Below are 216,876 nucleotides of genomic sequence, written 5' to 3'. Positions count from 1 at the left end.
CACATCACTGCTGCCCTCCTGTCACACACACCGTGTAACACACATCACTGCTGCCCTCCTGTCACACACACCGTGTATCACACACATCACTGCCACCCTCCACTGTCACACACCGTGTATCACACACATCACTGCTGCCCTCCTGTCACACACACCGTGTAACACACATCACTGCTGCCCTCCTGTCACACACACCGTGTATCACACACATCACTGCCGCCCTCCGCCGTCACACACCGTGTATCACACACATCACTGCCGCCCTCCGCCGTCACACACACCGTGTATCACACACATCACTGCCGCCCTCCTGTCACACACACCGTGTAACACACATCACTGCTGCCCTCCTGTCACACACACCGTGTAACACACATCACTGCTGCCCTCCTGTCACACACACCGTGTATCACACACATCACTGCCGCCCTCCGCCGTCACACACCGTGTATCACACACATCACTGCCGCCCTCCGCCGTCACACACACCGTGTATCACACACATCACTGCCGCCCTCCTGTCACACACACCGTGTAACACATCACTGCTGCCCTCCTGTCACACACACCGTGTAACACACATCACTGCTGCCCTCCTGTCACACACACCGTGTATCACACACATCACTGCTGCCCTCCTGTCACACACACCGTGTATCACACACATCACTGCCGCCCTCCGCTGTCACACCGTGTATCACACACATCACTGCCGCCCTCCGCCGTCACACACACCGTGTATCACACACATCACTGCCGCCCTCCGCCGTCACACACACCGTGTATCACACACATCACTGCCGCCCTCCGCCGTCACACACACCGTGTATCACACACATCACTGCCGCCCTCCGCCGTCACACACACCGTGTATCACACACATCACTGCCGCCCTCCGCCGTCACATACACCGTGTATCACACACATCACTGCCGCCCTCCGCCGTCACATACACCGTGTATCACACACATCACTGCCACCCTCCGCTGTCACACACACCCTCCGTGATCGCATACACCGTGTCACACATCACTGCCGCCCTCCGTTGTCACACCGTGTATCACACACATCACTGCCGCCCTCACACACACCGTGTATCACACACATCACTGCCGCCCTCCGCCTTCACACACACCGTGTATCACACACATCACTGCCGCCCTCCGCCGTCACACACACCGTGTATCACACACATCACTGCCGCCCTCCGCCGTCACACACACCGTGTATCACACACATCACTGCCGCCCTCCGCCATCACACACACCGTGTATCACACACAGCACTGCCGCCCTCCGCCGTCACATACACCGTGTCACACACATCACTGCCGCCCTCCGCCGTCACACACACCGTGTATCACACACAGCACTGCCGCCCTCCGCCGTGTCACACACCGTGTATCACACACAGCACTGCCGCCCTCCGCCGTCACATACACCGTGTATCACACACATCACTGCCGCCCTCCGCCGTCACATACACCGTGTATCACACACATCACTGCCGCCCTCCGCCGTCACATACACCGTGTATCACACACATCACTGCCGCCCTCCGCCGTCACATACACCGTGTATCACACACATCACTGCCGCCCTCCGCCGTCACATACACCGTGTATCACACACATCACTGCCGCCCTGCGCCGTCACATACACCGTGTATCACACACAGCACTGCCGCCCTCCGCCGTCACATACACCGTGTATCACACACAGCACTGCCGCCCTCCGCCGTCACATACACCGTGTATCACACACAGCACTGCCGCCCTGCGCCGTCACATACACCGTGTATCACACACAGCACTGCAGCCCTCCGCCGTCACATACACCGTGTATCACACACAGCACTGCCGCCCTCCGCCGTCACATACACCGTGTATCACACACAGCACTGCCGCCCTCCGCCGTCACATACACCGTGTATCACACACAGCACTGCCGCCCTCCGCCGTCACATACACCGTGTATCACACACAGCACTGCCGCCCTCCGCCGTCACATACACCGTGTATCACACACAGCACTGCCGCCCTGCGCCGTCACATACACCGTGTATCACACAGCACTGCCGCCCTCCGCCGTCACATACACCGTGTATCACACACAGCACTGCCGCCCTCCGCCGTCACATACACCGTGTATCACACACATCACTGCCGCCCTCCGCCGTCACATACACCGTGTATCACACACAGCACTGCCGCCCTCCGCCGTCACATACACCGTGTATCACACACAGCACTGCCGCCCTCCGCCGTCACATACACCGTGTATCACACACAGCACTGCCGCCCTCCGCCGTCACATACACCGTGTATCACACACAGCACTGCCGCCTTCCGCCGTCACATACACCGTGTATCACACACAGCACTGCCGCCCTGCGCCGTCACATACACCGTGTATCACACACAGCACTGCCGCCCTCCGCCGTCACATACACCGTGTATCACACACAGCACTGCCGCCCTCCGCCGTCACATACACCGTGTATCACACACATCACTGCCGCCCTCCGCCGTCACATACACCGTGTATCACACACAGCACTGCCGCCCTGCGCCGTCACATACACCGTGTATCACACACAGCACTGCCGCCCTGCGCCGTCACATACACCGTGTATCACACACAGCACTGCCGCCCTGCGCCGTCACATACACCGTGTATCACACACATCACTGCCGCCCTCCGCCGTCACACACACCGTGTATCACACACATCACTGCCGCCCTCCGCCGTCACACACACCGTGTATCACATCACTGCCGCCCTCCGCTGTCACACACACCGTGTATCACACACATCACTGCCGCCCTCCGCTGTCACATACACCGTGTATCACACACATCACTGCCGCCGTCACATACACTGTGTATCACACACAGCACTGCCGCCCTCCGCCGTCACATACACCGTGTATCACACACATCACTGCCGCCCTCCGCCGTCACATACACCGTGTATCACACACATCACTGCCGCCCTCCGCCGTCACATACACCGTGTATCACACACAGCACTGCCGCCCTCCGCCGTCACATACACCGTGTATCACACACAGCACTGCCGCCCTCCGCCGTCACATACACCGTGTATCACACAGCACTGCCGCCCTCCGCCGTCACATACACCGTGTATCACACACATCACTGCCGCCCTTCGCCGTCACATACACCGTGTATCACACACAGCACTGCCGCCCTCCGCTGTCACATACACCGTGTATCACACACATCACTGCCACCCTTTGCCGTCACATACACCGTGTATCACACACAGCACTGCCGCCCTCCGCCGTCACATACACCGTGTATCACACACATCACTGCCGCCCTTCGCCGTCACATACACCGTGTATCACACACAGCACTGCCGCCCTCCGCTGTCACATACACCGTGTATCACACACATCACTGCCGCCCTCCGCCGTCACATACACCGTGTATCACACACATCACTGCCGCCCTCCGCCGTCACATACACCGTGTATCACACACATCACTGCCGCCCTCCGCCGTCACACACACCGTGTATCACACAGCACTGCCGCCCTCCGCCGTCACACACACCGTGTATCACACACAGCACTGCCGCCCTCCGCCGTCACACACACCGTGTATCACACACATCACTGCCGCCCTCCGCCGTCACACACACCGTGTATCACACACATCACTGCCGCCCTCCGCCGTCACACACACCGTGTATCACACACAGCACTGCCGCCCTCCGCCGTCACACACACCGTGTATCACACACAGCACTGCCGCCCTCCGCCGTCACACACACCGTGTATCACACACATCACTGCCGCCCTCCGCCGTCACATACACCGTGTATCACACACATCACTGCCGCCCTTCGCCGTCACATACACCGTGTATCACACACAGCACTGCCGCCTTCCGCCGTCACATACACCGTGTATCACACACAGCACTGCCGCCCTCCGCCGTCACATACACCGTGTATCACACACAGCACTGCCGCCTTCCGCCGTCACATACACCGTGTATCACACACAGCACTGCCGCCCTCCGCCGTCACATACACCGTGTATCACACACATCACTGCCGCCCTTCGCCGTCACATACACCGTGTATCACACACAGCACTGCCGCCTTCCGCCGTCACATACACCGTGTATCACACACAGCACTGCCGCCCTCCGCCGTCACATACACCGTGTATCACACACAGCACTGCCGCCCTCCGCCGTCACATACACCGTGTATCACACACATCACTGCCGCCCTCCGCCGTCACATACACCGTGTATCACACACATCACTGCCGCCCTCCGCCGTCACATACACCGTGTATCACACACATCACTGCCGCCCTCCGCCGTCACATACACCGTGTATCACACACAGCACTGCCGCCCTCCGCCGTCACATACACCGTGTATCACACACAGCACTGCCGCCTTCCGCCGTCACATACACCGTGTATCACACACATCACTGCCGCCCTCCGCCGTCACATACACCGTGTATCACACACATCACTGCCGCCCTCCGCCGTCACATACACCGTGTATCACACACATCACTGCCGCCCTCTGCCGTCACATACACCGTGTATCACACACATCACTGCCGCCCTCTGCCGTCACATACACCGTGTATCACACACAGCACTGCCGCCCTCCGCCGTCACATACACCGTGTATCACACACATCACTGCCGCCCTCCGCCGTCACATACACCGTGTATCACACACATCACTGCCGCCCTCCGCCGTCACATACACCGTGTATCACACACATCACTGCCGCCCTCTGCCGTCACATACACCGTGTATCACACACATCACTGCCGCCCTCCGCCGTCACATACACCGTGTATCACACACATCACTGCCGCCCTCCGCCGTCACATACACCGTGTATCACACACATCACTGCCGCCCTCCGCCGTCACATACACCGTGTATCACACACAGCACTGCCGCCCTCCGCCGTCACACACACCGTGTATCACACACAGCACTGCCGCCCTCCGCCGTCACACACACCGTGTATCACACACAGCACTGCCGCCCTCCGCCGTCACACACACCGTGTATCACACACAGCACTGCCGCCCTCCGCCGTCACACACACCGTGTATTACACACAGCACTGCCGCCCTCCGCCGTCACACACACCGTGTATCACACACAGCACTGCCGCCCTCCGCCGTCACACACACCGTGTATCACACACAGCACTGCCGCCCTCCGCTGTCACACACACCGTGTATCACTGATCACAAAGAAAGTGATAGCCTTAGTCATTGCTTAAAATGATGAGGTAAAGTGAAAGTAGAGATCTGATTGGTTGCTATGGATAATGAAAGCTGAGCATGGATTGGTTAAAATGAAACCTGTCCTCTGGTTGTGCTAGAAGTAAAGCTGAGTTCTGATTGGTTGCTACTGGTAAAATAGTTGTAGATGGTTGTGGTTGGTGCGTCCTGTGCCTGCCCTCGTGACCCCGCTCCAGAGCGACACTCGGGGTCTGTTTCCACGTGACGTAATTCATCCGGATTTGCTGCGGATTCGACGCTCTGTTGAAGCCGCAGCGTCCAGATGTTACAGGATAGTGGAGGGGATTTTATGACCTCCCGTCTCCACTGCGTGCAGGGCCGCGGGCGACACAGCTGACATGGACAGGCCGCACGTCTTTCTAGACCGCAGCATGTCTATATATCTTGCGGATACGCTCCCCCTTCTGCAAGATAACCCAGTCTATGGATACGATGCCGCATGTGGTCAATGAGCACATCCAGAGTCACCGCGCGTAGAAACGGGGTTTCCACAGTGTCCAAAGCTCTGGCAATACGCTACGTGGAAACGCACCCGCAACGTTCTGCTGTGTGTGGCGAAAACTGCTTTAACCTCTGCACCCTTCGTGATCTCTGTGTGGAGTCCAGGCTTCACACCGCACAGAGGATGTCATAGGCTGGACAGAAGTGAGATGTCTGGTTAGGGACCTAGCTCATGTATTACTGCTGGTATACGTGTGAGAGGTTGTCAGTCCCGCCCCGCCCCGCCGGTGAAGACACAAGACCTCCAGCCTCAGCTCCTCATCTACTACTGCTGACTACCTGTATACATGTGAGAGGTTGTCAGTCCCCCCCCCAGTGAAGACACGAGACCTCCAGCATCAGCTCCTCATCTACTACTGCTGACAACCTACCTGTATACATGTGAGAGGTTGTCAGTCCCGCCCCGCCGGTGAAGACACAAGACCTCCAGCCTCAGCTCCTCATCTACTACTGCTGACTATCTACCTGTATACATGTGAGAGGTTGTCAGTCCCCCCCCCAGTGAAGACACGAGACCTCCAGCATCAGCTCCTCATCTACTACTGCTGACAACCTACCTGTATACATGTGAGAGGTTGTCAGTCCCGCCCCGCCGGTGAAGACACAAGACCTCCAGCCTCAGCTCCTCATCTACTACTGCTGACTATCTACCTGTATACATGTGAGAGGTTGTCAGTCCCCCCCCCAGTGAAGACACGAGACCTCCAGCATCAGCTCCTCATCTACTACTGCTGACAACCTACCTGTATACATGTGAGAGGTTGTCAGTCCCGCCCTGCCGGTGAAGACACAAGACCTCCAGCCTCAGCTCCTCATCTACTACTGCTGACTATCTACCTGTATACATGTGAGAGGTTGTTAGTCCCCCCCCCAGTGAAGACACGAGACCTCCAGCATCAGCTCCTCATCTACTACTGCTGACAACCTACCTGTATACATGTGAGAGGTTGTCAGTCCCGCCCTGCCGGTGAAGACACAAGACCTCCAGCCTCAGCTCCTCATCTACTACTGCTGACAACCTACCTGTATACATGTGAGAGGTTGTTAGTCCCCCCCCCAGTGAAGACACAAGACCTCCAGCATCAGCTCCTCATCTACTACTGCTGACTACCTACCTGTATACATGTGAGAGGTTGTTAGTCCCCCCCCCAGTGAAGACAAGACCTCCAGCATCAGCTCCTCATCTACTACTGCTGACTACCTACCTGTATACATGTGAGAGGTTGTTAGTCCCCCCCCCAGTGAAGACAAGACCTCCAGCATCAGCTCCTCATCTACTACTGCTGACAACCTACCTGTATACATGTGAGAGGTTGTCAGTCCCGCCCTGCCGATGAAGACACGAGGCCTCCAGCATCAGCTCCTCATCTACTACTGCTGACAACCTACCTGTATACATGTGAGAGGTTGTTAGTCCCCCCCCCAGTGAAGACACAAGACCTCCAGCATCAGCTCCTCATCTACTACTGCTGACAACCTACCTGTATACATGTGAGAGGTTGTTAGTCCCCCCCCAGTGAAGACACAAGACCTCCAGCCTCAGCTCCTCATCTACTACTGCTGACTACCTACCTGTATACATGTGAGAGGTTGTTAGTCCCCCCCCCAGTGAAGACACAAGACCTCCAGCCTCAGCTCCTCATCTACTACTGCTGACAACCTACCTGTATACATGTGAGAGGTTGTCAGTCCCGCCCTGCCGGTGAAGACACAAGACCTCCAGCATCAGCTCCTCATCTACTACTGCTGACTACCTACCTGTATACATGTGAGAGGTTGTTAGTCCCCCCCCCCAGTGAAGACACGAGACCTCCAGCATCAGCTCCTCATCTACTACTGCTGACTACCTACCTGTATACATGTGAGAGGTTGTTAGTCCCCCCCCCAGTGAAGACACGAGACCTCCAGCATCAGCTCCTCATCTACTACTGCTGACTACCTACCTGTATACATGTGAGAGGTTGTTAGTCCCCCCCCAGTGAAGACACGAGACCTCCAGCATCAGCTCCTCATCTACTACTGCTGACTACCTACCTGTATACATGTGAGAGGTTGTTAGTCCCCCCCCCCAGTGAAGACACAAGACCTCCAGCATCAGCTCCTCATCTACTGCTGACAACCTACCTGTATACATGTGAGAGGTTGTTAGTCCCCCCCCCAGTGAAGACACGAGACCTCCAGCATCAGCTCCTCATCTACTACTGCTGACTACCTACCTGTATACATGTGAGAGGTTGTTAGTCCCCCCCCCAGTGAAGACACGAGACCTCCAGCATCAGCTCCTCATCTACTACTGCTGACAACCTACCTGTATACATGTGAGAGGTTGTCGGTCCTACCCCTTGTGTATCACACATGCACAGGGCGCTCCATTAATAACAGAAAATGTAAGTAATAGCGGGAGGACATGGCCATAATTTGTCACTAATAAAGTAAGGGTCGTGTCGTCACCACCAGGAGGCGCTGTTATGTTCATCTGTTTACTGAGGTGACCCCTTGAGGTCGGTCGAGCTTCTAGGTCACATTCTATGGTGAGCGGCCCAAGAAGTTAGAATTCACACACAATAATTGACGTAACTAATCTGTGGGGTCTCTATAATCTCAGGCCCTTTCTTGGGTTTGGAGTTCTGTAGATCATTGATTGGAGAGCTTGAGACTCTTGGTCATTAAGGAGGAAGATGGGAGGGAAAAAGGCGTCCTCAATGTCCGGAGAGGTTGGGTTACATCTGAATCATCAAGTGGACAGTCCATCTGAAAAGATAAATGATGCTCCAGTTACATCCAAAGCTGTGACCACCTTACTGTTGGCACTTGCTTGCATGTAGGCATGCTTAGGATGCAGCTGGTGTCCATAGCGTCCAGCAGCACTGTCTTGGAGACAACAACCTCATCCCATCCCCAACAGGAGCATGGATTATACAGATACACTATATTGAGAAAAGTATGTGCCCCCCACATCCACCTCCATGATCTTTTCTGACCTCCCATTCTATATCCATGGACATTAATATGGAGAAAAGTATGTACGCACCTCAGTCATATAGTGAAAGTTGTTAGTGGTTTTAACCATGGATACCTAAGTTACTACAGTGCCCTGCACAGGGCGTGAGCGGTATAGCAAACCAGAAGAACTATACTACATTTCTAATTGGAGGTATTTACTAATATTATTATTATTACACCTACTACATAATGGGATGGAATCTTAAAGATGGGAATACCCCTTTAATGTTCCTAATATAAAACAGTAATTGTTAACTTGTCAGACAGCACAAAAATTTATCAATATACAGTGGGGAAAAAAAGTATTTAGTCAGTCAGCAATAGTGCAAGTTCCACCACTTAAAAAGATGAGAGGCGTCTGTAATTTACATCATAGGTAGACCTCAACTATGGGAGACAAACTGAGAAAAAAAAATCCAGAAAATCACATTGTCTGTTTTTTTTTTCATTTTATTTGCATATTATGGTGGAAAATAAGTATTTGGTCAGAAACAAGCAATCAAGATTTCTGGCTCTCACAGACCTGTAACTTCTTCTTTAAGAGTCTCCTCTTTCCTCCACTCATTACCTGTAGTAATGGCACCTGTTTAAACTTGTTATCAGTATAAAAAGACACCTGTGCACACCCTCAAACAGTCTGACTCCAAACTCCACTATGGTGAAGACCAAAGAGCTGTCAAAGGACACCAGAAACAAAATTGTAGCCCTGCACCAGGCTGGGAAGACTGAATCTGCAATAGCCAACCAGCTTGGAGTGAAGAAATCAACTGTGGGAGCAATAATTAGAAAATGGAAGACATACAAGACCACTGATAATCTCCCTCGATCTGGTGCTCCACGCAAAATCCCACCCCGTGGGGTCAGAATGATCACAAGAACGGTGAGCAAAAATCCCAGAACCACGCGGGGGGACCTAGTGAATGAACTGCAGAGAGCTGGGACCAATGTAACAAGGCCTACCATAAGTAACACACTACGCCACCATGGACTCAGATCCTGCAGTGCCAGACGTGTCCCACTGCTTAAGCCTGTACATGTCCGGGCCCGTCTGAAGTTTACTAGAGAGCATCTGGATGATCCAGAGGAGTTTTGGGAGAATGTCCTATGGTCTGATGAAACCAAACTGGAACTGTTTGGTAGAAACACAACTTGTCGTGTTTGGAGGAAAAAGAATACTGAGTTGCATCCATCAAACACCATACCTACTGTAAAGCATGGTGGTGGAAACATTATACTTTGGGGCTGTTTCTCTGCAAAGGGGCCAGGACGACTGATCCGGGTACATGAAAGAATGAATGGGGCCATGTATCGTGAGATTTTGAGTGCAAACCTCCTTCCATCAGCAAGGGCATTGAAGATGAAACGTGGCTGGGTCTTTCAACATGACAATGATCCAAAGCACACCGCCAGGGCAACGAAGGAGTGGCTTCGTAAGAAGCATTTCAAGGTCCTGGAGTGGCCTAGCCAGTCTCCAGATCTCAACCCTATAGAAAACCTTTGGAGGGAGTTGAAAGTCCGTGTTGCCAAGCGAAAAGCCAAAAATATCACTGCTCTAGAGGAGATCTGCATGGAGGAATGGGCCAACATACCAACAACAGTGTGTGGCAACCTTGTGAAGACTTACAGAAAACGTTTGACCTCTGTCATTGCCAACAAAGGATATATCACAAAGTATTGAGATGAAATTTTGTTTCTGACCAAATACTTATTTTCCACCATAATATGCAAATAAAATGAAACAAAAACAGACAATGTGATTTTCTGGATTTTTTTTTCTCAGTTTGTCTCCCATAGTTGAGGTCTACCTATGATGAAAATTACAGACGCCTCTCATCTTTTTAAGTGGTGGAACTTGCACTATTGCTGACTGACTAAATACTTTTTTTCCCCACTGTAGGCATGTAGCATGTCAGCTGACAAGTTATGGATTGCTAAATGTGTACTGGATGAAAGCCAATAACAGTCCATGAATACAGAACCAAAGCCAACATCAGTACATAAACAATGCAAGAATCATCAAGAGCTGAGAGCAGCAATAGAGCCACCATCAATACAAAAATACAGCACTAGAACCATGATCAATATATGAACACATCACCAGAAGCCCCATCAGTTACAGGAATACAGCAGGATAACCATCATATATACATGAATACATCACCTGAACCATCAACACATGAATACAGCACCAGAACCATCCTCAGCACATAAATGCAGCACCTGAATTCATCACCAGAACTCACCATCAGTCCAGGAATACATAATCAGAACTATATTCAGTACATGAAATCACCATCAATACATAAGGCCCGAGAACCACAATTAGAACCTGAATATAGCACTATAACCATTATCATTATATAAGTACAACACGAGAACTATAATCAGTACATGAACACAGCACCAGAACCATCATTATATAAATACATCACCAGAACCAATATCAGTACATGTTATGCATCATCAAGATTAGTTCAAAAATCAACTGCAATGTCTAGTCTGCTGCCGCCATGTGGAAATGGGCCATCTGGTCCTCAGGGTCTCTTCTTTCCACAGTCATCTCTGGTGTCTTCATTTTAGAATGGGACATCCAGCTGCAAACGGGCCTTGGAGGTTATTATGTTTCGTAAGGTCGCGATGCAAGTTGGGATATTCGAAGCCTAATCATGGTTGGAAGTCTCACTCTAGTGTGAAGATACTGAAGATGCAGCAAGAGGAAGAGGCCCTGGTAACCCGAATGCAGGGCTGCAAGCAGTGGGGTGGCTAGAGAGGTAAGAGGTTTTTTTTATTTAATGTTATAACCACACTGTCCACGCCTATGAACCGTAACCACCACTGTCTGCTCTTATAAACTATAACTGCCACATCTTCCACTCTTATGAGATAACCGCTACACTGTTATGAACTAGAACTACAACCACAACACCTGCTCCTGGTACACTGGTACACTGTCTTCCCTTATGAACTATAACCACCAGTCTGTCCTCCCTTATGAACAATTACAGCCATCTCTTACTATAACCACCAAGCTGTGCACCCTTATTAATTATAGCCACTACATTGTCTGCTCATATGAACTATAACTATCACGCTGTCCTTCTTTATGAACTATAACCACCACACCGTTCTTTCTTATGAAGTATAACAACATTGTCTATCCTTATGAACCACAACTACCACACTATCATCTCTTACTAACTCCGTCCTCCACACCATTCCCACTTTATGCTGTCCCCTCTGGTTTCTCATCATGATGTCCTTATATCCACACTGTGCTTTCACACTGTATTCCCTGTGGTAGATCGGCTGCGCACGAAGGTAGATACAAGAACACTGTCTCTTTAAATCTTCGCAATCTCTGCTTCAGAAGACCATTTGGCCTTCGACGTTTTCGTGCCCCTAAGGAGGTCAGTCAGGGGTACAGCTATCAAGGCGAAATTTGGGATAAATCGTCAACAGTATCCTACAATTTCCAGAAATGTCCTCACTTTTTGGAGACTGGTTACAGCCAATTCTGGATTGCCCCTACCTTATTCACTTTCGGGTTTATTTTGCCCTTTCTGATGATGTAGCCCAAGAATTTTGCCTCTTCTCTCCCCATGGCGAATTTTTGTTTTATGGTAAACCCTGACCTTCCTCATCGCATCCAGTACCGCCTGAATCTTCTACGGGTGAATTCCCCAACACGGGCTTAAGATAGCAATGTCGTCCAGGTAAGCTGCAACAACATACTTTTTGTGAGGCTAGGATCTGTTCCATGGCCCTCTGGATGGTGGCTGTGGATGCCTGAAGACCGAATGGCATCATGATATAATGAACGCACCCGTCAGGAGTCCAGAAGGCCGTCTTCTTCTTGGCACCTTGAGACAGGAAGATTTGCCATTTGGATTTGTACTCTTTCATTAGGTCCAGGGTGGTGATGTATCTGGCTGACCCTAGCCTCTCAATGAGATCATCAACACGGGGCATCTGATATGCGTCAAATTTGGATACCTCATTTAGCTTCCTGTAATTATTACAAAAGCGCTATTCTCCATCAAGTTTTGGCACCAGGACAATGGGACTGGACCACCCTCTCTTTGATTACTCGATGACGCCCAGGCTCAACATTTTCCTCACCTCCTTCAAGATCACCTTGCTGCGGGCTTCAGGAATCTGATACGGCTTTTGGTTCACCCACACATGCAGTTCCGTCAGGATTTCATTCTTCACAACCTGTGTACATCCTGGCAACTCCAAAAACATGTCCCAGTTCAACTGAAGCAGGTCTCAGCACTGTTGCTTCTGGACAGGTGACAGTGTATCTTCCACAGCTTGACCCAGGCCTCAAGATTGTTCTTCAGGCACGTAGCTTCCATCGGCTCCCTGTCTTGCTACAGTTTGAGCAGGATGCTGTGGTACACTTTGTACAGCTTTGTTCTCCCTGGCTGGTAGACCTTGTAGTTTACGTCACTCAATTTTTCGACTACCTCATATGGTCCTTGCCACTTTGTCAGAAATTTACTTTCGACCGTGGGTACCAACACCAATACCCGGTCTTCAAGGCTAAACCTTGCTGCCTGAATGTAGAACCTGGCCTCTTGTGCCTGAAGGTTTTCCTTCACAATCATCACCTTCGCGATACAGTCCTGCATCTCGGTCACATGCTCTATGATGCTCCGTAGGGGTTTAACCTCTGCTTCTCAGATCTCCTTCCCAGTATCCAGAAGTCCCCAAGGCTGCTAGCCCTATAGCAGCTCAAACGGTGAGAACCCTGTAGAGGCCCGTGGGACTTCCCTACTAGACAACAGCAGGTACAGCAGTATGCAATCCCCAGTTTCATCCATCCTTCTCTTTAAACTTCTTAAGCATAGATTTCAAGGTCTTATTGAACCTCTCCACCAGGCCGTCCATCTGTGAATGGTACAAAGACATCCAAAGTTGTGTAATCTGGAGAGCCTTACACAACTCATGTATCACTTTTCACATAAAATAAGTTCCTTGGTCTCTTAAGATGGTTTATCCAGCTCATGTCTCAGTCACCCGGTACCCTGTCTTCTGCCATAAGTCCCAGAATAACCTAAAGTCGTGCTCTGCTATCACCGAGTCCAAGAGTCCCGACACCAGTACCCCATTTATTGTTATGTGACATGCCTGCGATCCCTCACTGGGCTGATAGTCCACACTGCAGGCAGGAAAGGAATAGAATGACCAGTTCCTCCCTATGCTGCAGTCTCTCTGTTCAGAGGACATAGGATAATGGTAGGCTATGAGTCCAGGGCTGTGAGATTTCCAGCAGAGCAAGTTGTATTGGGGTCTTCTGTGCTGTAATACCTCTTACATTACCACCCCGTTTCTCAGGAAGTTCACTCTGCTTTTCCTCACTTCTGAATGAAGGACGCTGGTTCGAAAGGCTTTGTAACATGGGAACATATAAAAGATCACTGCTACTCCATGTATTTCCAGTGTGACAATATTTTACTCATCGGTCTCAGAATATATATACATACAGAGGGCAGGACAATCAATGTGTGTCGTGCCAGTAGATAACAGGCTCCAATTAAGACGCCAGATGTACATTACAATAGCCGTGGGATTTACAAAGGTGGGGGGAGGTCAAAAGTGGGATATCTTGTTTACCTCTACCCAGGAGGTCGCAGCCGGTTGGTTGCTGCACTAAGGGCATACATCTCCTATTTGGTGTGCTGGGGGGTTCTGTAACACAGCTCCCCCTTTTCAGCGATGCGATCGGCATACAGTCAGATCCTTAACGGATCGGCTTGGGGATGACCGAAGTCTATGGGGTTGGTACAAGTTCCGTTTGTCGACTTAGTCCATCGGCATTACCATTTTGTTTGCCAGGTCTGTAGTGGATGGTGAAGTCTAGAGGTTGTAGGGCTAAACTCCACCTCAATAATCTGGCGTTGTCTCCAGAGACCCGATTAAGCCAGACTAGGGGATTATGTCCGTTAGGAGGGAAAACTGTCATCCATACAAATATGGTTGTAATTTCTTGAGTGCCCATACTACTGCCAGGCACTCCTTCTCAATGGCCGCAGAGCTTACTTCGCGGAGCAATAGTTTCCGTCTCAGGTAAGCTACCGGGCAGTCTTGACCGTCCGGCCCGACTTGGCTCAGCACTGCCCCCAATCCAAACAGAAGCGTCTGTGTGAACAAGGAAACATTTAGTTGGATCGGGTGCGGCCAATACCGGGGTATTTGTGAGGGCGTCCTCTAGCTGGCACAAGGCTTCCTCACACTCGAAGGTCCAGGTTACCTGGCGGGGGAGGTTCTTACGGGTCAGATCAGTGAGGGGCTTGGCTACGCGGCTGTAATTGGGGACAAATTTCCTATAATACCCCGCTGTCCCTAGAAACACCATGACCTGGGTTTTAGTGCGTGGGGTGGGTCATTTGGCTATGGCCTCAATCTTGGCTGGTTCTGGTCGCTGTTTCCCACTTCCCACCCAATGTCCTAAATACTGAACCTCTGCTTTGCCCCCGTGACACTTGTTGGGGTTCAAGGTGATTCCGGCCTTGTGGATCCTGTTTAATACTGTCTCTAGGTGATTTAGATGCTCATCCCATGTCGCGCTGTAGATGGCGATGTCATCCAGGTAGGCACAAGCAGCCTCTGAAAGGTTGCAGGGGCATTCTTCATCCCGAATGGCACAATTTGAAACTGGAATAAGCAGAATGGGGTGACAAATGCAGACTTGGGAATAGTGTCAGGACTTAGGGGGATCTGCCAATAGCCTTTGCATAGATCGATGGTGGTCAAATACTTTGCCCCTGCCAGCCGGTCTAACAACTCATCCATACGCGGCATGGGATACGCATCCGTCACCGTTTTCTCATTTAGCTTGCGATAGTCTACAGAAAACCAGGTAGTCCCATCCTTCTTGGGCACTAACACTACGGGGGATGCCCAGGAACTGACTCTTCAATGACCCCTAAACGCAACATCTCTTGTATCTCTTGACGCATCCCTTCTCGTACAGACTCAGGGACGCGGAAGGGGGGTTGTCTCAGGGGGGTCTGATCCTGGGTCTCAACCTTGTGTTGTGCCAGGTGGGTGTACCCTGGTCTCTCTGAAAACATCCTGTCGCTGCCTCAACAACGGCTCCACCTGCTGTCTCTCCCGGGGCCCTAGGTTTTCTCCCAAGTGTACCCGGTCCCATGTTTTAGACATCAGGCAAGGGGAGTCCTGCTAAATCCTCTGCTTTGGGTACACAGATGGCCACTACCTCTTCAGGGCGCTCCCGGTAGGGCTTCAGCATATTCACGTGGAACATGCGGCTAACCCTGGGGTCATCACAATCGGCGACATTGTAGGTGGTGTCGGCTATTTTCCCAACTACCTGGTAGGGCCCCTGCCATGCAGCTTTGAACTTGTTCTGCCTAGTTGGTTCTAACACCAGGACCTTGTGTCCTATCTCAAAGGTGCGTTCTCTGGCCCAACGATCGTACCATATGCGCTGGCGCCATTGGGCCGCCTGCATGTTCCCACGTACAGCCTGAGTCTGCTCCTGTAGGCGGTGCCGGAATTCCAGCACATAGGGCACAATAGGTATCCCTTCTATGGTTCCCTCCCCTTCCCAGTGTTCTCGCACTAAGTCTAGGGGTCCCCTTACCCGCCTCCCGTATAACAGTTCGAACGGGGAGAACCCCGTGGATTCTTGGGGTACCTCCCGATAGGCAAACAGGAGGTGTGGCAAGAATTTCTCCCAGTCCCTGTAGGTCCTGGTAAAAGTCCCAATGAGTTGTTTTAATGTTCCGTTAAAACGTTCACACAACCCATTGGTTTGCGGGTGGTACGGGCGCTTCTAATGGACTTCACGCCGCACAGCTTCCACAGTTGGTTGGTCACCTCTGCTGTAAACTGGGTACCCTGGTCCGAGATAACCTCCCGGGGAAATTCAACCCGTCAGAAAACCTGGAGCAGGGCAGCCGCCACTGTCTCTGCCAGTATGCTAGGTAATGCAACCGCCTCTGGATACCGTGTGGCATAATCTACCACTGTCAATATATACTTATATATACAATACATACTTTTTCCCTGACGGACTGGGTTTGGCTAACGGCCCTATCAGATCGACCGCTACTCGGCTAAATGGCTCATCCACAATGGGGAGGGGGTGTAGTTTGGCCTTGCAGTGATCTCCCCTCTTGCCAATGCGCTTGCAACTGTCACAGGTCTGGCAGTACTGACGAACATCATAGGTTACCCCCAGCTAAAAGAAGTTTTGTGTCAGACGATGCCTGGTGCGACTGACGCCGAGGTGCCCAGCCAAGGGTATGTCATGAGAGATTCGCAGTAGCTCCTGCCTATACTTCTTGGGAACTACCAGCTGTCGTTTTATAGTGGGGCTCGTCCCTGTGTGGCGCTGCTCTGTAACCCGGTAGAGGAGTCCCTGATGCCATAAAAACTGTTCCCCTTCCAGTACTCCTCTCCCCTCCTGTGTCTTCCCACTATACCCCTGTAATGAGGGATCCTTAAGTACCTCCCTTTTAAACTCAGCTGGGGTGGCCCAAGAAATGTGTCTGGCGATGGGGATACGCTGGGGTGTCTTACCTGGGCCTCCTTTGAGTGTGATTCCGCCTCCGCAGCTCAAGCTTGTCTCCGGGTGGTCACAGGATAGGTCTCAGCCAGAGGGGCGATCGAGAATGCAGACAACATGGGCCCCAAGTCATTTTCCAGCAAGACGTCCGCAGGCAAATCCTCCATCAGGCCGACCTCAACAAGGCCATCCCCAACTCCCCAGTTCATGTGAATCCTGGCAGTGGGCAGTTGATGTATGGCTCCCCCTTCTACACGGACGGCCACTGTCCGGTCCGTCTTCTCTTGGTCCCGGATGAGATGAGGCTTCACAAGCGTCAAAGTTGCTCCAGAGTCTCTTAGTCCCTGCATACATTTCCCATTAACCCACACCGCCTGTTGATGCTGTTGTCGATTATCTGACCGGGCTGCCTGCACGGGGTCTACTTCATGCAGCATTTCCTCCATCTCTTTCATCCCCGGATTAGTCATAGCCCCCAATGCCAGGTACAGCGGCCCAGTTGACGGTAGCCGATTCCGCCTTTGGCCACTGGGTACGCTGAGTCCGGTTGGAATATTGTCTTTGCAGGTGGCCCAGCTGATGGCAGGTGTGGCATCGCACCCCAGGGGGACTCTGGTAAGCCGGGGTTTTAGCTGGTGCCCTGACAATCTGTGGTTTAGGGGCCTCCAGACCCATGGGAGGGCCCCTAGTGACAGTCTTTGATCCTGACAACTGAGACCTCCTGGCATCATGATGTTCATCGGCCAGACGAGCGGCCTCCTCAAGAGTCATTGGCCGTCTGTCTCGAAGCCATTCTTGTGTCTCGGGGTTTAGTCCAGTAAAGAATCTCTCTAACAAGAGCTGGAGGATGTCCTCCTTAGTGGCTGCTTGGCTCCCTTGTACCCACTGTAGCAGTGACCGCCGTAGTTTACAGGCCCATTCAGCGTGGGTATCTGTTACCTGTTTTATAAGTCCGCGGAACTTTTAGCGGTATGCCTCTGGTGTCAGCGCATACCGGGCCAAGATCACTTCTTTGACCTGCTCATAGTCCATACAGTTCTCATCAGGTACCGTGCGATAGGCGCCCGCTGCCCAGCCTGTCAGCTTGCTGGCCAGAACCTGAACCCAATCCTCCGGCTTCACTTGATGAAGGGCACACTGCCGCTCAAAGTCCTGCAGAAAGCCATCAATGTCTTCCTCTGCCTCCCCCAACTGTCGGAAGGCATTATACTGGATTTTTTTGTGGCTTACTGCTGACGGTACCTGGACGGAGGCCAGAGCTCCCCCTGCTTGCTGACTCTCCTCTCTCCGCTCTGCCATCTCCATCTTGGTTAGCTCTATCCTGGTCCGCTCTGCCATCTTTTCCTTCAGATCAGTACGCACATCAGCCATCACCTCTCGTACGATCTCTACTGCAGGGTTTGGGCCATAGTACGCCAGTCTGCTCTTTACCTCCTTCTGGAATTCAGTCTCTTCCCCGTTCACATTGGGGGGCGCTGTACTGTCGTGTTCCATGATGGCTGCTATCAAATCCGCTTTTGTTTTGTTGCTGGTGATTAATCCTCGAGCTTCCACCAGGTCTTTTAACGTATTCCTATTTAACTTCTGGTAGTTGTTTTCCATTCAGTCCTTTACTCCTATAGACGGGGTATCATATCCCACCGCTGCCACCAGTGTAACGGGGTCTTCTGTGCTGTAATACCTCTTACATTACCACCCCGTTTCTCAGGAGGTTCACTCTGCTTTCCCTCACTTCTGAATGAAGGACGCTGGTTCGAAAGGCTTTGTAACATGGGAACATGTAAAAGATCACTGCCACTCCATGTATTTCCAGTTTCACAACATTTTACTCATCGGTCTCAGATTATATATACATACAGAGGGCAGGACAATCAATGTGTGTTGTGCCAGTAGATAACAGGCTCCAATTAAGACACCAGATGTACATTACAATAGCCGTGGGATTTACAAAGGTGGGGGGAGGTCAAAAGTGGGATATCTTGTTTACCTCTGCCCAGGGGGTTGCAGCCAGTTGGTTGCTGCATTAAGGGCATACATCTCCTATTCTGTGTGCTGGGGGGTTCTGTAACACAAGTCTTTACCAGCAGCCTTTTGGAACCTCAGACCCCCGCCCCCCCCAGGCTCTACTACTCCTCTTTTGAGATTCAGGCTCGTTCTGAGTATTTCAGTATGGGAATGCAACACCGCCTGGCTTCCTTAGGGACCTCTCGACCACCTGGTGCCTTTCCACTAGCCCAACCAAGTTGTCCACATTTCGGAGGTCCCCCTGGGCAACCCAGGTCTGCACTGGCTGTGGAAGCGAGTGGATAAATCTGTCCCATTAAGACCCGCTTTACCATCTGGGCTGGGATGCAGGACTCCAGCTGCAACCACTTCTGTACCAGATTGAACATTTGGGACCAAGGGAGTTTATTACAGCAGCCTTTTGCAACCCCTTGGAACCTCAAACTCCCTCCAGTCATGGCTCTACTACTCTTTTGAGATTCAGGCTCCTTCTGGGTATTTCAGTATGGGAATGCAACACCGCCTGGCTTGCTTAGAGACCTCTCAACCAAGTTGTCCACATTTCGGAGGTCCCCCTTGACAACCCAGGTCTGCATTGGCTGTGGAAGCGAGTGGATAAATCTGTCCATTAAGACCCGTATTACTGCTGCCTCTGGCCCCGCTGCTGGTCCGGTACTCACCGCCTCTGGCCTGGGTTCTGCCTTTGAGGGCTCCCCGCTAGCGGCTCTGGGTCCACCGCACTCCCCGCTCCCGTGCACGCCTCCTGCTGTCCTGCGTCTGCCGCGCGCATTGTGCCTCTGCATACGCCGTAGGGTCGGGCCACGCGTTCCTGCACTCCTCATGCCCTCTGACGCGACTTGACCCGGCAGCACCCGTGGGCCTATCTGAAGCATCCATCAGGTATTTAAGGCCGCCCTCCCTTAGTGGAGGCGCCTGACTATTGAGTTAGCACTCTTTGTGTCTAGGCCCTGCTTGCCTTTGCTAGCTCCGCTTGCCACCTCTAGTCGCACCCTGCTGCCTCTCGCCACCTCTGCTCCCCGTGTTGCCCTGTCATCTTCCCCTGCTATTCCGGTGTGTCTCCTCTGCTTTTTCAGTGCCTGCTCCAGCCCTGTCTGCCTCTGGTCTCCAGCTCTGTTCCACCATCCTGCCTCCTGCTAGCTCCTCCCTCCGGACTCTGGTTACTCCGGACCCCTCTCCGGATCCCCTTCCTCTCTGCATTTCCTGGTCATTCTGAGCCGACCCCTGGTCCTGGCTTCTGTGGCGCTTGAAGTCCCTGAGCCTGCTCTCTAACAGTCCCTGTATAGGGGTTGGTTCCACCTGGTGCGCTCGCTTGGGGAGTGTTCGGCGGCACGGCCCAGTAGGTCCAGTCTCGCACCAGTCATCTGTGGCGTAACAACCCGCTTTACCATCTGGGCTGGGGTGCAGTACTCCAACTGCAACCACTTCAGTACCAGATCGAACATTTGGGACCAAGGGAGTTTATTACTGCAATATGCCCAGTAGTAGACCCTTTGAGCTTGGACAGACATAGTCACTCCTGAGTGTGCCAGCATCTCAGTTTTTAGTTTGGAATATTCCTGGTCATCCTGTAAAGTAGAGTCATAATAAGCTTTCCTCCACCCACTGCTCTGGCGGCAGCTTCTACCGCTCTGCTGCCCTTTCAAACACAGTAAAAAAAGCTTCCACATCATCGCCAGGGGTCATTTTTTGCTTCGCTCTTCTTATCACCTTCCGGACGTATGTGTTGTCACCTGGACTTGGAGCAAGGGCTGCCGGCCTCCCACCAATGGCCTCTGTGAGCAGATACATCTGTAATGTAAACACCTCCTGTTGCTGCTGCACCAACAGTTCATTTATTTTCTGTTGTGACAGCTGCTGCTGTTGGATTTGGACCAGGTGTTTGATCAGCTACTCCATGCTGGCTGACGTCACTTCCTGGCTTATGGCCGTCTTCACCCAGGACATGCGGTTTGTCCACAACCATCACAGTTGCTTCCTGGGGAAACTGCCCGCATTCTCCACCACCTGCGGTAGATTGATTCACTCGGTTGCAACACGGAGTTAGATAAAGGAACACGGTCTCTTTAAATCTTCCGCTGGTTTCAAATCACTAAAGTTAATAGCCTCAGTCAAACATATCTCCCCTCCAGTACTTTGCCAGTGACTTTGTCACATCAACGTGATGCCTTATCTTCGTACTATCTCTCAACTTTTCTTTATCCATACTGTGCCCTCACACTGCTCTAACTCTATATTGTTCCCACTCTCACACAGACCCGATACTGTACTCATACTCTGACATGTAGGGGGTGTTAGTGTGAGGGACTACAATAAAAGTTCCTGGTATCTTTTTACCTTACCTTGTCGTCTTCCCTTCCTCTATGGCACAAGTGACTTCAACAGAGTAATGGTAATAGTATTATGCCACATCTGCAACTGTATTTGTGCCTGAAAGATTGCAATGGAGTTCAGATAGCAGGGAACCAACATCCTACCGCTCCTCTGAACTGATTGTCAGTTTAACACCGGGTTTGATAAACAGATCAGTATTCACTCCCGGATAACGCTTATCTCGCCTCATGGTAGAAGCAGCACCGACTGAGGGAACACTGATGGTACTTATGGGATGATCATTAGAATTGTCACTTTTAATTGGATCACCGTGACTATCACTGTCATTGACACTTTGGATGTCATGGTTATAGGGGATACAGTTGCTGTTCCTATTATGAGGCTCCATGATTGTCATTGTTATTGAAGTCTGTTAGATAAATTCTGCAACTTTATAGAAATACAGTGGATTTCAGTGTTCTAGAGCAGGGTTCCCCAACTCCAGTCCAGATTTCCTTAGTATTGCACAGGTGAAGCAATTATCACCTGAGCAATACTAAGGAAATCCTGAAAACATGATCTGTTGGTGGGCCTTGAGGACTGGAGTTGGGGAACCCTGTTGTAGAGGCTTTGTGGTGCTCACTGTTATGGTGGTACTTATACAAGTACTGAGGCTTTCGTTGCTGAGGCACAGGAGCTGACAATGTTATAGGAGCACCTTTCATGGCACATTTCGCCAGGTTTGTGTTAGGCACCCACATTTCTGGTGTTATCTTGACCACTCTGCATGAAATAGACAAGATACCTTACCTTAAGATACACTTACCTTAGTGAAAATTGGAGCAGTGTTCTTGGTTGAGAGGCCAATGTTGGAGGTGTAGTTGTTAGACAGGAGTCCTTGTGACACCTCCACCTGATTTCCGGAACTGAAATATCCCACCAGACTCCACGTCCTTTCCTGCACGTGTCGATCATCCTTCCAATTCCATGGAATAAAGCATTAAGACCTCGCCAAACTCATTGCGCTCTTGTATCCGTGATGCAGTTCACATGAAATGAGCCCCACCATGGTGGCATCTGTAACGTACGCCTAACTACTGACACTTTGGTGGTATGCAGAAAAACTATCACTACATAAAGAGGTTGTAGCAGGATCTCCACGTATTCTCTATCTTGTAAGAGATAAGGGGTCTGACCACTGGGACCCTCAAAGTTCACAAAAATGAAGGTCTAAGCCCCATGTTTCAATAGGGCACTGAGTTAAGCATGCGTACTGGTGATCCAGTTATTGTCCAGAGAGGCTGACGGTGCTGTACTCCGCTATTTCCAACAGTACTACAGACTTTGCTCAGTTGCCACTTCATTTAAAGGTGGAACTATGGGACACTATTGTTAAGATCAGTGGAGATCCCTGAATTTGGTCTTTTAGCAATCACATATTTATCACATATCCACTTATGAGTTGAACACTGACGTTGAGCCCTTTTATAGCCCACCGTAGGGTAAAAAAAAAAGTATCTGGACCCAGTATTACATTTTTAGCTTCCACCACATATCGCTTACAATATTGATGTCTTATGTGGCGAGGACCCTCAAGCACCAGGGCCTGAATGAGACTGCTGCATCTGCCTCCGATACAACTACTTCCCTAATTACAATGTCATAAAAAAGCAAAAACCACAGCATTCCATTATTCTGCCATATTCTTACATGTTGAGCAGGTTTTGTTGATATGCCAAGACACGATCCTCTAAATTAGAACATTACGATTTTCCAAATTTTATAGGGTCATGTAAGACCACTTTGTCAGCTTATTCAAAGGCGTTCACATGCCACCTTGAAGTCAAATGTACGTCAAGATGTCCACCAGTGGGAATCCGAACTTGTTGGCCATTAATGAGGCTTCCAGTCTCAGATATCATTAAGGATCGGCATGGCTTTCTGAGTGGGAATTTGTATCGATATTTGTACGAAAAATTTAGGATCAGACTTGAAATAAATATGGCTCGAAGGATGAATTTCTATTTCTTGTGTCTAATCTATCTCATAAATGTAGTGCTGAGGTTGTGGGGTAGGCTATCTGTAGTCAAGTCTCATTCTGTCTCCTATCAGGTGTTGTCCCTTCGATTGCTCCTCATCGCCGCAATCATTGGCTTTTTACTCCTTTCATCCTACTTTGGTGAAATTATGAAATCTTATCTCCAATCAATGTTCTGATTCAAGATTCCACCCACCCCAGAAAAGACCCCTAGTCTTGATGTTCAGCTAGAAGTTCTGCAGCCTGCTTCCTAGATGGGTCCGTTGGTGAGTCTTTAGATGATGTGACTGGACGAAACTCTTAGAGCATTGGGTGCACTTGTAGGGTCGTTCTCCCGTGTGAATTCGCTGATGAACCTTCAGGATAGAGTTCTTGATGAACTTTTTGCCGCACACAGTGCACTGATACGGCTTCTCTCCTGTGTGAACTCTCTGGTGAACCATGAGTTCGTAGGGTTGTCTAAACGTCTTCACACAATGTCGACAATGGTATGGTCTTCCCCCCGTGTGACCGATCTGGTGTCTTAAGAAACGGGATAGGTCTGAGAAAGATTTAGGACATTCGCTGCACTGGTAAGGTCGGTCTCTTCTATGCTGGGGTAGAGGAGATAGGATGCCAATGTGATTGTGCCAACTGCTGCACTTATAGAACGAGTCGTTGAAGAAGCAGTGTGTGTTGGCTGGACCATCCTCCGCTGCCATGTCTCGCTTGTTCTCTGTAAATGAAAGACGCCACAGTGTTATGGAGAAAGCACTCAGCCCATTCAGGACCCGAAGGCATCGAAGGAGCAAATCAGTTGTATGATTTGGCATGTATGAGCAAACCTGGACATAATTTAATAATCTGGAATGGTTTGGGTGTAATTAGAAATACTGGTTCATTTTTTTCAACACAAACTGTATTAGCTGACTTGCACATGCTTTAGGCAGACATTGGCCACCAGGCCAAACCTTGGCTTGGTTTCGTCACACCTGAGTATGAATATTGTTGAACTGACTGTGGACCTGGACATGTTTTGGGTACCTATGATCTGAATTAAGCACCATCTTACCACAAAAGATTGGGACACGTATGGGCTTTGTAGGGCATGGTTTGGGCAAACCTAGGAATCGTGGCATCATAATTTTTTTGTTGGCAGGTTTGGAAGGTATTGGGTCTGTCCATTCACCTTGGTTGGAACGTTCAGCAGTTTCCATGTCTCCAGAAGTCTGATTTATCCAAATTTCTGTCATCTCTTGTATCCTGGAGGATGAATTGTTGTCTAAGGAGCAAGAGAGAAGAGCAGAAGGTGAATTACCTGCAGGATAAGTCAACTGGGGCAAAATATGTATTGGGAAGCGTCAGAAACTGAATAAAGTTTGATTATTGTCAAGCAGTCCTAGTTTTACCAAAATATGCTTCAAAGAATCTCTCTAGTCGTTACAGATCATTTCAGTTCACTTTTAGGGAACTGATAACTGTTCCCACGTAAGGTTCTGAACTTTGAGCTTATGACTCTTTAAATGGCTGCCGTCTCCTTCCACTACTTTCTTAGTTCACAATGATCGTATGGATGACAATTATTTCAGTGCAATGAAGAACCCATGAGGGCCAAGTCCCCACAGTATGGGGGTTAACAGGCATAACGAGGCTGCAGTTTTCTTTTCGTTACCAATTTCCACACTCAGATGATCTTATTAAAGTAAGTGAAGGGAACCTCGGCCCACAATCTTTTTATTGGTCACATCGGGTGAAGACCTGGGCTGAGTGAATGTCCAACATCAGCACATCGGAATCACATTCCTGGGTGTGAAGACCATTATACTACTACAGTGTCAGCTGGACAACAGTTTAATAGGGATAATCTCTGCAACAGACTAATCTGGGGTGATTTCCGATCTGTATATTCCATGCAAACCATTGGTTTAACCCACCTGCCTTAACCACAAGGATATGACTCACAATAATGGCCACATATGACCCCATACAATGAAGAGCCAAACTCCCCCATAAAAATAATCTCCACTCATGCAGAAACAAAATTCCACCTCCATCCTATGAAGAACCAAACTCCACCCAAAGAAGAAACAAACTCCAACCCTATGATTAACCAAATTCTACCTCTAATGACTAAATTTCACATCATGCCCAACCAAACCAAAGCCAAGAATAAAAAAAAAACATGAAGAACCTAGCTCAACCCTAAATGTAACCTCATGAAAAAACAGTCTCCACCCCATTAAAGAACCAAACTCCAACCCATGAAGATTCACACTCAAGCCTATGAAGCATTACACCTCATTAGGGATATTTTAGCGCTCCTTTTACAACACATTTCTGTGTAATCAGTAAAAAGTCGTAGTGAATACAAATGTGAGTTGCTGGTTGTGACTTCAGGATCATGGAACACAGTGGACCAGGCAGGAGAACCCGAGTACAGCGCCACTTGGGCATGTAGGCTAAAGAAGACATATAAACTGGGTGTTTAACCTGCCAGCTCGATCATCAAACGTGTGTGGGATGGTGTGGAGGGCGAGGGCTGACATTGAGAAAGAATATATTTCCCAGGTTGGCCAGCTATCCAACATTTAGAAACCTTTGGCCTGACCTGAAATCAGTTCTGTGGTCTCTGCTATAGGGTCCAGAGCTCGTTGTACCATCTACATATTCATATTAATGCATTGAAGAAGACAAGTCAAGCACAAAGGATCACAAACGAGCAGTGCCCTGGGTGAGGTTAGTGAACCCTTGACACTTGGTTTTCATAGGGTTGAAGAAGCTGGGGTCCCTAGAAATGAGGCCTGCGTGGTCACAATCCCAACTGACCAAATGTTAGACTTGGAGATAGGCTGCCCATTAGACGATCTCCGTCTGGCACATTTTGGCAGGTGCCATCAGTTGCACAAAATTGTCACCAATCAGCTGTCACGACATGGACAGCTATACCTGTAACTCAAGCAGGGTACATTTGCTTGTCTATCCCCACCCTACACATTTGGCACGAGTACCCCAATATATTGTGAACCATGTCATGGCATTCGAGGGGACATTCAGGAGACTCTTCAGCTCGCACATCACTTTCTCTCCATCATTCGTTACACACAAGAAATAAAACTTCTCATTTGTCTTTTTTTTAGTTTATTTATAACAATAATAATGAATTTTTTTCTAAATTCAGAGACATTTCTAAAAAATAATCACCAGAACCCAAAAAAAAACATGAAAGCGACACTGATGAGTCTGGGTTAAGAAAGGAGTAGACTAGGTAATTTTTCGTTTTGGGGGGACAGGCTGATCAGCATGACTTATGGTCATCACCTGCCGCCGCAGACCTGTGTGGGCGCTGGGGTGCTCTGTGTTCCGATCACTGGGCGGCGTACATGAGGCAGGATGCATGACCTCAATGCCCCGTTGTATAATATTGCCCAGGGTGGCCAGTCCGTCCGTCTGTTGAATCTGTAGAAGGTTCAGAGAGTACGCAATCTGAGACAAGATGGCATTCTGCTCCTGCATGAGGAGGTTGGACTCCCGCTGGTGAGAGGTCAGGTTGTGCAGTGTGCTGCTTATAGCGGACAACTGGTGGTGGTCACGCGGCTCAGGATTTAACTCCGCAACGGTCTCTCGTTCTCCAATCACATCGTTGGGCTGATGCTGACTGTCTGGGGAGATGACGGATGGTTCTTCTGAGGAGTCTTTACTGGAGTCCTCAGCTGCATCCCGGCACTGAGGAGAGAAGCTGCAGGCCGCCTCTGAATGGACGCAATCTATGGGCTCTAAAACACAGAAAAGTTATCACATTATCAAAGGTAATAATTCCATGTAAATCAACTCTTCACAACGTCACTGGACCATCCCGTAATCCCAAAACATTTCTACAAAGTTCTACAAATCCTATATGGCTGAGAAGCTGTCATCTTCTGCATTGGTCCTTGAAATATTTCCTAATTCCAGTTCATTCCATTCATTCCACTCGTTCTTACACGCAGTCCTATAATCTCACTAGATCCGGTGTGATGTAGGATTAGGAATTCTGGCTGAAATATAATGAAAACATATTTCTCAATTCCCATGTTTCTGTAATCCTAGACATAGCCGCCTTCATCTTTTACATCTCCGACCCTACAACTCCAAGTCCTGAATTCAACTAATTTTATCTTTCCAAATTTTTTCTAAAAGGGATGTTCCCATCTTGGACCTTTATGATGTAGTGATAAGATATGCTACAAACGTCAGATATATTTGCAGAGAATGCGAGAATTCTCTGAGCTCCGACAGAACGGAATGAGTTCCACAACAGCGGCTACAACTTCATGCCTGACAGCGGGCGATGGGGCTTCTTTGTAATCATTGATGCCTGTCATATTTTCTCGATAAATGCCCTAAATCCCCCAGACTGAAAAACCCCTTAATCCAACCAATTCCCAATGACCTGGACAAGTCTCCTTTACTCTGCAGGAGCCACTGTCCATAACATCAAGATTCTCTCATTCCAGGAATTGCACAAATGCACAAATATTTCATACATCGCACTTCCGCACATTATAATCCTTCTAGGACACCATTGCCGGTAACAGCTCTTGAGATTACCCCCAGCTTTGCTACTCATAAGGCTGATCACACAGTAGAGATTTTCTGAACAACTTATCAATGGCTGCCTGTGAAGATTGTCATCGTGGACAACAATATGCAGTGCCATGTTAAACCGGCAAATCACTGATCGTTCCCTGCCATGATATGTGTCCTGGTTGGAGTCACCATTGATGCTGTTTTGTGTATGCAAACTGTTGAACGACTGCAGTCGGTAGGAAATTATTACTGACAGCTCGTTCCGTCAGGACACAAAAAGGTGCCGATTGGCATAAAATTGATAGCCAAAAACCTCTAGTGTGGCCAGCTAAGGTCCAGACGGAAGAAGGATTTACTGAATACATACTGAATCTTATCCTACAAAACCAAATGACTATCTGCTCAGCTCCTAATTAATCTATAACCTGCAGCCCCCAACTCCAGGGGAAATAATTATTATCCTTGTATCAGGCAGGTTTATATTTTTTTTTACATACCCACTACACAGAAAAAATACGAAAAGTAACTCCCTCGATACCAAAAAACGGTAATTAGACCTACCGGTAATTGTGTTTCCAGGAATCCATCCTGACAGCACGCCGGAGGACGTCCTTCTTATCCACAGGGGGACAGGAAACCACGAGAGTTTAAAAAGACCCTCCCCTTACCACCCTTCAGAGGTTTTCCAAAGTAACAGATCTGGATGGATGCAAAAGAGAATTTTATTTAAACAAGAATTCATCACATTAGTATGGAGCGATTGCCATAGGGAGGGAACTAACAGTGCTGTCAGGATGGATTCCTGGAAACACAATTACCGGCAGGTCTAATTACCGTTTTCCAGGTCACCACCTGACAGCACGCTGGAGTAGTACCAAAGGAAATTGGACTACTGCATGAAGTACCTTTCTGCCAAACGCTAACTGTGTTGACACCACATCTAGCTTGTAATGCCTAGAGAAGGTACTGAGGCTGGACCACGATGCGGCCCTGCAGATCTGCTCCGCTGAAGCTCCCCCCTTTTCTGCCCATAAAGCGGCCATGGCCCTAGCTGAGTGGGCTCTAAAGCTCCCTGGGGGACTCTTTCCCTGCATCCTGTAGGCTAAGCTAATTGTGGATTTGATCCACCTTGCGATTGTGGACTTTGATGCTTTTTTCCCCTTTTTCGGACCACTGTACTGAACAAAAAGATTATTATACTGTCTCCAGAGCCTGGTTGTGTCCAGGTACCTGAGTACTGTTTCCCTGACATCCAAGTTATGGTAGGCACTTTCCTTTGGGTTCTTAAGAAGCTGACAAAATGAAAGGAGCACCACCTCCTGATTCATATTTGAATCCGAGATGACCTTGGGGAGAAAAGCCGGGTAAAGCCTCAAGACTAGTCGATCGTCAAACACCTGCAGATAAGGATTTTGAATAGACAGGGTCTGAAGCTCTCCTAGCCTCTTTGCTGATGTGATGGCCACTAGGAACGCTGTCTTGAGAGAGAGATTACCAATCTCCATATCTGCCTCTAGCTCATATGGGTGTCTACATAATGCTTTCAAGACTAAGATAAGGTCCCAAAGAGGGACAGTTTTCCTTATTAAAGGTCTCAACCTCTGAACAGCCCTGGAGAATCGAGCTATCCAAGGGTGTGACGATAGGGAAGAGTCATAGAATACGCTTAGGGCTGCGACCTGTACGAGTGAGAGTACTGGGCTTGAGACCTTTCCTGAACCTTGCCTGTAAAAAATCAAGGATCCTGGGGATGTCAGGGTGGTCAGTATCAACTGTCGCCTCTTCTCAGTAGCTGCAGAATTTCTTCCAGATTTTGTTATAAATTGCGGAAGTCACCGGTTTTCTACTCGCTTGGAGGGTAGAGATAACTTCATCTGACAGACCTCTAGATCTTAGGACTTGACGCTCAGGATCCATCCAGGCTGATAACTGGAGGGCTTCTGGGTTTTGGTGCAAAACCGGACCTTGATGGAGAAGGTCTCCTCTTTTTGGTAGGAGAATGGGTTCCTCTTCTGACATTTTCTTTAGCAAAGGGAACCAACTTCTTTTCGGCCAGAAGGGCACCACTATTATGACCATGGCCGTCCTCGCATATCTTCCTGAGAGTCCTTGGAATCAGTGCAGAGGCGGGAATGCGTATAACAGACCTCTGCTCCATGACTGTGACAGGGCGTCGATCCCAGCTGGGCCTCCCAGAGGGTTCAGAGAGTAGAAGGTCTTGACCTTTGCATTTTGTTTGACCACGAATATGTCTACATCCGGTCTTCCCCAGCGTTGGCATAGTCCTTTGAACACCTCGTTGTTCAATTTCCAGTCTGTTGCGGTCACTCTCTTCCTGCTTAGGAAGTCTGCAACTTCGTTTCTGGTACCCTCCAGGTGTACCGCTGAGATCAGCCCACCTGAAGATCCATCCTGCTAGACGTTGCAGTGCTGGTGTCTTGGACCGCCCTGATGACGGAGGAAGGCTACCGTCGTTGTATTGTCTGACAACACCTTCATGTGTTTGTTCCTTACTAAGGACTGGGTGGAAGATAGAACTTGCCAAACCGAGTGAAGTTCTCTGAAGTTGGAGGATTCCGTGCTGTCCCCCGGACTCCACCGTCCCTGGTAGTATCTTCCTTGGATGTGTCCACCCCATCCCTGATGACTTGCGTCTGTGGTGACTACGACTTCTGGAAACTGAACCCATGAGACACAGGCCTGGAGATTCCTCGGAATGGTCCACCAATACAGGGATTTTTTGACCCGAGGGGATAGCCGTATCTTTCTGTCTAGCGAGCTCTGCTTCCTGTCCCAGGATGCTAGGACCACCTGTTGTAGTTCTCGAAAATAATACTTGCTTTAGTTGACACAGGGAATGCAGGAAGCCATTAGCCCCAAGATCTCCATCGCTTCTCTGATTGAGACCCAGCTCCTTGCGAATTGACAAATCCTTTCTTTCATGCTGGTCTGCTTCTCCTCCGGTAGGTACGACATTCTTGCCCTTGAGTCTAACATGACTCCCAAAAATTTTATTTTTGGCTTGGGTACTAGGTCTGACTTTGCCCAGTTTATGATCCAACCTAGCCTCTGCAGTGTGGAGATCAAAGACTGACAGTCGATTCTGACCTGACCTACCGAGTTTGCCACAACTAAGAAATCATTTAGGTAAGGTTCCACCGTGATGTTCCAATTTCTTAGATAGGCAACCATTTCTACTATTATCTTTGTGAAGACTCTGGGGGCTGATGCCAGGCCAAAGGGGAGGCAGCGATATTGATAGTGGTAGACACTGCCATCCTTTTCCACTGCAAATCTGAGGTATTTTTGGTGGTCTGAATAGATTGGCACGTGGTAATATGCACTCTTTAGGTCTAGAGTGCACATTACCACTCCCTTCCCTAAGAGGGGAATCGTGGATCTTATCGATTCCATCTTGAACCTCTGGTATTTTAACCATCTGTTCAGGGGTCGCAGATTTATTATAGTTCTGGATTCCCCAGATGGTTTTATTTATCGAGAAGAGACTCGAGTAATGTCCTCTCCCTTCTTCTCAAGCGGGTACTGGAACAACTGCTGCTATTTGCAAGAGGTCCTGAATATCTGACCACATAGGGGAGGTTGAAACCAGATGAGGGCTGGTTACGAGAAATCTCTCTGGAGGTAGGAGTCGAACTCTATTCTGTACCCCTGAGAGATGACCTGTAGGACCCAAGGACTTCTGGAAATCTCTTGCCAGCTTTCCAGGAACCCGACTAGTCGCCCCCCTACCCCGGTGGCGTCATCTCCTTCAGAATCTCGATCCTGAGAAAATGGTATCTCTATTTCTACCCCTGCTCTCTCCCCCTTTGGGATAGCTCCATCTTCACGATTTCCCTTTCCCCTTGTAGTCCGTCTTTTGATTAAAACGGGGCCTACGAAAGGGCTGATATTTTTTGCGTTTTTCCTCAGGAAACCCTTTCTTTTTTTCTGAGGCTTCCTCTAAAATATCATCGAGGACGGACCTGAAGACCTTCACCCCCCCCCGAGAAAAGAATTGAGCAAAGCTTGTTCTTTGATTGCATGTCTCCTGACCAGCTTTTTAGCCAGATGGCTCTTCTTGCTGCATTGGACAGGGACTGACTTCTGGCAGCAAATCTGACTGACTCTGCAGAGGCATCTGCCAGAAAACCGGTTGCCAATTTTAGTAAGGGAAGGGATCTCAAGATAGATTCTCTCAGAGTCTTGACTGTAAGATGCTCCTCTAGATCATCTACCCATAAATGCATGGAGTGTGCTACTGACGTTGCCGCTATGTTGGCACGTATGACTGCTGCTGAACTCTCCCTTCGCTACCGGGATGTCTATTTTGGGGATCTCTTCCCAGACCTTGACCTTCTCTGGGTCAAATGGTAGGCAAAGTCTAAAGTCTCTGGGAATAGTCAGTCTTTTCTCTGCCTCTTCCCATTCCTCTAAGATCATCACTCGTATATGGGAGTTCACTGGGAAGACCATTGAGGTGTGCGAACGCAGCCCCCCAAACATTTCATCCTGTACTGAGGATCTTACTGCTCCCAAGAGCTCGTTCGTGTCCCCGGACGAAAATAGATATCTTTTCCCTTTCTCTGGAGGATCTCTATTTGTTTCTTCCTCCTCCAGTTCTGATTCGGACAGGATCTCCTTCGACGAGGTGTCAGATTTCCTTGGTCTCTTCCTGGATCCCTGGGGATTCGACTGCGTGGCTTGGGGGAACACAAGGCCTGACACCGAAGCTTGCACCTCCTAATAGATCTCATGTTAGACATAAGTGTAGCCTGCTCCTCCCCCACGATCCGCTTGGTGCATGTGTCACAGAGGGGTTTCTGCTAAGTGTCCTTTAGCCTCTTTCTTTGTGCAAATAGGGCACTTCTTATACTTCCCCGCCCTCTTGGAATCCTTTTTTTCTGCTGAGGTGGAGGTTCCCCCCTGGAATACATAACCATATGTGTCCTGTGGGATTGACCTCTTTGGGACTCTGAAGTGACAATTCCTAGGAACTTACATGACCCTGGCTCTCTGGCCCCATCAACTGCTTCCTCCATACTGCTGCGTAGGGAGGACTGCTCCGGGGCTGCTCTACCACCTGCTGAACGCGTTACCTGTGGTCACCACAGCTGGAAACGCCGCGCCATCTGACATGTCCCGGAAATACTCCTGCTCTGGTTGCTATGGAGGAGACACCGCCCCGCCTCCTGCTGCTGGGTGCGACCCGGAAGTGACGCGCCGCGGCCGGAAGCTGCAGCGCCCGGCGTGCAGGGATGTCCTGTGGCGGTGACATCTCCCCGGGACCTGCCTGCTGGAGCGGAGGTATCCACAGAGGCGGCCCAGGCTCAGGAACATCTGGGGCGTCGCCTGGGGTCGAGAGCCCCCGACAGGAGGAAGCGACCCCACTCCCCAAGAGCAGCGCTGCACTGGGGTATGCTGAGGGACCTTCTGGGCGGGTGTCAGCTGCAGAAGTCTTGAGGTGGGAAGGGAAAGGTTGGGCCCCCCGATCCTCACCTCCAGCCCGGAATGGTCGGATCCTGTACTCTCGCCGTTACTATCCGCAGTGGGACAGGAAAAACACTGAAGGGCGGTAAGGGGATGGTCCTTTTAAACTCTCGTGGTTTCCTGTCCCACTGTGGATAAGAAGGACGTCCTCCGGTGGTGACCTGGAAATATAATTATTTTAGGAAAAAATGTGTAGCGTAAGTAATGCTCAAAACATTAGGGATATTGTTAATAACTCTTTAGACTCCAGGGATATTGTATTCCCATTAGCGAAGAGCGAACGTGCTGGGATAAGGCGATATCCGAGCATGCTCGTGTGCTAACCGAGAGTCTTCTGCGTGCTCAAAAAATATTAGAATCACAAGCACCAGGCACATTACAGTACCAAGCCATAATAAACCATAAAATAATGGGCAAAAATATGCCAAAAAGGAGCCACTCCTAGATGAAATGACAGAAGGAGAAAAAAAAATGGAGTTTAAGGCTAAAAAGTCCTTTATTGATACAAAATATATATACAAAAAGTCACAATCACATATATCAAAATAGGACAGACAGGTAACGGGGGAAAGAGATGGTAAGCCAGGGAAAGGATTCATATCCTCTATGAGTGGATAGGGAGGAAGACCACCAAATATTATTTTAATATGGTAAAAAAACATGTTTTACCATAAAGTTTTTAACTCCCTCACATCAAGAAACATCAAAAAATATTTAACTACGGCATAAAAAGAATTGTCAAACCTTACCCATTCCACTGGACAATCCACCCCAAAAACAGGCAAAAATCCCCAACGCGCGTTTCGCTTCTTTACTCCATGGCTTTCTAAAGGGGAAGCGAAAATGGGGTTTTTCGTCTGTTTTTGGGGAATTGTCCAGTGGAATGGGTAAGGTTTGGCGATTCTTTTTATGCCTTAAATATTTTTTGATATTTCTGGATGTGAAGGAGTTACAAACTTTATGGTAACACATTTTTTTTTACCATATTAAAATAATATTTGGTGGACTTCCTCTCTATCCACCCATGGCATTTGAATCCTTTCACTGGCTTGCCATCTTTCACCCTCTATCCCCCGTTACCTGTCTGTTCCCCCTTGTTACCTTTCTGTTAGGGTATGTCTCCACGGTCAGTAAATGCTGCAGGTTGGACGCTACGTACGTCCGCAGTGGCCAGATGTTACAGCATAGTGGAGGGCATTTCATGAAATCCCATTTCAACTATGCTTGTAGGGATGCCTCCGGTTTCCCTGCGTAACGGGACATGAGGTGTGTCTTTCCAGACCGCAGCATGTCTATTTATAAAGTCATCCATACAATGTGTTGGAAGCGGTGATTCCGCACGGTTCAATGAACACATGCGGAATCAACGGTGTTCAAAAGCCGGCGGCGCTTTGGACGGGGCGGACATGTGCTGCGTACAAAGCGCTGCCGATTCCTCCCCTTGGAAACATCCCCTTAGTCTTATTTTGTTTTATGTGATTGTTTCTATATATTTTGTATCAATAAAGGGATTTTTTTAACCTTAACGCCCTAATGACCGCCAATACGTCTTTTTACTGACCTGAGATGTAAGAGCCTAGCCTCCACATACAGGTGATAATCCAGCAGCTGCCGGCTGTCCACTATAGCTGACAACTTGCTGCATCGGCCACATCAGCGTTGGCACCGTCCATATCTGTTTAACCCCGTAGATGCTGCTATCAATAGTGACTACATCATATAAATGGTTAACAGAGTGTGGGGGGCTTCCTATTCATCCCCATTGGCACCCTGAGATCATGATTGTGTGGTCCTGATGGTTGTTAGAGCAATTCAGGGCCAACTAGCGGCCTTAGAGTCTGCCGGCTATAGTAACATGTTCAGAAGTTAGCGACTTAGGTGGTAAAAATACAATTTTTCATTCCTGTCATGTCACTTTGCATTAATTCCTGAAAATCACCTGAAGGGTTAACACACTTGCTCACAGCAGTTTTTAATATGTCAGGGGGTGCTGTTTTTACAATGGTATCACTTTTGGGGGTTTCCCAATATATAGGACCCCTAAAAGCCACTTCAAAACTTGATAGCGCCCTAAATAAAAATAATTTTGTAAATTTCCTTGAAAAAAAATGAAAAATTGCTGCTCCAGCTTTAAACCTCCTAAAACCCTAACAAAATAAAATAACATTTTACAAATGGCGCGGATGTAAAGCCGACATGTGGGAAATGTTATTTATTAAAGGGAACCTGTCGCCTGTTTTGGCCGCTATAAGATGCGGCCGCTGCCTTTCAGGGCTGATATGCAGCTTTCTATGATGCTGTAGATAAGCCCCGATCTGACCTGCAAGCTAAGAAAAATAAGATTTATTATACTCACCCGGGGGCGGTCCGGTCCGAGGGGTGTCGCAGGCCCGGGTCCGGCGCCTCCCATCTTCTTGCGTTGCCGCCCTCCTGCTTGCTTCCTCACTCCGGACATTGCGCTCCTGCGCAGGCGCACTTATCTGTCATGTTGAGGGCAGAGCAGAGTACTGCAGTGCGCAGGCGCCGGACCTCTCCGAACTTTACCGGCAGTACTTTGCTCTTATTTTTCTCAAATTTCTGATAATTTTTTTTGTAAATAAACACAAAAACATATCGACCTAAATTTACCATTATTATAAATTATAATGTGCCGCGAAAAAACAATCTCAGAATCACTGGGATTTTGTTGAAGCGCTCTAGAGTTATTAACACATAAAGGGACACTGGTCAGATTTTAAAAATTTGACCCGGTCAATAAGGGGTTATAAAACGCCATCTGCATGTCTTGCAGCTGTCATGTGGGGACTGCCTGACAAACAAGCAATCCCTACACGTGCTGCGACAGTCTAACAGCCGTGAGACATGCAGCTGCGGGGACTCAAATATAGTTCTCGAGCATGCTGAAGACACTCGGACAGCACCCGAGCATGCGTTCACTCATCACTAGTCATCATTCCAGAAACCATGGGTAGTATTACTTACCTTCCAGAAACAGATATTGTATTATCATATTACAGAAAGGGGCGGTAATACTGTCAGGATATAAGGGATATCAATATTAACCCTGTAGACAACAAGGGGTACTATTATTATCCTGCCCAAAATATGCTACTACCCCTAGAAACCATGAGTAGTCTGTATAACCGGCAGTAAAATGGAAAGGGAACAAGAATGCAATGGTTTGGAAATCTCTTATCTCCAGATTTTAGAACAGATCAGGAGATGAACGTCGGACATTTTTCCATTCCAATTTTAAGTTTCTGAAATTATTCCACAACGTTTAGATGCGGCTGTTCCCAGATCGGTGACCTCTGACCATCTTTGCTTCTGAGAGACTCTGCCTTTCTCACATGCTCTATTCAAGCAGTTATGTGACTTGGATGAACACTGACCCTCCAGCTGTTTATCGCTTACTTTTCCAGCCTCTTGATAACTCTGTCTGATCTTTGTGACATGTGTCGCTGCCATCAATGTCAAAATTGTAGTGAAACCTCCACCAGGAGGAGCTGGTGAGGGAAGAGAGGTTACACACTAAGAGTAGCAACACTGATCTACCGCACAGGTGTCACAGGTAACAAGAGAATGGTCACTGTCCTATTAAGGGAATAGAAGAATCCAGGATATCTATAAACAGAAAGATAGTGAGGAAACACTTAGCTAACCTAAATGAATTCAAGTCTCCAGGTCCAGATGAATTACACCCCAGAGTACTGAAGGAGATAGCAGAAGAAATTTTTGAACCCCTCTCCATAATCTTTGAAAATTCTTGGAGAACAGGAGAAGTGCCAGAAGACTGGAGAAGAGCAAATGTTGTTCCTATCTTCAAAAAGGGGAAGAATGTGGATCCAGGCAACTATAGGCCGGTGAGTCTGACTTCTATACCAGGAAAGATCTTTGAACAAATTATTAAACAACATGTATGTCAATACCTGGATAAGAATGAAGTGATTAAACAGAGTCAGCATGGGTTTGTAACTAATAAGTCATGTCAGACTAACTTAATTTCCTTCTATGATGGTATCACTGATTGGGTGGATCAAGGAAATGCTGTAGATATAGTATATCTTGACTTCAGCAAAGCATTTGACAAAGTCTCTCATACAATCCTTATTGAAAAAATGACTAAGTATGGAATGGACAAGGCAACTGTTAGGTGGATTCAAAACTGGCTTAGTGATCGGACCCAAAGAGTGGTCGTAAATGGCTGCACATCCAGTTGGAAGAATGTCTCAAGTGGGGTACCACAGGGCTCTGTCCTGGGCCCTGTATTGTTCAACATCTTTATCAACGATTTAGATGAAGGAATTGAGGGTAAACTGATTAAATTTGCTGATGACACAAAGCTAGGAGGGATAGCTAATACTAGAGAAGAGAGAGAGGATTCAAAAAGATTTAAATAAACTGGAGAAGTGGGCAGCAACTAACAGAATGGTTTTTAACAGGGATAAATGCAAAGTACTACATCTGGGCAATAAAAATGAAAAAAGCATATACAGAATGGGAGGAATAGGGCTAAGCAACAGCACATGTGAAAAAGACTTGGGTATACTAATAGATCACAGACTGAATATGAGTCAACAGTGTGCTGCAGCAGCAAAAAAGGCAAATGCAATTCTAGGATGTATTAACAGAAGCATACAGTCTAGATCACGTGAAGTCATTATTTCCCTCTACTCCTCTTTGGTCAGACCTCATCTGGAATATTGTGTCCAGTTTTGGGCACCACATTTTAAAAAAGACATCAACAAACTGGAGCAAGTTCAGAAAAGAGCGACCAGAATGGTGACCGGTCTGCAAACCCTGTCTTATGAGGAAAGGTTGCAGGATTTGGGAATGTTTAGTTTGCAAAAGAGAAGACTGAGAGGAGACTTAACAGCTGTCTACAAATATCTAAAGGGCTGTCACATTGTAGAAGGATCATCTTTATTCTCATTTGCACAAGGAAAGACTAGAAGCAATGGGATGAAACTGAATGGGAGGAGACACAGATTAGATATTAGAAAAAACTTTTTGACAGTTAGAGTGATCAATGAGTGGAACAGGCTGCCACGAGAAGTGGTGAGTTCTCCTTCAATGGAAGTCTTCAAACAGAGGCTGGACAGACATCTGACTGGGATGATTTAGCGAATCCTGCTTTGAGCAGGGGGTTGGACCAGATGGCCCAGGAGGTCCCTTCCAACGCTACGATTCTGATTCTATGAACCGAGTTAGAAACTATCAGGATCAGACGTACCAGAAGTAGCAGCAATATACGTAGTCAAAATTCTAAGCCAAGGGTCAAAAAGCCAAACAAGAGAGCGGGGTCCAAAAACGTGAGGCGGAAGCCGTGGTCGGGGTACAAGCCGGGGAATCAAAAGCCAGACAGAGAACGTAGCAGCAGAGAAGAATACCAAGAGACAGGGTCAGAGATCAGTCCAGGTCATACACGTGGATACAAGTCAAAGGCAGAAGGATCAAAAAGGTACAGGGGTCAGAGGCTCTGAACTGGAAGCTTGAGCTATCACTAACACTGGTCCGGACTGAAATAGCCCAGCTAGCTCCAGAACGAGGCCGAGGAGATTAACCCCCGCATGACCAGTCCAGAGTGAAGACAGCAAAAAATAAACTCCAGACTGGACCATGACAAAAATGACTTCATAGAAAAATGTCCAACGTTCAACTTCTGATCTGCGATCTCTTTTGTGTTTGATAAAATATGGAGATAAGAGATTTCCAGATCGTCGCATTCTTGATTTCTTTACATTTTATACAGCGGACCAATTTTTTTTTAGAATTGGGGTTGTATCATGGTGGAAGACCTGGCTAGTATTAAGGAAAGATGTATATCTTTGTACCGTGTTAGCCAGTAGATAGAAGAATATTTAGAATTGAGAGTCCTCAGTGGTTGATACCTTTTAATGGCTAACTGAAAAGATGGTGACACATTGCAAGCTTTCGAGACTGGCTAGTATTATTAACTCTCTAGACACCATTGATATTAATATTTAAGGAGACTACATGGGTAGTAATGTTAACCCTCAACATGCTATGGATATGGTTTTGATTCAAGGAGACTACATGCGTAGTATTGTTAACCCTCCGCACACCAGTGATATTTGATTACTAGAAAATATAGTTAGTATATTGACCCTTTAGACACCATGGATAACACGAATAACCCAGAGCAGGGATATTTTTATTACCTCCTGAACACCAGGAGTGTTAAATTATTGTTAATAGCTCTGATATGTGGGCCCTGGGTAACCTGAAGCTTTCCATAACCCTACATCTCACATTTGCTCATTGGTCCCTTGCGTTTCACATGGTGTCTACTATAACAATTTAACAGAATTCTCAGAAACAAAACAACAACCTCTTCATAATACACAAAATAAGATTATTTACCGGCTTCCACCTCCTCGGGGAGGTCTTCCTTGTCTCGGTTCCAGTCAACCTCTTTGCTGTATTCTGGCTTGAAGAAATCTCTCAGCCTCTGCTCATACTGTGTCAACCTCAGGTGTGGTGGAGGTCGGCGCCCCGTCTCGGCAACATGAGCCAAGGCTTCGCTCAGCTTCTCGTTCATTTTCCGCTGAGCATCCTTCCATCTCTTCTTGACTTTATCGCTTGTGCGTGAAGCCACCCCTACCGCGCTCACTTCGTTGGTTATGGCCTGCCACATGGCATTCTTAGCCATACTGGAGGTAATATCAGCTTCATTGCCAAAAAGCTTGGAGTAATTTTCTATCACCAGGTCCACAAGGACGTCAAGTTCCTTCTCAGTGAACTTTACAATTCGCAGACGCGGAACTCCGGAAGAGGGGGATGAAGCAGACTGAGATCTGACGGAGTTTGCGATATGACTCACAGGGAATTGTGCGGGCGACGCAGTATCAGAGATATGCAAGATCGGCTCATCTGTATCTGTCATTTTAGCACAGAACAAAGTAAAGTTTAGAGATGGTGGGCACAGAGGACAATCACATTCGAGAGTACTACTGGTGAATCTGTACTGGTGGGTGGGTGTAAGGGGCCACAAAATATAATAACATCTCAAAACGCAGAAACTCTCCAACCTCAATCTCTTCATTCAAAAACCTCACAATGACAACCAGCAAGTCGACACATCCCTTGAAGGAACACAGCAAACACAATCCACCATCTTATTTCTAATGTCCTTACATGGTCAACTTCTAAAGCCAATGTATGGTGTAAAGATAGGAGCTCAGACCAGATAAAAGTTAAGATGCCACGAGAACTAGCTGAGGTGCTGTCGTCTGAGACCAATTAGATCTGTTTCAATTCTCCAGGTTGAAATGTAAGCTATGATCTCAACAGTACAATGGCCAACACCAATGTTGGACTACAGGGAGGAGAAAGCTCAAGGAAGGAGAGGACAACCATGCAAGAAGGTGAGCAAGGAACTCTTGCACCTGGGGCCTACAGTGTAGGAAATCATTATTTGATCCCTTGCTGATTTTGTAAGTTTGCCCCCAGTCAAAGACATGAACAGTCTATAATTTTAAGGGTAGGTTAATTTTAACATTGGAGATAAAATATCAAAAATAAAATCCACAAAATCACATTGTGTAAACTATACAAATTTAATTGCATTTTGCAGTGAGAAATAAGTATTTGATCCCCTACCAACCATTAAGAGTTCTGTCTCCTACAGATCAGTTAGACGCTCCTAATCATCTCATTACCTGCATTAAAGACAGATGTCTTACATAGTCACCTTTATAAAAAAGACTCCTGTCCACAGACTCAATTAATCGGTCAAGACTCTAAGCTCTACAACATGGGTAAGACCAAAGAGCTTTCTAAGGATGTCAGGGACAAGATTATAGACCTGCACAAAGCTGGAATGGGCTACAAAACCATAAGTAAGACACTGGGCAAGAAGGAGACAACTGTTGGTGCAATAGTAAAAAAAAAAAAAAAAAAAAGGAAGAAATACAAAATGACTGTCAATCGGCATTGATCTGGGGCACCATGCAAAATCTCACCTCGTGGGGTATCCCTGATCATGAGGAAGGTGAGCAATCATCCTAAAACTACATGGAGAGAACGTGTTAATGATCTCAAGATCTCAAGGCAGCTGGGACCACAGTCACCAAGAAAACCATTGGTAACACATTATGCCATAAAGGTTTACAATCCTGCAGTGCCCCAAGGTCCCCCTGCTCAAGAAGGCCCATGTGCAGGCCCGTCTGAAGGTTGCCAATGAACACCTGGATGATTCTGTGAGTGATTGGGAGAAGATGCTGTGGTCAGATGAGTCAAAAATTTTGCTCTTTGGCATTAACTCAACTCGCCGTGTTTGGAGGAAGAGAAATTCTGCCTATGACCCAAAGAACACCATCCTCACTGTCAAGCATGGAGGTGGAAACATTATGTTTTGGGGGTGTTTCCCTGCTAAGGGAAAAAGGACTACTTCACCGCATGAATGGGAGAATGAATGGAACCATGTACCGTAAAATCTTGAGTGACAACCTCCTTCTGTCCGCCAGGACATTAAAAATGGGTCGTGGCTGGGTCTTCCAGCAAAACAATGACCAAAAACATACAGCCAAGGCAACAAAGGAGTGGCTCAAAAAGAAGCATGTTAAGGTCATGGAGTGGTCTGGCCAGTCTCCAGACCTTAATCCCATAGAAAACTTATGGAGGGAGCTGAAGCTTCGATTTGCCAAGTGACAGCCTCAAAATCTTCATGATTTAGAGATGATCTGCAAAGATGAGTGGAGCAAAATTCCTCCTGACATGTGCGCAAACCTCATCATCAACTACAACACACGTCTGACTGCTGGGCTTGCCAACAAGGGTTTTACCACCAAGTATTAAGTCTTGTTTGCCAGAGGGATCAAATACTTATTTCTCACTGCAAAACGCAAATACATTTATATAATTTATACAATGTGATTTTCTGGATTTTATTTTTGATATTCTATCTCTCAATGTTAAAATTAACCTTCCCTTAAAATTATAGACTGTTCATGTCTCTGTCAGTGGGCAAACTTACAAAATCAGCAAGGGATCAAACACTTATTTCCCCCACTGTATATTAAGTAAACTCACCAAGAAATAATGACCCTTGTGTGGTGTTCATTTGAGCGGATTGATCCCTCCAGAGTTGCGTCTGTCCCCATGGTTAAGGGCAACATTAGCTTTAATGCATGTAAGTGTAGCGACTGTAGGAGCGCTCACATACTGGTCACCTCCATGATCGCCCCAGCACAGCACAGGCTGGTTGCTGCCGATCTAGATTCTCAGAAACCAGATCTCATTTCCACGCTGTGGATATTTTATGTGTAGAAACTTCTGCGGTGTGTATTTTTATATCTGCAGAATAACAATTATCTCTGAGGATTTTCACTGCGTATTTCACCCAGTTCAGAAGTGAAATCTGCAGCAAATTTTCCCCCATGTGCACGCAGCCTCAAAGGGTATGGACTCTTTTGTACTTAAAGGGTTTGTCCAAAATTAACAAGTAATCAACTATCCACAGAACCGGTGACAACGTGCCAATTTCTGTAACTCCCCCGGGCCATCCCGGAACCAAGCAGTGTGGAGAGTGTTGGTTTGCTATTTCGTAACCTTTAGCTGGCCCTGTATGACTCAGCTGTACTTGGGTTATCTCCAACAGTCCCATAACCAATCAACAGAGCAGTGGCACGCATGCACAACTATCATTATTCCAACAGGGCACTTCACTGCACTGCTCGCTCTCTCCTTTACAGTCATCATATCATCTTACCACTGCATCTTCATGTTAGCCCAGGACTTCCGCTCACAACCAGGCCCTAGACGCGCTGCACTTCCCTGGCTTTGTTACAGCCGAAAGTCCAAGCCTAGAGTGAACACTGTAAGGTTGGAGAGCACTTTCTGATGTCATCACGACCTTACAACACACATGTGCAGATATGTCCCAGCCTACAGTGCGCATCGTAAGGTTGGAGAGCAATTCGTGACGTTATCACGACCTTACAACACACATGTGCAGGCACGTCCCGGCCTACAGTGCGTATCGTAAGGTTGGAGAGCAATTTGTGACATCATCGCGACCTTACAACAACACACATGTGCAGACACGTCCCGGCCTACAGTGCGTATCGTAAGGTTGGAGAGCAATTTGTGATGTCATCGCGACCTTACAGCACACATGTGCAGACACATCCCGGCCTACAGTGCGTATCGTAAGGTAGGTGAGCAATTCATGACGTGATCGCGACCTTACAGCACACATGTGCAGACACGTCCCGGCCTACAGTGCGTATCGTAAGGTAGGTGAGCAATTTGTGACATCATCGCGACCTTACAGCACACATGTGCAGACACGTCCCGGCCTACAGTGGGTATTGTAAGGTTGGAGAGCAATTTGTGACATCATCATGACCGTACAGCACACATGTGCAGACACGTCCCGGCCTACAGTGCGTATTGTAAGGTAGGTGAGCAATTCATGACGTGATCGCGACCTTACAGCACACATGTGCAGACACGTCCCGGCCTACAGTGCGTATCGTAAGGTAGGTGAGCAATTTGTGACATCATCGCGACCTTACAGCACACATGTGCAGACACGTCCCGGCCTACAGTGGGTATTGTAAGGTTGGAGAGCAATTTGTGACATCATCATGACCGTACAGCACACATGTGCAGACACGTCCCGGCCTACAGTGCGTATTGTAAGGTAGGTGAGCAATTCATGACGTGATCGCGACCTTACAGCACACATGTGCAGACACGTCCCGGCCTACAGTGCGTATCGTAAGGTAGGTGAGCAATTTGTGACATCATCGCGACCTTACAGCACACATGTGCAGACACGTCCCGGCCTACAGTGGGTATTGTAAGGTTGGAGAGCAATTTGTGACATCATCATGACCGTACAGCACACATGTGCAGACACGTCCCGGCCTACAGTGCGTATTGTAAGGTTGGAGAGCAATTTGTGACGTGATCGTGACCTTACAGCACACATGTGCAGACACGTCCCGGCCTACAGTGCGTATTGTAAGGTTGGAGAGCAATTTGTGACGTGATCGTGACCTTACAACACACATGTGCAGACACGTCCCGGCCTACAGTGCGTATCGTAAGGTTGGAGAGCAATTTGTGACGTCATCGCGACCTTACAGCACACATGTGCAGACACGTCCCGGCCTACAGTGCGTATTGTAAGGTTGGAGAGCAATTTGTGACATCATCATGACCGTACAGCACACATGTGCAGACACGTCCCGGCCTACAGTGCGTATTGTAAGGTTGGAGAGCAATTTGTGACATCATCATGACCGTACAGCACACATGTGCAGACACATCCCGGCCTACAGTGCGTATCGTAAGGTAGGTGAGCAATTCATGACGTGATCGCGACCTTACAGCACACATGTGCAGACACGTCCCGGCCTACAGTGCGTATCGTAAGGTAGGTGAGCAATTTGTGACATCATCGCGACCTTACAGCACACATGTGCAGACACGTCCCGGCCTATAGTGCGTATCGTAAGGTTGGAGAGCAATTCGTGACGTGATCATGACCTTACAACACACATGTGCAGACACGTCTCGGCCTACAGTGCGTATCGTAAGGTTGGAGAGCAATTCGTGACGTGATCGCGACCTAACAGCACACATGTGCAGACACGTCCCGGCCTACAGTGCGCATCGTAAGGTAGGTGAGCAATTCATGACGTGATCGCGACCTTACAGCACACATGTGCAGACACGTCCATGCCTACAGTGCGTATTGTAAGGTTGGAGAGCAATTTGTGACATCATCACGACCTTACAGCACACATGTGCAGACACGTCCCGGCCTACAGTGCGTATTGTAAGGTTGGAGAGCAATTTGTGACATCATCGTGACCTTACAACACACATGTGCAGACACGTCTCGGCCTACAGTGCGCATTGTAAGGTTAGAGAGCAATTTGTGACATCATCACGACCTTACAACACACATGTGCAGACACGTCCCGGCCTACAGTGCGCATTGTAAGGTTGGAGGGCAATTTGTGACATCATCGTGACCTTACAGCACACATGTGCAGACACGTCCCGGCCTACAGTGCGCATTGTAAGGTTGGAGAGCAATTTGTGACATCATCGTGACCTTACAGCACACATGTGCAGACACGTCCCGGCCTACAGTGCGCATTGTAAGGTTAGAGAGTAATTTGTGACATCATCACGACCTTACAACACACATGTGCAGACACGTCCCGGCCTACAGTGCGCATTGTAAGGTTGGAGAGCAATTTGTGACATCATCACGACCTTACAACACACATGTGCAGACACGTCCCGGCCTACAGTGCGCATTGTAAGGTTGGAGAGCAATTTGTGACGTCATCGCGACCTTACAGCACACATGTGCAGACACGTCCCGGCCTATAGTGCGTATCGTAAGGTTGGAGAGCAATTCGTGACGTGATCATGACCTTACAACACACATGTGCAGACACGTCTCGGCCTACAGTGCGTATCGTAAGGTTGGAGAGCAATTCGTGACGTGATCGCGACCTAACAGCACACATGTGCAGACACGTCCCGGCCTACAGTGCGCATCGTAAGGTAGGTGAGCAATTCATGACGTGATCGCGACCTTACAGCACACATGTGCAGACACGTCCATGCCTACAGTGCGTATTGTAAGGTTGGAGAGCAATTTGTGACATCATCACGACCTTACAGCACACATGTGCAGACACGTCCCGGCCTACAGTGCGTATTGTAAGGTTGGAGAGCAATTTGTGACATCATCGTGACCTTACAACACACATGTGCAGACACGTCTCGGCCTACAGTGCGCATTGTAAGGTTGGAGAGCAATTTGTGACATCATCGTGACCTTACAACACACATGTGCAGACACGTCCCGGCCTACAGTGCACATTGTAAGGTTGGAGAGCAATTTGTGACATCATCGTGACCTTACAACACACATGTGCAGACACGTCTCGGCCTACAGTGCACATTGTAAGGTTGGAGAGCAATTTGTGACATCATCACGACCTTACAGCACACATGTGCAGACACGTCCCGGCCTACAGTGCGTATTGTAAGGTTGGAGAGCAATTTGTGACATCATCACGACCTTACAACACACATGTGCAGACACGTCCCGGCCTACAGTGCGCATTGTAAGGTTGGAGAGCAATTTGTGACATCATCGTGACCTTACAACACACATGTGCAGACACGTCCCGGCCTACAGTGCGCATTGTAAGGTTGGAGAGCAATTTGTGACATCATCGTGACCTTACAACACACATGTGCAGACACGTCCCGGCCTACAGTGCGCATTGTAAGGTTAGAGAGCAATTTGTGACATCATCACGACCTTACAACACACATGTGCAGACACGTCCCGGCCTACAGTGCGCATTGTAAGGTTAGAGAGCAATTTGTGACATCATCACGACCTTACAACACACATGTGCAGACACGTCCCGGCCTACAGTGCGCATTGTAAGGTTGGAGAGCAATTTGTGACATCATCACGACCTTACAACACACATGTGCAGACACGTCCCGGCCTACAGTGCGCATTGTAAGGTTGGAGAGCAATTTGTGACATCATCGTGACCTTACAACACACATGTGCAGACACGTCTCGGCCTACAGTGCGCATTGTAAGGTTAGAGAGCAATTTGTGACATCATCACGACCTTACAACACACATGTGCAGACACGTCCCGGCCTACAGTGCGCATTGTAAGGTTAGAGAGCAATTTGTGACATCATCGTGACCTTACAACACACATGTGCAGACACGTCCCGGCCTACAGTGCGCATTGTAAGGTTGGAGAGCAATTTGTGACATCATCACGACCTTACAACACACATGTGCAGACACGTCCCGGCCTACAGTGCGTATTGTAAGGTTGGAGAGCAATTTGTGACATCATCGTGACCTTACAACACACATGTGCAGACACGTCCCGGCCTACAGTGCGCATTGTAAGGTTGGAGAGCAATTTGTGACATCATCACGACCTTACAGCACACATGTGCAGACACGTCCCGGCCTACAGTGCGCATTGTAAGGTTGGAGAGCAATTTGTGACATCATCGTGACCGTACAGCACACATGTGCAGACACGTCCCGGCCTACAGTGCGCATTGTAAGGTTGGAGAGCAATTTGTGACATCATCGTGACCTTACAACACATGTGCAGACACGTCCCGGCCTACAGTGCGCATTGTAAGGTTGGAGAGCAATTTGTGACATCATCGTGACCTTACAACACACATGTGCAGACACGTCTCGGCCTACAGTGCGCATTGTAAGGTTGGAGAGCAATTTGTGACATCATCGCGACCTTACAACACACATGTGCAGACACGTCCCGGCCTACAGTGCGCATTGTAAGGTTGGAGAGCAATTTGTGACATCATCGTGACCTTACAACACACATGTGCAGACACGTCTCGGCCTACAGTGCGCATTGTAAGGTTGGAGAGCAATTTGTGACATCATCGTGACCTTACAACACACATGTGCAGACACGTCCCGGCCTACAGTGCGCATTGTAAGGTTGGAGAGCAATTTGTGACATCATCGTGACCTTACAACACACATGTGCAGACACGTCCCGGCCTACAGTGCGCATTGTAAGGTTGGAGAGCAATTTGTGACATCATCGTGACCTTACAACATACATGTGCAGACACGTCCCGGCCTACAGTGCGCATTGTAAGGTTGGAGAGCAATTTGTGACATCATCGTGACCTTACAACACACATGTGCAGACACGTCCCGGCCTACAGTGCGCATTGTAAGGTTAGAGAGCAATCTGTGACGTCATTGCGACCTTACAACACACACGTGACATTGTGGTCATAAATCAGCTGCGAGGAGCTCAGATAGAGACATAAAACATGCCTAACAAACTTTCCGTCAGAATAGGCTCATTGATGGAATCTCAGTAACTCATTCACTGACCAGCAATGTGCAACACAGAAGCTATAGACAGCAAACATTAGAAAATATTTATTGAGCCCGATTGCAAAAAAATATTTTAAGCCCAAAACACAAAAAATAATTGTCACAAAGCTGTCATATCCTTTATGTTGGGACAACAAACCCATTAACTAAAACGGTGTCCATACCCTTTATTAGGACTGAAAGAGCTCCCCACTCTCAGCTGTGAAGAGCTGTGGGGGGCTCTGGCTTGTAGAGAAGACCATTACAATGGTGACGAGAGGTGAACATGACCTGAAGTCACAACAACCAACATTGCCGCAATGGAAATATCATCTGTTCTGTCTGGTCCATGACACGACCAGTAGTCGGGAGGAGGCGCCAATTCAGCTACGTTCTCAATGGTTTCTTACCTCTTGATGGTACTGTGGTATTCAGTGGCACTTGTCCTCCTACTGACACCTTGATGTATTCAGGTTCCTCTTGTTTGATAGTCTTTGTGGTCACCGGGCCTGGATATATAACCAAACAATACATCACCAGGGACCACAAACGTAAATGTGCCTATATCAGGTGCGAGTAATGGAGGTGGGGGGCCGGTACTTCGTTATTGCTGCTCCACAAGGAAGGACGGGAGCATAGTTACTATAAATGACTTCAACGCCACCAATAAAACCTTGGCATTACTTCTTTACTTTTATCAAATGATGTCACCACAAACCAGTGACACCTCCCATGTGTATGGGTGAGGAGTAGGCACTATAGGCAATCCAAATACTACACCAAAGCAAGGGCTCAGACCGGTGACATCCCCACATGTATGGGTGAGGAGTGGGCACTATAGCCAATGCCAGCCTCTGGCAGAAAGGAAGTGTGTCTACGTAGCTATATGAATATATGCTTGTGAGTATGTATGTATGCAATGTGTAACTGTGTATAGGTATATACATACAGTGTTCAGTATAAAAGATCACACTTCAAAAGTGTCAAGTCAGACATTTAGCTTCCTTTCAGTATCAACATTTTTTTATGGGATACCGTACTACAAAATACTCCCATAAATGTTATTTTCTACACATATAAACAGTCATTTTGCTTCCAAAGTCAGTGAACCATAAAGAGCTGTTACTTAAAGAAAACCCCTTCCCATTTCCAGGTGTCAGCTATGGCACCTGGCACCACATGGAAGAGAAATGCCACAAGACCTGAAAAAAAAGGAAATCATTTCTACGCACAAGAAAGGTGAAGGGCACAGGAAGATCAGCAAGGCTTTGCTTAACAGGCAGTTACTGGAGAAAAAGTGAAACACCAATGTAACAAAGATGGAGAAACAACCATCTCACAGATGTACAGACCGACGACAGAAGTTAACATCTAAACAGGAGGAGCATCTTCTGATTAGAAGGGATGAAAAAAAAAACAACCTTCAAATTCACTGCAGCTATATAGACGAAGAAAGCCAAACCGTGGTGACACAATCCGGCGCAAATGCCAGATGCTTGGCTTGCATGGGGTTCGTCCATGAAGGAAACCTCTTTGAAAGCTCATACACAAAAAAAGCTGAGAGATCAAGAGAATATGTTGGTGGCAGCATCCTCATCTGGGAGTTCAGGAGCTGCAGGTGTTGGGGGGGCACATGAGCGGCTAGTGTCGAGGGGGCTAAATGTCATTAATGTGATCATGAAGTCAAAGATGTCCTGCTCTATAGTGACAGAGAAGATGCCATGACTCTGGGCCCTCGGTAGACTGCACTTCTCCAACATGACATCGATCCAAAACTTACATCTAAGGCTGCTGCATTTCTGAAGAACATGTGAAAGTGATTCAGTGGCCAAGTGTCTCCTGAATGACAACTGGACACCTATGGGGGGGGGATTCTGGAAAGTCAAGTTGTCATCGCTCTCCATCCAGCCTCTAAGAGCTCGTTGCGAAGAATGGAGAAAGATAGGTGTAATATGTCACTGACCTGTTTATTCCAGGCTTAGAAGACTCGGTGCTGTCCTTACTCATCGTGGAGATCATACAAAACACTAGGTAGTAGTTTTTGATGTAGGATGTATTCAATTTTGCATCAACTAATTTGAGTAAAACTGAAGATTTTCTAATTAATAAAATCTTACTTTTCACGACGGGTGTACTCATTTATACAGAACTCGTAGGTGTACGTATGCATTGTCGAAACATGTATGTGTATTTATACGTGTGTGTATGCTGTGTAATGTGTAAAGAAAACCAGATGGGCCCGGACCGTGTCCCCCTTTGTGCAGCGTCCCAACTTTTTACAACAGTCTGTAAACGTCCGAGAAGTGAGGACACAATTGCTGACGTTTTGGGAGATTATCGTTGTCTGCATCTTGTCTGATGTCGGACACTCGCTGCTCTTCAGTTCGGGGTCTTTGCCGGATTTTTGGTTTCCTAATGGTGAAAGATCTGGACTGCAGGCAGGCGGTTCATCACTAGAACTCTTCTGCCAAGCTGCTGTGATGGAGACCAGATGCTTTGCTGAAATATACAATGTCTTCCCTGAAATAGACGTTGTCTGGATGAAGCAGATGTTGTTCTAACCCTCTCTATAGAACACTCAGCATTGAGGATGCCTTTCATGTCTGCGCTGCCCCTGCCATAGGCACCAATGCCCCGATGCTGAGATGCATGAATTGTGTGTTGATTATAAGCTGGTTGGTCCCTCTCCTCGATAACAAGCTGGTTGGTCCCTCTCCTCGATAACAAGCTGGATGGTCCCTCTGCTAGATAACAAGCTGGATGGTCCCTCTGCTAGATAACAATCAGGACGGTCTCTCTCCTCGATAACAAGCTGGTTGGTCCCTCTCCTCGATAACAAGCTGGATGGTCCCTCTGCTAGATAACAATCTGGACGGTCTCGCTCCTGGAATGACCCTCTCCTCAAGAGTCCTCAGCACATGGCGTCTGAAGTTTCATAAATAATTTCACATACTGATTCATCCTGCCAGATCAGTTTTCCATTTTGCCTCCATCCATTAGAAGTACGCTTTGGTCAAGAGCTTATGGGAACGTGGGAAGATATAGGGAGATTAGTTCGGAGATGTATGGAGGAGACAGATTATGGACAGTTTTAGGCTGTGTGCCCACGTAGCGTTTTTTAAGCGTTTCCGCAGCAATTTTAAACGCGCGATTCTGCCGTGGAAACACTTAAAAAAAGCATTCCATGCATTCCTAATTGAAAACGCACATGTTGTGCCAATGGTGCGTTTTTTACCGCTGCGGAATCACTTAGCGGTAAAAAACGCAGCATGTTTATTAATTTTGCGGAATCGCGTGCGATTGCGCATACCATCAATTGTATGGGCAAAAACACATAGGAAAACGCATGCTAAAACGCTTGACAACAAACGCTTAAAAAAGCGCGTCAAAAACCGCATGCGTTTTCCCGGGAGCAGGGTGTGCGATTCTGCTCAGGAATATTCTGCTTAAGAATCGCTACGTGGGCACATAGCCTTGTGAATAGTTTAAACTGGAATCACTGGTGAACTGGAAACCAGTGACGGGAATAGCAGAATAGAGGTGGAAGGAAAGTGAGGAGGATTAGTCAGGCAGCAGCGTTAAGGACGGACTGGAGAGGTGAGATTGTTAGCAGGGAGGCCACAGAAAAGAATATTGCAGTAGTCAAGGAGGGAGGTGATGAGGGCATTCACAGTTTAGTAGACTTGGAGTTAATGACAGGTTGGATTCTGGAAATATTTTTGAGTTGGAGGTAGCAGAAGATAGTCAGGGCTTGAATGTGTGATTAGAAGGACAGGGCAGAGTCGAGGGCTATCCCGAGTCAGTGGATTGCAATACAGGGGAAAGTGTGAGGTCATTTACTGTGATAGGGAGATCTGGTGGGGGAGGTAGGGGATTTAGAGGAAAGATGATGAGCTCAGTTTTGATAACACTGAGTTTTAAAGAGTTGATTGAGAAGGATATGGCTGATAGATCTTCTAAGATTCTGGACAGCAAAAAGGTAATGTCTAGGCCAAATCATTCCTGTTTATAATGTTGTACCAGCTGAGGATGCAATATTGACGGTTGGCCTTGTCTCTTGTGCACATGAATTTCTCCAGAATCTCGGAACCTTTTGATGACCATATGGGCTGTAGCTGGTGGATATTCAAGAACTTTGTAATTTTACATTGAAGCACAGATGGGTCACCTCCGACCAGCTTTGCCTTTGGGAGACTCTGCCTGTCTAACATGCTTTTTTGTACAATCGTGTGACTTTGTAGACAATTTGCCCTCCAGGTTTTTTTCATTAGCACTACTTACTGCCGCTGTCTAGTTTCACATTAGCGTTTACGGCCGCCGCTAAGCCCCGCCCCCTGCTGCGCCTCCGCCGGTAGCTCCGCCTGTGGATGCGTGACGCTGCATGCGTCCCCTATCTTTAGCACTGGGGACGCAGGCCGTGTGCAGTATGTGTTTGGCGGTGCATGCGTCCTTTTGACGCTGCGTCGACCAGCGCCAAACGCAACAGGTTGCAATTTGGTGCGCTCGGCGCAGCGTCAAAAGGACGCATGCACCGCCAAATGCATACTGCGCACGGCCTGCGTCCCCAGTGCTAAAGATAGGGGACGCAGGACGCATGCAGCGTCATGCGTCCGTAGGCGGAGCTACCGGCGGAGGCGCGGCAGGGAGCGGGGCTTAGCGGCGGCCGTAAACGCTAATGTGAAACTAGCTTTAGACCTGTTAACTGTCCCATGTGCTGCTGTGGTCATTTTCTAAACGGTCTTTTTATTAAAGTTAAATGGGAAAATGTCCAACGATTAACTTCTTGTCTTTGTGAATAAAATATGGTGATAACGGTTTCCCAGATCATTGCATTCTTATTTTCTTTTACATTTTACACAGAAACCCATTTTTTGGATTTGGGGTTGTATGTGGGTATATTTTAATTGCTTATATAACACCATAAATTTCCACAGCACTTTAAGGCTATGTGCACACGTGTGGAATTACCGTGGGAATTCCATGCCGCGGGAAATATGCGAGAATTCCGCATTTTAAATTCCTGCCTATTTCCCATGGAAAAACTAGCGTTTTGCAAGAGTAATTAGCTTGCAGAATGCTAGCGTTTTCCAAGCGATCTGTAGCATCACTTGGAAAACTGATTGACAGGTTGGTCACACTCGTCATACATAGCGTTTGATGAGCGTGAGCAACTTTTTACTATTGAGGCTGCCTATGCGGAATCAGTAGTAAAAAGATCTAATGTTAAAAATATTTTAAAAAATTATAAAATCGTGTTTTTCTAACCTTCCGGCGTCCGGCGCAGCGTTCCCGCTCCTCGCGATGCTCCCGGCATGTCCCGTTCCCAGGGATGCCTTGCGACAATAACCTTTGATTACGTCGCGGTCTCGCGAGACTGCTACGTCATCGAAGGTCATTGTTGCAAGGCATCCCTGGGAACGGGAGTTGGCGGGAGCATCGCTGAAGCCTGGTGACACTGCGAGGGACATCAGAAGGTGAGAATAACACCATTTTTTATTTTAATTCTATTTTTAACAGGGATATTTTACCCAGAGCCCGGAGGACAGTCTCCTCTCCCCCAGACCTTGGGTACTATCCGCAAATGTTCCGCTTACTTTTTGTATGGTGGGCACAGCCACATGCGGAAAGTAAGCGGAACAATGCATTCCTGTGTGTGGATTTTCCCGCGATTCCGCATAAAGAATGAACATGCTGCGTATTTTTCTGAAATACAATTCCGCTGCGGAAAAATACGCATTAGCACAGCATGTGCGGAATGCCATAGGATTGCATGGGATGCTTATTTTGCGTTTTCGCGGCAAAATCGCGAGTTTAAAAACGCAAAAAAAAAAGCTACGTGTGAACACAGCTTTACAGTTATCATCACTGTCCCTATTGATGTCAGAGTACCCAGATGAAACCCACACAAACACGGGAAGAACATACAAACTCTTGCAGATGTTGCCCTTGGTGGGAATTGAATCCAGCACCTAAACGCTGCAAAGCAACAGTGCTACTCACTGAACCACCGTACTATCCATGTATGACTGCTCCTCTCTATGTTCCTCCTCTCTCTGTTCCTCCACTCTCTGCTCCTCTCTGTGTTCCTCCTCTCTCTGTTCCTCCACTCTCTGCTCCTCTCTATGTTCCTCCACTCTCCGCTCCTCTCTATGTTCCTCCACTCCACTTTATGTTCCTCCACGCTCCGCTCCTCTCTATGTTCCTCCACTCTCCGCTCCTATGTTCCTCCACTCTCTGCTCCTCTCTATGTTCCTCCACTCTCCGCTCCTATGTTCCTCCACTCCTCTTTATGTTCCTTCACTCTCTGCTCCTGTTTCTCCACTCTCCGCTCCTCTCTATGTTTCTCCACTCTCCGCTCCTCTCTATGTCCCTCCACTCTCTGCTCCTCTCTATGTCCCTCCACTCTCTGCTCCTCTCTATGTTCCTCCACTCTCCACTCCTCTCTATGTTTCTCCACTCCTCTTTATATTCCTCCACTCTCTGCTCCTCTCTATGTACCTCCACTCTCTGCTCCTGTTTCTCCACTCTCCGCTCCTCTCTATGTTCCTCCACTCTCCGCTCCTCTCTATGTTCCTCCACTCTCTGCTCCTCTCTATGTACCTCCACTCTCTGCTCCTCTCTATGTTCCTCCACTCCTCTTTATATTCCTCCACTCTCTGCTCCTCTCTATGTACCTCCACTCTCTGCTCCTATGTTTCTCCACTCTCCGCTCCTCTCTATGTTCCTCCACTCTCTGCTCCTCTCTGTTCCTCCACTCTCTGCTCCTCTCTATGTTCCTCCACTCTCTGCTCCTCTCTATGTTCCTCCACTCTCTGCTCCTCTCTATGTACCTCCACTCTCTGCTCCTCTCTATGTTCCTCCACTCTCTGCTCCTCTCTATGTTCCTCCACTCCTCTTTATATTCCTCCACTCTCTGCTCCTCTCTATGTACCTCCACTCTCTGCTCCTCTCTATGTACCTCCACTCTCTGCTCCTATGTTTCTCCACTCTCTGCTCCTCTCTATGTACCTCCACTCTCTGCTCCTATGTTTCTCCACTCTCCGCTCCTCTCTATGTACCTCCACTCTCTGCTCCTCTCTATGTTCCTCCACTCTCCGCTCCTCTCTATGTACCTCCACTCTCTGCTCCTCTCTATGTTCCTCCGCTCTCTGCTCCTCTCTATGTTCCACCACAGTGCAGAAGGAGGGCCACATCGTCTGGATGGTCTTATCAAGTCTTGACAAGTAACACATGGACTTAGTGGGCGGTCAGAATTCAGCTGGTGCCTGATCTTGCAGTCCTGAAACAGGAGCTTCACCTCCAGACTTGTACATTTTTCTTCTTTTACCAAATCACAGCACTGTTCATCAATAACACTAAGAACTATAGGGTTCGTAAGCCCATGTGTTGTGTCCATATCCTGTTGATCTGAGAGTGGCCTATGCAGCTCTATGCTACGTGACATGTAACTTGGCCTGTTGAGATTTTTCGGATTGAAGAAGCTTTTGAGTTTTAGTAATTGTGAAGTCATAATGCTGTAAATTCAATAAATGACCATTTTCCAGTTCTATTTTCAACCTATAAAATGTTTGGAAACTCTGTTGTGCATAATGAGGTTTTTTTTGTAAGAAAAATTATTTTTCAGTACCACTGTGGTCTTTTCTAATAATGTGGCAAACAAATAACTGGCATCTGTCGTCTCGCTGCCATTTCTAGACCCCAAAAATATTTTTTCTGGACTAGTGTGCATTTTTTAGTAGTCTGCTAAATAAATTGGCATCAACCGTCTAGATGACATTTGTAGGCCAAATTAATAATTGTACTGTACCGCTGTGTCTATGCGAGCAGTGTATGTAAAAAATTTGTATATTCTGTTGCTGTTTTTGGGAGTAGTGTGTCCAAAACTTTTTGTGCTATACAGCCGTCTCGTTCTCATTTGCGCGCCGAAAAAATATTTTATTCTTCAACTGTGCCTATAGGAGTAGTATGTCTAAAAAGCTATTCTACTCTGTAGTCATCTTTTTGTGAGTAGTGTCTAAAATTAAAAATTCTACTGTGCTTAAAAAAAAATTCACTGTGCTATCAAGTCTCTATGTGTACTATGCAACCCTGCCTCTTGGAGTACTCTGCATCTGTGTCTGTGGGAGTACTGTGCGTGAAAACCGTGAGTATACTCTGCACCTGTGTCTGTGGGAGTACTGCGTGAGTATACTCTACACGTTGTCTCTGTGGGAGTACTCTGCACCTGTGTCTGTGGGAGCACTGTGCGTGAAAACCGTGTGAGTATACTCTACACGCGTCTCTGTGGGAGTATTCTGCACCTGTGTTTGTGGGAGTACTGTGCGTGAAAACCGTGCAAGTATACTCTACACGCGCCTCTGTGGGAGTACTGTACGTGAAAACCGTGTGAGTATCCTCTACACGTGTCTCTGTGGGAGAACTCTGCACCTGTGTCTGTGGGAGTACTGTGCGTGAAAACCGTGTGAGTATAACTCTGCATGCGTCTCTGTGGGAGTACTCTGCACCTGTGTCTGTGGGAGTACTGTGCGTGAAAACCGTGTGAGTATAGTCTACACGTGTCTCTGTGGGAGTACTCTGCACCTGTGTCTGTGGGAGTACTGTGCGTGAAAACCATGAGTATACTCTACACGCGTCTCTGTGGGAGTACTCTGCACCTGTGTCTGTGGGAGTGATGTGCGTGAAAACCGTGTGAGTATACTGTACACACGTCTCTGTGGGAGTACTCTGCACCTATGTCTGTGGGAGTACTGTGGGTGAAAACCGTGAGTATACTCTACACGCGTCTCTGTGGGAGTACTCTGCACCTGTGTCTGTGGGAGTGATGTGCGTGAAAACCGTGTGAGTATACTCTACACGTGTCTCTGTGGGAGAACTCTGCACCTGTGTCTGTGGGAGTACTGTGCGTGAAAACCGTGTGAGTATACTCTACACGTGTCTCTGTGGGAGTAATCTGCACCTGTGTCTGTGGGAGTACTGTGCGTGAAAACCGTGTGAGTATGCTCTACAAGCGTCTCTGTGGGAGTACTCTGCACCTATGTCTGTGGGAGTACTGTGCGTGAAAACCGTGAGTATACTCTACACGTGTGTCTGTGGGAGTACTCTGCACCTATGTCTGTGGGAGTACTGTGCGTGAAAACCATGTGAGTATACTCTACACGTGTCTCTGTGGGAGTACTCTGCACCTATGTCTGTGGGAGTACTGTGCGTGAAAACCATGTGAGTATACTCTACACGTGTCTCTGTGGGAGTACTCTGCACCTATGTCTGTGGGAGTACTGTGCGTGAAAACCGTGTGAGTATACTCTACACGTGTCTCTGTGGGAGTACTCTGCACCTATGTCTGTGGGAGTACTGTGCGTGAAAACCGTGTGAGTATACTCTACACGCGTCTCTGTGGGAGTACTCTGAAAAAAGCCTGTGTGGTTGTATTCTTCAAAACACACTTTTATTTTAATTCGGGTAGGCACCAGAACATTATGAATGGAAAATAGAACAAAAAAAAAGTGGCGGAGTCTAACAATGGCTAAGCGCAGCTGGTATACTTCTTTATTAAGCCAAAAGGTAAGAACAATTCCTGTGGGATCCACGACTGGTTCATTTTAATGAATATCAGTTTGCCCACTATGGCTGTGGACAGGCCGATGTGCCTGTCCGTGATCACATCTCCTGCCGTGCTAAACACATGCAGCGACAGTACACTTTCTGCAGGGCAGGCCAGCACCTCCAGGGTATACAGGGCAAGCGCAGGCCATGTGAATAATTTGAAGAGCCCCTAAGTTAAATGGGGCAGACCCATAAATCAGTACGTGAAGATAAGTGGACACACTCTTCCACCATGTTGTTGAAACCGTCTTGCCCATGGATGTGACCGTCTTGAGCTTGTGGTCGGCTTCTCTTCTCACACCACACGAGACAACTTTTCTCTGGGTGTCTGGGTTCTGTTTTCTGGTTGCAGTCTGTCTACCTTAACACTGGTGTTTTCTTTTGCCCATCTATCACCTTTTGGGTGCAGCACTATATTCTATCCCCCGTTTCCTGCTGGTGATAGATTCATTTAGATGTTCTGACGTTGTATTGATGTTTGGAGCCAGTCTGTGAGCTTTAAGCTAAGGATTTGCAGCTTGTTTTTTTTTTTTTGCTATACTTCCCATCTCTCTTCTCATTAACTTTAGAATAATTGATTTATTCTTTGCTTGGTATTTTGTTATTTACTTTACTCACTGTAACATCTTTTCTTTGTCCAGCACACTTCTCCTCCTGAAGTTAATTCACACTTTGCTCTTCTGTTCTTTAGGAAGAACGTGAAGCAACTCAGCAGTTGTTTAATGAATTTAGGCCCGAGTTGCCATCTAATAGTTCTTTGGTTTAGGGATATCTCTGTACCCACTAGAACTGCTAGGGACTGAGGTGTTGGGATTTCTAGTCTGTACAGGAACCAGCAGGCTCACCTGCATTTTTCTAATGTCTAACCCAGTGTTCCCCAACTCCAGTCATCAAGAGCCATGAACAGGTTATGTTTTCAGTATTTCACAGGTGATGGAATTCCTGCCTGTGTAGGTGATGCAATTATCACCTGGGCAATACTAAGGAAATCCTGAAGACTTGACCTGTTGGTGGCTCGAGGACCGGCGTTGGGGAACACTGGTAACCTATTTATCCCTACTGAGTTTCTACAGAAGCATAACCAAAACACTGCCTCCTGCTTTTATGGACCGTATCAGATGGTGGTGCTGGATGTTGCAACGTGCCGAGTAAGGTTTTCCACATTTCTGCCATGCAAAACTTCCCTTCCGTGGTGGTGCCAGTTGCCCAGCAGCATTGGCGACTTCGTTCTCTGCATTACTTCCACTGAGACCTCCGCTGTCAGGTGAGGATGCAGTCAGCAAGGCGCATTTTGTTATAACGCTCTAGTTACGGAAGGATGGCTAGTGGAGAACCAGCAGGGTAGCCACAAGTAATCAGCACGTGAAACAATCCAGGCATCTCGGTGGATATTGCGCAGGCACAGCAACAGGATTGCCTCATGTGCACCAAGGTGTTCAGAGGCAATGACAAGCTGTTCTCAGTGGGAGATGTATCATCTGAGTCCGTTTTATCACCCCCCCACCCACGCGCCATTGATGCCCCTGAGCAGCTTTGAGTGCCACCATGCTGTGAACACTGTTGTTCCTCATCCTCCAAAACTGTCCCCTGGCTGGACCTTTGTGTATCTGGTCTTCTTTGGCAAAGGAACCCAACCTCCAAAACTTGTGCACGCCTGGCCTGATGATGGTGTGAATGATCCCCATTCCTCCTCCTCCTTAGCCACCACCTCATCCATCATAGCGTGCAGCTTTATTTTTCTAGGAAGCATAGAAGTGGGACGCTAACGATGATGGCGTCATCAGCGCTGCGCATGATAGTGGAGTACTCAAAGCAGCACAACATGGCACACATGTCCCTTATGGAGGTCCACTCGTTGGTCGTGAAGTGGTGTGGATCCGCAGAGCGACTCGCCTGTGTTTGCTGCAGCTGACCCTCCAGTATCACCTGCTGCTGCTCGCCCAAGGTGAAGTTCTACCTTGTGGGTACATCACGAGATGGTGATTGGGAAGGCAGAAGTGAAGCTGCAGTGCAGACAGGCGACACAAAATTCAGCACACGCCCCAGGCAAGGGATATGCGTCAAACTGGCTAGGCCTAGAGCTGCTATGAGATTTTGCCCGTTATCGCACACCACCAGGTCAAGCTTGAAGTTTAGAGACACCAACCGCTCATCTGTCTGCTCTTTGATCACCAGCCACAGCTCCTGCATGTGGTGGGATTTTTACCACAAACAGATGAGTTTCAGGACCTCTGGCTGTGCTGAAGATGGTGGTTCAGGTGTTACGCTGACCGGATGAGAAGGTGTTGGAGGAAGTGGAGGAGTAGTAGGAGGAGGAGGAGGAATGAACATGGACAGAGAAACATCCCAAAAACATCCAGCAATCCTCTGCGGTGGTAGGACATGCACCAAAACGCTTTCTGCCTCAAGCCCAGCCAACGCTACATTTGTGAAGTACAGTATTCAGATGTACAGGACATCTTGTTCTCCGGGATCCAGTTTTGTGCTTGCGACGCCATTTTGCTGTTTACGAGTTAAATTTTGTAACTTAACTAGATGAAAGTTCACGGCTGTTATGAAACCAGACTGTTCCAGCTTGTACAAGATATGAGATGAGACCCTAAAAGAATGTGCTATTGTTCTATATTCTACGTCATGCAGCTAGGGACATATTCTGATTTTCTTGCAATACTATTGGCTTAAATGTATTACGATTCTATTGGTAGCTGTATACGTTGCATAATTAAGCAGAATGCTATGTAATGTGAGATTCAGTAAAGGGGCTCAGTGATCTGCCTCGATCCTCCCGTACAGAGACCCCCCATCTCCGTGTGGTCATTCCCAGTTGCTAGCAACGCCCTGTGAACTAATTTGGAAATCACTGGCTCAACCGTGAAGGGTTAATTTAGCCCTACCTCAACAGCTTGGCGCCCAACGTGCGGCCCCCGAACAGGGACGCCTCTGCCCTGGAGGACAACAAGACAAAGGACCCTCGGAGCGGACACAGGTGCTGGAAAATTGGGACTGATCACCCCCCACGACAACCACGGTAAGTTGGCAGTTATACTGTTCAGACTGACCGTGGGTGTGGTTTTCTGTGCTTGTTGCTGCAAAGAGGATCTGAGGTTTGTCCCCGTGGTGGGGTGATTCATGGGTGGAATCATATAGAGGTGCAGTCCCGTTGGGGGCCCAGTGCTCGAACCGTACCTCATAAGGGACGGACACCCCGGATTGACCAGTGATTGTGGCTCTCTTTATAGTCAAAATATCCTGAATTCCTGATCATTATTAGTATTGGGCGTGGTCATGTGATCGAAGATGGGTAGGATACGTAACTCAGGTATATATAGATATTTAGATATAACCAGAGGTGTCCGGAGGGATAGTCTGAGACGCCCTCCTCCTTTCACTGAGTACCGCAAATTTTGGGCAATCCCAGAGGGGGGATTATTGACCTGGTGGAACAAACAGACGGCCGCTCCAGTATTGTGCACAACTAAAGGATATTTAGCTCTAAATGAGAGAATCCGTGGAAGGAAAAGAAGAATTTTGTGGCTTGGCACATGAATTGTGTGACGAAGGTGTTAGGAAGAACAGAGGAAGTGAATTCTGATTGTTTCTGTTACTGCTATGTTGAAGAAGGAAAAATTGTCTATTATTATGGCAAAGACGGGATGTATTGTGGTTCAAGCAAGTGACTGTGGTGTGAAGAAGTGATTAAAAGAAGGAACTGAGATTAATGATACTAATGTGTTAGGCAGACGAATAGTTAAAAGTGATGATTTGAAAGAGGTCTCCCTGCTAAATGACAATTGTACAAGAAGACCGAGAGGCAGCCCCCACCTTTTCTTTGTTAGACGCTCACAGTATCTATTAGCCACCGCTGCCAGCCTCAGTCCCCGCTAAAAAAAAAGTTTTCAGAAGAATTTAACCCATCTCGTCTGTTCAGCGTACAGAAAAGAAAAAAACAAGAGCAAACAGCAGCCTCTAGCCCCCACCGCAGCTGCGAGCACACAGTGTGCCCTTCAGCCCACACAGCAAACTCTCGCCCCCCCCCAGACTTCAGCTACTGGTAGCACTGCTCCTCAGTCCCTCCCTGCCAATGCTGCCAATGCTGGCACTGACTCGGACGCTTTCAGAGAAATTGTTATACTCCCGCTGTTTTAATCGGAGTAGATGGTAGACCCAATTAATATACTTTTATAAACCCTATTTCTGTAGGACCTTTTCCCAAGGTTACTGTTCAGTTTGTAATCTCCCCCACATGTCCAGTAAATTTACTAGGGGCAGATTTATTATCACAGTTCCGCTCCGGAATACAATTCCAAGATGATGGTCAGATGGCTCTTACGTTATGAAGACAGTGAGGAAATCTGTATTTTGCATGCCCTTCCTACAGTTATGATGACCCTGATAGGCTCAGATCCACCCCCAATATTGCCTGAGGATCAATGACTCACCCCATACCTCTCAGAGATACTATCTAAACTCTGGTCAAAAGGGCCAAATGATATAGGGAAAATGCCTGTAGAACCAGTAAAAGTGTTTCTCAAACCTGGTGCCTAATCCTCATACTCTTTTGTCCCAAATACCCCAGGATGCTGCTTGGTTTACAGTTATTGATCTTGCCAATGCCTTCTTTAGCATTCCGTTACACCCAGACTGCCAGTTTCTATTTGCATTCACTTATCAGGGACGACAGTTAATATGGACAGTTATGTCACAAGGGGCCCAAAACAGTCCCAACCAGTTTGCAAAAAAATATGAGCAGGTGTCTTTTGCCATTTCTGCCATTGTTAGCCTCCTTAAGTATCTGGCAGCACTGAATTGTCGGGTTTCGGCCTCGAGACTTCAGTTCTGCCTTGGTCAAGTGATATTCTTGGGTCACTGTCTCCTTCAGGGTGTTAGACACCTCACAGAAGAAAGAAAAATAGCTGTCAGCTCCCTTCCTTTCCCAAAAGATGAAACTGAACTCCAGCGTTTTCCTGGACTATGCACTTATTTTTGTCAGTGGATACCGGATGCATCCCGCATAATGCAACCCCTTTACAACGCCTTGAAAGACGGTATAATGAACTATAAGGGAAGATGGCAGTGATGAGGATTACCTCCAACATGATTGTTCCCAACTTCTGACTGAAGAAACAGCTACTCCACCAAATGTCAGTGAGAATCCACTCCCAAATCCTGATCTGGTGTTATACACGGACGGTTCAAGATATGCTGACGAGTTTGGTAGACTCCACACGGGATACGCTGTTACCACAGAGGACACTGTAGTGCACGCAGCTGCGCTCCCACCATCACTGTCAGCACAAGAAGCAGAACTCCAGGCTCTGTCTACTGCATGTACTTTGGCCAAGAACAGACGGGCTAATATATACACGGACTCACGGTATGCATTTGGTATTGCTCACGATTTTGGGGCTCTATGGGCCAATCGAGGGTTTATTACTACTGCCGGAACCCCAGTGAAAAATGCTGAAGCTGTTAAAACCCTCATGGACTCGATCAAATTACCTACTCAGGTGGCCATTATCAAAGTTAAGGCACACGGTCCTAGGAACAGTCCACAGACTGTTGGCAACACATTTGCGGAAATGCAAGCAAAAGCCGCCGCTCTTTTACCCGTTGAACCAACCATACCAACTATGGTGACCACATGCTCTCAGTATAAACAGTTACAAGAAGCACTGACCCTACAAGAACCTGATGATCTACAACAGACTGAAGTTTTCTGTCGGACCCCACGAGATCGCTTAATGACGATGCAGAGAATGTCTCCAAAGAAAGAGGTGGAGCAATGGAAGACTGATGGGGCACGTATGGATAATGGTCTCTGGAAAAAGGACCAACTTGTGTCTCCCTAAGCGGATGTACCCTGCTATTGCCACAAGGGCACATGGGCCTATACATCGAGGAAAGAATCAGGCCCTCGCACTGGTGCAAAAATTCTACTGGGCCCCGGTTCTCCAGTTGGCCGGAAGCATTCCCTGTTACCAACATGACTGCAAAGACCACAGCGAAGAAACTGGTGATGGAAGTTATATGCAGATATGGGGTTCCAGAAGTTGTTGAAAGTGACCAAGGTCCGGCCTTTTCTTCTCATGTGTACCAAGAAGTTTTGACAATGCTTGGATCCACTGTAGCCCTCCATACTCCGTACCACCCACAATCCAGTGGGAAAGTTGAGAGGCTGAATGGCACACTGAAGGGACAATTGACCAAAATGATGCAGGAGACTACGGCTCCATGGTCAGAGCTCCTACCCATTGTACTATACCACATCCGTACTACCCTATTGCAAAATATGGCCTGTCCCCATATAAGATATTGTTTGGTACTAGGCCCCCAGTTGCAAATTTCCAGCCCCAGCAGTTATCAGAAGAAACTGACCGCGCTGTTCAATGTGTTATTCAGCTTAGCAAGATTTTTTACTAACACCCATGTTCTAGTTTCCTCTTCTTTTCCAGATTCAGCAGAAACCGACACCTGTTATAACCTGAAGCCTGGTGATTTGGTAATTGTGAAGAGACATGTCAGGAAGCAAGGACTAGAACCCTTGTATGACGGTCCCTTTGAAGTCCTCCTCATCACCCAACAAGCCAATAGCAAATAAAGGAGCATAATGTTTTGGTCTTTCGCATTTTCCATATTATTATTGGTAACTGCATGGGACAGCCTAAATTCCACAACGTCCTTGAATAATAAGTTTATACAACATCATGAAAAATTACTGAGAGATTTGTTGGACAATTCCCAGTCTCTGGCAGACTGTTGGATCTGCACGTATTCACCAGTGTCAGCCACAAGCATCCCCTTTTTGGCTATTCCTGGTCCACCCGAGGAGTTATTTGCTTGGACTGACTGTTCTGACACACTCGCTAATAAGGCCACAGATAATGCTAAGTTATGGAATTTAACTGTTGGTATACCTATTGTGGGATGGGTGGGATACCCCTGGTGGCAAGGTAACCTTTCAGGAAGTAATACACAACTTCAATATTTGGCCTACAAAGGAGGGGCATGGGTCCCTAAAAATAAGACTAGTCTAACCAATCTGGGGCAAGTTCCAATGTATGGTCTACAAGTCAGTTTCAATGTAACTTCACACTCTACTGATGCCTTCAAACCAATGTTGCTAGAAAGAAGGTTACATAATATGTCATGGGAATTTTCTAATTTGTTTCCCCAGGGTTCTAACGAAACCTGTGCCAGTATTCCTGGCAATATATCTTGTAATGAGTCCTCTGGATGTGTACCAGGAACCCCCACTTGTGGAAATCCCGATGTAGGTGATTGTAGTCCTTTAGGACAATCCCCAGCTTGGTGCATGCTTCAGAATGCATCTGCAGTCATAGACTTAGCTCATAGATTGGTACTGCAACATTCAGCCCTATGGGATTTACCTGATGACATGTTCTGGGTATGTGGAGACAATGCTTATAAATGGTTGCCAGTAGGGGTAAGAGGTACTTGTACTCTGGGTCGCTTGACCCCGGCCACCTTTGTTATTCCGAACAAACAGTTGGATACACAGGCTATACCCAAACATACATTATACAAAAGAGCTGCGGACAATTCACCCCGCCCTTCAGGGAGACCACATATAGTGCAGATGAGTGTGGCCAATAAAATTGTCAGTTCTATTTTCATTTACCCAATGATTACACAAATGTGGGATAAATTGGTTAGAGCCACAGACTATCTAGATGATCAAATTTGGGATATATTGGATATACTTAACACTACTGTTGCTGTCCAAAACCAACTTATTATAGTCACTAATCAACATCCTATAGTGCTGGACTACTTAACAGCAGCACAAGGTGGTATGTGTCAGGTCATTGGACCCGCTTGCTGTCATCATATAGATCCTAACAGTACTATGAAGTTAAAGTTAGAAGATATTCAAAGACTCAGAGATCAATACGATAAAGACAATGATCGTAATAAGGACAGTTGGTGGTCAGACACCTTCTCCTTTCTCAATCCAGCCAATTGGTTTAAGGGAATTGGGGGCTGGATAGCTGGGATCTTACAAAGCTTGTTACACATTGCTGCCTGTATCCTTGTTGTATATGTGATACTAAAACTTGTTCTTTGGTGTATTTCTGTATGTATTAGGAAAGTCTGCACTAAGCCAGCTAATGATGATACCAAAGGTGTCGTTGCCCCTGCTCTTCTCTGCACTGATCTCAAAAGGCTACTTGATGAAGATGTTGAAGCCAAGCAGATGGCTACCTACAAAAGATCCCCACCACCGTCATCAAAAATTGTTATTCGTGAATTGCAGTATACAGGGGGGACGGGTGCGCCGCGACAGCCATGACTGATAACACGGCATCAGTCATGTGAAGACCAGTACCCCTCAAGCTGTTAGCTTGGGATAGCACCTCTGATGCTGCATATGTGTTATCAAAATTTATCTAGGGGGGATTGTGAAGTACAGTATTCAGATGTACGGGATATCTTGTTCTCCGGGATCCATTTTTGTGCTTGCGACGCCATTTTGCTGTTTACGAGTTAAATTTTGTAACTTAACTAGATGAAAATTCACAGCTGTTATGAAACCAGACTGTTCCAGCTTGTACAAGATATGAGATATGAGATGAGACCCTAAAAGAATGTGCTATTGTTCTATATTCTACGTCACGCAGCTAGGGACATATTCTGATTGTCTTGCAATACTATTGGCTTAAATGTATTACGATTCTATTGGTAGCTGTATACTTTGCATAATTAAGCAGAATGCTATGTAATGTGAGATTCAGTAAAGGGGCTCAGTGATCTGCCTCGATCCTCCCGTACAGAGACCCTCCGTCTCTGTGTGGTTATTCTCAGTTGCTAGCAACGCTCTGTAAATTAATTTGGAAATAACTGGATCAACTGTGAAGGGTTAATTTAGCCCTACCTCAACACATTTACCCAGTGGGCAGTTCGGAAGATATAACATCCCTGCCCGTGCTAACTGGTCAATGTATCGATGGTTATGTGGACCTTTACATTGATGGCGTTGGGCAGCGCACACCTGATTTTGTAAGCAACATGTTCGTGCAGAGCAGGGATGGTCCACTGGAAAAGTAGTGGCCTGTTAGGCAATCCCTGCATGTGTTGCAGTTGGCGAACAGTCGCGAGACACGCAGCCACGGGGACTCGAACATATTACTAGAGCACACTAAAAATACTTGATTGGCACTCGAGCTTGCTCGGATAATACCTTAGAACAACATATAGCCAAACTGTAGTAAACAATTAGGCTTAAAGAGAGCCATAAATAAAACAAATGTTTATTGAATATTACATAGAACTTATTAAACGACATAGATCCACAATACACAAAATACCCAGTAGGGGGGAACTCCGACATGTACCCAATAAAGTAAAAAGCAGAAGTGAGATTCTGTTTATTGTTGAAGATAACGGACCAACAACATGACCGAGAAATGGTCATATCGAATAAACAACCCTGGGGTAGATAATCATCTGGAGTGAGAATAAACATAAATTAGACACTACTCCACGCACTTTCGGGAGCGCTCACTTCTGGGCTCGCATGCGTTCCAGCGAGCGCGATCACGGAAGTGCTCTTTCACCATGGAGGGAGAGGAAAGTGTCATGCGCCGCTGCATCTGGAAGGCTTATTGGTTCTCCACGGGGGGGGGTATGTCTCTCTTCTGGATATCTATTGCTCCCTGTCTAGTTTAAAGGGACTGCCCCTCCTCACCCTTACACGCACCCGGAAGAAGCTCAGGGCAAAACGCGCATCGGGGTGAGGGGGAACGTCCAATCTACCCACCATTACTTTCATTATACTGTGCGTCCAGGTATTCTAATCTTTCATTGTTTCTATTGCGCTTTTGCATTATACCTATGATATCAGCGGGTTGTGCAAATATACAGGGCACAGTTTATTTAGAGATGCTATTAGCACTTAATCACTTTATCTAGTCTTTGTACTCTACCCCTGGGTCGTCTTTCTGTGCTGTATGTGACATCTTATTATAGTATAGTTTGCACAGTTACTTTCTAGCATTTATGATGCCACTGGAATCGGATTAATCTGCCTGCTGCACTGTGCTAAGACTCCTACCTTATCAGACGCCTTCTCTGTGAAGCTCACTTCTGCTCTTCACTTTATTGGTTGGGTACGAGTTGGAGTTCCCCCCTACTGGGTATTTTGTGTACTGTGGATCTATGCCTTTTAATAAGTTTTTAATTCTATGTAATATTTCAATAAACATTTAAGTTTTATTTATGGATCTCTTCGCATATGTTGTTCTGTAGCTTTTGAAGTGCCATATACTGGGGATTTGGACATGTATTGAGTTGTCTCAGATAATTCCCCATCCAGCACGCACACTCATCACTATTTTCAACCCCAAAAATTTGCAGAATATTACACGGCCTGTAGTCAGAGAGCGAGTGCTCAGCAGATGGTTACACTGCCTGCTTTCAGCGTTCCCCCCCCCCCGCAACCAAAAAAACAACAAGACCAGTGTTGGCTACTTCTTCCTCCTACGCCTCGTATTGTAATTTTTTCTTTTCTGTTATTTTAAGTAATTTTCCTACCCACATTTGTTTGCTGGGAGTTGTCCTGCTCTCACCCCCATTTCGGTTCCTTTTGCTGAAGCAATGGCCTAATCACAGACATAAACCTACTCTGCTTCCATGTGGATTACCCGTCTGTTCCTAGGACTTGCCCGGCTCCATCAGCTCCTGGGGTTCCAGTTCTGCCATAACAGCCTCGGTCGTTCCATATCTGCTGTTCCGCTGCACCGATGTCACCTGTCCGTGCTGCATGGTAGCTGCTCATCTGGACCGTGGGCTGCAGTCACTCCCCCCACCGGGTGTGTTGGTATATGGATGTATTTAGGTGTGTATTCACGCACAGGATGTATGGATGTCAGTGTTTATATGTAGAGGTGTATGTGCATGAATACGGGGAGTATGAGAAGTGTAGGCCACATACTGGAAACCAATGCAACGAACCCTGGCAGAGCATTCAGCGGCTGCCCACCTCCACGGCCCAGGATGCCCCCTAGGCACATGGATAGAAGACTAGGGCAGGTCCAGGGCCAGTCTCACCTCTAGATGTGGCCCCAGTATGGTCTGACCTGGGGCCGCCCGCCGACACCTTCATATAATCCAGCTCTTCACTATTCACCAGCTGCAATGACGGACGACCTGTAACAAGAGGAAAAAGGGAGTCCCACACTGAACCCCCTTGACTGCAGCGCCCCCCGACTGCAGCTCTCCTCACCCTCAGCTCTGCACTCACAATTCTGCGTGTGCCCCATTAGTTCTCACAGCCTCCTAGTCTACAACACATAAGAGCAGGGATGATGGGAGTGATACATTGAGATAGTGGGGGATAGATCGCTAGCTCCTGTCGTCAGGGATGATGCAAGATGAGAGCGTCAGCTCCCGGGACGAGGATGGGGAGACTGTGACACGGGGGTCCCCTTGCTACAGGGTTAGAGTTTTATCTTACAGACCTGTAATCTGACAAGATGGATCCAGGCACTGGGCCTGCACGCCGGACGTCCCCTGCTCTCACCTGTGGAGGGCGCTGTACAACCATCCGACCCTCGATCGCCTACTGACACTTTGATGTAATCAACCTTCTCTTGTTTGATAGTTGGAGCTGACAACCGTCCTACAGAGGAGGAGATAGAAGAACGAATCAAGAGCCGCCGAGGTACCGGGACTCCAACTCCAGTCACACCCAAAGCTGCAAGTGATGCTGAATTACTGTAGTGCATGATAAAGAAATGTTATATATTGGGATATGGGCACTAAAGGGAGAATATGTGACCTGCAGTCCTATGTAACACCACAGATAACACAGTGATAACTCTCTGAGTACAGATAATGTAGAAGAGGTCACCTGCAGTCCTATGTAACATCACAGATAACAGTGATAACCCTTTATGTGCATATAATGTAGCAGAGGTCACCTGCAGTCCTATGTAACATCACAGATAACACAGTGATATCTCTCTGAGTACAGATAATGTAGCAGAGGTCACCTGCAAACCTATGTAACATCACAGATAACAGTGATAACCCTCTATGTGCAGATAATGTAGCAGATGTCACCTGCAGTCCTATGTAACATCACAGATAAGGCCGGTTTCACATTAGCGCTTTTTAAGCGCATGCACGGCCGGGGGTAGCTCCGCCCCCGAGCCGGCTCTCTGCCCGGCGTGCCCGCCCCTTGCTTGTAGCGCCGCCTCCTAGCGCACAGCGGCGCCTGCGATCGGCGCACCCTATCTTTAGCATAGGGTGCGCAGATCGTGCGCAGGCCGTGCGCTAGTTGCGCTTTGACCTGCGCTGCGCACTTTTGACGGTGCGCCATGCGCGCCAAAATCAAACTTTTCGGATTTTGGCGCGCATGGCGCACCGTCAAAAGTGCGCAGAGCAGGTCAAAGCGCAACTAGCGCACGGCCTGCGCACGATCTGCGCACCCTATGCTAAAGATAGGGTGCGCCGATCGCAGGCGCCGCTGTGCGCTAGGAGGCGGCGCTACAAGCAAGGGGCGGGCACGCCGGGCAGAGAGCCGGCTCGGGGGCGGAGCTACCCCCGGCCGTGCGTGCGCTTAAAAAGCGCTAATGTGAAACCGGCCTAACACAGTGATATCTCTCTGAGTACAGATAATGTAGCAGATGTCACCCGCAGTCCTATGTAACATCACAGATAACACAGTGGTATCTGAGTACAGATAATGTAGCAGATGTCACCCGCAGTCCTATGTAACATTACAGATAACACAGTGGTATCTCTCTGAGTACAGATAATGTAGCAGAGGTCACCTGCAGTCCTATGTAACATCACAGATAACACAGTGGTATCTCTCAGAGTACAGATAATGTAGCAGAGGTCACCTGCAGTCCTATGTAACACCATATAGCAAAGTGTGACCCTTGCATTATTACAGGTCAGGGATGTGCTCAGTCTATGGTGATAGTCCGCACCGGCTATGTACAGGTTAATGGTGGAGCCGCCGTCCCTGGACGGATATGTCGGGGCCCCGAGGCGGCGTCCTGTGTTGATGTCTTGTTCTATAAGGGGCCGGGCCGCCCTCGGCAGACACAGCACGGCGTCCCGGATGCCGTGCTCCTCTCCTGGGCGCACTGGGGCTCAGCTGCTGGATGTAGCGGTAAACATGGCGGTCAGCAGGGACGTCCGCCCACCGTCTATAAAGAGCTGCGATAAGGGACAAATACACCGGGGGAGCGGCAAAAATAACTGCACATCCGGCAAGAGGCGCAGAGGCCATGAGTGTAAGAAGCCGGAAATTAGGACAATGCCTCATAATGGACGAGCCGCAGTGCTCAGCATAAATCAGTACACCCCAGCAGATTTGGCGATATGGGACACCGTACTGCAAAATACTCCACAAATGTCGGCCACTGATTGCAAACGGGATTTGTCATTCTGCGCCCCCCAAAAATTAAATTTTCCTAATAAATTCATGTTGCAAAATGAGTACACCGGGAGCAAAGCTCAAGCTTAGACTACAGAAGTGTAATTAGCAAAGATTCACCCCCAGGTCAGTGTAAGTCTTTGTTACGGCTGTCAAGCAGACAGAGCAGTGAAGGGCGAGTGGTCTTATCCGAGCATGCTCGGGTGCTAACAGAGTCTCTTCGGTGCGCTCGAAAAATATGTCTCACGACTGTTCGACAGACGCAACGCATGCAGGGTGTGCCTGACAAACAGGAAATCGCTGAATGTGTTGTGGCTGTCGAACAGCCGCGAGACATGCAGGTGTGGGGACTCAAACATTTTCGAGCATGCCGAAGACCCTCGGTTAGCACCCGAGCACGTTCACTCATCACTAATGGGGAGCTATAAAAGGGCGATACCTAAAGAAAACTCCTTGCTATTTCATGTGGTCAGCAATGGCACCACATGGAAGAGAAATGTCACAAGAACGGAGAAAGAAAAATCATTTCTACATACAAGAAAGGTGAAGGCTACAAGGAGATAAGCAAAGCTTTTCTTATCAGTCAGTTACTGGAGAAAAAGTGATAGAAAATATAACAAGGATGGAACTGCAGGATCTCACAGAGACGTCCAGGAGACCACGGAGGCGACCACCTAAACAGGAACGTCTTCTGATGAGAAGGGGAAGAAAAGTGACATGAAAGAACTCTGCAGATATCTAAAGTAGAAAGTCAAACTGGAGACCACTGAGACTCTGCACTCTGGAGGGATGAAGCCAGGATGTAAGTTTTTGAGCTGCTGGTGTTGGGGGGGGGGGCATACGAGTGTTATTCTGGGTTTTCCAGGTCAATTTGGGTCAGTGGGCGAGCGTTTCTACTACTATTTCCTATGCAGATTCAGACAGCTGTTGTAAAACTTAGGTCGGCCATGTCTGCAAGTTTAGAAATAGACTTGCTCTGTTCAGCTGTCTGATTGTCCACATCGTTAACGGGCGCAGGAACCGTCTGCTACCTCCTTATATTAGTTTAGCTTTGCAGATCGGACCAGACTGCGACATTCTGCCATTTTCTAAACAGCACAAAGGCTTAGACGTGATAGCACATGGGCCGAAAAAAAGTTTTAGCTTAAGGCTGAATTAAGGCACCAGAATATCACTGCTGTAATGTAGCGCTTGTCATTAAGGTAGGGGATACTCGCTAGGCAGCCAACAAATCACGTCCGGCACAGGTTTCTCAACATAACTCAGTCCATTCGGTTTATTATGCAGCATAAACCAAAGCAACAGCAAGTTCACATTAGTTCAGCATAGCGTCCATGACAGAGCTCCGCTCTGTTAACCCTGTGGTCACACAGGTTGTGCAATGTCCAGCAATCAGCCTCTCAAGCCTCACAGGTATATCCCCCAGTCCGAGTATCCATATAGCTGCATCTCAGTGCAGACGTGCATTCACTCCAGGGAAATATCAGACACACGTCTCAACGTGCACTCAGGAAGGCAGACACATCTTCCTCAGTCGGCCTCACATCAGCCCAGACGAGACCTTCCATACGGACCAACCAGGTCCAAGCATTCACTCACGTGACCTACCCTGGCCACCTTATATGGTCCGTAGCCATGCCCACCAGATCTCACGGCTATGACCTCATCACAGGTCCTACAAGCACTCACACACATATACTTTACTATGGCGTTCTAGACACCCGCCCCTAGGTGGGTTTGTAGGTGATTGATCCCACCCGTCTCACCAATCACCTGAAGGCTTCTCCCTAACACATTGGAACAAAAGATCAGCTCTGCTGATCAGCACATAATCAAGCCTTCATCCCAAGGCCACCCACCTTGGGATACATAACGGTCATTTAGGACCCTGGTCCTATTACCACTCTGGACATGGCTATCCGCCCGTCCTGGGACACCCACACAGCGCCCCCTAGCGGACACAGTGGTCACTACACCACACTGTCCTACCATGAGTTTTCGGACTGACTGCTGGACTCCCGCCCGGATTAAAAAGCCTCGTAGGCGAATCTGAGACAGGTCAGGAGACCTGCAGTCAGTCCTGATGGTATCAAACTGTGATATTTGGATGTCCGAGGCCTTTTGCTGAATTCAGCCATCTGAGTTTTATAGTCCGGGCACGGATCATGATGCAATGTAACCGTGGGTCTCCCGAATTCGACAGTCTCATGGGGATATACATACCTCCCAACTATGAAAAATAAGGCTGGTTTCACATTAGCGTTTTTTTGCGCAGCGCATCGTGCGCGTCCATGCGCATGCGTCATGCGTACCTATGTTTAACATGGCATGCGCATGGTCTTGCGTTTGCACGTGTTCGTATGCGTTTTCGTGTGCATGCGTTTTTTGCAAGGTGTGCGCCTAGGCGCGCCAGACGCAACCTGTTGCATTTTTGGGTCCGCTGAAAGGCGTAAAAAAAAAAAACCGCTTGCGCACGGAATGTGACAAAATAACGCATTACAGTCTATGGGAACGCAGGCGTGCACATGAACATGCGTTCGTCTGCGTTTTCGTGCGCATGCGTTTGTCGTAAAAATGTGTAGACACTGGTTTTAACCGCTAGAGAACGAATGCGCATAAAAACGCAAACGCATGCAAAAACGCATGATACGTTTTTTGCATGCGTTTCTATTGCGCACGATGCGCTGCGCAAAAAAACGCTAATGTGAAATTAGCCTAAGAGGGACACGTACTGCCCCGTGGCAGATTTTATGCTATGCCAAGTCAGTTACCCAACCTCACCCTCAACATCCTTTATAGGCATCCACACAGAAATATTGCTCCTAGTGAAACCTGTTAGTGTTCCCACACAGTATGGTACCATTTTCATGGCCCCCACAAGGTATGATGCCCTTCCAAACACAGTATGATGTCCCCACAGTGTTCACACACACTCACACACCTTGATTTGTCCGGCCGGATCTCTGTTCACTGAATGGTGGAGGAGGATGTGATGGCTCCCTGCACCACCGATCGACTCAGCAGTGTTCTCAGATACCAGCTAACACTGAAGTCGGGAGACAGCCCCTGCTTCCAGCGAGACAGCTCCCCAAATTCAGGACAGTCCATCTGGATCAGGGATGGTTGGGTGGTATGGTTCATAGAGGAGTCTTCAATAGAGGAGTCTTAATTAGAGGAGTCTTAATTAGAGGAGTCTTAATTAGAGGAGTCTTAATTAGAGGAGTCTTAATTAGAGGAGTCTTAATTAGAGGAGTCTTAATTAGAGGAGTCTTAATTAGAGGAGTCTTAATTAGAGGAGTCTTAGATTAATTTTATATCTTGATAGATTGGACTTCTACAAACACAACGATACCAAATGTGTGCATGTTTGGGGTTTTGTTTTATTTTGAATGGGGGGTGATTTGAACTTATATTTTTTTAATATTTTTAAAAACATTTTTTTTTTTTTTTTTTACTTCTCACTTGCCTCAATAATCTCTACGGGAGACTAGAAGCTGCCATCATCCGATCGCTTGTGCTACACACAAGATTGCTTCAGCCCTGCTGTGTGTAGCAGAAATGCTCACTTGCTATTAGCACAGACCACTAGGCGGTACTCATAGCAATCTGGCAATGCCTACCCATCGGTGACCCGCGGTCATGTGACACGGGCGCCGATGGGCGGGATTAGTGACGGGATCACATTAAATGCCGCTGTCAGAGGTTGACAGCTGCATTTAACATGTTAACAGCCGCAGATGGATCTCAATTCCACCCACGTCTGTTAGAGGCACATATCAGCTGTTCAAATCAGATGATATGTTTCGGGAAAGATGTAACCCACATCAAAGAGGGAGACCCAACATGCACCGTACAAGTACAGCGCATGTTGTGAGGGGGTTAAAAACTTTTTTTTATTGCATTATAGTCCCCTCAGGGGACTTGAAGCTGTGATTGTCTAATCACCTCTGCTGTACACAGTAATGCTTCAGCACTGCTGTCAATAGAGAAAGTAATAATCTTTTATGAACGCCGGCCACGGGCTGGATTTCACAGTAGGATCATATAACAAGCAAGGGGGTCATCAGGAGGCTATCATTGCAACTCATTGGTGCCCCGCGATCACATCAGAGGGCAAGGAATGATGCGCTCCCAGCCAGCATGTTAATTGGCGCTGTCAGAGATTCATAGTACCCTTTAAACAGGTTACAAGCCTCAGGTGGAGCTGCAGAACCAGAACTCAACGCACAGCACGGGCCACAGCGCAAGGGACCGAGAGCCACACAGCACGGGACTAGAAGAAACGGCGAGATCAGTCCGGGGGACCACGAACACAGACGCGGGACCACGGGCAGAGAAGACAAGACCAGTCCGCAGGACCAGGGGCAGAGACGGCGAGACCAGTCCGCAGGACCAGGGTCAGAGACGGCGAGACCAGTCCGCAGGACCACGGAAAGAGACGGCAAGACCGGTCAAGGGGACAAAGGGAAGACATGGCATGACTGGTCCAGGGGACCACGGGAAGAGATGTCGAGACCAGTCCGGGGACCACGGGAAGAGATGTCGAGACCAGTCCGGGGGGACCACGGAAAGAGATGGCGAGACCAGGGGATCTGCTACCTTGTATCTAATCCTTATAAACAGGGAGGAAATGGTTGAGGAGGTAAAAGTGGCTGGGACCCTAGGAGGTAGCGACCATGCTATTTTAGAATTTTGGATAACTAGAGGAGGAAGACCTGTGAAGACTCAGACGTCAAGGTTAGATTTCAGAAAGGCAGATTGTAAGGGATTCAGAAAGAGAATAGGAGGGATCCAATGGCTGGATATCCTTAAAGACAAAAATGTCCAGGAAGGATGAGAAATCTTGAAAAATGAAATTCTCAAAGCACAATTGTTAACAATTCCGAAAAGAGGGAAGAATAGGAAGCATTTAAGGAAACCAGGATGGATGAACACAGAACTTAAGCACATGCTAAAAAGGAAGAAAGAAATGTTTATAAAATGGAAAGAGGGAGGCATATCTAAAGAAGAATATAATGCTGTCTGCAGAACCTGCAGGGCACAAATCAGATTAGCTAAAGCTGACAATGAATTGAGGCTTGCAAGAGACATCAAAAGCAATAATAAAGGATTTTGGGGATATGTCAAAAGTAAAAGAAAAGTCAAAGATGCTATAGGATTTTTACAGGATGAAAATGATGAAATGGTAAGACAGGATGTTGAGAAGGCTGAACTTTTAAATTCCTATTTTGCATCTGTTTTCTCTCAGAAATGAACTGTAACATCAACTGTTCTTCACTGTCCTATTAAGGGAATAGAAGAATCCAGGATATCTATAAACAGAAAGATAGCGAGGAAACACTTAGCTAACCTAAATTAATTCAAGTCTCCAGGTCCAGATGAATTACACCCCAGAGGAATGAAGGAGATAGCAGAAGAAATTTTTGAACCCCTCTCCATAATCTTTGAAAATTCTTGGAGAACAGGAGAAGTCCCAGAAGACTGGAGAAGAGCAAATGTTGTTCCAATCTTCCTATCTTCAAAAAGGGGAAGAAGGTGAACCCAGGCACCTATAGGCCGGTGAGTCTGACTTCTATATCAGGAAAGATCTTTGAACAAATTATTAAACAACATGTATGTCAGTACCTGGATAAGAATGAAGTGATTAAACAGCATGGGTTTGTAACTAATAAGTCATGTCAGACTAACTTAATTTTCTTCTATGACGGAATCACTGATTGGGTGGATCAAGGAAATGCTGTAGACATAGTATATCTTGACTTCAGCAAAGCATTTGACAAAGTATCTCACATAATCCTTATTGAAAAAATGACTAAGTATGGAATGGACAAGGCAACTGTTAGGTGGATTCATAACTGGCTTAGTGATTGGACCCAAAGAGTGGTCGTAAATGGCTGCACATCGAGTTGGAAGAATGTCTGAAGTGGGGTACCACAGGGCTCTGTCCTGGGCCCTGTATTGTTCAACATCTTTATCAACGATTTGGATGAAGGAATTGAGGGTAAATTGATTAAATTTGCTGATGACACAAAGCTAGGAGGGATAGCTAATACTAGAGAAGAGAGAGAGGATTCAAAAAGATACAAATAAACTGGAGCAGTGGGCAGCAACTAACAGAATGGTTTTTAACAGGGAAAAATGCAAAGTACTACATCTGGGCAATAAAAATGAAAAACCATATACAGAATGGGAGGAATAGGGCTAAGCAACAGCACATGTGAAAAAGACTTGGGTATACTAATAGATCACAGACTGAATATGAGTCAACAGTGTGATGCAGCAGCAAAAAAGGCAAATGCAATTCTAGGATGTATAAACAGAAGCATACAGTCTAGATCACATGAAGTCATTATTTCCCTCTACTCCTCTTTGGTCAGACCTCATCTGGAATACTGTGTCCAGTTTTGGGCACCACATTTTAAAAAAGACATCAATAAACTGGAGCAAGTTCAGAAAAGAGCGACCAGAATGGTGACCGGTCTGCAAACCCTGTCATGAGGAAAGGTTGCAGAATTTGGGAATGTTTAGTTTGCAAAAGAGAAGACTGAGAGGAGACTTAATAGCTGTCTACAAATATCTCAAGGGCTGTCACATTGTAGAAGGATCATCTTTATTCTCATTTGCACAAGGAAAGACTAGAAGCAATGGGATGAAACTGAATGGGAGGAGACACAGATTAGATATCAGAAAAAACTTTTTGACAGTTAGAGTGATCAATGAGTGGAACAGGCTGCCACGAGAAGTGGTGAGTTCTCCTTCAATGGAAGTATTCAAACAGAGGCTGGACAGACATCTGACTGGGATGATTTAGCGAATCCTGCTTTAAGCAGGGGGTTGGACCAGATGGCCCAGGAGGTCCCTTTCAACTCTACGATTCTATGATTCAGTTCAGGGGGACCACGGGAAGAGATGGCGAGACCAGTCCAGGGGGACCACGGGATGAGACAGCGAGACCAGTCCTGGGGACTATGGGAACACAGGGCAAGACTGGTCCGGCGACCACGGGAAGAGACGGCGAGACCAGTCCGGGGGACCACAAGAAGAGACGGCGAGACCAGTCCGGGGTTGCTTAAGTACACCCACAGTAGAGACCTGTCAATCTTCTGGAGCGGACGAGGAGAAGCCGGCCGAGGCGACATCGGTGGCTTATAGAGAACGGTCCCGGGGTGTGATCTATAATGTTAGAACAGTTATGGGCTGGTGAATTAGTTTGGGAATTTTCTGGTTGTTTGTGTCGTTGAGGGTCACAAATGGGACCGGCACAGCAATCACCAGGACAAAGGGGCAACGGCACACGTGCAGCTGCAACAGAGAGCCACATTTGCAGCCTTCTTTCTACATCAGCTCCTCCTACCTCAGCGTACAGAACGGATGTCACACTTATCCCTCGATAAACCCTGCAGCCCCCCACACTATCACATAACAGAAGACAACATGTCAGGACTCACTGTGTGCGGAGACGACACGGCCCTCTGTACTGTCTGCTGCGTGACGCTCCTCGTTATCCTTCTGCAGTGACAAGACGGAGGTGACGACAGGTTTGGCTGTGTACAGAGGAGACACCATTATATGAAGCTTGTGTAGGATCTACAGGAGGATCATATAGGGTGATGGGTCTCCGTCCACACTGTGAAGAGACGAGGGATGAACGAAGGCCGATTATAAAAGATCCATGGGCAGTGCCGGCCTATAGAATGCCCGTCTGGTCCCTTATATCCCCACTGATGCGCTTCATCGTATCTGTGTACATCAGGAGACCCAGACTGCGCCCAACTAGCGGCCCCCATCATGGAATCACAGATCAGGCCGTCCATGTGACTATCCGATCCTGACCTACCGCCACGTATAATCCATCCTGTCATCACACTGCCTGTCTCTGGATTTCCTGCACCTTCTCCAAAATGACTGGAGAGTCGTCCCCATTCTCCACCCATTGGACAATCAACGGTGGCGCCCCAAAACCAGACAATTGTACAATAAAGGTCACCCCAAAATATTGCAAGGAAAAACATGGATTTTTGTGATAACACCATAAAATCCTTTTCTCCGAGACGCTCATTGGGGGGACACAGATACTGTGGGTGTATGCTTCTGCCGCTAGGAGGCTGACACTAAGTGAAAAGAGGTTAGCTCCTCCTCCATCGTATACACCCTCGTCCCTATTGCAGGTGGAACTCAGTTTGGTGCCAAAGCAGTAGGAGGACAACAAAATCAGCCTTAATACAGGTACATGTCCAGAAAAGGACCACCCATATATCACATAAATAAATGCGTATTAACTAAACCAAAACAGCGCCAACTGGCTAATAGGGTGGGTGCTGTGTCCTCCCAAGGAGCGTCTCGGATAAAAGGATTTTACAGTGAGTTATCACAAAAATCCATGTTTCTCCTTCGTCTCATTGAGGGACACAGATACTGCGGGACGTCCTAAAGCAGTCCCTGGGTGGGAGATTGACTCACCGATCCAAGCTACATGCACCTCTTGTTTAAAAGGTGCGCCACCTCTGCTTGGAGAATCCTTCTACCCAGGCTCGCATCCGCCGAGGCCTGAGCATAGATATTATAATGTTTGGCAAATGTGTGCAGGCTGGACCAGGTTGCTGCTTTGCAAACCTGTTCCGTCGAAGCCTGGTGCCGAAGCGCCCAAAAGGCGCCCACTGCCCGGGTAGAGTGTGCTCTGATCCCTGCTGGAATCGGCGTGCCTCTAATGCGGTAGAGGCAAATAGTCAAACGAATCCATCTTGCTATGGTCTATTTTGAGGCAGCGAATCCCTTCCTGCGCCCTTCGGGGAGCACGAATAGCGTGTCCATCTGACGAAAGGGTGCCGTCCGCGAAACGTACGTCCGGAGGGCTCTTACCAGGTCTAACGTGTGAAGAGCCTTCTTCCACACGGTGCACCAGTGCTGGACAAAATGAAGGCAAAACAACATCTTCATTAACGTGAAAAGAGGACACGACTTTCGGCAGAAAAGGAGGGGCTGGTCTGAGGACCACCTTATCCTTATGGAAAGTGAGGAACGGAGCTCGGCAGGATAGGGCTGCCAGCTCTGAAGCCCGCCTGATGGAAGTGATGGCCACTAGGAACACTACTTTCCAGGAAAGGTACTGTACCTCAAAGAGACATCCTGAAGCGGTTCAAATGGAGCTTCTTGCCTAACACTTAGGACCATGTTAAGGTCCCAGGCGTCCATAGGTGCCTTATAGGGAGGTATCAAGTGGGAGACTCCCTGAATGAAAAGTCTTCACCTGCAAATTGGTAGCAATTCTGCGCTGGAACAGGACGGATACAGCCGATATTTGTCTCCTGAGGGAACTCGGGGTAAAGCCCGAGTCTAATGCTCTACCGACTGAGCTATCCGGGCTCTCTAAACCCGACTGGAGAAAAACCAAGATGTTGGGGATCGAGAATCTCAGCGGAGAAACACCGCGGCCTCGACAACAAGCAAAGAACACCTTCCAGGTGTGGTGGTAAATTCGTGCTGAAGCAGGCTTTCGGGCGCTAATCATTGTAGCGACCACCTCGCTCCCGGACCCTGCCTGGGTTAGAATCCAAGATTCAACGGCTATGCCGTCAAACACAGGGTCCCTGAGTTCGGGTGGCAAATCGGCAATTGAGACAGTAGATCTTGGACCAAGGAACGTCGGCGAGCAGCTGCATTAGATCTGCGTCCCACGCTCGACGGGGCCAGTCTGGGACCAGCAGAATCGCCGGCACCCCTTCCGTCTTGATCTTTTTGATGACTCTCGGAAGTAGTGGCAGTGGAGGAAATAGATATGGGAGGCGAACCTGGTTCCATGGTAGAACCAACGCGTCCAACGTGAGTGTTTGCGGGTCGCTGGCCTGAGCGACATATGTGGGCACCTTGGCAGTCACTCAAAGCCATCAGGTCCACATCCGGAGCTCCCCACAGTTGACAAATCTGCTGAAAAACTTCGGGATGTAGAGACCACTCTCCGGATGCAAGACCATGCCGGCTGAGAAAGTCTGCCGCCCAATTTTCCACGCCCCGGAATGTGGACAGCCGAAATCTTCAGTGGGCCGAAGCAAACCACTCGGTGAACGAGCCCCACCTCACGCATGGTTGCTCTGCTGTGGGTGCCCCATTGATGATTTATGTAAGCCACTGCCGTAGCGTTGTCCGATTAAATCCGGACGGGGCGGCCTGCTAGAAAGTGATGAAACTTCTGCAGAACCACCCAAATTGCTTGTATCTCCAATAAGTTGATCGGGAGGCGTGCCTCCTGTGTCGACCACCGTTCCTGGGTTTGTGGGGTGGCGAAACACCGATCCCCCACCGAGGAGACTGGAGTCGGTTGTCCTTACCAGCCAATGATCTGGGGGGAAAGGTTTCCCCTGGGCCAGAGAGGAACTGGTTATCCACCATCCGAGCGACTGCCTGACTTGAGAGGACAGTTGGCACCGCCAATCGAGTGTGGAAGGATTCTTGTCCCAGGCTGACAAGAGGGCGTGCTACAGGGGGCGAAGGTGGAACTGGGCGACAGGTATCGCTTCCATTGCTGCCACCATTTTCCCTAGAATCCTCATCCCGGATCGGATGGTATAAGGGACTGGTTGGCGAAGTGTCCGGACTCCCTGCCAGAGAGCTAGCTCCTTTTCCTGAGGGAGAATTACCAACCCTCGGCAAGTGTCGGAGATCACTTCTAGGAAGGAGATTCCTCTGAGCAGGCACAAGGGATGACTTCTTTGCATTGCCAACCCCTAAGCGGGCAAGAGTATCTAGCGTGATGTTGACCTTTTCCTCGCGTGCTCGTATTGATGGGCCCTTGACCAAGAGGTCGTCCAGATTAAGGCAAGACAACTATGCCTCGAGAATGCAGTGTGGCCATGACAACTGCAATAACCATTGTGAACACTCTGGGAGCCGTGGCTAGCTCGAATGGTAGCGCTACGAACTGAAAATGTTGATCGCCGATGGTGAAGTGTAGAAACCTCTGATGAGGAGGAAAAATGGGAATATGCAGATATGCGTCCTGGATGTCTATTGAGGCCAAGTATTCTCACTGCTCCATGGCCGATATGACTGAACGGAGAGACTCCATCCGGAAATGTCTGATCCTGATGACTTTGTTCAGAAGCTTCAGGTCCAAAAACAGGCCTGACAGACCCGTCCTTTTTGGGAACCGCAAAAAGGTTGGAATAGAATCCCTGAGCTCTTTCGTGTTCCGGCACTGGAACAATGACTCCTTTGTGCTGGAGCGATTTGATGGCTCCCAATAGAGCCCTTGCCTGGGTATCCCTGGGAAGCCGGGAAAGAAAAAACCGTCTTGGAGGATATCTGACAACTCCTATCTTGTAACCTGAGGCCACCAATTCATTTCCCCATGTGTCGTGAGTGACTGACCCAGATGTGGTGAAACCAGAGCAGGCGGCCGCTCACCTTGCCGATGTCTTCTGGTAAAGGCCTCGAGTCATTTGGCCGACGATCTTTGGGATCTGGATCCCCTCGGTCTGGGCTGCTGGGTATGCATTCTCCACCAATGGGTTGGCTCTATATGAGACCTGCCGCTCCCTATCGTGGTTGGGGCGGCCTGAGGCGGCGGAATTGGCCGCTGTAGTCCACCCGGGGTTGCGAAAGGGCCGAAACATGCCTGAAAATGGGTGAAGAAAAAGCGTTTTGATCTTTTGTTGAGGGAGAAACCCGCTCTTTCCTCCTGTGGAGTTGGAGATAAGTTGATCCAACTTCTCGCCAAATAGGGCCGCACTGATAAGGCAGGGAAGTCAAGGACTTCTTAAAAGCAGAATCGGTTCGCCATGTCCTTCACCATAGGGCTCTTCTGATAGAAATTGCATTAGGGGCAGCAAGTGCCGAGCAATTGTCCGCATCCAAAGACGCATTGATTATCTAGTCTCCGAAATCTCTGCAGGTAGATCCTGCTCTTGCGCGACTTTGTTTAATGTTTCTGACCATGATATTATAGCCTTGGCTACCCAAGTTGCTGTGAATGAGGGAGCGAGCGCTGACCCCGATGCCTCATATACTGAGTGAGTTAAGCTCTCTATAAGGCGAACCGTGGGATCCTTAACTGAGGAAACACTAGGGACGGATAGCAGGGTCTTAGTGGCTAGGCGCGAAACCGGAGGATCCACCATCGGGGATTCCATCCATTTTTTACGGAGGTTCAAAGTAAACGGATACCTTGTTTCGAGTGAAGCTGGAGTATCCAGGTCAAGGGGCTCGTCTGAGTCGCAATCTGAGGTCTGCTCGCTATCAACCACTGGTGACGGGGAGCGAGAAGCAGAACTTATGAATGCCAAGGCACCGGTTGGACTGGGCGACACCGTGTGGATTCGTTTCCCTTGGGTCTGCCTGGAGTGAGAGCGGCCCCTGCAGGCCGGAGGCTCTTGTGAGGTGGAGGTCCCCTCTAAGGCCGGCGAGCCACTGTCCCTGCGCCCCCACCTGAGCCCTGAAGGGACTCAATTGCATGAACTGAGACAGTGATAGGGCCCACTCTGGGGGGCTTGGCACATTGGCCGCGGTCGCAGTGGAGGAAGGACACGGAGGTTCTGCTAGGCGTCGGGTTCTGGGCGTTGCACAGCGGGAATCCCGAGCCTTGTCCTCTGCGGTCTGCCCACACCAGCATTGTGGGTTCGGTCGCAGGGGAGGGCTCCTGGGCGCATTCGGAGTCACAGGTTTCACATAATTTTTACTCTGCGCTCGTGGAAAACTGGCCCCACAGGAAATGCATGCGGCATAAAGGAACATGTGCGATTTCCCTTTTCCGGTCATATTGCCAGGCTCAATAACCCCCTTTGTTTTCTATAAGAGGGTTGAGGGAAGGAAGGAGGAGGAAACAAACCCCCTTTTAGCGCACGTAGTGCGGCTCCAGGGTCGGGGTCGCACTTACCCTGATCCTGTGTCCCCGCGTGCTCCTACCGCTGCCACTGCGCTCTCCTGCGCTCCTTTCTCCCATGAGTAGGCCGAGAAGTCCTCTCCCGGTCGCGGCCTACCCTGTAATGAGACCGGGGGGCTCAATTTGTTCGTGTCCGCCCTAGCCATGGGGGCGGCGCCGGAAATGACAACACGCCGGGGGCCCGTGGCCTAGTCACGGCTGAAGCCGCGGGCTAAATTTCTACCCCTGCCCGCCTGTCTGTGCGCTGGCGGCCCCGCAACCATGGCGATCCCGCCGGCCCTTCTCTGAGCCGCTCCGTGGACCGACATCTGCGCTGGCGGCCCCCGCCTGGGGGGGTAGGAGGGAGGAAAGGAAATGCTGGACCAGGTGAGCACCACCTTCCATCTGGAGCCTTCTCAATGGAGCTCCCGGAACGCTGCCACAGGGCCCTCCCCGTCCTCCATACCTGCGATAACCTCCGCTACAGATCCAGCGCACCAGGTAGAGGGGATGGGGTAATTTTCTGGATGGTGCAGGCACCCTAACGCCGTCCCCCCTGCAGGGGCGAGGAGAGGGACCGTCCGCCGCCATGCAGCACCGCCGTCTAGCGTTGGTGGAGCAGTGGGGGCCGCACAGACTCATCTTGTGCCTCTGTGCAAGCCCATGGTTTCAATACCTAGGGGTGGACAGGGCTAAGTCCGGCATTATGTCCCACGTCGTGGGAGAGGATACGTGGAGGGATACTCGCACGTGCTCGCCCGTTGATGGTTTGGGGAAATCGGATCCTTTCAATAGGATCCGTTGCCCGTCACATCTTCATAGCGAAAATAAAATAAAAAAGAAAAAGTCCGGAGCAAAACCAGACGTGTGCCTCCATGGACACTAAGCAAAAAACTGAGTTCCGCCCGCAATAGGGGCGAGGGTGTATACGACGGAGAGGAGCTAACCTCTTTTTTTCACTTAGTGTCAGCCTCCTAGCAGCAGAAGCATACACCACAGTATGTGTCCCCCAATGAGACGAAGGAAAAAACAGTATGGAGGCAGGAAACAGCGCAATCTAGATGGGGTCTAATCTAGCTGATCACCTGTAGGGGACGCGGCAGAGGGAGCCATGCGTGGTCACCTGTAGGGGACGCGGCAGAGGGAGCCATGGGCGGTCACCTGTAGGGGACGCGGCAGAGGGAGCCATGGGCGGTCACCTGTAGGGGACGCGGCAGAGGGAGCCATGGGCGGTCACCTGTAGGGGACGCGGCAGAGGGAGCCATGGGCGGTCACCTGTAGGGGACGCGGCAGAGGGAGCCATGGGCGGTCACCTGTAGGGGACGCGGCAGAGGGAGCCATGGGCGGTCACCTGTAGGGGACGCGGCAGAGGGAGCCATGGGCGGTCACCTGTAGGGGACGCGGCAGAGGGAGCCATGGGCGGTCACCTGTAGGGGACGCGGCAGAGGGAGCCATGGGCGGTCACCTGTAGGGGACGCGACAGAGGGAGCCATGGGCAGTCACCTGTGGGGACGCGACAGAGGGAGCCATGGGCGGTCACCTGTAGGGGACGCGGCAGAGGGAGCCATGGGCTGTCACCTGTAGGGGACGCGGCGGAGGGAGCCATGGGCTGTCACCTGTAGGGGACGCGGCAGAGGGAGCCATGGGCGGTCACCTGTAGGGGACGCGGCAGAAGGAGCCATGGGCAATCGCCTGTAGGGGACGCGGCAGAGGGAGCCATGGGCGGTCACCTGTAGGGGACGCGGCAGAGGGAGCCATGGGCTGTCACCTATAGGGGGCGCGGCAGAGGGAGCTATGGGCGGTCACCTGTAGGGGACGCGGCAGAAGGAGCCATGGGCAATCACCTGTAGGGGACGCGGCAGAGGGAGCCATGGGCGGTCACCTGTAGGGGGATCCACACAGGATGTCAGTGTGGTCACATGTAGGGGACATTGGGGTCATCATGCTGACAACAGTGGTGGCACACAGCACATACAGGTGAGACTTGGAGCCCGGGTCCTGGACTCACCGCTGCTGTACAGGGGGCTCTGCTGCGCCCGCTTGTCCTGCTTGATCCTCAGCAGTAAATCAGGGCTACGGGCTGTGGAGAGAGAAGACTTATCTGCTCATTCTCGAGACATCTACGACATGGCTGATGAGGGACTACAGGCGCCCAACAGTCCGGCCGGTAATCTAGAACGTATGACCCCACCTTGATGTGCAGAGAAGTTGAGCCCTTTCTTCTGGCAGGAGTCCAGGGGGCCGTCCCGTTCTTGCTTCAGCCCCATCATTCGTCCTGGATCATCTCGGAGAGCAGCGGCACCTGGAGGAGACACCAGAGTACAATAGTGGGAATCATTAGGATTGTCCACCTTCCAGCGCCGGCGCGGAGTTACCATCCTCACCTGCACTGCCGATGGCTCGGCCCGTCTCACAGATGTCCATGTCCAGGTCCTTCACCTTCTTAATGCAGAACAAGACATCCCGGTTCAGTATCTCAAAACCTAGGACAGTGGGAGATGGTGAGCGTGTCACGTCACACGGAGCCTCCCACCCCCACAGTGGGTCATGTCACACAGAGCCTCCCACCGCCAGAGCGCGTCCCGTCACACACAGCCCCCCACCCCCACAGTGGGTCATGTCACAGAGCCCCCCCATCCCACAGTGGGTCACGTCACATGGAGCCTCCCACCACCAGAGCGCATCACGTCACACACAGCCCCCTACCCCCACAGTGGGTCACGTCACACAGAGCCCAACACTCCCACATTGGGTCACGTCAGACAGAGCCCCCCATCCCCACAGATGGTCATGTCACACAGTGACCCCACAGTGGGTCATGTCACACAGTGACCCCACAGTGGGTCATGTCACACAGTGACCCCACAGTGGGTCATGTCACACAGTGACCCCACAGTGGGTCATGTCACACAGTGACCCCACAGTGGGTCATGTCACACAGTGACCCCACAGTGGGTCATGTCACACAGTGACCCCACAGTGGGTCATGTCACACAGTGACCCCACAGTGGGTCATGTCACACAGTGACCCCACAGTGGGTCATGTATCACAGAGCCCCCACCCCCACAGTGGGTCATGTCACACAGATCCCCCACCCTCACAGTGGGTCATGTCACACAGAGCCCCCACCCCCACAGTGGGCCGTCACACAGAGACCCCCCACCTCCACAGTGGGTCATGTCACACAGAGACCCCCCACCTCCACAGTGGGTCATGTCACACAGAGACCACCCACCCCACAGTGGGTCAAGTCACACAGAGCCCCCACCCCCACAGTGGGTCATGTCACACAGAGACCCCCCACCCCCACAGTGGGTCATGTCACACAGAGACCCCCCCACCTCCACAGTGGGTCATGTCACACAGAGACCACCCACCCCACAGTGGGTCAAGTCACACAGAGCCCCCACCCCCACAGTGGGTCATGTCACACAGAGACCCCCCACCTCCACAGTGGGTCATGTTACACAGAGACCCCCCACCTCCACAGTGGGTCATATCACACAGAGACCACCCACCTCCACAGTGGGTCATGTCACACAGAGACCCCCCACCTCCACAGTGGGTCATGTCACACAGAGACCCCCCACCTCCACAGTGGGTCATGTCACACAGAGACCCCCCACCTCCACAGTGGGTCATGTCACACAGAGACCCCCCACCTCCACAGTGGGTCATATCACACAGAGACCACCCACCTCCACAGTGGGTCATGTCACACAGAGACCCCCCACCTCCACAGTGGGTCATGTCACACAGAGACCCCCCACCTCCACAGTGGGTCATGTCACACAGAGACCCCCCACCCCACAGTGGGTCAAGTCACACAGTGCCCCCACCTCCACAGTGGATCATGTCACACAGTGCCCCCCCCCCCCAACAGCAGGCACAAGTTTTCAGCCTCCAGACATGAACTACAATGTTGTCGATCACCGACGGCCACTAAAGTCAAATATAACACCTGATACACAGCGTACAATGGTGGGCTGCAAGGAAGCAGCTGCGGGGTCTCACCCATCGCCTCCAGTGCAGAGTGGATCTCCAGCATCACGTTCTTATACAGCGCCCTCTGCCAGTCCTCCAGCACCCCCCACTCCTCCGCAGAGAAGCAGGCCGCCACATCGTGGAACGTCACCGACACCTGCAGAAAACGATTAGAGACCACTGGAGTCACAGGAAGAGTCCCCTGTATGTATGGTGACGATGCTACTCACGGGGGAGCGACATGAGGCATCACAGGAACCACAAACACAGCCCGTGTCCAGCACTGAGTGAAACACAAAGCAAAAAGTCCACACAATACTACTGGTGAGCCTGCCGGGTCTACACTCAATCCAGGAGATCTGCACACCTCCAGACACCACCAGCAGAAGAGTGAGTGCAGCTCTGGAGTATAATACAGGAGGTAACTCAGGATCAGTAATGTAATGTATGCACACAGTGACTGCACCAGCAGAATAGTGAGTGCAGCTCTGGAGTATAATACAGGAGGTAACTCAGGATCAGTAATGTATGTACACAGTGACTGCACCAGCAGAATAGTGAGTGCACCTCTGGGGTATAATACAGGATGTAACTCAGGATCAGTAATGTAATGTATGTACACAGTGACTGCACCAGCAGAATAGTGAGTGCAGCTCTGGGGTATAATACAGGAGGTAACTCAGGATCAGTAATGTAATGTATGTACACAGTGACTGCACCAGCAGAATAGTGAGTGCAGCTCTGGAGTATAATACAGGAGGTAACTCAGGATCAGTAATGTAATGTATGTACACAGTGACTCCACCAGCAGAATAGGGAGTGCTGCTCTGGGGTATAATACAGGAGGAAACTCAGGATCAGTAATGTAATGTATGCACACAGTGACTGCACCAGCAGAATAGTGAGTGCAGCTCTGGGGTATAATACAGGATGTAACGCAGGATCAGTAATGTAATGTATGTACACAGTGACTGCACCAGCAGAATAGTGAGTGCAGCTCTGGGGTATAATACAGGATGTAACTCAGGATCAGTAGTGTAATGTATGTACACAGTGACTGCACCAGCAGAATAGTGAGTGCAGCTCTGGGGTATAATACAGGAGGTAACTCAGGATCAGTAATGTAATGTATGTACACAGTGACTGCACCAGCAGAATAGTGAGTGCAGCTCTGGAGTATAATACAGGATGTAACTCAGGATCAGTAATGCAATGTATGTACACAGTGACTGCACCAGCAGAATAGTGAGCGCAGCTCTGGGGTATAATACAGGATGTAACTCAGGATCAGTAATGTATGTACACAGTGACTGCACCAGCAGAATAGTGAGTGCACCTCTGGGGTATAATACAGGATGTAACTCAGGATCAGTAATGTAATGTATGTACACAGTGACTGCACCAGCAGAATAGTGAGTGCAGCTCTGGGGTATAATACAGGAGGTAACTCAGGATCAGTAATGTAATGTATGTACACAGTGACTGCACCAGCAGAATAGTGAGTGCAGCTCTGGAGTATAATACAGGAGGTAACTCAGGATCAGTAATGTAATGTATGTACACAGTGACTCCACCAGCAGAATAGGGAGTGCTGCTCTGGGGTATAATACAGGAGGAAACTCAGGATCAGTAATGTAATGTATGCACACAGTGACTGCACCAGCAGAATAGTGAGTGCAGCTCTGGGGTATAATACAGGATGTAACGCAGGATCAGTAATGTAATGTATGTACACAGTGACTGCACCAGCAGAATAGTGAGTGCAGCTCTGGGGTATAATACAGGATGTAACTCAGGATCAGTAGTGTAATGTATGTACACAGTGACTGCACCAGCAGAATAGTGAGTGCAGCTCTGGGGTATAATACAGGAGGTAACTCAGGATCAGTAATGTAATGTATGTACACAGTGACTGCACCAGCAGAATAGTGAGTGCAGCTCTGGAGTATAATACAGGATGTAACTCAGGATCAGTAATGCAATGTATGTACACAGTGACTGCACCAGCAGAATAGTGAGCGCAGCTCTGGGGTATAATACAGGATGTAACTCAGGATCAGTAATGTAATGTATGTACACAGTGACTGCACCAGCAGAATAGTGAGTGCAGCTCTGGAGTATAATACAGGAGGTAACTCAGGATCAGTAATGTAATGTATGTACACAGTGACTGCACCAGCAGAATAGTGAGTGCAGCTCTGGGGTATAATACAGGAGGTAACTCAGGATCAGTAATGTATGTACACAGTGACTGCACCAGCAGAATAGTGAGTGCAGCTCTGGAGTATAATACAGGAGGTAACTCAGGATCAGTAATGTAATGTATGTACACAGTGACTGCACCAACAGAATAGTGAGTGCACCTCTGGAGTATAATACAGGAGGTAACTCAGGATCAGTAATGTAATGTATGCACACAGTGACTGCACCAGCAGAATAGTGAGTGCAGCTCTGGGGTATAATACAGGAGGTAACTCAGGATCAGTAATGTATGTACACAGTGACTGCACCAGCAGAATAGTGAGTGCAGCTCTGGAGTATAATACAGGAGGTAACTCAGGATCAGTAATGTAATGTATGTACACAGTGACTGCACCAGCAGAATAGTGAATGCACCTCTGGAGTATAATACAGGAGGTAACTCAGGATCAGTAATGTAATGTATGTACACAGTGACTGTACCAGCAGAATAGTGAGTGCAGCTCTGGGGTATAATACAGGATGTAACTCAGGATCAGTAATGTAATGTATGCACACAGTGACTGCACCAGCAGAATAGTGAGTGCTGCTCTGGGGTATAATACAGGAGGTAACTCAGGATAAGTAATGTATGTACACAGTGACTGCACCAGCAGAATAGTGAGTGCAGCTCTGGGGTATAATACAGGAGGTAAATCAGGATCAGTAATGTAATGTATGTACACAGTGACTGCACCAGCAGAATAGTGAGTGCAGCTCTGGAGTATAATACAGGATGTAACTCAGGATCAGTAATGCAATGTATGTACACAGTGACTGCACCAGCAGAATAGTGAGCGCAGCTCTGGGGTATAATACAGGATGTAACTCAGGATCAGTAATGTAATGTATGTACACAGTGACTGCACCAGCAGAATAGTGAGTGCAGCTCTGGAGTATAATACAGGAGGTAACTCAGGATCAGTAATGTAATGTATGTACACAGTGACTGCACCAGCAGAATAGTGAGCGCAGCTCTGGGGTATAATACAGGATGTAACTCAGGATAAGTAATGTATGTACACAGTGACTGCACCAGCAGAATAGTGAGTGCAGCTCTGGGGTATAATACAGGAGGTAACTCAGGATAAGTAATGTATGTACACAGTGACTGCACCAGCAGAATAGTGAGTGCAGCTCTGGGGTATAATACAGGAGGTAAATCAGGATCAGTAATGTAATGTATGTACACAGTGACTGCACCAGCAGAATAGTGAGTGCAGCTCTGGAGTATAATACAGGATGTAACTCAGGATCAGTAATGCAATGTATGTACACAGTGACTGCACCAGCAGAATAGTGAGCGCAGCTCTGGGGTATAATACAGGATGTAACTCAGGATCAGTAATGTAATGTATGTACACAGTGACTGCACCAGCAGAATAGTGAGTGCAGCTCTGGAGTATAATACAGGAGGTAACTCAGGATCAGTAATGTAATGTATGTACACAGTGACTGCACCAGCAGAATAGTGAGCGCAGCTCTGGGGTATAATACAGGATGTAACTCAGGATCAGTAATGTAATGTATGTACACAGTGACTGCACCAGTAGAATAGTGAGTGCAGCTCTGGGGTATAATACAGGATGTAACTCAGGATCAGTAATGCAATGTATGTACACAGTGACTGCACCAGCAGAATAGTGAGTGCAGCTCTGGGGTATAATACAGGATGTAACTCAGGATCAGTAATGTATGTACACAGTGACTGCACCAGCAGAACAGTGAGTGCAGCTCTGGGGTATAATACAGGATGTAACTCAGGATCAGTAATGCAATGTATGTACACAGTGACTGCACCAGCAGAATAGTGAGTGCACCTCTGGGGTATAATACAGGATGTAACTCAGGATCAGTAATGTAATGTATGTACACAGTGACTGCACCAGCAGAATAGTGAGTGCAGCTCTGGGGTATAATACAGGAGGTAACTCAGGATCAGTAATGTAATGTATGTACACAGAGACTGCACCAGCAGAATAGTGAGTGCAGCTCTGGGGTATAATACAGGATGTAACTCTGGATCGGTAATGTAATGTATGTACACAGTGACTGCACCAGCAGAATAGTGAGTGCAGCTCTGGAGTATAATACAGGAGGTAACTCAGGATCAGTAATGTAATGTATGTACACAGTGACTGCACCAGCAGAATAGTGAGTGCAGCTCTGGAGTATAATACAGGATGTAACTCAGGATCAGTAATGTAATGTATGTACACAGTGACTGTACCAGCAGAATAGTGAGTGCAGCTCTGGGGTATAATACAGGAGGTAACTCAGGATCAGTAATGTATGTACACAGTGACTGCACCAGCAGAATAGTGAGTGCAGCTCTGGAGTATAATACAGGAGGTAACTCAGGATCAGTAATGTAATGTATGTACACAGTGACTGCACCAGCAGAATAGTGAATGCACCTCTGGAGTATAATACAGGAGGTAACTCAGGATCAGTAATGTAATGTATGTACACAGTGACTGTACCAGCAGAATAGTGAGTGCAGCTCTGGGGTATAATACAGGATGTAACTCAGGATCAGTAATGTAATGTATGCACACAGTGACTGCACCAGCAGAATAGTGAGTGCAGCTCTGGGGTATAATACAGGAGGTAACTCAGGATAAGTAATGTATGTACACAGTGACTGCACCAGCAGAATAGTGAGTGCAGCTCTGGGGTATAATACAGGAGGTAACTCAGGATCAGTAATGTAATGTATGTACACAGTGACTGCACCAGCAGAATAGTGAGTGCAGCTCTGGAGTATAATACAGGATGTAACTCAGGATCAGTAATGCAATGTATGTACACAGTGACTGCACCAGCAGAATAGTGAGCGCAGCTCTGGGGTATAATACAGGATGTAACTCAGGATCAGTAATGTAATGTATGTACACAGTGACTGCACCAGCAGAATAGTGAGTGCAGCTCTGGAGTATAATACAGGAGGTAACTCAGGATCAGTAATGTAATGTATGTACACAGTGACTGCACCAGCAGAATAGTGAGCGCAGCTCTGGGGTATAATACAGGATGTAACTCAGGATCAGTAATGTAATGTATGTACACAGTGACTGCACCAGTAGAATAGTGAGTGCAGCTCTGGGGTATAATACAAGATGTAACTCAGGATCAGTAATGCAATGTATGTACACAGTGACTGCACCAGCAGAATAGTGAGTGCAGCTCTGGGGTATAATACAGGATGTAACTCAGGATCAGTAATGTATGTACACAGTGACTGCACCAGCAGAATAGTGAGTGCAGCTCTGGGGTATAATACAGGATGTAACTCAGGATCAGTAATGCAATGTATGTACACAGTGACTGCACCAGCAGAATAGTGAGTGCACCTCTGGGGTATAATACAGGATGTAACTCAGGATCAGTAATGTAATGTATGTACACAGTGACTGCACCAGCAGAATAGTGAGTGCAGCTCTGGGGTATAATACAGGAGGTAACTCAGGATCAGTAATGTATGTACACAGTGACTGCACCAGCAGAATAGTGAGTGCAGCTCTGGGGTATAATACAGGAGGTAACTCAGGATCAGTAATGTAATGAATGTACACAGAGACTGCACCAGCAGAATAGTGAGTGCAGCTCTGGGGTATAATACAGGATGTAACTCTGGATCGGTAATGTAATGTATGTACACAGTGACTGCACCAGCAGAATAGTGAGTGCAGCTCTGGAGTATAATACAGGAGGTAACTCAGGATCAGTAATGTAATGTATGTACACAGTGACTGCACCAGCAGAATAGTGAGTGCAGCTCTGGAGTATAATACAGGATGTAACTCAGGATCAGTAATGTAATGTATGTACACAGTGACTGTACCAGCAGAATAGTGAGTGCAGCTCTGGGGTATAATACAGGAGGTAACTCAGGATCAGTAATGTAATGTATGTACACAGTGACTGCACCAGCATAATAGTGAGTGCAGCTCTGGAGTATAATACAGGATGTAACTCAGGATCAGTAATGTAATGTATGTACACAGTGACTCCATCAGCAGAATAGTGAGTGCAGCTCTTGGGTATAATACAGGAGGTAACTCAGGATCAGTAATGTAATGTATGTACACAGTGACTGCACCAGCAGAATAGTGAGTGCAGCTCTGGGGTATCATACAGGATGTAACTCAGGATCAGTAATGTATGTACACAGTGACTGCACCAGCAGAATAGTGAGTGCAGCTCTGGAGTATAATACAGGAGGTAACTCAGGATCAGTAATGTAATGTATGTACACAGTGACTGCACCAGCAGAATAGTGAGTGCAGCTCTGGGGTATAATACAGGATGTAACTCAGGATCAGTAATGTAATGTATGTACACAGCGACTGCACCAGCAGAATAGTGAGTGCAGCTCTGGGGTATAATACAGGATGTAACTCAGGATCAGTAATGTAATGTATATACACAGTGACTGCACCAGCAGAATAGTGAGTGCAGCTCTGGGGTATAATACAGGAGGTAACTCAGGATCAGTAATGTAATGTATGTACACAGTGACTGCACCAGCAGAATAGTGAGTGCAGCTCTGGGGTATAATACAGGAGGTAACTCAGGATCAGTAATGTAATGTATGTACACAGTGACTGCACCAGCAGAATAGTGAGTGCAGCTCTGGGGTATAATACAGGAGGTAACTCAGGATCAGTAATGTAATGTATGTACACAGTGACTGCACCAGCAGAATAGTGAGTGCAGCTCTGGGGTATAATACAGGATGTAACTCAGGATCAGTAATGTATGTACACAGTGACTGCACCAGCAGAATAGTGAGTGCAGCTCTGGAGTATAATACAGGAGGTAACTCAGGATCAGTAATGTAATGTATGTACACAGTGACTGCACCAGCAGAATAGTGAGTGCAGCTCTGGGGTATAATACAGGAGGTAACTCAGGATCAGTAATTACACAGGTTTGGGGGCTCAGCGCATCATCTGTGAAATGTTCAGCGAGTCTTCTCTAACTTCCACCACCGCACAAGGAGTGAGCATCCATCACATCACAGGAGAAGTCGGATTAGAGTACTGTGGGAACCGTCTGCTTTACTTTTCTTGTACTGAATTACTTCAGCAGTCGATGAAGAGCTGCAATCACAATTCTGCTCTCTGTCACTTGGAAAACAGTCTGCTCAGAGGGGCTCTAGAAGAGAACGTCTTTGTGGGAAATGCGCCGCGTGGAATCTCCAGAAAGCAGCGAAGAGAGGAGTTTATTGTCCCTGCAGCGCAAGAGCTGACAGAAAGGGACTGCAGCTTTGGATAAGACTGGATAAAAAGACAAATTACAACACAAAGCTACTTACTGGGTAAGCGGACATGATGTCTTCAGGATGGAGGAGCGAGGGGTCTTCAGAGGTGGCGGCTCCTCAGTACCCGCAGGAGCGGAGCAGCACTCAGATGTGTATTCACCGGAGGATCTTACCCCCAGATCGCCCCATACACGGACCTGGTAATGACAGGAGGTGTTACATGAGCAGACCCCACTCGCAATGTATATTCTCCGATGTATGGGGGGAGGGGATGAGCGGATCACATGGAGACCCCGGTGTACTCACTTATATCATATACAGCCCCTGTGCGACTAGTCAGAGCCAAGTGGCCCCCGAACTCCACCGAGAACCCAACACCACTGTGGAGTGTGTGCGCGTACCTGCCGATCTCACCGCTCACAGCTTCCAACTATCCGCTGCATAGGTGGGAAACTTGAGATTTGGGTAGGTCTGTTGTGACCCCCACTGACCGAAAACCTCTGCCGAGAGGAGTCAGGTAAAGCTCGAGGTCACATGTGCAAGCTATGGTGTGGTGCAAGGCCTGCCCGGAGCTCAGCACCATGATCAGGGTGTGGGAGTAGCAGTCTACACCACTCTCCCAGGCCGCCGGCCCATAAGATATAGACCAGAACACTCCGGTAATGCAACTGCTGGAGAGGGTCAAAAGGATGTGGAGGATCCCGTTCAAGTGGCCACGTCAGTGCACCTGCAGGAATCCCCGGCTCCGGATCGGAGGAGGTGGCTCGCAGGGTTCCCGTCAGGCGGCCACTCGACCAAGGTCCTGCAAACATCTTGGACAATCTCTACCGTTATGGCAGTCCGGGCCTTGAAGCTTTCTTTTTTCGCCCCTTTAAATGCCATAGTTCTGCAACTATGAGGCCTGCAGGAGTAGCAGCGCAGTACAGGCACAGCGGATGGATTCATAGAAATCTCCGGCCCGCGGGGCCTCTATTTGGCCCAGTCTTCTCTCACCCGCGGCGCAGGTTTACCAGCCACACCAGGTCAACATATTTCCACTACAGAAGGTCTTGTATGCGGTAAACCAGCAGGGTTCAGAGATCGCAGAGGATTCACCGGCGCGATTAGACGGCAGCGATTTGGATGCAGTGAAAATATGCCGCTATATCCGGATCGGGAGCGCACCCCAGGAAACGGTGAAGAGAAGCTGGAGAACGGCCGGAAAATGTGAAAACGTATACCCACAACTGTACAGCCGTGCCGTCTGCCCCCGGGGGGTCCTTATATGTACAGCCGTGCCGTCTGCCCTCAGGGGGTCCTTATATATGTACAGCCGTGCCGTCTGCCCCCAGGGGGTCCTTATATATGTACAGCCGTGCCGTCTGCCCCCAGGGGGTCCTTATATATGTACAGCCGTGCCGTCTGCCCTCAGGGGGTCCTTATATATGTACAGCCGTGCCGTCTGCCCCCGGGGGGTCCTTATATGTACAGCCGTGCCGTCTGCCCCCAGGGGGTCCTTATATATGTACAGCCGTGCCGTCTGCCCCTAGGGGGTCCTTATATATGTACAGCTGTACCGTCTGCCCCCTGGGGGTCCTTATATATGTACAGCTGTACCGTCTGCCCCCAGGGGGTCCTTATATGTACAGCCGTGCCGTCTGCCCCCAGGGGGTCCTTATATATGTACAGCCGTGCCGTCTGCCCTCAGGGGGGTCCTTATATGTACAGCCGTGCCGTCTGCCCCCAGGGGGTCCTTATATATGTACAGCCGTGCCGTCTGCCCTCAGGGGGGTCCTAATATATGTACAGCCGTGCCGTCTGCCCCCAGGGGGTCCTTATATGTACAGCCGTGCCGTCTGCCCTCAGGGGGTCCTTATATATGTACAGACGTGCCGTCTGCCCTCAGGGGGTCCTTATATACAGTGGGGAAAAAAAGTATTTAGTCAGTCAGCAATAGTGCAAGTTCCACCACTGAAAAAGATGAGAGGCGTCTGTAATTTACATCATAGGTAGACCTCAACTATGGGAGACAAACTGAGAAAAAAAAATCCAGAAAATCACATTGTCTGTTTTTTTTTCATTTGATTTGCATATTATGGTGGAAAATAAGTATTTGGTCAGAAACAAGCAAACAAGATTTCTGGCTCTCACAGACCTGTAACTTCTTCTTTAAGAGTCTCCTCTTTCCTCCACTCATTACCTGTAGTAATGGCACCTGTTTAAACTTGTTATCAGTATAAAAAGACACCTGTGCACACCCTCAAACAGTCTGACTCCAAACTCCACTATGGTGAAGACCAAAGAGCTGTCAAAGGACACCAGAAACAAAATTGTAGCCCTGCACCAGGCTGGGAAGACTGAATCTGCAATAGCCAACCAGCTTGGAGTGAAGAAATCAACTGTGGGAGCAATAATTAGAAAATGGAAGACATACAAGACCACTGATAATCTCCCTCGATCTGGTGCTCCACGCAAAATCCCACCCCGTGGGGTCAGAATGATCACAAGAACGGTGAGCAAAAATCCCAGAACCACGCGGGGGGACCTAGTGAATGAACTGCAGAGAGCTGGGACCAATGTAACAAGGCCTACCATAAGTAACACACTACGCCACCATGGACTCAGATCCTGCAGTGCCAGACGTGTCCCACTGCTTAAGCCTGTACATGTCCGGGCCCGTCTGAAGTTTGCTAGAGAGCATTTGGATGATCCAGAGGAGTTTTGGGAGAATGTCCTATGGTCTGATGAAACCAAACTGGAACTGTTTGGTAGAAACACAACTTGTCGTGTTTGGAGGAAAAAGAATACTGAGTTGCATCCATCAAACACCATACCTACTGTAAAGCATGGTGGTGGAAACATCATGCTTTGGGGCTGTTTCTCTGCAAAGGGGCCAGGACGACTGATCCGGGTACATGAAAGAATGAATGGGGCCATGTATCGTGAGATTTTGAGTGCAAACCTCCTTCCATCAGCAAGGGCATTGCAGATGAAACGTGGCTGGGTCTTTCAACATGACAATGATCCAAAGCACAGCGCCAGGGAAACGAAGGAGTGGCTTCGTAAGAAGCATTTCAAGGTCCTGGAGTGGCCTAGCCAGTCTCCAGATCTCAACCCTATAGAAAACCTTTGGAGGGAGTTGAAAGTCTGTGTTGCCAAGCGAAAAGCCAAAAACATCACTGCTCTAGAGGAGATCTGCATGGAGGAATGGGCCAACATACCAACAACAGTGTGTGGCAACCTTGTGAAGACTTACAGAAAACGTTTGACCTCTGTCATTGCCAACAAAGGATATATCACAAAGTATTGAGATGAAATTTTGTTTCTGACCAAATACTTATTTTCCACCATAATATGCAAATCAAATGAAAAAAAACAGACAATGTGATTTTCTGGATTTTTTTTTCTCAGTTTGTCTCCCATAGTTGAGGTCTACCTATGATGTAAATTACAGACGCCTCTCATCTTATTAAGTGGTGGAACTTGCACTATTGCTGACTGACTAAATACTTTTTTGCCCCACTGTATGTACAGCCGTGCCGTCTGCCCTCAGGGGGCCCTTATATATATACAGCCGTACCGTCTGCCCTCAGGGGCGGCCCTTATATATATGCAGCCGTGCCGTCTGCCCCCAGGGGGTCCTTATATATGTACAGCCGTGCCGTCTGCCCCCAGGGGGTCCTTATATATGTACAGCCGTGCCGTCTGTCCCTAGGGGGTCCTTATATATATACAGCCGTGCCGTCTGCCCTCAGGGGGCCCTTATATATATACAGCCGTACCGTCTGCCCTCAGGGCGGCCCTTATATATATGCAGCCGTGCCGTCTGTCCCCAGGGGGTCCTTATATATGTACAGCTGTACCGTCTGCCCCCAGGGGGTCCTTATATATGTACAGCCGTGCCGTCTGCCCCCGGGGGGACCTTATATATGTACAGCCGTACCGTCTGCCCTCAGGGCGGCCCTTATATATATGCAGCCGTGCCGTCTGTCCCCAGGGGGTCCTTATATATGTACAGCTGTACCGTCTGCCCCCAGGGGGTCCTTATATATGTACAGCCGTGCCGTCTGCCCCCGGGGGGACCTTATATATGTACAGCCGTACCGTCTGCCCTCAGGGGGTCCTTATATATATACAGCCGTGCCGTCTGCCCTCAGGGGGTCCTTATATATGTACAGCCGTACCGTCTGCCCTCAGGGGGTCCTTATATATATACAGCCGTGCCGTCTGCCCTCAGGGCGGCCCTTATATATATACAGCCGTACCGTCTGCCCTCAGGGCGGCCCTTATATATATGCAGCCGTACCGTCTGCCCCCAGGGGGTCCTTATATATATACAGCCGTGCCGTCTGCCCTCAGGGCGGCCCTTATATATATACAGCCGTGCCGTCTGCCCTCAGGGGGCCCTTATATATATACAGCCGTACCGTCTGCCCTCAGGGCGGCCCTTATATATATGCAGCCGTACCGTCTGCCCCCAGGGGGTCCTTATATATATATACAGCCGTGCCGTCTGCCCTCAGGGGGTCCTTATATATATGCAGCCGTACCGTCTGCCCTCAGGGCGGCCCTTATATATATACAGCCGTACCGTCTGCCCTCAGGGCGGCCCTTATATATATGCAGCCGTACCGTCTGCCCCCAGGGGGTCCTTATATATATACAGCCGTACCGTCTGCCCTCAGGGCGGCCCTTATATATATGCAGCCGTTCCGTCTGCCCTCAGGGGGTCCTTATATATATACAGCCGTGCCGTCTGCCCTCAGGGGGTCCTTATATATATACAGCCGTGTCGTCTGCCCTCAGGGCGGCCCTTATATATATGCAGCCGTACCGTCTGCCCTCAGGGCGGCCCTTATATATATGCAGCCGTACCGTCTGCCCCCAGGGGGTCCTTATATATATACAGCCGTGCCGTCTGCCCTCAGGGCGGCCCTTATATATATGCAGCCGTACCGTCTGCCCTCAGGGGGTCCTTATATATATACAGCCGTGCCGTCTGCCCTCAGGGGGTCCTTATATATACAGTGCCTACAAGTAGTATTCAACCCCCTGCAGATTTAGCAGGTTTACACATTCGGAATTAACTTGGCATTGTGACATTTGGACTGTAGATCAGCCTGGAAGTGTGAAATGCACTGCAGCAAAAAAGAATGTTATTTCTTTGTTTAATTTTTTTTTAAATTGTGAAAAGTTTATTCAGAGGATCATTTATTATTCAACCCCTCAAACCACCAGAATTCTGTTTGGTTCCCCTAAAGTATTAAGAAGTATTTCAGGCACAAAGAACAATGAGCTTCACATGTTTGGATTAATTCTCTCTTTTTCCAGCCTTTTCTGACTATTTAAGACCCTCCCCAAACTTGTGAACAGCACTCATACATGGTCAACATGGGAAAGACAAAGGAGCATTCCAAGGCCATCAGAGACCAGATCGTGGAGGGTCACAAGGCTGGCAAGGGGTACAAAACCCTTTCCAAGGAGTTGGGCCTACCTGTCTCCACTGTTGGGAGCATCATCCGGAAGTGGAAGGCTTATGGAACTACTGTTAGCCTTCCACGGCCTGAACAGCCTTTGAAAGTTTCCTCCCGTGCCGAGGCCAGGCTTGTCCGAAGAGTCAAGGCTAACCCAAGGACAACAAGGAAGGAGCTCCGGGAAGATCTCATGGCAGTGGGGACATTGGTTTCAGTCAATACCATAAGTAACATACTCCACTGCAATGGTCTCCGTTCCAGACGAGCCCGTAAGGTACCTTTACTTTCAAAGCGTCATGTCAAGGCTTGTCTACAGTTTGCTCATGATCACTTGGAGGACTCTGAGACAGACTGGTTCAAGGTTCTCTGGTCTGATGAGACCAAGATCGAGATCTTTGGTGCCAACCACACACGTGACGTTTGGAGACTGGATGGCACTGCATACGACCCCAAGAATACCATCCCTACAGTCAAGCATGGTGGTGGCAGCATCATGCTGTGGGGCTGTTTCTCAGCCAAGGGGCCTGGCCATCTGGTCCGCATCCATGGGAAGATGGATAGCACGGCCTACCTGGAGATTTTGGCCAAGAACCTCCGCTCCTCCATCAAGGATCTTAAGATGGGTCGTCATTTCATCTTTCAACAAGACAACGACCCAAAGCACACAGCCAAGAAAACCAAGGCCTGGTTCAAGAGGCAAAAAATCAAGGTGTTGGAGTGGCCTAGTCAGTCTCCTGACCTTAACCCAATTGAAAACTTGTGGAAGGAGCTAAAGATTAAAGTCCACATGAGACACCCAAAGAACCTAGATAACTTGGAGAAGATCTGCATGGAGGAGTGGGCCAAGATAACTCCAGAGACCTGTGCCGGCCTGATCAGGTCTTATAAAAGACGATTATTAGCTGTAATTGCAAACAAGGGTTATTCCACAAAATATTAAACCTAGGGGTTGAATAATAATTGACCCACACTTGTATGTTTAAAATTTATTAAAATTTAACTGAGCAACATAACTTTTTGGTTTGTAAGATTTATGCATCTGTTAATAAATCCTGCTCTTGTGTGAAGTTTGAAGGCTCTAACTTATTTGCATCTTATCAAACCTGCTAAATCTGCAGGGGGTTGAATACTACTTGTAGGCACTGTATACAGCCGTGCCGTCTGCCCTCAGGGCGGCCCTTATATATATGCAGCCGTACCGTCTGCCCTCAGGGCGGCCCTTATATATATGCAGCCGTACCGTCTGCCCCCAGGGGGTCCTTATATATACACAGCCGTGCCGTCTGCCCTCAGGGGGTCCTTATATATATGCAGCCGTACCGTCTGCCCCCAGGGGGTCCTTATATATATACAGCCGTGCCGTCTGCCCTCAGGGGGTCTTTATATATATGCAGCCGTACCGTCTGCCCTCAGGGGGTCCTTATATATATACAGCCGTGCCGTCTGCCCCCAGGGGGTCCTTATATATGTACAGCCGTGCCGTCTGTCCCTAGGGGGTCCTTATATATATACAGCCGTGCCGTCTGCCCTCAGGGGGTCCTTATATATATACAGCCGTGACGTCTACCCTCAGGAGCCCCTAGTTATGCTCAGTCCTGTCTCCCACCTCACTGACAGCACACCTGCCCCATATACAGCACTCTATCCCCCATATACAACACACCTGCCGCATATACAGCACTCTATCCCCCCATATACAACACACCTGCCCCATATACAGCACTCTATCCCCCATATACAGCACTCTATCCCCCCATATACAGCACACCTGCCCCATATACAGTACTCTAACCCCCCATATACAGCACTCTATCCCCCATATACAACACACCTGCCCCACATACAGCACTCTATCCCCATATACAGCACTCTATCCCCCATATACAACACACCTGCCCCACATACAGCACTCTATCCCCCCATATACAGCACACCTGCCCCATATACAGTATTCTATCCCCCATATACAGTCATGGCCAAAAGTTTTGAGAATGACACAAATATTATATTTTCACATGATCTGCTGCCCTCTGGTTTTTATGTGTTTGTCAGATGTTTTTATCACATACAGAAATATAATTGCAATCATATTATGAGTAACAAAAGGTTATATTGACAGTTAGAATGAGTTAATGCAGCAAGTCAATATTTGCAGTGTTGACCCTTCTTCTTCAGGACCGCAGCAATTCTCCCTGGCATGCTCTCAACCAACTTCTGGATCAAATCCTGACTGATAGCAGTCCATTCTTGCATAAGCAATGCTTTTATTTTGCCAGAATTTGTTGGTTTTTGTTTGTCCACCCGTCTCTTGATGATTGACCACAAGTTCTCAATGGGATTAAGATCTGGGGAGTTTCCAGGCCATGGACCCAAAATCTCTATGTTTTGTTCCCAGAGCCATTTAGTTATCACCTTTGCTTTATGGCAAGATGCTCCATCATGTTGAAAAAGGCATTGTTGGGCGCCAAACTGCTCTTGGACGGTTGGGAGAAGTTGCTCTTGAAGGACATTCTGGTACCATTCTTTATTCATGGCTGTGTTTTTAGGCAAGACTTAGGCTGAGTTCACACGTGGCGTTTTTTTCGCGTTTCCGCGGCAGTTTTAACTGCGCGATTTTGCCGCGAAAAATAAGCATCCCATGCATTCCTATGGGATTCCGCAATGCTGTGCTAATGCTGCGGTTTTTACCGCGGCGGAATCGCTTCGCGGTAAAAACCGCAGCATGCTCATTATTTTGCGGAATCGCGGCGATCCCGCACCCATAGGAATGCATTGTTCCGCTTACTTCCCGCATGTGGCTGTGCACACCATGCGGAAAGTAAGCAGAACAATTGTGGATGGTACCCACGGTCCAGAGGAGAGGAGACTGTCCTCCGGGCTTTGGGTACCATATCCCTGTAAAAAATAGAATTTAAAATAAAAAATATTGTTATTCTTACCCTCCGACGTCCCGCGAAGCCTTCCCCCCTCTCTCCACGCTCCCGTTCCCAGTAGTCCTTTGCGAAAATGCCCGCGATGGCGTCCAATCTCGCGGGATCGCGAAGTCTCGCGGTAATTCGCGCGACGTCATCGCGAGACGTCGCGTTCCCGCGAGAACTGACGTCATCGCGGGCATTTTCGCAAAGGACTACTGGGAACGCCTGCGCGGGACGTCGGAAGGTAAGAATAAAAACACTATTTTTTATTTTTTTTTTTACATTCTATCTTTTACTACTGATGCTGCATAGGCGGCCTCAGTAGTAAAAAGTTGGTCACACTCGTCAAACACTATGTTTGACGAGTGTGACCAACCTGTCAATCAGTTCTCCAAGCGATGCTACAGATCGCTTGGAGAACGCTAGCATTTTGCAAGCTAAATACGCTTGCACAATGCTAGTTTTTCCGCGGGAAAATCGCGGGAATTTAAAATGCGATTTTCCCGCGGACTGGAATTCCGGAATTCTCGCGGTAATTTCTGCGAGAGTTCCGGTACGTGTGCACTTAGCCTGAGAGAGAGCCCATTCCCTTGGCTGAGAAGCCACCCCACACATGAATGGTTTCAGGATGCTTGACAGTTGGCATGAGACAAGACTGGTGGTAGCGCTCACCTGGTCTTCTCCGAATAAGCCGTTTTCCAGATGTCCCAAACAATCGAAAAGGGGATTCATCAGAGAAAATGACTTTACCCCAGTCCTCAGCAGTCCACTCCCTGTACCTCTTGCAGAATATCAGTCTGTCCATGATGTTTTTCCTGGAGAGAAGTGGCTTCTTTGCTGCCCTCGAGACCAGGCCTTGCTCCAAGAGTCTCCGCCTCACAGTGCGTGCAGATGCACTCACACCTGCCTGCTGCCATTCCTGAGCAAGCTCTGCACTGCTGGTAGCCCGATCCCGCAGCTGAAACACTTTTAAGAGACGGTCCTGGCGCTTGCTGGTCTTTCTTGGGCGCCCTGGAGCCTTTTTGGCAACAAGGGAACCTCTCTCCTTGAAGTTCTTGATGATGCGATAGATTGTTGACTGAGGTGCAATCTTTCTAGCTGCGATACTCTTCCCTGTTAGGCCATTTTTGTGCAGTGCAATGATGACTGCACGTGTTTCTTTAGAGATAACCATGGTTAACAGAAGAGAAACAATGATGCCAAGCACCAGCCTCCTTTTAAAGTGTCCAGTGGTGTCATTCTTACTTAACCCCTTCCTGACATGAGACGTACTATCCCGTCCACGGTACCCGGGCCCGTATGACCGGGGACGGGATAGTACGTCTACCGCGATCAGCGGCGCCCACGTGGTGAGCGCCGCTGATCGCGGCCGGGTGTCAGCTGATTATCACAGCTGACACCCGGCACAATGTGTCAGGGGCGGTCATGGACCGCCCCCGACACGTTAACCCCTTGCACACCGCGATCAAACGCGATCGCGGTGTACCGGGAGTTAAAGGGAAGCATCGGCAGGGAGGGGGCTCCCTCCGTGCTTCCCTGAGCCCCCCACGGCAGCGCAATTTGCAGCGCTGCTGCGGGGGGCTCCTTTCCTCCAGGCCCCCGAATCCAAGATGGCGACGGGGGCCTTCGGGGGCCTGGGGAAGCTGGCTTCCTCAGTGCCTGCAAAGCGCAGGCATGAGGAAGCCTTGTGCACTGCCTGTGACAGATTGCTGATCTGTCACAGTGATCTGTGATGTGACAGATCAGCAATCTGTCACAGGACAGTGATGTCCCACCTGGGACTATGTAATAAAGTAAAAAAAAATTAAAAAAAAAAGTGTAAAAATAAATTTAAAAAAATCGCCAAATAAATTAGTAAAAAAAAAAAAAAATATTCCCCAATAAATTCATTTTTTTAAAATAATAATAAAAAAAAAAATAAATGTACACATATTAGGTATCACCGCGTCCGTAACGACCTGCCCTATAAAACTTTCCCATTAGTTAACCCCTTTAGCGAACCCCTTAAAAAATAAAAATAAAAAACGAAGCAAAAAATAATGATTTATTATCATACCGCCAAACAAAAAGTGCAATAACGCGCGATCAAAAAGACGCATATAAATATCCATGGTACCGCTGAAAACGTCATCTTGTCCCGCAAAAAACGAGCCACCACACAGCATCATCAGCGAAAAAATAAAAAAGTTATAACTCGCAGAATAAAGCGATGCAAAAATAATTATTTTTTATATAAAATAGTTTTCATTGCATAAAACCGACAAAAACATAAAAAAACGACCTAAATGAGGTATCGCTGTAACCGTACTGACCCGAAGAATAAAACCGCTTTATCAATTTTACCGCACGCGGAACGGTGTAAACGCACCCCCCCAAAAGAAATTCATGAAACGCTGGTTTTTGTTCATTCTGCGTCCCAAAAATCGGAATAAAAAGCGATCAAAAAATTTCACGTGCCCGAAAATGGTACCAATAAAAACGTCAACTCGTCCCGCAAAAAATAAGACCTCACATGACTCGGTGGGTCAAAATACGGAAAAATTATAGCTCTCAATATGTGGTGATGCAAAAACTATTTTTACAATAAAAAGCGTCTTTTAGCGTGCGACAGCCGCCAAACATAAAAATCGCCATAAATAGTAAATCAAACCCCCCGTTATCACCCCTTTAGTTAGGGAAAAATAATAAAATAAAAAAAATGTATTTATTTCCATTTTTCCATTAGGGTTAGGGCTAGGGTTAGGGCTAGGGGTGTGTTGGGGTAGGGTTAGGTTAGGGTTAGGGTTAGGGTTAGGGCTAGGGTTAGGGTTAGGGCTAGGGTTAGGGTTAGGGCTAGGGTTAGGGTTAGGGCTAGGGTTAGGGCTAGGGTTAGGGCTAGGGTTAGGGGCGTGTTGGGGTTCGGGTTGGAGTTAGAATTGGGGGTTTCCACTGTTTGGGCACATCAGGGGCTCTCCAAATGCAACATGGCGTCTGATCTCAATTCCAGCCAATTCTGAGTTGAAAAAGTCAAATGGTGCTCCTTCCCTTCCAAGCTCTGCTATGCGCCCAAACAGTGTTTTACCCCCTCATGTAAGGTATCAGCCTACTCAGGACAAATTGCAAAACAATTTTTGGGGTCCAATTTCTCCTGTTACCCTTAGGAAAATAAAAAATTGGGGGCAAAAATATCATTTTTGTGGAAACAAATGATTTTTTTATTTTCACGTCCGAGTGTTATAAACTTCTGTGAAGCACTTGGGGGTTCAAAGTGCTCACCACACATCTAGATAAGTTCCGTGGGGGGTCTAGTGTCCAAAATGGGGTCACTTGTGGGGAGTTTCAATAGTTTAGGTACATCAGGGGCTCTCCAAACGCACATGACACCTGCAGACCATTCCATCAAAGTCTGCATTCCAAAACGTCACTGCTTCCCTTCCGAGCCCCGACGTGTGTCCATACAGTAGTTTTCTCCCACATATGGGGTGTCAGCGTACTCAGGACAAATTGGACAACAACTTTTGGGGTCCAATTTCTCCTGGTACCCTTGGGAAAATAAAAAAAATGGTGACTAAAAGATCATGTTTGTGGAAAAAATACGAATTTTTTATTTTCACGCCCGGGAGTTGTAAACTTCTGTGAAGCACTGGGGGGGTCAAAGTGCTCACCACACATCTAGATAAGTTCCTTGGGGGGTCTAGTTTACAAAATGGTGTCATTTGTGGGGGGTTTCCACTGTTTAGGTACATTAGGGGCTCTCCAAAGGCAACATGACACCCGCAGACCATTCCATCAAAGTCTGCATTCCAAAACGTCACTACTTCCCTTCCGAGCCCTGACGTGTGCCCATACAGTAGTTTTCTCCCACATATGGGGTAGCAGCGTACTCAGGACAAATTGGAAAACAACTTTTGGGGTCCAATTTATCCTGGTACCCTTGGGAAAATAAAAAAATGGTGACTAAAAGATCATGTTTGTGGAAAAAATACGAATTTTTTATTTTCACGCCCGGGCGTTGTAAACTTCTGTGAAGCACTGGGGGGGTCAAAGTGCTCATCACACATCTAGATAAGTTCCTTGGGGGGTCTAGTTTACAAAATGGTGTCATTTGTGGGGGGTTTCCACTGTTTAGGTACATTAGGGGCTCTCCAAAGGCAATATGACACCCGCAGACCATTCCATCAAAGTCTGCATTCCAAAACGTCACTACTTCCCTTCCAAGCCCCGACGTGTGCCCATACAGTAGTTTTCTCCCACATATGGGGTATCAGCATACTCAGGACAAATTGGACAACAACTTTTGGGGTCCAATTTCTCCTGGTACCCTTGGGAAAATAAAAAAATGGTGACTAAAAGATCATGTTTGTGGAAAAAATACGAATTTTTTATTTTCACGCCCGGGCGTTGTAAACTTCTGTGAAGCACTGGGGGGGTCAAAGTGCTCACCACACATCTAGATAAGTTCCTTAGGGGGTCTAGTTTCCAAAATGGTGTCATTTGTGGGGGGTTCCACTGTTTTGGTACATCAGGAGTTTTCCAAACGCGACATGGTGTCCGATCTCAATTCCAGCCAAAAACGTCAAATGGCGCTGCTTCCCTTCCGAGCTCTGCCATGCCCCCAAATAGTGGTTTACCCCCACATGTGGGGTATCAGCGTACTCAGGACAAATTGCACAATAACTTTTAGGGTCCTGTTACCCTTGGAAAAATAAGAATTGAGGGTGAAAAGATCATTTTTGTGGAAAAAATATGATTTTTTAATTGTATGGCTTTATGTTATAAACTTCTGTGAAGCCCATGGGGGTTCAAAGTTCTCACCACACATCTAGATAAGTTCCTTAGGGTGTCTAGTTTCCAAAATGGTGTCAATTGTGGGGGGTTTCCACTGTTTTGGTACATCAGGGGTTTTCCAAACGCGACATGGTGTCCGATCTCAATTCCAGCCAAAAACGTCAAATGGCGCTGCTTCCCTTCCGAGCTCTGCCATGCGCCCAAATAGTGGTTTACCCCCACATGTGGGGTATCAGCGTACTCAGGACAAATTGCACAATAACTTTTAGGGTCCTGTTACCCTTGGAAAAATAAGAATTGAGGGTGAAAAGATCATTTTTGTTGAAAAAATATGATTTTTTAATTGTATGGCTTTATGTTATAAACTTCTGTGAAGCCCATGGGGGTTCAAAGTTCTCACCACACATCTAGATAAGTTCCTTAGGGGGTCTAGTTTCCAAAATGGTGTCATTTGTGGGGGGTTTCCACTGTTTTGGTACATCAGGGGTTTTCCAAACGCGACATGGTGTCCGATCTCAATTCCAGCCAAAAACGTCAAATGGCGCTGCTTCCCTTCCGAGCTCTGCCATGCGCCCAAATAGTGGTTTACCCCCACATGTGGGGTATCAGCGTACTCAGGACAAATTGCACAATAACTGTTAGGGTCCTGTTACCCTTGGGAAAATAAAAATTGGGGTGAAAAGATCATTTTTGTGGAAAAAATATGATTTTTTAATTGTACCGCTGTACGTTATAAACTTCTGTAAAGCCCTTGTGGGTTCAAAGTTCTCACCACATATCTAGATAAGTTCCTTGGGGGGTCTAGTTTCCAAAATGGGGTCACTTGTAGGGGGTTTCCACTGTTTAGGTACATCAGGGACTCTCCAAACGTGACATGGCGTCCAATCTGAATTCCAGCCAATTTTGCATTGAAAAAGTCAAACGGCGCTCCTTCCATTCTGAGCTCTGCCATGCGCCGAAACAGTCGTTCCCCCCCACATATCAGGTATCTGCGTACTCAGGACAAATTGCACAATAACTTTTGCAGTTCAATTTCTCCTGTTACCCTTGGTAAAATAAAAAAAATTGAACCTGAAGTATTTTTTTTATGAAAAAAAGTTAGATGTTCATTTTTTTTTAAATATTCAAAAAAATTCCTGTGACGCACCTAAAGGGTTAATAAACTTCTTGAATGTGGTTTTGAGCACCTTAAGGGGTGCAGTTTTTAGAATGGTGTCACTTTTGTGTATTTTCTATCATATACACCCCTCAAAGTGGCTTCAAATGTGATGTGGTCCTAAAAATAAAATGGTGTTGTAAAAATGAGAAATCACTGGTCAACTTTTAACCCTTATAACTTCCTAACAAAAAAAAATTTTGGTTCCAAAATTGTGCTGATGTAAAGTAAACATGTGGGAAATGTTAGTTATCAAGTTTTTTGTGTGCCGTATCTCTGTGATTTAAGGGCATAAAAATTCAAATTTGGAAAATTGCGAAATTTTCAAAATTTTCGCCAAATTTCCGTTTTTCTCACAAATAAACGCAAGTTATTTGAATGAAATTTTACCACTAACATGAAGTACAATATGTCACGAGAAAACAATGTCAGAATCACCGGGATCCATGGAAGCGTTCGAGAGTTATGACCTCATAAAGGTACAGTGGTCAGAATTGTAAAAATTGGCCCGGTCATGAACGTGCAAACCACCCTTGGGGGTGAAGGGGTTAATCATCACAGATTGATCTCCAGCCCTGTCCTCATCAACACCCACACCTGTGTTAATGGAGCAATCACTGAAACGATGTTAGCTGGTCCTTTTAAGGCAGGGCTGCAATGATGTTGAAATGTGTTTTGGGGGATAAAGTTCATTTTCTAGGCAAATATTGACTTTGCAAGTAATTGCTGTTAAGCTGATCACTCTTTATAACATTCTGGAGTATATGCAAATTGCCATTAGAAAAAATGAAGCAGTAGACTTTGTAAAAATTAATATTTGTGTCATTCTCAAAACTTTTGGCCATGACTGTACAGCACACCTGCCCCATATACAGCACTCTATCCCCCCATATACAGCACACCTGCCCCATATACAGCACTCTATCCCCCCATACACAGCACACCTGCCCCATATACAGCACTCTATCCCCCCATATACAGCACACCTGCCCCATATACAGCACTCTATCCCCCCATATACAGCACACCTGCCCCATATACAGCACTCTATCCCCCATATACAACACACCTGCCCCATATACAGTACTCTATCCCCCCCATATACAGCACTCTATCCCCCCCATATACAACACACCTGCCCCATATACAGCACTCTAACCCCCATACACAACTGCCCCATATACAGTACTCTATTCCCCATATACAGCACTATATCCCACATACAGTAATCTATCTCCTATATACAGCATTCTATCCCCCCATATACAACACACCTGCCCCATATACAGTACTCTATCCCCCATATACAGCACTCTAACCCCTATATACAGCACTCTAACCCCCATACACAACTGCCCCATATACAGCTATCACACCATATACAGCACTATCACACCATATACAGTACTCTATCCCCCCATATACAGCACTCTATCCCCCATATACAACACACCTGCCCCATATACAGCACTCTATCCCCCATATACAACACACCTGCCCCATATACAGCACTCTATCCCCCCATATACAGCACACCTGCCCCATATACAGCACTCTACCCCCATATACAGTACTCCATCCCCCCATATACAGCACTCCATCCCCCCATATACAGCACTCCATCCCCCCATACACAGCACTCCATCCCCCCATATACAGCACTCTATCCCCCCATATACAGCACTCTATCCCCCCATATACAGCACTCTATCCCCCCCATATACAGCACTCTATCCCCCCCATATACAGCACTCTATCCCCCCCATATACAGCACTCTATCCCCCCCCATATACAGCACTCTATCCCCCCCCATATACAGCACTCTATCCCCCCCATATACAGCACTCTATCCCCCCATATACAGCACTCTATCCCCCCATATACAGCACTCTATCCCCCCATATACAGCACTCTATCCCCCCATATACAGCACTCTATCCCCCCATATACAGCACTATCCCCCCCATATACAGCACTCTATCCCCCATATACAGCACTCTATCCCCCATATACAGCACTCTATCCCCCCCATATACAGCACTCTATCCCCCCCATATACAGCACTCTATCCCCCCCATATACAGCACTCTATCCCCCCATATACAGCACTCTATCCCCCCATACACAGCACTCTATCCCCCCATACACAGCACTCTATCCCCCCATACACAGCACTCTATCCCCCCATACACAGCACTCTATCCCCCCATACACAGCACTCTATCCCCCCATACACAGCACTCTATCCCCCCATACACAGCACTCTATCCCCCCATACACAGCACTCTATCCCCCCATATACAGCACTCTATCCCCCCAATATACAGCACTCTATCCCCCCAATATACAGCACTCTATCCCCCCCAATATACAGCACTCTATCCCCCCCAATATACAGCACTCTATCCCCCCCAATATACAGCACTCTATCCCCCCCAATATACAGCACTCTATCCCCCCATATACAGCACTCTATCCCCCCCATATACAGCACTCTATCCCCCCAAATACAGCACTCTATCCCCCCATATACAGCACTCTATCCCCCCATATACAGCACTCTATCCCCCCCATATACAGCACTCTATCCCCCCCATATACAGCACTCTATCCCCCCATATACAGCACTCTATCCCCCCAATATACAGCACTCTATCCCCCCAATATACAGCACTCTATCCCCCCAATATACAGCACTCTATCCCCCCAATATACAGCACTCTATCCCCCCAATATACAGCACTCTATCCCCCCAATATACAGCACTCTATCCCCCCAATATACAGCACTATCCCCCCATATACAGCACTCTATCCCCCAATATACAGCACTCTATCCCCCCCATATACAGCACTATCCCCCCATATACAGCACACTATCCCCCCATATACAGCACTATCCCCCCATATACAGCACTATCCCCCCATATACAGCACTCTATCCCCCAATATACAGCACTCTATCCCCCCATATACAGCACTATCCCCCCATATACAGCACTCTATCCCCCCATATACAGCACTATCCCCCCATATACAGCACTATCCCCCCATATACAGCACTATCCCCCCATATACAGCACTATCCCCCCATATACAGCATTCTATCCCCCCATATACAACACACCTGCCCCATATACAGTACTCTATCCCCCATATACAGCACTCTAACCCCTATATACAGCACTCTAACCCCCATACACAACTGCCCCATATACAGCTATCACACCATATACAGCACTATCACACCATATACAGTACTCTATCCCCCCATATACAGCACTCTATCCCCCATATACAACACACCTGCCCCATATACAGCACTCTATCCCCCATATACAACACACCTGCCCCATATACAGCACTCTATCCCCCCATATACAGCACACCTGCCCCATATACAGCACTCTACCCCCATATACAGTACTCCATCCCCCCATATACAGCACTCCATCCCCCCATATACAGCACTCCATCCCCCCATATACAGCACTCCATCCCCCCATATACAGCACTCCATCCCCCCATATACAGCACTCCATCCCCTCATATACAGCACTCTATCCCCCCCATATACAGCACTCTATCCCCCCCATATACAGCACTCTATCCCCCCCATATACAGCACTCTATCCCCCCCATATACAGCACTCTATCCCCCCCATATACAGCACTCTATCCCCCCCATATACAGCACTCTATCCCCCCCATATACAGCACTCTATCCCCCCCATATACAGCACTCTATCCCCCCCATATACAGCACTCTATCCCCCCCATATACAGCACTCTATCCCCCCCATATACAGCACTCTATCCCCCCCATATACAGCACTCTATCCCCCCCATATACAGCACTCTATCCCCCCATATACAGCACTCTATCCCCCCATATACAGCACTCTATCCCCCCATATACAGCACTCTATCCCCCCATATACAGCACTCTATCCCCCCCATACACAGCACTCTATCCCCCCCAATATACAGCACTCTATCCCCCCAATATACAGCACTCTCTCCCCCCCATATACAGCACTCTATCCCCCCCCATATACAGCACTCTATCCCCCCATATACAGCACTCTATCCCCCCCATATACAGCACTCTATCCCCCCCATATACAGCACTCTATCCCCCCCATATACAGCACTCTATCCCCCCCATATACAGCACTCTATCCCCCCATATACAGCACTCTATCCCCCCCATATACAGCACTATCCCCCCATATACAGCATTCTATCCCCCCATATACAACACACCTGCCCCATATACAGTACTCTATCCCCCATATACAGCACTCTAACCCCTATATACAGCACTCTAACCCCCATACACAACTGCCCCATATACAGCTATCACACCATATACAGCACTCTATCCCCCCATATACAACACACCTGCCCCATATACAGCACTCTATCCCCCATATACAACACACCTGCCCCATATACAGCACTCTATCCCCCCCATATACAGCACTCTATCCCCCCATATACAGCACTCTATCCCCCCCATATACAGCACTCTATCCCCCCATATACAGCACTCTATCCCCCCCATATACAGCACTCTATCCCCCCCATATACAGCACTCTATCCCCCCCATATACAGCACTATCCCCCCATATACAGCACTATCCCCCCATATACAGCATTCTATCCCCCCATATACAACACACCTGCCCCATATACAGTACTCTATCCCCCATATACAGCACTCTAACCCCTATATACAGCACTCTAACCCCCATACACAACTGCCCCATATACAGCTATCACACCATATACAGCACTATCACACCATATACAGTACTCTATCCCCCCATATACAGCACTCTATCCCCATATACAACACACCTGCCCCATATACAGCACTCTATCCCCCATATACAACACACCTGCCCCATATACAGCACTCTATCCCCCCATATACAGCACACCTGCCCCATATACAGCACTCTACCCCCATATACAGTACTCCATCCCCCATATACAGCACTCTATCCCCCCCATATACAGCACTCTATCCCCCCCATATACAGCACTCTATCCCCCCCCATATACAGCACTCTATCCCCCCCATATACAGCACTCTATCCCCCCCATATACAGCACTCTATCCCCCCCATATACAGCACTCTATCCCCCCCCATATACAGCACTCTATCCCCCCCATATACAGCACTCTATCCCCCATATACAGCACTCTATCCCCCATATACAGCACTCTATCCCCCCATATACAGCACTCTATCCCCCAATATACAGCACTATCCCCCATGTACAGCACTATCCCCCATATACAGCACTATCCCCCATATACAGCACTCTATCCCCCCCATATACAGCACTCTATCCCCCCCATATACAGCACTCTATCCCCCCCATATACAGCACTCTATCCCCCCATATACAGCACTCTATCCCCCCATATACAGCACTCTATCCCCCCATATACAGCACTCTATCCCCCCATATACAGCACTCTATCCCCCCATATACAGCACTCTATCCCCCCCATACACAGCACTCTATCCCCCCCATACACAGCACTCTATCCCCCCCATACACAGCACTCTATCCCCCCAATATACAGCACTCTATCCCCCCAATATACAGCACTCTATCCCCCCCAATATACAGCACTCTATCCCCCCCATATACAGCACTCTATCCCCCCCATATACAGCACTCTATCCCCCCCATATACAGCACTCTACCCCCCCATATACAGCACTCTATCCCCCCCATATACAGCACTCTATCCCCCCCATATACAGCACTCTATCCCCCCCATATACAGCACTCTATCCCCCCCATATACAGCACTCTATCCCCCCCATATACAGCACTATCCCCCCATATACAGCACTATATCCCCCCATATACAACACACCTGCCCCATATACAGTACTCTATCCCCCATATACAGCACTCTAACCCCTATATACAGCACTCTAACCCCCATACACAACTGCCCCATATACAGCTATCACACCATATACAGCACTATCACACCATATACAGTACTCTATCCCCCCATATACAGCACTCTATCCCCCATATACAACACACCTGCCCCATATACAGCACTCTATCCCCCATATACAGCACTCTATCCCCCCATATACAGCACTCTACCCCCATATACAGTACTCCATCCCCCATATACAGCACTCCATCCCCTCATATACAGCACTCCATCCCCTCATATACAGCACTCCATCCCCTCATATACAGCACTCCATCCCCCCCATATACAGCACTCTATCCCCCCCCATATACAGCACTCTATCCCCCCCCATATACAGCACTCTATCCCCCCCCATATACAGCACTCTATCCCCCCCCATATACAGCACTCTATCCCCCCCATATACAGCACTCTATCCCCCCCATATACAGCACTCTATCCCCCCCATATACAGCACTCTATCCCCCCCCATATACAGCACTCTATCCCCCCATATACAGCACTCTATCCCCCCATATACAGCACTCTATCCCCCCCATATACAGCACTCTATCCCCCCCATATACAGCACTCTATCCCCCCCATATACAGCACTCTATCCCCCATATACAGCACTCTATCCCCCCCATATACAGCACTATCCCCCCATATACAGCACTCTATCCCCCCATATACAGCACTCTATCCCCCCCATATACAGCACTATCCCCCCATATACAGCACTCTATCCCCCCATATACAGCACTCTATCCCCCCCATATACAGCACTCTATCCCCCCCATATACAGCACTCTATCCCCCCCATATACAGCACTCTATCCCCCATATACAGCACTCTATCCCCCCCATATACAGCACTATCCCCCCATATACAGCACTCTATCCCCCCATATACAGCACTCTATCCCCCCCATATACAGCACTATCCCCCCATATACAGCACTCTATCCCCCCCATATACAGCACTCTATCCCCCATATACAGCACTCTATCCCCCCCATATACAGCACTATCCCCCCAATATACAGCACTTATGCCAAAAATGATTTTAACTATCAGAGACTGAAGCAGAACGCTCAGTCATCCACATCACACCCGTATATAAGGGGATGTCCACACATGGGCGGGGCTTCCTCTGTATACCGCGCTCTGGTGACGTCATCTTCGTATACAACACATGCCACATACATGATGCGTGTGACAGGTGCACGGGCCGGGGCCATGTAAGACCGGGGAAGCCATACCTGCCTCACAGCTCACACTCCTGCCCTCATAGCGGCCCAGGTGGCGCCAGGAGAAGAGAACGCGCTGCCGGCGGCTGTCAGGTCTCTTCACTCAGCTCTCCGTACAACGGGCGCCGCCATGACAGATCGTCCACGCATGCGCAGAACTAGCGGAGACGTCACGCTGCGCGCTCACAAGGCGCGCTCACTGCTGTCAACCGCGGCTGCGGCAGAGACGGCCTGTGATTGGTCAGCGAATCAGGAGCCGCGGAACGGAGACCGCGAGAGAACGGGAAAGTGAGGGAGCGCGCTCTACTGGAAGAACCGTGTAATAGCAGCTTAGGTCATCACAAGTACATCTCCCGCCGCGCCCCTCACAGTCCGTCTCACTGCGCACCCCTCACAGTCCGTCTCACTGCGCACCCCTCACAGTCCGTCTCACTGCGCACTCCTTACAGTCCGTCTCACTGCGCACCCTCACAGTCCGTCTCACTGCGCACCCCTCACAGTCCGTCTCACTGCGCACCCCTCACAGTCCGTCTCACTGCGCACCCCTCACAGTCCGTCTCACTGCGCACCCCTCACAGTCCGTCTCACTGCGCACTCCTCACAGCCCGTCTCACTGCGCACTCCTCACAGTCCGTCTCACTGCGCACTCCTCACAGTCCGTCTCACTGCGCACTCCTCACAGTCCGTCTCACTGCGCACCCCTCACAGTCCGTCTCACTGCGCACCCCTCACAGTCCGTCTCACTGCGCACCCCTCACAGTCCGTCTCACTGCGCACTCCTCACAGTCCGTCTCACTGCGCACCCCTCACAGTCCGTCTCACTGCGCACCCCTCACAGTCCGTCTCACTGCGCACTCCTCACAGTCCGTCTCACTGCGCACCCCTCACAGTCCGTCTCACTGCGCACTCCTCACAGTCCGTCTCACTGCGCACCCCTCACAGTCCGTCTCACTGCGCACTCCTCACAGTCCGTCTCACTGCGCACTCCTCACAGTCCGTCTCACTGCGCACTCCTCACAGTCCGTCTCACTGCGCACCCCTCACAGTCCGTCTCACTGCGCACCCCTCACAGTCCGTCTCACTGCGCACCCCTCACAGTCCGTCTCACTGCGCACCCCTCACAGTCCGTCTCACTGCGCACCCCTCACAGTCCGTCTCACTGCGCACCCCTCACAGTCCGTCTCACTGCGCACCCCTCCAAGGTCCGTCTCACTGCGCACCCCTCACAGTCCGTCTCACTGCGCACTCCTCACAGTCCGTCTCACTGCGCACCCCTCACAGTCCGTCTCACTGCGCACCCCTCACAGTCCGTCTCACTGCGCACCCCTCACAGTCCGTCTCACTGCGCACCCCTCACAGTCCGTCTCACTGCGCACCCCTCCAAGGTCCGTCTCACTGCGCACCCCTCACAGTCCGTCTCACTGCGCACCCCTCCAAGGTCCGTCTCACTGCGCACCCCTCACAGTCCGTCTCACTGCGCACCCCTCCAAGGTCCGTCTCACTGCGCACCCCTCACAGTCCGTCTCACTGCGCACCCCTCACAGTCCGTCTCACTGCGCACCCCTCACAGTCCGTCTCACTGCGCACTCCTCACAGTCCGTCTCACTGCGCACCCCTCACAGTCCGTCTCACTGCGCACCCCTCACAGTCCGTCTCACTGCGCACCCCTCACAGTCCGTCTCACTGCGCACCCCTCACAGTCCGTCTCACTGCGCACCCCTCACAGTCCGTCTCACTGCGCACCCCTCACAGTCCGTCTCACTGCGCACTCCTCACAGTCCGTCTCACTGCGCACCCCTCACAGTCCGTCTCACTGCGCACCCCTCACAGTCCGTCTCACTGCGCACCCCTCACAGTCCGTCTCACTGCGCACCCCTCACAGTCCGTCTCACTGCGCACCCCTCACAGTCCGTCTCACTGCGCACCCCTCACAGTCCGTCTCACTGCGCACCCCTCACAGTCCGTCTCACTGCGCACCCCTCACAGTCCGTCTCACTGCGCACCCCTCACAGTCCGTCTCACTGCGCACCCCTCACAGTCCGTCTCACTGCGCACCCCTCACAGTCCGTCTCACTGCGCACCCCTCACAGTCCGTCTCACTGCGCACCCCTCACAGTCCGTCTCACTGCGCACCCCTCCCAGGCCCGTCTCACTGCGCACCCCTCACAGTCCGTCTCACTGCGCACCCCTCACAGTCCGTCTCACTGCTCACCCCTCCAAGGTCCGTCTCACTGCGCACCCCTCCCAGGCCCGTCTCACTGCGCACTCCTCACAGTCCGTCTCACTGCGCACCCCTCACAGTCCGTCTCACTGCGCACCCCTCACAGTCCGTCTCACTGCGCACTCCTCACAGTCCGTCTCACTGCGCACCCCTCACAGTCCGTCTCACTGCGCACCCCTCACAGTCCGTCTCACTGCGCACCCCTCACAGTCCGTCTCACTGCGCACTCCTCACAGTCCGTCTCACTGCGCACTCCTCACAGTCCGTCTCACTGCGCACCCCTCACAGTCCGTCTCACTGCGCACCCCTCACAGTCCGTCTCACTGCGCACCCCTCACAGTCCGTCTCACTGCGCACCCCTCACAGTCCGTCTCACTGCGCACCCCTCACAGTCCGTCTCACTGCGCACCCCTCACAGTCCGTCTCACTGCGCACCCCTCACAGTCCGTCTCACTGCGCACCCCTCACAGTCCGTCTCACTGCGCACCCCTCACAGTCCGTCTCACTGCGCACCCCTCACAGTCCGTCTCACTGCGCACTCCTCACAGTCCGTCTCACTGCGCACTCCTCACAGTCCGTCTCACTGCGCACCCCTCCAAGGTCCGTCTCACTGCGCACTCCTCACAGTCCGTCTCACTGCGCACTCCTCACAGTCCGTCTCACTGCGCACCCCTCACAGTCCGTCTCACTGCGCACCCCTCACAGTCCGTCTCACTGCGCACTCCTCACAGTCCGTCTCACTGCGCACTCCTCACAGTCCGTTTCACTGCGCACTCCTCACAGTCCGTCTCACTGCGCACCCCTCACAGTCCGTCTCACTGCGCACTCCTCACAGTCCGTCTCACTGCGCACCCCTCACAGTCCGTCTCACTGCGCACCCCTCCAAGGTCCGTCTCACTGCGCACTCCTCACAGTCCGTCTCACTGCGCACTCCTCACAGTCCGTCTCACTGCGCACCCCTCACAGTCCGTCTCACTGCGCACCCCTCCCAGGCCTGTCTCACTGCGCACCCCTCACAGTCCGTCTCACTGCGCACTCCTCACAGTCCGTCTCACTGCGCACCCCTCACAGTCCGTCTCACTGCGCACCCCTCCAAGGTCCGTCTCACTGCGCACTCCTCACAGTCCGTCTCACTGCGCACTCCTCACAGTCCGTCTCACTGCGCACCCCTCACAGTCCGTCTCACTGCGCACCCCTCCCAGGCCTGTCTCACTGCGCACCCCTCACAGTCCGTCTCACTGCGCACCCCTCCAAGGTCCGTCTCACTGCGCACTCCTCACAGTCCGTCTCACTGCGCACTCCTCACAGTCCGTCTCACTGCGCACCCCTCACAGTCCGTCTCACTGCGCACTCCTCACAGTCCGTCTCACTGCGCACCCCTCACAGTCCGTCTCACTGCGCACTCCTCACAGTCCGTCTCACTGCGCACCCCTCACAGTCCGTCTCACTGCGCACCCCTCCAAGGTCCGTCTCACTGCGCACTCCTCACAGTCCGTCTCACTGCGCGCCCCTCAGTCCGTCTCACTGCGCACCCCTCCAAGGTCCGTCTCACTGCGCACTCCTCACAGTCCGTCTCACTGCGCACTCCTCACAGTCCGTCTCACTGCGCACCCCTCACAGTCCGTCTCACTGCGCACCCCTCCAAGGTCCGTCTCACTGCGCACTCCTCACAGTCCGTCTCACTGCGCACCCCTCACAGTCCGTCTCACTGCGCACCCCTCACAGTCCGTCTCACTGCGCACCCCTCACAGTCCGTCTCACTGCGCACCCCTCGCAGTCCGTCTCACTGCGCACCCCTCGCAGTCCGTCTCACTGCGCACCCCTCGCAGTCCGTCTCACTGCGCACCCCTCGCAGTCCGTCTCACTGCGCACCCCTCGCAGTCCGTCTCACTGCGCACCCCTCGCAGTCCGTCTCACTGCGCACCCCTCACAGTCCGTCTCACTGCGCACCCCTCACAGTCCGTCTCACTGCGCACCCCTCACAGTCCGTCTCACTGCGCACCCCTCACAGTCCGTCTCACTGCGCACCCCTCACAGTCCGTCTCACTGCGCACCCCTCACAGTCCGTCTCACTGCGCACCCCTCACAGTCCGTCTCACTGCGCACCCCTCACAGTCCGTCTCACTGCGCACTCCTCCCAGGCCCGTCTCACTGCGCACCCCTCACAGTCCGTCTCACTGCGCACCCCTCACAGTCCGTCTCACTGCGCTCTCCTCACAGTCCGTCTCACTGCGCACCCCTCACAGTCCGTCTCACTGCGCACCCCTCCAAGGTCCGTCTCACTGCGCACTCCTCACAGTCCGTCTCACTGCGCACCCCTCACAGTCCGTCTCACTGCGCACCCCTCACAGTCCGTCTCACTGCGCACCCCTCACATTCCGTCTCACTGCGCACTCCTCACAGTCCGTCTCACTGCGCACCCCTCACAGTCCGTCTCACTGCGCACTCCTCACAGTCCGTCTCACTGCGCACCCCTCCCAGGCCCGTCTCACTGCGCACCCCTCACAGTCCGTCTCACTGCGCACCCCTCACAGTCCGTCTCACTGCGCACCCCTCACAGTCCGTCTCACTGCGCACCCCTCACAGTCCGTCTCACTGCGCACCCCTCACAGTCCGTCTCACTGCGCACCCCTCACAGTCCGTCTCACTGCGCACCCCTCACAGTCCGTCTCACTGCGCACTCCTCACAGTCCGTCTCACTGCGCACCCCTCACAGTCCGTCTCACTGCGCACTCCTCACAGTCCGTCTCACTGCGCACCCCTCCCAGGCCCGTCTCACTGCGCACCCCTCACAGTCCGTCTCACTGCGCACCCCTCACAGTCCGTCTCACTTCGCGCCCCTCACAGTCCGTCTCACTGCGCACTCCTCACAGTCCGTCTCCCGCCGCGCCCCTCACAGTCCGTCTCACTGCGCACCCCTCCCAGGTCCGTCTCCCGCCGCGCCCCTCCCAGGTCCGTCTCCCGCCGCGCCCCTCCCTGTCCGTCTCCCGCCGCACCCTTCCCAGGCCCGTCTCACTGCGAACCCCTCCCAGGCCCGTCTCACTGCGCACCCCTCCCAGGTCCGTCTCCCGCCGCAGCCCTCCCAGGTCCGTCTCCCGCCGAACCCCTCCCAGGTCCGTCTCCCGCCGCACCCCTCCCAGGTCCGTCTCACTGTGCACCCCTCACAGTCCGTCTCCCTCCGCACCTCTCACAGGTCCGTCTCCCTGCGCACCCCTCATACGTCCGTCTCCCACTGCTCCCCTCTCACAGGTCCGTCTCCCGCCGCACCCCTCACAGGTCCGTCTCCCTGCGCACCCCTCATACGTCCGTCTCCCACCGCTCCCCTCTCACAGGTCCGTCTCCCGCTGCACCCCTCACAGGTCCGTCTCCCTGCGCACCCCTCATACGTCCGTCTCCCACCGCTCCCCTCTCACAGGTCCGTCTCCCGCTGCACCCCTCACAGGTCCATCTCCCTGCGCACCCCTCATACGTCCGTCTCCCACCGCTCCCCTCTCACAGGTCCGTCTCCCGCTGCACCCCTCCCAGGTCCGTCTCACTGTGCACCCCTCCCAGGTCCGTCTCCCGCCGCGCCCCTCCCAGGTCCGTCTCCCGCCGCGCCCCTCACACACGTAAGTCTCCCGCCGCGCCCCTCCCAGGTCCATCTCCCGCCGCGCCCCTCCCAGGTCCATCTCCCCCCGCTCCCCTCACAAATGCCCGTCTCCCGCCGCTCCCCTCACACGTCCGTCTGCCCTCACACGTCCGTCTCCCGCCGCACCCCTCACACGTCCGTCTCCCGCCGCACCCCTCACACGTACATCTCCCACCGCGCCCCTCACACCCCTGACACATATGCCACTCACATGTACAGTTATGGCCAAAAGTATTGACACCCCTGCAATTCTGTCAGATAATACTCAGTTTCTTCCTGAAAATGATTGCAAACACAAATTCTTTGGTATTATTATCTTCATTTAATTTGTCTTAAATGAAAAAACACAAAAAGAGAATGAAGCAAAAAGCAAAACATTGATCATTTCACACAAAACTCCAAAAATGGGCCAGACAAAAGTATTGGCACCCTCAGCCTAATACTTGGTTGCACAACCTTTAGCCAAAATAACTGCGACCAACCGCTTCCGGTAACCATCAATGAGTTTCTTACAATGCTCTGCTGGAATTTTAGACCATTCTTCTTTGGAAAACTACTCCAAGTCCCTGATATTTGAAGGGTGCCTTCTCCAAACTGCCATTTTTACATCTCTCCACAGGTGTTCTATGGGATTCAGGTCTGGACTCATTGCTGGCCACCTTAGAAGTCTCCAGTGCTTTCTCTCAAACCATTTTCTAGTGCTTTTTGAAGTGTGTTTTGGGTTATTGTCCTGCTGGAAGACCCATGACCTCTGAGGGAGACCCAGCTTTCTCACACTGGGCCCTACATTATGCTGCAAAATTTGTTGGTAGTCTTCTGACTTCATAATGCCATGCACACGGTCAAGCAGTCCAGTGCCAGAGGCAGCAAAGCAACCCCAAAACATCAGGGAACCTCCTCCATGTTTGACTGTAGGGACCATGTACTTTTCTTTGAATGCCTCTTTTTTTCTCCTGTAAACTCTATGTTGATGCCTTTGCCCAAAAAGCTCTACTTTTGTCTCATCTGACCAGAGAACATTCTTCCAAAACGTTTTAGACTTTTTCAGGTAAGTTTTGGCAAACTCCAGCCTGGCTTTTTTATGTCTCGGGGTAAGAAGTGGGGTCTTCCTGGGTCTCTTACCATACAGTCCCTTTTCATTCAGACGCCGACGGATAGTACGGGTTGACACTGTTGTACCCTCGGACTGCAGGGCAGCTTGAACTTGTTTGGATGTTAGTGGAGGTTCTTTATCCAACATCCGCACAATCTTGTGTTGAAATCTCTTGTCAATTTCTCTTTTCCGTCCACATCTAGGGAGGTTAGCCACAGTGCCATGGGCTTTACACTTCTTGATGACACTGCGCACGGTAGACACAGGAACATTCAGGTCTTTGGAGATGGACTTGTAGCCTTGAGATTGCTCATGCTTCCTCACAATTTGGTTTCTCAAGTCCTCAGACAGTTCTTTGGTCTTCTTTCTTTTCTCCATGCTCAATGTGGTACACACGAGGACACAGGACAGAGGTTGAGTCAACTTTAATCCATGTCAACTGGCTGCAAGTGTGATTTAGTTATTGCCAACACCTGTTAGGTGCCACAGGTAAGTTACAGGTGCTGGTAATTACACAACTTAGAGAAGCATCACAGGATTTTTCAAACAGTGCCAATACTTTTGTCCACCCTCTTTTTTATGTTTGGTGTGGAATTATATCCAATTTGGCTTTAGGACAATTCTTTTTGTGTTTTTTCATTTAAGACAAATTAAATGAAGATAATAATAGCAAAGAATTTGTGTTTGCAATGATTTTCAGGAAGAAACTGAGTATTATCTGACAGAATTGCAGGGGTGTCAATACTTTTGGCTACAACTGTATGTCTCCCAATACATCCCTCACATGTAAATCTCCTGCTACACAGCTCACACATACATCTCCCATTGCACCGCTCACAAGTACGTCTCACTACACCCCTCACACATACCTCCCAACTTTTGAAGAAGGGAACGAGGCACAAAGGATGCGGCACACATAGCGTGCCACGGCAAATTTTAGGCCCCGCAACAACCACACCCATTTCACAACTAGTTGCACCTATGTCCACGCCCAACCGCACCCATTTAGCACTGCTGATCACACTGACTGTTACTGACGGCACAGTGACTGTCATTATGGGCACAGTGGCTGGTACGATGGGCACACTGACTGGTACTGAGGAAAAGAAAGAAATAAAACAGAGAGAAAGAACAGAGAGAAAAAGAACGAAGAGAGAAAAGAACAGAGAGAAAGAAAGGCGAAAGAACAGAGGGAAAGACAAAGGAAGAACAGAGAGAGAAAGAAAGAGGGGAAAGAAAGAACAGAGAGAAAAAGAAAGAAGAGAGAAAAGAACAGAGAGAAAGAAAGGCGAAAGAACAGAGGGAAAGACCAAGGAAGAACAGAGAGAGAAAGAAAGAGGGGAAAGAAAGAACAGAGAGAAAAAGAAAGAAGAGAGAAAAGAACAGAGAGAAAGAAAGGCGAAAGAACAGAGGGAAAGATCAAGGAAGAACAGAGAGAGAAAGAAAGAGGAGAATGAAAGAACAGAGAGAAAAAGAAAGAAGAGAGAAAAGAACAGAGAGAAAGAAAGGCGAAAGAACAGAGGGAAAGACCAAGGAAGAACAGAGAGAGAAAGAAAGAGAGGAAAGAAAGAACAGAGAGAAAAAGAAAGAAGAGAAAAAAGAACAGAGAGAAAGAAAGGCGAAAGAACAGAGGGAAAGATCAAGGAAGAACAGAGAGAGAAAGAAAGAGGGGAAAGAAAGAACAGAGAGAAAAAGAAAGAAGAGAGAAAAGAACAGAGCGAAAGAAAGGCGAAAGAACAGAGGGAAAGATCAAGGAAGAACAGAGAGAGAAAGAAAGAGGAGAATGAAAGAACCGAGAGAAAAAGAACAGAGGTAAAGAAAGGCGAAAGAACAGAGAGGGAAAGACCAAGGAAGAACAGAGAGAGAAAGAAAGAGGAGAATGAAAGAACAGAGAGAAAAAGAACAGAGGTAAAGAAAGGCGAAAGAACAGAGAGGGAAAGACCAAGGAAGAACAGAGAGAGAAAGGGGAAAGAAAGAACAGAGAGAAAAAGAACAGAGAGAAAGAAAGGGGAAAGAACAGAGAAAGAAAGGGGACAGAAAAAAAGAACAGAGAGAGAAAGAGGGGAAATTACTTTTGGTCTTGTGAGAATCATGTGGGAATAGTGGATGAGGGCAGGTATATCTCGCCCAGATTCCTTTCCTATGTGGCCTAGTCTGGTCAGTATCGCACCTGCTTGCTAATGAATAATGGGAGGTGGATATAAAAGGATGCCAGGTGGTTGTGTGAGTGTCTCAGCCTGGGGACACAGAGAGTCTGTCTGTGTGAGAGACACACGTGAGTGGAAGCAGTGCCCACTGCAACTGTGGTTTGGCTGGACGGGAGAAGCCCGCCAGTTGGTAGCTAGGTTGTACCTTGTTTAGTTAGTGCCGGACAGGCAAGGATTTGTTTTATGTTTTATTTCCTTTTGCATTGCTTTCACCATTAATAAACCTGACCCAGGGTCAGTTACACCCAAATCCCAGCTTTGCGCCTGAGTTTCATGCTGAATGCACGTGACCTTTGACCCCAGCAAAGGCGATCCCGGAGTGTTTTATCACATTGTGGTGGAGAACGCGGGCATCATGTTGCAAGCATGAGCATGGAGGACGTGGTGAAAGCGCTGGTACAGTCCACTGCCGTCCAGCAAGAAGATAATCGGGTGATGATGGCCCAGCTGAAGGAGTTGGTGGACATGACAGTTACCGATCGTTCACTTCTCCAGCAGGTGGCGCAGCGCTTGGCAAGCTTACCTGAGGTTAACCTGGAAGCCGAGTCGAGAGTGATTCACGTGAGTCGGTACTGGCAGAAGATGACGACAGAAGATGACGTCGAGGCATACCTGACTATGTTTGAACGGACGGCGTTGCGAGAAAAATGGCCGAAGGCAAGATGGGCCGGCCTGATTGCCCCGTTTCTTTCCGGTGAGGCCCAAAAGGCTTATTATGACTTAGAGCCTGAAGCTGCGCAGGACTTTGACAAACTGAAAGCCGAGATCTTGGCCCGGCTGGGAGTGACGACCGCTGTCCGTGCACAGAGAGTGCATCAATGGACTTATCAGCCGGATAAACCACCACGGTCACAGATGTTCGACCTGATCCACGTGACGAAGAAGTGGCTACAACCCGAGGTGCTGACAGCGCCAGAGATAATCCAGAGAGTCGTCATGGACAAGTACCTGAGAGCTCTACCGCCAGCCCTGAGGAAGTGGGTAAGCCATAGAAATCCTACGACGGCAGATCAACTGGTGGATCTGGTTGAACGTTACTCCGTGGCAGAAGGACTCCGAGACGACGCTACCCCACCTCGTTCTTCATCATCTCCACGTGGAACCGGTAAGACTGTTCCAGGGAGTAGGGGAGATGGAAAAATCCCTAAGACAGTGGGGGAGTAAAACGGGACTGCCCGCACTGCGAGGCCGAGAGTAACGAACTATGGTCTAAGCTAGGGGCCCATTAGGTGTTTCCGCTGCCAAGAGATGGGACATATTGCTGCGAACTGTCCGGTCACTACTGAACCCATGCAGTGCGACGTCACAGACTCTAAAAACCGCATGTCTATGGTTGCACGGGTAGTGAGTGTGAATGCCGGTCAAAAGGATGTGGAAAAACACTTGTGTGATTTAACTGTTGATGGCAAAAATGTGGTGGCATTGTTAGACTCAGGAAGTGTGGTGACTCTGGTGAAGGCCAGTCTGGTGTCAGCCCCGACTGGACCATCAGACAAATTTTCTGTAACGTGTGTGCATGGAGACACCTGTTCGTACCTCACCACGGTCATATGCATTACTACTTCCTATGGGTCTGTGCAACATAAAGTGGGACTCGTCCCGGCGTTATTGCATGATGTTATCCTGGGCCGGGATTTTCCCCACTTCTGGCAATTGTGGGAGAATCAGTTGATACCCCAGGGTAATAGTGTACATGATTCTTCTCCCAGGGCACGTGTGGGTCCCAAACCCCTGGAAGAGGTCTCCCCGGAAGACCACCGATAGGATATTACACTGTTTTGTCTGGCCAGGCATGCATCACGATATTCGTGTATATTGTGAGTCTTGTCCTGACTGCCAAGCCTCTGCACCTAAGCCCCGGTTCTGTAGCCCTTTGGTACCCCTACCTATTATTGAAGTCCTGTTTGAGAGGATTGGGATGGATTTAGTTGGGCCCCTTCCACGGTCTGCACGTGGACACCAACATATCCTGGTCATCTTGGATTATGCCACCCGTTACCCGGAGGCCATCCCTTTGCGTAACACGGCCACCAAGACGATTGCCAAGGAGCTGGTGCATGTGTTTAGTCGGGTCGGTATACCAAAACAGATACTCACTGACCAGGGGACCCCCTTTATGTCCAGGGTAATGAAGGAGCTCTGCCGATTGTTACAAATCGAACCGTTACGCACATCCGTGTATCACCCTCAAACAGACGGGTTGGTCGAACGGTTCAATAAAACTCTGAAGCAGATGCTGAGAAAGGCGATAGACAAGGATGGGAAGAACTGGGACTATTTACTTCCGTATTTGCTTTTTGCCATCAGGGAAGTACCCCAGTCTTCCACGGGATTCTCACCTTTCGAGTTATTGTACGCCCGACGTCCTCGCGGACTGTTAGACGTTTCAAAAGAAACCTGGGAGGGTCAGGTCACTCCGTTTAAAACAGTGATAGATCACGTCACACAAATGCAGGACCGTATTGCGGCTGTTATGCCTATCGTCAAAGAACACATGATACAGGCTCAAGGAGCCCAAAAAAGAATCTATGATAGGGGCGCCAAGATCCGTACGTTTGCACCCGGAGATAGGGTGTTGATCCTGGTCCCCACGGTGGACAGTAAGTTCCTGGCAAAGTGGCAGGGCCCCTTTGAGATCAAGGAAAGAGTTGGTGAAGTAAACTAAAAAGTATACCAGGCAGGTAAACGGAAACCTGAACAGATTTATCATGTAAATCTGATAAAGCCCTGGAAGGATCGGTCTGCCTTGTCAGCGGAGCTGGCCCGTCCTGTCTGCTCGCATACCGTACCGGAGGTACGGGTTGCAGAGACTCTCTCGGAGCGGCAAAAGACTGAGGTCAGGCAGTTTCTACTTCACAACCAAAAGTTTTTCTCAGAAAAACCCGGGCAGACTACGCGAATAAAACATGACATCGTAACGGAACCTGGTGTCACAGTTCACGTAAAGCCCTACCGAATCCCGGAAGCGCGCCGTGAAGCCGTTTCCCGAGAAGTGAAGGCAATGTTAGAGTTAGGAGTCATTGAGGAATCGCACAGTGCGTGGTCCAGCCCGATTGTGCTAATTCCTAAACCGGACGGCACCATCTGGTTCTGCAATGACTTCAGGAAACTGAATGCGGTCTCAAAATTTGATGCCTACCCTATGCCCCGGGTCGACGAGTTAATAGATCGGTTAGGAAAAGCCCGGTATATTACGACCCTAGACCTAACAAAGGGTATTGGCAGATCCCTCTGGCGGAGGCTGCCAGAGAAAAGACGGCATTTGCTACCCCAGAAGGTCTATTTCAGTATGTGTATATGCCGTTTGGACTGCACGGAGCACCAGCGACCTTCCAGAGACTGATGGATCGAGTCCTGAGGCCACATAGGCGGTACGCTTCGGCCTATTTGGATGACATTGTCATTTACAGCTTGGACTGGGAGACTCATCTCCAGAAAGTACAAGCTGTGATTGACGACCTGTGGGAGGCAGGTCTAACCGCGAACCCCAAGAAATGTCACATCGGGCTAGAAGAAGCCCGGTATTTGGGGTATGTAATTGGGAGGGGTGTTGTTAAACCCCAGGTTGATAAGATTCAGGCGGTTCAGGACTGGCCACAACCTGTCAACAAGAAGCAGGTGCAAGCCTTCCTGGGGATCGCCGGCTATTATCTCCGGTTCATACCCAATTTTGCAGCCATCGCTACCCCCCTGACAGATCTTACAAAAGGGAAAGACTCCTTCATGATTAAATGGACTTTAGCGGCTGAAGAAGCCTTCTATAGCCTAAAACGGGCACTTTGCTCTCAGCCCGTACTGGTGACTCCGGACTTCCGCAGTGAGTTTGTGGTACAAACGGATGCCTCTGATACCGGTATCGGGGCCGTACTCTCCCAAGTGAGGGACGGAGTGGAACACCCAGTCCTCTATCTCAGCAGGAAGCTGAATAAACACGAGCAAAGGTATGCAGTCATGGAAAAAGAGTGCCTCGCCATTAAGTGGGCTCTAGAGGCCCTCAAATATTACCTGGTGGGCTGAAAGTTCAGGCTGATCACTGACCATGCCCCTCTCAAGTGGATGCACTTGCACAAGGAACGGAATAGCCGGGTGACCCGGTGGTTCCTTGCCCTGCAGGCCTACACTTTTACGGTGGAGCACCGCCCAGGGGTACAGATGGGAAACGCAGATGCCCTGTCCCGAGTGCACTGTTTGGCGGGTGTCATTGCTCGACCGGAGTGGTCTGAGCAGAAGGGGGGGATATGTGAGAATCATGTGGGAATAGTGGATGAGGGCAGGTATATCTCGCCCAGATTCCTTTCCTATGTGGCCTAGTCTGGTCAGTATCGCACCTGCTTACTAATGGATAATGGGAGGTGGATATAAAAGGATGCCAGGTAGTTGTGTGAGTGTCTCAGCCTGGGAACACAGAGAGCCTGTCTGTGTGAGAGACACACGTGAGTGGAAGCAGTGCCCACTGCAACTGTGGTTTGGCTGGACGGGAGAAGCCCGCCAGTTGGTAGTTAGGTTGTCCATTGTTTAGTTAGTGCCGGACAGGCAAGGATTTGGTTTATGTTTTATTTCCTTTTGCATTGCTTTCACCGTTAATAAACCTGACCCAGGGTCAGTTACACCCGAATCCCAGCTCTGCGCCTGAGTTTCATGCTGAACGCACGTGACCTTTGACCCCAGCAAAGGCGATCCCGGAGCGTTTTATCACAGTCTATATTTGGGCATTATACTCAGTTTGTTCTCTGTTGGATCGAAGTAACTCATCATGTAGGATGCTCACATATAGCTCAGCATTGAGACCACCATCGATCCTGGTCAAGTATCCAATTCCTTTGTCTGTAAAACAGCCGCATACAGCGTCGGACTGGCCCACCGGAGAACCGGAGGATTCTCCGGTGGGCCCTGGCATCTGGTGGGCCCTGGCACCTGCTGGCATACAGGGCCAGCAGTTGCCTAGGGCCCCCGCTGCTCCAGGGGCCCCCAGCCAGTGGTGTGTCCCACACCATGCAGCTGCTATGGGGGCCCCTGCCAGCGGAGCAGCAGCGGGTGTCAGGAGGCAGGAGCCCCTGTCCCCGCTGCTAAAGAGAAATGAATATTCACTGCGAAGCAGTCTCCACCCCCAGAGGCCCCGCCCCCAGCCCAGTAAGCCGCTCTGCAGACTACAGCTGTAAATCAGGGCCGGCGCCGCCCTCAGTCCTCTCTGCTCCTGGCTCACAGCCAGTGCGCGATGACGTCACTACATCACACACCCGCTGTGTGTCTGGCAGAGGGGGCAGCTCCTGACACTGAAGCCGGGATCAGCGTGGGAGCGAGGAGGAGAGGTGAGTATTGTGGTTTGTTTTGTTTTTATATCTCTCTCGCTCTCTCTATCTGTCTCTCTCTATATATCTCTCTATCTCTATATCTCTATATATCTCTCTCTCTATCTCTCTTTTATCTATCTTTCTATCTATTATCTATATCTATCTATTTCTATATCTATCTCTATCTATCGCTCTATCTTTATATCTATCTTTCTATCTCTACATCTATCTCTATATCTTTCTATATATATCTCTATATCTATCTATTATGTCTATCTATCTATCTCTATATCTATTATCTCTATATTTATTATCTATCTAGCTACCATCTATATATATATCTATCTTTATCTATATATATATATCTCTATCTAATATCTATATCTATCTCTATACCTATCTATCTATTTATCCGTTATCTATCTCTATATCTTTTCTCTGTATCTATCTATCTATCTCTATATCTATATCTCTCGCTATCTATCGCTCTATCTCTATATCTATCTATCTCTATATCTATCTCTATATCTATATCTATTTCTCTCTATATCTATCTCTATAGCTATCTATCTATATATCTCTATCTATCTCTATATCTATCTCTCTGTATATCTATCTATCTCTATATCTATATATCTATCTATCTTTATCTATTTATCTCTATATCTTTTCTCTGTATCTATCTCTCTCTATATCTATATCTATCTATCTCTATATATATCTATTATCTCTATATCTATTTCTCTCTATATCTCTCTCTATATCTATCTATCTATCTATTTATCTCTATCTCTATATCTATCTCTCTGTATATCTATCTATCTTTCTATCTCTATATCTATCTCTATATCTATCTATCTTTATCTATCTATCTATTTATCTCTATCTATTATATATATCTATATCTATCTATCGCTCTATCTCTATTTCTATCTTTCTATCTCTACATCTATCTCTATATCTATCTTTCTATCTATCTCTATATCTATCTATTATGTCTATCTATCTAGCTATCTCTATTATCTATATCTACCTATCTCTATATCTTTCTATCTTACTCTATCTCTATATCTATCTGTTATCTCTATATTTATTATCTATCTTTATCTATCTCTATCTATTATCTATATCTATATCTATCTCTCTATCTATTTATCGATCTCTGTATCTATCTCTCTCTATATCTCTCTCTCTCTATCTCTATCTACCGCTCTCTCTGTCTCTATCTTTATATCTATATCTATCTATCTCTATATCTATCTATTATCTCTATATCTATCTACCTATCTATCTCTATATCTATATCTGTTTCTCTCTATATCTATCTCTATATCTCTCTATAGCTATCTATATATTATCTCTATATCTATCTATATATTATCTCTATATCTATCTATCTATCTATCTCTATATCTTTCTATCTCTATATCTATCTATCTATCTCTATATCTGTTATCTCTATATCCATATCTATCTATCTCTATATCTATCTATCTCTATATCTATCTTTCTATCTAACACTATATCTCTATATCTATCTCTATATCTCATTATCTATCTCTATCTCAATCTCTCTCTTTATCTATCTATTGATCTATCCATCTATCTCTATATCTATCTATTATATCTATCTATTATCTCTATTATCTATATCTATCCATCTATCTATTTAGCCATCTCTATCTATCTTTCTAACTCTATATCTATCTATCTCTATACATATCTCTATATCTATCTCTATATCTATCTTTCTATATCTATTTGTCTCTATATCTATCTCTATATCTATCTATCTCTCTATCTATTATCTCTATATCTATCTCTATATATATCTCTATATCTATTTTTATTTATAGCCATCTATCTATATATATTTATCTCTATATCTATCTATATATGTCTATATTATTATTATTATATCTGTATATCTCTATCTATTATCTATCTCTATCTATATATCTATCTATCTCTATATCTTTCTATCTATATCTATCTATCTATCTATATTTCTTTCTATATCTATCTTTATATCTATCTCTATGAATCTTTCTATCTATATCTATCCATTATCTACTTTCTATCCATTATCTACTATCTATCTCTATATCTATCTATTTCTACATCTATCTTTCTATCTATATCTATCTAACTCTATATCTATATATCTATATAGCATTATACCCTATGAGGGGGGCAGTATTATACCCTATGAGGGGGCAGCATTATACCCTATGAGGGGGGCAGTATTATACCCTATGAGGGGGGCAGTATTATACCCTATGAGGGGGTGCATTATACCCTATGAGGGGGTGCATTATACCCTATGAGGGGTGCATTATTCCCTATGAGGAGGCAGCATTATTCCCTATGAGGGGGGCAGTATTATTCCCTATGAGGGGGGCAGTATTATTCCCTATGAGGGGGGCAGCATTATTCCCTATGAGGGGGGCAGTATTATACCCTATGAGGAGGCAGCATTATACCCTATGAGGAGGCAGCATTATACCCTATGAGGGGGCAGCATTATACCCTATGAGGGGGGCAGTATTATACCCTATGAGGGGGGCAGTATTATACCCTATGAGGGGGCAGTATTATACCCTATGAGGGGGCAGCATTATACCCTATGAGGGGGGCAGTATTATACCCTATGAGGGGGGCAGCATTATTCCCTATGAGGGGGGCAGTATTATACCCTATGAGGGGGGCAGTATTATACCCTATGAGGGGGGAAGTATTATACCCTATGAGGGGGGCAGCATTATTCCCTATGAGGGGGGCAGTATTATACCCTATGAGGGGGCAGCATTATACCCTATGAGGGGGTCCATTATACCCTATGAGGGGGGCAGTATTATACCCTATGAGGGGGCAGCATTATACCCTATGAGGAGGCAGCATTATACCCTATGAGGGGGGCAGTATTATACCCTATGAGGAGGGCAGCATTATACCCTATGAGGGGGCAGCATTATTCCCTATGAGGGGGCAGCATTATTCCCTATGAGGGGGGCAGTATTATACCCTATGAGGGGGGCAGCATTATACCCTATGAGGGGGCAGCATTATACCCTATGAGGGGGGCAGTATTATACCCTATGAGGGGGGCAGTATTATACCCTATGAGGAGGCAGCATTATTCCCTATGAGGGGGTGCATTATACCCTATGAGGAGGCAGCATTATACCCTATGAGGGGGGCAGTATTATACCCTATGAGGGGGGCAGTATTATACCCTATGAGGGGGTGCATTATACCCTATCATTATACCCTATGAGGAGGCAGCATTATACCCTATGAGGGGGGCAGTATTATACCCTATGAGGAGGGCAGTATTATTCCCTATGAGGAGGCAGCATTATACCCTATGAGGAGGCAGCATTATACCCTATGAGGGGGGCAGTATTATACCCTATGAGGGGGGCAGTATTATACCCTATGAGGGGGTGCATTATACCCTATCATTATACCCTATGAGGAGGCAGCATTATACCCTATGAGGGGGGCAGTATTATACCCTATGAGGAGGCAGCATTATACCCTATGAGGAGGCAGCATTATACCCTATGAGGGGGGTGCATTATACCCTATGAGGAGGCAGCATTATACCCGATGAGGAGGCAGCATTATTCCCTATGAGGAGGCAGTATTATACCCTATGAGGGGGTGCATTATACCCTATGAGGGGGCAGCATTATACCCTATGAGGGGGGCAGTATTATACCCTATGAGGAGGCAGCATTATACCCTATGAGGAGGCAGCATTATTCCCTATGAGGAGGCAGCATTATACCCTATGAGGGGGGCAGTATTATACCCTATGAGGGGGGCAGTATTATACCCTATGAGGGGGGCAGCATTATTCCCTATGAGGGGGTGCATTATACCCTATGAGGGGGGCAGTATTATACCCTATGAGGGGGTCAGTATTATACCCTATGAGGGGGTCAGTATTATACCCTATGAGGGGGGCAGTATTATACCCTATGAGGAGGCAGCATTATACCCTATGAGGAGGCAGCATTATACCCGATGAGGTGGCAGCATTATTCCCTATGAGAAGGTGCATTATACCCTATGAGGAGGCAGCATTATACCCTATGAGGGGGCAGCATTATACCCTATGAGGGGGGCAGTATTATACCCTATGAGGAGGCAGCATTATACCCTATGAGGGGGTGCATTATACCCTATGAGGAGGCAGCATTATACCCTATGAGGAGGCAGCATTATTCCCTATGAGGAGGCAGCATTATACCCTATGAGGGGGGCAGTATTATACCCTATGAGGAGGCAGCATTATACCCGATGAGGTGGCAGCATTATTCCCTATGAGGAGGTGCATTATACCCTATGAGGAGGCAGCATTATACCCTATGAGGGGGGCAGTATTATACCCTATGAGGGGGCAGCATTATACCCTATGAGGGGGGCAGTATTATACCCTATGAGGGGGTCAGTATTATACCCTATGAGGGGGTCAGTATTATACCCTATGAGGGGGGCAGTATTATACCCTATGAGGAGGCAGCATTATACCCTATGAGGAGGCAACATTATACCCGATGAGGTGGCAGCATTATTCCCTATGAGGAGGTGCATTATACCCTATGAGGAGGCAGCATTATACCCTATGAGGGGGCAGCATTATACCCTATGAGGGGGGCAGTATTATACCCTATGAGGAGGCAGCATTATACCCTATGAGGAGGCAGCATTATACCCTATGAGGAGGCAGCATTATACCCTATGAGGGGGGCAGTATTATACCCTATGAGGAGGCAGCATTATACCCTATGAGGAGGCAGCATTATTCCCTATGAGGAGGCAGCATTATTCCCTATGAGGAGGCAGCATTATACCCTATGAGGGGGGCAGTATTATACCCTATGAGGAGGCAGCATTATACCCTATGAGGAGGCAGCATTATACCCGATGAGGTGGCAGCATTATACCCTATGAGGAGGCAGCATTATTCCCTATGAGGAGGCAGCATTATTCCCTATGAGGAGGCAGCATTATACCCTATGAGGGGGGCAGTATTATACCCTATGAGGAGGCAGCATTATACCCTATGAGGAGGCAGCATTATACCCGATGAGGTGGCAGCATTATACCCTATGAGGAGGCAGCATTATACCCTATGAGGAGGCAGCATTATTCCCTATGAGGAGGCAGCATTATACCCTATGAGGGGGGCAGTATTATACCCTATGAGGAGGCAGCATTATACCCTATGAGGAGGCAGCATTATACCCGATGAGGTGGCAGCATTATTCCCTATGAGGAGGTGCATTATACCCTATGAGGAGGCAGCATTATACCCTATGAGGGGGGCAGCATTATACCCTATGAGGGGGCAGCATTATACCCTATGAGGGGGGCAGTATTATACCCTATGAGGAGGCAGCATTATACCCGATGAGGAGGCAGCATTATTCCCTATGAGGAGGCAGCATTATACCCTATGAGGAGACAGCATTATACCCTATGAGGAGGCAGCATTATACCCTATGAGGGGGGCAGTATTATACCCTATGAGGGGGGCAGTATTATACCCTATGAGGGGGGCAGCATTATTCCCTATGAGGGGGGCAGTATTATACCCTATGAGGGGGGCAGTATTATACCCTATGAGGGGGGCAGCATTATACCCTATGAGGGGGGCAGTATTATACCCTATGAGGGGGGCAGTATTATACCCTATGAGGAGGCAGCATTATACCCTATGAGGGGGGCAGTATTATACCCTATGAGGGGGGCAGTATTATACCCTATGAGGGGGGCAGCATTATTCCCTATGAGGGGGTGCATTATACCCTATGAGGAGGCAGCATTATACCCTATGAGGGGGGCAGTATTATACCCTATGAGGGGGGCAGTATTATACCCTATGAGGGGGTGCATTATACCCTATCATTATACCCTATGAGGAGGCAGCATTATACCCTATGAGGGGGGCAGTATTATACCCTATGAGGAGGGCAGTATTATTCCCTATGAGGAGGCAGCATTATACCCTATGAGGAGGCAGCATTATACCCTATGAGGGGGGCAGTATTATACCCTATGAGGGGGGCAGTATTATACCCTATGAGGGGGTGCATTATACCCTATCATTATACCCTATGAGGAGGCAGCATTATACCCTATGAGGGGGGCAGTATTATACCCTATGAGGAGGCAGCATTATACCCTATGAGGAGGCAGCATTATACCCTATGAGGGGGGTGCATTATACCCTATGAGGAGGCAGCATTATACCCGATGAGGAGGCAGCATTATTCCCTATGAGGAGGCAGTATTATACCCTATGAGGGGGTGCATTATACCCTATGAGGGGGCAGCATTATACCCTATGAGGGGGGCAGTATTATACCCTATGAGGAGGCAGCATTATACCCTATGAGGAGGCAGCATTATTCCCTATGAGGAGGCAGCATTATACCCTATGAGGGGGGCAGTATTATACCCTATGAGGGGGGCAGTATTATACCCTATGAGGGGGGCAGCATTATTCCCTATGAGGGGGTGCATTATACCCTATGAGGGGGGCAGTATTATACCCTATGAGGGGGTCAGTATTATACCCTATGAGGGGGTCAGTATTATACCCTATGAGGGGGGCAGTATTATACCCTATGAGGAGGCAGCATTATACCCTATGAGGAGGCAGCATTATACCCGATGAGGTGGCAGCATTATTCCCTATGAGAAGGTGCATTATACCCTATGAGGAGGCAGCATTATACCCTATGAGGGGGCAGCATTATACCCTATGAGGGGGGCAGTATTATACCCTATGAGGAGGCAGCATTATACCCTATGAGGGGGTGCATTATACCCTATGAGGAGGCAGCATTATACCCTATGAGGAGGCAGCATTATTCCCTATGAGGAGGCAGCATTATACCCTATGAGGGGGGCAGTATTATACCCTATGAGGAGGCAGCATTATACCCGATGAGGTGGCAGCATTATTCCCTATGAGGAGGTGCATTATACCCTATGAGGAGGCAGCATTATACCCTATGAGGGGGGCAGTATTATACCCTATGAGGGGGCAGCATTATACCCTATGAGGGGGGCAGTATTATACCCTATGAGGGGGTCAGTATTATACCCTATGAGGGGGTCAGTATTATACCCTATGAGGGGGGCAGTATTATACCCTATGAGGAGGCAGCATTATACCCTATGAGGAGGCAACATTATACCCGATGAGGTGGCAGCATTATTCCCTATGAGGAGGTGCATTATACCCTATGAGGAGGCAGCATTATACCCTATGAGGGGGCAGCATTATACCCTATGAGGGGGGCAGTATTATACCCTATGAGGAGGCAGCATTATACCCTATGAGGAGGCAGCATTATACCCTATGAGGAGGCAGCATTATACCCTATGAGGGGGGCAGTATTATACCCTATGAGGAGGCAGCATTATACCCTATGAGGAGGCAGCATTATTCCCTATGAGGAGGCAGCATTATTCCCTATGAGGAGGCAGCATTATACCCTATGAGGGGGGCAGTATTATACCCTATGAGGAGGCAGCATTATACCCTATGAGGAGGCAGCATTATACCCGATGAGGTGGCAGCATTATACCCTATGAGGAGGCAGCATTATTCCCTATGAGGAGGCAGCATTATTCCCTATGAGGAGGCAGCATTATACCCTATGAGGGGGGCAGTATTATACCCTATGAGGAGGCAGCATTATACCCTATGAGGAGGCAGCATTATACCCGATGAGGTGGCAGCATTATACCCTATGAGGAGGCAGCATTATACCCTATGAGGAGGCAGCATTATTCCCTATGAGGAGGCAGCATTATACCCTATGAGGGGGGCAGTATTATACCCTATGAGGAGGCAGCATTATACCCTATGAGGAGGCAGCATTATACCCGATGAGGTGGCAGCATTATTCCCTATGAGGAGGTGCATTATACCCTATGAGGAGGCAGCATTATACCCTATGAGGGGGGCAGCATTATACCCTATGAGGGGGCAGCATTATACCCTATGAGGGGGGCAGTATTATACCCTATGAGGAGGCAGCATTATACCCGATGAGGAGGCAGCATTATTCCCTATGAGGAGGCAGCATTATACCCTATGAGGAGACAGCATTATACCCTATGAGGAGGCAGCATTATACCCTATGAGGGGGGCAGTATTATACCCTATGAGGGGGGCAGTATTATACCCTATGAGGGGGGCAGCATTATTCCCTATGAGGGGGGCAGTATTATACCCTATGAGGGGGGCAGTATTATACCCTATGAGGGGGGCAGCATTATACCCTATGAGGGGGGCAGTATTATACCCTATGAGGGGGGCAGTATTATACCCTATGAGGAGGCAGCATTATACCCTATGAGGGGGGCAGTATTATACCCTATGAGGGGGGCAGTATTATACCCTATGAGGGGGGCAGCATTATTCCCTATGAGGGGGGCAGTATTATACCCTATGAGGGGGGCAGTATTATACCCTATGAGGAGGCAGCATTATACCCTATGAGGGGGGCAGTATTATACCCTATGAGGGGGGCAGTATTATACCCTATGAGGAGGCAGCATTATACCCTATGAGGAGGCAGCATTATTCCCTATGAGGAGGCAGCATTATACCCTATGAGGGGGGCAGTATTATACCCTATGAGGGGGGCAGTATTATACCCTATGAGGGGGGCAGCATTATTCCCTATGAGGGGGTGCATTATACCCTATGAGGGGGGCAGTATTATACCCTATGAGGGGGTCAGTATTATACCCTATGAGGGGGGCAGTATTATACCCTATGAGGGGGGCAGTATTATTCCCTATGAGGGGGCAGCATTATACCCTATGAGGAGGCAGCATTATACCCTATGAGGAGGGCAGTATTATTCCCTATGAGGAGGCAGCATTATACCCTATGAGGAGGCAGCATTATACCCTATGAGGAGGGCAGCATTATACCCTATGAGGGGGCAGCATTATTCCCTATGAGGGGGGCAGTATTATTCCCTATGAGGGGGCCAGCATTATACCCTATGAGGGGGCAGCATTATTCCCTATGAGGAGGGCAGCATTATACCCTATGAGGGGGGCAGCATTATTCCCTATGAGGAGGCAGCATTATACCCGATGAGGAGGCAGCATTATTCCCTATGAGGAGGGCAGCATTATACCCTATGAGGGGGGCAGCATTATTCCCTATGAGGGGGGCAGTATTATTCCCTATGAGGGGGCCAGCATTATACCCTATGAGGGGGCAGCATTATTCCCTATGAGGAGGGCAGCATTATACCCTATGAGGAGGCAGCATTATTCCCTATGAGGGGGGCAGTATTATTCCCTATGAGGGGGCCAGCATTATACCCTATGAGGGGGCAGCATTATACCCTATGAGGGGGGTGCATTATACCCTATGAGGAGGCAGCATTATACCCTATGAGGGGGTCAGTATTATACCCTATGAGGGGGGCAGTATTATACCCTATGAGGGGGGCAGTATTATTCCCTATGAGGGGGCAGCATTATACCCTATGAGGAGGCAGCATTATACCCTATGAGGAGGGCAGTATTATTCCCTATGAGGAGGCAGCATTATACCCTATGAGGAGGCAGCATTATACCCTATGAGGAGGGCAGCATTATACCCTATGAGGGGGCAGCATTATTCCCTATGAGGGGGGCAGTATTATTCCCTATGAGGGGGCCAGCATTATACCCTATGAGGGGGCAGCATTATTCCCTATGAGGAGGGCAGCATTATACCCTATGAGGGGGGCAGCATTATTCCCTATGAGGAGGCAGCATTATACCCGATGAGGAGGCAGCATTATTCCCTATGAGGAGGGCAGCATTATACCCTATGAGGGGGCAGCATTATTCCCTATGAGGGGGGCAGTATTATTCCCTATGAGGGGGCCAGCATTATACCCTATGAGGGGGCAGCATTATTCCCTATGAGGAGGGCAGCATTATACCCTATGAGGAGGCAGCATTATTCCCTATGAGGGGGGCAGAATTATTCCCTATGAGGGGGCCAGCATTATACCCTATGAGGGGGCAGCATTATACCCTATGAGGGGGGCAGTATTATACCCTATGAGGAGGCAGCATTATACCCTATGAGGAGGCAGCATTATACCCTATGAGGGGGGCAGTATTATTCCCTATGAGGAGGCAGCATTATACCCTGTGAGGGGGGCAGTATTATACCCTATGAGGGGGGCAGTATTATACCCTATGAGGGGGGCAGCATTATTCCCTATGAGGGGGTGCATTATACCCTATGAGGGGGGCAGTATTATACCCTATGAGGGGGTCAGTATTATACCCTATGAGGGGGGCAGTATTATACCCTATGAGGGGGGCAGCATTATTCCCTATGAGGGGGGCAGTATTATACCCTATGAGGGGGTGCATTATTCCCTATGAGGGGGTGCATTATTCCCTATGAGGGGGGCAGTATTATTCCCTATGAGGGGGGCAGTATTATACCCTATGAGGGGGGCAGTATTATACCCTATGAGGGGGTGCATTATACCCTATGAGGGGGGCAGCATTATACCCTATGAGGGGGTGCATTATACCCTATGAGGGGGTGCATTATTCCCTATGAGGGGGGCAGTATTATACCCTATGAGGGGGCAGCATTATTCCCTATGAGGGGGGCAGTATTATTCCCTATGAGGGGGGCAGTATTATACCCTATGAGGGGGGCAGTATTATACCCTATGAGGGGGTGCATTATACCCTATGAGGGGGTGCATTATTCCCTATGAGGGGGGCAGTATTATACCCTATGAGGGGGGCAGTATTATACCCTATGAGGGGGGCAGTATTATATTCTATGAGATGGCTGCATTATATTCTATGAGATGGCTGCATTATACTATGTGAGGGGGCTGCTTTATATTCTATGAGGGGGCTACCCCAACTCCTGCTACATAATTAAGACATGTACAACCTTATATTATACCCGGATATTAGCGTGTTTTACCGCATAATTGGTGGTCTGGTATTTAACTCTATGCAGCTACATAGTGGGCCCCAAGAATGATTTTCTCTGGTGGGCCCAAGGTGTTCCAGTCCGACGCTGGCCGCATATCAGGCTTCCTCCACTGAACGTGACATTTCCTTCAATTTCTCAATCCATTAGCCACTTTTTCCCTTGTTTCTTTCATACCTACAGTATTTGCACCTATCAGAGCCTAGTCTAAGTCCACATTTTGTATTTGTTCTAAAACTCGAACCAACACTTCTTATGATAATACTAGCTGAAGAGCCCGGCGTTGCCCGGGCATAGTAACCAACTGTGGTTAGTTATAGCAAATCATAATGATTATATTGCACATAAAAAACGTGCATCTAATCCTATCCTATGTGATACTGACTGCTGAGCTGTGTATCTAATCCTATCCTGTGTGATACTGACTGCTGAGCTGTGTATCTAATCCTATCCTGTGTGTATTACTGACTTCTGAGCTGTGTATCTAATCCTCCTATGTGATACTGACTGCTGAGCCGTGTATCTAATCCTATCCTGTGTGATACTGACTGCTGAGCTGTGTATCTAATCCTATCCTGTGTGTATTAATGACTTCTGAGCTGTGTATCTAATCCTCTCCTATGTGATACTGACTGCTGAGCCGTGTATCTAATCCTATCCTATGTGACACTGACTGCTGAGCCGTGTATCTAATCCTATCCTGTGTGTATTACTGACTTCTGAGCTGTGTATCTAATCCTATCCTGTGTGATACTGTGTGCTGAGCAGTGTATCTAATCCTATCCTATGTGATACTGACTGCTGAGCTGTGTATCTAATCCTATCCTGTGTGATACTGACTGCTGAGCCGTGTATCTAATCCTATCCTGTGTGATACTGTGTGCTGAGCCATGTGTCTAATCCTCTCCTGTGTGATAGTGACTGCTGAGCCATGTATCTAATCCTATCCTGTGTGATACTGACTGCTGAGCTGTGTATCTAATCCTATCCTGTGTGATACTGACTGCTGAGCTGTGTATCTAATCCTATCCTGTGTGATACTGACTGCTGAGCTGTGTATCTAATCCTATCCTGTGTGATACTGACTGCTGAGCCGTGTATCTAATCCTATCCTGTGTGATACTGACTGCTGAGCCATGTGTCTAATCCTATCCTGTGTGATAGTGACTGCTGAGCCGTGTATCTAATCCTATCCTGTGTGATACTGACTGCTGAGCCGTGTATCTAATCCGCTCCTGTGTGATACTGACTGCTGAGCCGTGTATCTAATCCTATCCTGTGTGATACTGACTGCTGAGCTGTGTATCTAATCCTATCCTGTGTGTATTACTGACTTCTGAGCTGTGTATCTAATCCTCTCCTATGTGATACTGACTGCTGAGCCGTGTATCTAATCCTATCCTATGTGATACTGACTGCTGAGCCGTGTATCTAATCCTATCCTGTGTGTATTACTGACTTCTGAGCTGTGTATCTAATCCTATCCTGTGTGATACTGACTGCTGAGCAGTGTATCTAATCCTATCCTATGTGATACTGACTGCTGAGCTGTGTATCTAATCCTATCCTGTGTGATACTGACTGCTGAGCCATGTGTCTAATCCTCTCCTGTGTGATAGTGACTGCTGAGCCATGCATCTAATCCTATCCTGTGTGATACTGACTGCTGAGCTGTGTATCTAATCCTATCCTGTGTGATACTGACTGCTGAGCTGTGTATCTAATCCTATCCTGTGTGATACTGACTGCTGAGCCATGTGTCTAATCCTATCCTGTGTGATAGTGACTGCTGAGCCGTGTATCTAATCCTATCCTGTGTGATACTGACTGCTGAGCCGTGTATCTAATCCGCTCCTGTGTGATACTGACTGCTGAGCCGTGTATCTAATCCTATCCTGTGTGATACTGACTGCTGAGCTGTGTATCTAATCCTATCCTGTGTGTATTACTGACTTCTGAGCTGTGTATCTAATCCTCTCCTATGTGATACTGACTGCTGAGCCGTGTATCTAATCCTATCCTATGTGATACTGACTGCTGAGCCGTGTATCTAATCCTATCCTGTGTGTATTACTGACTTCTGAGCTGTGTATCTAATCCTATCCTGTGTGATACTGACTGCTGAGCAGTGTATCTAATCCTATCCTATGTGATACTGACTGCTGAGCTGTGTATCTAATCCTATCCTGTGTGATACTGTGTGCTGAGCCATGTGTCTAATCCTCTCCTGTGTGATAGTGACTGCTGAGCCATGTATCTAATCCTATCCTGTGTGATACTGACTGCTGAGCTGTGTATCTAATCCTATCCTGTGTGATACTGACTGCTGAGCTGTGTATCTAATCCTATCCTGTGTGATACTGACTGCTGAGCCATGTGTCTAATCCTATCCTGTGTGATAGTGACTGCTGAGCCGTGTATCTAATCCTATCCTGTGTGATACTGACTGCTGAGCCGTGTATCTAATCCGCTCCTGTGTGATACTGACTGCTGAGCCGTGTATCTAATCCTATCCTGTGTGATACTGGCTGCTGAGCCATGTATCTAATCCTATCCTGTGTGATACTGACTGCTAAGCCGTGTATCTAATCCTATCCTGTGTGATACTGACTGCTGAGCCGTGTATCTAATCCGCTCCTGTGTGATAGTGACTGCTGAGCCGTGTATCTAATCCTATCCTGTGTGATACTGACTGCTACGCCATGTATCTAATCCGTTCCTGTGTGATACTGACTGCTGAGCCGTGTATCTAATCCTATCCTGTGTGATACTGACTGCTGAGCCGTGTATCTAATCCTCTCCTGTGTGATAGTGACTGCTGAGCCGTGTATCTAATCCTATCCTGTGTGATATTGACTGCTGAGCCGTGTATCTAATCCACTCCTGTGTGATACTGACAGCTGAGCCATGTATCTAATCCCATTCTGTGTGATACTGACTACTGAGCCGTGTATCTAATACTATTCATAGAATCCTAGAATCGTGGAGTTGGAAGGGACCTCCTGGTCCATCTGGTCCAACCCCCTGCTGAAAGCAGGATTCGCTAAATCATCCCAGTCAGATGTCTGTCCAGCCTCTGTTTGAAGACTTCCATTGAAGGAGGACTCACCACTTCTTGTGGCAGCCTGTTCCACTCATTGATCACTCTGTCAAAAAGTTTTTTCTAATATCTAATCTGTGTCTCCTCCCATTCAGTTTCATCCCATTGCTTCTAGTCTTTCCTTGTGCAAATGAGAATAAAGTTGATCCTTCTACAATGTGACAGCCCTTTAGATATTTGTAGACAGCTATTAAGTCTCCTCTCAGTCTTCTCTTTTGCAAACTAAACATTCCCAAATCCTGCAACCTTTCCTCATAAGACAGGGTTTGCAGACCGGTCACCATTCTGGTTGCTCTTTTCTGAACTTGCTCCAGTTTGTTGATGTCTTTTTTAAAATGTGGTGCCCAAAACTGGACACAATATTCCAGATGAGGTCTGACCAAAGAGGAGTAGAGGGAAATAATGACTTCACGTGATCTAGACTGTATGCTTCTGTTAATACATCCTAGAATTGCATTTGCCTTTTTTGCTGCTGCATCACACTGTTGACTCATATTCAGTCTGTGATCTATTAGTATACCCAAGTCTTTTTCACATGTGCTGTTGCTTAGCCCTATTCCTCCCATTCTGTATATGCTTTTTTCATTTTTATTGCCCAGATGTAGTACTTTGCATTTCTCCCTGTTAAAAACCATTCTGTTAGTTGCTGCCCACTTCTCCAGTTTATTTATATCTTTTTGAATCCTCTCTCTCTTCTCTAGTATTAGCTATCCCTCCTAGCTTTGTGACATCAGCAAATTTAATCAGTTTACCCTCAATTCCTTCATCTAAATCGTTGATAAAGATGTTGAACAATACAGGGCCCAGGACAGAGCCCTGTGGTACCCCACTTGAGACATTCTTCCAACTGGATGTGCAGCCATTTACGACCACTCTTTGGGTCCGATCACTAAGCCAGTTATGAATCCACCTAACAGTTGCCTTGTCCATTCCATACTTAGTCATTTTTTCAATAAGGATTGTATAAGAGACTTTGTCAAATGCTTTTCTGACGTCAAGATATACTATACAGCATTTCCCTGATCCACCCAATCAGTGATTCCATCATAGAAGGAAATTAAGTTAGTCTGACATGACTTATTAGTTACAAACCCATGCTGACTCTGTTTAATCACTTCATTCTTATCCAGGTACTGACATACATGCTGTTTAATAATTCGTTCAAAGGTCTTTCCTGGTATAGAAGTCAGACTCACCGGCCTATAGTTGCCTGGGTCCACCTTCACCCCTTTTTGAAGATAGGAACAACATTTGCTCTTCTCCAGTCTTCTGGCACTTCTCCTGTTCTCCAAGAATTTTCAAAGATTATGGAGAGGGGTTCAAAAATTTCCTCTGCTATCTCCTTCAGTACTCTGGGGTGTAATTCATCTGGACCTGGAGACTTGAATTCATTTAGGTTAGCTAAGTGTTTCCTCACTATCTTTCTGTTTATAGATATCCTGGATTCTTCTATTCCCTTAATAGGACAGTGAAGAACAGTTGATGTTACATTTCCTTTCTGAGAGAAAACAGATGCAAAATAGGAATTTAAAAGTTCAGCCTTCTCAACATCCTGTCTTACCATTTCATCATTTTCATCCTGTAAAAATCCTATAGCATCTTTGACTTTTCTTTTACTTTTGACATATCCCCAAAATCCTTTATTATTGCTTTTGACATCTCTTGCAAGCCTCAATTTATTGTCAGCTTTAGCTAATCTGATTTGTGCCCTGCAGGTTCTGCAGACAGCATTATATTCTTCTTTAGATATGCCTCCCTCTTTCCATTTTATAAACATTTTTTTCTTCCTTTTTAGCATGTGCTTAAGTTCTGTGTTCATCCACCCTGGTTTCCTTAAATGCTTCCTATTCTTCCCTCTTTTCAGAATTGTTAACAATTATGCTTTGAGAATTTCATTTTTCAAGATTTCCCATCCTTCCTGGACATTTTTGTCTTTAAGGATATCCAGCCATTGGATTCCTCCAATTCTCTTTCTGAATCCCTTAAAATCTGCTTTTCTGAAATCTAACCTTGACGTCTGAGTCTTCACAGGTCTTCCGCCTCTAGTTATCCAAAATTCTAAAATAGCATGGTCGCTACCTCCTAGGGTCCCAGCCACTTTTACCTCCTCAACCATTTCCTCCCTGTTTATAAGGATTAGATCCAAGGTAGCAGTTCCCCTTGTTTTCTCCCCTACCTTTTGGAAGATAAAGTTGTCAGCAAGAGAGGATAAGAATTTCCTTGACCTGTTTTGCCTGAGAGAGATTCCCAACAAATGTCTGGATAGTTGAAATCTCCCATGACAACTATGTCATATTTTTTGGAGAACTTGGCCATTTGATGCATAAAGAGTTCATCCATATCTTCAGCTTGCACAGGCGGCCTGTAGTAAATGCCTACAATGGTGTCCTTTCCATTGTTCTGTCCTTGTATTCTTACCCAAACAGTTTCCACAGAACTCCCAGTCTCTGAAGCTTCAATCTCTGTGCAGATATACGCGTTTCTAACATACAATGTGACACCTCCTCCTCGTTTATCAAGTCTGTTTCTTGCAAATAAGTTGTATCCTTCTAGTCTTGTATTCCAATCATGTGTATCATCCCACCAAGTTTCAGTGATTCCAATGACGTCATATTTCTTTTCCTGCGTTAGTAGTTCCAATTCTCATAGAATCATAGAATCGTAGAGTTGGAAGGGACCTCCTGGGCCATCTGGTCCAACCCCCTGCTCAAAGCAGGATTCGCTAAATCATCCCAGTCAGATGTCTGTCCAGCCTCTGTTTGAAGACTTCCATTGAAGGAGAACTCACCACTTCTCATGGCAGCCTGTTCCACTCATTGATCACTCTAACTGTCAAAAAGTTTTTTCTAATATCTAATCTGTGTCTCCTCCCATTCAGTTTCATCCCATTGCTTCTAGTCTTTCCTTGTGCAAATGAGAATAAAGTTGATCCTTCTACAATGTGACAGCCCTTTAGATATTTGTAGACAGCTATTAAGTCTCCTCTCAGTCTTATCTTTTGCAAACTAAACAATCCCAAATCCTGCAACCTTTCCTCATAAAACAGGGTTTGCAGACCGGTCACCATTCTGGTCGCTCTTTTCTGAACTTGCTCCAGTTTGTTGATGTCTTTTTTAAAATGTGGTGCCCAAAACTGGACACAATATTCCAGATGAGGTCTGACCAAAGAGGAGTAGAGGGCAATAATGACTTCACGTGATCTAGACTGTATGCTTCTGTTAATACATCCTAGAATTGCATTTGCCTTTTTTGCTGCTGCATCACACTCTTGACTCATATTCAGTCTGTGATCTATTAGTATACCCAAGTCTTTTTCACATGTGCTGTTGCTTAGGCCTATTCCTCCCATTCTGTATATGCTTTTTTCATTTTTATTGCCCAGATGTAGTACTTTGCATTTTTCCCTGTTAAAAACCATTCTGTTAGTTGCTGCCCACTGCTCCAGTTTATTTATATCTTTTTGAATCCTCTCTCTCTCTTCTCTAGTATTATCTATCCCTCCTAGCTTTGTGTCATCAGCAAATTTAATCAGTTTACCCTCAATTCCTTCATCTAAATCGTTGATAAAGATGTTGAACAATACAGGGCCCAGGACAGAGCCCTGTGGTACCCCACTTGAGACATTCTTCCAACTGGATGTGCAGCCATTTACGACCACTCTTTGGGTCCGATCACTAAGCCAGTTATGAATCCACCTAACAGTTGCCTTGTCCATTCCATACTTAGTCATTTTTTCAATAAGGATTGTATGAGATACTTTGTCAAATGCTTTGCTGAAGTCAAGATATACTATATCTACAGCATTTCCTTGATCCACCCAATCAGTGATTCCGTCATAGAAGGAAATTAAGTTAGTCTGACATGACTTATTAGTTACAAACCCATGCTGACTCTGTTTAATCACTTCATTCTTATCCAGGTACTGACATACATGTTGCTTAATAATTTGTTCAAAGATCTTTCCTGGTATAGAAAGACTCACCGGCCTATAGTTGCCTGGGTCCACCTTCTTCCCCTTTTTGGAGAAAGGAACAACATTTGCTCTTCTCCAGTCTTCTGGGACTTCTCCTGTTCTCCAAGAATTTTCAAAGATTATGGAGAGGGGTTCAAAAATTTCTTCTGCTATCTCCTTCAGTACTCTGGGGTGTAATTCATCTGGACCTGAAGACTTGAATTCATTTAGGTTAGCTAAGTGTTTCCTCACTATCTTTCTGTTTATAGATATCCTGGATTCTTCTATTCCCTTAATAGGACAGTGAAGAACAGTTGATGTTACATTTCCTTTCTGAGAGAAAACAGATGCAAAATAGGAATTTAAAAGTTCGGCCTTCTCAACATCCTGTCTTACCATTTCATCATTTTCATCCTGTAAAAATCCTAAAGCATCTTTGATTTTTCTTTTACTTTTGACATATCCCCAAAATCCTTTATTATTGCTGTTGACATCTCTTGCAAGCCTCAATTCATTGTCAGCTTTAGATAATCTGATTTGTGCCCTGCAGGTTCTGCAGACAGCATTATATTCTTCTTTAGATATGCCTCCCTCTTTCCATTTTATAAAAAAAAATTTCTTCCTTTTTAGCATGTGCTTAAGTTCTGTGTTCATCCATCCAGGTTTCCTTAAATGCTTCCTATTCTTCCCTCTTTTCGGAATTGTTAACAATTCTCCTTGTTTGTTGCCCATACTTTGTGCATTAGTGTAGAAACATTTTAGTTTGTGATTGGTTTCTCTTTCGCCAATATTTTTATTATTTAGATTTTTTTGTCTTTTTTCTTCCCTTCCACTTCTAATAGCAGAGTTCTCAATAGCATTTGTCAGGTGTATGGCTTTTTCTGGCCTTTTGCTTCCCTTCCCGCATTGTTCTAGTTTAAAGCTCTCCTGATGAGTGTAGCAAGGCGACTTCCAAATACATGTTTTCCAGTCTTCATAAGGTGCACCCCATCTCTAGCAAGTAGTCCATCGTATAAGTAATTCACTCCGTGATCCAGAAATCCAAATCCTTGCTGATGGTGTGGGGAAGGTGACTTGATGGACAAACTTGACTGGAAGTAGGAAGGAACGGTTTGTGCACAAGAGACGGAGATTGACAGGATAGAAGAGTGACAGCTAGGAAAGGTAGATAGGAGAGTGCAGTACCGAGAAATGACCACAAGATGGCAGGGGGAGTGACTTAGGACTTTACAGCAGCTTACTGCTTGAGAAACACTTAGTCATGGGGGGCGGGGAGATAGAAACCCAGGAAGGGAATTTCCGGTGAGAGAGGGGATAAATAGAACAGGGTAGGGTTCTAGGCAGGCTAGTCCCGGGAGGAGCTCGGTAGAAGACGGTGAAGAGAAAAGAGCTCGACCAGGGGACGGACAGCAAAGAGACAGGGGGGTGGCCCTGACCCGACGGACCGCAGGACAGACGAGGCCCCGGGGGTACCGATTGGACGACGACCTCGGGCAGGTGAAGCGCTGGCAGTAGATTGGTCTAGGACAGCTCCAGTGCAAGATCCGCGAGGGTCGTTACTTTGACTGGAGCTAAGGTGCAGGTACCCGGGCCTGGAGACAGAGAACTGTAAGGAGGCTGCGGTGCGTGGTTGTGGTCGTCAGGATGACGACGAATAAATCCGGAACTGTTACTATTGAAATCTGTCTCAGCCTCGTCCTTGCATCGCCTGGTGTCTGTGTCATCCGGACAGGTTAAGCAGTGGTCCACCCCCCAAGCTCGGCCCCTACCACATTTTGGCGTAGTCAGCAGGATCACCGCCGCCAATACTACAGCTTCTGCGGCAGGCCTGCGCCAGGAGGATTCCAAAAGAACTGTTCACCTGTGGATTACAAATACCTGTGGATTACAAGACTGCTCACCTGTGGATTATAATTTGGAGACTTTGTTCCGGATCATCGCTTGTCATCTGAGGATCCGGGGCGGTACCAGAAGCCGACCAACATGGCTGTGGTACTCCAACGCCAGGAAGAGGCCCTGGCGTTTGCAGTTATTCTGGACAGACAGGAGGAGCGACTGCGGGCCCTGCGGGAGCAGCCGCCGAAGACATCGCCTGGGAGCCTCCCTGCGGGACCCACGAGCCTGAAGACTAGTCCTGTCGGACGGCGGGGTGAAGATCGGAGGTTGCGGGAGGAGTCGCGGGGTGGCCTGTCGGAGGCCGCAGCGTCGGGGAAGGTGAGAGATCCCCTGGCCCAGCCGGCGGCTCCGCGGCCAGCCACCACCACTTGGCCTCCCCGCGCGGCCTGCTGCATTGCTGTAGACTCGGCTGCGGAGGGCTCTGCGGCCTCCGCCGGGCTGAGCGACGCCTCGGTCCACGTCCCCAAGCCACCCCGCCCGGCGGCGCCACGTCCGGTGTCACCGGTGCGGGACCAGCCCGCGTCCGACGCTGCTGCGTTCCACCTGCCAGCAGTGGCCTATCCCCTGAAGCCAGTCACCACTCCGGCCCCATCCACGTCTCCGGTTGCGGCTTGCCCAGCGGCTGCATCTGCGTCACCCCCGGAGTCGGCCGCGGCCTGCTTGTCGGGCCCTGCGGCCTATCCACCGGGACCCGGGACTGCCGCTGCCCACCGCCTGGCCCCAGCGGTGGCTGGGTTGCCAGAATCTGCGGCCGCCTCTGCCCCGCTCTCAACCCTGGCCGTGTCCTGCCCACCGGACTCCGGGGCCTACACCGGACCCTCCATCTGGGTCACGGAGGTCATACAGAAGGAAAAGGACAGGGAGCGGGAGGTCTGGAACTTGCTCAATGAGTGAGGGGAGGCTGGCATGGCGGCTTCACGATCTATGGGGCGGCTTGAGTACACCAACCTGGAGAAGGGATACAGGTTTATTCGGGACCTCGCAACTGGCCAGAAGGTGTACATCAACGTGACCTCCATTCGTCATGGCCGAGCGTTGCGAGAGGGGGACCTGGTATGGTACTACAAGGAGTACTGTCCCCGCGGCTACTACGCGGTAGCCGTAATCGCTGAACCTGAAGACCACGAGCCCCCATAAAAAGGACTCCTAGTGACACTCCCTGCATCCCGGGAGCTCCACAGCAGTGGGGCCCCTTGCTACCGGCTATCAGGAGATGGCCCGGACTGTCGGGATTTCGCTGCACCGTTGTGCAGGCCACGAGGACACTTTTTCCTGCAGGTTAAAAAGAATGTTTTTATTATTTGACCTTTTTTTCCTGACATAGCGGTGATGTAGGGGAGAAGCTACTAATGCTAAAGGGAGGGGGAGTATTTATATTCTGTTTTAAACAAAGATGTTGTGAGAAAATGTGTTGGGAAAAAAAAAGGAAAACGGAAAAGAGAAACAAAGAAAAAAAGAAAAGGGGGCTACTCCAGTTGAGTGACTCCTGTTGTTATTAAAGTAAAAGTAACAGTATGTTAAAGTTGATTTAATGAGTAGTGTGTTAAAAAAAAAAAAATGTGTGTAACAGGTTCTGGGTACGAGGTAGATGTGACGAAGACGCCGACCATGACTCTTTTTTAAGTGAAGGACGAAGAGACGAAGAACATTGAACCAGATAGTGGTCCATCAGTCAGGTCCCCGACACCACGGACACCCCAAAAGGACGGGCGGGCGCCAGTGATGACCTGGTAGGCAACAGGCCTCGGTCCTGGCGTTCCGGACAGCTGAAGGTAGTAGAAGGGGAGAGCAGTGGGAGGTACACGCCGTAGAGTAGTCCGGGTGGACCTCGCCAAACTGAAAAGCTGACACGTGGCATGCGCGCCGGTGGGTAGCAGAAGGCTGCTCGGAGTGTGGTGCTCCCGGTTTGGTTTGGCCCCCGTGGGCAGCGGGTTTGGCCCAACGACCGGTCCGACAACAGACTGGACAAGCTTCAGGACGACGTAGGTAGGGAGTACGATTGTCGGGATGACAATGGACAAAGGAAGGGGGAGTGTGGGGAAGGTGACTTGACGGACAGACTTGTAAAAGCACCTATGCAAACGCATAACAAGTGTGGTCCCTATTGGGCGCTGTGAGAGGGCCTGTGTTTCTGGTCACATGGGCGCTTTGTAGTGCCTCCGCCTTTTCCTTCATTGGCTGCTTAGCTGCGTTCCATCCTGCACATGCGCTGTGATTTGGCTTGCTCTCCATGTCACGCAGGCGCTGCTCTAATCTCCCTCAGTGCATACACTTTCTATTTCCGGTCACGCTTTACAGCTCTCCGCTTCTGGCGGTGTTTCCACTACACAGCGGTAGACTATCAGGTAACCTATTAAGGTCTATTTATGGTACAGGCTGATCACGGTGTTACTCCTTCCCTGACGAAGTCCTGCTTGCCAGGGCGATACGAATGGGGCCACGGTTCTCTTCTACACGGAGCTCTGATTTGGGGGGGTTTTGGTCCTGCTATATACACCGCATATCTGGTAAACTAAACCTTCTATCTCTCTCAGGCCTTCATGGAGCTATTGTTTCCATTATCCCATTAGCATTCCAGCTATTGTACTGGCGTATGTCTTTTTTGAGGGGGGCTCCTTATCATGAGGGCTGTCCCTCTCATTTATGTGGGTTAAGCTAGGTTTTCACTTTCCTGGTTTCTATATGTATTATATGCCTCATGAGCCATTAAGTTTAGGGTTGACGTTTTTTCAGGTATACGCTATGCATTTTGTATATATTGGGCCTTACAGCTACTTTTATGAGTAGACATGTGTTTTTGGTTTTAATTGTGTTTTAATATTTTTTTTGTGCTAATAAAGCTTGTACCACTATATTGTTTTAACCAAACTATATTTGTGGTGCGCATTATTTACAGTAGTGCCTCCTTGTTCTAGTGCTACTTATTTTTCACTACTGTCACTGCACCCCATTCTCATTATATTGCTGTGCGCCTGGTACCTTCTCATGTTCACATAAGAGATCTGCGGCAGACACCCTCCATTGGGGGGTCCCTCAGCCTACCTCAGTGCAGCACTTCTCCTGAGTTGCGAGCCGCTTCCCTCTACCTGGGGGCTCTCAGATCGGACGTCTGCCTCCTGGGTGCTGCAAAGCCCTGCGGGCGCGCTTCCGGCAAGCTATCTCTGCAGACTGGCAGGGTACTTCTGGTTCGCAGCCGCGTTCCTTCCATGTGCACTCCATGGTGACATCATCTCTGTGTACCGGACAGAGCATTGCCAGTGTGTGCTCCAGCGTGCATTCCACAGGGAGTCTGGATCCGATGAAGACAGCTGGGTATTGTATAAATAGGGTCTGTATCTGTGTGTAGGCTGCCCTACTGTAATCTAGTACTGCACATCAGTAGTCCTACATGGAGGATCCTACTAAGGCAGACAGTGGCTTGGAACAAAGCCAGTTGCATGTGAGTAAGCTTACAAAGCAACAACCACTTTAGTCCTTATCGTACACTTAGAAACACGTGGCACATACTCAGTGTATTCTAGGGGGGATCATCCATCCCGGCAGCCCTAAAGAAGGACACGAAGTCAGGGAAAATTAAAAATTGTGCCATGTGTAACGCCAAACTACCGGAGAGCTGGCAAAAGCACCTGTGTGAGCCTTGCACTTCGAAAATAATCAGAGAGGAACAGACTTCTTTGTTGTCTGATATGAAGTCTATAATAACACAGGAGGTCTAGGCTTCCATCTCTGGGATAGTGCACCCTCATGCCTCATAGTCATAAGCCCAACGGTCATGTAAAAGACCAAGGGAAGCGGAAGTGTCCTCTGATGATGAGATGTCAGATGAATCTGACCAGGAGGAGGGTGACGTGTTCACTGACCCACCAGAAGGAGGGAAGAGGTACCTCTTCTCCTCTGAGGACACGGCGAACTCCTCCGAGCAATGCGAGACACTATGCGAGTGGAGGAAACCACAAAATCCCTCTCCGCACAGGATGAGATGCATGGGGGTTTGCGATCCCAGAGAAGTAGAGTTTTCCTGGTCAACGCGCACATTAGATCGATGATCATGGAGAATGCAGAGAAAAAACTGATCATTCCAAGAGACTTCAAGCTCCACCTACCCTTTGAGCCAGAGGACGTCAAAGCCTGGGAAGACATCCCCAAGTTAGATGTTCCAGTAGCTAAAGTGGCAAAGAGGACTTCCATCCCGTTTGAGGATTCGTCCAGTTTAAAAGAGCCCATGGACCGGAAAGCAGACGGTCTCCTGAAAAGGACCTGGGAAACCTTGGCAGCCATAATTCGAGCCAACATCGCATTAACCTCCGTGGCTGATGCATCGGCAGAGTCTGTATGATTTGCAGCCAGGAATGGGGCATTGTCCAATGGTGCCCGGAGGGCTATCTGGTTAAGGACTTGGTCAGGGGACAGTCAGTCAAAAAAATAAGCTTTGCTCCATTCCCTTCTCTGGTAATAAGGTGTTTGGGCCTGTTGTGGATGACATTCTAGAAAAGGCATCAGACAAAAGGAAGGGGTTCACAAAGAAGAAACCAAAGAAGTACCAGCCGTTTCGTAGACCCCAACCTAGACAGAAATCAGGCTATTAGGGAAAAGAGAAAATGGTCAGAGGTAGCTACCCCAAGGGAGGTAGAGGTAGGAATTCCATCTTTGTTTAAGGCTCAGTTAGAAAGTGACGCCAGAAGAGTAGGGGGACGCCTAGGGCAGTTCCTGGGGGACTGGCAGGAGATCTAAAAAAAATCAATGGATACTAGAGAGAGTCTCCAGTGGCTACAGAATAGAATTCACTCATTCACCCCCCTGGAGGTTCATAATAACGAACTCCCACCTCCAGTCAGCCGCCTCCCCCATGTGGACAAACGTCTAAAATCTACTAAAGATTGGAGCAGTAGGCCTGGTTCCCAAACAAAGAAGGTCCAAGGGCCATTACTCCAGCCTCTTCTCAGTAAGGAAACCCTCAGGAGAGATCAGGACAATAATGAACCTCAAGCCCTTAAACCAATGTATCAAATACAAGAAGTTCAAGATGGAATCCATCAGAACTATGATTCCTCTTATATGCGTAGACAGGAACATGGTGATGTGTACCCTAGATTTGAAAAACACGTACTATCACGTACCGATTAATGCTTCTTACCAGAAGTTTCTAAGATTTGCTCTAAGGACCCAGGGGAGAGTCCATCACTACCAGATCCGATGTCATCCCTTCGGCCTAGCCCCAGCACCTAGGATATTCACCAAGCTTGTGGCAGAGGTGGTTGCTTACTTAAGGAGACGGGTCATCATCACAATCCCTTATCTAGACGTCTTCCTGATAATGGCCAGTTCAGAGGAATATCTCAGGGACCATTGCCACATCTCGATCTCTACGCTTCACAAGCTGGGATGGATTTTAAACTAGAAGTCGGACCTAGTTCCAGAAACCAGGAGGAAATTCCTGGGGGTCATACTAGACTCCCAATCGAGAATATCTTGCCAGAAGAGAAACAGCACGGCATGGTAGAAAGAATCCACCAGTTTGCCGGAAGCCGCTGTTCCATCAGAGAGGCAATGAAAATCTTGGGACATCTTGTATCCCCTGCGTACAGTGGAGTCAGTTCCACTCTTGGGAGCTTCATAGCGCAGTTTTGTCCACATGGGACAGACGTCAGCGGAAGCTGGATAAGGTGATGCCTCTATCTCTCCCGGTGAAGGAATCCTTATGGTGGTGGATTACTCCACAGAACATTCAGGCAGGAGTTCCATGGATTCTCTCCCCATGCCTAATCATCACCACAGATGCACGTCAGCTGGGATCGGGTGAACACGTGGAAGGGAAGTACTTCCAAGGAGAATGGAGTCCAGAGATGAGATTCAGGTCCTCAAATTTCATGGAGTTGTATGCGGACTGGAAGGTCCTACTTCAGGTACAGTCGACGGTCAGGCGTGGGCACATAAAAATCCTGTCTGACAACGTGACGGCACTTATAGTTTAATGGAACTTTTTTATGGCTTTAGTGCGCTGCTTAACATGACACACAATTACTCGTGCAATAGCATTTTTTTCAAATGTCAAGTGTATTTAACTTGCAAGCAACGCTATTTTCTCCTGTATGTCATCCCCTGAGGAAGAAGTGATTTGTACTTCGAAACGCGTTGGAAAAATGAATAAAACATCGATCTGCTAATGCACGAGTAATTGTGTGTCATGATAAGCAGCGCACTAAATTCATAAAAAAGTTCCATTAAACTATATGTTTCGGCGGTCACTGGTTTGACCTGTGGATGTGCGGCAGCTAACTGATAATTTCATGTGGTATACCTCTCCTATATCAGGTGAGTAGAACTTTAATACCTTTCGTACCCTGTTTATCGGATAAGACCCTATTTGCGCTTCTCTCCGTTCCTATAGTGTGAATCAGTGAACATGATGGCACTTGCATTCCTTCACCATCAAGGGGGACCAAAACATCCCGCATTACTGCAACTGGCTCAAAAGATTTTCAAATGGGCAGAAGCAACAGTCTTATCCATCTCTGCAGTACACTTAGAGAGATCCAGAAACTAGATGGCAGACTTCTTGAGCAGGCAAAAGTTATCCCCCACAGAGTGGCAACTTAACGAGGAAGTGTTCGGTATGCTATGTTAGTGATGGGGAGTGCCGCGTGTGGATCTGTATGAAGCCAGAGAGAATGCGAAGATCAGAAGATTTTTTTCCCTAAATCCCTTAGACGATTCAGCAAGAGTCAACGCACTGTCCCAGACATGGGGAGAGGGACTATCCTATGCATTTACACCTCTTTCTCTGACTTCGAAGGTACTCAGAAAGGTACAGGAAAAAAAGGCAAGGATCATCTTAGTGGTGCCCTTCAGGCCGAAGAGGAACTGGTTCCCCTTACTGAGAAAGATGATAGAAGAAGACCCTATGCTCCTTCCAAGCAGGAAGGATCTCCTACACCAGGGTCCGGTGCTCCACCACAACCCTGACAGTCTACATCTTTCAGCTTGGATCCTGCGAGGCAGGTCCTAAAGTCAAAAGGATTGTCCGATAAAGTGATTTCTACCCTTCAAGCAAGCAGAAATCTGGTGACTTCTGCCATATACACCAAGATTTGGAAACGCTTTTGCATGTATTGCGAAGAGTCATCAGTGGATACATCGCGCCCGGACATCCCCAAAATCCTGGACTTCCTGCAGTCGGGTTTCAAGAAGGGCCTTAGGCCAAGCACTCTGAGGGTACAGATCTCAGCCCTTAGTGTATTCTTTGGCTTTCCCCTATCACCCATCCTTGGATAGCTAGGTTTGCTAAGGTTAGTTTCACATTTGCGTATGGAGGATCTGTGGTCGTCTGCGGACTTCCTCCTTGAAGCTCCGCCCACGGCCACACCTCCTCCGGTCAGCGCCGCCTACAACCACATACTTCTGCATGCGGCCTGCGTACTTTATATTTAACATTGGGTACGCAGGTCATATAGCTACCTCATGGGGGCAGAAAAGGGAGGGGCTTCAGTGGATCAGATCTGTAGAGCCGCAATCTGGTCTAGTATAAGTACCTTCTTGAAGCATTATAAACTGCACATATTCTCGGCAACTAGTGTTCAGTAGGAAGGTTCTTCGTGCAGTGGTTCCACCCTAAAATTATCATACTTTAGTATTCTCCATGGTGCTGTCAGGATTGGTGAACTGGAAAATGGAAATTAGACCTACTGGTAATTGTATTTCCAGGAATCCATCCTGACAGCACTGCTAATTCCCTCCCTGCTGAGAAAGTGCTATACTGAAGTAACGTTTGTATAAAGAATGTCTAAATAAAAATGTTTCTGTTGTATCCATCCAGATGTGGTACTTTGAAAAGACACTGAAGGGTGGAGATGGGAGGGTCCTTTTAAATCTCTTGTTGATTCCTGTTCCAATTAGAATAAGAAGGACGTCCTCCATGGTGCTGTCAGGATGCGTTCCTGGAAATACAATTACCAGTAGATCTAATTTCCATTTTCCACTACCAGGAGCAAAACAGTAACAATGCAGTGACATGACAAGAATCTGCATAGCTAATTATATGCTAAATAGCTGCAAGTTGAATTTATGTGAGAGAAAGCCAAGATGATGTCTATAAAATGATGGTAGTATCACTATCAAAGCAGTAGTGGATGGTGAGATATGGAGCCTGAAAGTCAAAAGTTGAAAACATTGTTACTGTATTGCTGTCATTGTACATCACAAAGGAGAACCTGAGACTGCTGTATACATTATATAGGAAATACTGAAACTGCTGTGTTTACATTACATAGAATACACTGAGACCGCTGTATATGCATCACATAGGATACACCGATACTGCTGTACATACATTACACAGGATACACAGGCTTCTGTGAATATTTTAATAGGCGATACTAAGACTGCTGCACATACATCACATAAGATACTCTGAGACTGCTATATAATTCACACAGGAGACACGGTTACTGCTGTAAATACATTGCACAGGGGACATTGGCTGCTGTATATGCAACATATTGGATCCACTGAGACAGGAGTATTAACATCACATGGGATGCACTAAGTGCTCTATTTGCATCACATGAAAAACTGCTCTATATACATCACAGTATACGCTGAGACTGCAGTCTACATCACATAGGAGACAGTGTTACTATTCTGTATACCATACATGGAATACATTGAGAATGCTGTATATGCATAAAAAAATCCACTGAGAATGCTGTATACATTGCATGGGATCCACTGAGACTGCTGTATATACATTACACAGGATACACTGAGACTGCTGTCTTTATAATGTAGAAGACATCTCATAAGAGACACGCCAACTGATGTATATATACATCACATAGGAGGCACTGAGATTTCTGTATACATTACAAGGTAAAAAATGAGACTGCTGTATGCATCACATAGGAGACATAGACTTATATATACAAAGAAGATACAGACTGCTGTATACCTCACATGGGAGACGGATGTATACATCACATGTGAGAAACTAAGATTGATATGTGCATCACATAGGAAACACTGAGATTACAGTATATTTATCACATAGGAGACACTGAGACTGTTGTACACATATAAAATGCACTGGAACTGCTGTATATGCATCACATAGAAGACACTGAGACTACTAAATGTACATCACAATATACACTGAGACTACCTTACACCTCAGGACACACTGCAATATACATCATATAGGAGACACTGAGTGTTAGGCTACTTTCACACTTGCGTCGGTACGGGCCCGTTGCAATGCGTCGGGCCGACGTACCGACGCACGTTGTGAAAGATTTGCACAACGGGGGCAGTGGATGCAGTTTTTCAACGCATCCGCTGCCCCATTGTAATGTCCAGGGAGGAGGGGGCGGAGTTTCGGCCACACATGCGCGATCGAAAATGGCGGACACGATGCACAAAAAAAGTTACATGTAATGTTTTTTTGTGCGTCGCGGCCGCCAAAACACGGCGCATCCGTTGCACGATGTATGCGACATGTGGCCATACATCGCAATGCATCGCTAATGCAAGTCTATGGAGAAAAAACGCATCCTGCGGGCAACTTTGCAGGATGCGTTTTTTCTCCAAAACGGCGCATTGCGATGTATGTCACACGACGCTAGTGTGAAATTAGCCTTAGGCGTCAGGTTTCTGCGTCTGCTCTGCAGGAATCCAGAGCCTCACATTCTGCGGTCTCCTGCTGTCTATCTACCGCAGAGGAGATTACTTTGCAGCAGACCGCTCCAGAGACTAAGTTCCTCTGTGCTCCTACTGGGCATGCTCACGAGACGATCTCCCATTGGAGATCGGGAGTCATGTGCCCAAGTCCTGCTCCAGATTTCATTGGTCCATCTCGGAGATCTGGAAGGTCCCGCATGGCTATAAAAAGCGCGCATGACCGTTCGGCCACGCGCTAGTATAGACTTTTCAAGCTAAATGTGTGAATGGTGATGGATGTATGACTCTGGTGACTGACTCATTTGAAACTCCTTCCCTCTGATATTACGCATGTGGATAGGGAATTAATGCAGCAGTCAGCGCCAGTCAGTGGCAAGCCTTAGGCCACTGTGCACACCGCACCTCTTCTCTAGCGTCCGACATTGCACCTGCTTCCAGCTTTGTCGACTAGCGGCAGTGTCCTATGCCGCGCTGCAGTTGCAGCACTCCTTGGTGTCCGCAGTAGCGTCACCGCACACACTGTAGGTGTAGATGGATGCAGCTCCTCTGCCTTAGTTCCTGCTCCTGTGACCTGATACCGTGTGTGCATTTACCTGAGGCCTGTGACTCTAACAGGCTCAGCGTTTTTGTATGTTTTTGTTGTGGCGCCTCTGTGTGTGAACAGAGCCCGCTCTGCGCACTTCGGGTGAAGTTGAACCCGTGCGCATTATACCGCCATATAGCACGTCTGTCATTACATAGCAGCGGTGTAACACCTACTGCACGGTGGACCCAGAGCGGCGAACGCACTTTATTATTTATTTTTATTTAGTGCGTTCCGCCGTTCTTAACACTGAGACTTCTGTATATACATCACATAGGATACACTGAGACTATTCTCTATATATCACATAGGATACACTGAGACTATTCTCTATATATCACATAGGATACACTGAGACTATTCTCTATATATCACATATGATATACTGAGAATGCTTTATATACATTGATGAGCAAAAGTGTAACAATGTTTTGAACTTCTGACTTTCAGACTCCATTTCTCACCATCCACTTCTGCTTTGAACATGAGACTACCATCATTTTATAGTCAATCATCTTGGCTATCTCATACATAAATTTGACATGCAACTATTTAGCATATGATTAGTTATGCAGATTCTTGTCATGTCACTGCATTGTTACTGTTTTGCTCCTGGTGGTAAAAAAAATTCTTTTTCTTCCTGTATACTACAAGATACAACCTGTTCTCACATTCCCTAATAACTCAGTGTGTTATTAGGTTGATTCCCAAGTTCACTGGCTCGAATCAAGGAGCAGCCATGAAGATTTTTCAAGAAAAGAGAAACATCATGCAGCTCATTAGCGGTCTCTCGGCCAAGAAAACTGCATCATGTGAGTGCCATGACACGGAAAATTCCTCAGCATTTCTGCAACGTGGGCACTTAGCCTTACCCTATTTCATTGCCTCCCTGCGAGGAGTATTGTGAATACTGTTTAGTAAAAAAAACTGTTAACCCTTCTCTGTCTCTGGTTACTGCATCAGACGAACTGCTTTCCCCTCTTATGTTTATACGCCGCTCAGGTCTTCCAGTGGCGCACCTAGTGCCCGGTTCTTAACCCTCCGTCAGGAACAATATTCGCACTAACTCGTAATGGAACAATGTCCCTGTCAAGCGCAGGCTAGAAAACTGCCTAGAATATCTAATTTTCTCAATTTCAGTGATGTAAAAGTGATCAGAGACCTTCATAGGGATGTAATAAAAGAGACTACACATTATCAGGTGCAAAACAAACCCATTTACTCAACATAAAAGTAATAACTTTGATATACACAAATTTCAAAACTCCTGAGAAGTACACTTTCATTTGTAAGAAAATCTGCCTTATTTATATGAAATATCCACAAACCTTTCTCTATCCATTCATAAAACAAGCTAGATAAACAATAGTAATGACTGAAAACATTACATACCAACCTTATAAAGTGTGATGTGTTTGGGACCAATGAGCCTGAGAAGCCAGCACAGCTATATCTTCCTTCCTGAAGCTCTGCAGACCAACTGTGGTATCAGGTTTCACACAGCAGCTAGAGCCAGGAGACTATCTAGAGGGAGGGGGTTTCCTGAAAATCTGGTGAGAAGGGAGAAATGAAAGTAGAAGAGCTGCGCCTGTCAGATCCATTGTTCCTGACGGAGGGTTAAAGAGGGTGTGATGACACAGCATTGTATCTTAATTAACCACCAGACGTCTATTTTCAGCTAGCCAGGGAAAATAGACTGTTATCTATATGTTGACTTTTGAATTTATGCATTTTTTCTTCAGTTGGTCAAGGGTCTGAAGTATTGACTCTTCTTGTAGGATGAATATTTACCTCTTATATCAGCTCCTACAGTTTGTCTCCTATCTTTGCATGACAGTAATGCATGCTCACTGAACAATGATGTTTGATGATATGATTGCTGATATGGACGTTTGTTAACTATAAAAAGAGGAGATACCTCCAGATATACAGAGAAAGAAACAGAGATTCAGCCAAGACATCCAAACATCAAAACATCCAGACATTTTCTACATTACAGTAGACAAGACATCATGGCTCCATCACGAAGGACACAGATTTATCATTTTACAGGATGCCAGCTTAGGGGACCTCGACCCTGGCTGGAAGAATACAGATCTGCTCCATTGACTATCATGATTACATGGATACGTTTAGAGAAAGCCAGGATTGGGACCCACCGGTCGTCTGGCTCCATAGACTTGTTCGGAGATGCCAGGTTGTGACCCCCCAGTCAAGTGACCTTGTACGTCAATGGACTGTCATTTTCCTAAGCTTATCGATACCTATTCTCCATGCGTGCCACAGGTTGGATAGTCGGCCCTGGCAGCTGAACCCAGGTTTTGACCCTCTGGTCAATTGGCCTTGTACTTCAATGGACTGTCATCTTCCTAAGTTTGTTGTTACTTACTCTCTGTGTGCGTGCCACAGGTAGTCAGCCCTGGAAGCTCTGAAGTCACAGCTGCTTTTATCCCAGCGAGTCATCGGAAGGGTGAGACTCTGTAATGTGCACCATCTTAAGTATTTTGTTGGGACTGTTCTATGTGTTATCTGCCTGTTTTGTGGTTCAAAAAATAATTGCCACACTGTTTTACCCTCACCTGTTGTTGTCCTAGTAGCGCTATGCCCATGATTAAAGGAGAGCGGGTGTTCGGTGGGATGATCCCTGGTCAATGCAATTTTGGCTAGTGTACCAGGGAGCCCACTGACTCCCCTGTGTCTCCACAGGGGTAGTGCTCATACTTTCAAAATGCCCATACCAAATAGCTGGGAAGCAAGTCGGGAAGTGACTGAGCAACATTCTCCATCTGAACCTCCCCTTTATCCTGTTTTATGTAGCCCTGAATCCTGAAGCCACTTCAGTGTACCCGTGCCTTGAAGCGGCATCTGAACCCTGACACTGCTCCTGCAGTGCCTAAGCCTGAAGCCGCACCCACGACATATGAACCCTGACACCGCTCCCTTCAGTATCTGAGCCTGACATTGCTCACTGTGTTACCTGAACCCTGAAGCTGCACCGGCGGTAACTGAACACTGAAGCGGCATCGGCAGTACCTGCACACTAAAGCCGCAAAGGCGGTACCTCAACCCTAAAGCCACACTCACGATACCTGAACCTGTAACCATTCTGACGGTACTTGTGTCCTCTGGTTACAGTATGTGGTACAAATCCTTGGTGGTTACAGTATATGGTACAGATGCTTGGTGGTTACAGTATGTGGTACAAATCCTTGGTGGTTATCGTATATGGTACAGATGCTTGGTGATTACGCTATATGGTACAGATGCTTGGTGGTTACAGTATATGGTACAGATGCTTGGTGGTTACAGTAAATGGTACAGATGCTTTGTGGTTACAGTATATGGCACAGATGCTTGTTAGTTACAGTATATGGTACAGATGCTTGGTGGTTAAAGTATATGGTACAGATGCTTTGTGGTTACAGTATATGGTACAGATGCTTTGTGGTTACAGTATATGTACAGATGCTTTGTGGTTACAGTATATGGTACAGATGCTTGTTAGTTACAGTATATGGTACAGATGCTTGGTGGTTAAAGTATATGGTACAGATGCTTGGTGGTTACAGTGTATGGTACAGATGCTTTGTGGTTACAGTATATGGTACAGATGCTTGGTAGTTACAGTATATGGTACAGATGCTTGGTGGTTAATGTATATGGTACAGATGCTTGGTGGTTACAGTAAATGGTACAGATGCTTTGTGGTTACAGTATATGGTACAGATGTTTGGTGGTTACAGTATATGGTACAGATGCTTGGTAGTTACAATATATGGTACAGATGCTTAGTGGTTACAGTATATAGTACAGATGCTTGGTGGTTACAGTATATGGTACAGATGCTTTGTGGTTACAGTATATGGTACAGATGTTTGGTGGTTACAGTATATGGTACAGATGCTTGGTAGTTACAATATATGGTACAGATGCTTAGTGGTTACAGTGTATGGTACAGATGCTTGGTGGTTACAGTATATGGTACAGATGCTTGGTGGTTACAGTATATGGTACAGATGTTTGGTGGTTACAGTATATGGTACAGATGCTTGGTAGTTACAATATATGGTACAGATGCTTGGTGGTTACAGTATATGGTACAGATGCTTGGTGGTTACAGTAAATGGTACAGATGCTTGGTGGTTACAGCATATGGTACAGATGCTTGGTGGTTGCAGTACATGGTACAGATGCTTGGTGGTTACAGTATATGATAGAGAGGCTTGATGGTTACAGTATATGATAGAGAGGCTTGGTGGTTACAGTATATGGTACAGATGCTTTGTGGTTACAGTATATGGTACAGATCCTTGGTAGTTACAATATATGGTACAGATGCTTGGTGGTTGTAGTATATGGTACAGATGCTTGGTGGTTACAGTATATGATAGAGAGGCTTGGTGGTTACAGTAGATGGTACATATGCTTTGTGGTTACAGTATATGTTACAGATGTTTGGTGGTTACAGTATATGGTACAGATGCTTGGTGGTTACAGTATATGGTACAGATGCTTGGTGGTTACAGTAAATGGTACAGATGCTTGGTGGTTACAGTATATGATACAGATGCTTGGTGGTTGCAGTATATGGTACAGATGCTTGGTGGTTACAGTATATGATACAGATGCTTGGTGGTTGCAGTATATGGTACAGATGCTTGGTGGTTACAGTATATGGTACAGATGCTTGGTAGTCACAATATATGGTACAGATGCTTGGTGGTTACTGTATATGGCACAGATGCTTGTTAGTTACAGTATATGGTACAGATGCTTGGTGGTTACATTAAGTGGTACAGATGCTTGGTGGTTACATTAAGTGGTACAGATGCTTAGTGGTTACAGTATATGGTACAGATGCTTGGTGGTTGCAGTATATGGTACAGATGCTTGGTGGTTACAGTGTATGGTACAGATGCTTTGTGGTTACAGTATATGGTACAGATGCTTGGTGGTTACAGTATATGATAGAGAGGCTTGGTGGTTACAGTATATGGTACAGATGCTTGGTGGTTACAATATATGGTACAGATGCTTGGTGGTTGCAGTATATGGTACAGATGCTTGGTTACAGTATATGGTACAGATGCTTGGTTGTTACAGTATATGGTACAGATGCTTGGTGGTTACAGTATATGATAGAGAGGCTTGGTGGTTACAGTATATGGTACAGATGCTTGGTGGTTACAGTATATGATAGAGAGGCTTGGTGATTACAGTATATGGTACAGATGCTTGGTGGTTACAGTATATGGTACAGATGCTTGGTAGTTACAGTATATGGTACAGATGCTTGGTGGTTATAGTATATGATACAGATGCTTGGTGGTTACAGTATATGGTATAGAGGTTTGGTTACAGTATAAGGTACAGATGCTTGGTGGTTACAGTATATGGTACAGATGCTTGGTGGTTACAATATATGGTACAGATGCTTGGTGGTTACAGTATATGGTACAGATGCTTGGTGGTTACAGTATATGGTACAGATGCTTGGTAGTTACAATATATGGTACAGATGCTTGGTGGTTACAGTATATGGTACAGATGCTTGGTGGTTACAGTAAATGGTACAGATGCTTGGTGGTTACAGCATATGGTACAGATGCTTGGTGGTTGCAGTACATGGTACAGATGCTTGGTGGTTACAGTATATGATAGAGAGGCTTGGTGGTTACAGTATATGATAGAGAGGCTTGGTGGTTACAGTATATGGTACAGATGCTTTGTGGTTACAGTATATGGTACAGATCCTTGGTAGTTACAATATATGGTACAGATGCTTGGTGGTTGTAGTATATGGTACAGATGCTTGGTGGTTACAGTATATGATAGAGAGGCTTGGTGGTTACAGTAGATGGTACATATGCTTTGTGGTTACAGTATATGTTACAGATGTTTGGTGGTTACAGTATATGGTACAGATGCTTGGTGGTTACAGTATATGGTACAGATGCTTGGTGGTTACAGTAAATGGTACAGATGCTTGGTGGTTACAGTATATGATACAGATGCTTGGTGGTTGCAGTATATGGTACAGATGCTTGGTGGTTACAGTATATGATACAGATGCTTGGTGGTTGCAGTATATGGTACAGATGCTTGGTGGTTACAGTATATGGTACAGATGCTTGGTAGTCACAATATATGGTACAGATGCTTGGTGGTTACTGTATATGGCACAGATGCTTGTTAGTTACAGTATATGGTACAGATGCTTGGTGGTTACATTAAGTGGTACAGATGCTTGGTGGTTACATTAAGTGGTACAGATGCTTAGTGGTTACAGTATATGGTACAGATGCTTGGTGGTTGCAGTATATGGTACAGATGCTTGGTGGTTACAGTGTATGGTACAGATGCTTTGTGGTTACAGTATATGGTACAGATGCTTGGTGGTTACAGTATATGATAGAGAGGCTTGGTGGTTACAGTATATGGTACAGATGCTTGGTGGTTACAATATATGGTACAGATGCTTGGTGGTTGCAGTATATGGTACAGATGCTTGGTTACAGTATATGGTACAGATGCTTGGTTGTTACAGTATATGGTACAGATGCTTGGTGGTTACAGTATATGATAGAGAGGCTTGGTGGTTACAGTATATGGTACAGATGCTTGGTGGTTACAGTATATGATAGAGAGGCTTGGTGGTTACAGTATATGGTACAGATGCTTGGTGGTTACAGTATATGGTACAGATGCTTGGTAGTTACAGTATATGGTACAGATGCTTGGTGGTTATAGTATATGATACAGATGCTTGGTGGTTACAGTATATGGTATAGAGGTTTGGTTACAGTATATGGTACAGATGCTTGGTGGTTACAGTATATGGTACAGATGCTTGGTGGTTACAATATATGGTACAGATGCTTGGTGGTTACAGTATATGGTACAGATGCTTGGTGGTTGCAGTATATGGTACAGATGCTTGGTGGTTGCAGTATATGGTACAGATGCTTGGTGGTTACAGAATATGGTACAGATGCTTGGTGGTTACAGTACATGGTACAGATGCTTGGTGGTTACAGTACATGGTACAAATGCTGGGTGGTTACAGTATATTGTACAGATGCTTGGTAGTTACAATATATGGTACAGATGCTTGGTGGTTACAGTATATGATACAGATGTTTGGTGGTTACAGTATATGGTACAGAGGCTTGGTTACAGTATATGGTACAGATGCTTGGTGGTTACAGTATATGGTACAGATGCTTGGTGGTTACAATATATGGTACAGATGCTTGGTGGTTACAGTATATGGTACAGATGCTTTGTTACAGTATATGGTACAGATGCTTGGTGGTTGCAGTATATGGTACAGATTCTTGGTGGTTACAGAATATGGTACAGATGCTTGGTGGTTACAGTATATGGTACAGATGCATGGTTACAGTATATGGTTCCGATGCTTGGTTACAGTATATGGTACAGATGCTTATTAGTTACTTTATATGGTACAGACGCTTGGTGGTTACGGTATATGGTACTGATGCTTAGTGGTTACAGTATATGGTACAGATGCTTGGTGGTTACGATATATGGTACAGATGCTTAGTGGTTACAGTATATGGTACAGATGCTTGGTGGTTACAGTATATGGTCCACATTTCTGGCAATTATGCTTTGTGGTACAGATCCTGTGCATTTACAGAATATGGCACAGATGCCTGGTGGGGTTTTTTGTGTGGGTTTTGAGGCTACTACCAACAGTTTGCAGAATGGCACTAGAAGTTCTCTACAACCACTCTATCATGGTATACAAGACTGAACTGGGGACTGTGTTGTCACAGGAAGCTTAGGTAACTCTAGGCTGAACCCCGGGGCCCCTGCGGTGTCCCTCAGACTAGAGGAAACCCTGACTCTCCCTCAACCCAGGGTTTACACTGAAGGTGTGCCTGCCTGGGCCTCCACCCTGTCCTTGTCTCCTGTCCAGCCCTAAGCTGAACCCACAACCCTCCACCCAGTGAAGAGACCAAACACCAGACCCCACAAGTAAGTATGGACAAGGGTAAGGGAAACGCACCACACCGCGTACACACAAGGGAAAATGATAAGGTGCAAGGGCAACCAAATAATACCACGCAGGGAGGAAATAATGGCAACAACGGAATATACTACACCAGATATTGTATGCTCCTAAGATGCCCCCTTCAGACTGGTAATGCTAGCACAAGGCAAGAGCTATAGTCGGCGACGCCCATAGTCACGCAGGACAATTTAAAGGCAGGGGGTGTGGCTAAGCCCTCACCCAGACTAACAACCTGGTTAACCCAATCCAAGCCGGATCAGAAGACCAACCGGCGCCGCTGAGAACAAAGTGGTAGGATGGGGTATTACCGCTGTCTGCCGGACAACCTGGTGCGAACCGTGTCCGACATGACAGTACCCCTCCTTCTATGAGGGACCCCAGGAACCTCACAATGACGAGGGCCTGGCTTGTCCGGATGACGGCGATGAAACATCGTAACCAGTCGGTCTGCATGTATGTCCGAAGCCGGCACCCAAGTTCTCTCCTCCGGACCATAGCCACACCAGTGAACCAGGTACTGTAAAGTGCGACGCACTACCCGAGAGTCAACCACCTTGGACACCTCAAACTCCAACGTGCCCTCCACCAAGACGGGAGGCGGTGGCACGGGAGAAACATCCACAGAACCCACGACCTTTTTAAGTAACGCCTTGTGAAACACATTATGTATACGGCAGGTAACTACAAATGAAATGCCACAGGGTTGACAATTGCGGAGATCCTAAACGGACCAATGAACCTGGGACCCAACTTAAGCGATGGTATTTTGAGTTTGATGTTCCTTGTAGACAACCATACCCAATCACCCACACACAGGTCCGGACCTGGCACACGTTTACGGTCAGCCACACGTCTATACCTAGACCCTACACTCAGCAAGCGCTGCTTTGCTCTCCTCCAAACGGATGACAATTGTTCTCCCAACTGGTCCTCCTCAGGGATGCCAACCGAGCACCCCTGGCGCAAGGTACAAAATTGGGGATGTTGACCATGAATACAAAAAAAGATTCCCCAGACGATTCCTGACAATGATTGTTTATCGCGAATTCAGCCAGAGGAAGAAACGCCGACCACTCTTCCTGATTGTCAGACACAAAACAGCGTAAGTATTGTTCAAGGGTTTTGGTTCATACGCTCAGTCTGCCCATTCGACTTAGAATGGAAAGCCGAAGAATGAGACAATTTGATCCCTAGACGTGAACAAAACGCTCTCCAAAATTTTGCCACAAACTGTGTACCTCTATCAGATACAATGTCAGACGGGACACCATGAAGTCTGACCACCTCGCGAATAAATACCTGAGCAATGGTCTTCGCACTAGGCAAAGATGGCAAAGCCACGAAATGCAACATTTTAGATAACCGATCAACTATTACCAGAATGACCGTGTTCCCAGCTGAGGAGGGCAAAGCCGTAATGAAATCCATGGAAATCTCAGTCCATGGCTTACTGGGCACACAGAGAGGATGCAACATGCCAGTAGGACGGGAACGTGGTGTCTTGGCCCGTGCGCACGTGGTACAGGCAGACACATATGAGGCCACGTCCTGCTGGATTTTGGGCCACCAAAAACAACATGATACAAGTTCCAGAGTGCCCTTAACCCCTGGGTGGCCTGCCAGGACAGTATCGTGATGTTCCCCTATCACTTTAAAGCGTAGGTGTAATGGCACAAACGATTTATTAGGAGGCAGACCCGGCGGTACCTCCTCCTGAGCCTCAGCAATCTCTGCCTCCACTTCTGTCGTGATAGCCGGGACTACAACACCCTTTTGGAGGATAGGCATCGGCTCCTCACATGGCTCTCCCCCCGAAAAACATCTGGACAGGGCGTCCGCCTTAGTATTCTTAGAACCTGGTCGGTAGGTCACAAAAAAATTGAACCGGGTGAAGAATAACGCCCAGCGAGCCTGTCTGGGGGACAGGCGTTTAGCCGACTCTAAATAAAGCAGATTTTTATGGTCTGTAATAACAGTAATCTGATGGACAGCCCCCTCCAAGAAGTGTCGCCATTCCTCAAATGCCAACTTGATGGCCAACAATTCCCTGTTACCAATATCGTAATTGCAAAACTCAAGATAAAAAGCGGACGGCACCGCTGTTACCGTGTGACTTCAAATGATGTGCGGCATACAGAAGCCCAGCAGCTGGGAATCTCGGGTGCCAGACCTGGAAACAGTCAATCCTAGGAATCCATGCAAAGAGAAAAGGTCGCACTCATCAAGATGGAAGTTTCACTGATTTATTGACATATCATGAACATGTCAAGTCGGGGGAGTGACATAAGGAGTGCAAGAAAGGCTGACAATGGCCGTTTCGCGCTGCTCGAGCGCTTCAACGGGTCCCGTTGAAGCGCTCGAGCAGCGCGAAACGGCCGTTGTCAGCCTTTCCTGCACTCCTTATGTCACTCCCCCGACTTGACATGTTCATGATATGTCAATAAATCAGTGAAACTTCCATCTCGATGAGTGCGACCTTTTCTCTTTGCATGGATTCCTAGAATATCGTAATTGCACTCAGCAGGCGACAGCTTCTTGGAGAAGTAGGCACACGGATGCAATTTGCCCAAGGATGGGCCCTGAGACAGGACCGCCCCCACTCCCACCTCAGATGCATCCACCTCCACGGTAAATGGTAGGGAGACATCAGGCTGAACCAGGATGGGAGCTGAAGCAAAACTGTTTTTGAGGAATTCAAACGCGCGCACCGCCGCCTCAGACCAGTCAGAAAAATTAGTACCTCTTTTAGTCATGTCGGTGAGCGGTTTAGCAATTATAGTAAAATTCTTAATAAATTTCCTATAATAGTTGGAAAAGCCTAGAAACCGCTGAAGCACCTTGAGATTATCAGGCCGATCCCACTGCAGCACCGCTTGCACCTTAGCGGTGTCCATTTTAAACCCTGAGGCGGAAATTACATAACCCAAAAAAGGTAATTCTTGGACGACAAATACACATTTCTCAAGCTTGGCATAGAGCTTGTTCTCCCTGAGCAACTGCAATACCTGCCTAACATGCTCTATGTGTGTATCACGGTCGCGTGAGTAAATAAGAATGTCACCAAGGTATATGATAACAAATTTCCCCAAAAGATGAGAAAAGACATCATTTATGAAATGTTGAAATACTGCTGACGCGCTCGTCAACCCAAATGGCATCACCAAATTCTCAAAATGAGCCTCAGGGGTATTAAATGCCGTCTTCCATTCATCCCCTTGATGGACTCTTATGAGATTGTATGCCCCCTGAGGTCAAGTTTGGAAAACCATTTGGCACCAGACACCTGGTTGAACAAATCGGGTATCAGTGGCATTGGGTATGGGTCACGAACCGTAATCTGGTTGAGTTCCCTAAAATCCAGACACGGGCGTCGTAATCCGCCATCTTTCTTCTTGACAAAGAAGAACCCCGCCGCCAATGGAGATGATGAAGGCATAATGTGCCCTTTGCTTAGACTTTCTGCAATGTATTCTTTGAGAGCTTGCCTCTCCAGACCTCAGATATTAAACATCCAGGCTTTCGGTAACTTGGCTCCCGGTTTTAACCTAATAGCACAGTCATAGGGTCGGTGCGGTGGCAGCTCTGAACAACCCTTTTCAGAAAATACATCAGCAAAGTCCAGCAGTGGCTCCGAGATGCTGGGAGTCACCGCAGAAATACAAGTGGCCGGACAACTCTCCTGGCAATCTCTGCTCCACTGAATTATGTCCTGGGTTTTCCAATCAATCACCGGATTGTGCATAGACAACCATGGAAACCCCAGAACTACCTGAGCAGGTAAATTACTGAGCACCTTACATAGAATCATAGAATCGTAGAGTTGGAAGGGACCTCCTGGGCCATCTGGTCCAACCCCCTGCTCAAAGCAGGATTCGCTAAATCATCCCAGTCAGATGTCTGTCCAGCCTCTGTTTGAAGACTTCCATTGAAGGAGAACTCACCACTCATGTTGCCCGCTCAGAGTGTAAGACCCCAATGTGGAGTTGTACATCAGCCACAAACTCTTAATCTCCCCTTGTGAGAGTGGGGAGGCATTGATGGTAACCACCCGGATAGGATTAGGCAGCTTCTCCACCTTCAATCCCGCTGTACGCGCGAATCTCTCATCAATGAGATTTGCAGCTGAACCACTATCAACAAATACAGTAATCGACAGCTCTTGGCCCCCAACTACTACCTTGGCAGGGAGCTTACACTGGGAGACCAGCATGGAGGATATGCAAAGGCTCAGATTAGACTCCTCCAAACCCTCTGAGCCTAGCAGTTTTCCGCCGGCGCGTCCTTCTTAGGTACCAGCCGGCAGGCATTAATAAAATGTCCTTTCTTGCCACAAAAAAACAAACCCCTTGCTTTCTGGGCAAGGGACATTTATGCTTGTTAATTTGTGAATGTGATATACCAGCGATCTGCATAGGCTCAACGGATTCACCCAAAGTAGCCTCACGCCTCACCAAAAACTGCCCCCCCCACAGGAAAAGTCTCCTGCGAACTGACGAAAGCGGCGATCAATGCGTACTACAAGCACCATAGCAGCCTCCAGAGAGGCGGGAGTCTCATACATTAACAGAGCCTGTTTAACCCTTCCAGAAACCCCATGCAAAAATTGACTCCTTAGTGCAGGGTCATTCCACTGAGTGTCCACAGCCCAGCGATGAAATTCAGTACAGTAATCCTCCGCCAGTCACTCACCCTGGAGCAGAGAGCGTATTTTAGATTCTGCTAACGCCAGTCTGTCAGGATCGTCATAGATTAAACCAAGAGCAGAAAAGGTCTACAGACTCAAATGCAGGTGAATCAGAAGGTAGTGAAAACGCCCATGCTTGTGGATCACCACTCAGCAAGGAAATTACCAAGCCCACACGCTGAGCCTCATTTCCTGAGGAGAGAGGACGCATGCGAAAATACAATTTGCAGGATTCGCGAAATACAACGAACTTACAGCGATCACCAGAAAATCGTTCAGGGAGAGATAACTTGGGTTCCGCTGCCCTGACTGCTGCCTCAGTTTGTACAGCAGGAACTGACAGGCCTTGTTGCTGGAGCGCCCCCCTCAGTTCAGTGACCTGTAAGGACAGAGCCTCCAGCTGTTTGGTTAAGGAGACTATAGGATCCATGGTAATTAATTCTTGGGCTGACTATAATGTCACGGGAAGCTTAGGTAACTCTAGGCTGAACCCCGGGGCCCCTGCGGTGTCCCTCAGACTAGAGGAAACCCTGACTCTCCCTCAACCCAGGGTTTACACTGAAGGTGTGCCTGCCTGGGCCTCCACCCTGTCCTTGTCTCCTGTCCAGCCCTAAGCTGAACCCACCACCCTCCACCCAGTGAAGAGACCAAACACCAGACCCCACAAGTAAGTATGGACAAGGGTAAGGGAAATGCACCACACCACGTACACACAAGAGAAAACAATAAGGTGCAAGGGCAACCAAATAATACCACGCAGGGAGGAAATAATGGCAACAACGGAATATACTACACCAGATATTGTATGCTCCTAAGACGCCCCCTTCAGACAGATAACGCTAGCACAAGGCAAGAGCTAGAGTCGGCGACGCCCATAGTCACGCAGGACAAATAAAAAGCAGGGGGCGTGGCTAAGCCCTCACCCAGACTAACAACCTGGTTAACCCAATCCAAGCCGGATCAGAAGACCAACCGGCGCCGCTGAGAACAAAGTGGTAGGATGGGGTATTACCGCTGTCTGCCGGACAACCTGATGCGAACCGTGTCCGACATGACAGGTGTGTCACCAGTTGGATCTAGTACACAAGAGAATGCTGCAACCACTCAGCCAATGTACACTGGAGCTTTTTTCTTGGCAAGGCCCAAGAACTGTCCACAGGTCACTGGTGCTCCTCCACCTTTAGACTGAACAAGACATATAGCGACTGGTGGAGGACCAGTAGCAGTGGTAGCAGAGGGGGATCGGTAAGGCGAGGGTTACTTTTTTACAATTTCACAGTGTTCTGTGTTTTCTTTCAGAGCAATTTTATGGCAGGATGACCACTGTACTGTTGTGAGTTCATTTTCCCCTTCACAGTTGATGTCTGATGAACTCCCTCTGCTGGTGAAGAGAGGTTGTGAAATTGATTGGGCTGGGAAGAACCTGTCATCTGAACAGGTGGAGCCTGATTGGACACCCGGAATCACTGAGTGGATATAAGGCAGTCGACGCCCTACAGGGGTGCTGGTGATCCTTTCTGCTCTGAGCTCTTGCAAACCAGTTCAGTACCTGTCTTCTGAAAGCTAAGTATTTGCTCTCTTATTTTTCCATGAGATATTGTCTGTTTACTTAGCGTTTGTGTTCTGCCTGCCCTTGTTGGTACAGGCTGAGCTCCATTTTTGTCTCTGGTCAAGTTGATCTTTTGCTCAGTCTTCAGAATATACCTGAGTGCTGATATAGTGTTTTTGAAGTCTAGTGACTTCAGGGCCTTTTTTCTATCAGACGTGTTGGACATTATTTTGGCAGAATTTTTGCGGATTGCAGCCAGCATCTTTTCTGTCCTTTCCTATTTAGTTAGTTGGGCCCCATCGTTTGCTCAACCTGTCTTTCTGTCTGTGTCTGTGTTTTCATCTGCTTTTCACCGACAATACATGTTGGGGGCTGTCTATTGCTTTGGGGTCTGCTCTGGGGCAGTTTAGATTTCCCCTTTCTTTCTTTAGCCTTATTTAGTTCTCCGGCTGTGAACGAGGGGTCTAGGGCACCGTAGGAACCCCCCACGGCTACTGTTAGTTGTGTGAATAGGATCAGGGGTCTGCAATCTGATAGCTACCAACCTCTCCGGTTTTCTGGACTTAGCTTGTATTTTTGTTTTTTCCTCCTTCGGTGACTCATTCATAACAGAATCACCAGCCATACCGCAGATTCTAGGGTACTCAATAGCAGGAAAGAATTGTAAAAAAAAAAAAAAAAAAAGTGTCAGAATTTTTTTTTGTTTTTGTGTATATTTTTTCCTCAATGTCTTTGAGGCCGTAGGGGGAATTTTTTTTTTCTTCTCAATGGAGATGAAGCAATTGTCTGATCGTGTGGAGCAGCTCGCTGCTGAAGTGCGGGTAATTTCCGCCTATCTTGCACATTCACATGTTGCTGAACCCTACTCCTGATGTGTTTTTTGGGGATCGGCCTAAATTTTTGAACTTTAAGAATAATTGTAAATTATTTTTTGCCTTGAAGCCTAACTCATCAAGGAGCTCCGCGCAGCAGGTTAAAATTGTCATCTCTTTGCTGCGCGGCGATCCCCAGGATTGGGCGTTTTCTTTGAAACCAGATGATCCTATTCTGACTAATGTGAACGCATTTTTTCAGGCCTTGGGGTTGTTGTATGACGAACCTAATGCCATTGATCAGGCTGAAAAGACCCTGCTGGCATTGAACCAGGGTCGTGATTCTGCAGAATTGTACTGTCAAAAATTCCGAAAGTGGGCAGTACTTACTACCTGGAATTATAATGCCTTGGCTGCTCTCTTTCGGAAGGGGTTGTCAGAAGCTGTAAAAGATACTATGGTGGGATTTCCTGTTCCCTCTGGTCTTGACGATTCTATGTCATTAGCCATTCAGGTTGATCGGCGTTTGCGCGAACGCAAAGCTGCACGAGAGGTGTTGCCACCTGTTGAACAAATGTCTGAACCTATGCAATGTGATAGAGTTTTTTCCAGAGAGCAGCGTCAGGAGTTCAGAAGGCGTAATAAGTTGTGTTTTTTCTGTGGAGATGCCTCGCATATTATTTCTGTCTGTCCTAAACGAGAGAAACGGTTTGCACACACGTTTTCTGTTGGGGGTGTTCAACCCAAGTTTCTTCTGGCTATTACTCTGATCTGCTCCCTGTCCACATTTTCCTCCAAGGCTTTTGTGGATTCGGGAGCAGCCCTAAACCTAATGGACTTGGATTTTGCTAAACGTTGTGGATTTCCGATGACACCTCTGCAGACGCCTATCCCTTTGAGGGGGATTGATGCTACTCCTTTGGCTAAAAATAAACCTCAGTTTTGGACCCAGGTGGTAATGCGGGTCGCCCCATACCATCAAGAAAATTGCAGATTTTTGGTGTTGCATAATCTGCATGATACTATTGTTCTGGGGTTTCCCTGGTTACAAATTCATAATCCAGTTTTGGATTGGAAATCTGTGTCTGTGGTGAGTTGGGGTTGTCGGTGTGCCTTTAGTGAGGCTCCGGTGTTTTCCACCTCTCCTCAGTCGCATGATGTTCCTGATTATTTGGCGGACTTTTATGATGTATTTAGTGAGAATGAGTCTGCGTCTCTGCCTCCTCATAGGAGTTATGACTGTGCAATTGAACTGAGCCCGGGGTGTAAATTTCCCAAGGGTCGGCTCTTCAATTTATCTGTACCCGAGCACGAGGCTATGCGATCCTATATTAAGGAGGCGTTGGAGAAGGGTCATATTAGACCATCCTCTTCACCCTTAGGTGCTGGGTTTTTTTGTGGCCAAGAAAGATGGTTCATTAAGGCCTTGTATTGACTATCGCTCCCTTAACAAAATCACTGTTAAATATCAGTACCCGTTACCCCTGATTTCTGATCTATTCTCTAGAGTTAAAGGTGCTTGCTGGTTTACCAAGCTTGACCTCAGGGGGGTGTATAATCTTATCCGCATTAAGCATGGGGATGAATGGAAGACGGCGTTTAATACTCCAGAGGGACATTTTGAGTACCTGGTGATGCCTTTTGGGCTCACTAATGCCCCTTCTGTCTTCCAGTGCTTCATGAATGATATTTTCCGAGATTTTGTCGATAAATTTTTGATTATCTATCTGGATGATATTTTGATCTTCTCCAAGGATTGGGATTCTCATGTGGAACATGATCGGACTGTGTTCCGGATTTTGAGGGAGAAGTCCCTGTATGTCAATTGATCGAAATGCCTTTTTGGTGTACAGAGGATTTCATTTTTGGGATTTATTTTGTCTCCGTCAACTATTGAAATGGACCCGGCCAAGGTACAGGCCATTTACGATTGGGTTCAGCCCACTTCTTTGAAGGCCCTCCAGAAGTTTTTGGGTTTTGCTAATTTTTATCGGAAATTTATAGCTAATTTTTCTGGTATTGCCAAACCATTGACTTATTTGACTAAGAAGGGTGCTGATGTGCTGAATTGGTCTCCGGAGGCTGTTTCTTCCTTTCAGGAGCTGAAGCGAAGGTTCACTTCTGCTCCGGTTTTGCAGAAACCTGATGTCTCACTCCCGTTTCAGGTAGAGGTGGACGCTTCTGAGAATGGTGCAGGAGCTGTTTTGTCCCAAAAAGATCCGGTAACATCTAAGCTGAATCCCTGTTCTTTCTTTTCCCGAAAGTTCTCCCCATCTGAACGTATCTGATGTGGGGAATAGGGAACTGTTGGCCATGAAATGGGCATTTGAGGAGTGGAGACATTGGTTGGAGGGAGCTAAGCATCAAGTCGTGGTCCTCACTGACCACAAGAATTTGATTTACCTAGAGTCGGCTAAGCGCTTGAACCCTAGACAGGCTAGGTGGGCCTTGTTTTTTACACGTTTTGATTTTGTGGTTTCTTTTCTTCCTGGAACGAAGAAAAGCATCCGAAAAGTTTGATTTTGGCGCGCACAGCGCACCGTCAAAAGTGCGCAGCGCAGGTCAAAGTGCAACTAGCGCACGGCCTGCGCACGATCTGCGCACCCTATGCTAAAGATAGGGTGCGCCGATCGCAGGCGCCGCTGTCCGCTAGGAGGCGGCGCTATAAGCAAGGGGCGGGCACGCCGGGCAGAGAGCCGGCTCGGGGGGCGGAGCTACCCCCGGCCGTGCGTGCGCTTAAAAAGCGCTAATGTGAAACCGGCCTAAGAACGTCAAGGCAGACGCCCTCTCTAGGAGTTTCTTTGCTGATTCTCCTGTTGTGACCAAGCCTGCTACCATCTTAGGTGAGGGGGTAGTTTTTTCTGCCATCTCGCCAGATTTGAGACGTGCTCTGGAAGAGTTTCAGGAGGACAAACCTGAGCGTTGTCCCATTGGAAAATTGTATGTTCCTGACCAGTGGAGGAAGAGAGTGATGTCTGAAGTTCATTGCTCTGCATTGGCTGGTCATCCAGGTATTTTTGGTACTAGAGATTTGGTGAGTCGGTCTTTTTGGTGGCCCGCCTTGTCTCGTGATGTCAGGAGTTTTATGCAGTCCTGTGGGACTTGCTCCCGGTCTAAACCTTGTTCTCGCTCTTGTGGGTTGCTGATGCCTTTGCCGGTGCCCAGGAGGCCATGGACGCATATTTCAATGGATTTTATTTCTGATATGCCTGTCTCTCAGAGAATGACTGTTATTTGGGTGATTTGTGATAGATTCTCTAAGATGGTCCATCTTGTACCACTCCCTAAGTTGCCATCTTCCTCAGAGTTGGTGCCCTTGTTTTTGCAACAGGTGGTTCGCTTGCACGGGATTCCTGAGAACATTGTATCTGACAGAGGAGTTCAGTTTATTTCTAGATTTTGGAGGACTTTCTGTTCCAAGCTGGGAATTCAGTTGTCCTTCTCCTCTGCGTTTCACCCTCAGACCAATGGGCAGACGGAGAGAACAAACCAGACTTTGGAGTCGTATTTGAGATGTTTTATTTCTGCTGATCAGGATGATTGGGTTTCATTTTTGCCCTTGGCCGAATTTGCTTTAAATAATAGAGCTAGTTCTGCCACTTTGATGTCACCTTTTTTTTGTAACTTTGGGCTTCATCCTCGATTCTCTTCAGGGCAGGTGGAGTCTTCTGCCTGCCCAGGTGTTGACACTGTGGTGGAGAGAATGCACCAGATCTGGGACCAAGTGGTGGATAGGTTGTCTCTCTCCCAGGAAAAGGCCCAGCAGTTTTCCAACCGTCATAGGACCATTGGTCGACAGTTTAAGGTGGGTGATATGGTTTGGTTGTCATCAAAGAATATCTCTATGAAGGTGGCTTCTCCAAAGTTTAAACCTAGATTTATTGGACCTTACAAGATTTTGGAGATTCTTAATCCTGTCTCTTTTCGATTGGCTCTTTGTTACATTTAAGATCCATAACGTGTTTCATAAGTCTCTGTTAAAGAGGTTTGTTGAGCCAGTAGTTCCTGTGGTGGCACCTCCTGACCCTGTATTGGTGGAAGGTAATGTGGAATATGAGGTTGAGAAGATACTGGATTCTCGCCTGGCTAGACGGAGACTCCAGTATCTGGATAAATGGAAGGGTTATGGCCAGGAGGATAATTCTTGGGTCCCTGCATGCGATATTCATGCTGAAAGATTGGTTCGTGCTTTTCATCGGGCCCATCCTGATCGTCCTGGTGGCATGGATGAGGGTTCGGTGACCCCTCCTCAAGGGGGAGGTACTGTTGTGAGTTCATTTTCCCCTTCACAGTTGATGTCTGATGAACTCCCTCTGCTGGTGAAGAGAGGTTGTGAAATTGATTTGGTTGGGAAGAACCTGTCATCTGAACAGGTGGAGCCTGATTGGACACCCGGAATCACTGAGTGGATATAAGGCAGCCGACGCCCTACAGGGGTGCTGGTGATCCTTTCTGCTCTGAGCTCTTGCAAACCAGTTCAGTACTTGTCTTCTGAAAGCTAAGTATTTGCTCTCTTATTTTTCCATGAGATATTGTCTGTTTACTTAGTGTTTGTGTTCTGCCTGCCCTTGTTGGTACAGGCTGAGCTCAATTTTTGTCTCTGGTCAAGTTGATCTTTTGCTCAGTCTTCAGAATATACCTGAGTGCTGATATAGTGTTTTTGAAGTCTAGTGACTTCAGGGCCTTTTTTCTATCAGATGTGTTGGACATTATTTTGGCAGAATTTTTGCGGATTGCAGCCAGCATCTTTTCTGTCCTTTCCTATTTAGTTAGTTGGGCCCCATTGTTTGCTCAACCTGTCTTTCTGTCTGTGTTTGTGTTTTCATCTGCTTTTCACTGACATTACATGTTGGGGGCTGTCTACTGCTTTGGGGTCTGCTCTGGGGCAGTTTAGATTTCCCCTTTCTTTCTTTAGGCTTATTTAGTTCTCCGGCTGTGAACGAGGGGTCTAGGGCACCGTAGGAACCCCCCACGGCTACTGTTAGTTGTGTGAATAGGATCAGGGGTCTGCAATCCGATAGCTACCAACCTCTCCGGTTTTCTGGACTTAGCTTGTATTTTCGTTTTTTCCTCCTTCGGTGACTCATTCATAACACTGAACCTTCACTGGTGATCGCGCAGAAGTAAATTCCATTTTTCAGTTGGACCATTCTCACAGGAGCAAAAAGTAAATTATCCTCCCACTTGCCTGTGTGGTAATTGCAGGTACGCAGGTTGCAGTGACAAGTCGCGAGACAATTTGGTGCTTTCTATAATAACGCTTATAAGACTAGAGGGAACTTTCCTCAGTCACGGCTTGATCACCAAAAGGGGTAACATGGGTTGCTGTTGTGAGTTCATTTTCCCCTTCGTCACTGAGGTCTGGTGAACTCCCTATTCTGGTAAAGGAAGGTAATGAGCCTGATTATCAGGCACCTGAGCCTAATGATGATGACTGGCTGAGTGGAGTCACGGACTGGATATAAGGCTGCCGACGCACTTCTGCCCTGCGGGTGATTTCTCTGTGGACTTCTAGGAGACCAGTCTGATTCCTGCTCCTCTAAAGCTAAGTTTTCTGCTTTGCCTTTTAGCATTTGTGTTTTGTTTTTGTTTGCCTTGCTTTTCTGGATTCTACCATTCCCTGCTGGGGTGAGCTGAATCTCCTTTTGCCGGTTGCTCTGTCTTCAGAATATTCCTGAGTACTGACATAGTCTTTTTGAAGCCTAGCGTCTTCAGGGCCTTTTTCACTGTCAGTCTGTTGGCTCTTATTTTCATAGGGTTTTTCACGGATTGCAGACAGCAGCCTTCCTGTTCTTTCCTATCTAGTTAGCTGGGCCCCGTCTTTGCTCAGTCTATCTTTCTGTCTGTGTTATGTTCTTTCTTCTTGCTTCACCGTCATTATATGTGGGGGGCTGCCTTTTGCTTTGGGGTCTGCTCTGGGGCAGTTTAGATTTCCCTTTCTGTCTTTAGGCTATTTAGTCCTCCGGCTGTGATCGAGGGGTCTAGGGCATTGTGGGAACCCCCCACGGCTACTGCTAGTTGTGTTGATAGGTTCAGGGGTCTGCAATCCGATAGCTGCCAACCTCTCTGGTTTTCTGGACTTAGCTAGTTTTCTGTTTTTGCCTCCTACGGTGACTCAATCATAACAGGTTGCCCTCGCAGGGGCTCTAAAACAAGCAAACACAAACGGGTAGAACACGACTACTTCCGGCAATAGCCGGTCACTATAGGGCCGCGGTATGGCCGACTAAGGGTCCGTAAATATATAGTCAACTTAGCTGTCCAGACGTCCCTCGCCATCCGGGCTGGTGGTTTTTTGGCGTAGTAGTGGCTGGGCCCAGTTGCTGAGGCATTGGCGAAGTCTTCGCGCGCTCCGGCACGCTGATGACACTGGAGCCCCACAGGCCCCGGCGGAGTCCTTGGACGGGTGGGCCGCAGTCCCCGGACTGGGGCAAGCGGCAGCAATGTAGGGTGGTGAATCACAGACCAAATGCACAGCTAACGGCTGCGACGGTGAGTCCGCGGCCAGCAGAGGCCCCTGGAGCGAGAGGGCAGCGGACCCGGGTGACCGTGGGTAGGCGGCAGTCGCGGGCTGAGGTGAGGCGGCAGCGGCCGCGAGTCGAACTGAAGCTGCAGTGGCCATGAGCTGGAGCGGGGCAGCAAGTCTCGGATGATCGCCCTGGTGCCATCCATCTGGAGTCCTCAGTCGGCATCTTCCCTGGCACTGGTAAGTCGCTCTATCTTGCTGTCGCTCCCACGGTCACCTGCTGCCTCTGTCCCGGTCTGCTGACTCATCGTCCCAGGGAATACTGGTCCCTCCCCAGCCCATCTGTTTGTCACAACGGTCCGTCCTCGAACTCTGTCCCCGGGGACGGCTCCCTTGGTTCCGGCCCGGACACTCGACGGGGGCCGTTCCTCCCACACTCCCCTGCCCTGTATGATCGCCAGTCCTCGGGCGAGGGTTTTTGTAGACTCGGGTTAGTTTTTTGGGATGACAGTCCTTGTCGCCATACGAACTGGTCCTGTTCGTAACGTTCAGGGGGTTTGCCAGCTGTTGACAGCTCGGTGCGTCGAAGCTCGGGTGTAGTGGAGTCTTCTGGGTTGGTGGAGGGTGGTCGCATAGTTGGTTCTGGTGGAATTCCCGGGTCTATTGTCGTGCCACTACTGTGGCAACCTGCAGCTGCGACCACCCAGCTCCCTAGTAAGGAATAGGTGTAGGATGTGCTAGGGTGACAGGTATCCTGATCGGCGACAGGTGAGGAGCCTGTATAGAGAACGTTAGGAGTGTTAGGGACACTGACTCAGGGGAGTGCAGGAGGTCTCCACGTCCCCCATTCCCTATCGCAGGGCCCTCCGTTGTAACTCTCTTCCCTTTCCCCTGTGTCTTGTTGTATTAGTTACCGGCCTGCAGGCCGTGTCACACTAGACAATTACCCGTGCCGTGTCCTGTTGTATTAGTTACCGGCCTGCTGGCCGTGTCACACAGCACAGGGCACCTGACATTATCACCAACCATACATTTTCTCTGGTGAGTCTTTGGCCATGTTCAGACTTGTGAGCAATTGCTGCTGGGCCTCACTAGGGTGAGTGAGGAGCTGCATGGTGTGTTGAAGCAGTTCCAGCAGCAGTAATCGGGTCTGGTGCCTTTCCTCTGGCTCAACCAGAAAATCAAATTGCAGCACTGGCTAAGAAGCCCCCTAGAGTCCCTGCTGGGGAGTGGGACTAGCTCATACAGGCGGACGTACCCAGGCAGGTGGGTGGAGTTGGTGTCCCCATGGTGCTGTCTGGGGTTCCCCGAGGTGAAGGGGTGCATCCCTGTAGTGAGCAGACTGGTGATATGGTCCGCGGGGCTCACGCCAAATCTTTCATACCACCGAAGAAGCCGCCCCCTCCTGGTCGTGTGGAGGAAGGCAACCAGGGAGTGTATTTTTCCTCCATATCCCAGGCCCCTCCCTCTCTGGTGTGAGCAGCAGGTGCGCTGCGGGGGAGTAGGGGCAAGTCTCTACCCTCGCCATTAGCCAACCCTGGAGGCGCAGACCTCGTGGTGGAAAGGGTTGGGGGGGTGTACCCCTTGGTGGAGTGCGGGGGTGTGAGTGTGGTGACACAGGGGGACGCCTCTGTTGTCAAACCCAGAGAGAGTTCACCGAACATTGACAAACGAATGTGTGGCAATAAATGTTCAGGTCCGGACCTGTTTGTGAATGAGTGTGTATGGGTCCCACCAAAAAACATCTAGTGGAAGTGTGTTGTGGAGTCTTACCAGCTCATATCAAGCATAAACATATATAGCTCGTTCCCCAGGTCGGCGCTTTGGAGATGTGTGGTTCCTCCGAAACATATATTGCCAATACCAGCGGTGCGTTTGTCATAAACCTGAAGTGCAGGTGGTTGCTGGGGTGAACTCTGGATCTGGGCATCCCCTTTTTAGGTAGTTCCTGATGAGGAGCGGTTTTGAGGGTCCAGAGGCCCCTCATTAAAGGGAGGGTACTGTTATGATCCATGCTGGATCATGTCAGATAAAAGCACTGGTAACCTTTTTTTTCTCTCTCTAAGCTTTGTGCTTAGAGATAGCTTTGCCCCCCGGTGGCCAGTATGGTCATTGCACTGGTGTTTTTAGTTTTAGTTTGCCCCCGGTGGTGGTTAGTGTAATTGCACGGGAATCACTAACAGGTGTGTTTGCTCAATATAGGTGTGTCAGTTGTGCTCACTCACGTTGGTGATATTGTTGGTCTTTTCCAACCCTCCTGGGTGAAGGAAGGAGCTGAGTAGAGTTCTGGAGTGGCAGCTATGGTGTCAGCGAGGAGTTCGGGTAAAGCATGGTGGAGTGGCAGCTATGGTGTCAGTGAAGAATTCTTGCAAAGCTTGGTGGAGTGGCAGCTATGGTGTAGAGCTGCACTCAGTTGCTTGACTCTGTTGCTAGAAGCTGCACTCAGGTGCAGGACTCCTTTGCTGGACAGTTGCACCCAGGTGTTTGACACGGTTGGAGGAAGATGCACTCAGGTGTTGGACTCTGTTGCCAAGAGCAAGTGCATCAGAGCAAAGCTAAGTGTTTCCCTGTTTGTCACTTTTCCTCATGTTGGTGTTAGTACAGCGGTGGGGCCAGTGCCTGCATCACCCAGCTCCCTAGCAAGGAATAGGTGTAGGATGTGCTAGGGTGATAGGTATCCTGATCGGCGACAGGTGAGGAGCCTGTATAGGGAACATTAGGAGTGTTAGGGACACTGACTCAGGGGAGTGCAGGAGGTCTCCACGTCCCCCGTTCCCAATCGCAGAGCCCTCCGTTGTAACTGTTTTCCCTTTCCCCTGTGTCTTGTATTAGTTACCGGCCTGCAGGCCGCGTCACACTGGACAATTACACATGCCGTGTCCTGTTGTATTAGTTACCGGCCTGCTGGCCGTGTCACACAGGATGAGGCACGTGACACAAGATGGCCCACACGTCCTTTACCGTTTTGGGGGTAGGCCACCCCGGATGTCAGCGACCTTTTCCAGGGATGGTCGGACGCCCTCTGCAGAGACGGTATGCACCAGGTATTCGATCTGGGTGCGGAACAGGTGGCATTTCTGGGACTTTACCTTTAACTCGTACTTCTGCAGCCGGCCGAGCACCTGCCCCAACCGCCTCAGGTGGTCCTTGAACGTGGCGGAATAGATGATAATATCGTCCAGGTATATCAACGTGGCTTCAAAGTTGAGGTCTCCTAGACACCGCTCCATCAACCGCTGAAAAGTTCCTGGGGCGTTGGCCAGCCCAAACGGCATCCGATTGAACTCGAACAGTCCCATGGGAAGGATGAATGCCGTCTTGGCTCTGTCTTCCTCTGACATCGGCACCTGCCAGTACCCACTGGCCAGGTCTAGGGTTGAGAAGTACGTCGCGTTCCCCGGGTGGACAGAGACTCTTCTATGCGGGGCAATGGATACGAATCCTTGATGGTGCAGGCGTTCAACTTCCAATAATCCACGCAAAAACGCAGAGTGCCATCTTTTTTCCGAACCAGGACAATAGGGGCCGCCCAAGGGCTCTGGCTTTCTCGTATGACCCCCTTCCGGAGCATTTGGTCTAATGGAGTTTTCACTTCCTGGTATAACTGCGGTGGTATTTGCCGATATCGCTCCCGGATGGGGGCTGCTCCTGCCGTGGGGATCCCATGCGTGATGGCTGTGGTACATCCGAAGTCGTCCTCGTGGCTGGCAAAGACACTGTAGAATTGTCCAAGAAGTGTCTCTACCTGGAGAAGCTGGGCTGGCGCTAGGCCGGAAAGTTCAGCCCGCATTCTCTCCAGGATGACTCGACCTTTTTTTTGGGCCGAGGATGCGACAGTCTATCGGGTTCATACCGTTACTGCCCAGGGATCTTCGGGTTGCACTCTCAACTGGACGGCGGGGTCCGGCAGCATCTCCTCCAATGACCTCACTAGTTTGGCCATTTCGGCCCTCGGCTTCAGGGCAATGTCCTGATCTTCCAGGTTGACACAACGTACCAAGACGGTCCCTTCCCACACTGTGGCCAGGGAGCGGACCACCAGGATGCCATGGTGCAGGCGCTCTGAGTAGCATGGTTCCACCTGCACCTCCACACCCTCCAGTGGCATCGGGGCGCGGATCGGCAGAGCCACCACCGTCTACCCCGGAGGAAGCACGAGCGGGGGGACCGCCGGCGCGTTGACCTTGCCCAGCGCCTCACCCTCCTGACACTCCTGGAGCACAAGCGCCTCCCACACCAACCACTGGAAGACCTGCCCCTGGGCCATGCGAGAACCCCACTGACTTAGGGTCTCCTGCGTGGAATCGTTGAGGAGTAGATTGCCGAACTCTCGCAGTATGTTCATGCCCAAGATGATCGGATGACGGTCGTTAGTGTCTCCTTGTGTTAGGACCACTCCCCGGCGGCCGAGGGATTTACCACACAATGTCATCTGAAGCCACACCACCCCGGCGACAGGTACCAGCAGTTGGTTTGCGGCCACTAGTCATATCATGGGCCCCCACTGGGGCCTTGCCGCTTCCGGGAAGTGCTGCTGGAACTACGTTGCTGGCATAGTCGTTACCTGCGACCCTGTATCCACTAGGCACTGCACAGCCCGACCCTCGACTTCGGCCCATACTATTGGGCACTTACCAGTTCTTTGGGACTTCCACTTCCACCACCCCTCGTTGTGGCTTCCAGCTCCGAGCGGCGTCCCCCATGCCTGGAGCCCTCTAGTTTAATGTCTGCCGGGGTGGGTATTTCCCACGCCGCAGACACTCCCGTGCGAAGTGGCCCAGTTCTCCACACTCATAACACCGGGGCAGTGAGGCTCGGCCACCCTGGTTATTGCGAGGCCCCCAGGGCCCAGATTGGTAGCCAGGTCGGCCGGGCGCGGGCTCCATTCTATTCTTCACTTCAACCAGCTCGCCCCTGATACTCTTCAGTTCTTGTCTCATTTCCTCAATCCATTGAGGATCTTCAACAATGCTTACGGAAGACTCCATGCTCCGGGGATTCCCCACAGGAGCCGTCATCCCCTGCTCTTGCTCCCGCACCCGGGCCTGACTCCCCACTTCGGAGAAGGCTAAACGTGGGTTCACTCGGACCTGTTCCCGCAATACCTGCTTGATTAGCGGGTCCCGGAGTCCAGTCACTAGCAGGTCACGCAGGGTAATGTCGATGGGCCCTACCGCTATTCCGTACTTCCTTTCTATGGCGGTGTATAGCTCCTGGAGGGCGTTCATATACTGGGTGATGGTTTCCCCCTCCCCCTGCATCCGACTGAACAACCGGGTTCTCAACTCCCGCACGTCTGTTGGATCCCCGTGGGTCTCTTCCAGGATCTGCAAGACCCTGGCGAAGGTGTTACGATGCCCCGGGGGTCTCAACATTACCGACTTCCGTGATTTCCCTTCAGTGCCATAAGGGCCACCTCAGCCTCTAAATCGGGGGTCATGGGATGCATGCAGAAGAGGCCCCACATGCGTTCTGTCCAGCTCCACAAAAACGTATTGAAGCCAGAAACCTGGGAAAGTTACTTATCATAGACCCCAGGGAGATGCTGGAGCGGGGACCCCCATCATCAGCAGCGCCAGCAACCCCACTCTGATCAGGCGCACCGCCGTCTGCGCTCGGAGAATGCATCCTGCCGACTACGCCAAATGTGGTAATTGCAGGTACGCAGGATGCAGTGACGAGTCGTGAGACAATTTGGTGCTTTCTATAATAACACTTATAAGACTAGAGGGAACTTTCCTCAGTCACGGCTTGATCACCAAAAGGGGTAACACGGGTTGCCCTCGCAGGGGCTCTAAAACAAGCAAACACAAACGGGTAGAACACGACTACTTCCAGCAATAGCCGGTCACTATAGGGCCGCGGTATGGCCGACTACGGGTCCGTAAATATATAGTCAACTTAGCCGTCCAGACGTCCCTCGTCGTTCGGGCTGGTGATCTTTCGGCGTAGTAGTGGTTGGGCCCAGTTGCTGAGGCGTTGGTGAAGTCTTCGCGCGCTCCGGTGCGCTGATGACACTGGAGCCCCACTGGCCCCGGCGGAGTCCTTGGGTGGGTGGGCCGCAGTCCCCGGACTGGGGAAAGCGGCAGCGATGAAGGGTGGCGAATCACAGACTTCCTGCGCAGCTAATGGCTGCGACGGGGAGTCTGCGGCCAGCAGAGGCTCGGCCCCTGCTGCGGACCGGAGCGGGACAGTGGTGGCCGGCGGTGGCACTGTACTTGCCGCGGCCACTGGTGAGAGCAAGGCAGCTGGCGGGGAACAGGCCGCAGCCGCAGGCTGGAGCGATATGGCAGCGGCCGCGGGCAACCGCGGGTAGGCCGCAGTCGCAGGCTGGCGCGAGATGGCAGCGGCCGCGGGTAGGCCGCAGCCGCTGGCTGAGGTGAGGCGGCAGCAGCCGCGGGTCGAACTGGGGCCGCAGTGGCCGCGGGCTGGAGTGGGGCAGCAAGTCTCGGATGATCGCCCTGGTGCCATCCATCTGGAGTCCTCAGTCGGCGTCTTCCCTGGCACTGGTAAGTCGCTCTACCTTGCAGTCGCTCCCACGGTCTCCTGCTGCCTCTGTCCCGGTCTGCTGACTCATCGTCCCGGGGATTCCCCACCTCCTTTATACTGGTCCCTCTCCCAGCCCATCTGTCTGTCACAACGGTCCGTCCTCGAACTCTGTCCCCTGGGGACAGTTAACCCCAGAACCCAGATGACGGCTCCCTTGGTTCCGGCTCAGACACTCGACGGGGGCCGTTCCTCCCACACTCCCCCGCCCTGTATGCTCGCCAGTCCTCAGATGAGGGTTTTCATAGACTCTGGTTAGTTTTTTGGGACGACAGTCCTTGTCGCCATACGAACTGTATGATGGTTCTTCGTGGACTTGTAGACATCTTAGGGCTGTGCTCCTCTCTCTGATATTTGTATTGGTTTCTGTTGTGGTGATGACAGTGTACAGACAGGAGGACATTACATGTAGGGATTTATTAAAGGTTTCTACCCCAAAAAATAGATTTAAACAATGGCACACGGGGATGGGGGAGACCTGACCCTTATTCCTCCTGTGTATCTATGGTTCCATACCACATAATGGCACAAGTGCCTCCATACTGGCTCCAGGCTTCATCTTACAAATCAACCTTGAGTTGTTTGTTCCTCGTGAGCAGCTGCACATGGTGACCGATTTGTTTTTGATCCTCCACAATTAATTTTCTATTTGAAAACATTTTATTATTTGCCACTCGTCAAACATATTTGTCTCTTTCCTGCCCACAAGTGACTGCTGCCACCTGCTGCCCCATCCGAATAGATAAACATCTGCATTTATAAGAACGGCTTGGGAGGGTGATGGTCGGCTTCTGCGGCTGAACGTCATGTGGAGCTGGGATCGCTGTAAGTAAGACTTCACTGTGAGGTGTGATGACGGGGGGACGCCTATAGGGGATGACGGCCTCTCTCTCTGTAAGACTTCACTGTGAGGTGTGATGATGTGGGGACGTCTAGAGGGGACGATGGCCTCTCTTCTCTGTCAGACTTCACTGTGAGGTGTGATGATGTGGGGACGTCTAGAGGGGACGATGGCCTCTCTTCTCTGTCAGACTTCATTGTGAGGTGTGATGATGTGGGGACGTCTAGTGGGGACGATGGCCTCTCTTCTCTGTCAGACTTCATTGTGAGGTGTGATGATGTGGGGACATCTAGAGGGGATGATGGCCTCTCTTCTCTGTCAGACTTCACTGTGAGGTGTGATGATGTGGGGACGTCTAGAGGGGACGATGGCCTCTCTTCTCTGTCAGACTTCATTGTGAGGTGTGATGATGTGGGGACGTCTAGAGCGGATGACCTCTCCTCTTTGTAAGACTTCACTGTGAGGTGTGATGATGGGGGGACGTCTAGAGGGGACGATGGCCTCTCTTCTCTGTCAGACTTCATTGTGAGGTGTGATGATGGGGGGACGTCTAGAGCGGATGACCTCTCCTCTTTGTAAGACTTCACTGTGAGGTGTGATGATGTGGGGACGTCTAGAGGGGACGATGGCCTCTCTTCTCTGTCAGACTTCATTGTGAGGTGTGATGATGGGGGGACGTCTAGAGCGGATGACCTCTCCTCTTTGTAAGACTTCACTGTGAGGTGTGATGATGGGGGGACGTCTAGAGGGGATGACGGCCTCTCTTCTCTGTCAGACTTCATTGTGAGGTGTGATGATGGGGGGACGTCTAGAGCGGATGACCTCTCCTCTTTGTAAGACTTCACTGTGAGGTGTGATGATGAGGGGATGTCTAGAGGGGATGACGGCCTCTCTTCTCTGTCAGACTTCATTGTGAGGTGTGATGATGGGGGGACGTCTAGAGCGGATGACCTCTCCTCTTTGTAAGACTTCACTGTGAGGTGTGATGATGGGGGGACGTCTAGAGGGGATGACGGCCTCTCTTCTCTGTCAGACTTCATTGTGAGGTGTGATGATGGGGGGACGTCTAGAGCGGATGACCTCTCCTCTTTGTAAGACTTCACTGTGAGGTGTGATGATGAGGGGATGTCTAGAGGGGATGACGGCCTCTCTTCTCTGTCAGACTTCATTGTGAGGTGTGATGATGGGGGGACGTCTAGAGGGGACGATGGCCTCTCTTCTCTGTCAGACTTCATTGTGAGGTGTGATGATGGGGGGACGCCTATAGGGGACGATGGCCTCTCCTCTCTGTAAGACTTCACTGTGAGGTGTGATGATGAGGGGACGTCTAGAGGGGACGACGGCCTCTCTTCTCTGTCAGACTTCATTGTGAGGTGTGATGAAGGGGGACGCCTATAGGAGACGATGGCCTCTCCTCTCTGTAAGACTTCACTGACATGGCGACCAGTGGCATAACGTCAAGAACATGGGCCCCGTTGCAAAAGCTCCAATGGGACCCCCAATTATTGCATGTCTTTAATAGTATTGGGCCCTTTAGTCTCCAGGACCCGGATGTGATTATGACCCCTGCACCTATTGTGGTTACGCCCCTGGGGAGGATGTCCCGATCTTGCTGTAGTTTTGCTGTTGGGGGCTTGTAGGGTCAGACACTGGGCTGTAATTCTCCTGGTCTCTGCTTGCCATCAGTGAATGGGAATATTACATTTACAGCTGAGCTTTGGTTTGTATCCGGGGAAGATCATTCTTCTAGACTGATTTTTCTACCCTGACACATCGTGACAGCACAGGAGGAAGCTTTGTGCCGCTGATTATTGCGTTTGATGTTTTGTTACTTTTACATTTTATTTTTGCCAGACTTTTTTTTTTTTCACTTTTCTTTAGCAAAAAAAAAAAAAAAAAAAACAGCAGCAAACAGGGTATCAATTCATTAACACATGACATATGGTAAATTAGTGTTGTGTATCCACCTGGAATATATAACGTAAAACACGACTACATAGAACATTTACATTTTTATTGAGTTACCGCATAAAATTGAGAATAACAGGAAAAAAGAACTCAACAGAACAACGATTGGACAGAAGAATTAAAATGTTATGTGTAGTTGAGTCTCGTATTTAGGTTATATAATGTATCAGCCCCTGACGGAGGATTGCCTGGACTGGATGCTATTGTAACAATCCCTCAGCTGTGGACAGTATCTGCGCAGGGTTTCTGGTGCTGATGAAGCAGGAATTTTTCTTTTGAAATGAATGAAATCTTAATAAAATCTCCTAGGAATTGTCAGCCCTTCTTCTTCTGCAGCGACGCAGCCTTAATGGACCTTGTTCACAGTAGTACAGCAGTGTTCTGTGATGATAATAGAGAGGAATGACAAATGATTCTCACCCAGTACAGAACGGCCGGGACGGCTGCGTTTCAGGGGTCTCTCTCCCTCTCTTCGCACCTGGATGCAGGCGTGGAGCCTGTGAACATCATTAATATCTCTACACATCATCACTTTCTATTTCTCGCTGCTTCTTTCGTTCCCGGGAGGATTCGGCTTTTGGGCTCCTACTCATCTGCGAAAAATACGGACGAGTACAATCCGATAAATAAATCGTATTGCACTCGGACCAATGTCATGCAATGGGTGACATCTCATCTGCGATTTTTTTTCTCAGCTGAAATCGGACTGAGAAAAATATCTCAGCATGTCGCGCATTGCCGCGTATCTCGGACGAGACTCCCCAATACTAGTCAATGGATGCGAGCAAAAAAGAAATCACACAGCACTCGCACCATGCGTATGCCGTCCAAGTTTTACGCACCAGTGTCCTTTGAAAAGCCGACAATTCATGTGTGGTGTACAGTAAAATCACACTGACAGGTTAGAAAAGAATTGATTAGTTTAAGATTAACACACTGGCGCCAGTCCACTTGGACAGAGAAGGAAGGTCCACTATTCCCAGATGCAGCTGGTGAATAACAGGCTCTGTGCTGGTGCCTGTTTAAAAGAGCTAAAGCTGATAAGGAAAGAAATACACCGCGCTATACTGGGAACTGAAAAAATAATATAACTGAGTGCTCACTTGCTGGTGTGTGAAAAAATCACGTGGTGGTGGATGTATAGCAGTATTCTGAGACTACTCACCTTGTCATAGATGTTTATTGCCTTGCATTTGGATGCCAAACTGCTGAGTAGATCATATAGGGTTAAATGGGGGTGAGCCCGTTAGTGTGTTTCAGAGGGAAAAAAATAAAAAATAAAATAAAATATGAACTAATCTTGATTTACTCACTTAAGGAAATCAGAACCATATAAAATACATGCTGTAAATGTAGCCATTGCCAGGTATTAAGATTGGAATGTTGCAGCCTGTTTCTGATGTAAGAAAAATATAATAGTTGAAAAATAAAATGAAACAAAAAAAAAAAAGAGGGGGATAAATAGATGTTTGAGATGATAACTGAATGCTGACCTTACTGCATGCCAATTTCAACAGGCGAGGTCAGAATGATTGATCCTGTGCAAAACAAATGATGGCACAGTTCCTGCAAAGTGAATGAGCGTTAGTGACAGCTTGTGCCCACTAGTGGAACGAGGTGCTTGATTCTGGTGCACTTACTTGCAGGGCCAGTGCTCAGTGAGGCAGGTTTGGGTGCTCAGCGTGGGAGCTGGGGCTGCTGCTGCTAATCCGTATGGACGTGGAGACCGCCGCTGCCTCGCGCGCGCTCCGGCCGAGAGCAACGCTGAGGGACTCGGCGTGTGGTGGGGCAGGGCTAGCGTGACGTCACACTGGGGGTAAGACGGTGGCTCAAAGGCAGCACAATACCGACATGTTTTGAGAGATAGCTACTCTCTTCATCAGGGTTGACAACGCTGAGCACCCAAACCTGCCTCACTGAGCACTGGCCCTGCAAGTAAGTGCATCAGAATCAAGCACCTCGTTCCACTGTGCCATCATTTGTTTTGCACAGGATCAATCATTCTGACCTCGCCTGTTGAAATTGGCATGCAGTAAGGTCAGCATTCAGTTATCATCTCAAACATCTATTTATCCCCCTCTTTTTTTTTTTTTTTTTTTCATTTTATTTTTCAACTATTATATTTTTTTACATCAGAAACAGGCTGCAACATTCCAATCTTAATACCTGGCAATGGCTACATTTACAGCATGTATTTTATATGGTTCTGATTTCCTTAAGTGAGTAAATCAAGATTAGTTCATATTTTATTTTATTTTTTATTTTTTTCCCTCTGAAACACACTAACGGGCTCACCCCCATTTAACCCTATATGATCTACTCAGCAGTTTGGCATCCAAATGCAAGGCAATATACATCTATGACAAGGTGAATAGTCTCAGAATACTGCTATACATCCACCACCACGTGATTTTTTCACACACCAGCAAGTAAGTACTCAGTTATATTATTTTTTCAGTTCACAGTATAGCGCGGTGTATTTCTTTTCTTATTAGAAAAGAATTGATATATACACATAGAAAACACACACATATATATATATATACACTGCTCAAAAAATAAAGGGAACACTTAAACAACAGAACATAACTCCAAGTAAATGAAACTTCTGTGAAATCAAACTGTCCACTTAGGAAGCAACACTGACTGACAATCAATGTCACAGGCTGTTGTGCAAATGGAATAGACAACAGATGGAAATTATTGCCAATTATCAAGACACCCTCAATAAAGGAGTGGTTCTCCAGGTGGGGACCACAGACCACATCTCAGTACCAATGCTTTCTGACTGATGTTTTGGTCACTTTTGAATGTTAGTTGTGCTTTCACACTCGTGGTAGCATGAGACGGACTCTACAACCCACATAAGTGGCTCAGGTAGTGCAGCTCATCCAGGAAGGCACATCAATGCGAGCTGTGGCAAGAAGGAGACAGGAGACAGGCCAGTACACCAGGAGACGTGGAGGGGGCCGTAGGAGGGCAACAACCCAGCAGCAGGACCGCTACCTCAGCCTTTTGCAAGGAGGAACAGGAGGAACACTGCCAGAGCCCTTCAAAATGACCTCCAGCAGGCCACAAATGTGCATGTGTCTGCCCAAACGGTTAGACACTGACTCCATGAGGATGTTCTGAGGGCCCGACGTCCACAGATGGGGTGGGAGCCCACGCCATTTTTTTCCACAAAATAATGTTCTATCAATTAAATACATGTCCAGTAATTTGCACGCACATTGTACTAATTGTATTTGTCACAGAAATCTATATATCTACCTATTCCATATGTCTTTACTGTATGTAATCCATCTTTCCTATCCTGTCAGCTCCTGCTGTGATTCTACAGAACCCGGCCAATGAATTATCAGCTATTCTTCTATATATCTCTCTCTGCAATATAAATACATATATATACAGCTCTGGCAAAAATTAAGAGACCACTTCCAAATGTTCAGTTTGTCTAATTTTACTCTTTATATTTTTGGTAAAATGTAAATTGCTCTTTTATTCTATAAACTCCTGACAACATGTCTCCGAATTTCCAAGCAATAAATTTTGTATTTATTTTCTGAAAAAGAGAAATGGCCAAATAACAAAAAAAAAAACAGTGCTTTCAGACCTCAAGTAATACTAAGAAAACAAGTTCATAATCCTTTAGAAACAACAATACTGATGTTTTACCTCAGGAAGAGTTCAGAGATCAGTATTCTGTGGAATCCCCATGATTGTTAACCCCAGCTTTCCTGCTTTCCTCCAGTCTCTCACACGGCTTCTGGGTGACCTTATGCCGCTCCTGGGACACACATGTCAGCAGTTCTTCATTGTTTGATGGCTTGTGACTCTCCATCTTCCTCCTGATTACATTCCAGAGGTTTTCAGTGGGGTTCAGGTCTGGAGATTGGGCGGCCATGACAGGGATTTGATATGGTGGTCTCTTAATGTTTGCCAGAGCTGTATATATATATACTGTATATATACCATCAATTCTATTCTTTCTATTCTAACCTGTCACTCTGTGATTATACTGTGTGTGGCAGATCATTTTCCGGCTTGTTATCTATCTATCTATCTATCTATCTATCTATCTATCTATCATATATAGTATATGTGTATATATGTGTCTGTCTGTTTTGTAGAATATTTCATTTTAAAATGATATGTCACTGACAGAGAACTGCTGTATGTAAAGCTCATGTTAAAATCGCACAGAAATCACATGACACTCACATGACACTCGCCCTGCACTCGTCCGTTTTTTTCGGTGCAGAAATCGGACCTTTATTTTCTCCCTTATGTGTATTAGCCAATATTAATAGTCAGGACATCAACAAACCAATACAGACGCTATGATTTTAAAACAAGCACAATGAATTAGCACAATTTAATTTCATTAATAAACGTTATACTTTAGTCTATTTGCCATCTGGTAATTTGTAAATTGCAACCCAGTACGATTTCTAACCCTAAGATTATGGGCATCAGGTTGAAGCTAGCATAGCAAGAAGGCGCTCATGTGTCGGCTGCTACCGTGAGGTCCAAGTCCACGGTGTTTTGGTGGTTGGGTAAGACTCAAGGTTGCTTGTTCTGTCCCCTCCCGAAACCATGGACAACATTTATTCCATGGCGATTTACATGTGAAAGGGGAAAATATAGATAAGTACAACAAACATGAGCAAAACAAGGCAGACACAGGTGTTGTGAGTTCATTTTCCCCTTCACCATCGATGTCTGATGAACTCCCTCTTCTGGTGAAGGAAGGTAGTGAGGCTGATTACCAAACACCTGAGCTGGTAGATGATGACTGGGTAACAGGAACTTCTGACTGGATATAAGGCAGCCGACGCCCTTCTGAGTCGCTGGTGATTTCTCTGCTGGATTCTTGGAGACCAGTCTGATTCCTGCTTCCCAAAGATAAGTTTTTGCTCTGCTATTGAACTTATTAGTTTTGTTTTGTTTACTTTGTTTTTTGGAGTTCAGCCATCCCCGGTCGGGGGTGTGCTGAGTTCCATTTTTGTCTCTGATCAGTTTGTCTCTTTGCTTTGTCTTCAGAATTTACCTTAGTGCTGATATAGTCATTTTGAAGTCCTAGCGACTTCAGGGCCTGTTTTTCCTATCACACGGTTGGGACATTTTTTGGTAGGGTTTTTTACGGATTGCAGACAGCAGCTTTTCTATCCTGTCCTTTTTCGTTAGCTTGGGCCCCATCGTTTGCTCAACCTATCTTTCTATCTGTGTTAGTGTTTTCATCTTGCTTCACCGTCATTATATGTTGGGGGCTGCCTATTACTTTGGGGTCTGCTCTGTGGCAGTTTAGATTTCCCTTTCTGTCTTTAGGCCTATTTAGTTCTCCGGCTGTGATCGAGGGGTCTAGGGCATCGTAGGAACCCCCCACGGCTACTGTTAGTTGTTGTGGATAGGATCAAGGGTCTGCAATCCGATAGCTGCCAACCTCTCCGGTTTTCTGGACTTAGCTTGTATTTTTGTTTTTTCCTCCTTCGGTGACTCATTCATAACAGAATCACCAGCCATACCGCAAATCCTAGGGTACTCAATAGCAGGAAAGAATTGTAAAAAAAAAAAGTTTTTATTTTTGTGTATATTTTTTCCTCTATGTCTCTGAGGCCATAGGGGGAATTTTTTTTTTCTTGCTCAATGGAGATGAAGCAATTGTCTGATCAAGTGGAGCAGCTCACTGCTGAAGTGCAGGGAATTTCCGCCTATCTTGCTCATTCACATGCTGCTGAACCAAAGATCCCTACTCCTGATGTGTTTTTTGGGGATCGGTCTAAATTTATGAATTTTAAGAATAATTGTAAATTATTTTTTGCCTTGAAGCCTAACTCGTCGGGGAGCTCCGCGCAGCAGGTTAAAATTGTCATCTCTTTGCTGCGCGGCGATCCCCAGGATTGGGCGTTTTCTTTGAAACCTGATGATCCTATTCTTACTAATGTGAATGCATTTTTTCAAGCCTTGGGGTTGATGTATGATGAACCTAATGCTATTGATCAGGCTGAAAAGGCCCTGTTGGCATTGAGCCAGGGTCGGGATTCTGCAGAGTTGTACTGTCAAAAATTCCGAAAGTGGGCGGTCCTTACTACCTGGAATGATGGTGCCTTGGCAGCTTTCGGAAGGGTTTGTCAGAAACCGTAAAAGATACTATGGTGGGATTTCCTGTTCCCTCTGGTCTTGACGATTCTATGTCATTAGCCATTCAGGTTGATCGGCGTTTGCGTGAACGCAAAACCGCATGAGAGGTGTTGCCACCTGTTGAACAAATGTCTGAACCTATGCAATGTGATAGAGTTTTGTCTGGGGCGCAACGTCGGGAGTTCAGAAGGCGTAATGAGCTGTGTTTCTTCTGTGGTGATGCCTCGCATATTATTTCTGTCTGGACTTGGATTTTGCTAAACGTTGTGGGTTTCCTATGACACCTCTGCGGACGCCTATCCCTTTGAGGGGTATTGAAAATGAGCTCATAACAGTACCTCCCCCTTGAGGAGGGGTCACCGAACCCTCATCCACGCCACCAGGGCGATCAGGATGGGCCCGATGAAAAGCTCAAACCAATCTTTCGGCATGAATATCGGATGCAGAAACCCAAGAATTATCCTACTTAACCAAATACTGAAGTCTCCGTCTAGCCAGACGAGAATCCAGTATCTTCTCAACCTCATCTTCCACATTACCTTCAACCAATACAGGGTCAGGAGGTGCCACCACAGGAACTACTGGCTCAACAAACCTCTTTAACAGAGACTTATGAAGCACGTTATGGATCTTGAATGTAACAGGAAGAGCCAATCGAAAAGAGACCGGATTAAGAATCTCCAAAATCTTGTAAGATCAAATAAATCTAGGTTTAAACTTTGGAGAAGCCACCTTCATAGAGATATTCTTTGATGACAACCAAACTATATCACCCACCTTAAACCGGGGACCAATGGTCCTATGCCGGTTCGAAAATCGCTGGGCCTTTTCCTGGGAAAGAGACAACTTATCCACCACTTGGTCCCAGATCTGGTGCATTCTCTCCACCACAGTGTCAACACCTGGGCAGGCAGAAGGCTCCACCTGCCCTGAAGAGAATCGAGGATGAAACCCAAAGTTACAAAAAAAAGGTGACATCAAAGTGGCAGAACAAGCTCTATTATTTAAAGCAAATTCGGCCAAGGGCAAAAATGAAACCCAATCATCCTGATCAGCAGAAATAAAACATCTCAAATAAGACTCCAAAGTCTGGTTTGTTCTCTCCGTCTGCCCATTGGTCTGAGGGTGAAACGCAGAGGAGAAGGACAACTGAATTCCCAGCTTGGAACAAAAAGTCCTCCAAAATCTAGAAACAAACTGAACTCCTCTGTCAGACACAATGTTATCAGGAATCCCGTGCAAGCGAACCACCTGTTGCAAAAACAAGGGCACCAACTCTGAGGAAGATGGCAACTTAGGGAGTGGTACAAGATGGACCATCTTAGAGAATCTATCACAAATCACCCAAATAACAGTCATTCTCTGAGAGACAGGCATATCAGAGATAAAATCCATTGAAATATGGGTCCATGGCCTCCTGGGCACCGGCAAAGGCATCAAAAACCCACTAGAACGAGAACAAGGTAGGATGGGAAATCTTGAAAAATGAAATTCTCAAAGCACAATTGTTAACAATTCCGAAAAGAGGGAAGAATAGGAAGCATTTAAGGAAACCAGGATGGATGAACACAGAACTTAAGCACATGCTAAAAAGGAAGAAAAAAAAAAATGTTTATAAAATCGAAAGAGGGAGGCATATCTAAAGAAGAATATAATGCTGTCTGCAGAACCTTCAGGGCACAAATCAGATTATCTAAAGCTGAAAATGAATTGAGGCTTGCAAGAGATGTCAAAAGCAATAATAAAGGATTTTGGGGATATGTCAAAAGTAAAAGAAAAGTCAAAGATGCTATAGGATTTTTACAGGATGAAAATGATGAAATGGTAAGACAGGATGTTGAGAAGGCCGAACTTTTAAATTCCTATTTTGCATCTGTTTTCTCTCAGAAAGGAAATGTAACATCAACTGTTCTTCACTGTCCTATTAAGAGAATAGAAGAATCCAGGATATCTATAAACAGAAAGATAGTGAGGAAACACTTAGCTAACCTAAATTAATTCAAGTCTCCAGGTCCAGATGAATTACACCCCAGAGTACTGAAGGAGATAACAGAAGAAATTTTTGAACCCCTCTCCATAATCTTTGAAAATTCTTGGAGAACAGGAGAAGTCCCAGAAGACTGGAGAAGAGCATATGTTGTTCCTATCTTCAAAAAGGGGAAGAAGGTGGACCCAGGCAACTATAGGCCGGTGAGTCTGACTTCTATACCAGGAAAGATCTTTGAACAAATTATTAAACAACATGTATGTCAGTACCTGGATAAGAATGAAGTGATTAAACAGAGTCAGCATGGGTTTGTAACTAATAAGTCATGTCAGACTAACTTAATTTTCTTCTATGACAGAATCACTGATTGGGTGGATCAAGGAAATGCTGTAGATATAGTATATCTTGACTTCAGCAAAGCATTTGACAAAGTATCTCATACAATCCTTATTGAAAAAATGACTAAGTATGGAATGGACAAGGCAACTGTTAGGTGGATTCATAACTGGCTTAGTGATCCGACCCAAAGAGTGGACGTAAATGGCTGCACATCCAGTTGGAAGAATGTCTCAAGTGGGGTACCACAGGGCTCTGTCCTGGGCCCTGTATTGCTCAACATCTTTATCAATGATTTAGATGAAGGAATTGAGGGTAAACTGATTAAATTTGCTGATGACACAAAGCTAGGAGGGATAGCTAATACTAGAGAAGAGAGAGAGAGGATTCAAAAAGATATAAATAAACTGGAGAAGTGGGCAGCAACTAACAGAATGGTTTTTAACAGGGAAAAATGCAAAGTACTACATCTGGGCAATAAAAATGAAAAAAGCATATACAGAATGGGAGGAATAGGGCTAAGCAACAGCACGAGTGAAAGAACCTTGGGTATACTAATAGATCACAGACTGAATATGAGTCAACAGTGTGATGCAGCAGCAAAAAAGGCAAATGCAATTCTAGGATGTATTAACAGAAGCATACAGTCTAGATCACGTGAAGTCATTATTTCCCTCTACTCCTCTTTGGTCAGACCTCATCTGGAATATTGTGTCCAGTTTTGGGCACCACATTTTAAAAAAGACATCAACAAACTGGAGCAAGTTCAGAAAAGAGCGACCAGAATGGTGACCGGTCTGCAAACCCTGTCTTATGAGGAAAGGTTGCAGGAGTTGGGAATGTTTAGTTTGCAAAAGAGAAGACTGAGAGGAGACTTAATAGCTGTCTACAAATATCTAAAGGGCTGTCACATTGTAGAGGGATCAACTTTATTCTCATTTGCACAAGGAAAGACTAGAAGCAATGGGATGAAACTGAATGGGAAGAGACACAGATTAGATATTAGAAAAAACTTTTTTTCAGTTAGAGTGATCAATGAGTGGAACAAGCTGCCATGAGATGTGATGAGTTCTCCTTCAATGGAAGTCTTCAAACAGAGGCTGGACAGACATCTGACTGAGATGATTTAGCGAATCCTGCTTTGAGCAGGGGGTTGGACCAGTTGGCCCAGGAGGTCCCTTCCAACTCTACGATTCTATGATTCTATGATTCTAAGGTTTAGACCGGGAGCAAGTCCCACAGGACTGCACAAAATTACTGACATCACGAGACAAGGCGGGCCACCAAAAAGACCGACTCACCAAATCTATAGTACCAAAAATACCTGGATGACAAGCCAATGCGGAGCAATGAACTTCAGACATTACTCTCTTCCTCCACTGGTCAGGAACATACAATTTTCCAATGGGACAACGCTCAGGTTTGTCCTCCTGAAACTCTTCCAGGGCACGTCTCAAATCGGGCGAGATGGCAGAAAGAACTACCCCCTCACCTAAGATGGTAGCAGGCTTTGTAACAATAGGATAATCAGCAAAGAAACTCCTAGAGAGGGCGTCTGCCTTGACATTCTTAGTGCCCGGAAGAAAAGAGACCACAAAATCAAAACGTGTGAAAAACAAGGCCCACCTAGCCTGTCTAGGATTCAAGCGTTTGGCCGACTCAAGGTAAATCAAATTCTTGTGGTCAGTAAGGACCACGACTTGATGTTTAGCTCCCTCCAACCAATGTCTCCACTCCTCAAATGCCCATTTCATGGCTAACAGTTCCCGATTCCCCACATCATAGTTGCGTTCGGATGGGGAAAACTTTCGGGAAAAGAAAGCACAGGGATTCATTTTAGATGTTACCGGATCTTTTTGGGGCAAAACAGCTCCTGCACCAATCTCAGTAGCGTCCACCTCTACCTGAAACGGGAGTGAGACATCAGGTTGCCGCAAAACCGGAGCAGAAGTGACCCTCCGCTTCAGCTCCTGAAAGGAAGAAACAGCCTCTGGAGACCAATTCAGCACATCAGCACCCTTCTTAGTCAAATCAGTCAATGGTTTGGCAATACCAGAAAAATTAGCTATAAATTCACGATAAAAATTAGCAAAACCCAAAAACTTCAGGAGGGCCTTCAAAGAAGTGGGCTGAACCCAATTATAAATGGCCTGTACCTTGTCCGGGTCCATTTCAATAGTTGACGGAGACAAAATAAATCCCAAAAATGAAATCCTCTGTACACCAAAAAGGCATTTCGATCCCTTAACATACAGGGAATTCTCCCTCAAAATCCGGAACACAGTCCGAACATGTTCCACATGAGAGTCTCAATCCCTGGAAAAGATCAAAATATCATCCAGATAGATGATCAAAAATTTATCCACAAAGTCCCGGAAAATATCATTCATGAAGCACTGGAAGACAGAAGGGGCATTAGTGAGCCCAAAAGGCATCACCAGGTACTCAAAATGTCCCTCCGGAGTATTAAACACCGTCTTCCATTCATCCCCATGCTTAATGCGAATAAGATTATGCGCCCTCCTGAGGTCGAGCTTGGTAAACCAGCAAGCACCTTTAACGCTGGAGAATAGATCAGAAATCAGGGGTAACGGATACTGATATTTAATAGTAATATTGTTGAGGGCACGATAGTCAATACAAGGCCTTAATGAACCATCTTTCTTGGCCACGAAAAAAAACCCAGCACCCAAGGGTGAAGAGGATGGTCTAATATGACCCTTCGCCAACGACTCCTTAATATAAGATCGCATAGCCTCGTGCTCGGGTACAGATAAATTGAAAAGTCGACCCTTGGGAAATTTACACCCAGGGCTCAACTCAATTGCACAGTCATAACTCCTATGAGGAGGCAAAGACGCAGACTCATTCTCACTAAATACATCACAAAAATCAGCCAAATAGTCAGGAACATCATGCGACTGGGGAGAGGTGGAGAAAACAGAAGCGTCACTAAGGGCACACCGACAACCCCTACTCACCACAGACACAGATTTCCAATCCAAAACTGGATTATGGATTTGCAACCAGGGAAATCCCAGAACAATGGTATCATGCAAATTATGCAACACCAAAAATCTGCAATTTTCTGGATGGTCTGGGGCGACCCGCATTACCACCTGGGTCCAAAACTGAGGTTTATTCTTCGCCAAAGGAGTAGCATCAATACCACTCAAAGGGATAGGCGTCCGCAGAGGTGTCATAGGAAACCCACAACGTTTAGCAAAATCCAAGTCCATCAGGTTCAGAGCCGCTCCTGAATCCACAAAAGCCTTAGCGGAAAATGTGGACAGGGAGCAGATCAGAGTAATTGCCAGAAGAAACTTAGATTGAACACCACCCACAGCAAATGTGTGTGCAAAACGTTTCTCTCATTTAGGGCAGACAGAAATCATATGAGAGGCATCTCCACAGAAAAAACACAGCTTATTACGCCTTCTGAAATCCTGACGTTGCGCCCTAGACAAAACTCTATCACATTGCATAGTTTCAGACATTTGTTCAACAGGTGGCAACATTTCTCGTGTACTTTTACGTTCACGTAAACGCCGATCAACCTGAATGGCTAATGACATAGAATCGTCAAGACCAGAGGGAACAGGAAATCCCACCATAGTATCTTTTACGGTTTCTGACAAACCCTTCCGAAAGAGAGCTGCCAAGGCACCATCATTCCAGGTAGTAAGGACCACCCACTTTTGGAATTTTTGACAGTATAACTCTGCAGAATCCTGACCCTGGCTCAATGCCAACAGGGCTTTCTCAGCTTGATCAATGGCATTAGGTTCATCATACAACAACCCCAAGGCTTGACAAAATGCGTCCACATTAGTTAGAATAGGATCATCAGGTGTCAAAAAAACGCCCAATCCTGGGGATCGCTGCACAGCAAAGAGATGACAATTTTAACCTGCTGCGCAGAGCTCCCCAATGAGTTAGGCTTCAAGGCAAGAAATAATTTACAATTATTCTTAAAATTCAAAAATTTAGACCGATCCCCAAAAAACACATCAGGAGTAGGAATCTTTGGTTCAGCAGCATGTGAATGAGCAAGATAGGCGGAAATTCCCCACACTTCAGCAGCCAGCTGCTCCACACAATCAGACAATTGCTTAATCTCCATTAAGAAAATTCCTCCTACGGCCCCAGAGAAAAAGAGGAAAAAATATACATAAAAAAAAAAATTCTGACACTTTTTTTTTTTTTTTTTACAATTCTTTCCTGCTATTGAGCACCCTAGAATCTGCGGTATGGCTGGTGATTCTGTTATGAATGAGTCACCGGAGGAGGAAAAAACAAAAATACAAGCTAAGTCAAGAAAACCGGAGAGGTTGGTAGCTAGCGGATTTCAGACCCCTGATCCTATTCACAACAACTAGCAGTAGCCGTGGGGTGTTCCTACGGTGGTCCTAGACACCTCGTTCACAGCCGGAGAACTAAATAAACCTAAAGAAAGAAAGGGGAAATATAAACTGCCACAGAGCAGACCCCAAAGCAATAGACAGCCCCCAACATGTATTGACGGTGAAAACAGGTGAAAACACAAACACAGACAGAAAGACAGGCTGAGCAAACGTGGGGCCCTCACTATCTAGATAGGACAGGAAAGAAAAGCAACTGTCTTCAATCACGCAAAAACCCTGCCAAAAATAATGTCCAACACGTCTGATAGAAAAGGCCCTGAAGTCACTAGACTTCAAAATCACTATATCAGCACTCAGGTATATTCTGAAAACAGAGCAAAGAGATTAACTGATCAGAGACAAAAATGGAGTTCAGCCAGTCCCAACCAGGGCTGGCTGAACATAAACACTAAGTAAACAGACAAAATCTCATGGAACAATAGCAGAGCAAAAACTTATCTTTAGTAGACAGGACTAAACTGGAGGCCAGAGCTCAGAGCAGAGAGGATCACCAGCAACCCAGCAGGGCGTCGGCGGCCTTATATCCACTCAGAGATTCCGGATGTCCAATCACACTCCACCTGTTCAGATGACAGGTTTTTCCCATCCAAATCAATTTCACTACCTCCTTTCACCAGCAGAGGGAGTTCATCGGACATCAAAGGTGAAGGAGAAAATGAGCTCATAACAGTTCACACTTGATTTTGTTGGCCTATTCAGTTTTTTGTGTGGTCAGCCAGCCCCGGCTGGGGGCTGAGCTGAATTTCCACTCTTGTTTATCAGTATTTTGCCAATTGGCTTTTTGTCCCTTACTAGTTCGGTCTCTTTTTTCTCTGTCTCAGAATACTTCAGAGTGCTGATATAGTGGGAGAAGTCTTGTGACTTCAGGGTTAATTTTGCTATCAGAAGTGTTGGACATTATTTTTGTAGGGTTTTTTGCAGGATGCAGACAGTGTCTTCCCTTTCCTTTCCTGTCTAGTTAGTTTGGGCCCCATCATTTGCTCAGCCTATTTTCCTGTCTGTGTTTGTGCCTTCATCTTGTTTCACTATCAATACATGTGTGGGGGCTATCTATACCTTTGGGGTCTGCTCTGGGGCAGTTAGATTTCCCTTTTCTTGCTTTAGGCTTATGTAGTCCTCCGGCCGTGACGAGGCATCTAGGAACATCGTAGGCATGCTCCACGGCTACTGCTAGTTGTGTGGTTAGGATCAGGGATCTGCAATCTGCATAGTTACCAACCACTCTGGTTGTCTGTGGCTTAGCTTGTTTTGCTTTTTTCTCCTCGGTGACCCATTCATAACAGAATCACCAGCCATACCACAAATTCTAGGGTACTCAAAAGCAGGAAAGAATTGTAAAAAAAAAAAAAAACGTCAGAATTTTTTATATGTATATTTTTTCCTCTTTTTCTCTGGGGCCGTAGGAGGATTTTTTTTTAATGGAGATTAAGCAATTGTCTGATCGTCTGGAGCAGCTCACTGCTGAAGTGCGGGGAATTTCCGCCTATCTTGCTCATTCACATGCTGCTGAACCAAGGATCCCTACTCCTGATGTGTTTTTTGGGGGTCGGTCTAAATTTTTGAATTTTAAGAATAATTGTAAATTATTTCTTGCCTTGAAGCCTAACTCATCGGGGAGCTCTGCGCAGCAGGATAAAATTGTCATCTCCTTGCTGCGCGGCGATCCCCAGGATTGGGCTTTTTCTTTGACACCCGGAGATCCTATTCTGGCTAATGTGGATGCGTTTTTTCAAGCCTTGGGGTTGTTGTATGATGAACTTAATGTTATTGATCAAGCTGAGAAAGCCCTATTGGCATTGAACCAGGGTCAGGATTCTGCAGAGTTGTACTGTCAAAAATTCCGAAAGTGGGCGGTCCTTACTACCTGGAATGATAATGCCTTGGCTGCTCTCTTTTGGAAGGGTTTGTCAGAAACCGTAAAAGACACTATGGTGGGATTTCCTGTTCCCTCTGGTCTTGACGATTCTATGTCATTATCCATTCAAATTGATCTGCGTTTACGTGAACGTAAAACTACACGGGAGGCGCTGCCACCTTTTGGACAAACGTCTGAACCTATGCAATGTGATAGGGTTTTGTCTAGGGTGCAACGTCAGGAGTTTAGAAGGCATAATAAGCTGTGTTTTTTCTGTGGAGACGTCTCTCATATTATTTATGTCTGCCCAAAATGGGAGAAACGTTTTGCACACACATTTGCTGTGGGCAGTGTACAACCTAAGTTTCTTTTGGCAATTACTCTGATCTGCTCCTTATCCACATTTTCCACTAAGGCTTTTGTGGATTCTGGAGCAGCGTTGAATCTGATGGATTTGGACTTTGCTAAACGTTGTGGTTTTTCCATGACGCCTCTGCGGACGCCTATTCCTTTGAGGGGTATTGATGCTACTCCTTTGGCGGAGAATAAACCTCAGTTTTGGACCCAGGTGATAATGCGAGTTGCCCCAGACCACCAAGAAAATTGTAAATTTTTGGTGCTGCATAATTTGCATGATACTATTGTTCTGGGTTTTCCTTGCTTGCAAACTCATAATCCAGTTTTGGATTAGAAATCTGGGTCTGTGGTGAGTTGGGGTTGTCAGTGTGCTCTTAGGGACGCTCCTGTTTTCACCACCTCTCCTCAGTCTCATGATATTCCTGATTATTTGGCTGATTTTTCTGATGTATTTAGTGAGAGTAAGTCTGCGTCTTTGCCTCCTCATAGGAGTTATGACTGTGCAATTGAGTTAATGCCTGGGCGTAAATTTCCCAAGGGTCGGCTTTCCAACTTATTAGTACCCGAACATGATGCTATGCGATCCTATATTAAGGAGTCGTTGGAGAAGGGTCATATTAGACCATCGTCGTCACCTTTAGGTGCTGGGTTTTTTTTTGTGGCCAAGAAAGATGGATCATTAAGACCGTGTATTGATTATCGTTCCCTTAACAAGATGACGGTTAAATATCAGTACCCGTTACCTCTGATGTCTGATTTATTCTCCAGAGTTAAGAGTGCTTGCTGGTTTACTAAGCTTTACCTCAGGGGGGTGTATAATCTTATTCGCATCAAGCATGGGGATGAATGGAAGACGGCGTTTAATACTCCGGAGGGACATTTTGAGTACCTGGTGATGCCTTTTGGGCTCACTAATGCCCCTTCTGTCTTCCAGTCCTTTATAAATGATATTTTCCGAGACTTTGTTGATAAGTTTTTGATCATCTATCTGGATGATATTTTGATCTTTTCTAGTGATTGGGATTCTCATGTGGAACAGGTCCGGACTGTGTTCCGGATTTTGAGGGAGAATTCCCTGTTTGTTAAGGGATTGAAATGCCTCTTTGGTGTACAAAGGATTTCATTTTTGGGATTTATCTTATCTCCATTGACTATTGAAATGGACCCGGCCAAGGTACAGGCCATTTATGATTGGGTTCAGCCTACTTCTTTGAAGGCCCTCCAGAAGTTTTTTGGTTTTGCAAATTTCTATCGTAAATTTATAAGTAATTTTTCTGGTATAGCCAAACCACTGACTGATCTGACCAAGAAGGGCGCTGATGTGCTGAATTGGTCTCCTGAGGCTATCTCAGCAATTCAGAAGCTTAAGCAGTGATTTACTTCAGCTCCAGTTTTACAGCAACCTGATGTCTCACTTCCATTTCAGGTGGAGGTAGATGCTTCTGAGATTGGTGCAGGAGCTGTTTTGTCCCAAAAAGACCCTGTGACTTCTAAGATGAATCCCTATGCCTTCTTTTCTCGAAAGTTGTCCACATCTGAATGCAACTATGACGTGGGGAATCGGGAATTGTTGACCATGAAGTGGGCATTTGAGGAATGGAGACATTGGTTGGAGGGAGCTAGACATCAATTTGTGGTCCTCATCGATCACAAGAATTTGATTTATCTCGAGTCGGCCAAATGCTTGAATCCTAGACAGGCTAGATGGGCCTTGTTTTTCACACGTTTTAATTTTGTGGTCTCTTTTCTTCCGGGCACTAAGAATGTTAAGGCAGACGCCCTTTCTAGGAGTTTCTTTGCCAATTCTCTTAGTTTGACCGAGCCTACTACCATCCTAGGTGAGGGGGTAGTTCTTTCTGCCATTTCGCCCGATTTGAGATGCGCCCTGGAGGAATTTCAGGAGGATAAACCTGAGCGTTGCCCTATGGGAAAATTGTATGTTCCTGACCAGTGGAAAAAGAGAGTGATGTTTGAAATTCATTGCTCCGCATTGGCTGGTCATCCAGGTATTTTTGGTGCCAGAGATTTAGTGAGTCGGTCCTTTTGGTGGCCTGCCTTATCTCGTGACATCAGGAATTTTGTACAGTCCTGTGGGACTTGTTCTTGGTCTAAACCCTGTTCTCATTCTAGTGGGTTGCTGATGCCCTTGACGGTGCCCAAGAGGCCATGGACCCATATCTCAATGGATTTTATTTCTGATCTTCCTGTCTCTCAGAGAATGACTGTTACCTGGGTGATTTGTGATAGATTTTCGAAGATGGTCCATCTTGTACCACTCCCAAAGTTGCCATCTTCTGCTGAGTTGGTGCCCTTGTTTTTACAACAGGTGGTTCGGTTACATGGGATTCCTGAGAACATTGTGTCCGACAGAGGAGTCCAGTTTGTTTCCAGATTCTGGAAAGCCTTTTGTTCCAATCTGGGAATTCAGTTATCCTTCTCTTCCGCGTTTCATCCCAGACCAATGGACACACTGAGAGAACAAACACGACCTTGGAGTCTTATTTCAGATGTTTTATATCTGCTGATCAGGATGATTTGGTCTCATTTTTGCCCTTGGCCGAATTCGCACTGAACAATAGAGCTAGTTCTGCCACTTTGATGTCACCCTTTTTCTGTAATTTTGGGTTTCATCCTCGATTCTCTTCAGGGCAAGTGGAATCTTCGTCCTGCCCAGGTGTGGACACTGTGGTGAAGAGAATGCAGCAGATATGGGACCAAGTGGTGGATAAGTTGTCACTCTCTCGGGAAAAGGCCCAGTGATTTTCCAACCGGCATAGGACCACTGGTCCCTGGTTTAAAGTGGGTGATATGGTTTGGTTGTCGTCTAAGAATATTTCTATGAAGGTTGCATCTCCAAAATTTAAGCCAAGATTTATTGGTCCTTATAAGATTTTGGAAATTCTTAATTCTGTTTCGATTGGCTCTTCCAGTTACGTTCAAGATCCATAACGTATTTCACAAATCTCTGTTGAAGAGGTTTGTTGAGCCAGTGGTTCCTATGGCAGCACCTCCTGACCCCTGTGTTGGTCGAAGGCAATGTGGAATATGAGGTTGAGAAAATATTGGATTCTCGTTTGGTTAGACGGAGACTCCAGTATTTGGTCAAATGGAAGGGTTATGGTCAGGAGGATAATTCTTGGGTCTCTGCCTCCGATATTCATGCCAATAGATTGGTTCGTGCTTTTCACTGGGCCCATCCTGATCGGCCTGGTGGCTTGGATGAGGGTTCGGTGACCCTTCCTCAAGGGGGGGTACTGTTGTGAGTTCATTCTCTGGTTCACCAGTTGTGAGTTCCCCTTCTGGACTCTTTCTGGTGGTGATGGGAGGTGGTGCGGTTGGTTTGATCGGTGGAGATCTGCCACCTGAGAATGAGGATGACGATTGGATCTCAGGATTCTCAGATTGGATTTAAGACACCCGACGCCCTATTCAGTTGCTGGTGATTCCTTCTGACTTGTCAGCTCTTGGTTTTCAGCTCTGTTCCAGTCATCTAAAGCTAAGTTTTTCTGCTAATGTTCACACTTGATTTTGTGGGTGTATTCAGTTTTTTGTGTGGTCTGCCAGCCCCGGCTGTGGGCTGAGCTGAATTTCCACTCTTTTTTATCAGTATTTTGCCAATTGGCATTTTGTCCCTTACTAGTTCGGTCTCTTTTCAGAATATTTCATAGTGCTGATATAGTGGGAGAAGTCTAGTGACTTCAGGGTTAATTTTGCTATCAGAAGTGTTGGACATTATTTTTGTAGGGTTTTTTGCAGGTTGCAGACAGTGTCTTTCCTTTCCTATCCTTTATAGTTAGTTTGGTCCCCATCATTTGTTCAGCCTATTTTCCTACCTGTGTTTGTGCCTTCATCTTGTTTCACCATCAATACATGTGTGGGGGCTGTCTATTCCTTTGGGGTCTGCTCTGGGGCAGTTAGTTTTCCCTTTTCTTGCTTTAGGCTTATGTAGTCCTCCGGCCGTGACGAGGCGTCTAGGTTCATCGTAGGCACGCTCCACAGCTGCTGCTAGTTGTGTGGTAAGATCAGGGATCTGCAATCTGCATAGTTACCAACCACTCTGGTTTTCTGTGGCTTAGCTTGTTTTGCTTTTTTCTCCTCGGTGACCCATTCATAACAGTACGGATAATGTAGTAGATGTCACCTGCAGTCCTATGTAACACCACAGATAACACAGTGATAACTCTCTGAGTACAGATAATGTAGTAAATGTCGCCTGCAGTCCTATGTAACACCACAGTATGTCCCCTCCCTGACCCTGTAGTCTTGTGTCTTCTGTGTGGAGCTGTGTTTCTGTGCAGTCTTACTGATTAGTGCTTTTATCTTTACATAGGACTGAGTTGACGTCTTTTGAAGACAATACAGCAGCAGACGACATGACGGTAAGAGAATTTCTGTGGCTGCTGCCGCGTTGTATACACTGGGTCTATAGACCAGGGAGCAGCAGTTCAGTCTCGTATTCCCAGTTACCCCCAGTAATGTCATGAGAAGTGATCGGAGAAGGACGGACGTCACACGATGTTCTGTACAGAGACTGAATGTGGTCCACAGACCAGCTGACAACATGCTGCGTGCAGAGACCCCAGTGAACCTGACAACAAGGCTCCACAGTCCTGTCTGAGCGGAGCAGCAGTGGAGCAGCCGCATTGTTCCTTGGCTGTGGGATCCTGAAGATATCCAAGGTTCAGTTGGGGCTTTTTGGTGAGTTTTCTAATGTTAGTATATAGTGCATCAGAGAGGTTGGTCACTCCCATTTTTGACGGTCGGTCACTCCCATTCTTGATGGTCAGTGACTCCCATTCTTGAAGGTTGGTCACTCTCATTCTTGACAGTCGGTCACTCTCATTCTTGAAGGTCGGTCACTCACAATTCTTGACGGTCGGTCACTCACAATTCTTGACTCACACATTCTTCACTGTCTGTCGATCACAATTCTTGACAGTTGATCATTCACATTCTTCACTGTCGGTCACACACATTCGTGATGGTCGGTCAGTCAGATTCTTGACGATCGGTCAGATACAACTCTTGAAGGTTTGTCACTCACATTCTTCACTGTTGAGCACACACATTCTTGACGGTCGGTCACTCCGATTCTTGATGGTCATTTAGTCACAGTCTTGACGGTCGGTCACTCACATTCTTGACTGTTGGTCACATTTTTAACTCTCGGTCACTCCCATTCTTGACAGTTGGTCACTCACATTCTTGACGGTCGGTCACTCACAATTCTTGACGGTCGATCACTCACATTCTTCACTGTCAGTCACTCACAATTCTTGATGGTCGATCACTCACATTCTTCACTGTTGGTCACACATTCTTGATGGTCAGTCAGTCACATTCTTGACGATAGGTCAGACACAATTCTTGATGGTTGATCACTCACATTCTTGACGATCTGTCACTCACATTATTCACTGTCGGTCACACACATTCTTGACGGGAAGTCACATTCTTGATGGTCGGTCACTCACATTCTTGACTGTTGGTCACATTCTTAACTCTCAGTCACTCCCATTCTTGACGGTCGTTCAATTCTTGACAGTCGGTTACTCACAATTCTTGACGGTAGGTCACTTACAATTCTTGACAGTTGATCACTCACATTCTTCACTGTCGATCACTCACAATTCTTGACGGTCGATCACTCACATTCTTCACTGTCGGCCACACACATTCTTCACTGTCGGTCACACACATTCGTGATGGTCGGTCAGTCACATTATTGACGATCGGTCAGATACAACTCTTAAATATTGGTCACTCACATTCTTCACTGTCGGTCACACACATTCTTCACTGTCGGTCTCACACATTCGTGATGGTCGGTCAGTCACATTCTTGACGATTGGTCAGATACAACTCTTGAAGGTTGGTTACTCACATTCTTCACTGTTGAGCACAAACATTCTTGACGGTCGGTCACTCCCATTCTTGATGGTCATTTAGTCACAGTCTTGACGGTCGGTCACTCACATTCTTGACTGTTGGTCACATTCTTAACTTTCGGTCACTCCCATTCTTGATGGTTGGTCACTCCCATTCTTGACGGTCGGTCACTCACAATTCTTGACGGTCGGTCACTCACAATTCTTGACGGTCGATCACTCACATTCTTCACTGTCAGTCGCTCACAATTCTTGATGGTTGATCACTCACATTCTTCACTGTTGGTCACACACATTCTTGATGGTCAGTCAGTCACATTCTTGACGATAGGTCAGACACAATTCTTGACGGTTGATCACTCACATTCTTGACGATCTGTCACTCACATTATTCACTGTCGGTCACACACATTCTTGATGGGAAGTCACATTCTTGATGGTCGGTCACTCACATTCTTGACTGTTGGTCACATTCCTAACTCTCAGTCACTCCCATTCTTGGTCGTTCACTCACAATTCTTGACAGTCGGTCACTCACAATTCTTGACGGTAGGTCACTTACAATTCTTGACAGTTGATCACTCACATTCTTCACTGTCGGTCACTCAAAATTCTTGACGGTCGGTCAGTCACATTCTTCACTGTCAGTCACTCACAATTCTTGATGGTCGGTCACTCACATTCTTCACTGTCGGTCACACACATTCTTGATCGTCGGTCAGTCACATTCTTGATGACAGGTCAGACACAATTCTTGACGGTTGATCACAACACATTCTTGACGGTCGGTCACTCACATCATTCACTGTTGGTCACACACATTCTTGACGGTCAGTCAGTCATATTCTTCACTGTCAGTAACTCACAATTCTTGATGGTCAGTCACTCACATTCTTCACTGTCGGTCACACACATTCTTGATCGTTGGTTAGTCACATTCTTGACGGTCGATCACTCACATTCTTGATGGTCGATCACTCACATTTTTGATGTTTGGGCACTCATATTCTTGATGGTCGGTCACTCACAATTCTTCACTGTCGATCACACACATTCTTCACTGTCAGTCACACACTTTCTTGATGGTCGGTCACTCATATTCTTGATGGTCGATCACTCACATTTTTGATGTTTGGGCACTCATATTCTTGATGGTCGGTCACTCACAATTCTTCACTGTCGATCACACACATTCTTCACTGTCAGTCACGCACATTCTTGATGGTCGGTCACTCATATTCTTAATTGTCGGTCACTCATATTTTTTTAAATTCTTAAGTACGAAATATCAGAGAAAATAGTACAAACAGTTAGAAAATAGTTACCTATCACAAATCAGCATTTGGTTGAACTGACGATAAGGGAAAAAGAGGGGGGGTTGGGAAGTAAGGGGAGGGGGTCATGGGGAAAAGGAGAAGATAGGGAAGGGGTGTGGGGAGTTCAAAAACATTGGTTAGGTTGGGTTATCTCTATCAAACAAGGTATTATAGGGGGGAATTGCCAACTATAAACAAAAAAAGGGGAGGTACACATAATTGAATACTATAACATATAGCCAAGCTAATAAATTCGCCAGGAGGTAAGTATATGAGGACCCGAGACATATGGTCAATTATGGTGAGCATAATTAATGATAGTGCGAATGTGACAATATGGAGGCTTAAACCTTCAGAGAGTACGGACATATATAAGCTATGTCTCTCCACTTGAATTATAGCTATGTAACTGCTTCCAAGAAGCCCAAGTTTTGCTAAATATTTCATGGGTGCATGCTTCCCAGCTGGTGAGTTCTTCCAGGTGGGAAACTTGACTCACATTAGAGATCCATTACTGGAGAAGGGAGAAGGTCATGTTTCAATGGTTTACAGCTTTTGGATGGGCATGACAAAAGAGCTTCTACAGCCTTTAGGTCAGAAGTAAGGAGCTGTAATTTTTTAAGTTCTCGATTAATATCAAACCAAAAGCCACTAAGCACCGAGCAGTCCCAAAATATGTGGGTGTGGTGACCCTTATGTGTATGACATCTTCAGCAAGCGCTAGTTTCTGATAGGCCCATATGATAAAGTTTGGCTGGTGTCTTATGCCATCTAGTTTGGATTTTATAAGAGTTTTCCTAGAGGATACACCTAGAGAACCCTCGAGCGTTAAGAAAGATTTTGGAAATTTGTTCCTCAGAGAAACTGATATTGAGTTCCGACTCCCAGGAGTAAGTGAAGGAAGGTTTAAGTGTGGAAGAATGGGTGATAAGATGGGAATTTAGACTGGAGATCATCTTTAGTCTCTGAGGTGGCAATTTAGTCAGCATATCCAACCAGGACCAGCTAGATTTAGATGGGTATTGTTGTCTAAATTGACAAAGTGTCCATTTAATGTGTTGTTGCTGGAGGAAGGTTTTCAGTTGAGCAAGGGCATTTCGAGGCCTGTTGTTAGCCTTCAGAACCTTATTATCATAGAAACAGTTTAAGTTTTCCTTAGGTAGTGTGGACCAAAGATTATAGGGATCATTAAAACTGGGATCAAGGAGATATGGTATGGAGCCAATGGGTGACAGTACAGATGGAAAAGAAGTAATTGGAAGTTCATCAATCATTAGGCGTCTAAACTGGAGGGTAGTTCTGAGAGTTTCATCTAATTTAAAGGCCTCAGGGGGTTTTGCTCAGGACCATAGATATGGTACCCCTGTAGCATCTAATAAAGCCAAATCTAGATCATCTCGACTTCCCTTCTCCCAATTAAAAACTATTCTCAACCATCTACCCAAGTGTATAGCTTTGTAATAGATGTGAGGCCTC

At 47.9% G+C, this 216,876-nt stretch overlaps 2 protein-coding genes across 5 annotated transcripts; both read right to left on the bottom strand.

Annotated features, from left to right (window-relative positions):
* Positions 1–8,289: 8,289 nt before the first annotated feature.
* Positions 8,290–117,741, bottom strand: LOC141065386 (uncharacterized). 4 transcript variants are annotated; one of them, XM_073557853.1, is made up of 13 exons: positions 117,551–117,741; positions 96,089–96,231; positions 88,561–88,687; positions 86,930–87,028; positions 86,737–86,847; positions 86,554–86,625; positions 79,141–79,236; positions 69,824–69,922; positions 69,352–69,450; positions 49,092–49,190; positions 24,907–24,999; positions 22,527–24,453; positions 8,290–8,574 (listed from the first exon to the last, which is right to left on the bottom strand). In XM_073557853.1, the coding sequence occupies exons 2-12, from the start codon at positions 96,101–96,103 to the stop codon at positions 23,966–23,968; spliced, it is 1,398 nt and encodes a 465-aa protein (XP_073413954.1). In that variant the 5' UTR covers positions 96,104–96,231; positions 117,551–117,741; the 3' UTR covers positions 8,290–8,574; positions 22,527–23,965. The 4 variants fall into 4 exon arrangements, with proteins under 4 accessions (XP_073413954.1, XP_073413952.1, XP_073413953.1 ...); XM_073557851.1 differs by lacking the exons at positions 8,290–8,574; positions 22,527–24,453; positions 24,907–24,999 and adding exons at positions 26,839–27,490; positions 40,155–40,670 and having other exon boundaries at positions 117,551–117,730; XM_073557852.1 differs by lacking the exons at positions 8,290–8,574; positions 22,527–24,453; positions 24,907–24,999; positions 79,141–79,236 and adding exons at positions 26,839–27,490; positions 40,155–40,670 and having other exon boundaries at positions 117,551–117,731.
* Positions 54,092–55,913, bottom strand: LOC141065395 (uncharacterized). Its single transcript, XM_073557862.1, has 3 exons — positions 55,690–55,913; positions 55,412–55,575; positions 54,092–55,313 (listed from the first exon to the last, which is right to left on the bottom strand). Exons 1-3 carry the CDS (start codon positions 55,911–55,913, stop codon positions 54,979–54,981), a joined length of 723 nt encoding a protein of 240 aa, XP_073413963.1. The 3' UTR covers positions 54,092–54,978.
* Positions 117,742–216,876: the final 99,135 nt, after the last annotated feature.

This window comes from Dendrobates tinctorius, unplaced genomic scaffold (assembly GCF_039654945.1).
Source record: "Dendrobates tinctorius isolate UK_male_01 unplaced genomic scaffold, ASM3965494v1 ptg000251l, whole genome shotgun sequence".
NCBI classification, from domain to species: domain Eukaryota; kingdom Metazoa; phylum Chordata; class Amphibia; order Anura; family Dendrobatidae; genus Dendrobates; species Dendrobates tinctorius.
Note: the sequence above shows the minus strand (reverse complement) of the source record. Positions and strands in the feature narration are given on the sequence as shown.

Excerpts from the sequence above, each read along its gene's own strand:
- LOC141065395 (XM_073557862.1), bottom strand. The coding sequence starts at position 55,913 with ATGTGTTACTTGTCAAGACTTGATAAGACCATCCAGACGATGTGGCCC. Across the intron at positions 55,576-55,689 it reads CATAGGAGCAGAGAGTGGAG|AGGAGTGGAGGAACATAGAG; the intron begins GTACATAGAGAG and ends AGGAATATAAAG. Across the intron at positions 55,314-55,411 it reads GGAACAGAGAGGAGCAGAGA|TGGAGGAACATAGAGAGGAG; the intron begins GTGGAGGAACAT and ends TATAAAGAGGAG.
- LOC141065386 (XM_073557851.1), bottom strand. Across the intron at positions 86,848-86,929 it reads CCGAGCCATCGGCAGTGCAG|GTGCCGCTGCTCTCCGAGAT; the intron begins GTGAGGATGGTA and ends TGTCTCCTCCAG. Across the intron at positions 69,451-69,823 it reads TTGTACAGCGCCCTCCACAG|GTCGTCCGTCATTGCAGCTG; the intron begins GTGAGAGCAGGG and ends CTCTTGTTACAG.